Source organism: Empidonax traillii, unplaced genomic scaffold (genome assembly GCF_003031625.1).
Source record: "Empidonax traillii isolate 1590-97213 ecotype Southwest subspecies unplaced genomic scaffold, ASM303162v1 scaffold738:size396264, whole genome shotgun sequence".
Taxonomy (NCBI): domain Eukaryota; kingdom Metazoa; phylum Chordata; class Aves; order Passeriformes; family Tyrannidae; genus Empidonax; species Empidonax traillii.
Genome location: NW_020955931.1, coordinates 79,048 through 317,965, shown reverse-complemented (window position 1 = coordinate 317,965; position 238,918 = coordinate 79,048). Strand labels below are relative to the sequence as shown.

Genomic DNA, 238,918 nt, shown 5'->3' with positions numbered 1-238,918 from the left:
GACAGAAGTGGTCATGGCTCCAAACATGCCAGAGCTCAAGGAGTGTTTGGACAACGCTCTCAGGGACATGGTGGGATTCTTGGGGTGTCCTGGGCAGGGCTGGGAGTTGGACTCAATGATTCTTGTGGGTCCCTTCCAGATCAGGATATTCTATGATTCCTTGATTCCCATCACCCACTGGCTCCCCCATAGCACATCGTGCTGACTCTATTCCTTTGCACCCACAAGGCCAAGCCCGAAGTCCTTTCCTCTGACCACTGTTGAGCACCCCTGAGCGAGGACCCCTGAGCATCCCTGAGCACCCTTGAGCATCCCTGAGCACCCCTGAGGACTCCTGAGCACTGCTGAGCACCACTGAATACCCCTCAGTACCACTGAGCACCCCTCAGCACCACTGCCCTCCTGCTGCCTGCCTATCCCATCCTGGCTCCCCAAGCTTCCCCCCTGGCTCCTTCAAAGTCCTCAGCTCATTCCCCCATGTGCATCCTTGGCTTTTGGGAGGGTGATCCCCATCCCCGCCTCAGGCTGTGTCACCTCTCTCTGTCTGCTCTCTGCTCCCACGCTGGGTAAGAGCAGGGTACTGAGCTAACTGAAAGACAACAAACCCAGCAATCATCCACCTTTCCTCCCTTTCTTTAGGCTGTTTCCTCCCAACTGCGACTGACAGGTTGGCTGTGTTGTCACGAGCCCAAGGGGCACCGGGAGCCACCGAGAGAGACAGATTGGTGCCGCAAGACCCGTGTCAGGGAAGATGGTTTCCAGCGCCCTGGGAAGTTGAAGGGTAACAGTAACTGCCCTGAGACAGACACTAATTGAGCAAAAACTTATTGAAATCAATATTCCGGAGGACATTTCTACGTGGTGGAATGAGCTAATTACCTTTCCTGTGCAGCCTGGAGTCCTGCTGTGATCATGACCCTCCTCTGCCCGTGTCCAGGCTCCTGCTCCTCTGCTCTCTCAATGTGAGTTTGTAAGTGACAGCTAGAACACGAATTAAAAGCAGAGTCCAACCCTTCCCCAGCACTGCCAAGGCCACCACTAAACCATGTCCCCAAGGGCCACATCTACACAGCTTTTATGTTTACTAGGAACAAAAACTGGGAAACAAAGACAAACAAGATGCCAAGAAACTCATGTTGAAAGGATGCATTTCCTCCGTGATGTGGCCACTGGGTCCGTCCCACCCCAAAGCACTGCAGCTCCCAGCAAGGATAAACCCTTTGCCTTTGTTTATCTGCTCAGAAACAGATCACCTCCCCCTAAATTAGGGCAACTCTGCAATTAGTCCTTAATTGGGTTTATTTTTTTCCTGCCATTCAAACTAATTAGAATTACCTGGCAATGTCTCGCTCGCTCACTTTAACGAGGGGTTTGATTTAGGTGAGGGCAGTGAGTGTGAGAGCCCATCGACGTGCGCACCCCGGAGCTCCCCTGGCTCTGGGGGCACGGGGCAGGCCTGGGGCCTCGTGTACCCTGTGCCCCCCAGCACTGAACCTCACGGCCCCACATCCCTTCTCCCTCCACCTCCACTCCCGGGGTTGCACTGGGACAGCTGTGATGTGAGCTGTGACCTGGGCTGGGCAGGAGGGGCTGCCTGCTCTGGGCTATGTCTGTCTGCAGCCTCGCCTCAGGTGTGACAAGTGGCCACCCGTGATCGTGGTCAGGGACACACATCCTGGTGTGTGACACATTCGCTGCTGGGATGCTGGCAGTGGGAACACTGGCTCCTCTTCCCAGTTGTCTATCCGGCAGCAGCCAGCGGTGCGGCTGGTCTGGAGGCAAGGTCATTGAGGATGAAACACAGAATGAGGTCAAACACAGAACTTGTGCTCTGATGTGACGTCACTGTCATCCTATAGGCCAAGTAGTGATGTGTGGTCTCAGGAGCCTGGCTGGGAGGGTTCTCTGCCCTGGCACAGCACCTGGCCCAGGCTGCTGTCACCCACCGATTCTTCATATGCTTCCTATGCCCAACTTCCTTGAACAATCCCAGCTAGTCTGACTCTCACCAGCACTTTCATTTCAGTAATTGAGCTGTTTGTCTGTGTTTCTCTGTCTACTTTCATTGGGGAAAAAGTAGATTTGTCACAGGCAGGGCAGTGCTGATGACTATGTTTGTTCTTTATCTAAATTCAGAAATCAATGAACATCTCTGAGCATTTCCTATGAGTGACAATACTTTCTGCCCAGCTGTTCCACCCCTTCCCCCAGCCACAGCACAGGGGTGGGCTCTGCTCTGCCTGTGCTCCTGCTTCCCTTGCCCTCTGTCCCTGCAGCCCCAAAGCCAAGCAAAGGAAAAAAAGTGGAATATATACTGTGCTTCACTCACAGGGCTCAAAAGGAGTAGCAGTGGTGATGGGGGGCATGCTTGGCACTGGCCTTTCTCTTTCACAGAGCAAATGTCTCATACAAAACCATCCCAAATTGCTCTGCTACCCACTTGTATGGGATGGAGGAACTCCACATCGGGATGATGGGAACAGCCCAAGATGAGAAGCTCTACCTGAGCATCAGCCAGTGCCACCCCAAGGCTGTGCACTGACACCAGCCCTGTCCCGAGAAATGCCTGCCCACCCATCCTGCCCATCCCACCCATCCTGCCCATCCCACTCAAAGCATCTGTGCCATTCACATGTCCCACGCCATCCACACCATCCATACTGCCCATACCACCCGTAAGCCAAACACACCTTCCCAGGAGAAAGACGGAACGTGGCAAGACAAATGGCCCGGTGATTTTGGGGGGGGTCAGGTCACACGGGGCTGAAGTGGGGGCTCAGGGCCAAGCCCAGAGCTGTGGCAGGACACGCTGCTCCTCACAGTGCAGCCCAGCAGCCAAGCAGGAACATGTCCAGTACTCATGTTTGCTCTTCCTGACACCAGAAACCTTAAATTGTATGCAAGTATTTAAAAATAATGTACTCAAACAAGGGGGAGAAAGGCTGCTCCTCGTATATTACGCTGGGCTGGGCGGACACAGAGACCACTGCATTAAGCCACAGGAGAATCAGCATTTGGAATTTGCCTTCTGGAATCCCAGGTTACCTTCACCCTCCACATCAGTTCCCTGACATCATGGTTATTAGATAGATCATTTTTATGGATTATGTCTCGCAAGGGCAACATTTTAATGAATAGTGGAATTAAATGTTTGCCAGGATTTTTTATATAAATGATCAATTACTGCTGGGCGCATCCATCACGTTTATTAGCTCCTTCCAGAAACATTTCTTATAACTTGCAAATCAAAATGAGGCTGAAGTTGAATTTTATTTCTTCTTCAATTGCCCATAGTAAATACTGTACTTGCACATAAACCACCAAGACCAGTGGGGGTTTTGTGCAAGTCCTTTTATGCCACTGGATAAAATTCTTATTAAAATGCTTATTCATTTGATCCTTTTTCTGCTGGAGTCAGAGCACTAGCCCCATGTTCACATGAGTTTTAGAAAGCCATTATTAAGAAGAAAACCATTTAAAATGTTCACTGTTTGAGCTGCATCTCAAGGCAGAGGCCTTTGCCAAAGTGTTATTTATATACTGAAGAAGGGAGCTGCTGCTTCTCCTGTTGCCCCTTCCCAGGATATGGCTCCCATGGCTTCTCCTTCACCCCAGTCACCTGCACCCTCCAAAACACCCAGCAGCCTCAGCTCAGCAGAGTGTGAGCTTTCCATCACTGCTTCCCCAGGAAATAGCTCTGTGCTCGCTTGGGAAATGTCCTTTATGGGGTCCTATTTCATGGGAGTTACTTTTACAGCTTCCCCAACCACATGCCCTGCTTGGGAGCCAAAGGAATGGGATTTATTAGTCCATGTTGATAAATCACAGGGGGCTCTTATAGTGCTACTTATATTTGTATGTATGTATGTATGTATGTATGTATGTATATACACACAGACATCACATCCCAGCCAGGGAAGTACCTACTTTTCTCCTGATCCAACTGGTTGTTCACTGGCTCTGGCTAGTCCATTTTTCCCAGTTGAATTCACAGCTCTTTCAGCACATGGTGCATTTTTCTTGCAGTGTGGCGCAGCAGCCCTGAGGTGTGTGTGCTCCCCAAATCTGTGAGCAATCCACATTTCTGCCAGCATTCTGCATCCAGGAACCAAGGCTGAACCACATTTCACAGAGAGATTTAGATTCACAGCTGCTTTACCACGTGCTACTGACAAACATCTGCGTTCAGTGATCATGTAAGTGAGAAATAACGCGATAACGGATGGAGAGATCACATCTAACAGGAACTGGAGGTGATTCTGCTCAAACAGATGTTTCCAAATTGATCGGCTGTGGAAGGAGATAAAAGGAAAAGTCAGCGCAACAGCGTGATAAATTATTTTCTAAAATAGAGGCGGTCAACACTGATTATATCAAACACGGCTTACGAGCACGTAGCTCTATCCCAAAATTGTTTTGTGATGTGCAAGCAATTGCCTCACCAGCCACAAGAAAGGGCTGCTGTGGTGGGTGGGAGGGAGCCAGACCCGCAGTTGCCGGAGGTGCTTGACTCAGGGCTGGGCCAGGGGGCCGGGGGGCAGCTCTGTTTCTGAGCATGAGCTGTGTTAGTGGGGGCCAAAGCAGGGGTTGGCACCGTGTGGCACAAGGGCACAGCAAACGCGGCCCAGCCCCACTGAGTTCCCGGCTGGAATTCCCACAGACCGGTGGGGGGCTGCAGGGCAGACTGGACATCATCTGCTTCCCAATTCACATGGGAAATGAGGGAATTACAGAAGTGTGTCATATAAAATGATAGGGAAGGGGTTTGGAAAAATAATCTAGTCCAGCTGTTTGAGTCTCAAGCCTGGTATGTTAAGTGGAGAGTTTTGTCCCAAACAATGAGACGGAGCTGTGTCTGTGAGGATGGGTTTCACCACGTACAGAACCATTTTCTGTATTCACAATTAACACTAGCAGGGGCTGTTCCTCAGTGCACTCAGGAACAGCTGCTGGCTCAGGTGGAAGCTCCTGCCCCCAGGACATGGCGCTGGAAGCTCATGAAGGATGATGTGGAAGAAGTGAGAACGGACTGGGGAGCAGTGACCTGCACTGCTTCAGGGGAGGGATTTGTCATCATCAGAAATGTTCCAGCTCCTGAACCATGGCCAAATAGCACAATGGCATGCAGGTGAGCCCACCTTTCTGCTGCTTCTCTTTTCAACCCGTGGAGTCCCTGGAACAAGCTTCCCACATCCTCCCAGGAGCCCTGTCCCTCGCCCTGGATGCTCGGTTTGTCAGGCAGAGGCACTGAGGGACAGGTTGGCTGTTTCCACCTGTGGGCAGGCAGGGTTATTTTAATAAGCTACATTTTAGTGCAAGCAGATCTTCCTGGAAGGCTGTACCCTGTTGGGCACAGCATGGCCTGCTCCCAGAATTGCCCATCTGCATCCTTTGCATCATTAATGGCATCACAGGAATCCCACTTGTAAAAGTCAGTGACCCCCAACCGGCTGCATGGGGGTCTCTTCGACCACCTGGGACCTGCTGGTGTTGGTGCTGCTGGTGTGGTCAGCGAGCTCTCTGTGAACCCAGAGCTGCTATTAGAGCTCCACAACTGCTCTGCTGACTACCAAACCTTGTGTATAAGCATACATCTGCATTCCTTGGTTTTGTTTGAAATGCCACGTGGAATTTCAGTAACGCTCTGCAGTCCTGCAAGTCAGAGGAACATAAAACAACACACATGTTTTTAACACCAAAGGCCCTGGGATCAGAAAGAGAGGGAACGTGTGTGGTGCCATGGGTAGGCAGTGCCCTGTGCCATCACCAGCCTCCCCCCAGCAATGCCCTTGCAGCAGAAACCGCTGTGGATTCAAACCTCTCTATTCCTGCTCATGAATGCTTTCAAGAGTATTTTTGTTCCTCTTAGTTTCCAAAAACGACCCAGCAGTTACAGCCCTGGCTGTGGGTGTGTGGCTGGGAAGGGTCTGTGCAATGAAATGTCTGTCCTGAGCTGCCCAGCGTAACTTGGCTGCAGGCCATGGCAGGGGTTGGGTGGAGATACATAATTAGTGGGATTCAGTCTCTCATTTGCCTGCAGAAGCTCATGTTTAATTATCTGTTCTGCCCTGTGGCTGTGAGACTCATGCCTGAAGCATAGGAAAGGGGGGGGGTCTCCTGCAGGACTCATTTCTGCTCTACTTCACAGATCAGAGCAAATAGTGTCCATGAAGATGCTCAGGTACAGTCCAGTTTTACTCCTAGGCCCAGGCTGGATGTTCCAGATGAGCTGCAGCCCCAAGAGGCTTTGATGAGTGTTTGCATGGAGAAAGTGCTGAGTTGGCAGATGCAGCTGTAGGCACCTCTTCCATCCCAGCACTTTCCAAATGCTGCTGACCAGCTTGTGGTGTGGCCTAAACCAGCTCCAGGCAGAACCGAGGCAGGTGCCAGCCTTGAGCTTTTCCATGCCTCACTCTCCCGCTTCCCACAGGGTGGTGAGTGGGTGAGCACCAGTCTCATCAACACCAGAGCCGTGGCGCTGGAGCCATCATTGCTGGGGCCATTGTTACCAGAGCCATTTTCACCAGAGCCATCGCCACTGGAGCCGTCACTGAAGCCCTGGCCTGCTCTGGTCCCTTGAGTATTTCTCTCCCCACATATGTGCCCCAGCATGCAGGTGAGTCCCAATATCCCAAGCCCATCATGATGTACACAGCAGGCTTTATCCCTCTGTGGCTCAGCTGCTTACTCAGTTCTAGAATGTGGAGTAGGAAATGGATTATTTTGGGCACTGTCAAGCAGTTGTGGTGTTTTATTACAAGGAAAACCATTATTTTAGGACTATGAAAACAGGCCTTAAAATACTGAAAGCCCAGAATACCTTGTGTTCTTCTCCTTCTTGATCTCTCTGCTGGAAAACTTAGATGTGCCCAGCCATCAGAGCAGCCCTGTCACCCCACGTTATGCCATGGGGACCAGCCCTGTCCTGCACATACACATCCACCCTCGTGCAGAAGCAGCCGGTGTGTGGGTGAAGCCCCATCTGCCCCAGTATTTCACATGTGTTCTGGAGGTCTTGGAGCAGCCGGTGTGAGCCCACCCTCTGCCCACAGACAGGGCAGGCAGCAGCCTGGAGAGCCCTGTGCTGCCTGGGGAGCGGGGCAGCAGAACAGCCACAGGCAGCTTTGCCTGCAGCTCTGAAGGTCGAGGTGTGCTTATCTAAACAGCATGACTTCCCTTTCTGAACATGTTCTACCGGGCTTTTAAAAGCTCTTCAGCACTATCCCAGCCAGTGGAGCTGCAGTGTTGTACACTGAGTGCTCGTATCCTCACAGCACCTCCCTGCCTCTTGCTGCCAGGGGGCTCCATGCCCATGTCCCCTACACCCAGCCTTGTCCTTCTGAGAGAAAAGTTCATTGGCTTCACATACCAAGAGCTGCTACGGGGAGGGATAAGCCCTTTGTAAAGAACATGCATCATCTCTAGCTTAGTCCTTCTGGCATGTGACTCACCAAGCACGTAGGCTCTTTGCCCTCGGTCCCGTGTGCTCAGAGAAGCCACCAGGCAGTAGCTGCCAAGGAAGGACAGCCAGAGGGTTTGGTTGGGAGCAACCCTTGAGTCAACACTGCAAGTACTGAGCCACTGGTGAGCCAGTGCTTTGTCAGTCCTGGGGAGTCACTCAAGTCCCAGGCAGGCTCCGAGGGCTGGCTGGGGTTTTGTTTTAATTCACCAGGTTGTGTAGGATGTTTGATGAGGTGAACGAGAGCCAGGTGATGCCAACAAGAGGCAGCGCTGCTGCTGCCCAGCTCTGGCTGAGTAGCTCAGACAATGAGGTGTGAGGGTTCCCTGGTCCCCCACGTTGGACAGCCGTGCATCCGGCCCCCGTCTTCACGGATGCATCCGATGTGTCCTGTCCCACTCAAGCGTAACAAATCCTCTCAGGACAAGATGAGATGCAGGCAGTATTTCCTACTTGGAGACTCACCAAATATTGAAATTTTCTTTCAAAATTTTGCCTGAATATAACATTTCCCTTGAGCCAGGACGTGCCTCCGCTCAAGGGGGTGGCACTGCAGTCACCACGAATGTTCTCCAGGTGGGTGGGAGTGGGCAGAGGCCCGGGGTGGCACAGTGTGACATCAGGCACCTGCATGGCCACAGCCACATGTCATCTCCTGGCCACAGCTGCCAGCCATGTACCTGCAGCCAAAAGCTCAGACCAGTGGCAAAGCTAAGGGGGAAGAAGTGGGGCACTTGGCAGCACTGCAAGGCAAAAGGTCCCCTGGTTCCCCTCAGGAGCCCCTGGAGCACCTCTGGGGGAAACACTTTGGTCTGGGCCTGGGTTCCCCACCGCCCACCCTGCTGGGATGAGCCCACGCCTGGATTTCAGCTGCAGTTTGGTTATTGTAAGCAAACCCCCAGGGCAGAAATCCTTGTGTAGTGCCCTGGCTGAGCTCTGCAGCTTCAACAGACCAGAGGGACACGTTCTAACACCTCCCGAACTCTTCACCAGGATCCGTGAGTCAGACGATGAGGCAAAACCGCCTTTCCCCTCTCTGCAAAATCGCCGTTGGGAAACCAGCACTTGCCAAAGGATTAACACTCTGTGCAAAGAAAAAGAAAAAAAAGTTGACTCTCTTCTCCTGCTGCATTGCCACAGCTTTCCTGCCGCTCCCGAGCTCTCCCGCTTGCTGTTCCAGGCTGCGGCCAGGAGATGGGATGCGCGGCGCGGGAACCCCCGGCCGGGCTGAGGCTCCGTGAGCTCCCCGCGGGCTGTCACGGGGCTCAGGAGCCGCAGCCGTCAGCCAAGCCACGGGCAGCATTTTCCTGGTCTTTGCTGGAATTAGTGACTTGTGTTCGGACTGCTGAGAGCGCTGAGCTTTAACACGAATTCAGTTCCACACCCTCACCAATCCCGGGGGCTCCAAACAGCCGTTTGTTCTGAGTCAGGTTCAGTTATTGGGCAGAAAACAAGGATTTTGTGCAACAGCTCAACTCGACCCTGTCCAACAACCCTGAGATGTTCCCGTTTGGGGATTTAAAAAAACCCCTCCTCTAAATTTCTCTCACTGCCTGATTTGCCATTGGTATAACAGCGAGCTGGGGTCACTGTGGGTTTCATGAGAAACCTCTGGATCTCTTGGGTCTCTTCTCCCAAAGGAAGAGGCGACAGGACAAGAGGAAACAGCCTCAAGTTGTGCCACAGAGAGCTAGTAGGGAAAATTTCTTCAAAGTAAGGGCTGTCCATCCCTGGCACAGCTCCCCAGGGCAGTGATCGAGTCCCTATCTGCGGAGGGATTTAAAAGCCACGTGGATGTGGCATTTGGGGATGTGGGTTAGTGGTGGCCTTGGCAGTGCTGAAGGAAGGGTTGGACTCCACATTCTCAGGGGGCTTTTCCAACCCAAACCATTCTGTGATTTTATGATGAAGCAGTTCCTGCTCATCAGCACAGGAACAGCGCTGCAGGCACACTCACTGCGGCTTCCCAGGAGCTGCACAGCCCTCTGTCACCTCCCCTCTCCATGGGGCTCCCCAGCCCCTGTCCCTGCTCCTCACTGTCCCTTGGACTCATCAGATTCAGCCAATGCAAACCTGATTCTCAGAGGGTGAATGACACAGCTGTGCCACAGCCAGGGTGAAAGGCTCCTCTCTGCACACACACAAGTGGAATGAAACCCCCAGGAGAGCCAGCACAGGTTCTGCTCCAAACACCGAGTGGCCATTTGAGGGAAAATGTTACCTCCTTTCAAATTTACCTCCTGCAGCTGCAATTTAATTCCTCAATCCCCACAGCAAGCAGTTTTCTTGTAAATTAACAGCATGAAATATATTAGGAAATTAAAGTAGCTTCTTTGGCACTTATGTGCCTTCTTACCTTCCTGGTCTATTTTTAGAACAGGACATGTTATTACTCAGAATCTCATAAAAAGGATTTATAATGGTTAATAATTAGTGTATTAATGCACCAGACTGCAGCAGAATTAATGCAGGCTGTGTCTGCTGGTCTGGAATCAGCTCTGTGCACTGGAGCAGCAGCAAAACCAGCAAAAATAGCAAAACCAGGCCCCACAGCTGTGAGGGATGTCCCAGGAGAATGTTCTCGTGTTGGGAGGTGCTGCAGGTGCCTTTGCCATCCTGCTACACCCGCAGCCCAGGGCAGGGGTGGCTGCGGTCACCGGGGTGGGGGTGGACCAGTGGGACCAAGGGAAAACACACTGAACAGTGACAAGGTTAAACAAAAATTCTTTGGATAATGGAATTCTGTTGAAGCAGGGAGAGCCTGACTCCTCTGGCACAGCAAAGACCAGGGGAATGGGACACAGCCACGATGGAGCATCACCAGCATCCACCCCTGCGTCCCTGAGGGGGGTTCCTGGGGCTGGGGAGGGACCCCTGATGTGGGGCTGTGCCTCAGTGCCTTCCCCCTGCCCGGGGCCAATGCTATCTCACACAAGGTCACACTGACATTGCTTCAAAGCACTGCCCTGGCTGAAATCCCAGAGCTCACAGCACGAGCAGATCCCAGGATCTGCTCTATGGATCCCAGGCTCACTATCTCACTATTTGCCCTGTTTGTGCTATTCTCCCATCCTCTTCCCTCTGCACAGGCACAGAACCATCACATGTGGAGCAGTTCTTAAGCCAAAGTCTTTAGCATTCTGACTCACTGCTGGGAGCAGGTCAGTGCAGAGGTTTGAGGTGGTTTATAACCACCTTGTGAGGAACCACAGCTCTCAGAATAGCACAGCTTTGAGCACAGAGAAAGTTTCAGACCATCAGCCTCTCACAGTTTGTTTCTAATGAGTCTCTGGAGCAGAACTGAATTTCTCCAGACATTACCAGGCACAGACTGAGGCCAGCAGGATGGACGTCTAGCACTTGCCAAGGAATCAAAACTAAGGTTGCAGGGACCAGTGAAGACTCCCTGTGAGAGCTACAGTGCTCAGGTGGCAGCTTTATGTCCCTCCTCAGTGGTTTCTGAGGAAAAGTGGAGTCAGGCAGGTTATCTGCAGCCTAACAGAGCCATTCCAGCAGCCAGGCACCTGGAACACTCTGATTTAAGCCTTCAGGACACACCAAAGCAAGCCTGGAACTAAGCATCCTCCCACCAGGTCCAGCACCAAGAAAGAGCCAAAGCAGCACAAACCCACCATTTCACACCCCATTCAGCTCCTAGGCAGGCTGGAAACCCTCTGGTGATCCAGCTGAAAGGAAAAACAGGATGTTTGTCTGTGCCAGAAATCTCTGACTGACCCAAACTGAGCTCTGGGAAATAAATGGTGACAGTGATGGAGTGGCTGATGGGACTGGAGGGGTTTCCCATGTATTCCATGATAAAGGACCTGTTTGTATATTTAGCATTTTACTATGCCAAATGTAGCAGGAACACATTTTGATCCAGACTTTCATCCTGAGGGCTGACCCTTCCTTCCCCAGCAAACACTGCCCTGAATTTAGTGAGACAAGTTCTCCCTCTACAGATCTTTTTGGTAGTGTTAAAAACCTGTAGCAACCAGCCTTGTCTCTTTGCCACAGTCCTGTGATTGCAGATGTCTTCAAAAGTTGAATGCCCACAGAAAACATAGGGAAGAGGCAGGTTCCTCACTCTGCCGCAGAAATAGAGCCTGGGGTCCTTGTCTTGCTTCCTTTACAAAACAGATTGTAAAATGCCAGCACTAGGTTACCAACAGCTGCTCAGAAATTCCGGAGTGTTTTGATTTTTCATTTGCTTTTCTCTCTTCAGTGTGCCTCCCCCTCCTGAGAGCTAAAACGCCAGGAGCCCCAAACAGGGTCAGGACACAGGCAAGTGAAATTGGCCACTGGTGAAGGTACAAACTGTGTGCTTAAAACACTAATGTGTGCTGCAGAAAGGTATCCCTGAGATCCAAGGAATATTTTTTCCACCAGTGGTCATTAACAGTGGTCATTTCACAGGGGAGGGGGGCCACCCCTGTGCTGAGGGGAGACAGGGTTTGCTGCCTGGGAGGCAGGACCTGACCAGGGGACACTGGGTGCCATGGATGACACACAGCCTCTTGCTGGGATTCCAGCCAGACCTCCCAATCCAGCACTTTCTAGTTCATCAGCACTTTTGGATTATTCTCCACAGGACGGATGTGCAGAGAGCAGCACGTGCTGCTGCAACATGAGCTGGGCAGTGAATGCAGCATCAGAACCCACTGCGGCAGCACCGAGATCACAGAATCACAGCATATGTTGAGCTGGGACTCACAAGGATCATGGACTCCAACCCAGAGCCCTGCACAGACTCCCCAGGAGTCACACCATGTGCCTGAGAGCACCATCCAAACGCTCCTTGTCATCCTTGGTGCTGTGCCCACTGCCCTGGGGAGCCTGTTCAGTGCCCAACCACCTTTTCCTGAGATCAAACCAAAACCTGCCCTGACACTTCAGATGTGGAGGGGGTGCCCACCACTCCTGTCTCACCACTCCCATCCCACTGCTCCTGCACACAGCAGCAGAGACCAGGCATCGCTGAGGGACAGGCCCCTACTGCTGTTCCCTCCCCTGGGGATGGTTTCATGGCTGTAACTCCAGCCATGAGTTAATTGAGCCCCAGCCCTGAGCTCACTGCCTGGGCAACAATCTCAGCCCCGCAGGGGGAATCTCACCCTGGGACCTGGCACTTTGGGCTCTGACTTGGTGGGGATGAGGATGAGGGACACGCTCAGAGCTGTGCTCGTCCAGCTCAGGGGACGGTCAGGACTGTGCGTCAGCAGAGACACGAGGGTGGCACAGTGCCCAGACAGCTCTGCGGATCACTGACCTCTCCTTCACCACTTGCCTCTGGCAGATCAGCTCTCAGCCTTGTTTCCATCTGCAGGTCCTGTGCTGCCTCCGGCACAGCGTGGTCACTCTCCGACACTCCTGGGATGTTCGATCTGGAGACAGGGAAAGCCAGTGGGACACTGGGCAGGGTGAGAGGGGATCCTGCCTGTCCTTGCCAGTGCTTACAATGAGCAGTGATACCGAGAGCTGTTGAGACAGCTTTGCTGGAGCTTAAGACAGCTGTTCATATGAAGGTTCAGTGTGTTAATGAATAAACCAGACACAGGAAAATCAGCTTCAAAATTCACCTACAGTTGAGATCCCAAGGTACAGGTTCATCCCAAACCCAGAACACACACGTTACTGGAGTTTGAGCCCTATTTTCAGAGGTGGCCTCAATTTCTGCCCCTTCCCACCCCCCTCCCCCCCCCATCCCTGAGATGCCTCCCTGGAAGCCTTCACAATTTCTGACCAGAAATCCACTGGCCAAGGACCTCCTTATAACATTCCAGAAGGTGCTGGCATCCAATGCAGCCTGAAAGCAAAAGGAGATTTTCCTCGTAAGGTTCCATAGACCCTGTGACCCCTGCACTTGCGTTTCTGGATTTGTTATTTTTATTATTATTATTTAATTTCATGTTAGATAAAGAATAACCTGCCAGCAGCATTGCCTTCTGCAGCCCAGGTTTCCAAAAGCATAAACCCCTGGATTTACAGACCTGCAGTGCAAGGACCTGCAGCGCTCTGACTGACCTACATTTTAAAGCCAGGAGTCATTCTCCAGCAGCCAGAGCTGCCTGCCTGCATGCAGCAAGAACTGAGACAGCTTGGGACAGACAAACCAGCCTGGGAACGATGTGCTGATGGCCCTGCTCCTGCCTCAGTTTCCCTCTGTAAGCCTGGGAAGGGTTACTGTCATCTTCTGCACTGGCATGTGGTGACTGGCCTTGGGCAGCAGCTAACACATGGCAAGGAATTAAGTCACCCACAGAGGAATCTGCTGGGGGAAACGCTGTCATTTTGACATTTTATTTTATCCAAAATGAGACCAAGAAGTGGAGACATGGAGTAGTTTCACAAGATTTCAGCTCAACAACAGCTAAACGAGCTGTCCCAGCCGTTGGAAATCTCAGCGTGAAACTCTGATTTGAAATCTTTCATTTCAAAATACCATTTTAGAAGCACAATTTAGGGAAAGCTGCACCCTCCCCGCTGAAACTATTCCGGGGAGAAATGTTTCAACCGACTTTAATACTGAACATGCAGGAGCTTAATATGTAACAACCAGTGTGACTGTGCCCGTGTGTGCTATCCTGCACTGGAAGAGCAGCTATTTCTCATCTCTCTTCTGTGAAGTCCTGTGCAGAAAAAGTAAATTTTATGGAAATATGGATGGATGGATGGATGCTCTCAGAAAAACCCCATTTGAAACTAAGATGGATGCTCCCAAACACTGACTGTGTCCCTTTTAATCAACTCCTATTACAAACTTAATTTGTACTGCACATGGAGATGGGTTTCAGCCAGTGGTGACCAACTGCGCTGCTCCTGTTTGCAAACAGCCAACTTGCACTTAGAAACTGCTGGATTTTCATGTCCTTGGGGGTAAAAGAATATCTGGCAATAAAGTATTCTGATAAATGGGATATTCCAGAATATTCTGGAATAAAGTACTGGAGCAAATAGGCTCCCTGCAACCCTCTTGGCTTGCTTTCTTAGTGAGCAACCAAAACAAGCATTTACTAGTGGTTTAAATGACTAATCTTTTAAAGCTAATCCAGCCAGGAGGCCAATAACACCTCACATCAGCTTTTCTACCATTTTATTAAAGATCTGGTGACAAAACTCTGCCTTAGGGTCTCCACATCAGCCAGGGAGTGCCCAGCTAGTAACAGAAGCCCTGGAGAGGAGTGTTAGAAACACCTAGAGCGTGCTGGGATGAGCAGCCTGACCGCCACGTATCGGGGGCAGTGGGGTGGGCACAGGGCTGTGGGGACCGACCCCTGTGCCAGGAAAATGCTGCTTGATGGAACTGCAGCCCCTGTCAGTGCCACCACTGCCACTCCTCTTGGGCAAGCTGGGGCTTGGCTCTCCCATCCAACTGGTTTGCAACCAGCAGGGCAAGTTGCTGGAAGTCTTCCTGCATGTGAGCTCATCTGGCATCCCTCGGAAAACAGCATTACCAGTGTTTGATGTTCCTCTCCTCAAATCCGCGGTTATTTGCTTTCTTTATGCTCAAACCCAGAAGAAACAAGAAAAATCAGAACAAGAGGGTTCCCAGACAAACCAGTACCCACAATCTGCACCGCAGCTGCGGCGATGCCCAGAGCCTGTTGCCTTCAGCTCCCTCTTTGCAGGGGGAAAACAGCCTTTGTCAGACCCAGTCCGTGGGTACGTGGCTGGAGCTGAGTCATTTTTCCTGAGCGGAAGCGCAGCTGTTCCGTGCTGGGCTCCCAGCAAGGCCTCGGTCCGGGAACTCGGCGGGCAGGAATCACAGCTATGGGGATATGCTACTGTCATACTAATAAGGAGATTTCCACAGTCCATTGGATATGCAGTCAGACGAGAACACAATCCATCTGGGAACACAGCACTGTGAGAATGCTTGGAGTCTGTGTAAGAAGTCGCAGCACACCAGCCAAGAACGGGGCCCCGGTACCTGAACCCTCAGGTTTTATGGCCTGTCACAAGGTGCCCTGGAAGCCCTGGTGGCAGCAGCCCTGAGAGCTCACCAGGATGGGGCTCTGACAGGGAGCGGGGTCTGTGCCCAGGGAGAGCGGGGCTGCCTGAGGGTGCCACTGCCCCAATGGGCAGGGACACAGCTGGGTCCCCAAAATGGGCAGCTGCTGCTGATGTGCCACCAAATCACCCTCCCAAAGACACTTCTCTGGCAAGGCATGTTTCAATAATCTATTAACTTCCACCAATTTAGAACCCCCACCCTGAACTGGGGGCTGTCTTCCTCTTGTTCTGCTTTTCCACCGAAGGAGAAACGAATCAGTATTCTTTTAATTTCAAACACAATCAATATCAGTCCATACAGTCCAAGGTTCACTGCTTTCAGGCCACCGCTCATAAATATTCATTAGAGAATTAAAGAGCTATTAACAAGGGTAACTGTTGAGGAGCATTTATTAACTGTCTTCCACAAGAAATGAAATTTGCATTTCTCGGTGTGGAAGCCCACTTGGAGCAATGGCTCCTTGCATGACAATAAACCATCAGGTAAAATCCGGTGGGAAGGCAGGAACCCTCCAGTCCTGACACAAAGGACAGAGCTGATATCTTCAGCTTTATGGAGCTGATGAAAGAACACTTCTGGTGACCCTGACTTGCTCCGTCCTGCCCGACCCCAGCACCCTGACCCCAGCACCCTTCCCCTCTGCTCCCTGCACCCCAGCAGAGCAAAACTCATCTCTTTTCGGTAGCTGTAATTCATCCTGATTTGCATATCATGGTCACTGCCTCCACATTGCCTCTAATTCCCCAGGAGGATGCCTCGCCCTGTTGGCTGCATGGTGATAAGTCGTGTTCATGTTTATCACAGTGGAGGCTCGTGTCCCTGCGGGGATCGGGGTGCCCAGGCCTGTACCCGGCAGTGGCAATGAGGGGATTGGGCATCTCACCCCCCCAGATGTGGTTTTGCATTGGGGACTCTGTGCCTGCTCCTCCCTTGCACACAGGGATGTTTATTCTCAGCTCACACCTGACCTGGCAGGTCCATCACCAAGCGATACCCACCGGACCCTGGAGTCATCTGTAGCAGCAGGGTAGCAGCTAAAATCCACAGATTTTAGCTAAAAACCTGGGCAAGGCTTTCTTAACTAAAACCGAGGGGCTTGGAGAGGAGCGGGAGAAAAATGATCATTTTTGGGCTGGTGAAAGCTAATTAAGAGGCCAGCTGTGCCACTGAGTGCTGCCACCAGCACTGCAGTGAGAGCTCCCCGTGTGCTGATCCCCAGCTCTGTGAGGCACCGCTGAGGGGGAGGGATGGCCATGGAACCAGTGATTTTCCGGCAGCTGCACCAAATGGAAGTGCATAAGGGAATCCCCGGGGGAGGATCTGCTTTGTGAAGCAATTATTCCTCAGCCTGAAAGGCAAAGCTGGAATTGCAGCCCCTCCCATCCCTCCTGAAGCACAGGTCCATAGTTAATATTTGCTCCTTAGCATTTGTAAAATCAGGACATCTGAAAATGGGGACCCTGAAGCAGCCCAAGGTTCCCCTCCCTGGGGTCATCATGATACGTGAGATTTTACCCAGTGGATGAGCAACTCCTGGATTTTGGCCTGGGATTCCCAGACCCTGCAGGTCAAAGGGGCCTACAAAATGTGACACAAAAAAGCAGGAGTTTTCTCAGCAGCCTGAAATTTCTTGGCTCCAATGGAGAATTTCTAAGGATCTGCATGAGCAAAGAAATACTGAAAACCAACAGCAGAGGAGGTGCCTTTGCTTTAGGGGTTATTTGACCCTGCACACCATGGCCTTGTCAAGGGGAGAGATACCGGGTTGGTGCCGAAGTTCCCACCAGTGATTTCTCTTTTCTGGGTCTGAACCATCGTGGTAGGATATTGCTGGGGGAGGAACAGATCCACCGAGCCGTTCCTGACTGCCAGAACTCCTGCAGGGAACTGAAGTCCCGTTCTGCTCCCACCAAATCAGCCATAAGTTATTTCCTCCACCTCTGAATAGGTTTATTTAAAACTGCAAAGTAACCATGGCCAGGAACTCTCATATTTCTCTGTAAAACCACAGCGAGCTATATATAAATATAGATATATGCATACACACACACACACACACACAAACACAGCTGTGTTTATACATATATAGGTATATACACATAAAATAAATAAACAAGTAAGCTACCCCAGCAACTGGCAGGGATCACATTCAGGTGTGATGGTGCCCAGTGAGTACCTGTGCAAACCTCAACAGCCATGTTCCAGGGCCCTGGGATATTAGGGATGTGATAATGCTCCCTACTCTAGAGGAGTGACAGGGGAGCAGCAATACACATATATACACATACACATGTACATTTTGGACAAAACTGTGTCTCCTTTTATTCAGTTTTTTGATGCTAAGTGTTGTGCCTCCATTCCCTCAGGGTGAGCCTCCCAATGGATCCTGAGTCACAGCCCTGGAACAAAGGCCAGCAGCAAACAGGATGCTGAGGGCTGGTCTGAAGTCATGAAAGTTATGAAACATTTTCTGACTTTCAGGAATGATTCATGATTTTTACATTCTCAAGTCAGACATTTTCCTTAGTCACCGTCAGGGTTTCAGTGACAGATGAACCTCTCAGAACCCTCAGCTCTGATTTCCAAATCTAGGCTTTGAAACTTCATCCCTGAATTATACGTTAGGGAGCTCTTTTTTTTTTTTTTTTCCTCCTCTCTCTGCAGATGTTGTTAATCTCTGTCTGCTTTTAGCTTGCAGAAAAACCTGAGGCTTGGCCTAACTTTCTCCTCTGTCCCAGGGCACTGCCAGTGGCCATTGCTGGGATGCTGTGGGGATGCTGTGCCTGGGCAGAGATGTGGCTCCTGCTCCTGGATGCTGTGTGTTTCCTCCAGGCATTGCCCTCTCCCAGCCTTCCTCCTTTGTGCAAGATCGCTAGAAAACACAAAGCTAAACCCTGGGATTAAATTAAATCAAATCCAATCCAAGAAAATGTAACAATCAGAGCAGTTTGATGGAATATAAATATTTAGAGAAACATGCATCAAAGAGGCTGAAACTAAAGACTAAGTATTTGTAAAAGTAGGTCCCAACTCCCTCAGTCATCAACAGGGACACTGGGAATCAGGACGGCTGCGGTGCCCACCGGGCCCCATCAGGATTCAAGCAGTGCTTGGGAACAGGCTGCTCCCCGTGCCCACCTGTGCCCATCATGCTTAGAGGATAAATTCCAGATCATGACAAGTCACTGATAATAACCCTGTCCTAAAAGGCTGGAGTTTGCCGCCGTGCTGGGCAGGAACGCGGTGAGCATTTGGTGCCATTACGGGAAGTCATGTTGATCGGTGTGATTTCATCTGCTCTGTGGCTGCACAGGAAGCAATGCCAGGGATAACCCAGCACTCTGAAGGACAGGGTGCCTGAGAAACCCTGGTTGGTTGTGAGTAGAAATTGGGCAAATCTGAAGGGATGAATTAAATTATTAAAGAAAAACTCGAGGTGTCATCAGACAATGCAGAGATGCCAGAAAGACTGAGAGAGATGGGCATGTTCAGTTTTGGAGAATAGAAGACTCAGGGAGACCTTAGAGCCCCTTCCAGTGCCTGATGGGGCTCCAAGAGACCTAGAGAGCAACCTGAAATTTCCCTCAAGAAACCCTTCCTTAGTTTCCCTAAGACTCGTCACATTTAAAAGTCTCCACTCCCTGATGTGTCAAACACTGTGTCCCTGAACAAACCCCTGGATGCGAGTAAATGCCAAAAGCCTTTATTGGCAAGAGATTTGTGCCAAGCCTGTGCCAAACTGATCACCTTTTTTTTTCCCTTGGGAAAAAAGAGCGGGGGGGGGGGAATTGAAAGTTTTTGGGGGTGACTCAAGGTAGGTGTGTTCGACACTGTGTGTTCAATGACAGGCAAGGGAATAGGTTTTCTCCTCCCTCCTGCTGCTGGGAATTGCAAAATGGTTTTTGAGTCACAGAAGCAGCGAGGTGGCAGCAAGGTGCCAGTGGTGAAGCAGTTAAAGCCTGGCAGTGCCAGGACACACATACTGAGCACAGGTCTATTTCCAGGAGGGAGCAGGCAATGCAAACACAGTGAGGGTGCTTACTCACACACACACACCGGAGAGGGAGGGGAATATCTCCGCTATCAACAGTCAGTTCTCAGACAAAGGAGTCTGTTCGCAGCACATTAATCCTCTTGTGTGCCCCCTTCCACAAGAGACACTTCTCAACGACCCACCTCCAGCAGCCCAAGGTTATTTCTTGTTGAGCAGGTTTTCGAGCCAGTGTGCCAGCTCTCCACATTTTCCATTACTCCACCCTTACGTATTTCTAATGCCTGATAGGGAATTACCCACACGCTAATTCCACACCCGGGCCTGTCGGAGCAGCTCCCCCCGCCCGGCAGCACAAATCAGCCAAAATTCCTCTGCACTAGTCAGGCATGGGGCATGTGCAGGAATCAGCTTCAGTCTCCCCTGGTCTGGGATTTTCCATTTCCTCACGGCAGCTCTTGCCCCGTGGCCCTGCAGTGACTCTGTCTGTGACGGATCTGCACTGTCCGAGCCCTTCCAGCTGACTGCAGGCAGAGCCCTTGGAGCAGGGAATCCTCTCCTGCTGCGACAGGAGCTGCCGGTGTCCCCTGCTGGAGCCCTCCCCGGCCAGGAAGGCAGAAAACGCAGATCAAGACCCACCAAAGCCACACCACCCGTGTTTCACGTGGGCACCAGCTCCACTCCCTCCTTAGAGGGGTTTTGCAGCACCCCAATGTTTCCTGCATAGAAAAGGGGGAGAAAACCAGGTTTGTTTTTGCACTGCAGAGCTGCCAGTGAGCAGAGTGGTCCCTATCCCGGGTGCACCGTGGGTCCTGCCTGGCCGGGCCAACAGTGTGAGCTCCATGCCATGCATGTCCCATCTGCCATTGGTGGGAACCACAGGGATTGTTGCTGTCACAGCACTGTGCTGCCCTGTGCACAGCAGGCCCCTGTTGCCCTACGGAGCCCCGGGGTTATTTTTAGACGCGTTTATACATCTCTCCCTTTAATCTCTCTGCGTTTAATCTGGTTTTGCACTCCCTCCTGACACCAGTGATAGGCAAAAACACCATCAGGTTTCAAACCCCATCCTCAAACCCCAACTCTGCCTGTCAGTGACCACAGTGAGAGCAAGCGCAGACACAGGGAAACTATTTATAGCTCAGATAAACAAGGCAGAGGCTTTGCTTAATGAGAGGAAATGGAAGAACAGTGCTCCTACACAGACCTTGAATGTGCTGCCCTTGCCTGGCTCAGGAGGGCAGGTGGGCTTCTGTTGTCCCTGCCAGCCCACAGGGATGGGGACCAGGTCCTGGCAGTGTGGCTGGGGATGGGGACACGGTGCAGCCACTGCTGGGCACCAGCCAGGGGCTCGCCTGCCAAGGGCAATTCTGGTTTCACATGAATCTGAGTGGGAATTCTGTTTCTGGTCCTAAAACATGGCTGGGAGTGGAGAGCAATGCCCTGTCCCAGCCCATGAAGGGTGGGTGGGTGCTGTGGCTCCTGGACAGGGATCCCACTCTGCCCTCGGCAGGGACTGGAGGGGGATGCTCAGGGCACTGCTTGGAACAGCAGAGTTTATCCAAAAAGTGAAACATAGAGCTCAGCTTTGTGTCACACTGAACGACCCCAGATGCATTAGGTAGGACTAAGCTGGCTGAGATTTCCAGGGAGGAGGGATACAACAGCTCTGTCTTAACTGGAGCTTTTCCTCAGCTCCTGTGCCCTCAGCCCTTGTCACGGCAGTTCAGGTTGGTCGTTGTACCCCAGTTTTGCACTGAAGGGGCCCAGCTGGGCTCAGGGCGTGCACTGGCAGGGCTGAGGTGGTGCATGGCAGGGGCCAGCCACGGGGATGGCGCAATGCCCAGTGCCTGGCCCACAGCACCTCTCGAAGTACCCCAAGGTGGTGTGTATGTGGGACCAACCACGGGGGAGGGCAGGATGCTCAGTGCCTGTCCCAGCAGCATGTGAGGCTCTCTGGACATCCCTGAGCCCCCCCCCCCCCCACCTTCCCCCGAGTCCCCCCTCCACAATCCCAATCACCCCATTGTTCTGCCCTTTGGGAGCTCTAAGCCAACTCAACTCCTCTTTCCTCAGCCCACTCGAAGCCAGCAGGAATCAGTCAGAGGGTTAATCCCTCATTCCAGGCCTGGGGAACTGGGCCGTGCTAATTCTTTCCTGTAGATTTGCTAATTTGATTTTTCTTTCCCTGAGACATCAAAGCCAACCTCCAGAGGAGAGCTTCCTAATCAGCAAGGAGAAAAGGAAATCGCTTATTTAGTGGGAAGGATGTAGACGTACCAAAGGGAAACATTTCCATTTTCTTTTTATAGCTATGAAAAACAACTTTATAGAGTGAGTTCCCTAAATTCTATTTTTATTGCAAAGAACTGGAGCTTTGGGACCCTTCTGTGTAGTCGTTTTGTCTCTGTACCTGTAATTGTCAACTGCACTGAGATGAGGTGAACTGGACCATTTTTTCCTTGTTCAAAGTATTTTATGTCCTGGATTGGAGGAGGAGGAAGAAGACCAGGAAGAAACAAAGTGCTCCTGAAGAGTACAAAGCCAATCCTTCAATCTCATCTCATGGGCACTGAGTCCGTCCTGCCCTTTCCACGTGGTCTGTGAGCAGTTTTTGGACTCCCTGACACCACAGAAATCCAGGTTTAGGCCTTCAGCTGGATGCTTATTGCAAACCCCAAACACAGCTGTATAAATCACACATTATTTAGTGACTCATAAGAAAAACTGTGAACAGTGAGGGGTGGCTGAGAAAATAATTACACAAGGAGTCCTGCGGACTGGAAAAGTGAGGGACGCTCCCGGTGGGAAGCTGAAGGCTGACAATGAACCTCAGCACCCCCAGGCTCTTGCAGCAGGTCTGGGGCAGTGGGTGTGGGATCCATCTGTGCCATGAGGCAGAGGCAGCACCAGGGACCCCACAGGGGCCACACTCCATCCCTTCCACTGAGTGCTGGGAGTGCTCCAGGCTGGAGGCACAAGGAGCATTTCATCATTTGAAGCCCAAAGTGTGTTTCGTTTCATTTCAGAAGTGTCATGAGAGTCACCCCGGTCTGCAGCAGGGATGGTGTCAGGCCATGTGTTTGGGGTGTCACCGAGGGTAGGGACAGCACATGCTTAGTCCTGGTGAGTTCATCCTGGCTCTTGGGCAGGGCTGAGCTGGCCACCCCGGGAAGCCTGTGGAATTCCCAAGCCTCCCTTTCGTTTACCAACATTTCTCCAAACTTTACGTGAGCCGGAACTTCTCCGGGTGCCTCCTGGGTGTCTGTCCCCCCTCACACCAGCCCTAAAGAAATCCGAGAGGGCAAGGAGCTGACAGGGCTGCAGGAAGCCCTTTGAATAACCCCCTCCTTTCCCAAAGGGGGTTTGATGTGTCGCAGAGCTTTGCACATACTAAGCTATATTTTCCTGTATACCAGTCGGATATTTTTATGGGATGGACTGCGGACGAAAGAAGATAGAAAATTCATTCTCTTTTTTTTTCTAACAAAAACAACGACTTCACTGAAAGTACAACCCGCCATCTTTTCCTCCGTGGGAAAGCACCAGCAGTCAGGCTCCAGCTCCTTCCCGAGCCTCGACACTCGGCGTGCCCGGCTCAGGAGCGGCTCGGGAGGGAGGAGGAGGAGGATGTTCCCTCGGGCGGGTGCAGAGGCTGCGCCGGGATGCGCTCGGCGGTTCCCAGACAGTAAATACCACAGAGGTGAGCAGCCAGAAATAACTCAGCTGGAGTGTTTTTTTTTTTTTCTCTTTTTCTTTCTTCACCCACATTCAAAAACAGCATCCCAACTATATCCCTGGTTTTTAACCTTTGCCTTCCTCAAGGATTGTCTGCGTTTTCCAAGTGAGCCTGTGACCTGAGCAGCCTGGGCCAGGGCAGTCGGATTTGGCTCCCTGCCCATCCCGCTCCCATCCTCTGCGCGTCCTGGGCCCATCCCCCTGTCCTCCTGCTCCCATTCCCTGCCCATCCTGCTCCCGTTCTCTGTCTGGCCTGCTCGTTGCAGCTTCCTTGTCCTGGAGCGGGCTCTTTGATTATGCAGATACAACTGGCCAGAGCCTGCTCAGCCCCAGATATTATAAACAGACACACAAGGATCTTGCCAAAGTTCTTCTTTTTATTCTAGCCAAGCTGTGTGTTTAGATCTTCCCCATACGTGAATTCCGGAGGGATACAGTACTCTACGAGAAGAACGTTTCTTCTCTTGGTTCCAAATGTACCAACCTTTCCATTTGTAGGTGGCCTCTTGAGAAAAACTGGTGTTATTATTATTATTATTATTATTCCTGGCACAGCCCTGTGGCACAAGGGGGCTGTGCTGGCACAGGCTGCTCCTGCCCCAGAACTGGGTCTCTGCCCAGGCAGGAGGGTCCAGGGTGCAGCAAGTTCTGCACCACAAACTCTGTGGTGCAGCCACTGTCACACGTGGGTGAGCATCTTCAAGGCTCAAACAACTTGCCATTATTTTTGGATTATTCCATGATTTCATGCACACCCAGGGGTTGGTGTGAAGCAGTTCCCAACGCTGAGCAGGTACAGCACACGTGTGCTACACAGCAGGACGGTCACACACATGCAGCATTTGGGCCCAGGTGCCCGGAACGTCTGTTTACGCATCTTAACCAGGACAGAAAATTAATCCTAGGGAGAGCAAACACTCCAGCCTCACATTCCCGGCACTGCTGAGAAGGATGGTTACTCTGGCTTTTGTTGCTAGAAAAATCTTTCTTTTGATGTCCCTTGCAAAGCGTGTCCTTTGAACTCCAGCGTTTCGCTAACGCCGCTGTTGGCTCACACTCCCAACAGCTGGGCAATGTCAGGGCCCATTTCAGGCTGCACAAGGAGCTGCCATTGCAGAGTGCTGAGCTTTGAGCAAGAAACACCTGGAAACTGGCTTTTGAAACCCAGAGCTGCAGCTTTCCCCCTAAACATAGTATTTTCAATACTCTTGTACATCTCAGGGATCTGTGATACTTAGAAATAGTTGTTGCCACCACTGAAAATAGAACCCACAGTGCATCTGCCATCACATACACGTGGCTAAATATAACACCTGATGGCAAACAGCAACAAACAGGGTGGTTATGGCCTGGGATAAACCTGGGAGACAAATAAACCTCGCCCATAGGTAAATAAACAAGTAAATAAAAGGCAGCCCCTTCCCTTTCCAAGTGCCCACAAACTGTTTTGAAACAGACATTGCTGTGCTTGACTGATGATTTTGCAGGAAAAATAAATCAGGTTTTAAGGTCCCTGTTCTGCAGAGGTGGGTGAACCACACCTGAGCACCCCAGCCATGTTTTGCTGTCCCACGTGGCTGCTCTCGTCCCGTCATGCCGGCTTTGCCGCAGGGAGAGTGGCTGTGCAGGCTTGGCCCGAACCCCAAGACCCCTGCCCAGGCACGAGGAGGATCCCAGGGTCCCCACGGGCACTCAGGGCCCCCTCCACCATCCATCCCACTTTGGGAAATAAAGCACTGCGTGTGCAGTAGGCTGAGCACGCACAGTAACCACAAAACTTATCACAAGCAGGTCAAATGAGATGGTAAAGCCTCCTCCCGCCCTCTGGATGTTAGGAGTATTGGGAACATGGCTTGTCCCTCCATTTTCCTGAGTGGAGAAGGAGTGAGCTTAAGTGCCAGTGGGTGGTTTCTCCCTGTACTGCACCTCTGGAGCTGCACAAATGTGGCTCTTCTCAGATGGGTTTACAGTGCCTCGGTATAGCCCGTGCTCACAAACAGGGTTTAACCAGCCTGGCCATAAATCTCCTCTGCTTGCACTCACTCAGCTTTCAGCCCCTGTCACAACTATTTATATTTTTCCACATTGAGTTCCTGGACAGATGAAACCTCAACATTTCACGGAAAAAAACAAGCAGAGGGGGAAAAAAAAGGGCAGCAGAAAATTAAAAAAATCCTTGAATTCTCGAGCTGCCTCATCCAGAAGCAGAACAAGCACAGGCCCGCTCCCCTCACCCTGCCCGGTCAGCAAAGTGCTCAAGCCCAAGCAGGGCTCTCCTTTCCTCCTCTCCTCACTCACAGATTGGTTCCCACCTCCTGTTTGTCCTTTTAATTCCTTTGTCTATTGAAGTGAAGCCATGAGTCAGCCCAAAGCACACACCATGCTGGGAGACAGCCCAAGATAAGAACACTGGCAAGTAAATAAAGGGCTTCCCATTCCAGCAGCCCATTCCATGTGCGAGGGTCAGTCCTGGGGACCTCAGCTGGGACCAGCAGTGTGGCCATCAAGGGGAGAGCCTGAGACCTTCAGCCAGCCCAGACACCGCACCCTGTCCTAGGGAGTCAGCTGGAACCATGGGATCCACTGCTTGCTTGAGGAAGGAAAACTTTCATGGCAGATGACAGGCCACCACTTGGATTCTTTTAAAGGAAATCTTCACGTTGCTGTTGCACAGAAATGTCTTTTTTTTTCCCTCTCCTCAATTAATTTTTTTAGCCTAAGACCTGACAGGGTGTCTGAGACAGCCTAAGACCTGTACTTCCCAGGGCTGGCATGGAGGATAACAAAGCCATGCAGTGCACTAGGAGCCAGGCACACACTGCCCATGAGATTCAGCTCCAGCAGAGACCAATCCTCACATGTGGTCCTAAACTTCATGAAATTCTTCTCTATTGGCTCAAGGAACTAAAGAGACCATAACACTTCCCCCCTTGGAAATATCATAGCCAACATTTCTGGGTTTTCAGGGCCAAGTCCCCAGCAGGAGCACAGTCCTTGGTGGATACTGTGTTCCTGACTGCTGCTTTATGCTGCATTTAATGCAGGTGGCTCATCCCTGAATTTCACACATACACAATCGATGTTTCCAATGTTAGCCATGACTATCCCATTTGTAACCACAGTTTCCCTTTCCAGACTAGCCCTGACTCTGCTGAGCCCTGTCTTAGCTCGGCTGTGCCATTGCCTTTGTGTACACACAATCCCCAGTGAAGTGTTCCCGGGGTTCCTCCCGTACACCACCTCCCACAGCCCTGCAGCATCCTGAGGCCACCTGCCTCAAGACCTGGGAGGTCTGTGCCACAGCCCCTGGGGTGCATCTTTCCACCCAGCCTGGGGCAAGTGTCCCAGTCCCCGTTCCCACAGGCACCACTCAGCTGCCTCCAGACTGACCGTTCTTCCCCTGCCCGTCTCTACATTTTTTGACCTCACTCCGGTCAGAACAACAAGAGTTGTCTGTGCTTCTGCAGTACCTGAAGAGGTTAAGACCAGTGGCAGAGGAACTCTGCTCCTGCTGGGTGAGGTTTGATTGCTCTGGGAGGGAAGAGGGCCCAGATCCCAGGGCTGCACCTGGTATGACTCAGTGGAGCCTCTGTGGCCACGCAGGCTGGGTGTGAGCAGGGCCACTCTGTCCTCACGTGGAGCCCCACGTGTCACCAGGGGTGTTTAAAACATGGAGGTGTCCTGGGGTGTCACCAACCACTGCCCCGGAGGGGCTTGGACTGACAGAAGACAAGAAGAGTGTCTCTGGATCCAGCTACTGTGGTGTCATGTGGAAACATGATGGACAGCTATAGCTGATCAGAAACCTCCACTCATTCCAATGGCTTTGGGCTGAAAACCAAGGGCAGTGTCAGGAAACCCGTCCCTGCTAGACAATTCTGCTTGGGGTGACGGCCCTGCAGCCAGTGCAGGCCCAGCTCGGTGTGTTGAGCTGTGCTGAGCTGCTGGGAATCATTCTCTGCCCCCCTGCAAATTTCTAAAGGCCATGAATAGCTCATTCCTCAGCTACATCCAGCTCAGTGGCTCTGTGCTCATTAAACTGCTACCAGAGCTCATTAGGGAGCTCACGTGCCCCTGGTCACTGCACAGAGAGCACACACGGCTGCAGGGGGATGCCAGCCTTTCCAGGGATGGCTGCAGGGTGATGCTGACCTGTCTAGGGATAGATGCAGGGTGATGCCAACCTGTCCAGGTATGGATGCAGAGGGATGCCAGCCTTTCCAGGGATGGCTGCAGGGTGATGCAGCCCGGGGATGGCTGTGGGTGATACTTAACCTGTCCAGGGATCCCCAGTTTCCCACTGATCACCAAGAGCAGGGGCATAAAGCACTTACATCAAGGTAAACCAACGCAAATCTTTAAAGTAAAGCAAAGACCAAACCCCTATAAACCACGGAGCATCCCCTGGAACCATCCCAGGGACAGATTCCCAGGCTGTTCCCAGGACTTGCTTGCTGAGCTCCTTGTGTGGCTCTCAGAGGGGCCCTTGGGATCCTGCAAAGCCAGATTAAGCCAGAGCAAGAGGATTTCCAATCAAGGTACATCCCAAAGGATGTTCTGCCAGCAGCTCTGATCAGCCTGGCTCTCAGCACATCCCAGCTCAATACAGCCAGGGCAGTCCCACGGTGGGCAGGAGTGGGAGAGATTTTCTTTTCCCTTCCAATAAACACCTGTGCATCAACTTGCACCACCTGCCATCACTGACTCTGTCATGGACAGTGTGTTTACATGGGGATTGGGAGCCATTCCTGCAGGAGCCTCCCAGGTCAGTCCAGCAGAGCCACACTGCTGATCCCCCACACTGCTGGCTGTGGCACAGCCCTTCTGACCAGAAAACTAGCAAGAAAGGATAACCTGGTCACAGAAAGGATCCTGTGTGGCCTTCAGCTGAGTTACTGTTCACAACCCCCAGACCCTGTCCAGTTGCAATCAGCCTTCCCGGCAAGTGCCAAATAGGGCAAAAGAAACAGAAGCACAAGAAGCTCAGTTGACACTGAGATTAACTCAGCTGGTTAGAGCATGGTGCTAATAACACTTAAGGCTGTGGGTTTGATCCCCATGTGGACCATTCACTGAAGAGCTGCACTCAATGATCCTTGTGGGTCCCTTCCAACTAAGAATATTCTGTGATTCTGTGAATATTTTGCTCAAGGTAACAAGGTTTTCTGGTTGGGGCCTCTGAAAGTTTTGGGACCAAGGTAGAGCTCCAGGCTGGCCTGGTGCACAGTAAGCTGCCAGCCTCATTTGTTATCTCCCAAAACTACACAGGTATATATTGTCCATGTTCCAGGTTGCAGAAGAATCCCCCCAAAGCCCAGTCACGGTGCCATCCCTGCCCACGGAGTGCCCATGGATCATGGCTGGTAACCATGTGCAGGAGGGCCTGGCAGCAGCTGCCTTCCAGCTTGTTTCTGTTAGTGATTTATTGAAGGTGACTGTTCTCAGGAATTGTGACTTCAAACCCTGTGATTTATGAAAACCCCATATGTGCTGCTGCTCTCGTCACCCCCGGATGGTTCCAGCGGGGTTTCCCTGCTGCTGGCCTGGCGAGGAACCGGCACAGGCTGCACGTGGAGCAGCAGCTCGCAGCCATCCATTTACCACGCTCCCCAAGCAACAGCAACTAAATTTAGTTCTCTACCTAATCCCTTCTCTGGAGGAAGTGTCAGTTTTCCACTGGCTGCAGGTTGCCAGCGGCTGGTGGCTCGGTCGGTGCCTGACTGCAGTGCACCTGACCCCCTGCACCAGTGCTCCGTATTTGGGGATCTCACCTACAGCCCCCCAGGAACAGGGTTTGCTGATGCCATTGCTTGGATCTCACAAAAAGATCAGAGGGTTGAGAGGAGCCCACCTCAGCGCTCTGAAGGACACCCTGCCCTCCTGGCACCCGGGGGAGCTTCAGCAGCAAACGTGGACAGGGATTTCTGCAGCACGGCTCCCTTCTGCACTGCTGCATTATGGGGGGAGCTCCCTCCCCGCCCACCCCTCAAAACATGTCACAGGGAGAACAGCACTGCTGATGCTGATTCTCAGAATTCCAGCATCTCACTGAATTCTTCCCCTCAGTCCCAGATCCACAGTAAAACCACCCAGCACAAACCTTTGCCTCCAAGAGATGTTCATTTCCCATCTTCATGTCTGAGGAGAAGGGAGAGAGACTCGAGCCCGTCAAGGGGTAACTCAAAGGGCACATAAAAGGCAAATGCACGTTATTTAATCACCAGATCCCAGGAGCTCGTGCTGTTAAAGCTCACTTGTCTTTTGGCAGCACAGCCGAGGGTGTCTGTGCACCCTGCTACTGGAACAAAGGGGTCCCAGCTCCCAGCTGTGTTCCACCCCCAGCAAGAATGGGCAACATGCCGGTCTTTATCAGAGGCACTGCCCATCACAGTGACATGGTGTTAAAGGTCTAGAGGAATAGAATCTGTGCTGGATTTGGCCTCCATCTCTTTGGGTTTGTTCAGACTAGAAAAGCAAAGGCACATTGAGTAAGGTCCCTCCCAGAGCCAGCCCAGCTCACCCACCCATGGAGAGGGGGAATTTCACCTCCCCAGGGCTCTTCTGAGGGGGCTGGGCCTGGGAACTTGATTTATTTCGAAAGGTCTTCACTACAATGCATCGATTTGCTGCTCTGCCTTCAAGCCTGCTGTCTTTGGTACACAAGGAGTCTTGAACAAGGCAGGAATAGCTGCTTGATAAATATATTATAATTACCAGCAGCTAAGGAAGAACAGAACAGCAAGAGCAGCGTGGACACGGAGCTGGGCTCATGTTGGATGCAGAACATGAAAGGCCCCCAGGTCACAGCACCGTCACCCGGCTGAGAACAACACAGCGAGGATTCCTCCCACCATCCCGCCCTGCCGCATCCACCCGCACTGTGCCGGGGGGGGGAACATCCATCAGCTCCATGAAAAGACACAACAGAGCTTCTCCCCCGGCCTCCTACTGCACTTGGGTCCCACAGCGTTGGGAGCTGGATGTTGCCATGGAAAACATGGATCCAGCCTCCTGCTACCCCCTGCCTCGGGTCACCATGTGCTGCCCTTTGCCTGCCCACACCCGTCACCCTCCCTGTGCCCCTGCCCAGCTCTCGGAGAGGGGGACCGCTCTGAGGACACCCCACCATTCAGTCTCCTCCCCAGAGAAGTGGACACTCATTCCCTTGTACTGCTTCAGCCCCTTCATCCCCCTTCCTTCCCCCTCCACCTCCCAGGATCTCCCCTGGGGTGAGATCCAAGCTGATGGTGCTGGGGTTTCCCCAGGACAGGGGGCTGTGCCTCCTCCACAGCCGGATCCATCCGGAATGCTCTGCCTGAGACGACTGCAAACAAGAGCAGCAAATTATTGCCGGTGCTTGGATTCAGTTAGCAAGGCCTAATAAATGCAATTGAAATGCCAAAACAAAATGCCTGAAATGCCCGATTTCTAGTAGATAAACAGCTCATTTATCACCTTTAAATCAAAGATCCGAGTCACTGGAATAACAGGCTCCCTGTGTTTGTCTGGCTTTTCCGTTCTGCTGCAAACAAATGTTTATTGACCTGAGTGGCACTTCCTCCACAAGGCATTAGCGATGTGATGGCTCATTGCTGTATTTCAAAGCAATTCAGTGAGAGGAGGGTACGTTGCTACCCCAGACATTAATATTTGCAGTATTGCAGAGTTGTTTTCAATCTCACAGGGACAAGCAAGTTTCTAAGAGATCCTTTCCAAGGTTTGTCAATGTTTTTTTGCTGCAGGTGTGATATGACACAGCCTCAGAACTGCTGTGGGCTCTCTGGTGAGAAGAGCTGAAGCCCTGAGCTGGGCACGGACAGCACAGAGGGCACAGCCGGGCCTGTGCTGGCACTGGAGCCAACGCTCCTGCCAGCCCCCACAGCGGATGCAAGCAGTAAGAACATATTTTCTACACAGGAAAACAGCACAATTGGACAGGGATGTGTCTTAGCATGACCTCACTTCTCTTCATGGCCGGATTCTGCAGACCAGGCTGCACCTTTAGTTACCATCAGTCCCAGCCCTTCCCCTTCTGGCACTGGTGCTGCTGCACTTCCCAGCTGGTGCCCCGTCCCTCCCCTGCTGGGCTCGCTCCATCCACCAGCTTTGATGGTTCCAACCAAAACCAGCAGGGACAGCTGTCTGGGTGACCCATTTCAGGGGTGAAACATGTCTGGGTTTTTTTACTGCAGCAGATGCAAAGTACTTCTAGAAGGAATGATTACTGCACCCATAAATTCCCAAAAGATGGAGGCCCCGAATCCTGGTCACAGCCACTCATCCCCCCACACAGAGTGTGACAGGTCCTAGTAAACACTTGTAGGAAAGGGAAAAACCCAAAGCCCTGAACAAAAAACGCTTTTCTAAATAGACCTGCTGCTCCACACTTCCCAGAGAGACATCAGTGGTTTCTAATAGAGGAGAGGCTGGTGGCACCACCCAAAAAAGAGCATCTGTCACCACCATGCCAGGAGCTGATCCAAACTGCTGGTCATAACTCAGCCCCAGTAATGGGGGCTGGGAAACCCATTAATTACAGCTGATAATTAACATCTGTGATGGGAAGAACAGTTTAACCTTGGACAAAGGCTGAATTAAATGGAAGCGCAAAGCTGCCCTGGTGAGAGCAGGACCCTGGCACAGATCCTGCCCCGCTGGTGGGGCTGGGATTAGGCACAGCACAGGGAACAGTGTTATGGAGCAAGCAGGTTTAATTCAGCCAAGCACCAGCTTTCCTCCAGGGCATTCTGCAGCCTGTACGAAGGAGGGGACATCACCTGTGTGTCTGAGAGCTGCTGGTTTTCTCCCCGTGCAGGACGGCTGCCGTGCCACAGTGCCCGTGGCAGTGCCTGTGGCAGCAGAGCAAGTGCAGCCCCTGGGGATGCAGCATGGCTGTCCCCCTGCAGGGACCGGGGGCACGAGGGATTCCCATGTCTCGCTGCCCCTCCCCACTGCGCCACACAGCCAAATTTAGCTCCGTTGGCCAGCTCTGTGCTGACTCTGCCTGGCACAGCAGCCTGACACAGAGCCAGCCGGGGGCTGCAGAGCAGGGCAGCTTGGAGTCAAGCCCTTCCCACCTAACACAGTCTTCCCTCTGGAAAGACACGGATTTCGGGTCTCTACATACAACAAAGCTGGTGCAGCCGGAACACCATGAAACTCAAAAATTGGCATCATCAGCCCAGTTCTCTGTGAGCAGAGGGTGGCCGGGGAGTTCTCTGAGAATCCCAGAATCCCTGAGGTTGGAAAAGCCCTCCCAGCCCACCGAGTCCAACCTGTGCCCAATCCCCTCCTTGTCACCCAGCCCAGAGCACTGAATGCCATGTCCAGTCATTCCTTGAGCACCTCCAGGGATGGGGACTCCACCACCTCCCTTCCAATGCCTGAACACCCTTTTCCGACCAGGTATCCATTTGTAGGGGAGAAGTTGCACTCGTGCAGCTTGCAGCCATTTTTGAGTCACTCCAGGGACTGTGTTACACTGAACAAGCTTTTTTCTTTTTTTTTTTCTTTTTTCTTTTTTCTTTTTTTTTTTTTTTAAATTTAAAAGATGTTTGCAGAAAGAGGCCATAGACAGAAAGGTGAAACAGATGTTCCCAAAGGCAATTCCTGCCCAGACCCCTACTCCTGTTTCTTGAAATTGCTGCAATTATCATACCAAGAGCTGTTTCATGTGTCAGGGACCATCCCCCGGGGCTGAGCCGGCAGCACAGATCAGCAGGCTGACAGCGTCTGGCACCAGGGAGAAAAATTACCTGGATATTGTAATAAACCTCCTTAGTTCAAGCCATGGTGGGAATGGCCTCTTGGGAAACTGCTGATGAAATTTTTGGTGCACACACTTGCAAGCCATAATAAAAAGAAAGATAAAAAGGATTATAGCAGCAGGAATAATTCCCAGCTGCTCCCCATGGAAATGCCTCCCACCTCCCCAAAAGCTCCCACGAGGTCCTGTGGTTTGGCAGCCGCCCTCGGGTGTTGCCCTGTGGTTGCTGGAGCCCGGTGGGTGTTGCCCAGGGACCCCACAGGGACATGTGCCTGGTCAGGGAGCACTCAGGGATTTGGGGTTTGTGATCCCTTCGAGTTTTCCAGGGGAACATGGACGTTTCACAGTGATCTTGCTTCCTCAGTCACCTTTGAGGGACTTCAAAAGAAAACATTACCTCCAGAGTAAAAGCTGAGAACTACAGAATTCACGGAACCACAGAATCTCCTGAGTTGGAAGGGACCCTAAAGGATCATGGAGTCCAACTCCTGGCCCCGCACAAGACACTCCTAAGAATCCCACCCCAAACCCACTGCAAACTTCAACACTTAATGTTGTAAAAATAAACCCTGTCCTCTGCAACCCCCTCTCAACTCAGGCTGTTACCCCAGCTACTACATGATCCATCTAATTCAGCACAGACTCACACACTTATTCCTGAATTTAAAGCATCCTTACACACTGAAATTCACTCATGGATCTGAAGAAAGCAACACAGGCTCTGAGTGTCTTTACATATGAAGACCCACTCAGGAGAGCAGCACGCACCTACCCAAGGGCTCCAAACCCCCGCGCGCTCGCACCCTCCCCTGCCAGGGAAGAGACCCAAATTCTAAAATTATCCACTCCAAACGAGCATTTTCTCAGCCCACTCTGTATCAGCACCAGTGAGTAATTCACAGCAGGTCTAAGATTAGCTAACAAAACGCCGTGACTCATCGGCCAAGCCTCCGCGCCGCTGGGAAAATTCAATTTTTCTTTAGCAACAGAGCTTCAGCTGTGGAAATTATAAATAATTAGGGTTTGGAGAGGCCACAGTAATATGAGGATTCTTATTTAAGCTTCACTGGTTCAGGTACTGGTGCCTGTGATGCCCTTGTGCCAACGGCATCACTGATCACTTGCCATAGCCAGGACTGTGTCCGGCTGTTCCGTGGCAGAGCTGTGGTGCTGGGTGGGAGCAGGTCTGGACAGGAGTGGGTCTGGACAGGAGGGAGCACACGGCGACAGTGCTCCGACCAGCAGAGCCTGATCCCCAACCGCTCATTAGCTCACGCCCATCAGCAAATTAAAAACATGCAGAACCACTGCAGCTCCTGTGAACGCCGCCGCCGTGGAGGAAAACGATGGGGTGGGGGAGAGTCATGAGCAGAATCAAAGCAGGCAGGATCCCCACCCCCACGCCAGCCACGGGCCACAAAACCAGACCAAGTTTCCACTCCGGAGAGAACATCTGCTCCAGACCCCAGTCCTGTGTGCTTGTGTGGGCCCCTAGGGCTGGGACACCCATCACTGCGGTCCCCACAGGACTGGTGACCCCCTGCCCACTCCCTCCGCTTTCCCCCTCGCCAGCCCCACTGCCCAGCCCAAGCCTCTCCACCAGGAGAACCAGCTGTGCCTTCAGCAGCCATCACAGGTGGCCCAAGTGACCCCGTGTCCTCATCCCATCCCAGGTTTGCCAGCAGCAGCAGCAGGGTACCATCCCAGCTGAGGGCACACCAGTGCATCCCCACCTTGCCTGCTGAGCCCCTGGGACATCTCTCCACCAAATGGGGGGCATAAGCATGCAGGAAAGATGCTGTATTTCAGGGGATTTGGCCCCAGATGGTTTCCCTGTTCCAGGTTGGGCATTGGGAAACCCAGAATAGGGAGATCAGGTTGAGCCCCCGGCAGTAGCTCCAGCCTTGGCACAGCCGGGCCCTGCACCTCTCCCAGAACCGGATACCTGTGCCCCTTGGGGCCAGCACTTTGTCCCCTGTGTCGCCTCCAGCCACTGAAGGTGGGCCTTCAATATTATTCTGCTGGCACCAAGGACTTTGAGCAAGGAAAACCAGCCCTTTCCCTGCCCGGAGCCAGCGGCGGGGGCTGCTCCACAGGCCGTTCAGCTGCGCTCAGCACTCCGTGTTTCAGCTACGTTCTGCTAAAAGCCACGTTGGGCCTCGGTTATCAAAGCCAAATGCTCCAGGTTTTGGTGTATAATGCAAACCAGCTTGCAGTTTATGTGCTTCTTCTCAGAAATCAGCTTTAAAAACAACTTGTCCAACTTCGTGTTTTATAAGATACACTTAAAAAAAAAAAAAAAGAGTTTAGGGGAAAGGAAATATTGTCCTCATACAACAGACATTTGATTGGATTAAAGCAAGCTTCCCTTTAAAGGGGGCTTGCTGGAGCCCCAGTGGAGAGTTGGGCACCCAAGGCCTAATTCCCCACAATGCTTGGCCAATCCCATTTCCTGTGCCCAGGTTGGTCCCTCCTGTGCAGCTGGAGCTCAGGCTGGAGGCACAGAAACACAGATCAGTGCCCAGTAAGAGTTGGACTCCCTGGTGCCCTTTGGTCCGACCCTCTGCCAGGATGCAGGCAGGGATGGATGGACACACCGGGATGTGGGGAGCGGGGTGGGGGCAATTGTTGTGATGATCCAGGTGCTCCACTGGGGAGTCCCTGCTGAGGGATGGGGCAGGGGGACCCCAGATCCCACCTGGCTACCGTTGCTTGAGCTCACTCCCTGGTCTCACAGCAGAGCCATGAATCCGTAAACACAGAAAATACACACAGTGAGGCTGCTTGGACGTCATCTGCTACAAATAAGAATGAAAAATGGACAGCATATTAACCTGAAGATCTAGCAAAACAAGAAAATTCCCATATTCCAGAGGGACAGGTATCTCTTTTGCCAGGATAAAGCTGCTTCCACCTTTAAAGCTCAACTTTCCTTTTTCTCCTACCTACAAAGGGACACTGCAGCCTTAGGAAGGATTATTGCAGAGAGGCTGCAGCCAGGCTAGGAGGACAGATCAAGGTAAAACTGCTGCTAAAATCCAGTCTGTTTACTCCTGTGAGGACAGCTTTTCCCAAAGGCAGCGATTGGAAACCTCATGGAAACCTGACGGGGCCAGCAGTGACTGAGGTGCATCAGGAGGGACACATGGTGATGCTGCTGTCCTGGGCTGTGCCTGATGGCAGAAGGAGCTTTGTTTGGTGTTCTGGATGACCCAACGGGGCTGTCCTGCCTTTCCATCAGTTCCCAGCGCTGGGACTGAACCAGCAGGAACTCACTTTGTTCATCCTCACACAACCCGCCTGCCCTTGCTCCCGCAGCACAGGATGTACTGGAGGACACGGCCTGAGGCCCACAGGTAACGTGTGTGAGGTGTTGACACAGTTACTGGCCATGGCCCGGTTGGGAAAGAAGTGAGGAACAGTCAGAACTGATGAATGCAGACACTCACCACTGACCCACCTCTCCCCACTTGCAGCTTCGCAAGCGGCAAAGGCAAAGAGTTCTTCTGGAAATGGATTCCCATCCTGTTCACTTTAAGAAGCCTCTTCCCCAGTTCAGCACTGGGGCAGGAAGAAAGCTGAAATGTCACAAACTCAGACCCTGAGGAACATTTATGTCAGGTCAGTGGGAAAGCCTGACAAACTGCAGTGCTGACACAGCAGGAGGAAGGTCGGGGGAGCCCTGCTATGGGCAGCGGTGCCCGCTCCAGTGTGAGGCTGCCAGTGCACCTGGAGAAACAGGGCTTGGCTTCCCAAAACCACTTGTTCTTAAGGCTGTTCTGCTGTACGAGGTGTTTTAGGGGACGTCCCGAGCTATAGCAAGAGGCACATCAATGGAGAGAGGAAGGGTGTGGGGTGCAGGCAGCCCCTCGGCAGAGCTCGGCTTTCCCTGCCTGCTCCGATGGCCCGGTGAGGGGGAGGATGCCTGGGAAGTGCTCAAAGCGGTGACAGAGCACAGAAAAGTGTGAAACTAGTAGAGAGGCAAGAGAAGTTTTGGGGGAATGTCACAGGTGATGTTTAGACAGAAGCAGGTCCCGCCGTGGTTTGCCATCATAACCCCAAATTTAATCTAATAGAGTATTAGCAAATAGTCTTATCACAAGAAATATTGATAGGTTTGGTGTTGGTTTGAATAATGCAAAGGGAGTTTGGAAAAGGGCTTGGAGTGATAGGACAAGGGGGAATGGCTTCCGACAGAGGGCAGGGTTACATGGGATATTGGGAAGAAATTCTTGGCTGTGAGTGTGGGGAGGCCCTGGCACAGGTTGCCCAGAGAAGCTGTCTGCCCCATCCCTGGAAGCGTCCAAGGCCAGGTTGGATGGGGCTTTGAGCAATCTGGGCTAGTGGAAGGTGTCCCTGCCTATGGCAGGGTTGTGGAACTGGATGAGCTTTAAGGTTCCTTCCAACTCAAACCATTTTAGGATTCTATGAATGTCAGAATAAAAACCTGACCAACCCCCCACCTTCAAAAGCCCCACCCTGACTCTGCAGGGCTGGTGTTTCAGAGCTCAGCTGTCTGAGCTGGAGCACAGCTGTGGGGTCCAGGAGGAAACCTCCAAAACCACAGTGCAGAGCCCTGAAGACTGTAATAAAGCCTTCAGTGTGACAAGAACTGAACTGGACTGAGAAAGGCCCACCAGTTCCTGAAGTCCTGCACAAGTTTTAAAAGTATAAGGAGGGAAACCTTAAAAAGGGAACAAAAAGTGAAATTTCACAGCATAGGAGTCTGTGAACAACACTTGATGGGCAGCACACAGAATACTGAAAGACCCCTCACTATTCCTGAATGTTACATTTAGGTTTTCAACCCAATGCAGCTTTTCCTCTGACAGAATAAAAGACTGAATTAAGCAATTCCAACCTCACATAATTAAAAGTGACATTTAGAATATTCCACATTAGCTCCTTTAAACCATTCAAGAAATGAACCGTCATTGCGTTCTTGGTTTATTCTTTTGCATTTGTTGAGAAATTATTTTCATTTATCTGCATAATGGCCAAGGCAAAGAAGCAGCTTGCTAGATCTTTGCTTTAAGCCTTGCCAAAACCCAAGAGTCATTTTTTCACCAAGGAGCAGTGGGGCAGCTGCCACACAGACCCATGGCTGGTCTATGGTTTGGTGCTGTGTAAGGCTGGGGTTTAACCCACCTCTAGCACTGAGCTGCTGCTTTTGAGCAGGACCTGTGTCCCATCCACTCACCTGCCTCTCAAGCACCATTTTCCCTGTTACCACATTTTTACTGGAACTCTCTGTGGCCGTTCTCAGTAAAGTGGCAAAAATCCAGTGACTCACCTGCAGTGCTAAAATGTCACTCGTCTGCTTCTTCTCTAAGCTGGTGTTGGGACAGACAGACAGACCACCTGGCATCACCAGGGACAGAGGGAAAACAACGGTCCTGACATACCAACCTTCCAGTGCTCTCTGGAGGAGGGTCCTTGCCCAGCCCCTATCATAAAGGGCAGCAAAGCAGCTCTTGGAACCTCCTGCCTGCTGACACAGGGCCCAGGAGCCCTAACACCGACATTTTCCCCTGAACAACACTGACATTTCCACTCACCTCTGCAGCAGCAGAGCCTCGGCAGTAACAGCTCATTGTTTGCTTTCCACAGGGCCCAGCAATGTCAGGAATGTCACACACCCAGGTGTAAGGACAGCAGGAGCTGTGCCTGGACACAGCAGGGGAGAGTTTCCCTCAGGGATACAGGCACTTGCTCTACCATCAGCCCTGAGTTGCAGAACCAGTGCTGGGAGGGCACAAGCTGCCAGTGCTGAGCAGGGCAGGGCCGAGGCCAGCAGGTCTCACTGTGCCATTACACACCTGGCAGGGCTGGAGTGCACCAGAGGCTTTACTGCAGCCACAAACCACTGTGGGGAAAAACTGGACATCCTCTGAAACAACTCCATCCTGAGGACCACTCCAGTGTTAGAGAATGAACACCAGACCTGAGCAAACCTTCTCAACCCATCTCACGCCCCAAGCCTAGAGAAAGTCCCTGGCCCCGTGTGTGAGGTATCTCAGTTCCCCCTCACACCCAGCAGAGACTGAACATCTGAAGGATGCTCCTGCCTGCTCCTGAGTGCCACTGGCTGCCTGCTCAGGAATGTGGCCAGCACTCACCTATTGTGCTTGGCATCTCCTTCAGCCTCGGAGCAGCCTTTCGGTGCGTGGGCAGGAGCAGCCCTTCACTAGAGACGGGAGCAGACACGTGCTTTTCCTGGGAGCAGGGGGGAGTGGGGGCTTGGTTATTTTTGCTTTGCATTTTTTAAAAAATTCTTTAAGTGAACAGAAGGCTGCTTGTACCTCCCTGCAGCTCACTGCTGTAACGCTACAGCCAAACGCTTGGCAGCACTTCGGGGCAGGGATTCTGTACAATGCAGAACTGTGTGAGCAGAAAACACAAAAACCACCTCACAGCCATCAGCTCAGCCCAGGCCTAGCTCGAGAAGATGCTAGAAAAAAACCTCACAAAGAGCCCCTGAGGTCGGACAGACAGGGGCTAAGAAAGGCAGAGCTGTTCCTCCCGGAGCAGGAGCACTCCCAGCACAGGGGCACCTCTGCCAGCCTGGGATGGGCCCAGCGGGCGCCTGGGTAAACACCCGCTGCACAAAGGCTTCACACAAGGTGCAGGAACGCGTCCCTCGCTGTATACTGCTGTCCTTCTTGCACTTATTTTGGGAAAACAGGAAGCTCATTGATTTGTTTGCAGAGGTGGCCAAAACGGGCCCGGGGAAACAGCTGTCCTGGTTCAGCATTCCATGTTTTACACCACAGCCTTCCCGCAGGTCTCAGGGATGCAGATTTGACTCACTGTGTGCCGGACTGAGAGTCAGCAGAACAGTTCTGGAGCTGAGCTCTTCTTGTGACACTTCATTGCTGAAAAGGGAAGCTCTGACCTCTCTTGCTGACGTTCAAAGACCACAATGTGAAGCAGCACGAACCAGGAAAACATGAGCCTGTGTGATTTCCGACCCGTGCGCTCTAACTCAGTGAGAGTTCAATCCTGTGTTTGCTGCAGCAGGTCCAGCAGACAGGAAGCAGGATCTGTGCAGAGATCCTGCAGCTCCAAGGCAATCTCCAACAGCCAGATAACATTTCACTGAGCAGGGACACTCTGAACTGTTTTCTCCAGCATCAGAAGCAACGGCTTACCACGAATTAATGTTTCTGGACTGGGGAAATCCAAAGAAAAGCTAGACTAATGCAAACCCCAAAACTTAACCAGTTCCAGAACGCTGTCCACAGGTCACTTCCATCTGTGAACCGTTTGCACTCCAAATTTGTCACAAAAGCTGTTTGCTGGATTACAGACCACAGGTCACCTCTGGTCATGAGTAAGGAGGATCCTTCTATCCAACAAGTGTCCAACCGGCCTTAGATCTCACTTGCTGACTGCGTGTGAGCACACGAGTCAGTTCAGATCAGGGATTCCCTCTCTGGCTGGAGCCATTAGCTCAGACCCACCCTATGCACCCAGCACGGGCAGGCCCAGGCTGTGCTGCTGTTCCAGGTGACTTTGGAAGTACCGGGGTAGGACCCAGAGCCATCCAAGTCACCAGCACTGCTTGTTCACATACCTGAAATCACTGACTCCCTCCACTCTGCAGCAAATGACACAAAAAAACTTTAGCACACACAATGACAGCCACACTGTTGTGTGTTGCACATCTTCCAAGGTTTAATAGACACAAAGTGAGTCCGTTGTACTTAAGACACTACAATGATTTCATTCTATTGCATGTCCTGACCCAATTACATTTCTCAGAGTACAGTATTGAATAAAAGTTTGGTAGCTTTAAAATTAACAAGTGTGTGAAATCCGTAAGTAAAATAAGCAGCAGCAATAATTTGGGGGATTTTATCAAGAATAGCTAATTTTAAGTAATAAATACATTCCGAGTTGTGGTTTTTGCTGTTCTCCTAGTTCATTGTCGTCTGACTGGTCAAATTCTCATTCTAGGGTAAGATATCCTTAAGCCTTTCCTGCCAGCCTCACACCAGAAGAGCCTCCCAACTCCGCATCCCGGTGCCTGTCACCTGTCCCGGATGAAACGTGGAGCACTCTGACCAGGAACCTTGTCCTCCCGCCTCCCGGCAGCCTCCGGGTTCTCCTGGGGAGCACGTCAGGGTGTTACAGACTCGGTGACCCTCTAGGAGAACAGCTGTGCTCGTCTTCTGTTACCTTGAAGAAAAGGGAGAGAGGGAGAGGTTACTGTGCTGGACTGACACACGCTCCGGCTTCCCTCTAAATATAGCCAGGAATTCTCCTGCTCCCAGCTGGCCCAGCAGGCAGAACCAGCAGTGGCCGCAGCTTGGGAAGAAACTTGTCAGGTTAACAAACACAAAGCAAGAGTGGGAATTTTCCCGAAGAGCGACGTGATATGAATTGCAGTGATGACAATAAATCTTCAGCGTGGCTTAAGGACTCCTAAGTCCCCGTTCAGGTGGGTTACTGTAGGTTAATCCACCACGAGTCCCTATGGAGCGTGCCACGTGAAGAACATCTGCCTCCAGTTTCCAAACACAATCTACAAAATAGGATTATTCTCCCCTCGAGAGCAGCCCTACAGAAGCTTTCCTAAGTACCTGCAACTGCTCAAGCCATCGACTGCTGCCGTGGTGCCCCAGTCACGTGCTCATGGAGAGCCAGAGCAGCCACATCACCTTGTTCTGCCTTGGGGGTAAAGACACCTCACTTCCCCACAGCTCCTCTGCCATAGGCTCCTCTTTCCTTCTTTCCACAGAATGGAAAGAGGGAGCACCATGGAGCTCCCAGGACAGCCCATGTCTCCCTGCTGTCATTGGCCCTGCACCAGGGACCAGCCACTGGGGCTGAGAGCTGGTGACCTGGGGAAGGTGCGTGCCCTGGAGAGAGGGACATGCCTGGCAAAAACTAGGGAAGAGAGAAGTCCTCACCTGTACCCCTGCGTGCAGGAGGGACTTGCACTGGCCCCGTAAGCCAGGTTATGATTTGGAAGCACTGGAAAAGCTCAAGGGGAGGATCCATTTGCCTTCAAGATCAAGTGAAGAAACCAGAAGACACGCAGAACAACTCGGTGATACAGAATCACGGAGAGAGAGAATGGCATGGAGAGCTCCACTCCCACTGAGGAGCTGCATCACAGCAGCTTGAGCAGCCCAGGAGTCTGACCAGCCCCCACATAAGTCCGTGCCACATCAACTCCAGTCCAGCGGGAACTGCAGGAGACACCAGCTCGGATCTGTGTTCCTGACAAACAGCATTAACGCTATTAAGGAACAGATCAAAGACCTTCAAATCCCCCCCCCAGCTGAGGTTTGTGACTTACAGAGCACAATGAACCAAGAACACCAAACACAGGAAGAGGATCACATCCCCAGTGCTGCTGACACAGCAGCAGCAGCGCTCCTGTGGGCAGGGGACCCAGAGGGACACTGATTCACCCAGACTCAGCATCCAGAATGATCCTCAGCAGTGCCCACACAATGGAATGCAAAGAGCTGATTCAATACACCGGGAACATCTGTCCCAAAAGCTGTACTGCAGAGAAGGGCTGCAGTCAGGTTTCACACAGTCCTTCAGTATTTGGCAGAATCGCCCCTGAGAAACTGGGAGGTCTCACCCCAGGGCTCTACTACCTACAGTCAGATTTACACAGAGTATATTGTACAAATCTGTATATACCTACAGATTTATACAGAGTATAAATCCACACTTCATCTTGAAGGACAATCTGTTCATTTGCCTTCTGATGAACAGAGAAACTCTCAAGAGCGACATAACAAACTCCCTTGCAGGTTTCTCACCTTACACCTACCAAAGCCTTCCATGAGGCCCATTGACCCGGAACAATATCCCTCAAATGGCTTTGAGAGCACTGACCCTTTTGAGACAGATTACAGAGTGAGACAATCTGGTCTAAACAGGAAAAAGTGCATTTCCTGGCTGAGCAAGTCCTCAGGCAGGTTGGATTCTTAGGAATTTCTCACTTGGGGGAAGGAAACATCACACCAGAAGCAGGATGCCAAGCAGCTCCCAGGGAAGGGTCCTGCCTGTACCAGGGCAGACACTGCCCCTCCATGGGGACAGGGATTGGGGCCAAACCACAGCTGCTCAGGGAACTACCTGGGGCAACTATTGGGGACTCTCTCCTGTGGGAGCAAAAAGTTGGTGCTCCCAGCAATATCGCAAGCTGCTTTAGAACAGCTGGATGCTCCACAGCTTGGAATGCCAGAGCCTCAACACCCAACTCAGCACCCTGTGCCTGCAGGGGGGTGGGTGTCTGTCCCCAGCAGAGCTCCACAGCCAGGCTGGGTGGGGGACAGAGGCCACCCTCTAAACAGAGAGAGAGAGCTCAGGTGTCTGTGCAAGCAGAGCAGACCCAGGAGTTTTCAATGCGTTCAAGACAGTCCCTTGTATGCTCTCACTTCATCCCTGGGAGACTTTAAAGATTTCTGTTTAAAAAAAAACAACCTTCCAAGGTGGAGCAGCAGCTGAAGCCCCACATTCTGGGCCGCCTCAGTCCACATGTGAGTAATGAACACGACACAGGTTGACTCATGACAGCCTGGGTGCTAAGTTGTGTGTCCAAAGGAGAGCCAAGGCAGCTCTCCTGAAGCCAAGTGCTTGTTTTTAATTAAAAAAATGAAGTTTTGGATCAAATAAAGCCATTCACAAATCCAGATTTAACAGCACAGTACAGTGCAGAAGACAATTTATAGGTTGCTGCACCCCAAGTGTGCCCAAGAAGCATATTTTGAGAAATATTTTCTAATCATAAAGCAATTCACAAGAGGCTGTAACTGACCATCAACAAATCAGTCTTCCTCCAGCCATCTCCCCTTGGGGGAAGGGCAGAGTGGCTGCTACTGGTAGCAGACTGAGAAAGTCCTTTCTTCCCATGCCTTCCTCCTGAGGGAGGGAGTGGGTGGGGGTTACTGGATGGTAGCTAGGATACCCATCTCTGGCCCACTGAATGGCATTTTGGAACCATCTCCAAGTCTCAAGGCACCAGAAGACAGCTGACTTGAGCAGGCTGGCAACTATGTTCTCCAACACTGGAGTTCTCAAACTCTATCATCCGAGCATCCCTACTACAAATCCTGCATCGTGGTCCAGGGTTTCGGAAAGGGCTTTCAGCTTTTGGAAAGGGCTGTTTTCTGCATGAAAAAATGGCTTAAGTTATTGGCTTGAAACAAAACAGAGCAAGTCATCACTCACAAGGGAAGTCGAACTAGTGATTTGCTACAATTCATTTCTTCAGCTGCAGAGAGCACGCGGGAAACGTGCTTTATAAAGAAACGCAGGCTGGCTGATCCTGCACTAGCACGGACCTAAAACAGATGAAACAGGAACTGGTATGTCAGTGAAGGCACTCGCTCCTTCAGAAATTCATCACCTTAATGAGAAGAGCCTTCATTAAAACCTGCCCAGCTCCTCCCTTCCAGAGACACATGCATCGTGACCGGGGAATGACACGGCTGACGTGGGGCAGCCACGGGGTTGTGGGACCCCTGGGGACCCTCTCCAAGGTGAGGGGAGTCATGTTCACCTGCATGGGCAGAGGAGCCATGCATGGACCTTCACCTCACGCTGCATCTGCTGGGATGGGAGCACTTCTGCTGCCCATGAGCACCTCGGGGCAGGCAGGAGACACAAGCCACAGCCCTCACACAGCAGAGGGACATCGTCACCCGTGTGCGTGGCAGGTCCTACACTGCTCCTGCTCTGGCAGAGAAAGCACCAGGAGAAGTGAGAGCGTTCTGCAGCTGACTGAAGAGCTGGAGATTTGAAGTTGTGAAGAGCACAAGCCCTCCAGAAGTTGAGGTATTAAGCCCCATCTGTGTCCTCACCGCCGGTCAGGGGAAGCCTCTCTGAGCTGTACGTAATCTCAGGATGTGCAGAGTTCATTATCTGCCTAATGCAGAGCCCACGTGTTCCATACAGGTACACACACAGTGCAAAACAAATGCAGCAAACAGATTTAAATAAACTAAACCAGGCCGCAGCTCAGCCTCATCTAGTCTGCAGGGTACAGGCGAGCTGCTCCTGAAGTCTTTTACAGTAAGAAGTCAGAGTTTGTCACTCAGCCCACACACTCCTGTTCACCTTGATCCCAGTACCACTGATGGGGACTTATATGGATAAAACAGAACACATCAGGGCTGAAGAACAGCAGCTTGTAAGTTAAAGAACATTCACAACAATTTTTTGGGATCAAAGTCCTACCTTGCACACCTTAACATGAAAATGGGAAACATTCCAATGTTCAAGGACAGGTTGGACAGGGCTTGGAGCACCTGGTCTAGCAGAAGGTGTCCCTGCCCCTGGTAGGGAGGTGAAACGGGATAATCTTTAAGGTCCCTTGTGACCCAAACCATTCTGTGATTCTATAATTTGTGTCACCCCATTGTGTTACCATTAGCAATGCACAGCTACTGTGTGAAGATCCAGTTGGTTCCTCACCTGCAGGGCACAGGAACCCTTCCCTATGCAGAGCCACTGCCAAGTTTCCCAAAATCCCCAATTCCTTCTTGGCCCAAAGGAGCCTTTCAGTACGTGCACCCTGGAGGTGCTCAGTACTGTAGAAATTGTAGAGGCAGGACGAGTTCTGAGCCCTGCCTGGGAGACCACAGGATTCCCTCGGGGGTGCTTCACCCCTGTAGGGACCAGTGCTGCCCATACTGGGCTGCCCTGCAGCTGCAGCTCCCACCTTGCTGCTCTCTGTGCTTGCTGGGAAAAATGGGAATTGTAGCCTCAGTTTCAGACACCTCCACTTGAGTTCAAAACCCAAATGAGCAAATAAATGCAATTCAGGAAAACATACAGAAATTTTGAGTTTACATTACCTGAAAAAGTTTTCAAAGAAACCAGTTTCCATGTTCTTTGTTCAGACATCTTTCCCACTCATTGCCCCAAAACCCCGGCACATCCCCCAGTCCTGCCTGGACCTTGCAGTGCACTGTGGGCTGGTGACACCACTGAGGGACATGCACCCACCCACCCTGCCCACTGTGGGCACGCTTGGGCAGCACAACCAGCAAGAGGCTGAGAGCTCCAGCTGTGGCTCAGAGACCTCCAGCCCCGGGAGCAGCTCGCTGTGCTCCCAAGGGAGTTGCTAAGCCCTTGGTGGATACAATCTCCCTCAGCAGCTGAAGTTACAGCTCCCGTAAGCCGATCGCATTCCTGGGCATCGGCACAGCATGGGTGCAGTTAGAAATAGCACAATGTATGGCCTGGTGGCATTTCCAGAAAACACGCCTGGGAGCAGACAGTGGAGGGAGAGAGGGGCCACGGGTAGCAGGACGGAGAACAGCAGCACGGATCTGGGTGTCTCCAAATGCAGGCTGTGGGCACAGTGTGCTTTCGGGAACAGGAAGATCAGCGGGATGTCACCTGACACAGCTCCAGCCATCAGTGCAGGGCACACAAAAATGCAGCAGAGTCTATTTTGGACTCGTTCTCCCACCTTGTATTAGCGTGCAGAGACGCTGACTCCAAGACGTTTGCAGGAAGACTGAGAAGCAGTAATTAAGTCGGATGCCTGGTGGACTGAAGCATCTAGAAAGCAGGCCAACAAAAATCTCAAACATTCGTCTCCTGCACTGAAATATTTCACGTGACTAGGCAGGTGTGTTAAAAAAAACCCACGGCAATCACCACCACCGCTTTATATGAAGAGATACAACCTTTTTGTGCCACCAGTAGAACAGAAGAAAAGAGGTAAAAGAGGAGTGACTTATGCTGCTTCACAAGCGCTGGCAGCAGCTCTGGCTGCATGGACACGCAGAGCCCTGAATGTCTTTGAAGGTGAAGTCACAACACGACGTGCCAGGTTTTATATTGGTGGTTACTATAGATAGGGAGCGTGCACCAGCTCTGATTCTGCTGCACACAGTGGCAGTGTGATGGATGGCTCCATGTACTGACACTGAGGGTCTATTAAGCTCACAGCAGTAAAATTAAAACCTTCAGCATTTGCAAGTTTGATGGTTCCACAGCCACAGCTTGGGGGAAGGGAGGAGAGGGAGAGAGAAGAGGGGAAGAATAAAGGAGTTTCCAGACTGAAAAAGCAAAGGAATATATGTCTTGTAAACTTGTTTCATGCAGAGATGTGGATGAAAGCGGTTTTTAGAGGTTTTAGAGGTTTCTAGAGGTTTTACTGCATGGAAGGGCTGTGGGTAGGGAGGGGGATCTGCTATGAGGAGCCACTGAGGAGGATCACAGAGCACGAGACCCAGCCCTGTGACACAGCAGGACCTGCTGAACTTGCCAAGGGCCTGTTTCTGCAGGGACAACCCTCCCCACACAGGGGCTTGGAGCAACACACGCTCCTGGAAAAGCCCAGCCCCACCACATGTGTTCCTGGAGCAGGGACAAGGGTGGCCTTTGGAAACACAGGTCTCCTTCCCTCCCGTGCCCAAGCCTGTGGCAGAGCTGGAGCTGTGGCTACAGCTACTGCTCACCTCCAACAAAACATTTGTGACACCAACCCAAGGGTTCTTGCTCCCCCATCCAGGCCCTTGGATGGGCCTTCCCTATAACAGAAAGGTGAACATCCATCACTCTGGGCCAGCAGTATGCGGTCTCCTCCTGCCTTGTGATGGCTCCCTGATGTCACACACCAGGGAAGTTACGGGAAGAGCAGCACGAGGAGATGCTGAGCAGACCTGTCTCCCCTGGCACTACTCTAAACCAAGAGCGTCTCACAAGTCTGAGTTCTACAGGCTGCTCTCTGCCTGTTGTTTTTCCAGAAACTTGTTTTACTTCATTAAAACCCTGTCATTACCTGACTAGTACTCTCTTGGCAAAAAAAAAGCCTAAGGACAAAGCAATAACAAGAAGTGATCCTACCAGCTCCTTCAACACAGACCAAGTTTAAAAAAAGAATAAATCCAATTGTTCCAGTTTTAAATGCATCCAAAAATGACCTGCATTATTTGTACTTTTTTTTTCCAGTAATTACCCTCTGCAGAACAGATCACATGCCAGAAGACAAAGTTTCTCAACAGAAAGTGTCACCAGTCACAAACTTCTGCTATGCCCAGAATTAGCATGAGCGGTGTCAGTGCTGAAGGCACCTCCTGAACTCTTGTTCTGATGACAATAAGCCCTTGTGCCGCTGCTGGTGAATCCCAGCACGATGGATTTTATAGTGGTCCCATGCAATATTACCAGGTTGCCCAGAGAAGCTGTGGCTGCCCCATCCGTGTAAGTGTTTAAGGTCAGGTTAGATGGGGCTTGGAGCAACTTGGGATAGTGGAAGGTGTCCCTGTCCATGGCAGGAGGTTTGAAGGAGATGAGATTTAAGGTCTCTTTCAGTCCAACCCATTCTATGTCATCCTTCAGGAAAGAACAATCGACGAGCACCTGAAGGAAACGTTTCAGTTCTACCTTAGGGAAAATCAAAGAAAGCAATAAAATTCAATCCTCCTGAGTAGAGAGAATTAGGAACAGGCAATTCTCTGAAATGAGAAGTTTCATAAGTGATGTACCAAAATGCCAGACATGCTGGTCTAATGGGGAATCCACGTAAACATGACACATGGAACATGGGAAGTTGCTTGGTTCTGCTTTTCTAGTTTTGAGCAACTCAACTTCTTTATTCAACCATCATGTTGTCTCCAGCTAGGCAGACTGTGTTGGCAGCTCACCTCAGACATGCGTAAGGCAGGAAATCACCTGTGGAAAGCCAGCTGAAGGAGGCCAACAAAATGGTGATATACTTGTATATACCCATATATGCATGAGGAAGTTTGGCTGCAGAGCACAGAGGGAAGGAAAGGTCTGGTCTAATCCAGGCCACCCCACCATCTTCTTTTCATTCTCAACATGCTCTTCTTTCCCCCAGTTTAAAGACCCACTCTGCACCTCAGATCCCATCGTGTCTGCAATAACTCTGGCCTCTGGAGTAAGGGCTGCTCCTCCTTCCTGAGGCCCTGCCCTGCAGCCTGTCCCTCTGCATCTCCTGGCCAGGTCCTACTGGTACCAACAGCCAGTGTTTTTCACAGGCTGATGTGGCTGGGCAAGCACCCTCCCATTCTGACTTCCAGGTCTGGACTTGGAACTCCTCTTGGACACAACACTTTCCTACTCCCTGTGGACTGACCGGCATGGCCAGTGTCTGATCTGAAGCATTAGGTGCTTCTTCACAGAATCACAGAACTGTTAGGGTTGAAAGGGACCTCTGGAGATCGTCCAGTCCAACCCCTCACCCTGTCCCTTCTCCTCCAGCCATGCCAGGCCAGCCCACCCAGAACCCACAAGGTAAAGGATAGCTGTCAGGAATGGTGACATTCACTTCAGTTGTCCCACACTGCTCACACAGGCAGTGAAGACAGCTCAGAGAAGGATGAAATTTGCTGCTCCTTTAACCAGAGCACTGTCCAGAGGAGCCATGGATTGGCCAGGACTCTTCCACTGGCAAGGACAGTGTATTCCGGGCAGCAGGTTTATTTATACTCCTGATCAAGCTAACAGGAATTTGGGTCCAATCCAAACACTCTTGATATAAGAAAGCCAGAGTTAAGCAGCAGTTGAAGGGGCAGATGAAGCTTAAATGCTGCTGCTGCAGTTATATGCTTTTACCAGCTCCAGTGTCCAGTTGTCCACACACCCCAAGCACACAGAATAAATATACCGTGCTCTGATTATTTACTCCAGCCAGGTTTGCTGAGATGGGGTCATAACCCAAGCAAAGCAAGTCATTCATCACACTCAAGCAAGGGGTGAAGTCCCATGGCATAGGCTACAAAAAAAATTTCCTGTTTTCCTAAACAGGATTACAGGAGCACTGACCATCCCAGTCCCACCGCACTACGAAGGCTTAGATAAAGAGCAGAGTCTACAGGACCGGCTTACACACAGAGAGTCCTTCTAGCATGGAAGAGCAGAGAGTTCAGGGGACAACATAACAAACCGTGCTGAATAAACCAAAACCTTTGCCAACAAGGCTCTTCCTAAGGATAAGTTCTGTTTTTTCACAAAAAGTTAATCCCTCCCCTTGTCTAACATCAACTGGGATGACAGATGGTATTTCTATTTCCAATCACGCCACATCCTGTATTTTTAGGCAGCAAATTTTCATCCTGGGCACGGTTTTGATTGTTTGATGAGAAAGGGAGACCCATCCTCCTCCAATACAATCAGCTCCCATGCTTCCATTCTCACCTAATGACCTCACACAAAGAGGATGCAGGTGAAGCCCAAAAGAATTTAATTTGATCCAGGCCATTCCCCAGCACCACATGGACAACTTAGGCACAAGCCAAACATCAAGTGCTGTGAGAGATATTGAAACACTGCTCTCCAGTTAAGGAAAGCTTTTGGAACAATCATTTGGAAGAGCCATAAAGGGTCATCATAAGAAATCCAAACCAGAGGGGTCAGAGCAGGGGGAGAAAAGGACCCTCAAGGGCCTGAACTGTTCCAGGTGACTGCTGGGCATCAGCATGAGATGATAAACATCATCTCAACCCAATAGTAGTTTTAGTTCTTTGAACCAAAAGGTATTCCAAAGAAACTGAAAGCCTAGGGACTGTAAATCCTCCAGGCAAACGAAGCACCCTCAGTACTCCACGCAGTCTCAGTCTCAGCTGTAAAGTGCTGATACAGAGCTACAGGTTTATCATCTCTTTGAACAGGCAGTGCTGCTTCGTCATGGGATCAGCTGCCCTGCACTTCCCTCTGGGAACAGGGGCTCCAACTCCTATAGTCCCTCCAAAAGTCTGGAATTAAAGCTTCTCACCACCTCTGAAATTACCACCACCAACAGCCAGGTGCTAAAGTTTCACAATTGTCAACCTCAGATTTTATGGAAAAACAAATGCAAACAAGATTTAAAAAGCTTAAGGAAGGGAAGCCTTGATGGAAAGTATTGGTCCAGCAAGCACTCACCTGAAACTGGAGGCAAAGTTATGTCTCAAACTGTGTTAAGAGATCTCTTATTTCTGGAGTCAGGTGCTCGACTGCTTTCGCAGCTTCCGTGATCGCTTTCCGGTACATCCCTTTCTTCTTGCGATTAAATCTCAGTTTGAAAAATTCCGAGAAAGGAGACAGTTTTGATACAGATAAGAACGAAGTCGTCGGAGAACCAAACCATGACACCTTAGCTTCTCGCCACGAGGGTTCCCCGTTTTCCTTCTGGCTGAGGTTTATGTCAAGAACACGTGCTGGCCACCATGGAAACCCATGAATTTTACCCCAGACAATATCCCCCACTGAAACAGTCCTTCCATCTTCTGTGACGCATTTAGACACACTCTGGGTGTGCAGTCTGACTGTCAGTGGCGGCACAATTTTACGCTCATCTTTTGAAGATGAAGAGACGGAGGCATCATCACCAGGCAAAAAGTCACACAGTTCTGGTGATGTCACTTCTGAACTAGAAGACTTGGATTCGTCTAGACTGTCATTGCTACACACCGATAAACTAGAAGAATCTGCTTTTCTTTTGCGATAATTCATGAGGAAAGCCAAGTTATCGTGTCCGTCTTTAGCCTGGGGAAACCTTTTAAAGTCATCATCTTCACCTGAACTCCCTGAAGATATCTCGGCCAAACCTCTGTCAGTGGATTCATCATTGTAAAATGCTCCGGGATTGGACTCCCTGCTGTTCTGAAGGACATTGATTTCGTCAATCAGTTCTGCCTTATAAATTGAAACACTCTGGCCATCGCTGATGCGATGGGGCTTCAGCCGTATCTTTGGGGGTGGGACATCCACACTGGAATGCACTGGCCGTGTGAGCTTCAGTTTTGGAATGGAAGCAAGCTGGCTGCCTGCTGACTTGTCCATTAAACATTTGGTTTCTCTACACCGTTCAGAGTCCCTGGTCTCCTCTTGGTCCCCCGCTCCGTTCTGCAATACTCGCTCTGGACAGAACGGTTTGACCGAGCCATGGACCCGGGAAGGGATTTTTACCACTTCCCCTTTCCCTTGTGGGGTACTGTAGGATATCTTTATAACTGGTGTTCGATGTACCAGCTCCGCAGAAAACTTGTCATCCTCCCTCTTCTCTCTTTTGTTCCTTTTCTCCACGTAGTCAGAGTCGCTGTGCTTTTTCTGCTCCTTGTCCTGAATGCTCAGCTTCCTCCTGGTTTTGGTGTTCTGCCGCGGCGCCGCGTCCTCAGGGTTCAGGGTGTTCTTGCACTTCTCGCAGAGCACCTGCCTGGGCCGCAGCCTGATGGTGCTCATGATGAGCCTCCCCGGGTCTCTGTTCCTCGACAGGCGCCTCCTCGTTCTCTTTATAGTCCGTGGTGGCGGCTGCGGGACCCACTGGTTGTAGGTGTGGCGCAGCCAGAGGGGCCGGGGGAAGGGGGCTCCCTCGAAGTACGGCGAGTAGGGGGGCAGACCCGGTGGGGGGGGCGGCAGCAGCGGGGGCACCTGCTCCTCACCGCTCCCCTTGGGAGGCTTTTCGGCAGCGGGCAGCGCCTCCGGCTCACCCTGTGCACCATCCCCGCCGTCCGCAGTGCCATTAGTGCAGGCGCCGGCAGGAGGGTCCTCGTGCTTCGGGAAGGAGGATGGGAGACAGAACAATCCAGACCTAAAATGGGGTGACAAGGGCAAGGGGGAAAAGAAACAGTCAGGAGATTTGAAAAGTGGCAACCCAAAAACGCCGACCCTCCCACAACTTCAATACCAAGAACACAACATTCTCCCTTGGCTTTTAAGACCAGGCAGCCAATTCTGCCACTGAAAAAAGTAACAGCAGTGCAAAATATCAGCAAGGTGTCCTACTCTTTTGCCAGGAAAGCTACAGAGATCAAAACCTCTCTCTCCAAGAACACTTAGCACAAAATTTTGCCCTAAGAAGTTGTAGGTTTTATCCTGCAAAGCAGTTTACTGCATCAGCAGGCTGCTAAGGCCGAGGTGGGATGTGACAGGATTAGCCTTCAGGGAGCTATGAAACTGCACTTCTTCACACTGTACCTGCACGGTTGATTTTCCAACTTCTCGTTCCAAAACTGAACACCTTGACTTGGGTGCATAATTTGCACTTTCGAGCCACAGGTTCATGAGGACATGGCTCTGCTCCCCTCCCACAGTCTTTCCATGTACAACTGTATTTATTCAAATAAGGAATCCACTGCTGCTTCAGAACAGCAAGATTAACAATGATCATGTTCTGTCGTTCAAGGCCAAGTCTCACTACAGGCCACTGAAGTCTGGATTCAATATCTTCCCTAGATATTGACAAAAGCAGATCCTCTGAAATGCTGAAACCTGCAGCTGCAATTCACATCTCCACAATTTATGAATTTACGCCCTTGGCCTGACATTAGAAATATTGTGCTAACACAGCACTGGGACAGGTATCTGGCCTCAAACATTAACTCTGACCAGGCAGCATTTCCTGTCTTGGCTTCCCAGAGACCATTCTGTAGAGAACACACCATCACTGAAGTGTGGGGGCTTTTTAAATGAGAACAAAATGCTGTATTGGGGAGCCACGAAGGAGACTCAAAGGGATGGAGAACAGGTAAAAACCAAACACCACCCTGAGTTTAAAATGCTACATTCCCATTCCCCTCCATGCCAGCTACTGCTTTCTTTCCAACCCCCAGGAAGTAAGTGGGGAAGTTTCTTGGTGGTGTTACAGAGAAGGGGTACTTTGGCAAGCATTAGCAGAAGAGCACTGAAGAGGAGCTGGAGGCATCCACTCAGTCCCACACCCCTCACCAAGAGCAGCACAAAGCCACTGCCATGTGTTCACTGATGGAGAGGAGCCCAGAGAGTCCTTCCCCATTACCGAAAGAATGCAAGAACATGCTGTTAAATGACAGTTTAGTTTAACTGGGAAAGGATTAAGCTGTTGAAATCACATAATTTGGAACAAAATATTTTTGTTCTAAGAGGCTTTTTTAAACAAGACAACTGAGAACGTAGGTGTCTTCAAACGGCAACCCAGAAAGCCAGTACAGTTTGCGCAGCCAGAGAGAGATGTCAGCATCCTTCATAAAACAATCCAAAGTGAGACCATTTCTAAATGCACTGATGGCTACAACTTATGATTATTTTATGCAGTGAGGTTGCATGAGTTGGTCACACCACACCACTGCTTCTTGTGTGGACACAAGCCCACTCCCCCTGCTCCTGCAGACCAGCCTGGTCCCTGTCCGTTCCCACAGCCTGGCTCTGAGTGGCCAGGTCACTGAATCCACGTCCCGCCCCAGGATCCAGCCTGGCATGGAGCTCCTCATTTGGCACAAGTGGAGCACCTAAAGGGTAACTCATGGGGCGGTTTACCCCTGTAAGATTAACCTATCAGCACCCTGTAACCCTGCTGGGTTGGACACAGCCTCCGTGCCATGGAGCGCACCCCACAGGCCCCGGGCACTGCCCGCCCCAATTGTCACCCTGTGCCAGGGCACCAGCTCAGCAGGGAGGCCTGTAAGAAACCTGGGGACAAACTTCTCAGTAGGGCCTGTTGGGAATAGGACAAGGGGTGACAGTTTCACACTCACAGAGGGCAGAGTTAGATGGGATATCAGGAAGGAATTCTTGGCTGTGAGGGTGGGGAGGTCCTGGCACAGGTTGCCCAGAGAAGCTGTGTCTGCCCCATCCCTGGAAGTGTCCAAGGCCAGGTTGGATGGGGCTTGGAGCAACCTGGGCTAGTGGAAGGAATCCCCCGCCATGGCAGGGGGTTGAAACTGGATGACTCTTTAAAGGTTCCTTCTGACCCAAGCCATTCCATGATTCCATGAGTCTATGCAGCAGCGCCAGTGCTCAGAGAGAAGACATGACCTGCCTTGCCTGAGGGATTACACAAATTGCCATGCTGGACAACAAAGCAGCTTAAGAGTAATTTTCAGTGGCAGGACCTTCCACGTGGTCAGGTAGTGGCTCTGTCAGGAAGGCCACGGCCAGATGGGGACAGACAAAGTCTACAAACCCCACTGAGGCACATGATATCAAAGGACCACTCCTGTACTGGAAGTGTCTCCAAAGGCCAAGAGAACAGTTCTGCTAAGGAACTGTGCTTTTTCCACACCTTCCATGCCAGGTCCAGGCAGAGGTAAGATGAGCTCTGCCGTCTTGCCTGCCTGCCTGCCTGCCCACGAGACAGCCTGTCCCAGCCCTACATCTCAGGCACAGGGGGAAGGATAACAGCTGCAGAGAGGCTGTGCACTGGTACCTCTGATCTTGTCACCACATTGCCAGGTGCCAGCAGCACCTGTTCAGCATGAGTGAGCTCCTGCCACTGCCCAGGGCTGCTTTGGCTTTCTCTATCCCTTCACCCCACACACTCTGGAGGGGTTTCCCTATCCACCCACACTACAGGCTCTAGAGGGGTTTCTTTATCCCTCTAGCCTACACACTACGGATGGGGAAGCACTGACAGACCAAGCTCCTCGGGCTGCTTTGGCCCCGGGAAGGCCAGCTACAGGTGGTTAAGTCCTACCCCTGGAGAGCTGATCCAGCTGCTGTGCCTGCAGCCCCTGCTGCTGCCCCCCCAGCCCAAAGCCGCCTTCCACGCAGGCAGAGCTCCTTGTAAGAGGATTTAGTGCCGGTGTCTTTCCACCCACTGCAGAATAAGGAATGCTCCATCTGACACACTTGTCTTTGTAAGAGAAGCTCACATTTTCCACAAGGAGAAACACCACCTTTCCCTACGTCCCCAGACTTGTGTGCAACCCAGGATGTAGTTCTTGTACTTCTCGTGTCTGCTCACTGTCACTCTTGGTCCTGCAGACCTGAGCCCACCCAGCCAGGGTGAAGGTGCTAGAGGTGAAGGTTAGGGGCAGGAATGCTGTGCAGGTGTTCAAAGCCAGGCTGGACGGGGCTTGGAGCAACCTGGGAGAGTGGAAGGTGTCCCTGCCCATGGCAGGGGGTGGGATTGGATGGGATTTAAAGTCCCTCCCAACCCAAACGAGTTTGTGATACCGTGATTAAAGCCGCAGGAAATACTGTGTGATGGGATTTCACCCTGCTTGTAATCCCCCTTTCTGGGGCAGCTGCAGCCAAATGGACTCAGTTACCTCAGCCCAGCCTCTGCTTGGAGCAGGAGATGCAGTCCTCTGATTTATGCCCGGGCATAATTAAAAAACAACTAATTGTAAGTTCAGCTGCAAAAAAACTGCCAAGTCTTGTTATCAAAAACAGTGTAACTGCAGTCAAAACGCATTTAAATCTCCGCTCAAGCGTGGACACTGTGGAGCTCATTTCAAGCAGAGCCAATTTATTAGAAGCAAAGAACTGCCAGTCACTGGGCAGGCCCTGGTGCTGCTGCACCACCCAGGCTGTGGCAGGAAGGGACGCCTGCAGGAAGGACACGGCCGCTTTTTTCTGCAAATAATTCCCCAGCAGTTGGAAAGTCAGGCGTGACTGTTCCCTACACCCCCACCCCCCTGCTCCTAAAGGCACAGGGGAGAAGGCAGGGTGCAGGCAGGGTGCAGGCAGTTCCGCTGCCCACACACCTGACTGCAGGTTGAGACCCCGGGCAGGTGGGTTTGGGGTTCAAACCTGTGCCTGCCTTTTGTGGCTAAAATAATGGAGTCATCTGGCAGGACTTGGACAGACAGGGATCCCCTGGGTGCTCAGGGTGGCCTCTTCAGCCCCCCATGGCACTCTCTACATCTTAGGAGAAATAATAATGGAATTGCAGAATGGTTTGTATTGGGAGGGACCTTAAAGCTCATTCAGTTCCAACTCCCCTGCCATTGGCAAGGACCCCTTCCACTAGACGCCACACTGCTCCAAGCCCCATCCAAGCTGACCTTGAACACATCCAGGGATGGGGCAGCCACGGCTCAGTAAAACAGATTCATCCTCTCTGTAACGCTAAACCCACTTTAAACCACAAAAGAAAGCTGAATAGCCACCACACAGGCCTTCCTTCTCTTTTAGGGTATTCTCTTTCTGTGCAGGTAAAACAATCTGCTGTGGTGGCTTCTCTCCTGCCAGTCCTGTCCCACTGCCCAGGGGGTACAGGGAGAGCACCAGTGACCCCACACATGGAGAGGCTGACGGGACATGGCTCCATCAGCCAGGCACAGCAGGAAGGGACACATCTCTGTTTGGGGCACTCCAAGTTCAGCACAAAGCTGATAAATTCCTGCTGCCTTTGGGACACATCCTGACCTTCACCTTCCAACCACTGCCAGACCACCACCTCATGTGCTCTGTTGTAGGACGAGCAAGGCCTCTCTTCCTCTCCACGCCCCAAGCCTGGGGGGTGCTTTCAGCCTACTGCCTGTGCTCACCACAAGTCCCTGTGGTTCACCAGGAGCCAGGCACCTGCCACACGCACACTCTCACTCCCTTCTTGCTCACTGCCAGAAGCAGAAGCCATGGCTCTCACCCACGTGATGGCCACCACATGTCACAGTCACCACGGGCCAGGCAGCACTGGGGACCCCCGAGGGCAGGATGTGGCCCCAGGGGATGGCAGCAGAATGAGCTCCAGACCTGGACCACAGCCCCAGTGCTCAGGTGGCCACTGGTCACCCTCTCACCAGCACAGACCAGGGTTACCAGTGGCAGGGCTGGGGCAGCAGTAGGCTCCAGAGGTGCCTTCAAGCCTGCAAAAAACAGCGGTCTGGTCATTTCTTGGACCCACCGGGTCAGAGAGAGGAAGAAAAAAAGCAAAATAATAATGGAGAAAGGTTAGGGTGAAAAAATACGGCTAAAAAGAGTGTCACTGCAGAGGATGTGAATGCGAGAAGATAGAAGCAGCTGGTTTGAGGGGCTGGAGGGACACCAAAGGTCTCAGGCTGAGACCAGACTCCAGGCTGGTTTATGGACTCCCGGCAGCCATTGGTGCCTGAATACTTTTGAAAATTGTGCTCCAGTTTTCCAAGATAGCCACGTGAAACTAAACAACTGATAAAACTGAAGCTCAGAAGTCCTGCCCCACACATCTCCCAGGAAGAATCGGGGAGGTGAGGCTGCTGTGCTCCCACGCAGTGCCGGCCCGACACATCCCTTCCTGAGCACACAGACACCAAACCTGCTCCTCAGAGCACCACAGCCCAGCACCAACCCCGACCACAGCCTCGGACAGCCTGGCCTGCTCCGGGGGGGAAACAACACCTGAGAACCAGGGCGGAGGCGGGGATACACACACACGAGGGATGGGGCTGGGGTGATCCAACGCGGGTCCCTGCAGCCCCAAAGCCTGTGGGTACCCTGTTTGGAGAGATGCCCCTCTGGGGTCCCCGGGACCTCAGGCTATGCCCAGGGGGGCTGCTGCTGCTGCGGCCACAGCCCAGGGGGAAGCAGGGGGCACTGCGGGGCCCGCAGGAACCGGTCAGGCCCCGGGGCTCTGCCGAGGGGCTCCGGGCTCGGGGGGAGGGCGGGGAGGGCAGTGCCGGCCGCGCTCCGGGACACGCTCCCGGCGCCACGTGCGGGGCCGCGGCCGGTCCGGCCCCACCGGGCCCGGGGTGAGGGCACCCCCGCCCCCCCCGTGCGCCCCGGGCCGGTCCCCTCGGGCCGGTCCCCCCCGTCCTTCCCCCCCAGTCCGGTGCCCCGCGCCGGTCCGGCCCCGCCGGGGCGAACAAAGGGCGCGGGGGCAGCGCGGCCCCGCAGCCCCAGCCCCGCGGCCCCCCTGCCCGCGGTGCCCGCGCCCGTACCTCTTGGAGCAGTCCAGCAGCACGCCGGTGAAGCGCCGCTCGCCGCAGCTCAGCGTCACCACCAGCGTGTCGTTCACCATCTGCTCCACCAGCACCGGCACCCACGCGCCCACCCGCGGCGGCGCCCCCGCCGGCTCGCCCTGGGCCCCCCGGGGCTGGGGCTGGGGCTCGGCCATGCTGCCGCCGCTGCCGCCCGGGGCCGCCGGGCCGGGCCGGGCCGGGCCGTGACCTCACGGGCCGCCCGCCGACACCGCCCGTGACGTCACGGCACCGCCCCGCCGCCCGCGTGACGTCACAGCCCCCGCCCCGCGCCGGGGCACGTGCGCGAACGGGGGCGGGGCCGGGCGAGAGAGGGGCGGGACCGGGCGGGGAAGGGGCGGGGCCGAGGCCTCGCGCCACCTGGCGGCTGATCCGTGCACCGGCACCACCCGGGGGCGGAGCCACGGCAGGGGCGGGGCCACAGGAAGGGCGGGGTCACAGTGGGGCGGGGCCCCTTCCCATCGTGGAGCAGGGATTCGAGCGCAGTCCCGCCCACCAGTGCCGTGCCAGCTCTCGGGGCACCGCCACACACTCACGGGTTCCTCTGGAATCCAACACTCTGAAAAGTTGCACCCCTTTACCTTCATATCCGTCCTTTATGGAAAGGGACCTCTGGGGATCACCCAGTCCGTCCCCCTGCCCAGGCAGGGCCACCTGGAGCAGGTGACACAGGAACGTGTCCAGGTGGGGTTGGAATGTTTCCGGAGAGGAAGACTCCACACTCTCCCTGGGCGGCTCTTCCGGGCTGTGCCACCTCCATGGAAAGAAGTTCTGCTTCCTGCTGAGGTGGAACTTGTGTTTTAGATTATGGCTATTACTCCTCATCCTGTCCCTGGGCACCTCTGAACAGAGTGTGGGACCATCCTGACACCCCTTGGAGATATTTGTGTGGATTGATGGCATTCCCCCTCAGCCTTCTCTTCTCTGGGCTAACCACACCCAGCTCCCGCAGTCTCTGCTCATTAGAGGGTTCAGCCAAGATCCCCGCAGTGCCCCCTGTCACACACAGTCACTAAATCCAGTGACTCTGGATGTACCTGGGGCAGCTGGGCCATGCTGGAATATACAGAATAAATCAGTGCCCAGCTACGAGTATGGACACAGTGGCCAGACATAACCTCGCCTTTACAGACATTCAAAGGAGACCTTCTCAGAGTGAACTGAATTGGCCCTGATGAGATGTTCCTTTGCATTTTTCTTCTCCTGCTTTCATCATTCCCATGTGCTGCTTGACATGCTGTTCCAGCTGATTTTCTCTGAGAGATCTCAGTAAACTCGACAAAATTATTATTTCAGTTGCTTTGTTTTCTGTGCTTCACTTTCTGTGCTCTTCAGACCTGTCTGACTGCAGCTGTGGGATCTGGAACCACCTCTCTGCCATATTACAAGATAGTGTAAGGTCACATATTTTCCCTAAGAGATGATGAAAATTCCCCTTGATTTACAGACACTGTTCAGTAATCTTGTCCTGAGAGGACCAGCTGGAACATGCCTGTATAGACAGTTGAGATACAGCCTCAAATACAGATACACTAATTTTTAGGTGTGCAAAACAGAGCAAACCATGATCTTGTCCTGAGGAAACCCAACAGAAGGTCTCCAGCTTTCCCTGAGCATGGCTGGGTTACAGAAGGGCATGTGCCATGTCTTCCTCTGCCCTGGGGAAAGCAGTGGTGCCCTGCCTGCCCTCAGGGCCCCCTGCCAGATGTTCTGACCTCTGGCTGCCCAGATCAGTTATTTATGGAACATGGCTTTGCTGGGAAACACTGATGAGTGCTGACTCAGGAGCCTCGTGGGGTCACGGGTGGCAGAGCCAAGGCAAAGCCCCACCTCCACACTCCTCACATTCCCAGACTCCCGCTCCTTGGCACTCTGCTGCCAAGTTAGGCCCTTCCCTCAGCAGTTTCCAAATTAAGCTACCAAAAAAAAAAAAAAAGTCTTTGTTCTGCCAGGCTGAATGTTTTTTAAAACCTCAAAATTATCCTGTGAAGCCAAATTATTTCCCAGACAAACCACCTTACCTGTGCTTCAAGTTCACCAATCCCCAGGTTTTGCACTGAGAGAAATTATTGTGGTAGGTTTGAATTATTTTGTAGGCACTTCATTTGTGCCTGTGCAAAGCTCCCCTCTGCGCTGCTCATGGGACAGCTGCCAAGTCTATTTTACAGCAGTGCCTGTGCTGCTGCAGTCACTCAGCTCACAGAGGGAGAATCCTATGGAACAAACTCATTTCCAGAGCTCTCACTTATGGCATTATCACTAAGGGTGACAACAGAGCAGAAACGACAGGGCACACTCACCTCCATCGGACACAGACACAGAGGATTTACTCTGGGGACAGCCAAGGTGTGTGATGGCACCTCAAGTACTCACCTGAGCCTTTAGCTCAATTGCCCAAAACCAGGATTTTAAATCCAAGACAATCCCATAATTCTAGAAAAAGTGTTCTAAGTTTTGTTAAGCAAGGTCAGCTGCCTTGTGTTTTTGCCCCTTGTTCAAAAACAATTTGCAAACAGAAGTCTTTGGAGTTAAATAAAGGAGTATCCCCTGTCATGCCCAAGGCACATGAAAACTGCTTCTAAGACGTGATCAGAGAACAAGAAAAACTAAACATGAGAGCAAAATGGAAACAGTCAATATAAAAGTATGCAAATATGTTGCAGAGTTCTCCTTAATTCCTGTATTTATTGGGCATAAGGCAACCCTAACCCAGGCGAGCAAGGGGACACGTCCCGGGATGCCATCCCGTGTCCAAGATAGCAGCCCCTCGCAGTTGCTCCCAGTCCCTGCCGAGCAGCGGGCAGGCCGGTTATCCTGCCGGGAAACACCAGAGGACAGCATTGCCTTTTGCTGGAGCGTTGCTGGGAACCACCGGAGTGATCCAACCAGGGACGCTGTAGAGGATTTGGGAACGCAGGGAAAGCCATCACCCTAAACCCAAGGAAGATGCTCACAGAAAGTGGTGACCACGTGAGGATGCTGAGACAGGTATCAAAGAGCAGCACAAAACTTTTAAAAGTGGATGTACAGAACAGGATTTATAAGATGCATTACCTGATTGCCCAAAAAACTGTTCATGAATATTGGAGGGGAAAAAAAAATTGATACCATGGCAATTAATGACCAAAAATAAAACTAAGAACATCTCCAGTGTGTTTATTCTCTCCATCACACAACCAGGTACTTCCCTCTTTCAGAAAGGATTCACCAATACATTGTCCCCAATAGGGTTTGCATTATTTGCATATTGTAAAGTATGACAAATAAAGCATGTTTTCCACGTTTTTTATGCAAATGCAAAGGCATATAACCTTTATTTATACAATTATTTATCATACTGCATATACTGGAGATGAAAAATTAGGTTACCTGCAGGATTCTACAGCCCGTTGTTATTCTGTATTATAAAACCCTATTGCTCTTCAATAGAAAGAATCTGGACATTCAAGGGTACAATTAAAAAATAATAATACAACAGGTAGTAAATTAGAAAATATAAAATCTTGATAGTGCTTTTTAATTTTGGAGAAAAAATATTTCCAATAATAGAAGATACAACAGTTGGTTTGTATTCCACATACTTACGTCTAAAATACCATTTATTAATCAAATACAGAAGTAACAAAAATGCACATTAAACTGCTTTTATATTTTTCAGTAGAAATATAGAATTTTCCAGCACTTGCACAATCCTTATCACACACCATTGAGGCTCGGTCACCTGCACAGAGGAGCTGCCTCAGAGCAGAGCTGTTCTTCCCTGCTCCAGTAAAATCCTGGGCTGCACCTACACGTTTGGTTCGTCAGCAAGGAATTCTTCTTTTTCATCTTTTCATATTTTATCATTCCTTCTTTCAGCTTCTGAGCTCTTGGGTTGTCGCCTTCCCTAGGCCGCTCTCCTGACAGATCCACACTGGACTGTGACATTTCCCTCAAGTTCAGCTTTTCAACAGGAGGCATTTCCAGGGAATGAAAGGGGGATTGCTGTAGTCCTGTGGGCCAATTAAATTAATTGGGTTTTAAGGAAAACACTGTGTTCGGAGTGTCAATCAGTCCAACAGAAATGGGAGTCACTGGTCTGTTTTCTTTTAGTACTTATTTTAAACTCAGGGATTCTTCACAAAGCAATCTGTGTTCTGGAAGAAACCAACAATCTGTTGATGCATGTCAGTGGAACAGTGCCCTCCTTCTGACTGATAATTAACAGATCTCATGATTAATGGATCTCATCGTTCTGCAAACCTTTCACCTGGATTTTTATCCATCCCATGATGTAGAAGATGATCCACCTTACAATCATTTTTGTTAAGTGCTTAATCCTTCTGACTCGTGCCAAGTCTGAGAGCCCCGTGTCCTCCACACCTTGCAGAAATGAAGCTCTCAGACCTGTGTCCACCACAGCCCCCAGCAAGGTTTAAATATGTCACATCCACCATAAAATGATGGAATTCTGAAACAGAGCAGGACATGACAGCGGAAAATCCCAGCTCTGTGCTGGGATCTCTACTTTGAGCTAAAAATAGACTGGAAGCTAAGACTGACGTAATGCATGTGCATATAAGGACTGAGTTAGGTCTGTATATAACCAAAATTACTTCTCTCACTTCATTTGCCTGCAGCATTTATAGCCTGGCAGTGCAGACTGGAGTATAAATAAGTATTACATGAGCTGTGCATGACTGAGTTAAAGACAGTTCTCTGCATGATGAATAGGAGTTAAAAATAAGTTCCATGTATCAGACGAAGTAAAAAGGCAAAGCAAACAGCTACAATAATCATTAACATACTACGAGGGCCCAAATGCAATCTGTGAGTCAAAACAAGAGAGATCTTTTAACACGATCGATTTATGTTTCAAGGCCAGGCTGGATGGGCTCGGAGCAGCCTGGTCTAAAGGAAGGTGTCCCTGACCACGCAGGAATGAGGTGAGCTTTGAGGTCCCTTCCAACACAAACCCTTCTGTCATTCTGTGATTCTAAATATGTGATATAATGCCATGTAATGATGGCAACCAAGGTACTGATGAATTTTGTACACCTTGCATTTCATCTCAGCTGGCATCTCAGGTTAACAAACTTAGTATTATCTCAAATTACACCTTTATAAGTACTAATGTTCACGCACAACTGAGCTCACTCTGTGACCTCTCATATCTTACCTGCTGGTGATTCATTCTAGGGTACATCTACACTGTGCTCCAACGCTTGACTTTTACCTACTGGGAACTGTGTTTGTGTACAGAATTACTCAGGTACCCACAGCAGGGCCCAGCTCATCAATAGTTGACCACCACAGAACTCACTCACTTTTCAGGTGGGTCTGTGCCCCAGATCTGCTGCTGCCCCACCCACCAACAGCTGAACCTGCCTCAGCTCACCCACGTGTTGTCCAGAGATCACAAGGTACACAAAGGTTTGGCTTTATCCAAACTACAAACTCAGGAGGTTCCTTGGATCCTGGAGCAGAAACACACTGGATTCCACCTCCTTACTCTGCTCACATTTGGGAGCAGGACCAGCATTCCCAGGCACGTTCTGTTACCCTCTCTGCACGCAGTGTGTAGCTACTACTTCTTACCCAGCTCCCATCCAACACAAACAGATGGGCCACGTGGGAGGGAGCAGAAAACTCTTGCCTGTTACAGAAGGTTCCCAAACCTCATGTGCGTGCCCACAGATTCTAAATATTAAGACCATGGGATTATTGTTCCTTAAATATACCACCATTAAATAAACTACCATTAAATGTGATAACAGAACTAAGTTACAATGCTGCTCCAGAGCATCATTTATACCTGGTTTGACACTCCAAGCTACTGGGTTTGAGTTAAGCAGAACAGAACGGAACTCCACATTCTTGAGCAGACAAAACTCGGCAGGAACATTTTTGATTTGCGGTTTTGAAGAATACTAACCAAATCCTCTACCTTTTCAAGATTGTGTACCACTGAAGGGGAGTTAAAAGCTAAAATCACTAACTAGAGTGTTTCAAGTATTTTATGTGTTTATTTGGAAAGGATGGATACAACAAATGATAAGGGAGATTGGGAAAACAGCTGGAATAGGTTGCTTTACTACTCAAACAACATACACTTGTCAATTCTACTCTGCTCATTTCCAAATCAAACTCCCTCTCCACACACTAACATAAACCACACATGCATTTGCTACTATCTAATTTTTTTACTTCATGTAACTATTAACAATATTAAAATAAAATTAATTTCCTAATTGCAAAGAGGAGAATTACTATCAGTAAGCACAGTGGGAATGGGTACTCTGCTGCGCAGTTATCCTTCAGCTTTGCGTCATTCGCTCCCTAAAACTCCACTGGAATGGAAGAGAAAGCTCAGTGTAATCGGACTGAAGATTCCACAATATGGATTTGTCACCAAAACACTTTGAGAGTCTATAAAAGGATTAATTTCGAACATCCAAGACCCACGCAAGTTCTCATTGAAAATTAAATGTTTGGCATTTTATTCCCACTCCCAGGTGCTTTTCTTATTTTGATTCTAACCATTAGTCTGCAGTTGCTGGAAATACTGTGGGCACAGCTACCCTTGGCTTTAGGGCCAAGTCCAGGGAAACAAACATCACCTGAGCTATGTTTGGCACAAGTGAAACAAAAAGCTGGTTATTTAACTGGACTTCTAAAACAGGGAAATGCCTTTAAAAGCACGGTAGTGCATCTTGAAAGGTCTATTTAATATATCACTGCTTTTGTTCCTACGAAACTCTGTCATTGTTTCCAGATGATGAATTCCCACTAATTCTGCTGTGACAGGAGGAAGGTATGAAAAAAACAACCTGCAGCCAAGTGCTGGGCTGGCATCCCACCTCTCCCAGTCCACTCAAGTCTGACCTACAGCAGTTCCCATCTCTCATGAGACTTGGTGAGGGAGGTATCAATGTCTGTGAGTGGCTCACAGAATTTTTGGTCTGAAACAGCCTTGATTTAAGTCTTCTGAGAAAACAGTTCAACTTGCCAACCCACTGAACTACTTAAATCTCTTAACATGCCATGTGAATCTGTCTGCAGATCTCATCCAGTCTAGTGCTCTTACAAGTGAAAAAGCCAAGCCAGGAGGGTCATACAGGTGGGATCTCAGTCTGGAATTCCACTTGAGGTCCTGAGAAACTAAATGTCAAGTAAGCAGGCTTTTGCATACAGTGCATGCTAAAATAAATGTCCAGTAAAACAGAAAAAAAAAAATGATAGAAACATGAAGTACTGCTAAGGAAGATAAAACATGGCCACACAGAAAAATGCATGGCTTGCTCTCAGGTCACACCAAAGTGTGGTGAAATTTGAAGGTAAATAGTGGTCATCAAGCAACACTACTGCGACATTATTTGTCTCAGAACAAGAATTAAAACCAAGGGCTTAAAACACAGAGACAACAATCATGTGACATTCTGCGACTGCACGTGGCTCTCTTGAACGACACCGCACATGGAACTTAGATTTATTAAAGAGTTATCTGTACATTAGTATTTTGACCTCATTTTCTCATGGTCTCATGGTATTTTGAGCTGTTATTTTTGTATTTTAATATTTCACCAAACTGCTTAGCATTTTAAGCGGCTCGTTTATATCCTGAATTTACTGCGTTCCCTTTAATGATATCTCATTTTAACACCCCTAATTCCAGTCTGATGCTAATGGTACCCACAGTAATTAGCCTTCATTACAGGAAAGCTTAACTATGAGAAGAGGCATTCTGTGGGACTATGCCCAGTATTTCTATTATTAATGACTTCTGGAATCCATCAGACCATAAATAATGCATCTTTCCCTCTCTGCTGACAACTTCTTAATTTTACCCTCCTAATGTAAATTTATAACTGCAATACTGGGGGGAGAAAAAGGAAGAGAAAGTGTGAGAAAGAGCAAATTGTGCTTGTCTGAAGAATATGAGCTTAAACACCATATGAAAACACAGAAAACGCTCTCAGGCTTCTGGTGTGTGGATGAACAGTTTCAAGCAGTTTGAAAAAATTAGTTATGGCGCATTTATAGTGCACTAAAGTTTTTTTTTAAAGTAGGTCTATGCATCAGGTTGTACACAAATGTGATGATTATGTCCCATGACACACAGGCAGACAGAAGACATTTCCTCCATATGTATCAGCCAGGTATTGTATTTACATTTTTTCCCCCCTAGTCCTCTGCTAATTGTCTTCTTTCATTCCCTAATATCCTAATTTCCCCTATATCTCCTGTAAAATGTCTCCTACACATCCTGTACACATTCCCCTCTGCTGTTTGAGTGAAGTGTCTGCCATGCACACAGTGAATCCTCATCCCAACACAACCATTCCCCATCCCAATAAAACAGCCCAACCTTCTGCTCATGTTTCTTCTCTTCTGACTCCAAAGAACAGCCTCTGCTGAAAACTTTGTCTTCTGTCTCTCTAACCACATTCCGTGGAATTAACACTTTTTCCTCTCACACAAACACAACCTCTCCTCCATTTATGGCTTTTAGGTTCACAGGTTGATTTTTTCACCACAACCTTGGGGTGTTTCTCTTTTCTCCTGGCCCCGAATCTTTTAACATGTGTTTTTTAGTTTGATTTTTAAAACTTTTGACTGTTTCTCTGGGCAAATGATTTGCCCCATTCAAGCTTAGTCCAGACAAAATGAACTTTGTCACCACAGCTCAGCTAATCAGTGCAACCCCCCTCCCTCCAGTCACAAGTGAATGGAATCTGTTGATAAATCAATTTTTTTTATGCTATATTAAATTTTTTAATATGAAAGAAAAGGAGCTGAAGCTTTAAATTCAAGTTTTCCATCTTCTCTTTCTAGGTCATTATTCTGACTTTGCACTGCTTCTGAAATGCTTGGGTCTGTGTCACTTCTCAGGCCCAGCATCATCTGTAGATATTCTTACCCAGGGAAACAAGGAGCCACCAGCATCTCACAGGCAGAAGCAGGTGCAGCACAGGTGACCCAGGTAAAGAGAATGTGACAGGTCAGGTGGCAGTCACCTCTCACGTCCTGCTCACTGCCTGGTGGGATGGGAGCACAGTGCCAAGGGTGCACCAACTATTTCAGAAATCAGATTTCTCCTGAGTGTAAACATTTATAAATTATGTTTCATAGCAGTGAAATAAAAGTAGCAATTTTCCCTTCCTAACCAGATTTGCAGAATTAAATAATACTTTCAAGTTGGTTTTGATTCAAACAAAAGCACAACAGCTGAAAGCTGGTAAATCTTTAGGAAAATAAAGGTACCAAGCCTCTAAGAGAAAGGTAATATCATTCTTTGTTCTGAAATTTATTTTAAATGAACATAAGATTTATAACGATGTATTTTGTAAGCACAGAACAAAAAGCCAAACATACAATCTGAATCCAATTAATTAGGATATATTTTCCCTACTGAAGTGCTGGAGTCACTGTAAATCTCCATTCTCAGCTTGACTGTACAGTCCTACCTGCCTCACCTTCAACAGGCTGGCTGCTTAAAATCCTGCCCGTGTCTGTCTGCCCTCCTCATTCAGGTGTAAAACACTGTATTTGCTCTTTTTGGATGTTTCTGTACAACCTCACTTGCCGAAATGACAAATACATTGCTAATGGCACAGCTCCTTGGTTCTAAATTACCAGTAATTAAAGCTGAAAGGAATGTTACAAAACAAATCTTACAGCGTGATTAGCAGCTCTATTTGACACTACTTCCCTAGAAATGTCAGCTCCAGCAATATTGACAAGGTACACTCAGAAAGAAGAAATTAAACCCAGCATAAGGAGAACCTCAGGCCAGGAGCAGCTGAGGAGGGACTGGGGGGCTCTGGGATAACAGAGTGGGAAGGTGTTTTTCCAGGCATCCCAATGGGAACAACTGCTGGATCCTTCTGGGCTATTCTCTTGGAAGAGAGACCTGAGACCCAAGTGCAAAAGGATTCCTCACATCAAGGAGATGGCACGTACAACCTGCTGCACCTACAGCTACACCACAGCTACGCCAAGAATGTACTGGGACATCCGGTTAGCACCATGGGACGTGGATTTGTCCCAGTTTCACTGAAATGGAGAACAAATGCACCTAAAACTCATTTATTTTCAGTAAAATTCTGAATTCTTATTGTTTACCAATTGTGGTTGGTTTTTTTATCATCCCCAGGGGAAGAGCTGACTGGTAACTCACCAGTGCTGTAAGAAAAATTGAGTTTTGTCATCACAGCACCAACAAAGTTAGTTACCTGAGCTAAGGAAAATTCAGCTCAAATCTCAAATCCATTCAAAACTTATTCCCTCACAGGCCATAGCCAAAACTAGAACTCTGAATTTTTAATCAGAATTATTACTTTGAAGTCTGCTAAAGTTGAACTCAATTTGAGAGGCAGCAAAAACTAGAAGTGGCTGAGTCATTATCCTGAAATTGCAACTGAGGGGATATAGAGAAACTGAACAGGAATACTATTGGAAAATAACTTGTTGAAATGTCTGGGGAAACATTTAGAGGGAAGTTTAACTGCACTGCCTGTGTACCACATGCTGGCTGCAGAACAGGCATTTTATTTTACTGTACATTAAGTTTATGAGGAAACAATGTGGAATCAGCCTCCAGTGTCTCACAGAACCATAAAATGGCCTGGGCTGGAAGGAATTTCAAAGCCCATGCTGTTCCACCCCTGCCATGGGCAGGGACACCTTCCACTATCCCAGGTTACTCCAAGCCCCATCCAACCTGGCCAGGAACATATCCAGGGATGGAGCAGTCACATCTTCTCTGGACAACCTGTGCCAGGGCCTCACCACCCTCACAGGGGACAATTCCTTCCCAATATCCTGCCCTCTGACAGTGGGAAGCCACTCCCCTTGTCCTGTCACTATATGCTCTTGTAATAAGATCAGGAGTTCTGAGGAGAGGTCAGGAAAGAAGAATTACCTACGACCACACAGCAGGGGAAATATCCCAGGGAAGAAAACTGGCCAAAAAATGCCTAAAGGGAGAATTTGCCTACAAGCCAAAAATCCACCAGCCCAGCAGTGCCGTACACATACTTATGGCGCTGAGTGACATAAGCAGATAAAATTGAAAATCCGTGTTTATTGCACAGGCTGAAAATGCTGTTGTGTAATTCCTGCTGCAGGTTTTGTCAATGAATATATCGACAGAGCTTGCACAGGACTGTGAGTCTGTCAAACCAGTGAGTGTCCCCATGCCCTAACCCACCCCCCTGAGTGCTGTCAGCACATGCCAGGGATAAGGAATGCTTGCCCTTAGGGGGCTTGGCAAACTGACTCTATTCTCACAAAAGTTTGCTAGGAGAGCTACAATTACCAGAACACCTTTTCATACAGCGGTGAGTCACAAATTAGAAAATTACTTCAAATAATCATAAAATACAAACGTGGAGATGGAAGACTTGCGTTATTAACAAGCAGAAATGGCTTTGAAAATGCACCTTGTAAAGGACTATTTGGGAATACAATTAGATTTAAAATAGTTTGTTACGAAGAAACCGGATCTATTTTTAAACAGAAATGATCAAAATGAGTCACAGATGACTTCACTACTGGAAAAACAAAATTTCTTTTTATCTTGCTGAAAGCCACTGAGGTTTGAACACACTCTGATCTGAATGCAATAGGGAAGTTGCCCAGGTCATGCAGCTGCAACTCTGCTGCACTGGTGTACCTGGGGGAATCAAACTGGCACCTCTCAGCATCCTTACAGAATCAGTCACATTTTAACCCCCATCACTTCCTGAAAAGCTTCAGGCTTTAGAATTGTTCCTAAATCACTCTACAAAACTCTTGGGTAGAAGCAGCCACACAATTGTGCAGCTCCTCTGCTTCCTTTAGTGGGCTGAGGAGTTTATAACTGTGTTCTCACCCCTTTTACATAGCAGAGCAAACTGAGGCCAGGGCAGTCCAGTGACTTGTCCAAAGGCAGGTGACTCTCCTGACTTCTCCTGCAAGCCACTGGCAGTCCTGGGAACAGAAGGCATGGATCCTAAATTCCCCATGACACTGCTCCAACCAGTGCACACTACACTGGAGTCTGAGGTCCGTTTTTGAAACATGTTGGCTGACAATGAACTTTTCATCTGTGCTAATTAATGACAATTCTACACAAATCAGGTGAACCAGTATAAAATCAAGGAACAGCCATGGGTGAATAACAAAACTGCTTTGTCACTGTTCAGACTTCTGCTCCCCTTCCAAAAGCTTCACATTCGTTGAACAGGCAGCTTTTAACAACAACAAAAAATGAAAGTTCAGAGAACGAAGGTGAACGTTGCAAATTCATTCCAGGTCTAGATGAAAATGTGCCCAAGATTAAGAGCTGAGGCAGAGTTGTCATGGATCAGCCTCCAAACTCACTTCAGTTCACGTTACAGGCTTTTTGTTTGGTGTTGATGGCACCAGTGTCTTCTACTCACTAGAAGAGAAGATAGCAGGTCACAGACCAGCCCCTGCAGGCAGTTACTCTAACCTGAGTTAGTGCCACTGCTGCACTCCTGCTCTGTCCCTGCATCCAGGTGCTTCTGATGGCAGGTGTGCAGCCTAGGAGCAGTGGGGAACAGAGGAGGAGTGGGCTGGGAATTAGCTCACGAAACATGATTGTCAGAAAAAGCTGTCTTGTCAAAACATGAGTGTTTCATAAAAGCATATTAGATTTTGTCAACGCTTCCCATTGTCACAGGCACAACTCCCAGGTACAGGTGCACAGCCTGGTAATGCCAGGTCCCTGTGACTGTAGACTCTGCTGTGGGTTGCCTGGGATGTTCAGGGCCTTAGAAGCCCTGACAGGCACATCTCCACCTCAGGGAAATGCCTTCAGTGGATTAAGGCCAACCCTTGCATTCCATCTCCCATCCTTTAGCCAAGGTTCAGACCACTCTGCTGGTCCAGTTCTCACTCTGAAACCCACAGGAGTTGAGCCTGAAGCAGCCCAGGCGCCATGGGGCAGAGGGACAGAGCTCTGCATGTCATGTGTGTATAAATACAAACCCACACACGTTCCACGGTGGCAGCTGTGGTTGCACCACTCCCGGGTGGCAATGCCATGGACATTCAGGCTCTGCCAAGGGAACAGATCACCCAAAGCAAGGCATGTGGTAGGACAGCAACACCCCAGTCCAGCCATCCCACCAGCCTTTCCCAGGATCCCTGTGGCTGTTAAAATATCAAAGTGGATGTGTGTGAGGGGTTGAGGCAAATGCTGCTGACAGTCCCGTGGCAGCACTGGAAGGGCTGGATGGGCACCTCTGCACAGCCAGGAATTGCTGCACTGGGAGCACATGCACGGCTTGGGAAGCCTCAGTGCCTGCAGCCATCTGTCACCACGGCACTGCTGCCCAAAAACCTGCCCTGAATTCCTGCAGCACTCCTTACCCATCACTGTGGCCTGAACAAAGCCTCCGGCGCAGCAGGAAGGCTGGCATCCTATTTTAGTACCTATCACCCACAGAGCCAGGAGAAATGGAGAAATGCCACATATGGCAGGAATTCCCTCATCTCAGTAACAACCTGGGAAACCTGCAATGATCAAAGTGTTACAGTGAAGAAGTCCTGGTCTGGGATCTGGCCAGAAAGGCAACTGCAGGAGAGCAGCAGACCTGCAGCTCGTTCTACTTCCAGGGACACAAAGATGCTTAAATCTGCAAATAATACTTTTTTGATTCGTCACTGCTCAGCTTGGGGTAGAAAGAGCAGAGCTATTCCAGGAACAGGCTGTTTGTGTGAAACAGGAATGGAAGGACTGGTGTCCTGTCCTTCCCCTGCCTGGGCTACCGGCCATTCCTCTCCAGCAGCCGGATGGGCAACAGCAGGACTGCGGAGGCCACCAGGGCCAGCTCCAGCCTGAGGCCGCTTCCCAGCTCTCTGATGTGCTTTGATCCCCTGTTCAAAGCTCTCCTGAAAGGATGCTTCTAGGAAACAGACTCCACAGGGATGAGCCCTGCTTCAGGAAGCTCCAAGAGCAACTGGCACAGCAGAGCTGGGAGTGTGGGAACTGTGTCCCAGCAAACAGCACCGTAACTATTGGGGCCGGACAGTTCCCTCCCCACGCAAGTACAAGCACATCCCCAGGTCACCTGCACCCCTAGACATGGAGGCTCTGAGGGGTCCCAGCACAGAGACTGGGGAGGCCAGAGGGCAGGGCTAGATGGGATAATTGGGAAGAAATCCTTCCCTATGAGGGTGATGAGGCCCTGGCACAGGTTGCCCAGAGAAAGCTGTGGCTGCCCCATCCCTGGAAGTGTCCAAGGCCAAGCTGGAAAACAAGGGCTTGGAGAAACCTGGGATAGTGGAAGGTGTCCCTCTCCATGGCAGGGGGTGGAACAGGATGAACTTTAAGGTCTCTTTCAACCAAAACAGTCTGGGATTCTCTCATTACAAATAACATAATTAATTTTTCCCCTTCTCTCATAGCACTTGTTGGCGATAAATTGAAAATGTTCTTTAGATAAATATCAAAGCATTTTAAAGTCCAACCACAGAATTAAACACTGAGAGCCAAAAAAGTCTTTGATATTTTCAAACCAGAAGTGAGCACTCACCAAGCTCTGCAGGAGCTCATTTGTAGGGTTCCTTTCTGAAAGCAGAGTTTTCAATTGCCTTTTCAATAAAACAGAGAAAGCAGCAACTGTAAGAGCGAAGTTCGTTGAATTAAATAGAAACACAAGAATATTTTTCCTCCTTAATTTTTTTCTCGCCTTCGTTTCCTATGACAAAAAGGACTCCACAAGGCAAATCCAGACTTTTCTGTTGCTGACATCAGTGCTGGAAAACAGCACACCCCAAAGCTTTCCAGCATGACAACCTGGAGTTTGCATTTATGCCCATTCATTATGCACTGCTCCAATATTTAGCATTTGATCTTTCTTTGCAAATCCTGCTTATCACTTTCAAGTCTGATACTGACTGTCCCCGTTACAAACACATCATTTGCTGTTGTTTATAATTTTGCTGAGCTTCAGCTGTTTGGGTTGCTGAGCACGTTCCTTGGGCTAAATCTGAGCTGAAACTGCTCAGCCATTTCTGATAATGAGATTAGAAAGAAATATGCCCTGTCTGTATTTAGTTTCATCAGCTTCTTGTTTTGAAAAACTCTGGTGTTACTGTTTTGGGAAGCAGCTTGGAAGCTTAGCACAAGGCACATGTGACATTTATGTCACATATAAGATAATATTTTTTGATCTATCTGAAAACCTGTTAACATTTAGGCAAACCCTAAGCTTATGAAAAACGTCAGCATGCCTAGGCTCAGAAAACAATTGGTACTGTTCAGCAGTAAAATGTTCAGGGTTGCTGTATGTGCTGCTGTTTGGTGGGAACCTCTGGACTCAATTTATTTGGGATACAGGGACACCTCATCCCAGCACAGGGATGGGGGGCTCTGTGTCCCACAGCCCCCGGTACCCACCAAATGGAGACTAGACAGAAACCAGACTTTACCTATTTCCTAATTTCTCACTGCTTCCATTTTGCCATTTCAATAACATTCTTTAAAACAGCTTTTAATACCCAGCAGCAGTTCAGCTCAAATGAGATTCTACAGGCAAGGGACTGGTTCAATTTCCAAGCATTGCAATTTGACTTGTTTACTGTTAAAACTCAAAAAAAAAAAACACCAAAAAACAACAAACGTGGAGAAAGCTTGGTAGTTTCTGTCATAATATTTCTTTACCTCTAGGAAAGAGAAACAAACATTTTGGCAGCTGCTCAACACAGGATTAACATTTGTGGCAATATTTTAAGACATTTCAATTCAGTCAAAACCTGAAAGCACTGTGCTCACATTTGCTGTTTTAGAAGAGGAGGATTCAATGGCTTTTAAAGCAAAAGAGGAAGGGAAAACCATACCCACAGAATTTCCAAACATCTTGGAATACAGCCTGTGCTCGAGTATATAAGGACAAATATGGACAATAAGGACAAAATGCAGCTAAGGAATATTCAGTGGATATTTCTGATGGGCGTTTCCTGAGCTACTGGTTGAAGTCAGTGGAGAAACACAAAGAAGATACAGCACAACACATGGAGGGACTAAACTGATGATAGTTTTGAGGAAGATGGACACAAAAAGTGTCTGCCTCAAAGTACTTCAACCCCTCATACAATGATGATCACACAATTTACAAACCACATTAAAATACTGTTAAGTCCTGTTCCATTTAAAAATATTTCGTGAGAGCTGTAATTAAAAGATTTCAACACATCATTAAACTTGACATTTTCCATCTATTTTTAGAAGCATAACCTTAATTTGTTACATTTTTCTAATCACAAGTAGAATATATAATGATTCACAAACAAGTGATACCAAAACATCTTTAAGCACCTTGTTTCAGTCACAAGGTAGAATCACGGACTAGAATGGTTTGGGTTGGGAGGGACATCAAAGCTCATCCAGTCCCACCCCCTGCCATGGGCAGGGACACCTTCCACTAGCCCAGGTTGCTCCAAGCCCCGTCCAACCTGGCCTTGGACACTTCCAGGGATGGGGCAGCCACAGTTTCTTTGGGCAACCTCTGCCAGGGCCTCGCCACCCTCATGGAAGGATTTCCATGAAGAATTTCCATGAATAGATTCCCAAAAAGGACATTAACAAACTTGGAGAGAAGTTTTGGTGATCACAGCAAAGTGAGAGCAAGTGTCGCTTCTCAGGGTGACAGGGACATGATGAACCTTCCTCCTTGCACACTCCATCCCAACCAGGGACAGCCAATTTATCCCTCCAACGGGTGATAAATACCCTGTCAGACAGCCACCAAAAGCAGATAAATGGATAATGTTCTCTGACTGAACTGTCCTTCACTGTCACTGAAGAGAAACACGAGGTTTGTAACTGTGGGTCTCGTTTCCACCTCCCCTACAACACCATAAAAATAATCACCAAATGAGAACTGTGCAAATATAACCTGAAAAGAGCAGCAGGTCTTACTTTTCTGAAGTTGAAGAGTTTAGAGATTCACTCTGTAATATCAGTTGGACCTTTCAGTTCATCTGAGCTTTAGTAAACAACATTAAGCTTATTTACTGCTCCCCTGCACCAAGGTCAGTGCCAAAAAAAAAACCATCTCAAAGTCTGATTGTTGCAATGAAATTACAGTCAGGCAAGTGGAAGACAAATACAATTGTTATTAAATTACCTGTATGACCAGTGATCTTACCTGTGGTAACTGATTCCAGAGGGCAGCTTTAATCTTGTTAGATCAGAGATCCAGCCAAAGCAGATGTGGCAGCTTCTGAATTAAATCTTTGGGAATTGTTGATAGAACATTTCCTTCCATATGCAAGTACTGGGAGAGAAAAACACAAACATGTTTTAAACCCAGAAAGAGTGGCTGGTATCCCTTGGTAAAGTGTCACATGTGAACACCATAAGCTGCTCTACATTTCTATGGGAAGAACACTGTTCAAGAGGGTTAAAGGATACACAACTCTATCAATTACACATGGAAATTTGTAGTCAAGGACTTTTTCTTAAAAAAAAAAAAAAAAATCCTAAGGATTGAGGATCATAGCTAATAATGTGTAGGTTGCCCAGAGAAGATGTGGCCGCCCCATCTCTGGAGGTGCCCGAGGTCTGGCTGGATGATGCTTGGATCAACCTGGGATAGTGGAAGGTGTCCCTGCACATGGCAGGCAGGTGGAATGGAATGAGCTTTAAGGTCCTTTTCAATCCACACCATTCCATGATTCTCTCATGGACTTCTTTTAAAACCTCATCCCCTTGTTTCCAATTATTATTAGATATTATTTGCCCTCCAGGCTGATGTCCATCATATCCCTCTCTGCAATTAAGCACTTTTGTTTGCAGGTTTCCCCATTAGGGACACTCACAGGATGGGTGCATTCAGAGTGAGAGGCAAGAACCTTGGAAGGATCCCCAGTCCTGCAGGGATCCCTTCCCAGTGTGCCAGCTCATCCATGGACAGGCACCGGCTGTTGTTGAAGAAGTTTTTCCCTGCAGTGGGATGACTTACCCAGAAATCAGTGAGGCGTTGTACTGGTTTAAAATAAAATGTTCCTCATTAGCATGACATTAGAAATCAATCCATTGCTGGGACACTTAATCTTACAAATGCAGATAATTATGTTCCCAGTGACCTGACCAAGTTTGATCGGTAGCACTAAGAGAGTTTAAAATGCAGGAAATTAATTCAGAGTTGGGATACATATTTATTTGCTTGTTGACTTATGCCATGTTTATTAAGCTAAATGAGGAAACAAAGCTATTTTGATGGCATTCCTCTCAAAGCTATTGCCTTACAAAAGCAATTTTAATTGTTTTTGTTGTTTGGGTTTTTTGTTTGTTTGTTTTTAATCTGTAGAAGGGAAACTGGCACATTTTATTATAGCCTGGACCTCAAATGCACATTGATCTCCATAGGAAAGAGCATCTCACACTAACCATGAGAATCATCACGTGGCAGAACAGGCAGCCAGGGCAATACATTTTTGGGCAAACATGTAAAGTTCTTGTCAGATCCCCTCCTCATACAGCTGGAACCTGAACACCTCAAAACGCTGCCTTAGCGCAGCGCTTGGATCCAATCAGCTCTCAGTGCTCCCACCCTGGCTCACTGGAACAATCCCCTTCCTTAGGAGTCCTGACCCACACAGACTACCCAGACAGGAGCCTGCTGTATATTGGAGGAAGCTGAACCCTGGAAACTTCTGTTTTACGGGAAATCTCTGGATTCTGAAGAAAAGACCTCAGACAAAAAACGCAACCTGTTGTCCTGCACTGACATTCGATGCTGCTCTTTCACGAGAAGAATTGCCTTCAATGCACAACTAAGTCAGCCTAAAGCTTCACATTTATTTAGTTACAGGGCCACAAGCTCCTGAAAAATCTCATTACCTGGCCTCAGTGTGGCAAAGCACCTGTTCCCAGCCTGGATTCCTCTCCAGTTCAAACAGACAGATGCTACTAAATAGGCTATTACCCAATTTTAAGAAAAAGCAGGTATGACTAGTCATTGTTTTATGTTTTTTCCTGGAGTAGACTTTCTTTGAGGTTACTTAGGTGATTCAATCCTAACTATGAGCAATAGTTACAAACCAGATGGCGACATTTATGACAATTAAAAATGGATCAGTGGCAAGGCAGTGCTCAAAAAATATTGCTTTGCATTTGTTTACGCAAAACAAGAAATACTTGGGGTTAATTTTATTTGAGATTACATAAGAAAATACATCAGGATGGAAAGCAACTACACCATTCCAGTAATTAAAGAGGGGATTATTTCAGCTAGTTTTCGTCTCAGCATCATGTTTAGAATTCTACAACACAATAGTAATGGAGAAATGTATTCATGGACGTTTCAGGGAGAGAAAGTGGATTAGGAAAGATCCCTAATTTAGGTAAATCACCTTAAAACAGGACTTTGAGTGTTCCTTTTCCAAATCTAGTTGGCCCTCTTTACTGAAGTCCGAGTTCTCTGAGCAGCATCAGCACAGTAACACACCACCATTTCTTTAACAGGACACTGTCTAGGAAGATTTTATCCCAATGAAATAATAGACCAAAAGTCAATAAATACATCCCTCCATAGCTTCATTTGGCTTGCATCAAGCCAGAGTTTCAAGCTCCAGTCCCGAAGCAGCAGCCAGGACGTGTCTTCCTCTGCACAAACTGCTGTTAGGTCGGTCACCATGTTTGGGCGCCGAGCTGCTGCTCCTGAGCTTTACCTCCAAGGCCTTGCCACCCCGGGCCTTTGTCTTCCTCTAATACAAGAAAAATCATTGTTTTCTATACAAAGCTGCTCTCTACAGCTTTAGATGGATTTTTCAATACTCACATAACTGAAAGAACTAGATGACTGAATTCTAAGAATGTACCTTATTAAAATACAGCAACATATGTTCTTACTTTCTTAGTGAAGCATTTGGTTAACCTGAGAAAATGAATGACACAAGCAGAAAAGCAGACTTAAGTGAAAAGAAAACCAAACCAAAACAAACACCCTAAAGGAGGTAGCAGTCACAAAAAAAAAATTAAAGGGCTTAATTGCTCAAATAGCACCCGAAATACAATCACTTTCACAGGATTAGGCAAGAGAAAACGCTACAGGATAGAGAATATTAAGCAGGATACATGTTTGATACTGTAAAAGGCTAAACCAAAACAAGTAACTGAAGTAGCTACACTTACCTCAGCAGCGTGGGAGGAGAGAGCTTGGCAGGGAGGGAGGCAGCAGTTTTATCAACTCTTTGATTTCAAGCACCTGCTGGTAAAAACCCTGGAATCCCCCGGGACTGCAGCTGCACCTGGGATGGCAGGAGCCCTGCACTGCCTGAAAGGTGCAGATCTTTCCCTGTCACAGTGGACCAGTTCTTGCTTTAAGGTTTTGTGAGAGCTGTTCCTGCCTGTTGCTGCTTCCCGAGGGCCACTGCAGGTGATCACAGAATCTTGAAATGTTTTGGGTGGGAAGGGACCTGAAAGACCATCCAGTTCCACCCCCTGCCATGGGCAGGGACTCCTTCCACTATCCCAGGTTGCTCCAAGCCCTGTCCAATCTGGTTTTGAGCACTTCCAGAGATGGGGCAGCCACAGCTTCTCTGGGCAACCTATGCCAGCACCTCCTCACCCTCAAAGCCAAGAATTTCTTCCTAATACTTAATTTAACCCTGTTCTCTGTCATTTTTAGCAATTATTTCCCCCTTGTCCTGTCCCTCCAGGCCTTTATCCAGAGTCCCTCTCCATCTCTCCTGGAGCCCCTTTAGGCTCTAGAAGGGGCTCTCAGGTCTCCCTGGAGCCTTCTCTTCTCCAGGGGAACACCCCCAGCTCTCCTAGTCTGGCTCCAGAGCAGAGAGGCTCCAGCCCTTGGAGCATCTCTGTGGCCTCCTCCTGGACTTGCTCCAGCATCTCCACATCCTTCTGATGCTGGGTCCCAGAGCTGGAGGCAGCTCTAAAGGTGGGGTCTCACCTGAGCAGGGCAGAGGGGCAGAATCCCCCCCTCCCTGGCTGTTCATACTGTGGGATCAGCCCAGCACACAAGGGGGTTCTGGGATGCCAGGGCACCTGGCCAGGGCATGTCCAGCCTCTCACCCACCAGCACTCTCAGCTCTTTCTCTCCAGGGTTGCTTTCAATCCATTCTTCTTCCAGCCTGTGCTTGGGATTGCCCTGACCCAGGGGCAGCACCTTGTGCTTGGCCTTATTGAACTTCATGAATTTGGCACAGCCCCACATCTCCAGCCTCTGCAGGTCCCTCTGGATGTCCCATCTCTTTCCTGGAGCGTGTGACTGCACCACCCAGCTCGGTGTCATTGGCAAACTGGCCAAAGGTGCATCAATCCCACTATCCCTGTCTCAGACACAGATGTCAAACAGCTCCAGTCCCAATCCCAACCCCTGAGGACACCACTCCTCACTGGGCTCCACTTGGACATTGAGCCATTGACCACAGCTCTTTGCATGTGACCATCTAGACAATTCCCTATCCACTGAGGTGTTCATCCATTAAATCCTTGTCTCCTAACATGATTTATTAGTTAACTGCGGTGGTGTTTAAAGACTTGGAACAGCTGGCTCAGAGTCATTACTATTAGCATCTTTAAAAATAGAATTGGCAGTATTTACAGAAACACTAATGATAGGAAAACATGTGAAATCTCCCCCTTATGTAATGTTTATTGAAAGAATTATGTGTTCTGTTAGAGGAACTTTCAAAAATAAACATAGGCTTTTCTCTGTAGGTTTTTCTTCTCGATGAAGAAGGCTTGTGAATTTTAAGAATCACAGTAATATTCCTTTCATCATCTTAAATACGTTGCAATTACAGCCATTATATTCAGGAAAGTGCTTTTTAAGGAATTTAATATCATGCTATCTTGCCCCCCATGTTTCTATGACCAAATTAGGAGTGTCTTACAATATTTGCCTCCTTTGCAGTTTTGTGATAATTGGTGGTGTTTTTGTTTAGAAACCGCTTCATCAGCTGCCTGAGACCAGATAACCATGAAGAATGTAATGCTGCTTCGGGCAGTTTTATTTCTGTTTACACTGGTTTTATACAGGATAACTTCGCTGGTACCAGGGAGCCTTATCTTGATTTACAGTGATGAAAAAAGAAAATTGTCACCATTCTGTACAAGCAGTAACACAGCAGACTGGGAACCATAATAGCTCCCAGTAGGGTAGAGCATAATGAGGTAAACTGCAAGATCCATGTGCCTAAATGAAGTGTGAGATTAACAACAAAAGTTTAAATATTATCTTCAGTTTCCCTCATGCTAATTTTGACAGGATATAAAATACGCAGGTCACGATGCTTGGGAATGAGAATGGTCAGTCATTCCTCAAAAAGGGGACTCATTCACTTGCAGAACTGAGGCGTTTGAGAAAGTTGGAGGAAATAATTCCTGATAAAAATCCCTCGATTAAAATAATCAGGAATTTAATAAAAAATTCGCTTGGCCTGTCCTAGATTAGAGGAGGTGTTTCCTCTGCCAGGTAAATGAATGCATGTTGGCTTTGCCTGTTGAATGTCAGTGGATTTTGATGACGGATGAAAAGACGATGAATTTGGTCCAGCATATGCAATTCCTTAAGGACAGAGGGGATTTCGTGGCTGGGGAAATGGAAAAAGCCCCTCCAGTCTCTTGGAATCTGTGAGGAAAGAGCAAATACTCAAAAGTAAATATAGATGGGAAAAGACAAACTCTTCCCAAGGTCTGAGTGGTTGCTCTGCCCTTTGCAAGTCTCTGCTCTCAGCTGGATGAAACCCCACGGTGCCAACTCACCCTCCAAGGCTGCAGAGAGCCTGCCAGGCAGCTCCTGGCCCACGATCTGCTCAGCAGCCACGCACACCTTGGCCAGTGGATCTTCCACCACCAAATGCCTTGGGGTCTTCAGGTGTGGACCCATCTCCACGGCAAGGGAGCAGGGTAAGGCCCAGCCTGGTGCGCAGGTGACTGCTCTGCAGGGCAGCACCTGGCACGGGGCCATGCCCATGGGAAGGATGGGCTGGGGGCATGGCACACTCTGCTCACCACAGCATTTCTGATTTCCCTAAGGATTTTCTCCTGCTTTCCCTAGAAAAAAACAGAGCCTTCTCATGGCCTTTTTTTGTCTTTTGGGATCAAAGCAAACCATCTAATCTGCTGTGTGTTGACAGTTTTCAGGACAGATAGAAATGTACAGGGTATCCCCAAGACTTCCACTGGTAAAATGCCTGATTGTCTCTTCATCAAATATAAAACATAAAAAGAAGACTGGAAAACAAAGAAGAAAAAATGAACCAAAAGGAGTAATGAATTCTTAGAGTTCTGAAGAACAGCCTGTTCCAAATGACCCCTTTGGGCCCCCAGCTCACATGTTTGCCCCTTAGAGGGGCAGTCAGAGCTACAGCCAAAGATGTTTGAGGAATAAATTACCGTGAAAGTCAGCTTTTATTTAAACTCCCTCATTTCAAACACAAAGTGGCTCTCTGTTTCCCTGGAGACCAGGAGATGTAAGAAGGCAGAATTTTCTCTCCATTTCCCTTTCCTGCACTGGACCCCTATAGAGCAGATTTTGGACTTTCTTTTTTTCCCCTCCTGTAAGACCAACATTAATTACTGACTGGGCATTTTTCTCAGGTGATTTTAGTTGTGTCCCTGAGGTGGGTGACCTGTGCTGAGACTCGTAACGTGCAGGTGTTTGCCGAGGGGATCAATGTATCTCACTGAATGTTACTCACTGGGTTTAATAGTGGTGTCAGACACAAGTGCTCATTGAACAGAAAGGAAGCCCCTTTTCAAGTTCTAGAAGTAAAAAATTAGTAAAATTCTGCTACAGAAATAACACAGCACTACAAAAAAACCCCCAAAACCAAACTGACTTCCACGATCTTTCATTTGTTTTCTATTAGACTCCTCTTTGGGGAGGTAAAATCATTTACTACACTGCTCATGAAGCAAAAATTGAACAAACCCTGTGCTGCACCTTCTACCACCTTACAGGGAAAGGAATAAGGAGATGGGGTGGAATGAAATTGTCCTCTGGCATGAAGACAATCACATCTTTATGTCCCAAACTTTTTCCTATGCTATGTCTTGAAAATTTATTGGGAAAAGACTCTGATTCTGTGCCCTGGATTTGATTGTCCAAATATTAGTAGAGAATGAAAGAAATGATAACTGACTGAAGATGTTTTAATGGCATCTTTCATACTTTTCCTACAGACCGTAAAGGGAGAAAAAAGGAAGGAGGAAAGCTGATACCTCTGAGGTTTGCAGTGTATTTAAACACAAACCTATCCCTAAACAAAGCCAAAATTACTGTCTTGTGTAAAACTGTTCTATCTTTTTATTTGAGAGCAAATTCTTTCTGATTTCTCAAAGAAATATTCTTTGAGAACTATTCTTTGCCTTTGGAAAACTGTTCTTAAATGACACCCTTCCATTGTAATCCTTTTACAACTTCCAGGCTCTTTGAAATAATGATTGCCTCCTCCTGTGAGGAGCACAATAACTGATGTATCCATTTCAAAACACGCTGTGAAAGAAAACAGCATCAGTTTTAAATGAAAACTTGGGAAGCAGCATCTCAGGAACCATGAAGGTGGTGCTGGTGTAACAGCTGTGATCTGCTGGCTCCAGGGCTGTCCCTTGCCGGGACACTGCTGGCACTGTGAGTTATTTCTGAGAGATGCATTCCATCAGTCATTCCACAAGACATTTCAGTTCAACAGGCCGTGAAAACCAGTGTCACGAGTGTGTTGCAGCTCAGCATTTTCATGGGGTTTAATAAGGGCAAGTGCTGGTGCTGTACCTGGGTCAGGGCAACCCCTGGTGTTAATTCAGGCTGGCGATGAGCAGATGGAGCAGCCCTGGGAGAAGGACTTGGGGGTGCTGATGGGTGAGAGGCTCGACATGGCCCAGCCCAGAAACCCCCCTGTGTGCTGGGCTGATCCCATAGTGTGGGATCAGGGGGAAGGGGGGATTCTGCCACCTCAGGTGAGACCCCACCTGCAGAGCTGCCTCGAGCTCTGGGGTCCCAGCACAGGAGGGACATGGATGGACCTGTTGGAGCGAGTCCAGACGAGGCCACGGAGATGATTAAAGGGCTGGAGCAGCTCTGCTCTGAGGAAAGGCTGAGTTGGGGTTGTGCAGCCTGGAGAAGAGAAGGCTTAACAGCGACCTAATTGCGGCCTTCCAGTGCCTGAAGGAGCCTACTAGAAGAACGGAGAGAGAATATTCAAAAGGGCCTGAAGTGCCAGAACAAGAGGGAATGGCTTCTTGTGGCTACTGCTGTCGGCAGTGAGCCCTAGTGACCGATGCAAGATGTGCGATGTGCGCGGTCACAGATACCGCCGAGCGCCGGAAAAGGCTGGCTGTAACACAGCCGGGTGGCCCGTCCTGCCGAGGCGATCTTTATGTACGAGATTAAAAACAACGCGGCTGGGTGAGAGAGATGCTGCGGTGAACGCACCCGGAGGGAGAGGAGTACGGGGAGGGGACGGAGCAGGGCCGTGGGTACCGAGCGGGCGGGCTCAGCGCGGGGAGCCGGGATCACGCCCCTCGGACGCAGCCCCGTGCTCGGTGGGATGCGGGAGGAGCCCCAGGTCCCTCCCCCCGGTCCCGCTCCGCCCGGCTCCCCCTGCTCCCGCCTCGCTCCCGCCCCCCGGTCCGGCTCCACCCCACCGCCCGCATCCCTTCGGCCCCGCTCCCGCCCCTCGGTCCCGCCCTGCCCCGCCCGCATCCCCCGGGCCCCGCTCCACCCACATTACCCCGCTCCGGGCCCCGCTCCGCTCCACCCCAGCGCCCGCATCCCACGGGGCCGCTCCTGCTCCCAGTCGCGCCCCGCTCTGCTCGGTCCCCGCCGCGCTGCCCGCATCTCCCCGGATCCGACCCCTTCCCGTATCCCCCCGCTCGCGCTCCGCTCCGCCCGCATCCCGCCGGTCCACCTTCTCCCACATCCCCCCCGTGCCCCCCATCCCGGCCCCGCTGTGCTCCCCCCGCCCCGCCGCGCTGTGGCCGCCGCGGGCAGGGGCCGGGGGGCGGTGGGCGCTGCCATGCGGGCGGGCGGCGCCGGGGCGCGGGGCGGCTGAGGGCGGCGGCGGGGCCGCCCGCGGGAGCCGCCGGGCCGGCGCGGAGCGGCCGCAGGGCATGCCAGCCGCCTGCCCCGATGTTTCACTGGAGCAAGTGGAAGAAGAGGATGGGAGCGAGCGCCTCCTCCTCCAAGAGACCCGTCTTCGACGAGCGGGAGGACGGTGAGTTCCGGCCGTGAGGCTCCGGGATGCTCTGCCCTGTCCAGCCCGGGATGCCAGCCCTGCTCCGGGATGCTCTGCCCTGCCCAGTCCGGGATGATCTGCCCTACCCAACCCCGGTGTGCCCTGTCCCGGGGCGCTGAGACCCCCCCGCTCGTCCCGGGGGTCCCGCAGCACCGCTACCGGCGGGGGAGCGGTGCCGCGGTGCGGGTGTCGGGCCGGGCGGTGCCTCCCCGTGGGGCGCAGGGACTCTGCCCGCGGGTACCCCACAGACACGGGGCAGTTGTGGTTAAAACCCGGGGCGGCTAAGAAAAGGGCGGCGAAGGGATAGTTCATCAGTGAAGTTTCAGTCTGTGCTCGGACAGCCCCGGTTTTAACGAGGAAGGGCCAAGTGCCGCCGACCATCAACGCCCAGACACTGCTGTCAGTGCAGAGTGCCTGCTTTGGGGTTTTTCCCAACATACAAGTTGTGGGTTTCTTTTGTAGAAATACACCACGAAATACCACCGTTGCATTAGACTTCTCGAGTGCAGGGTGAAATTGCAGAGGAGGAAAGGAAGGAAACTTTGATTGCAGGTGGAGGAAGAGTTTGGAGAGCCGTCGGGCCCGCAGATGGGTGGCATATGGTCGGGGCAGCCCAGCGCTGCATTGGCCCTGGGGCACCAAATGAACACGGGCAAAAATCCCCGTGTGCACGGAGTGCTGGAACTGTGCTCTGGATAAACCCGGAATTAGGTGTGTTCATTTGAGTCTCTGAGTACAGTGATGGGCAGGTCAGGGTCTGCTGGCATCCCCTCGCTGAGGGGACCAGACCTGGCTGTGCTGCTCTGGCAGCTGACGGGGGTTAAATCAGGCAAACTTTTCCTGGTGCAGGAGCTGGTTGGTTTCCCCAACACGTTCTTATTAGCAGTTCACAGCAAGCGAGCTGAGTAAAAATGCTTAAATTGGAGGCTTCGCTGCAATTTCATTCTGAAAGCAAAATTTCTTTCTGTGAAGCATTTCATTGTGCCCTGAGCCTTTGTGCAACCAACCAGGGAGCCTGAGCTCTGCAGGTGAATGACCACTGACAGGAGCCTCATTCATCAGGTGCTTTCAAGCAGCGCTTTTGTAATATGTCCTAATTATTGGGATGTTACTTTCTTGATATCTGCTGCTTTTCCATTATTCCTTGTTGGTGTATGCTTGGAGCAATTACAGTGTTGTTCTGGTGAACTCATATTTACTGGCACAGCATGGTTGCTATGGTGATCTCTGAAGACATCCCAATAACTTCCTTAGATAAAGAAGCCAGTTAATACTTGGGGTTTGTATGTGACATAACGTGGAAGAGTTACTAGTGATGGCAATTTAATGTGAAATCAATTCAAAAAAATAAAAAGGAAAACTACTGGTTGGTATGTGAAATTTTGCCCAAAGGTAGTTCCTGGTGATGGATCTCTACTCATGGATGAGTCCGACTCAGCCAAAATCCATCGGATGATCCCTGGGAATTGTGGCGGGGTGTATGTAAATAGAAGGTTAAGGTTTATTGTAGTGAGTACTAGCACAAAGCCCAATGTTTTCCCTCTAAAAATAAATCCAACTCTAAACCCTTACAGTCTTCTTCCTTGACTTCCTGGGGACTGGGGACTCACTGCCTCCTGTCACACCAGTGTGGCTGGGCTGGCAGGCAGGGGTTTTGTGGGGCTGGGCAGTAACGTGTTTGCTCTGTCTCAGTGTAAAACACCTGGCCATGGAGGGTTATCTGCTGTCAGCCTCAATGCCAGAAATTGCCCTTCCTCCCCAGCCTGCATCTGTCCAAGCCCAGCTGCCTGCTCCTGGATCTCACCTGGATAAACGGAGGATTACCTGTGTCACATCCCTCTCTTGCTGTCGGGGCCGTGGCTGCCTGGTGTCCTCACTGGTGGGACACATGGATTGAGCTCTCTGAGTCCGTTACTCCAAGGATAAAACTTCATATTCCCGAGTCTTTCCTATGGATCTTCTCTAACCCTCTCCGTATTTTTCAGGATCTCTTTTGTTAGTGCTGGTATAGGGCTCATTCTCCAGCAGGGCTGGGGTCCAGGCTGGCCGGTGCTGGTGCAGCCAAGTGTGCAGGGCTGGCTCCTCGTCCATCTAGGGCCAGGGGCTGTGTGGAGCTGTGCTTGGGGAGTCATGCCTGAGGGACAGCTGTGCTGCTCCCTCCTTATTTCCCTTCCTGGGTGCTGTGGTGTCCCCAGCCCCTCAGTTTTCCCCCAGTTGAGGTAACTTCCCCTGGCTGTGAAGCTGGGTGTGCCCCGTCCTGTGTGTTGGGGACAGCGCATCTGACTCCCTCTGGGTGCCCTGCCTGGCTGCAGCCTGCACAGTGTGTACACCCTGCTGCTCCATGTTTGCACATACGGCCTTGGAAATATCTCTGGGCATTTCAAGTGGGGATTCGACTAATAGAAAAGCTGACTGTGAAAGGATAGCGCCTGCACGTTCGTGTTTGCTTCCAAGGAACACTGGTATGAGGGAGATGGGCTTCCCTGCCTGTGGGAGCCATGGCTCCAGCTGGTTCCAGTCCCCCAGAAAATCTGGCAAGTTGCACATGCATCAGCTGGGCTCGAACTCCAGCCTGTCCAGCTGGAGATTCTGCCTCAGCTCATTTTTAGTGAGGTGTTTTGAATCCTGTTCCTAAACAGAGAAAGTTAATAAGTGGGGAGGGGAAGGGAGGAAAAACAAAGTAAGGGAAAATGTGGGAAGAAGAGGACAAGACAAAAGAACAGAAGGGCTGCAGGGTCGAGCCCTTGGAGTTACAGTGCACTGGAGTATGGTGGGCTGAGTAAACTCAAGTGAGTTATAGTGGCCTTGTGGGTTCAGTGTTATCACCATGTGCTGTTTTCTCTTGGGAAGAACTGGCCTTTGTCTGTAGAGGCTGTTCAGGGTTTGTTATTTATACCTGTAAGAATCTTTCAAAAACTCCTCACCCCATGAGTGGATTTGTTCTCCAGCCCCACAGAATGCCCAGGCTAGGTGGTCACTGCCTGCCTGCCAGATGTGAGACATCTCTCTGTGCAGGGCATGGAGCACTGGGGTGTCTCTTAGAGGCACAGGATCACTGAGGTTGGAAAAGCCCTCCAAGATTATCAAAGTCCACCCTGTGCCCGATCCCCACCTTGTCACCCAGCCCAGAGCACCGAGTGCCACGGCCAGACCTTCCTTGGACACTGCCAGGGATGGGCACTCCACCACCTCCCGGGGCAGCCCCTTCCAATGACTGACCATCCTCTCCATGAATAAATTCTTCCTGTTATCCAACCTGAACCTCCCCTGGCACAATCTGAGGCAGTTTCTTCTTGTCCTGTCCCTTGTTCCCTGGGAGCAGAGCCCGACTCTCACCTGGCTTCACCTTCCTGTTAGGGAGTTGTAGAAAGCAAGAAGTCACAGCACAGCATTCATGAAGCTTGTTTGTCATGTGGGCAGGAATTATTTTCTGTTGTCGTTCGGGGAAACAGCCAAGCAAGTTTTATTGAAACTCCCCTCTTTTTTTTTTTTTTTTTTTTTTTTTTTTTTTTAATAAATTTTTTTTAATTTTTTTTTTATTTATTTTTTATACTAAGTGAAGCAAACCTGTCATTATGCAGCCAGTGGGAATGTTTCAACCCAGATATTTAAAAAATGTTTAGCAGAGTGACTGGACTTGGGCATCCAGGCTGAGCAGGAGGAAATACAGGGCACACTTAGTGCTATTAGCACTGCCCACAGTTGTGTTGTGTGAGAGAGGGGAAAACCACAGCATGATGTATCTCTCCATGCAATTATGTCTGAAGAGGAATTTCAATAGTGCATTTTGGTTATGGTTTCTCCTGAATCAAAGTGGCTTACTAAAAAAAGTGTGTGTAAATATACATGAAAATCTGTGAAGCCATCTGCTGCTTCCTGCTGAGCTGTGCCTCCCCTCGCTGACATGAGGCGAGTGGTCTGAGGGTTCCTGCTCATGTCCTGAGGCTGAATTAGTTTTCCAGCTGATGTACAAGGTTTTGATGCTGCAGCTCAGTGACTTTCACCATGATTAATATTTTGCCTCGGTCACTTTTTTTCCCATCCCTTGCTTGACTCTCTCTGCCAGCGTGCAGATGGTTTTTCCTAAGGGGGTCAGGTGCAGACTCCTGGGTTTATCCTACTTGCATCAAAATCGTCTTTTAAACACAAGTTTCCAGTTTTACAGCCCATGGGTGCAGCTCTCCCAGTTAAGCAGCCTCACTCTGAGAAAAGTATGCTCAGAGTTAGTCTGGGTTGGGTGGAGTGTCCGTGGTGTGTCCCCTCTCAGGGAACAAGCTCTCTTTGGAATTCTTTGGCTTAGGTAATACTGGAATGAGGCAGCAAGCTGGGGTTTGGGGCTGAAACCCCAACTGCAGGGGCAGCTGGCAGCGTCTGGGGGAGTTGTGCAGAGTGAGGGGTGCTGTGGTCAGTCTGTCTGTGGCTGTGTGTATTGGTAGATGTGGGTCTAAAAGGTTCCAAGCAGTCACTCTGTGAATGTCTGCGGGAGCTTCCAAGCGGAGAAACTGGTCTCTAAAACGTGGCTCTGTGGAAAACCAGGAAACCCTTACGCAGCTCATCACTGCTTCTCTGGCTGTGCTGTTTGTTGAAGGGTCCAGCTTTAGGGACACGCTGGGTCCGGGGGGGCTCTGAAGCCCCTCTCTGCCTCCCCACCAGCCTCCTCATCCCGGCGGGGATCGACGCGGGAGGCCGGAGAGCCTTGGCAGCCGTGCATGGCATCCATCCCCATGGAAACGGGCGAGAAGCTGCAGAACCTGGGGGAACGTGCTTAAAATAATCCCCATTTTCATTTCAAGCCATGTGTTGGTAGCGGTGGGGTCACACACCCCGGAGCAGGAGTGGGCATCCCTCCTGCCTTGCCCTGGGCAGCGGGAACGGGAGCGGGAGTGGGAGCGCTGCGCTTGTGGAGCTGCTGGTGAACAGAGAATGAACTGTGAGTGCGGAGCCCACCTGCCTCTGGCTCCCACCTGGCATCTACAGCCACCTCCTCTGAACCTGCTGGCCAGGGGGTGCTGGGTGCCTTCGGCTGCAGCTTTGGGTAGACTCACCTGTCCTTGTCATCTACACCCCTGGGAATTCAGGGATTCAGCTGTCACAGCCTGGCAAGTGGTGTGCACTCCTCCTTATACTTCCTCTGTCCCGCTCCAGTGGGAGCACTGTGTCCAGCATTCTACATAGACCTTGGCGTTAATTTTTTAGAGTGGGATTCTTCTCCATAATTGTTCCAGGGGTTGGGACCCTCAGGGAAACAAGAGCATGCTGCTGGGCAGTCGGAGGTGTCGGAGCAACAGGGATGTGGAAGGACAGGTAGTAAAGCCTGACCTGCCTCTGCGGTGACACAAATCCTTCCAGCCAGGTTTGCCTCAGATCTGGGGGCATCCTGCTGTGTTGGGAGAGGGATCTGGGAGATGGACCCAGGGAGCAGGAAAAGTTTCTCTCCCTCTCCTGAGGTGATCAATGCCATAAAACATGTGCTGCTCTTTCTTGGGACAGCAGCATGTCCTGGCCTATTCCCCTGGTCCCTGAGGGCCAGGGCAGCCCCTCAGCATCGTCCCTGTTCCCACTGCTGCTGGCTGTGCTCCTCCTGCCTTGGCTGCTTCTCGTGGAACCCGGCTCCACTGCCTCAGCTTGGCAGGGATTTCAAGCTCTGGGCAGGAATTTAAAGCCCTGGGCAGGAAACATTGCCCTTTTGATTTGAAATCTACAGACTAATGCCTCGTAAGGTGGCTGTATAATCCCAAATACTACTTATGGTCAGATAGAGGTGTGTTAAGCTTCCAAGCTCTGCAAACCACTGACTAAAGTCCTCCCTGCTCAAATTGCAAGGGGAACTTTCTCCATAGCCTGAGTCTTGCATGGCTGTGGGTTGGGAGCACAGATGCCTTTCCCTGTTATTTAAAAACAAGAGAAAAAGCCTTTCTGTATTATCAAAGTGGTAGCTAAGTAAGTAAGCGGGGGGAGGAGGGAGTGGGAATTGCAAGGAGGTGTCAGCAAAGCTGTGTTTAGTATTGTCAGCGGGGCTTTGTTTCTGCTGCCCCCAGATCTGTGGAGTTGTGCCTGTGCTTTGCCCAGGGACACGCTCCCTCCACGGGATCACTGCCCCTTCCAGCGGAGCTAATGCCCCTTGTTCTGACCAAGGATGGAAAACTTTTCAAGGTGTGAAGCTTTGCAGTGTGTCGTCTAATGCAAAATTAGGTTAAATAGGTTAAATCCTGGTAATTCAGCAGATCCAAGACATGGAGGTGTGTGTTGCCATGTCCATTGTTGGGAGTACTGGCTCCTTCTCCTGCAGTGGTTAATACCTGTGCTGTGCCTCTCCACACTGGTGGCCGTGGTCCCTTCACAGTAGTGCTGACAGAAATCTGAACAAAAGCCATTCTTGGTGGGCTCATATGTCTGTGGGAGATCTGAGGGTAAAAAGAGCCCAGAGGGAAGCTGGGGCTGTTCTTACCAAGTTGGAGTAAGAAAAAATTAACAAACATGGTGGCAATTTGAGGGACGTTTGATAGATAGGGAAGGGCAAAGGCAATCAAGGAAAAGTCATCGGGAAGAACTATTCAAGTGAAATGTTGGACCAAATTAATACTCTGTGTATTCTGTGGAGGCCACAGTTCTTACAACGGGCTTGGAATGGGCTCTGTGAGTTGGGGCTGGCGATCAGCAAGCCTTCCTCACCATGTTCCCAGTGCTGGCATGGTGACCTTGCTGGCTCAGCTGGCATTCCCTCCACACCTGCAGCTGTGCTTCCTGGGGTACGAGTCCCAGGACATGGAGCTGATGGTGCCAGGTCACTCAGAGAGACCAGCACCGGCTGCCAGGAGAGCTGCACCGTCAGTGCTGGCTGCGGAGGCAGCGCAAGGTCACCTCATGCTGTGCCTGGTGGAACGTCAGCGAGAGGCACTTGACAAGAAAAAACCTTCCCAGAAATGGAAAAAGCTGCTCTTTCTGCAGTTTGGTACTTTCACTGTCTGAGACTGGGGTGCTGGTTAAACAGCTGGTTGGGTTCTTGGTGCAGCACGTTGGCAGGAGGAAAGGTGTGTGCCCATGGCCACTCAGGGAAGGGGCACCGTGTGTTTCCCTTTAAATATTTAGGGATTATTTAAATTTTTTAAAATTTAAATATTATTTAAATAATCCCTTATTTCTTGTGGGAATGCTTGAAGTTGAGTGTTGCTCACCCACAGTGGTGTTCTGCCTCTGGGTCAGGACTTGGCTTTCCACTCACTGTGGCCACAAGTGATTCTCCGTGAGTGTGGCCTGGCTGGACATAGTCAGGCAGGGGACATTGCTGAGCCTACTGTTCACAGGCAGCCTGGGATGTGAAAGCAGGTTCAACTTTTCCCACTCTTTTCCACAGGGAGCAGTGGTAGCCTCTGAGGGATGGTGTATGGGGTGTACCCCTGAGACATGGTACATGCCAGCCCATCTCAGGTGTGCACCAGGGAGAGGATCCGTGCTGGCTGAGCCCTGTTTTGGTGTTTATCTCCCAAAGTACAGAGCATCAGGACAGCCCAGGAGCAGCTCAGCTTCTCCATGTAAGAGAAGAGAAGTGTCAGTGTCCTCTTTCACTCTCCCACTGTTCTTCAGGAATTAAATTGCTTTAGGTGACAGTTATGGAAAATAAAAAGTGCTTCGGATGTGTGGGAACAGCTGGCTCTGAGCACTGCCAGGCAAGGAGACGTGACAGTGTGTGAATGTTGATGTGCTCATTTACATCTCAGGTGGTGTTCAGGGGCTCTCCCAGTAACTGGGATGGTGAGGAGATGCAGGCACTGAATGATGTTGAGATGGTCACCTGAAGAATTCCCATGTGTTCTTACTTCTGATGCCTGACAAAGGTCAGAAGGAAGGGCTGGGAAGGGCTCAGGCTGAAGCTCGGGTTCATCTTCTAAGCAGGCAGTTCTCGGTGAGGATTAGGAGAAACACTTTGAGTGAATCTCATCTTGCCTCTGCTTTTGGCTGGATACAACTTTACCTCCATAGCTCAGTGCATTTCACTGTCAGAAGGATATAGATCATCTCCTCTGAAAGGTATGTAGCATGTTAAACTGCCTTGTGAAACAAATGTCACGGAATCCACGGGAAAGCTGCGTACTGCAAATTTGCTTGGTGTGTCACTGGTTTCCAGCCTTAATGGGAACTGGCAGGCAAGACCAGCAAGCAAGGAACACAGAAAATGATACACATTAGGCTTGGATTGTTTGCACTGTTGGAAAACGTGCTTTATGCTTCACAGAAAATAGGGCTAAAGCTTGGTCCCAAATAATTTGCACTTTAAAGGCTCAGTGCTGCATGTGGTAAGCACATGAATAATTCATACACATGCAAACAGGCCCCATGATTTCATATTTCAATGTGATTCTAGATTTGCTCAGAACTTTGAACTGGCACTGATTAGTGGCTCCTCCAGCACAGAAGCAACTGAGCAGGACCTTCAGCGCAGGGATGAAATGATCCCTTCTCCCGGTGGTGCCAGCTGTGTGTCTCCGTAAGGGCTGGGAACTTCCCCATCATCTCCACTCAGGTGGACTGGCTCCAACAGTGTCCAGAGCTCGGCACCTTGAGTTCCTCCTGGCCCTGACCTTGACATTTTTGTTTACTTCCACACACCAGTGCTCCTGTAACTGGTACAAACACTCCTGGGAATGCTGTCCTGGGTCCGAGCTGTTGCCGTGAGCTCAGCACAGAGCTCCGAGTTCCCCAAAGGGCAGACAGTGCCTGTTCAGGGAATGAACTTGTGTTATGGGAAGGAGTGTGGATATGTCAGCAGTGGTGGGCAATCACAGGGATCTGGGAGCAGGTGTTGGCTTGGGGTCTCTGCCCCGGCGTGCGAGCGTGCCTGGCTCACCCCTCCAACAGGTACCGCTGGTTGGCTTCATCCCGGGATTTTTGGAGTAAAAATCTGGCAGTGCTGAGGTTTAGGCACAGCTGTGCAGACAACACAGGCAGGAATTCTGGGTGGAGCTGAAGGGCAAAGAGGTTTTCATGTCAGGGTGATGATGGCAGCGCCGTATGGTGCTGCTCAGACATCCTGGCTGGGCATGGCTCCCCATCCTCCGCCTGCGGCTCCTTCGGGAGTCAGACCCAGGGGACACGTGGCAGCTGCCTTAAGCTGCCAGTTCCTGCCTGAACACTGGGGCTTTGCAATGATCTGTTGGTAACACCTTTAAAAGCAGTGACAGGCCAGGAGCTCTGTGGCTGCTCTGATGCAGTGTGTGCCACGCAGGGGGCCAGGGGCACTGGCAGTCGCTGCTCCTCTGCTCCACTGGGTTTTATTCCACTTTAAATGCCACAGCAGGAGCATCGCAAGCAGGTGTCAAAACAAGCACAGCTGCAGCGAAGCGAACTTAGGGATTGATTAATGAATAGTTTCAGCCTGTTGTGTGTTTCTCTACATGGCTTTCTGATGTAAAGATCAATGTGTGAATTTATTTAAAAAATAGCAGGTTTCTTTTCAGTAGAACAAATTGCTTCTGTTTATCAAAATGCTGAGTAACGTCAACAAACAATTCAGTCACTGGTTGCCCCTCAGCACTACTTGGGAAATTATTTTAGTTAGTGTTTCCTCTGGTCTTGTTTGGATTTTTCCATGCTCTTGGGTTGGTAACTCCTAGGGCAGCCCTGCTTCCCTCTCTGCTCTCTCTGGAGGCCACTCTCCTTCTCTGCTCTGTGCCGCATTGGGGGTTTTCAATTTCTGACCTTTCTTTTGCTCTCTCATCAAGGCCACATGGGGGGTTATTCCTGGCGGATTTGCTCCCCAGAGTATTCTAGTGCAGCTGGAAGTGGGCAGATGGGTGGCCCTGGTGCCCCCCGGGGGTGTCGGGTGGTGGTTTTGGGGATGCTGAGTGAAAGCAGAGCCCTGGGGATGTGCTCAGGCTTCATGAACCACCCACGCTCAGGCACCAGTGCCCTGAGGTGCTGTGCAGTGTGTGTGGGGCTCTCCCAAGGGTCACCTCAGCCCCCCTGCAGTCTGCAGTGGTACCCACTGGAGGGGAGGGCGATGTCCTCTGCTCAGTGTGCCACTGCGAGACCTGGCTTCCCTCCTCCCTGTGGCTGGAGTTCTCTGTCAGGAGATGTTCTTTCCAGCATGAGTTGGTATATCACTGTTCTCCAGAGAATTTCTTATCACAGAAGTAGGATGCCTGCTTTCCCCAGAGAATTTGAACTTGGTGAATAATTCTCTTTGACATCCCGCTGTGAATTTGGGGCTGCTCTTTTCTTGTGGAGTTGAAATCAATTCTTAGCGGTTATGGCCATCCATCACGTGCTCCTGCAGGTACTGGGTGGGCCATCCCGTGATGCTCAGTTGCTTGGATGCATCAGTGTGGTCTGTCCATTGAGTGAATCTGTTCTGACGCTTCCAAAAGAAAGAACAGGCTTCTTGTTGACTTCAGAGAGCGCTGAGGGGGTGACTGCTCCTACCAGGGGTCAAGCAAAAATATCTTCAGGTATTCATCGCTCTCTTGTGGCTCCTTTTTTTCCTTCCCAGATTTACTGACATCACCAGCATGTGTTACTTAGTTATACCATCTTGCTCCTAATTTTTCCTTCCTTGTGAGAAAGAGCCCCTTCCACTGCCAGGGCTGTGGGAAAGGCCTGCCCAACTCAGTGTGTGGCAGAACACAGAGCCATGTGTGGCAGGAACACCGGCAGCTGCAGGGAGACCAAACCCCTCTTGGTGCTGCCTCGGTGTTGGTGTTCACCAGGCTTGGAGTCAGTGGATCCCGGTGCCGTGTGCTGCCGCCACGTTGCCGGTGCACAGCCTGCTTGGGGCAGGTGGATTCCCTCCTGAATGTTGGTGAGCCAACGGCCCTGCTGGGCCCCATGTCTCCCCTCTTCAGCTGAGTTTGTCACAGAAGGGAGGGGCAGTGGAGAAGCAGCATTCCCACAGGCGTTAAAATGCTGCAGCAGCAGCTCTGCCAAGCGGCGCATCCATTGATCCCGGCCAAAGGTATTTTGGGAGCGTGTCTGCTTGCTTCTCATGAGCCTCCAGGACAAAGATAGGACCATGAGCCCAAAATAGCGCCCTGGAGCCTGCACACCCCACCAGTGGCTGCTCTTGGGAGGGAAATCCAGAGTTTGTTTTCAAGTCATCATCGCTGTGTTGACAAGGCTGTCGCGGGGAAAACGATCTCAACTGGGAATGTCTGAATTAAATCCGAGAGCAGTGCATGCACATGCAGACAGTGCTCACTGCTCACCACCCAGTGTGAGTGAACAAAGGACTTACTGGCTTTTTGACTAGATATATCACACAGAATCACTGGTTGGAAAAGACCTCCAAGACCATCGAGTCCAACCAGTGCTGGATCCCCACTTGTCACCCAGCCCAGAGGACTGAGTGCCACGCCCAGTCGTTTCTTGGATACCTCCAGGGACAGGGACTCCACCACCTCCTTGGGCAACCCCTTCCAATGCCTGACCACCCTCTCCATGAAGAAATTCTTCCTGGTGTCCAACCTGAACCTCCCCAGGTGCAGCCTTATTGAGGGAGAAAAGCTGTTGAGCTGCCTCAACTGCCTGTTGGGGGAGATGAGGTTTTTCTGTTGTGGTTCAGTGCCAACCCCCTTTTAGAGCTGTTGCCCCCTGTGTGTAATGGGCACTGATCATGGCTGTGGATGTGCTTGGGGGGGCCGTGCTGAGGGGACCCTCCCTTGGGCAGAGCAGCACTGCTCTGCTCCTGGGCCACCGAGGAGTTCATGGTGGATGCCTGTGTGTTCATTAAATGCATGTGTTAAAAAAAAAACCCAACCCCAAACCAGACATCACTGTATTTCCATGGCGCTGATCCATCCACTTGCCAAGAAATGAGCATAGCTGCCAGTCCAGCCCTTTTTCAGGAGATTTTTTTTTTTTTCCCTATTCTTTTTTATTTTCTTTGTGGTGCTCCAGTGGGGTGAAAAGCTGCAGCAGAGACCACCTTTCACTCCTATAATTGTGCGTGTGCAGCAGTGTAATTGTGGAGTGTTAGAAAGCGACACCCACAGATGAGAAGCAGGGACAGAAGTGTCTCTGCTGAGCTACTGCTGAGTTAGTGCTGACTTCCCTTTGTGTAGGATCCAAATAGTTTGTGCTCACAGAATCCCAGACTGGTTTGGATTGGAAGGAACCTTGAGGATTATCCATTTCCAACGCCCCTGCCATAGTCTGCTCCCTATGGATTCACTACTGCAATAGAACAGTCGACAGACTGATCTGGCTGGTGCACAAATGACTTTTTTTGGTGTATTTTCCCAATGTTCCGATAGTTGTCACCAGCCCCAGTGACTCAGCAGGAGGAACAAGACTGTCTTTCATGCCCCACAATGGATTTGCTGGTGTGGCAAGTAGTAAAAGCCCCTTTTGATTGAAAACCAGAAGCAGCTGATTGTAAAAAATATTCCTGAGGCCTTGATGTTACAAAGAGTTCTTGTCCGGGGGCTGTTACACACTGAGCCTGCAGGAAGCTGCAGTGCTTCTGGGTTGATTTGGAAAAAACAGGGATAGTCAGGAGATGTAAAATAAATGATAGAGAACAAGGAAGGTTGTTTCCACAAAAGACCTAATTTTCAGTCTCAGACCTCTTAAAGGCTCTCATGTAATTTAAAAAAAAAAAAATAAAATGGAAGTGCTAAATTCTGTCTTGTTCTCAACTGGTTTTAAGTTCTCGCTTAAAAATGCTCATGTGGGATCCTCACACACCAGTTGCCACCGTGAGCCCAGTAATTTTGTCACAATACCTCCGTGTTTGTTGCTGCGTAGAACATGAAGTTAAACAAGAATTGGGGAGCTCCTTCTCCTCTCTGCCCTGAGCAGCCTTTGTGGCTCTCTTTAGGTGTACAGGAAAAATACGCCAGGTCTGAGGACTTCAATTACCTGTAATGATGGGATTTCATGTGGCTCTTTCTTGGAAAAGCATTGGTAATTCGTTGCATTGTTAACTTTCCTATTAATTAACGTTTAAAATGCTCCAAATACCATGTGAGGGCCTTCCCAAGTGATGTGATGCTGAGGTTAGCCATGGTCTGTCTACCTTGAATGTCCTTGTAAGCCATTTCCCCTATCTTTTAATACAAAACCTTGTTGTTTTTCCTTCTCCCAAGTGGCTCCATCTCTCCAGGATGCAGTTGCGCAGTTGCAGGAGGGTGGGATATTCTTACAGTGTGATGAAGTGCATTGGTTTTCGTGGTAGCAACTGGTCCATCTCTACAATTACTCTTGCTACTTGTTATTGTCTGTATTTCCATGGCAACAGGAAGGCCTGGTCACAGACACGGGGCTGCTGTGTGTGGTGCTGGTGTGGGAGCAAGGGCAGGGTCCCCTTTGCCACCAGAGCCCTGGCACCAGGGCTGCTCTGAACGGGGAGCAGCGCTGGCCTCTCCCTTAGCAGAAACTCTGCCTGTCTTGTGAAAAGCTACTGAGTCATTTTGTTCTCATTTTCTTCTCATTTTCCCTTACCAGCACTCCTTAACTTCCTGTACCGCACCTACTCTCAGTGAGATCCCTGAGCCATCCCAGACCCTGTCTCCAGGTGCTGGGGTACCAGCAGGTACTGACGGGATCCAGGCAGCCCAGGCAGCGTCAGTGCACGCCTTGACAAAGTGTGAGTGTCCCTACTGCCCCCTGAGCTCGTCAGCCTGGGAGTGGTAACACAACCTGACAACCCTTAAAAAAACCTGTCTGGAGAATCCGTTCTCCCGCAGTCTCGGGGCGCTGCTTTCCACAGGTTGGCTGTTGCTATATAAAGAAATAGACTGTTGTTTCTAAATTTACCCTGTAATGTCACAGAGCATAAAGAAAAATAGCAACAATAAACTGTCATTTTTTGGGCAGGGAGTGATGCCGTGGTGGCTGTGCCTGGCTGGCGGGTGCTCTGTGTTTTCTCCTCTCCCTGTTTAACTACCCAAGGCTGTCAGGATACAGGTGTGTGTGCAGCTGTCTGCACCCCAGGTACCCCTGCTCTGGGTGCCTGACAGCCAACTCAGGCTCTGACCTTGTCAGAGGAACAAGAAGGGGAGCAGAGTGGTGCAGTCAGCTTGCAATGGGGTCAGGACGTGGCCTTTCCATGGGCAGGTGGGATGGGAGCCAGGGTGGGAGCTGAAAGCCCCTTCCAGGTTCCAGGGAGGCCTCCCCCAGGTTTCATTAGCAATCTCCTGGGGTCAGTTTGCAAAGCCTTGGCAAGATCTGGATATAAGTGTTGTTCTGCCTGGAGCTGTCTGTTTGTCTGACGAGTGCTGTCAGAGACCCTCTTCTCTGCCACCAACAATAACCTTCTCATGGGGCAGGGAAAGGTCAGATCTGTAACTGCCATCAAGAATAATCATTAAATGCAAGAAATTATCTATGATGCCATAATTATAGGCACATCTGTAAAACAAAAAAAGCGATGCTTTCCAGTAGGATGTCGATGTAACATGGATGTAACCTCTCTGGACAGCTTCTCCTTACATCCCTCAGCTTGTCTCAGCTGGTGTCCCTCACGTGGACCTGCTGTTGGGAGTGTGATTTGGGGTTATTCTGACAGACCCAAGATCAGACTTCCCATGTGTGACCTAAACGGCAGCTCCATCGCCCAGGATTGTTTCAAAGCCTTTCTGGGAAGCCCCAGTGCTTGCAAGTTCTTTGTGTCCTAACACAATGCAATTTTGGCGTAAGGTTTGCTGCAAAGTAGGTCTCAATGCAGCCGTGTTTGTAGGTGTTGAGCTCAAGCAGAGCTGTACAGAATTGTCAGATCCATGTCCTACATACCTGGATTCCTTCGTACAGGTGCTTCTGAGGGGAATGTTTGGTACATCAGGGTGTGGTATGCGCCTGCCTGCAGGTAAACCCTGAATGGTTTTGTTGGCTTTTGTTATGGGATCAGTGTGCCCCGAGCTGGGTCACACACACAAATCCTCCTCTTTGGCTTTTCTTTTTTTTTTCCTCTGGGAGCCCAATGGCCACCCTGCTGCAGTGTGACCAGTGAGTCAGCACCGGAGAGGTCGGTTTGGTGGGAGGGATGAACAGACCTGAAGACCTGGCCAAGATCTGTCCCTAATTAAAGCACACTGTGTTTGTAGGGCAGTGAGATGCAGTTAAGAAGTGCTTTGCTGAGTCTGCTTGGGTGACGCTAATTACTGGCAGTTAATTAAAAAGCAATTAAGAGGAGAGCTCTGAGGGATGTGAGTGAGGGTGTGGGGTGGCTTGCTCTGTTGCTCTTGCTGCCTTTTCTGTCTGTAACCCTGCTCTCTGCACCATGGCTCTCCCATCCCTAATGGAACACCAGCAGCCGCTCCCAGTACCTGGCCATTCATCACCCAGCCTCTCCACCCTCCTCCATCGTCCCTCCATCCACCATATCCGCCACCCACCACTTTCATTTTTCTGTTTCCACTGCGAACCTATATCAGCAAATGAGCAAAATAAATGTTGCTTGTTTGTTTTGACAATTACAGTACAGATTTAATTACGCTCCTTCTTCCTCGTATACTGCTGAATGTCATGTGGTGTGTTCGGCGTAAACAAAGATGTTCTGCTAATGTGAGATATGGTTATTAAAGGCACACTGTCAGGCTGCAGCCTCGTCTCTGAAACCAGAGTCAGCTGGAGCCCAGCTTCCAGCATCTGTATTCTCGTGTTCATGTGCTGCCTGCGAGGATGTGGCAGATGCTGAGCAAACACGTCACTGAGAGCGACTGGGTGAACTGTGGGGAAGTGAATAAGGAAATGGAAAAATAAGAGAGAAAACCACCCCTGTGTCTTCAATTATTTTGCGGCAACAGCTTCAGGTATCATAGCAGGAATACAATATTTCAGTCTCAGAGTGAGTTCTCCGTTCAAAACAGTGGGGATCTTCTATTGTCACCATGAAAAGGGCCCGATTTTCCTGCTCATCACTTACTGCTTTTGAAGGATCTGTCTTAAAACCTAAGCCTATTGTGTCATGTGAAAGCAGCTGTAGCATTGTCTGGCGATGGTAAATTGGCAATGACTTTGCATTTCATAATTAGTTAACAAGGAGTCGCTTACAATGCGCACGTCTCTCAAACCCCACTGAAATGTGCAGAACACGCCTGACATTATTAATTAAAAATAGGAACATCAAATGCTCTTCTGTGACAGTTCCCGTTTCCCCTCACTCTGCTGGGCCACTGACAGGGACAAGGATGGATTAAGGCAAGGGTTTGAATTCCTTCCTGAAAAATGCTTTGGGACTCCAGGGTGATTCGGGGGGGGGGGGGCATAAGAACCCACTGACTGTGTTTCAGATCCACCAAGCCTCATCCCTAAGGCTCCCAGCTGGGGCTCTGTGAGCATCCCCCACTCCTGGTTAAGGTTGCTCCCTCAATTAAGTCTTGTCAGAAAACCTCTCAAGGAGATAATTCAAGGGAGAAATTATTTCTAGAGATTCTTGTCAAATTACAGTGAGCCTTTAATTAAATGAATGTCCATTACTTAATGGCAATTATAGGGAGAAAATCCTTACTTCTGAGAGAGGCAAAGCTCCACTTTCCTAAGGAAAATTTGCCTTTTAAAATAATAAGATGAAGATGGCTTATTCTGCTCCAGAACTGAAGCCTGAAAGGAATGAATGTCTGTCCTTGGAGAGATTTAACTTGGCAAGAGAAGGGCACTGGCACTGTCCTTCTCCCACCCTGTGCCGTGGGAGCTTCTCTCCTCCGTGCCGTGGAGCTGACGGACCTGTCAGTGCTCTGGAGGTGCCAGTGCTCCAGACCTTGCTGCGTGTTTGCCATTCAGAGCATTTCCCAGCATTTCCTAGTCAGCCTTGAAATGAGCTGTGTCACCAGAGCGGTGCGAGGAGGGTGATGGTGGGAGGACGCAGAGCTGAGCTGGGGGAGCCGTGCGGGTTTGAGCCCCAGCAGCCAGTCCACGGCTCATCCCAGCCCTAATCCCACCTCGCTGCAGAGCTTGGTTTGGCAATGAGCGAGAAAACACAGCCCAGTCTTGCTGGTTTAGAACCAAAAGAGTGTTTTTGAGATTTGCCTTACGTCTTTTGGGTATTTTTATCGTCTGCCTCATTCGAACGGTCTCAGCTGAGTCATCTCATCCCTAGTTTAGATTTATGCTCCTTCTACGCCCACTCCAGCAGGACCCAAATCCTCCCAGCACAGCCTGCTGCCGGCCTCGCTGGAGTCATGCAAGTCTGGCATGAAATTATATGGGCACTGGGTCGAGGAGTTATGAATATTGATATATTTTATTTAGCAGCCTTCTGCATTTAATGAGTGTCCATAATACAGTAATTCATAATTTATCACGAATAAGACAATAGATTAGGTTACAATTTAATTATTGCTTATTTTTGTAGCCATTGTGGGGTTTGTGTAGCAAAATACAGACAGGAAAAGCAACCTTCCATAAATTCCAACCCTTCCTTTGCACCGTGGATTAAGGGAACAGCTGAACCCCCTCCAGTGGCACTGCTCATAGGAAGGAATTACAGGACTCTTGTCTTAGTAGGAACTTTGTCTGGTTTTGAAATTGCAGTAATCATTATTCCAATACTCTGGTGATAGAGAGTCAGGGATTCACTGACACAGATTTATGGCATTTTTTGTGCTTGCATTGACTGGTAGTGTGTGACAGGACAAGAGGATACAGCCTCATCCTCTGCCAGGAGAGGTTCAGGTTGAACATTAGAAAAATTTCTTCAAGGAAAGGGTGATCAGGCATTGGAAGGAGCTGCCCAAGGAGGTGGTGGAGTCCCTGTTCCTGGAGGGATTCAGCCTAAATGACCCTGTGATTCTCCTTCCACGGCCGCTTGGCTTCTGCTTATTTAATGAACAAACCTCCTCCAAGTGGGGACAATGGACAGCTGCTCCACTTGTTTTATTCCAAATGGTGAATATTGTATTTATGAGAGAGAGATCCAAATATGGTCCATCTGGTACGAGTTACTCAGCTGTTCACTTCACAGAGAAGAGAACGTTTCCGTATCTCTCCCATGATGTTCACACGGAGAGCTGAGCTTTTTAAAGCTGTTTATTGTTTTTCTTTGCGGAGGGGTTGCGTACACATGAGAAATTCCATGAAATCACGTGCTCTGTGTTCCTGAAACACCAGGACTGCCAGTGTGTGTCAGGGTGATGGGGCCGGGGCTCACATGCAGCTGCCTGTGCTGTCTGAGGGACGTGGTGGCTCAGATGAGCTCTGTCTCTCACTACTCGTGACCAGCCAGCACCGGCAGGAGCACCAGGAGCACACCGCTCTTCCAGTCACTGTTTTGTAGTGGCAAGTTGCCAGATGTCTTGAAATCGGGCAAAATTGGGCAGACCATCACGTTGTGAGCACAGTCAGGCTCAGGGTGGCTGTGGAGGCCTGTAGGTGCCGGCTCTGGGAAGGCGGTGGCTGATCCCAGGCAATGCCAGGGGATCCAGCCCCTGTTCCCTGGTGTCTCCCTGGCTGGCCGTGCCATGCTCTGAACGCCTGGCAGCTCCTCTGGGCTCGGCTGAAGTTCGGATGCCGTGGTTAGAGATGGATGGTTACAAAAAGCTTTAGGAAGTGGAGGAGGAGTTTGTTGCCAGAGACTTTACTTCGGCATTGAGCGTAAGGGCAGCGGAAGGAGTCAGACACACTCAGGAGAGAGCCAGGAACTGTCCAGAAATAACATCCTGTCTTTCCCTCTTAAAGCATTGAGAGTTTCTGATTGATTTCAGGGGAAGCAGCACTGGAGACTGAAATGAAGGAAAGTTGCAGGAGATGCAGTAGATCAGAGATGAGATGGTTTAAAGGATCGGTGAGCTGGGAGTTGCTAAGAATAGAGCGAGACAGAGCGGAGTGTCGGGCAGTCTGGGGGTGCTCCTGCCCGTGCGGCGTCTCCGGCGATGGCAGCAGCGGCAGTGCTGGGGGACTGGGAGGAAACTGCTTAGGGAGCAGCTCTGCAAGAATAGAAGCTCTGCCTGGAACTGGGGAGGGATTGGATGCGCAGTGAAGCCTTGACATGGTGGCTGCCTGGGGAGGGACTGAGGTGGACCCTGGCCAGTGCCCAGGACCTCTGACCCATGAAGGTTGACCTTTTGTCTGAGACCATGGGACAGTGCCAGAGGGAAGGAGGGAGGGAGGGAACACCTTTTCCATCTGGGGGACAAGGCTGGGCACTCTGGAGAGCATGTGCTGACCCACTGGGGTGGGGAGTGGTGCTTGCAGTGCCCGGCCTATTGTGCCAGGGAGGACATGGAGGAACAGCTGTCCCCATGGGGGGTCTGAGCTCACTCTGTAGCCTCAACCCCTTTCATCTCTGGCTTGGTAGAAACCTTACCTGGTTTTGAAACTCCAGTAGCCATTATTCTGATACCCTGGTAATAGAGTCAAGGGATGCACTGACACGGATTTACGGCAGTTTTCGAGCTTGCACTGACTGGCAATCTGTTAATATTTTTTCCAACTAGTTTATGTTCACTGTATGCCACATTCCTTCCATACAGACATTACTATTCTATACTGGTTTTGAGTTGATGCTGGCCAAAGCCCTTGGAGTAGGCTGATGGTGAGATGTGTTGCTTCATGTCTCCAGGTCTTCCACCGTGTTGGGTTACAGACTCCCCATGTCAGTGTGTTTCCCTTCAGGCTCGGGAGACGTCACCAACAGTCCCTAACTCCCCCTGAACTGTAATTAGTAGGGTTTCTGGCCATGCTGAGCTGTGAGGACCACAGGGTTTCCTCATGGTGGACATGCCCAGCTAGGTAAACAGAACCCTCTGCAGGTGTATCTGCCACTCAGCGCTCTTCTATGAAATAATCATTATTCCATTTTAGAAACTAATTTTACCGAAAAATTGTTTCTTAAGAATTCTTGATCGCCTCAATTAGAAAGGAAAACAGTTTCAGCACACTCAGAAATGCACTGGCATAAATGGGAATAAAAGCCTTTGGTTTCCTCCGCGTGTGCTGCCTGGCAGGACGTGTGCTGCAAGCAACTGCTGCAATTGCCATTTCCATAACACACACACACATATTAAATTTTGATTCACGTCTCTGACATCTAGAAAATTGCTCCTTAACAAAAGGAACATTATAGTCCTGCTATGAAATGCAGGCTTGGTCTGGCCACATTTTGGATAATTCTACCCCATTCTTTAGAAAATTGGGTTTATTACTGATAATTGGGCTTAAAGGAAGACTGTTTAATCCTGGCCAACCCAACTTTCTGGGACATTAAGTTCTAATAGGCAGATATAAACTGGTCTTAATGGATGAGTCTGACATCATCTGGCTGCTTATTAACTATTAAACCTTGTTTCAGTAATTCTCTTGGCAGCTCTGTGTGTGTTGCCATAGTTTCTTTGTTAACAGAGCAAGACATTAATGTGTTTTGAGTACTTCTTGCCCAAAAGACACGAAAAAACACCTTATGTCTAAAGATGCTAACTGGAGCCTGTTCCAAGCAGTGGCAGAGCTGGTGTCTCATAGTGAGACTCCGCAGCTGGTGGCACATGGGGTGTGGGTGTGCACTGCTGGAATGATGTTGGAACCCCCTCCTGGTGCTGTCTGGGCTTTGCACACCTTAGGCAGTGATCAGTTAAATGTAGGGTGTGTTTTAGGCAGTGACTGGGCCACCAGAGGGGAGGTTCCTGATGCTGTGAGGTGTGTTTGGCTGGGGACTCTCAGGGACAGCTGGGGACAGGGTCCCCAGGGCTGGGCAGGATGGGGCTTCTGGTACCATTCCCCGTTTTTCACCTGGGAGATGAGCTGTACGCTTTTCATCTCTTTCTCCTCATTGGCCACTGGCATCCCCTCCAGAGTCACTGCCAGAGGGGACCATGGTCAGTGTGACCTGCACAGCCACATCAGGGCAGGAGCTCGGGGAGGACTTCAATAAACATACGTAACATGTAATTCATTTCTTCTCCTCATCCGTGGGATAGATCAAACTGGAGGATAAATAGGCTGAAATCAACTCCTGTCTCACAGCTGACAGTCATCAGCTTCAGCCTGAATTTACTGAGCAAAAATCTGTGGGAGATCTGTGCAGCACTGAAAGGCTTTTGTAAGTAATTACAGGCTTAAGGGAAGTTGTAGCAGTGGATGGTGACAAGTGGTATTTATTCCATATTTTGTTCGATATTGTAAATTACATATTTATTAAAAAAAAAAACCAAGACAAACCAAAAAACCAAGCACAGACTGGACCAGCATCTCCTCCCGCACCAGGGATGTGGCAGCAGCAGCGTCTGGGTTCCCCCACTCCTGCCGGAGCCAGTGGAGTCAGCCAGCAATTAACACGGCAATTTTAAAAGGAAAAACAAATGCCTACGTACATGCAAAGTCAGCCTTGCTTTGCTTAGAGCAGCTGGGAAGGGCCTTTTGGGGAGAGGTTCCTGTCTGGGGATGAGTCAGTGTCAGCACTTGGTTCCGTTACCCTTGGAGATGCTCTGTAGGAATTCCAAGCAGGTAGCTGAGACATCCATACTGTTTACAGAAAAAGGCTGAGATGTTGCTTTGCTGGGATGCTGGATGGGATTTGGGCCTCTCTGGTGTGGATGAGCCAGCTCTTTGCTGGGCAAGTGTGTGGTCAGGAGTCAGCACGGGCGGTGCTTGGCTGTATTCGAGAAGAGGAGGAAGCACTCAGGGTGCCGAGATTCTCCTCTGCTTGGAGCAATGCTGAGATCAGACTCTGATTTTGTAGACTGTTTTTGTTTCTTTTGGAACTTCTCCTCACTTTTTAAGCTGTGTAATGGTGCAGCTGGATGGTGAATGGTGCAGCACAGGGGAGGGAGAAGCATAATTCACTCAGCACTCGGCAGGTTGTTGTGATCCCCAGTGCCGGGCACTGACAGGCTTCATCCTGTGCTGGGATAAGCACAGCTCGAGGGATAACAGCTTAAATACCTTCTGGAAAAGCAGCACATGAAGAGGAGAAAAAGGCAAGAAAAAGCAGGGAATTTTTGGAAATGCAGAATTTTTTTCCCCCCCATTTTTCCCCCGTGGCCCCAGGAGTATCATTTGGGCTTGGATGAGGCTGTGGTAGGACACTGGTTTAAAGCTGGAAGGGACAAAGCAGGTTGTGTCCTCACAGCTTTTCCAGTAAGGTGTATCTATGTGCCTGTCAGACACTGCATCTCCATTACCATGAGTGGGAGATTTGGCCCCTCCCCTGGCAACAAATCCCTTCCTCTCAGTGATCAATTTTGGTGAGAAGGTACATATTCTTCATTGTATGGAGATATATATATATATCCATTATAGTGACTTTCTGACTATTCCTGGATACTACTAAGCTAATTTAGGAAACATTTACTCTTTCTCTCTCCATTTCTTGATCAAAAGGAAGCAGATTTTGAGCAATTTTTTTTCCCCAGGAGATAGAAAAGTAGTATTTGCCTTTAGGGAATAAGGAGAGAACACTTTCTGTTCATTAAATCTAACTGGAAAGTGCTTGAGATGTCAAGTGTGAAAACAGAGGCTGAGAGAAGGGGAAGGTTTTGATTTTATTCAATTGGCTGTACAGTTTATCAGAAATTTGCTGAATTTTGACAATTCTCAGTGCTGTTCATAGTAAGATGCACCACAGAAGATGTGGCCAAACCATAAGGAAACCAAATGGAGTACAAGGAGATGGAGGAGGGATTTGTGGCAGCGTCACAGACAGGTGAGAAGACTTCTCCTTGGTGGAGAGGATCTTAACAGTAGGAATAGCCCCCAGTGTTGACTCCACCTGCTTGTTGAGATTGTCTTCCCCTCCTTTTTTTTTCTTGGGGGGAATTGCACTAGTTTGAACAAAGGCAGGACCTGATCGGCATTTTGGGTATTTCAAAGTTTTGTTTATGACACTTTATAGGAGATTAGTCCTTTGTCTACTTGGAGGTGCTTTCATCATCAGTTAGATGCTGGGTTTGGGGTTTTTCCTATTTTTGGGTGTGAGTCTCAATGTGGCTACACTGTGCACTCTCCTGGCAGCCAAACGTGGTTCCTGCCTCCATGGCAAGGGCTGGGGAGGCTGCTGGGTGATAGCAAGAACCCATGAGTTTACAGTGTTGTTGTGTTTAATCAGTCTGGTTTGCTTAAAATGAGGATGGGACAGCCTGTTCTGGGAGAGGGACATCAGTCCCCAGCACAGCCCCGAGCAGTCCCCAGCTGTAAGGCTTCCCCTGCCTGGGCTGCCTCGGCTCCTTTGCGTATCTTTAAATTACAATGTGCAGGTTGTTAGTGTGCAGCTGCCACACGGGGATATTGTCATGTGAGGAGCTGCTGTAAATCCAGCGCATCAGCAGACACATAATCTGGAAGATAAGTCGTGGTGACATGTACCCGGGAGCCCATCGGCTCCAGATGGCACGATCTGCTCGTCTGTCATTGTTACACCGATCGTGGGCTTTTCCTAATGCATCGGCTGTGCCGTGGCCTCCCTGCCACGTGGCTGGAAAGAGGGTTCTGGTGGGCAACAGCCTCCCTGCTGGGCTCTGCCAGCACCAGGCTCTGCTGTGTTGAGTTGGCTCCTCCACGGTGTCCATTGTCAGTGCTCCTGCCTGGACGTGGCTGTAGAATCTATAGAATATAGTAGGTGTCCTTGTGCTTTCTGGAGTCACACTTTCAGAAAAGACAATGATGATTTAATGTTAATATTCATGCCTGTGTTAGGTGATATTATATCTATTCAAATACACATTCTGAGCAATAAGAGGATCCCTATTTTCCTGCTGACTGTTATTCCCAGGGCATTTCATCGTACCAGACTTGTTCTGAGATGCTCGAATACCCCCGGCTTGGTTTTCCCTGTAACACCCAGCGGTGATGGCAGCAGCTCTGAGGACATTCTGTGCCAGACCAGCTGTCACTGGCAGAGGCCAACACCTTCGTGGGAAGCAGGAGTGAGCCTTAAATAATTATTAGACAAGAAAGGGGCTAATTTGATAATGAATAGTTTGACTGGCTCTTTGCAGTAATGTGGCACCTGCTGTGGCAGAGCTGTTTCTGTAAGAACGCTGTAGTAACTTATGTCCAACTGCAAAAGGATCTTTTCCAACTTTGCCTTGCTGGTGTTGAAAAGTGGAAAGGAGTTTACATGGATTAATAGGTCTCAATCAGGATGTTTCCAGCAGGAGCTGAGTGCCAGTTTGTTATGGTAGGTGAGTGGGAGGAAAGAATGTGAATTTGTAAGTGAAACGAAACAGGAGAGGAGGAATAAGTAGAGGTAGGGAATGAGGAGGGAGAGTTTAACTTCGGGATCTGGCATAACCTGTATTCTCCTTTTGTGTGTGAGTCCATGGTCACGTCATCTGATGATTTCACATGATGTGAATTCTCTGCTTTGAGAAATGACAGAAACACAGAAGGGAGGTTTTTCAGAAAGAGCAGGCTGGTGCCTCCTGAACAGGCATGAGCTTTTGCAGTCTGGATTGTGGGGAGTGTTAACATCAGTATGAGGATTTTAGATTGTGTATCAGGAAAATTTATTCACAGAAAGGGCTGTGCAGCCCTGACACAGCTGTCCAGGGCAGCAGTGGAGTCCCCATCCCTGGAGGGATTTAAAAACCACGTGGATGTAGCACTTGGGGATGTGGGTTAGCAGTGGCCTTGGCAATACTGGGGAACAGCTGGACTCAGTGGTCTCAGGGGGCTTTTCCAACCTTATATACCCTCTGATTCTGTGAGCAACACTTTTCTGAGCTATTTTCCTTTTCCCCAGCAAACGTTATGAGGTTGTTGCAGGCTCACAGGAGCGCGTTGTCTTTCAGAGCCTGGGCTGCACAGTGTGGCTTCTGGAACATTTTGTTTTTAGTTTAGACAACACTGAAAAAGTTGCACTCGGCCCCCCAGGAGTCCTAATTAACTCCGTCAGGGAATGTGCACTGGAATCATTAAATGTGTGTGGTTGGGTTTAGCTAAGGAGGAAGGAACATCGCAAGCCACCTGACTACACGTAATTAAGTTTAAAGCATGAAGAGTTAATCCTGCTGTGAATTAAAATTTGTGCCATTTCAGTGTGAACTCTGTATTTCTCAGTATATGAGTGTTAAAAGTTGGTAGGAATTAGTGTAAGCTGTTATTGAGCCGAACAATTGGAACGAGCTGAATGCTGGAATACGATTGGGAGCAATACTATTATTAGCACTTGTGTTCCTGAGTTGGTAATGATCGCTTCGACCTGCCACGGGAACAAACGATGCAGTAATTAATCCACTGCATATGGCAGGGCAGCTGCATTCCGTGAGCAGCATCCCTCTCACTTGGCGTGAATCACAAACAAACAGGATCCCGGAGCGCGGAGTCACGACGGAGGGACCGGGCTTTGCCGGGGACTTTGTCACTGGGGGGCTGTGGACCCTGCTGAAGGGATGCTGGGCTGTGTCACTGGGCCTGGCTTAAGACAGGTCTCTGGTGCTTAACCAAACTAAGTACCAGGCAGGTGCAGTGGAGTGGCACCTCTGGGAGAATCCTTGTCTCATTAGAGTGTGTCGGAAAAGCCTCCCGTGGATTCTGCCAAAATAACCCCGAGCTCTGTCACTGCCATTGTGTGTAGAGTTGAATTTGGACCTTAGAATGCCCAAACAATGGTTCATGGACCTTTTTTTTCTTTTCTCATTGTTCCTGCTCTTTCTTTCCCTGGGAGCTGCAGGTGCTGCCCCACAACCAGCAAGCTCTCCAGCCTGGGGATGACACGTCTGCACAGTTTCCATGGGGAACAAGAGCCCCTGTGCTGCTCCCATGGGTGGCACAGCATGAGGACGCTTGGGGCTGCAGAATGTGCTGTTCAACAAGCACCACAAAGACACAGTCAGTGCAATTCACTCCGGGTCAGAGATGGTGCCAGGAATAGAGCACTGTGTCTTCGGTGACATCGGTGAGGTGCTGTGGTCCCCTCCGTCCTCCCTTGCACCTGCCCTGTCCTTCCCCCTCCTCTGCCTGCACACTGGGCTTAGATCTTGATTTTGCTCTTTTTCATCAGTTCTGGTGATGATACTGAAAGTTCCAGTCCCTGGAGGTGCTCCAAGGCAGGGTTGGACAGGGCTTGGATCAACCTGGTCTAGGGGAAAGTGTCCCTGCCCCTGGCAGGGGGCAGAATGAGACGAGCTTTAAGATACCTCCCAGACCGGTCTGGGATTCTGTGATTCTGTTAAAGATCTTTTGCTTTGTTCTTTGGTTTCATGTGCCACTTTGTTTCCCCTTGGTTGAATCCTGTTCCTGGAGGCTGGAGGCTCTAATGTGCTCTCTGTAATCCAACATTGGCATGTGCCACCTCTGCCAGTGCAAAACACAGCAGGAGCACGATGCTTGAACACGGCCCTTGTTCTGTGGTTCAGTGAGTAAAACTTGCTGTGGACCCAACAGACAGCAGCAGCCTGGGCATATTCTATATTCTGGCTGACAGCTTGCTGGGAAAAGGCCTTGGCAAATTGCATTTCATTTGGGAATGTGGAAAAACAGAAAATTGAATGTGCCAGCAAAAAAATGTCCTTTTTTTAAAGTCACGTTAAAATCTGTTTATTTTGGAGGTATTGAGGTAAACAGCAGAAAAGAAGGAAAACCATGACCTGCTCCCCACTTCGAGGCCAAGGGTGGTAGAGGTTGAGCTCCAGGCCAGACAGAGTTTTCCCAAGCCAAGGTAGTGGTGTTGGAAAACTGGGAATGTTCCCTTTGCAGTTATCATTAAAGCTTTGCTCAGGTCTGTGGGAAGACCAGGCAGAAGTCGGTCTGTTAATTTTGTCACTGGGTGCAATTTATTAAAAATGGAAAGTCAGGGCACATGGTGGAGACTGTGGGAGCAGCATGAAAAATGCAGACGGTTTAAATTTGGCCTGTCCTCACGTGGAGCAGAGCTTAAAAATGGAAACTGGGGAGGGGAGCACATGAAGTGTATGGTAATTCTTCTATGGGATGAACATGACCTATTTCTGTAAGTCATCCTTGGCTGCCAGCTCTAAGAAATGAAAATGTATTTTCTGAGCAGTGAATAATTTAGCAACTCTGAAGTGATTAACATAGAGGAGAGGCTGGAGCATGGAAGGTACTGTGCTTTTGGAGTAAAATGTGCTCCTCGGCAGGACGGCATCACAAACCCTTCGCATCCTTTAAGTCCTGGGAATTCACTCAAAGGAGGCTCCTACTGAGAGAAAATCCAGGATTCAGGCTTGTCTCATCCTCAGGGCACAGGTGAACCGAAGACCTGGGGAGGGGGAGCAGTTTGTAGTGTCAGACCCTCAGAGGTGGCTTTGTCATGAGTCAACTTTTGTTTAAATTGTGAATTGAAATGATTCAAAGAATTAACGTCTTGTTTCATGGTTTCCTGTGTACAGTCAGGACCACAGGGTGAACCAAGCTCTTTATTTCTGATATAAAACCTGTATTTCTCGCACTGCAAGTTGGGGAACGCTCAATGGAACTATTACTGTGGCATAAATGTGAAAAGAATCTGTCCTTGTTGTGTTAGACAGGACTGAACTGTGGTTAACACTTTAAAACGGAGCCAGAACGGCACAACTCGGCCTGCTCCTTGCCCAGGTGATTTGTGTTTCATTGTCACAGACAGTACTAAAGCTTATATAAAATACTAAAGCAGAGCTTTACCTGCCCCAGGGTAGCACAGAGCCCAGTGGCTCGGACAGACAGAGGGGCCTGTGCTGCTGCCTTGCCTTTCCTTCTGGAAACGTCAAACAAGGCAATTAAGTTTGGTTGGTGGAACTGCTTCCCCACATAGCCGTAAAACCTGCCATTAATTATTTCCTTCCTTGTCTTTGCAAGAGAAGCCAGCAGAGCTCCCTGCTATGTGTACCCAGGGTAAGCTGAACCTGCTGCCTCCAGCTCCCCATTGTAGTTTTTGCCCCTCCACCACAGGCTGCGAGATGCTGATCTTTCCCTTCTCTCTTGGGGAATCCCTCCCACATCACACTGGAGTGGCTGCCATGGGAAAAGCCAAACAGGAAAATGGCTGTTGGAGAGGCTACTGTAAGACCAGCCTGTTCTAGTCCTCCTGGTTGTAGGACCTCTCTCTTGTGTCGGGAGGAGAAAGGCTGTGCTGGTGTCCTGGATGAGAATCCAGAGGCTCTGGCTCTCCAACAGGCCTTCAGACACGTCCTCCTTCCACTCAGATCTGGGTTTGCATAAGCTCAGCTGCCAGCCCTGCTGGCGTCCTGCTTCCAGAATTCATCCAGCATTGCTGGATGGGCTTCAATATTTTACAGTTCAGCTGCAGCTTGAGGGTGCAGGGCAGGTTTCCTTTTTGGATGGGGAGGCTGAGGAATGCTGCAGTATCCATTTTTTATGAGTCAGCAGGTCTGATGAGGACAACTGGTATGAAGGAGCAGCCTCTGCGGCAGGGATGGCTCCACAGAGCCCCTGCCAGGAGGGGAGCACGAGGACTCGGCACCTTCCGTTCCCACCCATTATGGTGTTATGGCTGGTACCAAAATACAGAGATGTACTAGTTGTAGTTAAGGGAGGACTTCTGTGAAGGGCCTGTGGTAACATAAACCCTCTCACTTAAAAGCATTTATTGGAGTTATGTTTAAGGACATGAGTGGTTGAACTGGGGTCCCATGAGGGTCCACACACACCCTGTAAAGGGGGAAAAAGCCTTCACCAAGAGGATTTCCAAATAAATATCTTTCTTTGATTTTAAAAGACTAAACTGACAGAGGTTAGATTTAGATATTGGGAAGAAATTCTTCCCTGTTAGGGTAGTGAGGCCCTGGCACAGGTTGCCCAGAGAAGCTGTGGCTGCCCCATCCCTGGAAGTGTCCAAGGCCAGGTTGGATGGGGGTTGGAGCAACCTGGGATATTGGAAGGTGTCCCTGCCCATGGGAGGAGATGCAATGAGAATGAGCTTTAAAGTGCCTTCCGAGCCAGTTCTGTAATTCTATGAAACATCGAGAAGTCCTGATTTTAGAAAACAAAAATAAACAATTCGAATTGAAAATTAGGTGTTTTTCTAAGTAGGGTGTTTCACAATCCCCAGAAGTTTATAAGCTGCTTTCCAACACACAGAGATGATCTCAGTTTGGGTGTTTAACCTGAAATTCAGATATTTCAGATGAGAAATGAAAAGTTTATTTGGGGGCTAACATTTAATTTGGTGTAACTGTTTTTTTCTATTTACCTTTTAAAATGAAACTGCAAAGAGGCCTTATTGTGCCAAAAAGTGCTGGCATGACTAGTTTTGAAAACATTCCAAAAGAGACACTTTTATATGTTGTAAACAAATGAACTGGGAAAATTACTTCAGATCCAGCCTGCCTTACAATCCTGGTTTGGAATTAATGTGTCTAAAACTACTTAGCTTTACCAAGGTGTTTTCTGTTCACTTTGGGGGGTTTTAGCAGTCCCAGCCAAGCAGTCCCTGAACACAGTACAGCCTCAGTCTTTCATGAGGCACCTAAACTCACCCATTTATCATTTCTAACATATGCTGCAGACACATTAAGTAACATCCAGCAGCTGTTTATTGCAAACATTATGTTACTATAAACATGTGCTATAAAGGCTTTTTTTTTTTTTTTGGTAAATAAATTTTAGTTCCTTGAAATAAAATTTTCTAAGCTGTAGAAGTGGGGAGAAAAGGGCAAAAACCCAAGTAAAGGCTGGCCCTGGGATTGCTGCTGTGAGGCAGAAGCTGATTTTCCTGTCAAATCAGCCCTGCCTTGTGGGTCCTCCTGTGGCATCGCCTGCACCTTGGTGTGGATCTGCCCCAGGAAACAGCCCGAGATTTGTCACAGCGGCACATCCAAGGAACTGCGTTCCTGTCGCTCCTGGTAGGGCTCTAATTATCAGTCCTTTCAGCCCAGATCACACGATTCTGTGATCAAATGGCTTCAGCTCTGCTTCATACTCGGGCGCTGGAGAAGTTTGATTATTTGCCAGGGAGGTTTTATTCCAGCTGCATATGAAGTTTCCCATCCCAGGTTGGTGCTGGTTCTGCCCCAGGAAGCCGCTCGTGGAACGGGTGAACGTGTGCCCAGGTGTGCTGTGTGCTGGTGTTCGGGCAGCGGCTCCTGGAGCATTCCTGGGGCAGGAAGGTTTGATAGTGGGTGTCCCTGTCACCTGCCAGCACAGAACCTGCTGGGGGACATGTGGATGCCCTGGTCTGAGAACCCTGACCCCAGCTGGAGGCACGTGGCCACCTCCCACAGGTTACATGGCAGTGTTGATATGAGTGGGGGTGAATTTCTGTGCCACCTTTACTTTTCCAACACCACCACCACTCTGTAATTTGCTGGGAAGCTGTTTAATAAGCGGTACCACCATAAAATGGACCATTTACCAGGGAATTTTGCTGAGAGGCAGTGCCCTTTTGGCAATACCAGCTGGACACGTGGGAGCACAGAGGAAACAGAACTGTCTTTGGAGTTGGCCCTGGAGCACTGGTCACTCATGTTGGGTTCTTGGGGGGGCTCTGGTGACTGTTTGTGGGGCTGCCCCACAGCCAGCCCTGAAAACACACCTCACCCTGAGCTCTGGGAGGCTGAGTGCTGTGAGAGCTGGGTGTGGGGAACAGCCCTGGCTGTACAGCTACCTGTGTGTGAGAAGCACATCCCTGTCTCTCGTGCTTTTGACCAGGACCACCAGGAACTCTAATCTGCACCAGCAAGGGCTCCGCTGAGTGGTTAATGAGTGACCTGGTGGCCTCCCTGGGTTGTTGTTGCACAGTAACATGTATTTTTCTAATAGAAATAGCACTTGTGGAGCACAAGGGATGGCGTGCTGGAGTTTCCTTTTCTAGTGCCTTCTGAGCTCACTGATGGAATTTAGATGAACACACTGTGTTCACACTCCTTTGTAAGGGTTCCTGACCAAGATGGTATTTTTTCACTAATTAGGAATGGTTTCTGGCCAATCCAAACATTTTTGTACCCAGTATCAATAACCCACTATACCTAAACTGACTTTGCAGTTGCTTTGCACGTTGCATTTGATTCCTTGTGGAGTCAGAGGGATTCATTTTTAATTATAGAATAACTCGCCATTTTTACATGACTTTGGAGTTGTTTTCTAATAGTGTGTTTGAATACGTGGTCTCAAAGGGGTTCATTTGTAGCACTGGGCTGGCATTGTACCTTTAATTTCTTTCATTATCTACCAGCATTCCCTGGATTCCCGGGTAGTTAATGCTCACTTGAGGTTCCTGACAGTCATATTACACTGTATTTCCATTTTCCTCACCCATGTAATCTTCTCTGTGGATATGAATAGGTAAAACAGATCAGCCCCAGACGCTGGAGACCGAACACGCTGCTTGGGCTTTCTCCAGGGACAGAAAGGAAAGCAGTGGTTTCCTGCACCACACTGAGCCCTCTGGTTAGAGAAAATGGGATGCCTTGTGTTCTAAGAGTTTCAGGCTCGTGAAAGACTGCTGATATCACACCTCACTGCCCTTTGCTCCCTCTCCCCATCAAATATCTGTGCTTTAGCTCACCTCTAACCACAAATCTCACTTTTGATCTTCGCAGGTTCATCCTCCAGTTTGGAAGCTTTTCGTACTGAGTCCCCCCATCCTTCCTGTTGTCTTGCCCCTCTCTCCCATGCTGTTTCTGCCAGGCTTACCCTTTTTTTAGGAACATTTGGAGGTCTCTGTTTGCAGCGGTGCCGCCATTTCCCTTATGGACTCTCTGCCATCCTTCCCTTCTCTGCCCCATCTCTGTTTTTAGGCCCTCCCTGTGGCTCTAAAGCTTCTCCTAATCTGTTAGGATCCTGCTGGGTTCCTTTTTGTTGTCCTTTGTCTTTCCCCACCATGCTGCAGGGCTGCTCACCTGCTCCCTCCATCTCCTCCCGGGGGCTTGCAGGGGCGGCCTCACCTTCCTGCACCAGTCCATGGGTGGTGACGGCTTTGGATCAAAGCTGGAACTCTCCTTCCTGCCAGATGAAACTCTTGGCGTTTTGTGGCAACAAACTTGTGGTTTCTCTGGCCACAATTTAATGTTTGTACATCGATTGCTGGGGTGCTTCCTCCAAGCTATGTTGTGGCAATACAATAGGTAGACAAATGCTATTAATTATGCCAACATACAGAAATACACTGATAGAAAGTAGATCATGTCATGCTACACTGACACACTTGCTGTTACGAAACTCAAAAAGTAATTTCTTAGGTCTTTAGTGTTGAAGAGAATCAGCCTTGGAGTTAAATGTCCCTGTTATTGATGAGGCTGCAAAACGTGCACATGAAAGAGTGAAAGGCTGACTCGATCCTTAAAACATGATTTTTAGTTTGCTAGTTTCCCCAGATTTGAGGATATTGGAGACTGGGTTTACTAGCTGCATCCCTGTGCTTCTACTCTTGGACATTAATACCAGGTCCTGATGGACTCTCACTGAGTGTCCACTGTGTATCTGAAATTCTATGGTAGTTTAATCTTGCTAAACTTTTAGATATCCTCTAAATAAATGAAGGATAATCAGCAGAAATAATGAAAAAATTCATCACTTTAAAATAGTAAAGACAAACCCCTTATTTTTTTGCGTCTCTCATTCTTCTATATAAAGAAAAAGAAACATACTCTTCATTCTCTTTCTTTCATTGGCAAATGGAAGCTGTGCATCCAGGCTGCTTTATCCCACAGTACATCTTGTGACTACAATGAGATCTTAATTACAGAGATGTCAGTGCAGCACCTGGCACTCTGTTGTGCTGTGGGCAGGGCCGGGCTCTGTGAGGTTTGGGGAGGTCCCACGGGCACATGGAATGCTGCCATCCTGCTTGTCATGTGTTCCTGGAGCTGGAGAACAAATCCACGCCACACTGAGCAAAGCCAGGTCATGGTATTCATCTTTATTTGTGATTCACGGTTTGTCACTCGGTGCCAGGGAGAGCCAGGAAGAGGCACGTGTGTCTCTTGTACTTATGTCCCACGGTTCTGCTCTTCTATGAAGGTGCTACATTGATAATGAGCTGCTGTAGGAGTCAATGGGAACAATTTGGGAACAATTAGTGTCATGTTCTCACAGGAGCTAAGGCAAAACCCCTGGGGATATCACAGTGCAGCAGATGGCATTGGGCTGGGGTGTGAGTGAGTGTCCTGGCTCCGGGGCACCTCACATTTGCACATTGCAGATGGATTTGGAATAGAATGGAGCAAAAGAATAGAATATTTTCAGTTATAAGGAACCTACAGGGGTCATCTAGTCTCGGTGTCTGATGCTTCAGGGCTGTCCAAAAGCCAAAACACACTGTTAAGGTCATTGTCCAAACGCCTCCTGAACACTGACAGGACTGGGGCACAACCATGTCTCCAGGAGGCCTGTTCTAGGGTTTGGACACCCTCTCAGTAAAGACATGCTTCCTAAAGCATCCCAGGTTTTCATGTTCCTCTCCCACTCTCGTGAGTTCCTCCAGTTAGTCCTCCAGCCAAATCCATTTCTGTACCTCCAGATTGTGGCTGTCAGAGCCGTGCCATGTGAAGTCACAGCAGCGGGTAAGCAGGGCCTGTGAACGGGCAACAGCTGCCACCTCCTGCTCGCTGCCACAAAAGCCTCCACTGGCATCTGTGACTCAGGCCCGTACCAGTCACCCCCAAATCATCAGCGCTTCTGGCTGCGGGTGAGCGACAGCTTTCTCCTGTCAGCTCGGAGTGGAGCCTCTGGAGCACATGCAACTGTTCCAGGCAGGTTCAGGATTTCTATTTTAGGGATAATCACATATTCTGTAGTGATAAGTTGTCATTTTTAGAAATCCAGTGTGCTGTGCACAAAAAGCAACACACTGCTACTATGATTTTCTTCCTCAAATGTTGAGGTTTGCTTTTTCTTTAACAGGATCATGGAATCATAGAATTGCTCACTTACAAGGAGTTGTCAGATTGCTGACTGAATCCTGCAGAAAATACTGGAACTGGAAAACCAGTCAGTGCCTGTTTACTAACATCATCTGAACTTCCCATCAGCAGAACTGTGTATTAATTTATTAAAAGTGACATCTCTGCTGACAGGTTCAAGGGCCTGGTGAATATTCATATCTAGGTTTGTTTCCTGCTTGCTGACTTGAGCAGGCTTCCCAGAGCGGTTGTAGTCATGGATACATGGAAATGACACTTTGGGGTTTGTTTTCTCAGTGGCAATGCTTTTATACACAATATTCCAAACACTATAATAAAGAATTGTCAAAAGCTATCCTGGAGCGATGGCAGATCATGAGCACTTGCATGTGGTTTAATTGCCAAGGAAAGGCTGCCCTTCAAAGGAGCTCCTTGTAGCTGGGTGTCCTCTTGGAGTGCTTCTTAGAGACAGAAGGTCAATCAATGGATTTGATTGCACGTGGAAAACATTTGATCTGTTACCCCAAATGCTTCAGCCAGAAGATTTCAAACAGAATATTTACGAAGAAGCTGTAGCTGCAGTTTTGCATCGCTCACTGCAGCCCCTCTAACAGGGGTGGAAGGAAAATCCTCAGTAAACAACTGCTTAAATAAAAAGCTCCAAGGAGAAGGGAGGTAATGAGGAGCTCACACAGCACCCGTGCAGCTGAGCCTTTCCTCCAGAGCCATGGGAGGCCATCAGAAGGATGGGGAGGGGGTACAGGTGTCCCCATGGGGTTTTTCATGGAGACTCCTGGAGCAGTCTGTGGGAGATCAATAGAATCATTAAGGTTGGAAAAGACCTCCAAGGTCATTGAGTCCAACCTTTGACGGATCACCACAATGTCAACTAAGCCAACTAAAAATGCACCAATTGGTGGTGTATCTAACCTTCAGCGTCGCTGGTGGAGCGAGGTGGGAGTGTGGGGAGATAAGGAGTAGGAGCTGGCCCAGATTCTGTTTTCAATTTCATTTGGCGAAGTTTTCTGAGCTCTCCTGTAGAAAATGTCCCACGAAAGCGACAATAACAATATTTTGGATATAAGCCTAGCACAAAAGGGTAATAGGAACTCCATGGGCATGCGTGGGCTCTTGATTCATCCTCAGAGATGGCAGATGTGCATTTATTTGAGATCTGGGAGTGGGACTGGTAATATTTATAGTGAATGCTTTGCTCCCACTCTTCCTGTGTGATTTTGGTCTCCACCGTTGGTCAAACACGGGGTCAGTGCTCACTGTTGACCATCTCGTGCATCATTCGCACTGAAAATCCCCAAGCCCATGCCAAGCACTTCTCTTTCTCCAGAAAACTGGCATGGAATGCTGAGGGCCCCCTGCAGGGTCGAGGTCTCATGGTGCACTGTCAAGGGCTGACAGAGGAACCAGAGATGGTTCAGCTCAGTCCACCAGCGAGCTCCTCCATACTTCGTCTTCTTTATTTAAAATTGATACTAAATTAGATGACAGCAGTACTTTAGTATAAAAATAATTTTGTTTGCAGCAGCTGCCGATCGAGGCAGTGGGGAGGTGTTACAGCTGCACGGTCCTTTCTTGTCATTGCTTCTCACCCTGGCTCTGGAAAAAAGAATGGATCTCGTCCAGATGGGCTTGCACATGAAGGGAGTGGAAGGCCATCCCTGTCCTCCAAATGCTGCCCTTGGGCAGCACCACCAGCAGGCCACCCTGGTGTTCAGCTGTGTTGAACGTGCATGGGTGTCTCAGCGCAGTCGTGTGGAGTGGAGCAGTGTCCTGTGTGGGGTGTGGGGCAGGGGCTCGTTGTGCTCCCTGCTCTGCCACGCTCAGAGTTTGCCCATGAGCTCTGAGACCCCTCCTTTATCCACACAGGTCCAAGCTGTATTTTAACTTGTGCTAAACCACTAATATAATAACCTCACTGAACCCTCTGCCAGCTCCCTCAAGCAGGTGAAGAGAGACTTGACCAAACAACTGCTGTCCGGCAGCTTCCCCAGAGGCAGAGACTTTAAAAGCTTAGCCAGTGCTCTTAGTTGTCTCCCTGTCTTCTTTTAAATGCAAGATCACTGCAGTAAGCATTTACAAATTTAAATTCTTTTTTCTTTACCTTGTAGTGAACTTTGACCACTTCCAGATTCTCCGGGCGATTGGGAAGGGAAGCTTTGGCAAGGTAGGCCTGAGCGCTCGGTCTTGTGGGGTTTATCAGGTGTCTGCTGTTATGTACTTATGGGTTATTGAAACAATAACAGGACTGAGATAGGCTATTTTTTTATATTTTTTATGATGGCTTCTCAGTCAACATAGGAAAAATGTTCAGTAAAATACCTTGCTGCCATTTGGCGTTGCTTTATTTCTTGGCATCTTGGTGAAACAGTTATGTTTTAAACCACCAGCACAATTGTGACCATTTCACAGCAAACATTCATTACAGTTTGTTTCCTGTGGGGGTGTCTGGATTGTGAGGGGGGCAGTTAGTCAGGAAGGTGCTGGAAGTTGTCCTGGGTGATGGACTGAGCTGGCACACTGTGGTCAAAGGGGTTCTCTGAAGTCCTGGGCTGTTTTCCCAGACAGAAATGAGTTATGCTGAAGAGGTTTTATTGTTTATTTTTACCAAGTTTTTTTTTTGCCAAGCATGTGGGAAGAGGTGGGAGGTGATGATCAAAAAGCTGGATAGCTCTGGAAATCAGTTACTGGTTGGTTTCCTAGTGTTAGTCCTTCTTCATTCCCTTTTTCACTGACTCTCACTTGGTGCCTGTGTAGGTGACTTTGCTGTGTCTCTCATGGCATTTCCACCCTGAGTTTGCACTGCCAGCACAACGTTCACTCTGTGTGTGCACATCAAGGCTTCATTGTGCTCGTTTTATCCCGTGTTTTACTGTGACCCAGCAGTGGTTGTGTCCCTCTGTAGCTGACTCACCTGTGCCAAATGGACAGGAGCTGTGGGAGCATCAGCCCCAGTGATGATCCCTGAACTCACTGAATTGGGTTGTCACCCTCTCAGGGGGTGGTTGTGTGGTGCAGGGCTTGTGTGCAGGACCGGGGCTTCAGGCAGGGAAATGGCCTTGGAAATGGTGTGAAATGTGTGATATCAAACCTGTGGAATAGCCCAGCCCCGCTCAGACAGTAACATAAGTGTCCCCAGACACTGGTAAGAGAAACTGAGGACAAGCTGAGCCGTCAGGGAAAGCTGTACCTGCTCATGCTTCCTGCTGGTTGCGTCATTTGGCCGATTTCTCCAATTGTGTTTTGTTCAAAAGCTGATCTCATGAGGGTGAGAAAATCTGAACCTGGCTCTGGAGGTGACCTGCCCTGTCCTTTGCCTTCTCCCTCTGCCCGGTACAACCTGACAAGGCAGCGTCCCACCAGGCCATGGCCTCAGGAGCAGCCTGACCTGCTGTACTTGGATGGCTGGAAACTGGAGACTTTGCAAAGGCGGAAACTTCTCAGCACATCTGAGACCTGTTTGGCCAGAAAAGCCCAAACTTTTACTGATTACTGGAAATCTCTTTGAAAATACTTAAAATGTATGAAGTAGTGTCAGTGTTGAGTAACAGCAGCAGCACAAAACCCAGCCACAGTCTGGGTGGGTAGAGACCAGCTTTTCTGAGAGTCAGGAGCGAGGACAGTGTTAGTCACAGCTCTGCCATTAGTGCTGCTTGCTAACGAAGCCATTTCGTTACAGCCTCAGCGAACTGACGAACACTGAGGTATCTATTACCCTGCTTTGGCACAATCCACCCCCGTGAATTCCTGCTGGGCTGCGATGTGAGCCCGCATGGGACTTCCAGGGCTAATGGAAATGGATTGCCAGCAGTGTGTAAGGCACTGAGGGGGTGGTTTGAAATAGTCACCCGTGTTTGCAGCCATGTCCCTTAAGCAGGGAGAGGCAAAAGCTGCCAGCAGAGCTCTGTCAGATTTCTGAACTTCTGTTAAATGATGGTGAATGATTAAATACCAGCTCAGATCCTTCCATGGGGCAGCACTATGAGGATAAGGCAAAGAGCAGAGGAAAGTCTCCCCAGATACTCCTGGTGAGAACAGGAACTCTCTGTGTGAGACCGAGTGACCAAACACTAACTCAAAATCTCAAAAAGAGGAGATCACTTTTTTTTTTTTTTCCCTCCAAGCTGATATGAGAAAACTCATATTTCCAAAAATAGTTGTCCAGAGAAGAAAGTTTTATTCTTTTGAGCAGAACCACTTGGAAAATTAATTCTGCTGAGAACGTGAAACGGAGAAAAAAAAAAAATTCTTGTCCCAGGGCAGGATAAGAAGACTTTGAAGAGAGCTGCTCCCCAAGGCTGCTCCTCGTGGCTGCTCACTCCTCTGTTTATGTTGCAGAAAGGTTAAGTCTAGCACATAGCAGTCTATCAGGCATCAGAACTGTATATACACTTTCAACAAAATGCTGAAATGATTCATCTGTCATCTTTCTGGATAATTATGTCAATATGCTGAATTTCCTCTGACACTGAGAAAAGCTTTTTGCATTTACTAAGTCATTTACAACTCGCATTTAATTACAGAAAATATAGAACTACCTACCTGGAAATTTAGGAGCGATTAAGTTGCTTTGGTTGATTTAACCACTCTCTGCCCCCATTCAGGAAGATATTTAGGAGCCAGTGTCCCATCCATCTCCAAGTGGGGGTGTAGACCCTCAATGTGCATGAATGACCTGTGGAATCTGACGCTGTGTGATCCCGTGGTGAGGGGACCCGGGACCAGCACCCGTGGGGGCTTTGGGCACAGCATTTCCTTCACACTCACCTTGTGCACCCCTCAGGACAGACTGTGTGGTTGTTGGTGCAGGAACTGTAGGAAAGAAAGGAGAAAGGAAGTCAGAAATCCATTTTGAAGAGCCTGAGAGACCCTGAGCTGTGGCTCTGGTGTATCTGCAGTAAATGGCCAATCTTTGTTTGCTAGAGATGGGTTTAATCAGCTTTAAGATACCATTAATCAAATCAAGGTCATGTTCAATTCCATGTTTACTCCAATTAGCAAACGTGTAATATTTTCCACACATATTAGAGGTGATATGATTTTATTTTTAGTAATTTTGTAGCAGCATGGTGTTCCTCCTGTAGCACAGCCTCCTTTCCAAGCAGCAGCAGTTGCTCAGGTTTTGGCTGCTCTGGTGCCATTTGCCAAGTAGCAGCAGGTCTGGGTTTCCAGGGCGGGGTGCAGTTTGTGACCCTGTTTTAATGAGAAACATACTCTCAGGTTCTTTGTGCTTCACCAAAGACGTGATGAGACCCAGGAATCTCTAAAGGCGTTGGTGGTGTTGCAGTGCCCTGATATCTCCCTAAGTAAAAACTGGCATCTCCTGGCTTCAGTCCCCATCCATTTGAACCATGAGGGAGCTGAGGGTGTTCACTCCTGAACTCTTCCTCCTACCCGAGCTTCCCTCTCGATTCTCCAGCAGATAAGCCCCAGCTGCCTTTTCCAAGGGATAAAGAGCTGGATGGGGTTGTGGGAATTCATTATTTCCACTTCGCTGCTGTGAAGAAATAAGAACACATCTGAAGTTTTTCAGCACTGATTTATGTCTTTGTGTGCCTTCGGAAATAGGGGATTAAACCTGGGATGGGGATGGAATGAGCAGCAGCAGCAGCAGGAAATGGAATTTTCCGGGGGAACCATATGCCTGGGATGGGTACCAGTGGCCCATAGGGGCTGGAGGCCTGGCTTTTGGTTTTCTCTGGAGCAGGCTGGGTGTCCTTGCTCCTTGTGCCCAGCTCTGCATGGACCCTCCCAAGGAAGGCTGGCTGTGCTGTGGGTTGCATTGTGCAGGTACTTCAACTTCATGACTTTGTTGTTTTAATAATTCACACAGCCCAGAGCTGGGTATGGAAAGGCTTTAATCCATTTTCTAAAGGTCACAAATGCCCACCCAGTAGCTGCATCATAAATAAAATTCCCTTCAAGTCTATTCTCAACTGAATCCCTGTTTGACATCAACACAAGCTTGATCCATTTTTTTTTTTTCTCCAGCTTTATAAATGTTGAATTTTTCCCCCAAAAGAAAGACTGGAAATTTAATCCCTTGGTATTAAACTGCCACAGATATTTTTTTTTTGCCCTTGATTTTTCCTTTGCTGTCCTGGAGCTCACACGAGGCTGAGGGTTTGCCAGAGCTGCGGGCAGGGACTGGGGACACACGTCCCTGCTGGACATTGTCCCTGTCACTCGACCGCATGCCATGTCATCAGGAGGCTCCAGAGGCGAGGATGCCTTGGCTTTGTCAAAGGGCAGCACGGCTGCTGGGAGGGGACAGCCAGGTGAGGGGTGTCTGTGGGTCCTGGGGTGCTGGAGAGCATCTGGTGCTTGACCATTCAGTGCTGGTCAGGCACTGTCCTGCTCGGCCCCTGAGGCTGCACAGGGACGTGTGAGAGAGCACAGAGCACACAGAGGGAGATCCTCCCTCTGATACTCCCAGGTAATAATACCAAGTGTTTTTTGTTCTTGGATGTTACCAAGCTGAGTGTGTCCATCGGTAAAAGCCACAGGAGAGAGAATGGCAGAGCGTGGAAAGCTGCAGTGGCAATGGGGTCCAGCACCACCTCGGTGTCTTGGGTTGTGGAGGCAGCAGCAGGAAAATTACAATGGAAAGTGCCACTGAATTGTCTGGAGAGACACAGTGATCTGAAAGGAGCCTGGGACGCGATCCTGCATGTCCCCACTGAGGACCTGTTTGTGGTTTCTGAAGGATCAGACTTCATAAGAGACTGATTTATCGTACAAGCTGCCCACTTTTGTTATTATTATACACCCGGTGCCTTATTAACATTTGCATTAGAAACTGCCTGGGGTTTGTTTCAGCCCCCATCATTCCCTGTGGATGAGTCACACTGGCGTGGGACAGGAGGTGGGATGGGAGGTGGGATGGACCCTTGTGCCAGCAGCGGGGGGCCTGTGGACAGGAAAGAGGGGTAGGAGAGTGGAGGGCAGAAATATCATCCTCCACCTGAAAACCCACTGATAGTCCTGGGCCACCCCTGCAGGTCTCTGTGCAGGGGCTGGCACTGCCAGAAGCAGGACAGGTGGAGCATGGCCAGAGTGCTTGGGGCAGGTGGGGAAGAGGTGATTGGTGGCCCTGTGGTACCTGGCTTTGCCCGTGGCACATGCAGTGGTGCCTGGCTTTGCTTGTGGCACACTGGCTGGCGTTCCTGCCATGGCTGGCTTTGCTTGTGGCACACTGGTGAATGTTCCTGGCTTGGCAGGGCACACCCTCAGCATCCAGAAGCAGCTCCACTCAGTCTGGAAGCACAAGCAGCGTCTGGAGCTGGACCACAAGACGGCTCCTGCCGTTGGCACAGCGGGAACTCGCTGTGGCGGGTGGCAGCAGGAACGTTTTCTCACATGAATTCCTGTGTGTGCATCGAGGCTCAGTATCTGTTGGCTGCTCAGGTTCTTCCTGGCTCTAACATGGGAGTTTTTTCAATATTAGATCCTACAACAAAATCCACCCACGCCATCCCCACTCCCCCTCCCTGCCTGAGCCCAAATGCGATCTCATTTCGAGGTCTTTGATTAAGGAAACCTTTTTATGGATTAACATATGCTGCCTGTCGAGTGGCAGATGTCTCTGGATCCAACCCTGACCCTTGTGTTGGAAGGGCCAGCCTCGGGGTAGGGTATGGGGATGGAGAGATGCAGGTGTTGGAGGAGGACGAGTTGCAGTGGGAGCAGGAGAGGACAGAGCTGGGTGAGGTGGCCTGGATGTGAACAAACCTGCCCTAAATGCATTACTGAATTCAATAAAAGATCATCTGTCTTGAGGACAAAGAGCAGAATACTTTGGCATTGATCAGATTAATAATTGGAAATCTGATTATTGTTCTGTTAGCGCTGCCCTTAGGAGAACCTCCTTTTCTGTCCCTGTCATGGGCAGGGTCTTGTTCTGCCCTCAGTGCCAGCCTGTGGCTCTCACAGTGACAACACTGAAAGTCTCACTTTTAAAGAAAAAAAAAAAGCGCCTTTCATCGCTAACGATAATTATAAACTTCTCAGTGGCTAAACTGTGACCAGCATTTGGATCTTGGTGTTGTTCTGACAAGCCATCACAGCACACACCCCCACCAGCTCGGTACTGGAACAGAGAGATGGGAGGTTCCAGCGTCAGATGCAGCTTCTGGCAGCAATAAAATTGAAGCTGTGTTGGACATCGAGGTCATCTACAGGTCCTTGGAAGCTGCAGATTGTGTGTTTGGGATGTTCTGTTAATGCTCATGGCTGGACAATACAATTACAAACCACTTAATGTCATAAATGACAAGGAACAACGTCCGCTGTTCTTATGAAATTATGAATACATCAGCATGATACAGCAAATAGAGTTTATTAAGGTAAATACTGCCTGCATTTGACCAGAGCATTATGGGGTGTACCCCTGTTGTCACTCTGGGCAGCACCATCGATCAGTGGTGTTTGTGGAAGGAGACTTTCTCCTTTTCTTCACATGATGTATTTTTTCTCATGGGTCTGAAGTTCATGTGACTTCCTATTAAAGTGTCTGTGGCCTGCTTAGAAACAGATTTGAATCTCATGGGGGTTGCACGGACACAGCTCCACGAGGCTGGATACAGTCCTGCTCTGCTTTCTCTGTGGTGAAGGCAGGAGCTGCCCACAAGCCACTACAAGGCCATTGGGATTTCCTGCATCTCAGCAATGAATTAAAGATGGAACATGAGAAATACAAACAGAAACCTATGCAACTGGTGCACAGCTAACAGTAGAAACGAGTGTTGCGATGATGGATTTGACGTAACTTTGCCGCAGTCGGAGGGACCCGCAGCCTGTGTTGGGCACCTGGAGTCGGTGGCAGACATGAGACAGAACCTGTGTGTGAGCCAGGATTCCAGGAAGTGTCCTTCCCCGTGATGAGCACGTGACGTGCTGTTATTCCTCCCAGTTTTCCTGCCTGACTTTCCCCTTTGAAATTGCCTCTTTTCCTGTCTTCTAAGAATAGCACGGTGGTTTGCCTTGTTCTCCCAGATGAACGACGCTGGTGGACTCTGGAGACTGGCAAAAAGAGGATGTGGGAAGAATTGTTGTGGGATAGACCTTTAGAGGTGGATCAGAAAGGTTGTGTGGAGGGTTGGGTGTTTCATCCATTACATGGACACCGCCCCCCCCGCCATGTCCCTGAGCACAGAGCTTGGCCATGCGCTGGGACAGGCCCTGTTTGGGAGCCGGGCAGGGCAGCCTGGAGACCCCCTGCTCCTCAGAACCAGGAACTGCTCCCTAATGCTCTGAGCTGGGCCTTGGGACTGCTCTGCTCTGCATTGCTTTCTCTGCCCAAGACTGATGGGTCTGGAGGGGAGAAGAGACAGAAATTACTAATTCTCATGGTACCTGCTCTTTTTTGTCTCTGTTGTTGTGTCTCTCTGCTCAACACTGCTGCTGGCACTGGGGAAACAGGGCAGTGGAGAACAGACCGATGGAAAGGTCGAGCTGCTCAGGCTGTCACTGCAAAGGGCTCCTGAGAAAACAGCCAGGAAATACAGAACAGATTTTGTGAGCAGCAGAGGTATTAGGGTGTAATTTTGGTGGGTTTGGGTCTCTTTCCTCTGAATCTTTCCGTCACTGAGGCTGTTGGCTAAGCCCAGGGTAAGGGGTAGGGGTCACCTGCTGAAAGGTCCTGGACATGGTTATTTGTGTGATGTGGATAGCAAAATCCATAGTAATTTCTATAGTTCCATAAGATTAAAATATTAGGAGAGGAATGTTGATGAACTCTAAATTTAGTGCTTTCCATTTTCATACCAACTGGCCATTTTGTTCTCTGAAATCAATCTGTAACTGAAGGATTGCCTTGACATTTGAAAATTTGCTTTTCTAATGTTCTATACAATTTTATTCTTACTGACCCGTCGCAGTTGTGATGAACTGTATTTTATCTGTATGATCAGAAATTGTACCTCCCTTCGGAACACACTCTGGACTCTGAGTAGATGAGATTTTTTTTTTAAAGAAAGAAAGGCATGAAAAGGAACAGTATTTATTAAACAGAAGCCTTTTGTGTCTCTACTTTCCACTCTCACCTCCCGTTTAGTTACTATTTATGTTCAAAATCCATCGAGAATCCTTCTGTTCCTGTCGTTCTCTCATGGAGTTGCAGTAAGATTGTTGTGCCATGTTATTATTTTTGATCTAAAAATTCTTTTCAAAAGTAAGTGCTAAAAATTCCTCTCAATAAAGGGCAATGCGGTATAAATTACTTATCTGTTCATACTCAGCAAGTGGTGCAGTTAAGCCAAACCACACTGAAGATGAACTAACACCAACCCTTTCTTCCCAGCTCCAGCAGGACAACGCTGTTTGCCAGGATGCAGGAGCTCTGGTCATCTCTCACCCCGTGTTGGGATAGTGCCCCATGTGTGCCCCTCTTAGAGGTCTGGGCAGCTGCTGCATCCCCAGGCTCTCAGCCCTGCTTTAAAATTCAGTTTTAGCCCCTGTTTTTCTTAGGCTTGTCAGAGAGATTGGGATTGTTGCCCAGAGAAGCTGTGGCTGCCCCACCTCTGGAAGTGTTCAAGGCCAGGTTGGACGGGGCTTGGAGCAGCTTGGGATAGTGGAAGGTGTCCCTGACCATGGCAGGGTGTGCAGTGAGGTGATCTGTAAGTTCCCTCCCAACCCAAACCATTCCATAATTCTATGATTCTACAATTTGCGAGGTGTTCTGGACAGAGCCCTCCAGTGGGAGTCCCATCCCTGGAGAAACAAGAAGCGTATTTCTTCATCTTGGTAATACAGTATGAGTAAGTGCTGTTTGGTAGGTCTGACAGAAAGGCTTGTGAAGCTTGTGAAGGCTCCCTGGGGACAGGGTGGAGGCAGCCCTTGTCTGATGGTGCTTGCATCTGCTCAGGCTTGGGGTGAACACAGTGACGGAGGGAATGGACCAGCCTGGAGGAGCTGGGGGTTTGTCTGTGTCCAGGCATCTGTGTCATCAGAGCCCCTGTGCCCCCTCTGGAAGGGATCTTCCTCTCCCCACCCTCTACAGCTGCTCTTCCAGGGTCTTATCCCTCTGTACAATTTGGTGATAAACACCAGCTCAATGGAGTAAGCCTCTGCCAAAGGAAATTCAGCACTTTTCTGCGGGTGGCATTAATTCCTCCTGAAGGTTTTGCACTGTGAAACACGAGTATCGCCTTTCTTGGCTGAAAAGTCAGACCTGTGCTTATTCCCTTCAGCACAGAAGGGAAAGTTTGGCGCCTGGGGGTGCGTTGTGGCAGCAGCACAAATGAGGACACTGGGGCTGCATGGGTCTCAGTGCCATTGCCCAGCGGCACCAGATCGTGATGAGTGGTGAGCCTTTTCAAAACAGCGCAGCGAGTTCTTGCCTTGGGATCAGGGAAAGCTTCAACATCAATTTACATTCAGACACTACATAAAACCCTCCATTCTTCATTGGAAGTAATTAGATTTCTTTCTGCTCCCAAGTTTTATCAAATATACAGGTAAAAAAAAAAAAAAACAAATCATGATGACTCTTTGCCATCACAGGATGTAGTTGTGGCCATAAGGAGAGATGGCTCCAAATACAAGATGTAACTCAGAATGTGTGTCACCCACAGGAAGGTATTGCACAATTTATTCAGAAAACACCTGTTAGCTGTGGTTGTGCAGTGGGTCCAAGTCCTTGTGTAAATCTGTTGAGTGTTGCTGGGCTGGAGTGAAAGGTGAATCCAGGTTTGGATCCACCCAAAAGGCAAAAAGAAGATGGGTCATGGTGTCTTCAGGGACCTCTGCAAGTTGGTCTGAGTTTTCCTCATTCTTCTTTAATTATTGAAAAAGCCCAGCAGAGATCTCTGAGCATGTGATTAAAGCCAGACAAAAATGTAGATGCCTAACAGCCTTTCCGTAGGAAGTGTGACAGCTCCAGAACACATCTCCTGGCTTGTCCTCCTCCCTGCGCTCAGCAGAGCAGTCCACATGGTGGGAAGCTCAGATCCCATCCCCTTCGGACCCTCTCCAGGGGGGTCTGCTGCTCCATACCCTTGAGGTCAGAAAATCCACACTGGAGACGTACTCCAGGCTGTGGCTGAAGAATGATCCAAAATGCAAGCAGTTTTTATTTTAACATTGAGTAAAGACACCAGGTTTGGGGTGTCTGGCTTGGCAAAGAGGTCGTACAGCTGGCGCGTGAGGGGGGGACATGTGGAAAACCAGGACAAGCAAAAGCAAAGAAAAATGCTCTTCTTTTTATTCCTTAGGTTTCTCTGCTGTCACTTCTTCAGTTTCTCCTTGTTTGTTTGGATTAGTGTCTTTCCTGAGGTAAAAAAGTCTACACCTGTTTTGGAGCTGCAAGTCAAATAATCCCCCATATCCAAACTCAATTACAGAAACATCTGCTTAATGTCTGATGGAACCTTATTTTCTCAGCGTGACATTAAAGGGAAATGCTTACTCTGAGCCACATAAGGTTGCATTAAATCACAGGATTCAGAGCTGATAGATAACATTCTGCATCCTCTTCCCATGAGTTCTTGTAGGGAAATTAGGAAATATTCCCCAATAGACACCGACTGGGAGATCCCAGCTCCCAGTTTGCTGTGTACTGGTGCCAATGAGACGAACTTTTCTTGAACTTTCCATCCAGGCTGGATGGGGCTTTGAGCAACCTGGTCCAGTGGAAGGTGTTCCTGCCCATGGCAGGGGGTGGGACTGGATGGGCTTTAAGGTCCCTTCCAACCCAAACCAGTCTGGGATTCTGTGATTCTCTGATATATGGCACACTGAGGTGCTACTGTGAACAGCAGGTGTTATTTTGGGTCAGAAGAGAATTTTGGCTCTAACATGAGCAACTGAGAAAGGGATTTTTAATGGAAGTGTTGACACGACCTGGAAACACCAACAGGCTTGCTGTGAATAAAAGTTTCATCAGCTGCTGTTACAACTTGGCTGCAGCAAACAGCAGTGCTGCATAAAAGAGATTTTAATGATTTATGGTGTTCTGACAAGCCAGTCCATCAATCTTGTGGAAAAGCACAGCTTTTCAGCAGGGAAAAAGTAAAGTTGTAAGACTTCATGAAAAATATCTTAAGGAGTGAAATGTGGCAAGGTGTTTAGAATAGGAAACAAAATCAACACTTAAAGATGTGAAGGCGGATTTGTTGAGCTAGTAACCTTGTATTTAGAGCATGGCTCCTGAGAGTTGCACTTGTTTGCCAGTTACTGCAGTTTTAGAGGTTGAGATGGGACACTGGGAAGAAATTCTTTCCTGTGAGGGTGGTGAGGCCCTGGGACAGGTTGCCCAGAGAAGCTGTGGCTGTCCCATTCCTGGAAGTGTCCAAGGCCAGGTTGGACGGGGCTTGGAGCAACCTGGGATAGTGGAAGGTGTCCCTGCCCATGGCAAGGGGTTGGAACTGGATGGGCTTTCAGGTCCCTTCCAATCCAAACCATTCCATGATTCCATGATTTTATGAGCTGGGGAAAGGTCGAGGGGCACTGTCATCATGGCCAGCAGCTGTCACATATTTGTGTCACCCGGGCTGGTCCATCCCCGTGGCACAACAGGAAGGTGGCTGTGGGAACCGCACGGGGACGGGCACAGCAGATGTGCCGTTCTTTCAAAGGGATCTTTGTGTGCTGGAGATAATGGCTGGGAGAAACACTGCCAGAGACACACTGTCAGAACTGTTCCCAGGACAGAGTCCTGGTTAAATGAGCTGCATAGTCAAGCAGTGACGGGTTTTGATTGTTTCAGAGTGTTTTTTTGTTCAGGATCAGAGTTACAGTTACGTGTCCCTGCTGATGGTGGTGTGAGTGCTGGGGTAGGTTGTGTGCAGCTACAGCCCTGCCCCAGGATGTTTTGTGGTTCCATGAGGTCCCTCTGAATTTCACCAGACCTGATGCCCCCTAAGAATAAAAACAGTCTGCCTTGCCCAGAACTCGTCTCCCAGGACCATCCCTGACAGGGTGGTGAGGGGCTGCACAGGCTCCTGCAGGTCATGGCTGCCTTTAGTGTTCCCAGCCCCTTGGGCTCATGGCACCAAGCTCTGGGTCAGCATCCATGGAGAGGGAGCCCCTTCAAGGGACCAGCATCCTTGAGGTGCTGGATGCCCCTCCTGGGCCTGCTCTTGTAGGGGAGCTGCTCCCAGGGGGTACCTGTGGGAGATGCTTCCAGCAGAGCTTCATCTAGCTGCTCCCTGTGGTTCATGTGCTTAATGGATCCCTGATACGGTAATTGTATTGCTGCAGATAAACCTTGGAGGCAGCTTTAAGCTCTGCTGTCTTGGCTATGTTTAGAAAAAAAAAAATTAGCTGGTTTTATCTTTAGTGTTTGTGAGAACTGTAGAACAAGTTAATATGAACTTTTTAATTATCAGTATTACACAGATGTTAATTACCAGGGAAGGATTGTGTTTCAGTTGCCATCATTGTCATCATAATACAGGATGGATACAAAGATGCTTTTAAATGCCAGGGGAAGTGGCTCAGCGTCCTGTGCAGCTGTGACACCGTGGCCATGTCCAGAACAGCCTGATCCCTGTTTGCTGCTTTCCCGACAGCAGCTGGGAATTTAAATGATTTAATTTTTTATATATATATATATATAATTGGCAAGATTCTGGCTGCAGTTCTTGTACCAAGAGCGAAGCAGAGGGGTCCTGGGGACACTGAGTGATAGGGATTTCCCTAGAGCCACTTTCCAAAGGATGAAAAGTCTGGGAGAAGTGAGCGATGTCTTGGTGCAAGAGATGAGCCATCCAAGGAGAGCTTGGCTGAAGGAGATGGACTGTTAAAAGTCAATATTGAGATTATTCTTTCAGCAGTGCAGGGCACAGTAAAGCATTTCTTACCTGTTAAACTCTTTGCTCAAACAGCTCAGGAAACCAGTGATCACAATCTTCCTGCCCTTCCCTGCAAGGAAGAGCTGCCTGTCCCTGCCTTTGCAGTCTGTCTCCAATGTCACAGAGCCTTGCTGAGGTGGTCTCCTGCAGGTGGTCTCCATCTCTACTGGGGTGACTGGTGTTTACCCCAGACGTCCTCCATGAGCCCAGCAGACAGGCTGGTGTCAGGAGAGGCACAGTAACCACGTGCTTACGTGGCTCTGTCACAAGTTCACTGTGTTTTTTCTCTTTTCATTTCTGCTGTAAAATTTAGTGCTCAAAGCTGAACTCAGTTCTCAAAAAACCTTGAGCTCTTTATACGTCATGGCAAATGCCTCCTCGCTGCTTGTGGTCCTTCAGAATGAAGGGCTTAGTTCCTGCTCCAGAGGCTGCAGATCTCCCATTTCAGCATCCCTCTTGAGGCTGCTGCCGTGCTTCTCCCGTGGCAGAGGTTTTCCCCAGGCAGCCCCGAAGCCTACAGATGCTTTTGGTTGCCACAGGCAATTGTATGTTTACGCTTCACATTTCAAGTTTCAACCTTTCTGGTAAAATGGTGGCTCTATAGGTGCTGGGGAAAAGGGGGAAAGATAAATACCCCAGAGAAGCCAGCAGAAGTGGAGGAGAAATCAATATATGTGGGCAAGGTGCAAGCATTGCAAGTAAGCATTTTTATAGTGTGGGGTGGTGTTCAGTTTCGGTTCAGAAGCGGGCAGGATTAAGGTGTTTGGTGTGGGTGTGTAGTGCTGGCTGATGCTAAGCCTTGACTCTGCTCTAAAAACAAAATAAGTGCAATCCAGCTTTGTACACTGAAGCGTCCCGGCGGCTCTGAGCCAAAGTCAATAGAGTGTCTGTGTGTGGAAGGATTACAGGGCATTGTCTTCCAAAGACAGAAGCCAAAGAAGGAGAAATTCAAGAAGCAAACCCACTGCTCCCAAAGTTTGGACCCCGAGGGCAGGTCCCCGAGTCAGCTGTGGGTTTGTGCATCGGCTGTGAGGGTGATGTCTCTCGGAGGACAGGGGCATTTCAGGGCTGCATATGCAGAAAGAGAAACATCTTTGTGCAGCCTTTGAGACTGAGATCGATCCCCAGTATTTATTAGCTCTGTGGACCCTGCCCAGAACGAAAACGGCTGGCTTTTGTTCGAGCCCAGGCAAATTGTGCTGCCCCTTCATAATGAGTTTGAGAGAAGTCAGAACGTGCTATTAAGTGATTAGGTGACCTCTCATCCGAGTGGAGATTTCAGCCTGGTGAATTCCTTCAGAATCAGCAGGAAAAAAGTTATTGGATTTCTGAAAGAGACAAGGCAAAGCCTGACTGGGAGAGGGAGCTGGGCAGGGAAATGTACAGAGCAGCAAAATCTGAGGTGATGGGGCAAAGTGTCCTAAATACACTGGAATGAAAAAACTTCCCAAAAGGTCATAACCCCCAAGTCCTCTTAACATCAGTAAACCCCCAAACCCCTGTTTTCTATTTCTGTGGCACCTTACACCATGGCTGGGTGGAAAGCAGCAATAACTCCTGTAAGCAGCAGGTCGGTAAGCGATGTCCAAGGAGTGATGGGAGGAGCCAGATAATTCCTGGTGGATCACGAACCCTTCCTGCTTTTGGTGCACAGTCTGTGATGTGACAATGAGTGCTCTGGTCCTATAAACTGAGGTTTATCCTGAGGCTTTAGCCCAAGGTCAGGTTTGTGTAAGTGGTGTGTGTGTCCCACTGAAGGAGCAAGGTGCACCCCTGCGAGTGACACTCGTGGTGTGGGTGGGCGTAAAAGATGAACCAATCAAAAGGGTGAGTCCCTCAGATCTGTTCCTAATTAGTCCCAGTGGGGGTTTTTTGATTGTCTTGGTTTTTAAACTTTACACTGTGGCCTGATATTTGAAATACCTAATGTTTTCCCTGGCTGAGTTGGAAGCTGCTGAAGAGCCCCCACCAGACTGACTCCAGGACAGCATTTTGGAGCCGTGCTGCCTGTTCCCGCTCCACAGGGAAAACACATTTGTGTTTCTCAAACTAAAACTGGTCCCTTTGTCCCCATCTCTGATTTTAGGATGCTATGGGACAATCAGGTGAGCTTTGAGTGCTGTGCTGGGTTTCTGTGCTGTGCCTGTTCCAGTGCCCAGAGCTCCAGCCAGCATTGCTGGAACACAGCACAGAGGGGTCCCCCAGTGCAAAGGGGGGGTGCAGCCCTGCTGCCTGTGCCTAACATCCTGCAGGATGCCCATGAGATGCCTGACTCCTGCTGTGGGGGTTCCTCTTGGTTTCCCAGCTAGTGGAAGGTGTCCCTGCCCATGGCATGGGCGGTGGGACTGGATGAGTTTTAAGGTCCCTTCCAGCCCCAAACCATTTCATGATTCTGTAATTGAAGCCAGGCTGACTCCAACTCTGTGGCTGCTTGTGGTGATGAAACAAACTCTGTGCAGGAAGCAGAGGCAGCTCTGAGCACTGCATTCATGTGCAGAGCTTCTTAATGCTAACTCTTACCTTAAAGAGGGTGTTTCAAAGCCCAGAGCCAGTTTTCCCCATATGGCTTTTTTTTTGCTATCACCGATGTCACTGGTGAATTACTGAGGCAGTTGGTGCTGCTGAGTGAAGGATGTCCTGGATTCAGGGGAGCTGCCAGCTCAGGTGACAGTACAGGCTTTGTCACTGTCTGGGGCCCTGGGGAGTGAGGTAGATCCGGGAGGTGTTCCAGTCCCCTCTCCTGGCTGGAATCCTGGGTGTGGGCTCCAGCCCTCTTCTCTGCTGTTAGGGGCAGCTGCACACAAACCCTTTGGCAGTGGCTGAATGCTCGGGGTATCTGGGACTCTATGAAAGCTTTCACGTGCCATGTCTTGAGCAATCCACTCCCAGCTGATGCCTGCCTTCTGCCTCGAAGGGCTGGCACATTTTCCTAATGGCTGTATTTAACCACTGAACATTCCCTGTGTGTGACAAGGGGCCATTGTGCAGAACGAGGACAAAGTAATTTCTGCTTCTTGCATTGTAGACTCTCTGCATTGTAGACCTGCCTGAAAATGGATTAATTAAAAAAAAACACACTCTTGGCTTGTGACCAAGTAGATGCTTATTCCTTGCCCAGGAGCAGATGCATGAATGGAGAAGCACATAAAGGAAAAGATAGGTGTTGTGGCACTGATGTTTCGTGGGGGACACAAACACACCGGCGCGTTTCTATGAGCCAGGGCACCTTACAAAGGGAACTTGAGTGACTGAGTCCAGCCAGGGCAGCACTGACACCAGTCCTGGTGTTGGTTTGCCTTGAGTCAGATCCCTGCCAAAAGCAGTGTGTGTGATGGTGAACCGTTAATGACTGTGGTGGCTGTTGTGGTACAGGCAGAGCATAGCTGGGGCACTGTGGAAGCACCTCTGCCCTGGGAGCTGCCCTGTGGGGACCCCACACCACCCACGGGCACGGGCCAGCCCCCCGCTCATCCCACGGGGCTCGGCTGCAAGAAGGACCTCTCCATCGACACCCACATCGGTGTTTCTTTCCATAAATTGGAGAACAGAAATTTCCAGTGTGCCTGGAGCTGGTGTTGCTTTGTGTGGAAGCGGTGCTGTTGCACTGCAGAATACTGTTTATGATTACAGAGTACAAGAAGTTTTCATCATTTTCTCTTTTATTATACTGGGCTCCCATTTGCCCTGCGGAGAAACAAGAGGCAAATGACAGCAATATAACGTGCAATACATGTTAAGATACAGCCAGTCATAACCTAAAAAAACAAAGCACCTAGAAACTAAAGAGTCTCCAGCCATAATGTGGGATAAACTGACTTCAGGAGAGAATGTTGCTCAGTGCCTGGATGGCTATTATCCAGAGGTTTGTTTTCAGAGCAGTTCCATAGCAATGACTGGGTTTTAAAGGGATATTGTTTGGGCTTTGCTGCTTGAAGAACTTATAAAATATAAAATATATTTTTCACTGGTTTATTGAATGCACAACCAGTTCGTCCTGCTGTAGGCATGGGCTGGATCCTGCTGGTGGTGTGCATTGTGGTAGGTCGTTCATTATTGTCATTAAGTTTGCACGAAGGAGGTTTTTCCTTCGATTTTGTGCCTGAACAGTCCCTGGCAGCTGGAGCTGATGGGCGCTGCTCACCCACGGGCACCAGAGGAAAAGCTCAGGTCTCTCCGCCTGCAAAAGTGCCCCTAATGTGAGGTCTGAGGTGTGCAGGGAGTTATTGCAACACCTGATTTCCAGCTCTTACTGTAATTGTTGTGACAATGGCAAAATAATCCCGTTAATTCCTGTGCGTGGCTAATTGGGGGTTTTTCAGGCTAACGATAACCACCCATTATTCTGCCACCTCCTCGCTGCACCGTGTCCTCGATGCTATTACACTGAGCACCATTAGCACTCGCAAATGATTATTACTGTCAGTGTTTTAGAGGTGCGGAGAGTTCCGTGGCTCCCACCTGTCTGCGGTTTCCTGCCATCCACAGCAATTCCCTTTACTCGCATCCCACACTGTGTAAGCATGACCTGCTCTCTGCCTGGAGCCAGCCCGGGTCAGCCTGCTCCCGACCAAATGCCAGAGGAATTATATCCAGCTCATCCTAATTACGAACGTGTCTGATAATTAAAAGGGGCAGACATAATTAGAGCAAATGTAGATATTCCATTAGTTCATTTAAAAACAGTTACCTTGATAGCTAATTAGCTCTTTTAAAAAACAGGCACCTGGGTAATTAAGGTGTCATTAGAGGAGCCGAGGGAGGCACCCAAGGCCATGCTGTGGGAAGCTGTGCCAGCCCAGGGGGCTCTGTGCCTGTTGGCAGAGCAGGGCTCAAGGGACAGGTGCCAGGTTATTCCTCTGGGGCAGATGTTTGTTGTTGTTGTAACAAATTTGCATTTTAATCGCTTTCTGCCAACCCCAACAGGATTATTTTGCCCTTTCAGAGCACAGTGATGTGCGCAGCAGGTTAAACCCAACCTGCTGAGTTGGGCAGCAGCAGGTGAGAGCAGAGGGGAGGAGAGGCTGGGAGAGTTGCCCAAAGTTGGTCTCCATCCACAGGCAGCAAGGCCAAAGCTTTCTCCCACAGTTCCCAGACACCATTCCCTTTGGAAAGCTCTCTGGAGCAGCTGTAGTTACCCAGTGCCAGTGGGCTGGAGCAGAGCCCGTGCTCTCCCAGTTTGGGTGTGTCCATAATTCCCAGGTTACAGCCCAGGGATCAGGGAGATTTGATAAGGGGTGAGTGCTGACCATGTGGGTCTCAGCCCAATAAGCAGCAAATGAGGGTACAGAACATGTTACTGCCTTTCTTCTTCCAGGTGTGCATCGTGCAGAAGAGAGACACGGAGAAGATGTACGCCATGAAGTACATGAACAAGCAGCAGTGCATCGAGCGGGATGAGGTGCGCAACGTGTTCAGAGAGCTGGAGATCCTGCAGGAGATTGAGCATGTGTTCCTGGTGAATCTCTGGTGAGCAGCTCCCTCCCCTCGGCCTCGGGGGCCGCCCGCTCTTGCAGAGCTACACACCTGATAATTTGAGGGGATCTCATAACGCTTTCTCGGCATCACTACAAATAGCGACGTTTCAAGTCGCTCAGTAATGACTTGACTGTGTGTGCACTGGCAGAAGTATCCTTGTTACTGAGAAATGTTTTAGGGCCTAATTTTAAAAAACCTCTTCAAATCAGGCTGAAATCTAACAAATAGCTTGGTTGGCATACTTGAGAAATGCGTTCTGTCCAGGTAGTTCCAGTGCACAAGGTTTGTCTCCTTGGCTTCCCTACAGCCCCATTGACCCCTCAACCCCACCAGCACCCTCACTGTGCTCTGCAGCACATTCACTGGCCAAATAAAAATGTGTTCCTTTAGAGTTCAGATAAGTCATTATCAAATTATGCAGGAAAAATTAATTTACAAGTTTTAGAATGTAGAGCGATATATCCTAGGGTTGTTGGTCAGTTTGGGATGAGCCCGTGGCAGTCAGTCTTGGGACCCACTGCTGGGTGCTCTGGGTGATCTGTCCTTTCTTGCCTTCTTGCCTGACAAAACAGCACCCAACACAGGGATCAGTAAATCCATCCTTTTCACCCATGGTCCACTAGCCTGGTGCAGCCCCTGCCATCCCCTCGTGCTCCAGTGGTGCCGGATGCACAGCAGGCTGGTCAGAGGGGAGACTTCCATAAATTCAGGAAGTTTTGTACCCAAAGTGATAGAAGTGGGTAATGCTCCACATTTGTTTTGTTGATCCATTGCTCCAGAATAGCCAATTAAGGTAATACCATTTTTTTCAGCATTTTAGCAATTGCAAATGTTTTTTCCAACAAGCAACAAAATTCTGGAGAGAACTTGCTCTCTTAGCAAATCTTTCTCTTTTGGCTCATACTTTCAGAATAAACCTACATTTAAGACGGGAGTAGAAGTGAGTGATTCATAAGTATTATACAATCCCACATACTCTTTCCTTGGAACTGCAGTCACCAAATATAACAATGAGCGTTGTTTTGGTGTATCCCCCTGCTGTCAGTCTCCCGCGGGACCCACAGCAGATTTAGAGAGGCGGTTTACTCCACAGTAAATATAAATCTCTTTCTGGTTTTTCTGGTTAAATTAGTGGTTGTGTTTTCCATTTCATCTTCAGGATAGGCAGAGATATTTTAAGTAGGTTTATGAGATTATTTGCAATTGAGAATGTGAAGTTTCTCTGAAGTGTCTGGCTGGCAAAGCCTGGGCTCTGCGCCGGTGGGGTGACACAGCACTGCTCACTCGGGAGAGGACAGTGACAGAGAGAGAGTGGGAACATTAGCTGGGATACTTCCCTATTCCTAGGAAGTGTTGCTTAGGAAGTGTAGCAATGGGTTAAAAAACAGACCCATGTCTTGTGCTGGGCTTGCTTAGTTGGAAGGGTGCAAATATTCAAAGGTGAAGTAACATACTGAGTTATGGCCCCTCATGGCAAGAGAGACGTTGAGGGGCTGGAGTGTGTCCAGGGAAGGGAATGGAGCTGGGGAAGGGTCTGGAGCACCAGAAGCAGCTGGGGGGGGGCTCAGCCTGGAGAAAAGGAGGCTCAGGGGGCACCTTCTTGCTCTCTGCAACTCCCTGACAGGAGCGGGGAACTGGGGCAGGTCGGGCTCTGCTCGCAGGAAACAAGGGACAGGATGGGCAGAAATGGCCACAAGTTGCACCAGTGGACATTTACACTGGATATTAGGAAAAAATTTCTTCATGGAATGATTTGTCCAGCCCTGCACAGGCTGCCCAGGACAGTGGTGGAGTCCCCACCCCTGGAGTGATTTAAAAGGTGTGTGGATGTGGCACTTGCGGACGTGGGTTAGTGGTGGCTTTGGCAGTCTTGGGGGAACGTTGGACTTGATGGTCTCAGAGGCTTTTCCAGCCTGAACGACTCTGTGATTCTCTGATTCTGTGCCTGTGGTGGGACTGTTTGCAGCTCTCACAGGAGCTGCATAATTAGGAGAGGGGAAAAGCCTGACGTGGTTTGTAAGCCCTGCTCACCCACCGCTGGTCCCACAGGTACTCCTTCCAGGACGAGGAGGACATGTTCATGGTGGTGGACCTGCTTCTGGGTGGTGATCTGCGCTATCACCTGCAGCAGAACGTTCAGTTTACTGAGGAGACAGTGAAACTCTACATCTGTGAGATGGCGCTGGCTCTCGACTACCTGCGGAGCCAGCACATCATCCACAGGTAACCCTGCAGGCCCTGCTGGTGGGTGGAAGCTGGTGTGACCTGCCTGTGGTGGGGTTGGGGTGGGTGACACTGTCTTTGCTGGTCCTGGGCATTGTCTGTCTGCTGGTCCTGCCCCCCATCACTCAGAGGCAGCCTGGTGCTTCACTGGGGGCTGAACTTTCCAGGGCGGGTGTCGAAGCCATCCAGGGCTTCACACAAATATCCCTGGTATTGTGTTACTAATTTTCCTTGGGAATGATGCCTGAACCAGTCCCATGCTCCCACTTTTTCACTCACTTACCCGGGAAAAGCATGTTTCTAGTCCACTGTAAAGGGACTTACCTCGTGTTAGGGTATTTTTGCTTCATTTGTTCCCAATTTTTGATAGATAAAAAGTTACAGGATTTTTGTTGAGTTGCATCTTTGGTCTGACTGAGATTCCATTTGCTGTAACCTTCCTTCTTTTCCCAGAGATGTAAAACCAGACAACATCCTCCTCGATGAGCAAGGTAGGATCACTCTGCCCCTCTTTGTTCCCTTATTCATTGCAGGAACAGATCCTTTACAGTCCTGAGTGCTGGGCATCTTTTTACCTGGGGAAAGTGTGGGAAAAGCACCCCCTTCTTTTACTTGATCACTGAACATCCCTGAGCATTGTAATGCCAGGAAGGATCCCCCAAGGGCAGCCCCTCCCCTGGTTACCCCTTTGCTTTGCCCACACTTGGCCTCCTCCCTCGCCGGTGTCCCTGCCCGTGGCAAGGGCTTGGAACTAGATGTCTTTTCAACCCAAACCATTCTGTGGTTCTATGATGGTGGTTCCCCGTTGTTCTTTTCACTCCTAGAGCTTCTGGCCAGAGCAATTTGGCCAAATGCTGGAGCTGCTGGGGGTTACTGGCTTGTTCCAAGCTTTTAAAATCAAGATCCAAAGCTCACTACCCTTTAATCACCTGGCCAGCCCAGATCCTTGGAAAGCTTTGGGATCTGATATGGCTGTTCCATGGGGTCTGACCCTGACCTGCTCCTCCCTGTGCCACCCTGTCTGAAGCTTATGAAACAAATGTATTCTGACTCTGCATTGTCACTGCACTGCCATTAATTCCTTCCTAAAATGTGTCTTTATTTAAGGTCATGCCCATTTAACAGATTTTAATATTGCAACAATAATTAGGGACGGTGAAAGAGCGACTGCGTTGGCTGGGACAAAGCCCTACATGGGTAAGAAACAATCGCTGCTCTTACCCCTTTGCTCTGACTCAGAGTGGGTCTTTTTGCATTTTGAGAATGCTCAGCACACGCTGCCCAAGGGGCCCTGGCTGGGACAGAGGCAGCGGATTAATTTAGGGCTTTAATGCACATGCCCAAGACATTCAGCAGACCCTGATTGTTTTAAAAGTGAAATTCCCAGGGTGAAGGCATCACTGTTGGTGTGCCCTCCCTCCACCTCCCATCCCATCCCACCCTGCCCTATCCTCCCCAGCCAGTCCTGCTGTCCCCATCCTATCATACCCCCCCTCCATCCCCCCCTGCCACCCCCATCCCTTCCTTCTCTTTCTGCTGGCCCCACCCTTGGACTTGCTGCACCCCAGTGGGCTCCAGTTTTCTGCCACCCTAGGTCTGGGAGGGCTTTCCCTGTGTGTGCCCGATAGCCCAGCTCCCGTGGAGGGCAGGCACGCCGCTGCTGCCACTGCTCTCCCTGCCTCACACACCTCCCCTCGGGCAGTTGTGAGTAAAAGTCACCCCAAGCTTTTTCACTGACTTACGTGAAACACTGAAATAGGAACAGTGAATAACCTGCTGCGTTTTGCCCTTTCTGTTCAGCCCCAGAGATTTTCCACTCCTTCCTGAACGGCGGGACGGGCTATTCCTTCGAGGTGGACTGGTGGTCTCTTGGAGTCATGGCTTTCGAGCTGCTGCGGGGCTGGGTAGGGCTCTGGCCACGAGGCCCTCGGAACGTGCGTCTGACTGACGCGGGGGGAGAGGGGATTCCTTCTCATCTCCCTGCTCTTTCCCCAGAGGCCGTATGACATCCACTCCAACAACCCCGTGGAGTCCCTGGTGCAGCTCTTCAGCACTGTCAGTGTTCAGTACTCCTCAGCCTGGTCCAAAGAGATGGTCGCGCTGCTGCGGAAGGTACATCCTCCTGCTGGGGGGAGGGTGTGTTGGGTGTTAGTTTGCTGTGTGGGTGGGACTGGCTGGAAAGTTATCAGCATATTAACAAACTACTACTACTGGTCATGTCAAAAAAGACAGGCTGGGAGAGCTGGTGGTGTTCATCCTCGAGAAGGGTTCAGGGAGACCTTAGAGCCCCTTCCAGTGCCTAAAGGGGCTCCAAGAGAGCTGGAGAGGGACTTGGGGCAACGGCCTGGAGGGACAGGACAAGGGGGAATGGCTTCCCACTGCCAGAAGGCCGGGTCATATGGGATATTGGGAAGGAATTCTTGGCTGTGAGGGTGGGGAGGCCCTGGCAGAGGTTGTCCAGGGACGCTGTTCCAGGCCGGGTCGGATGGGACTTGGAGCAACCTGGGATAGTGGAAGGTGTCCCTACCCATGGTAGAGGGTTAGAACAAGATGATCTTTAAGGTCCCTTCCCACCCAAACCATCCTGGGATTCCACAGTTAATCATGTGTGTTGTGTGTTTATCATCCCTTTAATAATATGCACTGTGTTGGATAGCAAAGGAAGGAAAAAGTCTGTTCTTGCTGTGACAGTCGGATTTCCAGCTGGGCTAGAACTGTGTTTTCCAGCATCCCATCCTCTCCATGAGCTCTGTAGCCTACAAAGGCAGCAGTGATGGCTGGGGTGGCATACGAGCTAAAGAGCATGTGCTGCACTGCAGCACTGGCTGCTCCCTCTGGCCGGTTTTTCAGGGCTGAAGGGTCTGGTGGGGTTGTGAGAGCTGTTGGGGGGTCGCAGGCCTGTGGAACATCCTGGTGCTTCCCTGGTGCTGCAGCTGGAGGAAGCTGGTGATGAGGTGGGGAGGCTGGTTTAGCTCCGGCTTGCTTGAGAACTCAGAAAAGTAGCTGGTGAATTTGCTGTAGGAAAGATAGACCCGGTGCTGGCAGCAAATAAGCGCCTCTGGCGTGAGTTAATGCTGGGCGGGCAATTTGTGTGATTGGATTCGGTTTAACGAGGAGCAGCAGTTTGTGGCGGCGGCAGCGGCGGCGCGTTCGGCAGGTTCGCATTGCCATCTTCTGGGCATCCAGGGAATCCTCTCACCGGGAAACCACCAGCAGCCCCCTCAGCCGGGAAGGACCCCCTTGACCTCCCAAAGGGCTGGGGATGCCCCAGCCCTGCATCCTGCCCACTCAGCCTTCACAGCATCCCCGAGCTTGGGGGGGGCTGCAAGTACAGCCACCATTGCCTGCCCCGTGCACCGTCACCTTTAGCTTGTTTGGAGAAACACCCCGTGCTGGCTTTATATTATGGAAAAAGATGGTAACCACCTAGAATCAGCGTTTCTAGCACTTTAAAAAGCATTTTTTTAAAAAAGAAAAACAGTCCCAGATGGGCATTTTGTGGAGGTCCCACTGTGGCTGCCTGCCAGCTGGAAGACCAGACATGCTCAGTTGAAGATGCCCAAGCCGAGTGGTCAGGTCTCAAATTCTAGGTGCTCTGGGAAAATGGCAAGAACTGGCCCAGAGGGACACGGGGCTCCTGGAGAATGCTGGGTGCTGTGGGGAAGGGTTGTGCATCTTGGGATGCACGGGGAGGAAGCAAATCCACGTTGTCCAGGAGCTCATGGTACCCAGTTTCACAACCTCCAGAACGTTTTCTAACGTTTTTTTCCTGTAGCAAGTTATGTATTTCCCATAACAGAAACGCTCCTGCATGGCTGAACCATCCAAGTTGTTCCAGGCAGGATGGTGCTGGGTGCTTTGTCTTTTTCCTCTGGCACGAATGCTTTTCCCTCCAATGTTCTTATCTCCAGTGCTCTTCCCTCCAACGCTTTTATTTCCAGTGCTTTCCCTCCAGTGCTTTTCCCCCCAGTGCTTATCTCTCTGACGTTTTTCCCTCCCCAGCTGCTGACAGTGAACCCTGAGCATCGCTTCTCCTGCCTGGGTGATATCCAGGCCTCCACGTACCTGTCTGGTGTGGTCTGGAAGGACGTCTGCGAGAAGCGTGTGGAGCCAGGCTTCGTCCCCAACGTGAGTGGGAGCGATCTGCATCGGGACCACTTCTCCTTTTAAAGGAACCACTGTGACAGCAGAAGGTTTCCTGTGGGGAGGTGGTTTCTGAGTCTCTGCTGTGCCTGACGTGTGTGTCATGTTGTGTTGCAGAAGGGCCGCCTGCACTGCGACCCCACCTTTGAGCTGGAGGAGATGATTCTGGAGTCGAGGCCCCTGCACAAGAAGAAGAAGAGACTTGCAAAGAACAAGTCGAGGGATAACAGCAAAGACAGCTCCCAGTCTGTACGTGCTCTGTGGGGTAGCATCCAGCTGGGAGAAGGCTGAGCGGGCTGGATTTGGGGGGTGTCACAGCCTTTAACTGCTGCACTGCAGGAGCTGCAGGTTTAGTTTGATAAAAACATTTCCCCCTTGGAGTCTTTCTGACAGCCAAGCATTCTTTTTATGGAAGTTTGATCAAAGTCTTTCACAGTAATCTGCGCTTTGGAAAATTAAATGAGCAGAGGAGGTCTGGGCACTGAGGTGTGTGTGCAGCCAGTGTCCCTGTGTCCCCACACGGCCCTGGACCACATGTGCCTGGGGACAAGGCAGCAGCTCCCTGTGTGTGTTTGCAGGGATTCACACATGTGGGCTGTGTGCTGGGCTCTCCCCATGCTGTCTGTCCTTCCTTTGGGCTAACAGCACTCCCAAAATACAGGATACATGGATAGATGTGTTTGTGTAGTGAACGGTGTGATCTGTGCTTTATGGAAAACTGCTGCTGTGGATGACACAAGCCCCTGGTGAAAGCCACGTGGCAACCAGCCCTGCTGCCTCCAGCTGTTGGGCTGAGGTTGGGGGGTGGGGTGGGGGTGTCTCCTGCACACATCTGGAGGCTCCTGCACACAGCTGGGAGTGCTGGGGTGCTGCAGGCAGCAATAAGATGCAAATAGGGCTGCTTATGTCTTTCTTCAACAGGAAAACGACTATCTTCAGGAATGCCTTGAAGCTATCCAGCAGGACTTTGTCATCTTCAACAGAGAGAAGTGAGTATGTTGGGTGGGGATTTTTTAGGGAAAAAATACTCTTTTTCCTGACTTCCCTTAGGAATCCAAGTTCAGGGCCTGACAGCTGGTAGCACCTTGCTGCAGGCTTAGCCCCAGGTGACTGTTGTCAGCTGAGGAGCTCAGGTGCTGCCTGTGTGTGAAAAATGGCTCTGAGCTCCCACGAAGGGAGACAAGATCAGGGATTATTAGTCACTGCCATTAAATGAAATATGCTGCAGAGAGACTTCTGGGACTTAACTTATGTATGTGACACTGCTTCAGTTCCCCCATGGCATCCCCTTGCCCATCCTGCTTTTTCGAAGATGATGTTTTGAGAAATGAAGGTGGGGAAGGTTGGACTTGATGATCTTGAACCTGAATGATTCAGTGAAAGTGTTGAAGTCTCTGGTGGGCATGAGCAGGCACTGAAAGTACTGGATCAAAACTGCTGCTTCCCTGAGTTTGGGAAACGTTTGGTCTGTAAGCATAGCAGGAGACTCCATGGAGGTGGGGTGGGAGCCTGGCTGCGGTGCAGGTGCTCATGGTCAAGGTGTGGGTGGGCTGAAGCCTCTCAGGATATTTTGGGGTGTTTCAGAGCAGTTCAGTTGCTGATACATCACCTTTTCGTGTGCCCTGGCAAGCCTCCTCTTGTTCACCATGGCTCTGCAGTAGGCCCCTGTCGAGCAGTGCGAGGGCAGCCTGGGGTGCGCTCACGGCTGCAGACCACCCTCACCCCACTCCTTCTGGTGTTTGGGCTGGGGATGCCTGATAACTCCTGGTTCCTCCGCTCCCACAGGCTAAAGAAGAGCCAAGAGCAGCCGAGTGAGTCCGTGTCTGCCTCCGAGACCACCGATGAAGCCGAGGCGGAGGCCGAGTCCGAGCCCTCCAACCTGCACATGTGCAGCTCCGTGTGCTCCTCAGGCAGCAGTTAGGCTGGAGCCCCGGGCCAGGGTCTCTGCCCACGCCACTCACCTGCCTCGGGTGCGCTGAGCACCCGAGCTGACCCCGCTGCCACCCGAGAGCACCCGACAGCTCGCCCTGCACAGCTGGAGACAGAGAGTTCATACAGAACTGCCCTCCTGGGTTGTGGAGCGCCAGCCCGGCACGGCGTGGGGGAAGACACTGCCTATGCAACTTGCCAAGGGGAGTTCAACTTCTTTACTTGTTTTAATGTCAGGTTGCTGAATGCACTTTTTTAATACAGCGAGTGGACAAGGAAAGAAGCCGCGTCCTTGAGCCCCACAGGGGAAGACACGGAGCAGGGAGGAAGGCTGAATGAGTGGTTTGAGATGAAATTTTCTCTGTTCATAAAGGCTGTGTGGGGACAAGCAATCCCTGTGCACACCGTAGCAGTCCTGAGGCCTCTCCAGTCTGTGGCAGGTGGCACCAGCTCCTGGGAGCCTCCAGCTGTTGGAGTCCTGGAGCATGAGGACATCCCAGGCACCTCTTTGTCCTTGCGTCACCTGTCAGTTCCTTTCCTGACTGCGGGCAAATAAATGTTTTTTGTGCACTCCGTGGATTCTTCAGGGGCTGGGTAAAGTGTAATGGGTTCAGTGTGTGTTTGAGATGCAGAATGTATTTAAAATATTTGCTTCCTCCACGTGGCTGCTGCAGGCATTGGAGAGCCCTGGGGTGGTCTGGAGGGTCTCGTTCTGTCTGCCTGGGTTTGGAGAACACAGTTTATTATGGTCTCAGGTTTAGCTGGAGGCAGAGTGAGTGGCCTTGCAAGGCTGATTGGTTATGAAAGACAGGAATATCTTATTGCACCCTTCAATTTACTTTATTTTCAGTGTAAAGTACAGGTACTGTATATAATTTATCAATACCTGTCTTAACTGCGTATGTAATGAGATGGGAGGTCTCCTTCCCCTGCTCCAGCTCTGGATGTTGCCTTTCTTGTTTTGGGAGCCTTCATATGTTGTTTAATCTGCTATAGAGTGGCTTTTGGTTACTGTTGCTAAAATCGAGCCCTGCAGCTGTTGTGGCACCCAGGGGTGTGGTGGGACCGCAGGCACCACCGAACCATCAACAGTGCTTTGCTGCCAGACACTGGTAGGTTGCAGTGTTTGCATCCTTACTGAATATTCCTAATGCAAAAAGGGATGGGAAAAGTTTTTAACAGACGCAGATTCTTTCAGGACAATTTTTTGTTGCAGTTTCCACAAATAAACCAGAAAGGCGTTAAATGGTACGAAACCATCTGACATGAGCAGTGACACGGCCCGTGCATCTTCCACAGTTTTATGTGGGAATTACTGCGTGGCTAAAATTGTGCAGAAGCACGCTTTCACGGCAGTCCTTACAGGTGTGCAGGAGCAGGGGAGCTGGAGTGCTGGGTCCAGTTGCACAGTTATTTTCAGGACAGAGCAAGGCAGATGCTGTCAGACAGGGGGTGGGGCTGAACATCCCACCCTCGCCGTGCCAAGTGAGGGACCAGGGTCACGCTGGGAGGCCCAGGTGTCACCGTGGGTTGCTGCACACCCTGTGCCTCATTAGGAGCTGTGTTAATGACAGCTCAGGAGCGCTGGGCTGTTCAGTGAGCGAGGGCTGAAATAAATGCCTTGTCCTGCTCCTTTTACCAGCTGCAGCAGGGCACCCTACCCCAGCTCTGATCCCGGGCTGTACAGAGGGGACCTGCCCTTTCTACCCCCAGTGACTTCCAGTCTGTTTACTGGATACCAGGGTGGTCTAATTACCTTCTCCTGCCCATCAGAGCACACGTGTGTGTGCAGGTAGGCCATGTGCTCTCTGCACACACCTCGTGTCGCTCATCACACATCCCTCAGCTTGAGCACCCAGCTCTATCCCAGTGCAGCAGATGAGGATCAAACCATGTATTTATTCAGAGGTTATGAATTACAGGTGATTTACTCCACTGGCATGGATGGTTTCAGTGAATTCCATTGCGCTATTTAGCATCTTTCTGTAAATAACAGAAAAAGTTCGGATTATCAGAATGATGACAAGAGTCACTGATTTTTTTTGGACCAAAACATCCTGTATATGAGAGGTGCAGATACATCCTATTCAATCAGAAGCTCCCAGGCCAGGAGAGCTGTTGGCAGTTACACCACATGTCTAATTGATATTTTCACAACTTTCCTTAGGACAAGGGACAAGGGCCCCTGAGGTGGGATTGATGAGTGTGGGGAGGAGCTGGCTCACTTCTGAAATGGAGGCTTCTCAGCCCAAACCCTCTCTGTGTCAGTCATCTGCTCCCTTGGCAGCACCCCTCCTCCTGGGTGGATTGTGCAAAACATCTCAGCAGAAACTGGGAGAGCTTCTGAGGAAAAGCCAGGGAACAGCTCCTTCCCAGGGGAAACATTGGGCAGATCCTGGCTGCCTGGGAAACACCCTTGCAATCCAGCAGTGCATCCCCAGGAATGTGCTGGGGACACGCTGCTTCTGCCTCAGTCATTGCTGAACCTGAAATCCCTGAGAACAGTACCAGGCACAGAGCTCTGGGATCACTGCGCCAAGTGGGAGAGACACCTGAAGTGCTCAGTGTTGATCCAAAGTAATGCTTGGGCACAGCCTCACCAGAGCCCACTGGGGCTGGGCTTCACTGACATCTGTTTCTGCCCAGGCCCTGAAGGAGAAATGGTAAGGAAAGAGCAGTTGGAAAAGGGATGAAAAACAGATGAGTGTTTGCTTCATTGTCAGCACTCCCGTGATGGGTTTCAGTGCTTGGGCCCTCCCGTCCCTGCTGGGCCCCACTCTGGTCCCCTGTCATGTCGTGTCCCTGTCGCTGTGTCCCAGTAATGAGCCGGTGCTGATTGAGCCAAGCGTGGTCCTGCTGGCCCCACGTCTTTGTGGCTCCTTCCAGGGTGTCCCATGTCCAACTCACCCCATCCACAGTGGATTCCTGGGAATGTGTTGGGGTTTCCCACCATTGCTGGTGCCAATGCCAGTGTTACTGTTGGGGTTGGATGAGCCCTGGCTGACGCCGGATGTTTAGCAAACCTCCCGGTGAAGTCGTGACATAGCCCTGCTCCCAAATCCCAGCCTGGAAGGCATCACTAGCAGCTCTGGGTTACACCTCCACTACAACCAGAACACAGGAATTTTCTGGATATAAATATTTAAATACCTGTATTTTTTGTATGACAGATTTATACAGCGTGTGCCATTATCCGCTGTGAAAAGTCTACAGCACCTATAAATATTCTCCTTTAATCACTTGCCATGAGATTGTTTTCTTATCTCTGTTGTGTTACGAAGTTTGCAAAGTTGCATATTTTTAAGTGTTTCCATTGAATTCCATGGCCTTCACTGGGAATTTGTACAGAAGACAAGTATCAGGTCAGGTCCTGATGTTTCTTCTGTTGCCAATTCTTTATTACTCCAGAGTTTGCCAAAAAGAGTCTAAGAGTAATAAAATAATAGCAAAAACGCCAATAATATGGACTTGACCCTGGACAGTGCTGAAATCCTGTTGCCTTGGTAGGGTATTTTTTAAAAATTATTGCAGTGCATATATATGTAAATATATCTTTGTATTTTATGTTAATAAATTCCTGTCATTCTCTTGCATGACAATTTTACCACGTCACGGAATATTTAAGTTACGACGAGTTTGTGTTTTTGCAGATACTGCCAGAAGCCATTGCACATGTGGAGTAATAAATGTGTATTTTTAACATTGCCAAGGATTTGGTGTCATTTCCAGGGTGCTGAGCTGCAGATCCATGAAACCATGGAAACATCTGAACGCTGGAATTCTGTAGCCCAGCCAGACCCAGGGCTGTTGGGGCGCCTTGCTGGTGTGGAGCCAGGTGGGACGAGAGCTGCGGGAACATGGCCATGAGACACCTCAAGAACAGGGGCTGAAAGATGAACAGCTGGATCCAGGCGTTCCAGTGTTCCACTTTCCAGTGTCAGCCAGAAGGTGTTTGTAATTCCCTAGGGAGGCTGTATGTGCACACTGTGGGGCTGAAGGCTCTGTCCATGTGGGTGGAGGGTGTCAGTGAGGTTGAGCAGAGCGCTGGGCATGGCCATGGGCCTGAGCCAGCGCTGTCCAAGCCGGCCCCGCTGCTGTCAGTGCCAGGGCTGGCAGGTGGTTTGGGAGCAGCAGGGTGGGGCTGGGGGTACTCAGGGGACAGAGGTTGGGGTGGGGGACAGGTGGGTGGTTTGGGAGCGGCTGGAGGTGGGAGGGGATGGTGGTAGGACCCTGGGATTGCTGTGGCAGGGAAGACACAGTAGCTGTGCCTCGCAGCGATTTTGTATTTCCCCTTGTGCAGCCCTGGATTTTTGATCTTAAACTCTTTAAAAGCAGCCCCAGGAGTGTCAGGAGATCTCCGCTTTTTTCCCTCTCATCCCTCCTCAGTGCGGGAATCACTTCTCTCGCTCAGCAGCGATGTGCTGCTGCTGGATCACAGCGCAGGCAGCAGCTATGAAAGCTCCTCCCGACTTCAAAAGGAACCGTGAAGGAACGAGACGAATTGATGTCTGAGTCTGAGCTCGTCCCTCTCTGCAGAGCCTGGCGCCTCCGCTTTGATGCCTTTGGGATGGCATTCCCAGCTATCCATGGGTGTCCCCAAGGACACTCGTCAAGCCAGGCCATTCACTACAGGGGGGAAAAGGCAAAGGGCACAGGGTGAGGGCAGCTTCCCACACACAGCCCTGAAATACAGTGGGTAGAAAACTGATGGATTCAAACTTCCATGGCAACCGGGAGTGCTCAGTGTCTGCCTGCCCTGTGCCATTATTGCTCTGCCTAAACTGTGGGAACCGGGTTTTGCCAGGGATGACCATCTTGTCCCACCCCCCTGCCATGGGCAGGGACACCTTCCACTATCCCGGGTTGCTCCAAGCCCTGGCCAACCTGGCCTTGGCTACTTCCAGGGGTCCAGGGGCAGCCACAGCTTCTCTGGGCAACCTGTGCCAGGGCCTCACCACCCACACAGCGAAGATTTCCTTCTCAATATCCCCTCTAATCCTGACCTCTGTCAGTTGGAAGCCATTACCCCTTGTCCTGACACTCCATGCAAAATAAAAATAAGTAAAAAAACTGCAGTGAGCATGGAAAGGCAGGGATAATTTGGGATAAGTGTAGGAATACTTTGGTGCCTCTGCCACGTGATTCTGTCCCTTAGGAGCACTGCTGTCCTGCAGGGAATCCAGAGGTCCATCCCCACTCCAGGCACAAGTGCACAGATTTAGGGCTCCTCCATCGCAACTGCGGTGCTGCAGAGCTGGGGATGTGCCCTCGGTCAAGGGCACGGAGCGTCTCCCCAGCGCCCTGACCCAGAGCCTGCAGGAAAGCTGTCCAAAGGAATTAGGGCCAGACCGTGTTGGTGCCACGGAGGGGTTTGTTTCCCGGAGGCTCTGGCTCCATTAGCAGGCGGCTGTGGGGCTCAGCTCAGCATCTCCTGGCACGGGGAGAGCCGCAGAGATGCTCCTGGCTCCGATCCCTGCATTAGGAGTAGGCTGGAGCAGCTGTGCCAGCTCCAGCAGCTCCCTGACAGAGGGAATAAACGCAAACCCTCCCTCTGAAGGGAAGGGGTGGTGGAATTTGGGCCCTGGACTGGTGCAGTGGGCAGAGGGAACAAAACTGGGAGATAGTGGGAGAGGAGATGGCATCTCTGGGAGCTGGCACTAACCCGCCCAACTGTGGGAAAAGGGATATTTCCAGGACAGAGACCACAGAACTTCTTTTGTTAAATGCTACCAAGCTGGGAGTGCTGGGGTGTCCCTTTCACCCCCTGGATGTTGGGGTGGTGGGGAGGTCACTGCCAGCAGACTGACTTCCATCATTCCTTCTCCTTATGGAGTTCCTACTGCCATAATGTTAAGTTCTATTTAGAAAGAAAATAGATCAAGGAATCATATATGGTTTGGCCTGAAAGGGACTTTAAAGCTCATCTAGTCCCACCCCCTGCCACAGGCAGGGACACCTTCCACTACATGTTAATTGTCTTGGTGCAATTGCAGGAAAAATCAGAAAACAAACAAATGAAATTAAGTAAGTTAAAACTAAATATAAAGCATATGAATAAATGCATTCCCATGTGTTTGCTGCAGAACCTACTGCAGCATTAAGCTGTGAGATGTAGGTCAGATCAGATAATCAAAAAAAAACCCTCCAAAAATAAATCCCTCCCTGGTTTACATTTGGAGGTTCAAGTAATAATACATTCATTCCTAGCTAACTCATGGATTTGTGTATTCAGAGCTGCCATACGGGCAATTCCAGCTCCCACCCAAGGAGCTGATGTTTGCCTGTGCTTCCATAACCCTTTCCCCTTTCTTGTTCCCTGCTCAGACAGAGCTGGAGACCAAAGCCTGACACTGCCTGAGGGAAATTTGCATCTCATGGACACGTCACGGCATCTCACCGTGCCGGCATCTCACCGGCACTGGGAGCAGAGTTGACCTAGTGGGACAAACCAGCCTCCACTCCCAGTGCTGTGGGTTCCAAATCAGAGGGGTTTGGAGCCTGGCTGAGCACCCTGAATGAGCAGAATGGCTAAGGAGAAGGGTGGGATTCTGCCTTGGGCCCACACAGTGGATGAGGAGCCTCTCCCCTTGTCCAAGGGGAGCACAGTAACCTCCAAGTCAGGACTGAATCATACAATCCTCACATAGAAAAACCCAAAGGAAGAAAACACAAAAATAGACTCAAGAGGATCAACCACTGCCACCACTTTACGGTTTCCAACCAACTTTATTCCAAGCAAGGAGCAGACAGGAACAGTGAGCTGTTCCTGGAGGTACATGCATGGCTCTGTGGCCAGAAGTTCACTCTATGTGCACACCTTTAAATATAGTAACCAGGTTATAGTAGCCTTTATAAAAGAGTGTGCCATATGCACCTGGCCTCCAAGCGAGCCCTGGTATTGGGTACTGGACCCACACTCAGTTCTTGAGAAATTGTATAAATATTCTGTAAAAACAAGGCTGACAGAAGGACACAGGCCCGCAGCATGGCTGGGTCCCAGAGAGCCAGCACCGCTCTGCCCCCGGGATGTGGGGCCCACACCCACCCTTGGAGCTGTGATCAGCAAGGGACAGACAGACAGACAGACAGGGGTGGCTCACGAGTGCGGTGACAGTGGCTCCAGGAGTACGGCCAAGGCTGCTCTGGAGCACTGTGGACAGGCGGGATGTGACTGACTGTATGGAAACCATGGAAGTGCTCATCTGTTGGAAGTCCTTAGATGAGAACAGGCAGTGGATGCTGCTGGAAAGGAGCGTGATCCAGCCAGGATGAGCCTTCATTTCCGCCCCGGCCCCCAGCCAGCCCAGCAGGGCTGAGCCTGCTGCCCTGGGGACATCACGGTGCCACATGCACGGGCAAGGGCTTTCCAAGCAGCTAATGAAGGAACACCGACGGGAGAATCCAGGCTAGGAGTGCTACCTCAGGGGTCACTCTACTTTCTACCTACGAGGGAAGGGTTGCGACAGCTGACAAGCACTCGCTCGTTGTCATCCTGCGCGGAGGGCACCCACCGTCCCCTTCCTGGCTGGCCTGGACCCGGTGGGACCACGGTGGTGGCGGTGGCAGGGACTGGCACGACGGTGGCACAGGGACAGCATCAGGACAGCGAGGTGATGTTGGACCTCCCGCCCGGAGGGGCCATGATCTTCTGCGCCGTGCGCCGGGCAATGTGGTCGTCTGCCTGTGACCCTGGGGGACGGCAAAGGTGGGGGGGAATTCCCACTGCCTTAAATGCACACACCACACAGTGTTCCCTCAGTGGGAAATACCAGCAATTTCACCATATATCACTCTGGACATTCTGCTATCATAGTACCCTTAGGAATGCCTGTATTTGACTGAACTTCTTCATTCTGTATTGTGTCTTTCTCAAAAATGTTATAAATGGCTTAGTATATAATAAAACGTGGGGCTTTGTACATTTATCAAACAGCATAGGACCCACCTGATCCAGTCAGCTAAAAAAATGTTACAGAAGTCATTTTAGGGCAGAGCATTGGCTTTCTAAGCTCCCGACAGCTGCTGGGCAGGTTTCTGCAGGATGAATGATGCTGAGTCACTGCCTGCTCACATGGAAAGACCAGAGGGATTACTATTCTGGTTCCTGGAGACAGAGTTATTTGGCCAATCTTTACAAACACAACCACTTCCAAACCCTGACTTGCAGCTGGAGTTGAAGTCCCAACCTAGCAACAGCATCTCCTGGACCTCGGCAGGGCTGCAGTGACTCCATCACCTCCAGCCTCATCTTCCACCTGCTCATAGTTTCAGCTTCCACCCTCCATGGATTCACCTTGCAGTCCCTGCCAGGCTTTGTGCCTTGACACAGGTACTGTAAAATATTTCTGTGCTGCACTCGGGCCCCCGGCTGCCGCCACAGGACAAACTGCTTTTCACTGAGCAGAAACGCAGTTTCTTTCTCCCAGCCTTGCCTGGGCACTCACACCCACCCAAACCAGCCCCCGGGCCCCCCACGTACCGGAGAGGCTGAACCCCGACTGGTGCAGGTTGCGCACGGGGGCAGCCGGGGCTTTGCCGGCGCCGGGCGCGAGGCGTGACGTGGCCGTGGGCGCTGCGGCCCTGACACTCGCTGGCACCTCATGGACCGGCCCGTCATACATCCCTCTGGGAACACCATGGACCTCAGCCAGCTGCAGGGGAGAGTGAGCACAGGGGTCAGGCACGAGCAGGGACAGGTACAGGGCAAGAGGGAATGGCCTGAACCTGTGCCAGGGGAAGATCACGTTGGATATCAGGGAAAATTTCTTGATGGAAAGGGTTGCCCAGCCCTGGCACAGCTGCCCAGGGCAGAGGTGGAGTCCCCATCCCTGGAGGGATTTAAAAGCCGTGTGGCACTTGGGGACGTGGGTTAGTGGTGGTCTTGGCAGTGCTGGGGAGTAGTTGGACTGGATGGTTTTGAAGAGATTTTCAACCTGGCCTTGGACACTTCCAGGGATGGCCTTTCTCTGGGTCCCATCCCAATCCTGCAGGGAGCTGGCACAGCCCCATCCCCATCCTGCCCTGAGTCCAGGCATCCCCAAGCACCCCGGACACCCCCAGGAACCCTCAGGCACCCCAGAGCTGGGGGTCCTGCCTCTGCAGGTAAGTGGTAAGTAGCTGAGTCCTGCTCTGCTTTCAGCTAGGATGCAACATGGAAGTGCCTGCAATAGAACAGGGAAAAGGGAAGGAGGGCAGAGCTGTTAAGAAGCTTTTTGCATATTTGCATGTCTTTGTGTCTCCTTAAAAAGCTGTGCTAGCACACAGGAGGATTTATCCTACTGTATTTTCAGTACCTACAGAACCTACACACCTCACTCTCCGAAGACTGCAGAGCAAACAATGGGAACACAGTAACAGAAACTTCTCTAGCACAAGCAGGAAAGGAATTCCTTCCTCTACCTCAATAAACTTTGCTAGGAGTTGTATTTTTGCTTATAACACTATAATAGGCAAATGATACTAATAACACTGGCATTATGAGCTCTAATACTGCACTAGGAATTATTGACTGAGGTGCCAGGCCCCGCACCGCAGCAGTTACATGAGACAACACAGAGACTTCAAAGGTCTAGAAAGAAATAACATTAATAGTATTCCTGTTGCTGCTGCAGCTTTGTCATCACAGCGACCCAAACACACTAATGTAAAGAGATTGTGGTGAAAATACAGGATTATGGCAAATAAAACTCTCCTTACCCTGTTTCTTGCCTTTATCCTTTTATAAACAAAATCTGGGAAGGTCTTTCTAGGAATGAAGCGACCCAACCCCTGGGTGACACACAGGTTTCCGTCTTCAAGGACAACTCTCCCCTGACTGATGACCACGGTCGGGACCCCGTGGCACTCGGTGCCTTCAAATATGTTGTACTCCACGTTCTGGAAAAAACAAAACCCGATATTCAGTCCTGGCAGGATTTAAGAGGAGGAGGTGACAGCCAACAATCGCCCCATTTCTGTACACAGCTCCTCATGCACCATGAGCTAGAACTAACTGACCCTTCATATTCTGAATAAAACGTTTCAGTGGGATGAGCTGAAGCAGATTGGAATGGAGAAACTAAACCCTAAAAACACTCAAACTGCAACAATATTTTAATTAAACCAAGTTCAGCACTTACCTTTTTCTAATCCACAGAGAATATACTGACCTTAAGATTTCCCTGCTGGATGCAGACTGCCTCAGAGTGGTCACTCAGTACCAATACCACCCTTTACAGCAACCAAAGGATATTTTCCCAGTATGTTAAAAGCAAATGCAAGGTCCTTCATCACTTTATCTGCACAGAGATCTCCTCCCTTGCTGAACAATCTGACCTTTCTAAGAACATACATTACTTTCCAGCTCTCTTCTGATTCTAAACCCAGCTCCAGGAAATAATTTTAAAAATATTTTACCAAATTGTGGGTCTTTGCTGAGATGATTTTAGTAGCCTTGGGGTTCCACACGACCAAGTCTGCGTCGGCACCCACAGCGATGCGCCCCTTCCTGGGGTAGCAGTTGAAGATCTTGGCAGCATTGGTGCTGGTCACTGCTACGAAATCATTCTCATCCATCTTCCCAGGGACCTGGGAAGGAGCAGGGAGGAAGGATCACAGATGGAGATGGCCCTGTGCCCGCCACAGGCACAGTCCCTCCCCGTGGCTGGAGGAACTGCTGGACCCACCCACGTGCCCATGTGGTGTGAGGGTCTGCACTGCCTCAGGGTGTGGTTACAGGGGAAAGAGGGGAGCTGATCCTTGTCCCTGTGGGCTAAAGGATACAAGAGACATGTTTTATTTTCCCTGAAATTTACTGTGAAGAATCTGTGTGTCACAGTCTCTCAAGCAGCAGCTCTCTGAAGCTGTGTCTAGACAGTGACACCCTCCCGGCTGGTCTGGATTCGGGAGGCTGTGACAGCCCCGAGCACAGGCACAGCTCACGTGTGTTCACACCCCACCATCGCTCTTCCAGCACCTACCACACACTTCTCCCAGATGATGGACATCCGCTCCTCGATGCCGTTGGTGCCCTCGGGGATGAGGGTGAAGTTGTCCTTGCCCACGGCCTTCTGTGCTGTGGTGAAGGTGCAGTGGGCACTGCCAGTGACCTGCAGGTCCCCGCTGGGGCAGGGACAGGGCAGAGTCACCAGGGGAACTGTTGATGCCAAGGCCACCTCCCTGGCCAGGATATCCCCCCTCTCCCAGCAGACTGGGGGGGGGCCACCCATGGCTTTTTGGGCTCCACGGGCAATGCCACTGCTGGAAAAGGCATCAGGATGCATCCAGGCTGGATGCAGTCAGGGCAGGTATGCTCAGGCACATGGGACTCACCTGGACAGGAGAGTGGTGAGGTGATCCGGCGTAGTGGGGTCGGGGCTGATGGGGGGGGACGTGACAAAGGCAGCGGCTTTGGCCCAGTTTTTGCTCCAGTAGTGGGATCCGTCGGTGCCCAGGCTGGCGGTGATGGGCTCCCCGAACACCACTGTGCCTGAGGAGCAGTTGGGAACGAGGGCAGTTACACCACGTCCCACGGGCCCCTCACCCAGCACGGACACGGACACGGTAACGACACGCGACAGTTCCACTTATTTTAGCATTCCCAGTATTTCAGAATCACATTAATCCTTTGGATTATATCAGATGACTGGGAAATGCTGTCAAAGCAAGTTCTAGATGTGTCTGTTCACTCCTTAAACCAGACACATTCCTACAAGCCTTCCTTTAAACTAAACCCACATCCCTCTGGCAGCTGCCAGGATGGGAGCAGAGGTGGCTGTGCCCCCTCTTCCACCCTGCTCCCCACAGGATCGCTCCCAGCCCTTCCCACTCCACCCCCAGTCAGAATTTGAATCTTGCTCCAGATCTGCTTTTCATTCAGTTCATGACAAATGCTCACAAGTGTTTCTCATGTGCTGCAGTTTGGAGCACATCCCCTCCAACCTTCCCAGCTCCAAGCAATTAGCTCTAGTATATCCTTCCAGGGAAACCAGCACCTGAGATTCAGCCCCCCAGGCACAAGAGAGATTGGGTGATAACAGTGATCAGCCCTCCAAGTTACAGTGAGATTCCTGGCTGGATTTAGAGGCTCAATTAACTACCACAGACCAGCTTTACCTTTCCTCTTTGCCTGGGCCAGGACATCAGCAGCGCCCTTGCTCATGACTTTGGTGATGTAGAGGGGGCAGTTGGCCTGCCTGGCGATGGTGATGGCTCGGTACACGGCCTCTGCCTCCACCTGTGGGGACAAGAACACGGCACAGGTATCTCAGAGCCTCTGCACACTGGGACCCGGAGCCTGGTGGGAGGGCTGGCAGCGTTACCTCCTCGGGGCGGCTCAGGACATGCCCCTCTGGCCCCATAATTCCCAGCTCCAGCAGCCTCTTCTGCTCCTGGGTGGGTGAGGAGAAAGGAAAGAGCAGTCAGTGATGGGCACAGCCCATCCAGAGCACCAGGGGACACAAAGGCACCTGAGGGACATTCATGAATCTGCCCAGGTGGCTCCATGTTCTTGGGATGCCCCACACGCCACCCCTAGAGACCTGTCCTGTGCTGGGGAAATGTTCCTGGATGGAAACTGCTATGTCCCAACAGCATCTCTGGACCTTTTTAGCCCTCAAACCCACAGTTCTGGAGGAGGGGGAGTCACATCCATCACTGCTAACCCCGAGGCTGTCAGAGCTCTGACGAACAGCTACGGCAAAGGGAGAGGGGCTTCCCCACACCTGGGCCTGCCTGGAGCAGCTCAGGAGCCCGCTGAGGGGACAGAGATGGGCACAGAGCCTGTCAGTGGGGTGCAGCAAGTGCCACCTCTCCTGAGCATTCCCTGTCCCTGTGCACTTCACCACATGGCACAGAGGAAAGGGCATCTGTGGTGATACACGCTGGGATGAGCTCCGGGGTGTCCCAGGTCACTCACACGGCACTTGAACACAGATGTCCAGGGCACCCCTCACCCCGTCCCTCTGTGCTGTTGTGTATCATGTAACCTCCCACTCAGCTGGCACTAATGCAAGGACATTATCCAACACCATGGAGCAGATCCCACAGGGTCCTCTAAAGGACCTTCTTAGAAGATGTTTATTTCTCTGTATTCCCGTCACAGATCTCCTCTGAGTTTGTCCCCAGGGCTCCAGTGTCACCACACTGGCTGGCAGCTTACAGAAATTCTGATGCAGTTACTGAACTGCCTGGGGTCATGTTTTGCTCCACTATGAGCTGGGAACAGGTTTCTCAGATAAAATCCCGGGAGGTGGGAATTAGGCTCTATCCTGTTTGTTCAAATAAGCCCATTTGAAGGATTGGATTCAGCTTTCAGTTTAACCTTCCTCCCACACCGGACTGAATGCTGGTGTGACTGTGAGCTGAAGGAATTGCCAGTCCAACTCCTCCGTGTATCTGACTGCAGGCTAGAGCCAGGATTGTCTTTTCTACGGATTAAAAAGAAAAATAATGCCCATGAGCAGAGGCTGGGACACCAAGGTGTTCCTGAGTGCCGGGGTGGAGTTAAGCTCTGACAAGTGTCATGAGCGTTATAGCAAAATATACAAACCTCTTGAGCTTCCCAAGTGCCCTAGATTTCTAAACAACACAGATAATGTGATAAAGCATCACTTAAGGCAGTCAGTCACCCCTTAGCAGCCCCAAACCGCCTGCTGGGAACCACACAGATTCCTGTGCTGGAGCCCACGTTCACGCGAGGATCCATGAGGACGCTGATGATTCCACAGGAAACCCTGATCCTCCTGCACATTCCTCTGCCTGTGCATGCTGCCACGCAGGGTCCCATCAGTCCCTCCCCTCCAAGGCTTTGGGGCAGCAGGTCACACTGCAGGGGCAGGGGCAGGGATTGCCCTCCCTGGTGCTCTGGTTGCAGTGCCCTGGTGACCCTGCAGTCTCAGCGGACACAAACACGGTACCTCCTCGATGATGTCTCCGTTCTCCGCGTGCACTTGGGCAATGGCCCCCAGGTCTCGAATGATGCAGAAGATCTCGTACATCTGCCAAGACACAGCGGGTTCCCAGGGTCAGACCCGTCCCTGCCCATGCTCAGGGTGAGAGGGTGGTGGCTTTCCCTGGATGCTTCTGTCCTACCTGGGCATCGGTGCACTGCAGCTTGTCCTTGTAAGCCATGAACACCAGGAAGGAGTTCACACCTTGAGAAAAGAAAATGACACGTGGTTGTGGTCCCACTGAGAACTCATCGACCTGGTAAGGGCTGAGCAGGGGTGGCCGAGGGGTTGTGCTGGAGAGGGTTAGATGGGAAGCAACCCGAGGCCAGGGGCTGAAGTGAGCAATGTCCCCACAAGAACTGACCCCAAAGCCTGGAAGCTGTGAAAGACAATAAACCCCCATATTTGGGTGCATCTGAACCAAAAAAAAGAAAACCCCACGGTCCATGTCTGGGTTCAGGTGCCCTCTGTGACCGTATCCGAAAGCACAGTCAGCTGCCTCGCTCCCAGGCTGGTTTTATCTCCAGTGGTAGCTTCAGTTTATGATTTATTCTCAACTTTGGACAAGGGCCTGCAGTGACAGGGCAAGGGGGAACGGCTTTCAACTGCCAGAGGGCAGGGTTAGATGGGATATTGGGAAGAAATCCTTCCCTATGAGGGTGGTGAGGCCCTGGCACAGGTTTCCCAGAAGCTGTGGCTGCCCCATCCCTGGAAGTTTTCCAGGCCAGGTTGGACGGGGCTTGGAGCAGCCTGGGATAGCGGAAAATGTCCCTGCCCATGGCAGGGGGTGCAGTGAGATGAGATTTAAGGTCCCTTCCAGCCCAAACCATCCTCTGATTCTATGAATTGCAGATGTATTTTATATCAAGGCAACAACCAATACAAAACTACAATCAAATTACAAATAAAATGTATTTCATATGTATTCCAAGCTCGGAATAGCTCCATTACTTCAGCCACTCTGCATTTTAATACGAAATTTACTGTGAATTTCTATGGTAATTGGCCAATTAAACCCTTGCTTGCAAGACTACAAATTACACTGAAGTCATTTAGCTCCACATTAGCATATCTGAAGGAAAATGTAGTCCCAAACACGGCAATGTGTATTAATGAATTCATGAATCCCCGCCGTGTGGCCTGCTTTCCAGCAAGCCGTGTCCTGCGGATGCTTCAGGATGCGCAGGAATCACTGGCACAGCAGAGCCTCTGTGGAATGCCTGAACCCGAGCTGTGTTCTCCAAGCCCCATCCTGGAGGTTTTTAACTAAATATGTTTTTGTATGCAGACCGGGGTGCCTGATCCCATCCCCTTAGTTTCCAAAATCCCTTTCCATGACCTACTGCCCGAAGGTGAGGGCACACCACGCAGTTGTTACAGCAGGAACAGGCAGGGCAGCAGTGACATCCCCACTCACCCCACGGCTCGCCCTGCCCTTACCCTTGTCCTTCACCAGTGCCTCCATCTCCTCCCTCAGGCTCTCGTGCCATCGTGGGATGTCCATGTGCAGGCTGTAGTCGCAGCAGGCTTGGCCGTCGGCACGGCCGCGCCACTGCTCGAAGGCGGCCACGAGGCTGGTCCCGGCGTCCAGGCACACGTGGTCAACTGGGGAGACACTGCACAGAGTTAGGGAGGGGTGGGGGATACCTGGAGCACCACGGACACCGAATCCCTGTGGGAGACCTGCTGCTACGGGGAGGGGCCGTTGCAACACCGGTTCATTTTATAGCGCTGGTTAAACGTGATGGGCAATGAATTTCCCAGAAGAAGTGATAAAAACAGAACAAGAAAACGTTATGGCTATTCTGCCTTCTTTTCGCCCAGCACAGCACTGGGAGTGGCTGGTGACCAACCCATGTCCTCATGCACTTCTGCTCCGGGGCATTTCCCAAGGGCAGCACCCACTGCCCATCCTCCCATTCCCTGCAGCACTGGCTGTGGGGTCAGTAGGGAGCTATGCCAGGACTGTTGAGACTGGTACTGCAGTAACATACTACAGTGGTTCCTGGGACCAGAACAGGAACAAAACAGAGGTCAAAATTATTTTACACTAACACAAAAAAGGAACCCATGCTCAGAGTTGAGAAACTCAAAAAAACGCACTTGCAAAGCTCTTCGAAACATATTAAAAGGTGTTTAAAGTGTTCTTCTGTTTTGTTCTCTGATGAGGTGAGCCAGGAGCAGCCATGTATCTTTAATACATGTGTGCAGCAAGGGAAGCAGGTTCTGCAAGGCACATAACACCTTTAACTAGGTCTGTAGTGCTTTGATTTCTCCAGCAGAAATTAACGTTTCTGTGCTACGAGGGTAAATATCTCTGCAGTGGTTCAGGGCCTGGTGTATTTCGCTAGACAATGTTCTACTTAGAAGCCTGTTGGAATTGTGCCCCCCCCCTTACTGATCATGGTGGTGCCTCCTGCCAGCGCTGCCTTGGTGCCCTGGGAGAAGCCGTCGGCCGAGCTCAGCCCCAGCACCGGCGCCTGCAGCCGAGTGTGGGCGTCGATGCCCCCCGGCATCACCAGCTGCCCATGGGCATCCACTGTCCGGGTGCCACCAGGCACATTCAGGTTTTCTCCGATTTGCCTGAAAAGGAAATCAAGGTCTCCTGTTAATTGGCAAGAAGTTTGAAGCGAAGATGCCCAGCCGGGTTCTCCCCAGGCTGCCGGTGGCTTTGGAAGTCCTTCCAGCTGCAGAACTACACCGGTGTAGCTCTTTCTTGACACTACTCTAAAAAGCTGCCCTTTTTTATTGAAAAGGGGACAGATTTCCAAGAGAAAAATGATGGGAAGGAATCTTGTTCAAATCCCACGGCACTGTATCATTCTAAGAAATTACATTACCAAATATAAATTTTTAACTTACTTTATTAAACCATCCTCCACGTAAACGTCTGCATAAAATGACTGATCATCGTTGACAATTTTTCCTCCTTTGATTAGAAGCTGGTCACTCTAATGGGAAAAAAAACGTACCTTTTTAAAGATTCCTTTATTTAGGTGCCACTGAACTTTATTAAGCCTAGGAATTAATATTTTCCCTACAATCACACCAGTTTAATGACTATCCAGATTATTCTACAACTGCATTTCCAAGGGGAACCATATAAAACTGTCATTTGGAGGATCACAGATCCCTCAAGGAGCCAGGGGAGCACAGGGAGCACCAGTATTCCCAGCTCCAAGGGCTGAACCACGTCTCTTAGCTGTGTTCCTGCCTCCACCCTCAGCTCTGGGTACAGAGACTTCTTAGTGCATCTCATTAACCTGGTAATTTATTGCCATTCATTAGTTTTCACAGTCTCGTTGGATGCAGATAAAGCCTTGAGGACTCGCCTCACTTCAAAGCCAGACACTGGCACAGTTGTCAGATTTGCAGAATCTTCACCCAGAATCTTTAACTAGAAAATTTAGGAAGCAGCAGCACTGATGTCAGTGTGGAGCTGCAACCTAATTTCAGAGGATTCCTTTCCTGCTCGCTGGTGTTGCTAAAAAAACTATCAGCAAGGCTGAAATAGGCAACACAAAGAGCATGGCCTGGGCACAAAACCAGCCGAGGGAATCCCGAGCACGTGGCAGCACAGCCTGGAGATGCTGCACCACACAGCTGATGAAAAACTGCCTGGAAACATTCGGGGGTTGTTTAAAAACACACTGCTGGCATAAAAAAAAAACAAACCTAAGAATTATGTTGTGGTTTTTTTAACTATCAAAGATTTATGGTGTCTTCATTGTTTTCCCTTGTCCCATAACATCAATCAAAGAAGCCTCAGTGTTGCTGCCCTACAGAGAGCCTGATAGCCCCTCCCTCCCCTTCTAGGGCCCATCTTCACCTCATGCTCGCCCCCATTCTCACTCTGTACCTCATCCTCCCTCCCCATCCCCATCTTCACGCCAGCCTCATCCTCCCCCCATCCTCATCCTCACCCCATTCACATCCTCATGCTCCCCCCAACCCCATCCTCACATTCACCCCATCTTCAGCCCCGCTCCAGCCCCCTACACCCAGGATCTGCTCCCCAGTCCAGTAACGCGGCTGGTCTCTGGCTCCCGTACCCACTGGGAGCTCTACCACGAGCCAGCACAAGGAGCGGAAAAAACAAAACAAGGCATCGCTATCGAGGGAATTTTCCCGACTCCTGCTGGGAAGCGCTGGCGCCGAGAGGAGGGAATTCCCTCCCACACAGCCCGATCGGGGAGCGCCCGCGGCTCCGAACGAGCGGCAGCGCCGGGGGAGCCGCGGGGAGACCTTGGGGTGCGGGTGGGAACCCCCGGGCTGGGGTGGCGGGATCCGGGCGGGGAGCGGGAACGCGACGGAAAGATGCTCACAGCCCCCAAGCCCGTTCCGCGATAAAAGCATTTCCAAGCACATTTCCCTCCCCAGCGCCGAAGGGAAGCCGTGTCGGCGGCGGGGCAGCCCCGCGGCCGCACGGAGGGGCGCGCCCGTCTTTGTCCCCCCGGGACGGCCCCGGGACAAAGCGCCGGGTCCGGCCGGGCCGGCAACAAAGGAGCGGCGGGGTGGGGGGGCCCGCACGGCGCGACCCCGGGCACGGGCTGGGACCGCCGGGACCGCCGGGCGCCCACCCTGGGGGGCAGCGGGACCCCCAGCGCTGCCCGGGGTGCGGGGACCACCCGCCCCGCTCCATCCCCGCCGGCCGAGGGGACCCGCGGCCCCCGGCCCCGGCTCGCAGCCCCCGGGGGTCCCGCACCCCGCGCCCCGCACGGGAGCCCCTCACCGTGGTGCGGGTCGCGCTCTTCTTGCCCTGGTGCGACATCTCCGCGCCGCCGCCGCCGCCGAGGGTGTGCGGGGCTCGTGCGCGTGCCCGCGGCTGCGCGTCCCCGCCTGCGTGCGCGCCCCCCGCCCGCCCCGGCCGCGCTCCCGGAGCCGCCGACGGAGCCGGGGATTGCGGGGGCCGAGCGGGAGCAAGCGGGACCGGGCCGGGCCTGCAGCCCCCGCGGGGCCCAGGGCTGGCGGGGCCAGTGACAGTTCTGTCCCCCCCAGGGAGAAGCGGCCACTCGGCGCCCTCGGACCGAACGCTGCACAAACCCGCTCGCCAGGATCGTCCCAGCGCCTCGCCCCGGCGCGGGGCTCCCGCAGGCCGTCGGGGTCGGGACGGGACGGGACGGGACGGCATGGCATGGCATGGCATGGCATGGCACGGGATGGGATGGGATGGGATGGGATGGGATGGGATGGGATGGGATGGGATGGGATGGGATGGGATGGGATGGGATGGGATGGGAAGAGACGGGACGGGGTTGAACGGGACAGGAGGGAACCGGACGGGAAGGGGCTCCCGCTCTCCCTCCCTGCGGGGTCTCGTCCGAGGCATGTCTGGGAGGTGCCCCAGCCCGTGTCCCAGCGCAGCCCAGGTACCTGCCGGCAGCCGTCGCGCAGCTCCCTTGGGGCTATGGCCCCCCGGGGCGGCGCGGCCGCGACGGGGCCGGGATCGGTGTCCGGGCTGGGTCTCGGGTCGGGGCTGGCTCTCGGGTCGGTGTCGCGGCGGTGGCCCCCGACGGGTGTCACTGTTCCGGAGGCAGAGAGCGAGGCGAAGTTCAGCGTCTTGTTGTCGAACGCATCCTCCACGCTGCAGAACATCCCGCCGCGCTTCTGCCGCGGCCGCGGGCTGCCCGCACCCAGCCCCGCAAAGCAGGCGGGCAGAGCTTCCTCCTGCCGCCCCGACATGGGCCCGGGACCCCCGCGCTGCCCCGGTGCCGGTGCCGCTGCGCTCCCGCAGCCGGCTCGCCCTGGGGAGAAGAGCCCAGCGCTGCGTTAAGAGCCGCCCAGGGACCCCCCGCCCCTCCCGGTGCCCATCCACCCGTGCCAGTCCCCACGCACGACCGGGAGGTGACATCTCCCAGCGCCAGTGACGGCAGAGACAGCGCGGTTGGCCCCCCGAACGCCCCCCCGGCCCTCCCACCGGCCATCTCTCGGTGCCCCAGGGCCGCCAGTGTCGCAGTCCAGCTTCCCCATCGCCCCAGCCCCAAACCAAATCATCCAATTTGAAGGTTTAAAACAGATCTTTTTATTAAAAGTCGACAATAATTTATGTATTTTACAAAGGAATAGAAAGTCTCTCCATATATATCATAGGAATCACGATACAAAAATATGTGTAAAATTCTGTACTCGCTCACTCCAGCCCCTGGTTTCGGGCTGTTGCAGCACTGAACCCAATGTTCTGTATTTTGGATATGATTTTGGGGTTGGATTAGAGGACACAGGTCACGCCGGCCAGGGGGCCGAAAAAGTCCATTTTCTCCACGTTAATGTTTTGCATAAGTTTACAATAATGCTTTTTTATAAACTGTACAACACATCATACAGGGTTTAATACACGTATTCACAGGGCGATTTCCTGAGTCGAAGCTAAACCTGTTCCTGTGCACACACACGCTGCCGGAGCCAAGGAGTCGGCGCCGGTCCAGGGGCATTGTCTCTTCCCGGTCAGGAATTCAGTTCACAAGCCGTGTAAGGCACTCAAGGAATCACTGAAGGCTACAGATATTATAGAGCAGAATACTGGAAATAACAGCCACACCCTCCAACAGCTTGAACAAGAAGTCCAGGCCTGACGCACACGTGGTGGTGGGTTTGGGGTGAGGGGGTGGCCCCCCCCCCTCCTGCTGCTGTACCTCTGCATTGAGGGGCTGCAGGAACCCCCCAGGTGAGGGCACTGTCCCCTCGCCGCAATCCTGTGGCTTGGAGACCGTGTTTCAGAAGATGCACCAGAGCCAGAGGTGAGGAGGGAGCAGCCGAGACCCGACACAGCTCATCTCGTGGACAGCACCGGCTCCAGCTCGGCCCCAACCCACGGCCAGGGACTGATCAAACAAACCCATCACACAGAGCCCAGAGGGGTCACAGACAGAGACTGAAAACCCAGCAGAATCCCTTCCTGTGGAGTCAGGGAGCACATGGATGTCAGTCCCCTCTGTGCATTTATACGGAGCAAACAGTTCTGAAAATATTCTTGCAGCCATTTCTTCTTTCCTATGTACAAAACTTCTTACATATTTATATTGACATATAGATAAGCACAATCCCTTATTTACACACAGACCTGTCCTGTACAGTTGGCTTTGTAATTAAAACCCCCAGGATTAAGGAAGTCGAGTCAATGGGAAAACAGAACTGATGCTTGAGACAGAAACACACAACAGGCAAGAGCACAGCCTGAGTGAAGAGCCATGTGATGGACCCAAGCCCCTTCTTAGCACACACCTCAACTATCACCTGCAGGGCTTCCAGTAAATATTGGTTTTTAAGACATGAAGTGTTTCAGTAGAACTCAAAATGGACCTGTTTTAGGTGAGAATGCAGAAGTGAAAATGCAGCTCATCCTGGAATCCCAGCACTGGTATCAGGATCTGGTAGAACTGGAGTTTGTTAAATTAATTCCATAATATAATCATTTGCTGATATAAGAATCCACAACCTTTGCCTTAAGACGTTGCATCCATCCAGTACAAATATCACATCTGACCAATTTAATTCTGTTTCCACAGCTGAGCTCCCTGTGCTGGGTTAAAAGAGGTGGTCAGTGTACTGGTGTAGGGAGAGGGTTTAGAATTTCAGTATCAAGGGGTTCTCTTCATAACTTTACAAACTCCAGCCAAGCTTTGGAAGCAGTGCAGGTACCTACAGAACAAAAATAAACACAGGAATTAACTACAGCTGGGCTCCTCTCCCCCACATGGGATTTTCAGTTCCATTCCATGGGCTATGCTGGGTTGTGTTAAGCAGCTCTCAGTTAAGTCTAAGTTGGCATAGGCTTAGCCACTTGCTGGATTTTCCCTGAAAAAAAAAAAAAAAGAGGTCATTTATTAAATATTAAATGTATTGTTTTTTCTAGGCTGTGCCACATATCATATCCTTCATTTTCCTTAAGCAACACTCCCCTAACAGTTTTGGGTAACACTCAGAATATTGTGATGATAGAATATTGTGATGATAGTGATGAACGAAGAATTTAAAGTTTGCCTCATTTCACAAGCTCTGAGAGGACAAGCTGATAACCATGGAGCCAAATTCCACCTCCTCTGATGAGCAGAGACAGCACAGAGGACGTGGTGCCCATAGGTGGGAGAGTGGTCCTGCATCTGCCCCGACCCTTCCTGTGCACCTCCTTGGACTCGTCTCTGTGTTCTCTATTTCACACTCAGCTACGAGACCAACACCAGATGGAAGGGGAATTTCTGGGGCAGACACATAGGAAGCAGAACAGCTCAGCCAATGACTAGAAAGGAGAGAATCCCCCTTTCCCTGTCTTTTCTACCCTCAGACCTCATGAGCAGCTGAATCCCCCCTCCCCAGTACAGCCCCTGCACTGTGGGGGGAATGAATTAACCCTTCCCTGCCCACTCAGCCAGCAGGCCAGAAAATCCCAGACTGGGTTGGGCTGGAAGGGACCTTAAAGCTCATCTCATTCCACCCCCTGCCATGGGCAGGGACACCTTTCACCACACCAGGTTCTGGAGGTCAGGTGGCCCTTCTGTCCCTCCGCAGGAGGCTCCAGACAGGGACACACACAGCTCACAGGGGCACAGTAACACCCCAAGAATTTTTTTCAGAAGCAATTCCTGAAAAGACACAGAACTTAAAAGAAACCGAGAGTAACTAAAACCGGCTTTTCCAGATGCCACTTTGCTTTATGCCTGGCTCTGTCGCTGCTCATGGCACCGGGGTGGCAGCGCCGGGCGGGGCGGGGCCGTCACATCGGGTTTGGGTGAAGGCAGACACGGTGCCACTTCAAATGTCACTCAGTGTGCCCGGGGCTGGCCGTGCCTCAGATAAAAGGCACAGTTACCACTCTCTCACCCCGCAATCTCCTGCCAAAGAGGGATTTCTTTTTAACAGAAAGTCGTACAAATGGGACAAAAGCCTTTCAGAAACGGTAATGGATGGAGCGCTGACGTTTGTGCATCTGAGCGTTCACAGAGTGTGGAAAACGGCAGCTTTGCTGAATAGAGCAATCCAGGAATGCAGTTCCTCAAAGATTATGGGTCGCACTTCATATGGGAGAGGAATCATAGACTCCTCAAAGACTTGTTTGAGTTGGAAGGGACCTTAAAACTCGTCTCATTGCACCCCCTGCCACGGGCAGGGGCACCTTCCACTGTCCCAGGTTACTCCAAGCCCTGTTCAGCCTGGCCTTGGACACTTCCAGGGATGGGGCAGCCACAGCTTCTCTGGGCAACCTGTGCCAGGGCCTCCCCACCCTCACGGGGAAGAGTTTCTTCTGTACATCCAACCTAAATTCCCCTCTTTCAGTTTGAACCCATTACTCCTTGTCCTGTCACTACAGTTCCTGATGAGGAATGATCACCCTCATCAGCACAGCCTCTTAGCAAGGCTGCAATGGAAGGAGACATATATATATAAATATACATATATACATTTCTTTCTTTATGAGTGTTGCTAAGGGGATTTGATGGGTTTGTTTAAACACGCCATCCTGAGCTGGAAATCCCCTTTCCACGCTCTTGCCGCTCGTGTTCCCCAGTGAAGGGTTGGTGGCAGTGGTGGAGCCTGGAAACCCATTTGGAATCCAGCTTGGGACCCATGAAGTTATGGGGATTTACAGCAGAGAAAGATCAGGGCACTAATAGTTATGGATCTTTCCATACTTACAGAAATTACAGCTGCAACCTCAGCTTGGGCAGAGTGTGCCTGATGTGATTTTTGCTAACAGCTGCCTGCATGAGCGGGATGAGGGGGTGAAGACCACTCAGGTAATTATCTACTGAGTGAAAATTATTCTCTGCAAAAATTCAGATTCTGACTGCATTTGAGGCCACACTCCCATGGCTTTTGTGGCAGGAGGAAGGGTTACTGGCTCCGAGGATCTCAGCAATCAACAGCCTTTCATTGTCACTTTGTTGCTAAATTCCTAATTTTTACTTAAGAACTAAGAGCACTGTTTTGCAGGACAACCCAGTGAACATATCCAATGGCGTGCTTTGTTCCTGGCCATACTGACTTGGAAAATTGTGAGGTTTTCATGCCTTAAGACTGTCATATCTACCAATGGAAGGAAAATTACTGACCCGACCCATTTATGCTGACAAACCCTGTGATCTTAGCAGGAACTGCCCACAAGCATAAAAGCACTTCACCTCATTAATATTAATGGCCTGGAATATGAAACGCCCTTCCTGGGCCCCAGAAGCTTTCCAGCCTCTCCAGGGCCAGGAAGGAGGCTGGAGTTGGGCTGGGGGTGTCAGGCACTGCTGGAGCCTGTGCCCCTCACCTCCATCACTGCTCTGCCAGGTCGGGACTAACAGGAACAAACAGCACAGCTGAGTTTGAACCATTTCTGGTCATTTTTCTACACGGTTTCGTGCCATCAGCAACCCACATGTAGGGCAGAGCTGGGCTTCTGGCATCGCCCTCCTGCACTGCGATCAGAGTGCCGGGGACTCTGCCACCACAATCAGGCTTTACCTGTCCTTTCCCAATGGAGACAGGAGGAATTCTGACCCAGACACGCTACAAACTGCTTCTGCTATGGGATAAAATAGTGCTGGTCCCTCGGGGCTTGATAGCAGGGCTTTAAAAGGCTGTTTCCTTCCATTACAAATCATTTCTCTGTGATAAAATCTTGATACTACTCATTTTACAGGCACAGATATACGTGCACAGAAGCCTACAGCATTTTCTTTTCATGTTGGATTTTGAAGCAGTGTGTAACAAAGAATGAGCAGAATATTTATAATTAAAACTATTTAATGACTGCGGCCCTACCCAAAAAGCAGCATGTGTGAGCACAGCCCTGGTTCTTGAGCTCCCACCAGAACAGGTTAAATGGATCTATTTTGACTGTGTGCTGCTTTTACAAAAATGGCTGATTCTGCACTGAAAACTGTTAGTTTTGTCCTTTAGAAAGCTAGTTTGGTTAATTGCTGGTAACATCCCCTAATTATTGGGGGTATGCCATTTGGGTACACGGGGCATATGAGTGAATGTGATATACTTATATACACTTTTCATGTAATTTGTAAATAATATTAAAGTGCTTCTTAAAAAGACAAATCTCTCACAAGACAGTCATTATGGTGATGGAAAATGTACGACAGCTATAAAATATATTTACATGTTGTGTAATATATAAAATATTAGGCAATATCACTATTTTTTACACATAGAAACAGCATCAATTTGTTTTCTGTGGAGTGTGGAAAATATGAGAAGAAAGAGAAGCTTTAGCTGCTCCATCCCTGTAAGTGTCCGCGGTCAGGCTGGACAGGTCTTGGAGCAATCTGGGATAGTGGAAGGTGTCCCTGCCCATGACAGGGGGTAGAATGAGATCAGTTTTAAGGTCCTTTCCAACACAAACCATTCTGGGATTCTAATTTAAAATATTTGTCTGCTGTATTTGCAATAATGGGGATTTTATAAATGTCATTGTCAGTTAACCCTTAGAAAAATCTCTGTTTGTAAGGCCCGGGCAGTGAGTTCATGACTGGAATCCCTTATTGGCACCAGCATCCATCTGCTGCCACAGCTGGAAGGGCTGGAACGCCCCTGAGGACATAAATCCTTGGGCTGGGAGTGTCTCCAGGAGCAGCTGGGATCAGGAATGTGGTGTTTGAGGGGCTCCCAGGAGAACTCCAGACAAAGCAGCCATTCAGCTCCACTCAGCGTGGGCAGACAGGGATGGATTTTCGGTCCTTTCCCAATGGACCTGCAGGAACAGGAGCAGGTTGGTGGCAGCTGCCGGAGCTCAGGTGCTCCCAGGGCAGGGGGAGTGGGATGGTGGGATGACACCTCTCCGGGCTCACCTCCAGCAGCCCTCCCTGCCCTGACCTGCTCACTTGCAGGTTTCACGCAATCACAGCATCGTGGAATATTCTGAGTTGGAAGGGACTCACAAGCACCATCCAGTCCAACTCCTGGCCCTGCCCAGGACACCTTAACAATCCCACCCTGTCCTTGAGAGTGTTGTGTACATGCTCTTTGAGCTCTGGCAGCCTTGGGGCTGTGACCACAGCCCTTCCCCTGTCTTCTGGTCTCTTCCAGAACATGTGCTCCCATGCTAAATCCATGGCCAGGTCTCCCCTACAGTGTGAAGCCATAATTACACAACATAGAAGGGAATAAACCACCCCCTGGTTCACCTGTTCTGCACATCAGCTCCAAAGGGCAGCGGAAGCAAATAAAGAAACATCTCTGAGAAATAATAAACCATCACACCCTGCCGAGAACAATCACTCTCCAGCATTATTCCTGTCACAGACCCCTGGGCACAGGGAGGGAGGAGCTGCAGCTCTGGCACAGGACAGTTCAGCAGGACGGGCATGCTGAAAATGCAGCACTAAGGCAGGAAATGCAGGATGACACCTCAGCCTCCCCATCACCTGCTCCTGGGGGAAAGACACACAAGGGTGTTCCCCAGCAGGAACCTCAGGGTGATGGCACTGCTCAATCCCACTGGAACATCCTTCTCTTGCCCAGATGACCTCACTGTGGAGGCTTTCAGAAGCACAGCTGCAATTAACACTCTCAGAGATCTGGTACATTATAAATTTACAGCCCCCAGAATCCTACAGTCGCTCCCTCAGTACAATTGGCACAGGGTGAAAAGTGGCTTTGATTTGACGGCGGGTGAGTATTTTACAATCCCTTTAGTTCCATGACATCCCAGCGCTGCCAACGCGGGCTGGTCTGTCTGTGACAGCCGTCCTGACACTCCTCTCTTCCATTTGCTGTATCCCTGGGCTGTTTATAACATTCCTGTTTATAACAAGGAGGAAAGTGCCCCCTGGGGAAATGTGTCTTCAGAAAGCCATTGACAGAACATAATTTCCTCAGTCTGCCTCTACAGATCAGCATGAGGCCTGGACAGTCTTAGTTACTTGGACATGTTCTCCTTTCCTGGGGGAGTTTTCTCTGGGATTTTTTGCTGACCTGGTAGTGCAGGCACATCACTGGGCACCCCAGCACCCTCCCTGTCTGCACTGAGGAGCTGCTCCTTATGAAAAATAATTTATTTTAGTGGAACACAGAGACACCCAAACCCTACAGACAGCACAGGTTTGTGGCAGACACGGCCACCTGTATGTGAATCTCTCCAGTGCGGTCAGGATGGAGCCGTCCTGCTCCCACCTCACAGCTGGGCTGTCCCCTCCCTGTCACCCAGCTGGCAGCCCAGGAGGCCCAGATTCCTACCCAGCAGGATTAGCTGCTGCAAGGTTTTCCCCCCAAGACACAATCTGACCTACAGCATGGACAGTGACTCCAGGAGAACCACAGGTGAACGTGGTCCCTCTGCCACCTGTCCCTTTTCATTCCATAGGAATTAGTAGCTTACTGGAAGGATTTGGCACAGTTACTTGGGTGGGGCTGGGCAGCAGCCACCCTGTGTTTAAGAGTCTTTGTCAAACCAGACTAAATCCATAAAAACAGAAGTTTAAGACTTGACCACACAAAATCCCAGTAACCAATAACGCTCAAGAGTAAGTCAAATACTCCTTCTTCTCACGTACTTATCCAACCAAAAATCTTCAGATTTGGGACTCTTCCCAATATATCTCGACCCAAAATATAAGGTTTTTATGTTTCTATGTATGATCTTACAGCAGCATTGGAGAGGACAGATCACAGACCCAGGAGATCAAAGAGCCATGGAATGTCTCAAGTTGGAAGGGACCATAAGGGTGATTGATTCGATGGTGATCCATATGACACTATCAAACAGCTGCACCACTTCTTTAGAATTATTGTATGAAATCTTTAGGAATAAAGACCATGAATTTAAAAAAATTTGGGCCATCAGCACTGTGAATTTGACAAAAAACTTTTTTTTTAATCTGGTAATTTGCATTTCTGTTCAACATTTGATCCTCCAGATAAAACTTAGGTGTTGTGCATTTTGGCTTTATCAGAAGGGAAAGGATGAGGTCCCTGACAGGAGGCAAGAAAAGGTTCCTGGTTGCAAGAAAAGGCTACAGGATGCTCAGAAAGATATATTTCTAATTCCTTTGACATTACATATCAGTATAACAACTTCCCCAAAGGCTTTGACCTCTGCTTGTCTGTTAACACTGTGCACATGAAAATCTAATTGTATAAATACACAAGGGTGTGTGTGGGGGTGTGTATGTACACAAACACATGAATTTACAAACATAATGCATTTTAAAAAAAAAACACAGTTCCCTTTATAATAGATTTTCCAGCTAATTAATTCTTCAGGCTAACACTGAGTGTGGTACATTGCAAAAATACGTGTCCTTATTATTTATGAGAACTCAGCGAGACCCAAATTAAGGGGGAGAACTCTTCAGACATGATGAGAACTGAACCTGCTCTGCTTGAGGAATAAAGGATAAAATGAATTATTATCTTTAAACCAGCTTTGAGGATCAGGCTTTTACCCTACCAGTCTCAGCTCTGTATAGAGTTAGGCTGAGATTTCTTTCTGAGAGCAAGCTAAGGATGGAAGGCACTGGTGTCCTGAGGGGAAGCAGACAGGACACCAAATTGCTGTTGCTGGACACAAATTTGCAGGATGTTTGCACTCTGAAAAAGCTCTTCTTTACATCCCACAGACACAAGAACACCCTGTGAATTGTTCAAGGCCAGTTGGATGGGGCTTGGAACAATATGGTCTAGTGGAAGTTGTCCCTGCCCGTGGCAGGGGGTCGAACGAGATGAGATTTAAGGTCTTTTCCAACCCAAACCAGTCTGTGATTCTCTGCTGTGTTCCAGGTTCCAGGTCCTGCCCTCTCTGAACCTGCCCAAGAGGCACAACCAAAAGTTCCTGCTGTAATAAACCCGACGTTTGGCTTAGAAGAAAAATCTCAGCAAATCGGCGACAAAGTGTTTTCCTGTGGGATTTGGTAAACCAGCAAGGAGCAGGCTCTGCACAGCCCAGAGCTCTGGGATGAGCTGCAGCCCTGCCTCAGACCTGGCTTAGCCATCCTTCAGCACCAGCAGCGTTCCTCCTGCCCCAGGGCCTCCATCTCATCCCGTCTCATCCATAAATTCAGACTGACATTGTCATTTCTCTGCATTTCAGTCTGGAAAAGCTCCTGAGACAGCGAAGCAGAAACACCAGGCAAGAAGACACCCTAAGCTCTTATATAAATTGACAATTATTAACCCACTGGAAATCTCTTCATTATTGCTGAGCCCAATCTGGCTCTTCACTGAGAACAAGAAATCCACAGGATTTACAGCACGGTGAAAGGGAGTAAAAGCTTTTGAGTCAATTCCTCTGTGCCTTCCCAGGAATGCCTTTGCTCAGTGGGAGTCTCCTTGATGGCCTGAATTTCCCCTACACTTCACTTTAAACAAAGATGTTTGGGGTCACCCTGCACAGCAAAGATTTGCCAATTAGCATTCTAATGATGCAGCTCATTAGGGCCCCTGTGAGGGAAGTAATTTCCAGCCCCTTCCAGAAAGCAGGAGCTCACACACACACGGGGTTGCTGATGAAGCCTTACAGGGAATTTCAGCTCCAGTAGCTCCTCATCTCCCCTGTGGATCCTCTCTGGAAGGATGTGCTGCTGACCTCAAAAAAAACCCAGCCACTGCTGACAGCTGGAGTCCACCAGGAGCGGAGAACAGTTTGATTATTGTTCGGAAGATCAATATATAATGTGATTTAAAGAAAAGGAATTTTCTACAAAAGAGAGGCTCATGGGGACAGAGCCCCCACCAGTGCTGAAGGAGGTGACCCCCCTGATCTCTGTGGGAAATGCTCCCCATCCTACTGCACCTGGTATCTGTGGTCAAAATCATGGAATACGGACTAGATGGGGCTGGAAGAGTCCCTAAAGATCATCTACTTCCAACCCCCTGCCATGGTCTTCTCTCCATCCTTCTGAAAACATTGAAAATAATAATTTAATATTAATACTTTAATTATTTTAATAATAATTTAATATTTTCAATGCTCTAGTTCAGATCGAAGTAATTAAACTGTAATTACAGCAATATCTTCTGTTACCTTTACAGCCACGACTCAAAGCGGATCCCACTCAGGTGTGACCCTTCTCCAGGCAGAGAGTGTTTAATGGTGGGCACAGGGTCTAGTTTGGTCTTTCCAATTCTATCTGTGTCAGCCAGTCCAGGTTAGCAAGAGGCAGCACTTGGTGTGCATTTATCAGAAGGAATTTATTTACAGAAGACATTGTGTGGCAGTGATGGGCAAACACCCCTTCCTCTCAGATGCAGCATCTACAGACACTGTCAGGGCCAGGCTCTGTGCTCTCCATGCTCTCAGTGTGGGCACACACACACAGAATATCATCCTTGGGAACCACATTTAGCTGTAAAGGGCATGGCCTGGTCAGTGCCCACATCTCACAGAGCAGTGGCTGGGCTGGGGCAGCCCAGGAGGTGCAACAGGACAGGGGATTGTAGGCAGCAAAAAACAGGGAAAATTATCATCTGAAACCCAACAGCATCATGTCCTGGCTAATTCCAGCCAGAGGGACAGGTCTCCTTCTGATGACCTGCAGGGGCTCAGGGGTTTGCACTCCGAGCCAGAAAGCCTTTTGGCCGGATATATTAGTGCTGAGATGTAACCTCCAGAGTTCATTTAGGATTTGATGGAATGTGTGGTTGGGCATGTGCAGCTAAATTCCTGAAGTTTTCCAGTACAAGGCATTCCAGTACCAGCTGCTGCATCAAGCACAGATTTTCCTGATGCAGACCAGGCCTCCAGCACATCCCAGATGTTATTTCCTTTGAGTAAACAAATATCAAATGGAGTTATAAATAATGCTGGATTTTAAATTAAACTGAGAGAATTGAGGAAAAAAATGTGGATGCTCAAGCCTCTTCTATAAATGTAAGAGTCAATAGCAATAAATTTCTCTTAGGTAACTGACAACTTATTTACTTGGATATAGGCGAGTGCTACCTATCCCTGGGAGTCTCCAAAATTCCTTAAATACACACTAAAAGTAAATAAAATAATATCCTAGAACTGCTTAGAAGAATAAAATAGCCTCTAAAGCAGCAGTTTATGATCCTGCAGGACACACAGTTCCCAGTTTTTCTTAGGCTGCAGCACCCTCCAGTGGGGTCCCTGCTGATGGGTTCTCTGCCTTTGGGACACCCTGGATCCCCCCCACTACCTGGCTGCTGTTCCCTTCAACCCACAGGAGAGATTAAACTTGTAGTGGAATTAAAAGTTGGTGCTCAATGAACGCATAAATTTGGTGTTTAAGTAATGCTTTCATAAAGCAGCTTCCTCGGTGCCTGCAGATATCTGTGTTTATACAAATGCTTATATTTGTATTTATGCATCTTTCTAACCCAAATATTTCTGTACCTAGACAAGCACAAATACTTACATCAAAATATCATTAAAAGCACGCTGAGAAGTTAAGCAGCTGCAAACTAAGCCAGCCAAAGGCACTCTGAGCCCTGCCTGGCCTCCTTTGCCGGTGCCACCCTGGACACTGCTGTCCCCCACTACCCCAGCACCCCGAGCACACCCAGCCATGATTCCTATTCCACACTTCAGAGAATCCCAGAAGAGTTTGGAGCTCATCCAGTTCCATCCCCTGCCCTGGGCAGGGACACCTTCCACAGACCATGTTGCTCCAAGCCCCAAGGCCGGTGCATGTGGGGCTTGGCTGGGGCAGAACTGTGGGCACAGAGGGGTTGGGGTTGGATCTGCTCAGGGAATAGGTTGGGTACCTGAGAAAACAGGTCACAGGGTCATGCCCAGAAGGCCAAAAGATTTTCTATTTCTTCACTTCAGGGAGATCTCAGAGGTTCTTGTTAAAACACACATTCTTAATAAAGAAAACATTTCCTTGAAATCTAACTTTCTGTTGAGGAGTTGTCCAACAGACACTTCAGAAAGCCAAAGCATTTTTATTTTCCTCCTTTGAGGGATTAAAGGCTTTTTTGGGTTACTGAATTCACAGATCTCATTGACCTCACTGCCCTAGGGGTCTGGTGTGATACCAATGGGCACAGCACTGGGACAATGCTCTGGAACCTCCCAGTAATTTTGTGTTGAGTGACCACTGATCTAAAAGCATGAAGTCAGCATTTGTGATTATATCCCACTGAAATTCAACACCTAAATTACTGAAGCAAAATAGAGATAGATAGATAGATAGATAGATAGATAGATAGATAGATAGATAGATAGATAGATAGATAGATAAATGATGTTTAAATAAGGACTTTGGTAATTTCAATACCAAATTCAATGTTTTCTCTGTTACCATCTGAAGCATTTTAACCCAAATGAGAGAGATTTGCAAGTGAAGGAGTTCCAGGGCTCACAGAATCCCAGAATAAGGGGGTTCCAGTTGATCAGCCCATCTTACCTGCCCGGAGCTCTGTCTCCTTCCTGCCCTGTGCTCCCAGGGATGGGCCCTTTGCTGTGGCTGTGAACAGGAGGTTGTTCCTGGCCTTGCCCCACAGCCCCGTGTTTCTGTGCTCAGCTGCAGATCCCACGTGGTCCATCACAGTCTGGAATTTCTTCTGGATTTCCCCTCTTCAGCTGTTTTTCTGGAGGATTCCTTTTCCTTCCTGGTTCCTGCACCAGCCTCCTGGGCTCGGGATTTGTGCTCCCTTTCCCCAAGGTGAGGACGTTTTCCAGCTGACATCATCTTCCATTTGACAACATCTTCTGCTCCCTCTTGCTGCCTCCCCCAGCCCAGCATGTGTGGATCAGGGATAATTGCTTTAGTTCACTCTTTCACGGGTTGAACTTTTTGCTGGGACAATGTTTAGCCTTTTATCATCACTCAGGGACAGCAAATTATAAATTATTGTGTCATTTTGCTCATCATGGTTTTCTGAAAACTCAAAAAAAAAAAAAAAATTACAGCTTGATTTCCTGAATGTAGCTTCATGTTTTTCCCCAAAACTGGGCTCTTGGGATATCCAACAAACCATGGGACAAACCCTGTGTTACGAAGAAATACCTTGGAACAAACCACTTCATTTTCACTCCTATCTTGTCACAAGCTACTCCTCTGGAACTCTTCCTGAAGTCTTTCTTTCAAGAGAGATTTTTAAGGAACTATGGATAACAAATATAAATGTGTGACATACAAACGGGACACGGGCACTTCTACACAGAAGCAATTTGCCACCTGCTTAGCAGGGAACCAAAATAATTCAGTGTATCTGAATCAGTTCTGTCGCTCCTGACAGAGCCAAGAGCTGTGTCCAGCAGCAGAGCCAGGATTCCACTGGAGGTTAGTTCAAGCAGCAGAGCCAGGACTCGGGGAAGGAGCCTGTGGCCGTAGGAGAGGGAGGAGGAGAGTTTTTGGCTTTCCTTGTCAGCTCAGTTCTATCTTTTCCAAACGCTCCGTCAGGGATTTCAGTGGTGTGGATGTGGCCTGTGCAGGGATCTCCACACCCCCTGGTCCAGCCCCAGTCTGAAAGGGTCACAAGGATTTGCACCTTCCATTGCCAGTAGCAAAGTATGAGAGAGATTTGGGGGGGTGGAAAGGGCAATGTCTCTGTTTCGGTCTCGGGAAGCAGGGCTGTCTTCCTGGGAATAACAGCGGGAGCAGCTGTGTCTCCTTCAGTAGGCTGAAACAAGACATAAAAACACGGATCAAAGAAAAGCCCATCTGAGCAAAAACAACACACACAAAACTTCTGTAACGTTCTATTTATAGTTATCTCTTGAATTCTGCGACTGATAAAACAGGATTTGTGTTATATTCCATTTCCGTGGGGAGTGTTTTCCTCAATGCTAGCCATGCCATGGCCATTTCTGGCAGCACAAACAGAAGTAGGGCAATTTACCCCCTATTTACATGGGGAAAATGGGGATTCAGGGAGTACCCAGGACCCTTTGGCATGACGCTTGGAGGAACACACCCTTATAAATGCCATGGTCTCCCCAAACTCTTCTGGTTGTTGTCCTGGAGGTAGGACAAGCTCCCTGTCAGTGAGCAGGTCAGACCTCAGCCATGAAGGGAGAGGGGCTGAGGCTTCCATGGATTTCCAATAAGGATCAGTTGGAGAAGTCTCTGGTGAAGCCAGGAATAAGCATAGAATGGATGTTTTCCTTGTTTCCCTTTTAAGCCTGCTGAATTTTCCCTTTTCCTTGTCCTTCCCTCTAAAGAAGGAAATTCTGTTTGACAAGATTTTTTCTGCTGGTGCCCAGATTTCATGGTTTTTAAAGGCTTTGGAGTTTCCATTTTTAGGTTCTCTGGACTGCCCAGGAGACCCTCCAATCCTGCCAATACAGCAAGGGGAAGGCTCTGATGCTTTATGAGAAGAAGAGGAGAGACTAGAGGTGACCCGAGGGCTTACCTTGTGCATGTGGCCTGAAGGGCTAGGACCAAAGAATGAAAGCTAAAGAGAAAAATAAAAACAAAAATAAAAACTGAAAAGGGGGGGGGGAAGAGAGGAAAAAATGGAAGAGAAGAAAGAGATTAAGAGTTTACAGTGTGTTTAGCTGAGAAAAAGCTGTGGTTACAGACAGAGTGCAACAAAACTCCCAGGTGAGAGGAAATATGGAGTGTGAAGTTGGGTCCAAGGGCTCAGGGCTCGACTCAGCTCACCAGAGCCCCTGTGTCCCTTGGACTGGTCACAGTCATCCCCTGCCTCCTGAGCCCAGCCCAGTCACAGCCACGGGCTCAGGGAAAATAGGGAGGGATAACATCATCTGAATTCTTTTGAGACCTCAAAACCCCCCAAACCCAACCCTGATGAGGTTTGGGTTCAGTCTCAGGTGCAAGTCCAGCTCAGCCTTGTTGGCCCTGGCCAAGCTCTCCCATGGCCATGTCACTGGGAATGAGTGTGTTCAGCTGAGGGCAATTTTGGGGTCGAATACATCAGTTCTGACTGGAGAGGGGCCGATGACAGGAACTGCGGTGGCAGTGACAGCTGTGGCTGTAGGTGGGGGGAGGAGAGCGAGGCCCCTCGTTCCTGCTGGGAAAGGCTGGTCCATGCAGCTGCACGGGAAGATGCTGGAGATGGGAGGGAGGGAGCAAAGATCCCAGCTCCTTCCCCAGAGCTGACCCGCTGACCTCAACTCTCTCCCTTCCCAGGGTGGATGGACCCCCATCCCTGCCAAGTCCTGTGTTATGGACTTCACTGAGGGACAGCAGAAGGAACGATTCAATTTAGGCAGTCAGCCTTTTCTTCCCAGAGGGACTGATGCAAGTGCAAACTGGTTTCCTGGAGCTCTCCCACTTTCTGTCTGCACTACACACACGAGTTCTCTAAGGACATTTCCTTAGCCCAGGTGAAATGGATAATGGTCATGTGCACACACAGCAGCTGTCCCAGCTGCATGACCTTACCTTTTCCTCTAACTCTTTTATTTGTCTTTTTTGGCCTTCAATTCTTTCTTCTAGCTCTTTAATTCTCTGTCAGATTTCAAATAAAAAAATATTTATTAACCAACCAAATAACAGATGTACCCAGAAGATGCATTAGTTTTTGGGGGATATAAACTGGATGTGGCTGTGCTTCTACCAAAAACACATTGGGTATTAAGCTGCAGGTGAGTCCTCTGGGAATGTCACTGTGTGTGACGAGGTCAGGAAAACCAAGATGCCCCGTGTGCAGGGTTCTCCAAGGCCAACCAACACCTGCCCCAGGACCAGCCAGTGGTGGGACAGCTCTAGGAGGGGAGGCTGGTGCTCACAGGGACCGTCCCACCCTGGATCCCACTGTGCCCTGCCCCTGTGCCCACCTGCTGTGCGTGCTGAATGAGCTCCATCCTTTCCCGCAGGATTTGGGCGTCCCTCTCCCGGAGCTCACTCATCACCTGCCGCTTCCATTGCTCCACGGCGCTCTTCAGCTTCTCCTTCTCCTCTTCTGAAAGAAGTTCGGAAATTTTGGCTCCAGCTTCTTGCTGCAGGGCATCATAGAGCATGGCTTCTAATTCCAGAATTTGCTAATCAAAAACAATATAAGGCTGTCAGCTCGACCTTGTCCCTGGTGGGGTGAGGAGTTTGTGAGGAACTGAACATCCAGGTGAGGCAGTGGGAGCAGTGGAGGGGTTTGTGTGCTGAGCCTCCCGCACAGGACAGCGCGGAAAACTCAATCCAGAGGGAAAATACTTCAGGCTGCCTTTATCCCATGGGGTTCTGAGTAGCACTGGAACTGGAACAGCTCTGGGCCCAGCCCGGTCTGCCCCTCAAACGTGTGGGAGTCAGCTTATCCTTCCTGGGGATGGGAGATGGCCGTGGGGAGAGAAGGGAAAAGGAAAAAAAAGAAAGGAAGGGGGAAAGGGAGAAGGGAAAAGGGAGGAGGGACATTCAAAGAAGACTCATTTTGTGAGTTACAGATACTTTTTACATGTAGTTTTTGGTCCCTCAGTTCCCCTTTTCCAGCTTTGCAGTTCACAGCAGCAGAGGACACGGCAGGACCATTCCATGCTCCTGCCAGGAAGGAACAACTCCCTGCTGTGTGTGTGCAGATTTTGTACCAGCCAGCTGAAATGCTTTGTGGGAAGGTGTTCCCAGCCCTTCCTCTGGCAGAGCTCTCAGCTCTGAGAGGCTCCACGCTCAAGGAAATGAACCTGTCTCATAGCTGGGCCTTGCCAGACGATGTCTTCTGCTTTGGAATCCAAGATAAATGCTATTTCCTCAGACAAGCCAAGAGCAAGCTGAAATCTTTTTCAGCGAGTTTGATACAGGGCAAGACAAAACGCAGCAACTGGTGGCACCTCTGCACACCCTCTCCAGAGCTGGTGGTGTCTTGCAGAGCTTTCCCTGGCCTCAGAAGAACCCCACTGCTGTAGAATCACAGAATTGTTGTGGCTGGAAAAATCCTCAAGGTCCATCAAGTCCAACCATTCCCTCAGCACTACCAAGGCCACCACTAACTCATGTCCTCAAGTGCCACACTGGGGAACGCGGCTTTTAAAGCCCCCCAGGGTCTGTTGTGATAATTAGGCTCAGTTCAAAATCATGTTTCTCCACCTGAGGCTGCCTGTGGTGTCTCCTCACTATGGCTTAGCAGAGCCAGGACAGCAGAACACACTCACAAGGACAATGACACGCTGGCAGGAGTCACAGCACTGACGATAACCCATCTCTGTGAGGAAGATCACATCAGATCTTAGGAGAAAATTCTGCTTTCCCGTTTTAAAACAACCCCAACAGCCTCACTAACCTTGTCCCAACAAAACGCTGTTACTTGAGACATGGATGCGTGCTGGGCCCCAAACATCACTTACACAACCATCATCCTTCTCTGACTTAAGAAGAAAGAAGGGCCTGGGCACATTCCCAGTCTCCAGAGCAGCAGCAGTGTGAGCCAAGTGTTTCTTGGAGCAGAATTCCCTCCAGCAGCCACTGGAGTGAGAACCGTGCAGACAGATTAGCGGTTCCGGCTGGTAATCTTGTTGGCTCCAGTTCAGGGGGGATGGTGATTAGCAGCTCCCCATCTCCAGGGGCACAAAGGAATCATGGAACTGAAGCAAATTTTATAAAGCAGAAGAGCTTTTGCCACTCGAACTGCAGGGCAGAACAAAGCTTTCTGTTGCTTTCAGGCTGCATTTGTGCCCGGGAGCAAAGCCCAGCGCCGTGCCTGGGATGTGATGCCTTAAAAAAAATACAGGAAAACTAAATAACCCTCTGCCCCCTCTGCATGGGCTGCACAGAGGCATTGCACTCGCTCCTTCCCCGTGAGCAGCAGAGCTGAGGAGCTGAATTGTTGTTGGACCCTCTGGTAAATTTGGGATCCTGGACTGGGAGATCCATCTCATGGCTGTGAGCTGCAGGGGTGCTGAGGGACACCCAAATCCACAGCAATGGCTCCATGTCTCAGCTCTCCTGCATACTCCATGACATTCCCAGGAGTTTCAAGTGATGCCATATGCTTTTCCCATTCTGCTGCTGTTGTGAGTTTCCACAGAGATTTCTGGCTCTGTTCAGAACTCACCCAAGACTGAGCAGATCTCTGCTCTGAGGGCTTAACGGTGAGGATGAATCCTCACTTGGCTGCACCAAACTACTTCTCAGGGCAGCTCAGTGCTGCGAGAGATTGTGGAATCACAGAATCCCAGACTGGTTTGGGTTGGGAGGGATGTTAAAAAACATTTCATTCCACCCCCTGCCATAGGCAGGGAACTTCCCCTGTAAGATGTTAAGGCTGAGACCGCAGGTAAGGGGGGAACTCGTGTGGTTCCCAGGGATTCCACTGTGCACTGGTTCCAGATACAGCTCAGCATCTGGCAAAATCAGTCACAAAAATCACTCTCACAGGACAGAGAGTGCATGGAGTAAAAGCTCCCCCAAATGGTTTGAGATGTGAATAGATAACAGGATCCAAAACCAGCCCTAAATACTCGTTGCTCCTCAGAAAGTGTAACTGTGCTCAAGGTTTACACAGAACTGAAAAAGTGAACAGAGATGACCATTTATGCATTTCTGTCTTTTGTGAATATATATTAAACTTTTCCCTCACTGAAGGAAACAAGACAGCTGGTGACTGAAGGGGTGAGTGAAATGCCTTGGGATCAGCTAATGATGAACCTGATGTAAGAGAAGTTTCATTTCGAATTTACAAAATCCTAGAATCCCTTCAGCTGCCTTGGTTACAGAGGCTGTAATCCAAGATCCAGGGAAATGTCTAGGTTAAAATATCTATTTTGGAAAGAAAAGTTAAGTTACTGAAAACATTATTTCCTTTCCAGTCCTTTACTAAAACCTCTGGTAAATTAAAACTTGTATTTCCTAAACCTGTGAGGGCCACCCAAACCCAGGGAATTCTGTTCATGAGGAACTCACTGTCAGCTAAGGTTGTAGAGGATCTGGCTAACACTCAGCCTGTCACACTCCATGAGCAGAGTGTCCACAGGGAACAGACCACATACACCACACCAGGTGAGTTAATCGAGGTGTAATAACTCAGTCAAGACTGATGTCCCTCACCTTGTGAGCCTGGTCCAGGGACTGCTTCCTGAAGTCCAGCTCATCGTCCAGGTAGCCCTTTTGCTTGCTGAACAGCTCCTAGGGACCAAGGAAGGGGCTGTCAGTGACCACCACACCCCACTAGGAGTCCTCCAGCCCCTCCCCTGCTCCTCCTTTCCCGGTACCTTCTCGTTTTCCAGGTCCAGCATTTTCTGCTGCAGCGCCGACTCCGTCACCTCGATCTGCTGGAGCCACTGCACAGAGAGAGAGCAAAGCCAAGCCTGAGCAGGGTACACCCTGTGAGCCCAGCTTCCCTGGGACTCAGGGTGTGCCAGCACACAGCAAGTATTCAAATAAAAGCAATACTAACTATATAATAATATTTTTCTTTTCTATATATTGGTGATGGCAAAAAGGTGTATTTCAAAGCCTGGCCATTACCTTCTGACATTGCTTTGTTAGTTCAGTACCATTTTAAATTAAGCAATGTCTGTCTGCATGGCCAAAACGTTACCTTTACTTTGACAAAAATAGTGTAATTCCACATAAAGCATGGTGGCGTTTGGTGACAGAGCCATCATCTACATCACCAGTGTGTATTCTGAGAGGCACACGTGTACTGAGGAGTGATGCCCTGGTTATTACCTTTTCAGCCAACGTGAGGACAGTCCTTGCTTGTATGATGACCACTTGCTCTTCGTTGGTCAGATTCTGCATCAAAACAAAATACAATTACAACAAATCCCAGCGTCTCGTTATTAACCCACTACTTAGGCCACTGCTGTATTAAAAAAAAAAAATCTGAAATTAAATATGTTCAAGAAACAATAAACCAAGGCAGAGAAAATTAGTATTGTAATGCAATATTCATACAGAATCCTTATCGTAAATAGAGTTAATTCTTCTAAAATTCTCATATTTACCAAATAAAAAAGGTGACACTGGATCTATTTTTACCCAAAAGGGAGTAAACACACAGCTACACAGGACAAGATCAAGCTCAGCACAAAGTGCCACTGAGAGAAGAGACACAGTGCCCATCCCATGCACAATCCTCACTTTGCCAGCCAAGCCGTGATTTTGGGAAGCATTTGTGGAGATGTTGGCTATTCCATCCATCTTCTTTTGCTTTTTCAGTAAAATCAAAGCAGTGAAACTGGGGTTTGCAATTCATCCCAAGCTTCAGTTTGACACAGACACAGTAGGAGAAGGGAATCCCCTCGTCTGAGTTTCACTTGTGTCCAGACCCAGAGCAGCATCAGCTCGTGGGGCAGGGGGAAAGTGGTGATCAGGGTGGCTGTCAGGAGCTTCAGTTCAAGGCACAGCCTGGGGACAGTGACAGTGCTGTCCAGCAGGGATAGAACTGTAGAATCCCAGACTGGTTTGAGTTGGAAAGGACCTTAAAACTCATCTCATTCCAATTCCCCTGCCATGGGCAGGGACACCTCCCTCTAGCCCAGGTTGCTCCAAGCCCTGTCCAACCTGGCCTTGGACACTTCCAGGGATGGGGCAGCCACAGCTTCTCTGGGCAACCTGTGCCAGGGCCTCACCACCCTCAGGTACTTATAGTTCTGTTACTTCCAGGTTGCCCTGCAGTCCTAGAAATGGCATTTCCCTGGTATCCAACCTGTCCAGAGGCACAGGGAGAGCTGGGGCAGCCCAGATGCAGAGCTGTGAGAATGGTGGAGATCTTTCTGCAGCCCCAGTGCAGGTGGTGGGGTCCCTCAGGAGGACCCCAGAGTGGATGAGGGCTCTCTGAGACCCTGGGCTGGAGAGGGCTCTGGTTTCCTTGGCCCCTCACAGCCCCAGGGGCTCTGCTGAGAGAGGAGTGCACAGCAGGAGATACACAAGGACACACGGATCTCCCATGCACATCACCGTTCGTGTGATTAGTCACTGCCACTTGCTGAAGGAAAACACTTGCAAATTTCTTATTATTTGCTTACCTTTTGTTTAATATCCTGGTTACTATCAAGGGTTTATAGGTCATTAAACAAAATTAAACCATGCAGCTGCTGAAATGCAAGAAGCAAAGGAAATGCAGAGCAAGCAAATCAAGAAACCATGTGACCAGTGGCCAGAAAACACTGAACACCAACATTATTATCCAAATAACAGAAACATTAAGAACAAAATGCTGACATTGAGCCCCTGTGTGGCACTTCAGCAGGCTGTGAACAAAACCTTAAAAAGCCAGAAAATGCTTCACTCGCAGCCCAAACCAGAGCAGGACAGGCTGTGCAGCACCAAGCTCAGGCGGCCTTGCTCACTTGACACGAGGACAAGTATTCCCCAAAGCATGCACAATTTATTAAAGGAACATACACTTACGGCGTTATCCCCTAAAATGTCCAATTTTTTCATCAGCTCTGCTACTACTATGTCCTGACAAGAGAGAAATGGAGAACCAGGAGTCAGCACAGAGTGTCTGATTTTGTTTAGGGAGAGGAGGATAGGAAAGGAGAATCCCTTACTGTTACACCTTCTGCCTCGCAGTACACCTGGAGGGGGCTCTTCCCCTCTGTGAACGGGCCGTGCAGGAAGTTGATGGCAGGGGACCGTCTCTCCCTCTCCTGAAAGGACAATGATTCCTTGGTTACACCCTCTGGTGTGTCAGTCACATCACAGAGTCATGGAAGCGTTTGGGTTGGAAGGGACCTTAAAGCCCATCCCATCCCACCCCGTGCTGTGGGCAGGGACACCTTCCACTCGACCAGGTTGCTCCAAGTCCTGTCCAACCTGGCCTTGGACACTTCCAGGGATGGGGCAGCCACAGCTTCTCTGGGCAACAACAGATTGCATCAAAACTATACCATAATATATACACAATATAGATAGCTTTGAAATTTTGTTTGTAAGTGGCTGCTTTGTTAATGTCTCCTTGGAGAATTTCAGAACCATCTTCCAAGAGCTCACAGGTTCTGTCTGTACAGGTAGGGATGCAGAAAACAGAAGGCTCAGGGGAATAACTACAGTGGCCACCTGATTCCTCCTGTGCAGGTTTAGCGAGAGGTGAAACACTTGAATCATTTTTGGCAATGGAGAAAAGTTCCTTTTTATTTTTTCTCCCCAGGGTTGATCCATTCTGATTTTACCTCTTTGTCTTTTCAGAAGGACAGAAGGAGAATAGTAGAATGTACATCTACAGCATGGGCCAACTTTCTGGATCTTAAAACCACTTAAGCAGTAACACAGCCAGAACAACTGATGGTGAATATTAGTGTTGATCCCTGGTTGCTTGGGGTTTTCCCCTTTCATAAGCACTTTGTACCAAGCCCTGTGGCCTCACTCGGTGCAGTGTGTCCCTCTCCAGACCCCCCCGTTCCCAAACCCGCGGTGCCTCCGTCCCTGGCTCGCAAAGCCCAGGGCAGGGCCGTGGCTGCCACAGGTGCTCACTTCCAGCTCCAAGATCCTGAACTCCAGAAGCTCGTTTTGGTCCTTCACGTCCTGGACGTCGTGTTTCAGACGAGCTTCCTCGGCTTCCATCTGCTTGATCTGCAAAAGAAACGAAGCGACTCGTCCTTAGCACTGTCAGCAGAGTCACTGCTGATCCGCTGTGCACTGACCCTGCTGGGACAGGGCTGGGGGCACTGGGGGTCCCAGCCCACCCCAGGATCACCATGAGCAGGGACACACAACCCCAGCCACGGGGGGGCACAGGGTTTTCCCCCAGAGCCACCGTCCTCACATGGTCTTGCACCAGACACATGTGGGCCAACGGGGAATGCTGGAAACCCACTTTTTTCCCGAGGTTTATAAGGATCTTGTGTTACACGTGAATTATTTCTACAGAGCTGTGCAGTACATATTAAAATATTGCCCTGTCTGCATCTCTCCAGCCGCAAATATTATCGGGAAAATAGAAATAGAAGCATTGAACACCTTTTCTACCAGTTCCTGATTTCTTCTGTAGAGTGCTTGCTTCTCCTCGATCCACTTCATGTCCTTGGGAAGGAAAGGACCGACACAGAAGGTGAAGCTGGCAATGTTTAGCACCAACACAGCAGCAAGCATTTCACTAAATCTCACATAAGAGTAATACTGCATACGAAACTGTAATTTCATTGTTTCCTAAGATAACTTCCTAATCTAAACTCGTCCATCTTATTTTAACTGAGTCTGTAGTATGCAAATAGAATGCAAACATTCCAGTGATTAAAAAACTTTTTCAGATCAAAAATTTGCATTAAAAGGGATATATCCAGCTATGTGTCGACTACTAAATTTCTATTTTGCTAAATAGAGATGACATATTTCTAAAGATCAGGCAAAATAAACCTTATTTGGAAATTAATCTCTTAGTCTGAGGGATATATAAAACCCACAAAGCCCAAAACACTGTTTATCAGCAAGGGCAACAACAACAGAAGGTTAAGCTGGAAAGGCAGCTATGAAATGATTTAATATTATTTTAAAGTTCTCAAAGCAATTTTATGTTATTTTTTCTTTTTGTTTTGTTTGTTTGGTTGGTTGGTTGGGTTTTGTCTGGGAAAGTACTACACAAGCTGAAAGCAACCTGGGAACATTTCTGGTTCCCCAGCAGGGAGGTGGGACAAGGGCTGGAGTCGTTTGTGGCATTACCTGTCCCTGCTCAGCCAGGGCCTTCTCCAGGTCTTCTATCTGAGCCTGGGACCGGTGGATTTCTGCTTGGAGCTGCTCACGTGTCTGTGGGATACAAGGGAGAAAGGAAAAAACCCCAATGAATCAATAAAAAATACACCAAAAATAAAAATAATTCCAAATTTCTCCAAAAGACCAAAGCTAAAGCAGGTACAGAAAACACTCAAAACACCAAACACTTTTAACAAGTGATTTTTAAAGTTCTTTGGCAGAATGAACTTGAGCACACAGCATCAGCCGGGAATCAAATAAAGTCTGTGAGGTGGGAGAATGATTTTGAGATTAAAGTCCAGATTAACAAAACAGTGAAGCAGAAGTGGCTCCTCACAGTTGGTCGTGGCAGGCTGCAGCTAGCAACCCCCCTGCTCTGGAACATCAAGTGTAGAAAGCCACATCTCTATGAAAACAAATGAAAATTATTATGGCACAATTCTGGGCATACCTGGTTCTCTTAAATTCGGGGCAAGTTAAAAAGCTCAGGGCAGACCCCACATATTTAACATTGGAGAACAGCAAATTCCATTGATTGTTGTGCCTTTAGCACCTTATCTATGATTTACTGCCTTTTCTGTTTAGTACCCATTTAGGGTCTTCCTGTACTGTGTGTCATTGTTTAGTATACTCGTATCTTCCTGCTTGCTTAAACTGACACCACCTTCCTACACATGTTTGGAGAATAAATGCAGTTATTATCAGCTGCCTTATTCATTAAAGAGTTTTACAGAACACTTTCTGTCTTCAAACCATTTCTCTGCAATTTATCCTGTTATTTACACCGAAAATTATCTTGTTTGCATGACCTACACTAACCTCTCTTTTTGCTCACTATGGAAAAAAAAATTGTAGTCACTTTTCCAGCTGGGCATGTCTTGGTTCACTATGATTATCTTTCAAAGTGCAACCCCTAACACCTCAGAGCACACATCAGTTCTGAGAATGTGTCTGGGAGTGTCAATTTTCATGCATTTCACCTTGATCTACTGCAAGTGTTCCTGGATAACACCTTCACACAACAGATGCAGGACCAAATTAAGGCTCTGCAGGTGCCTTTCTCCTGTTAAACTTCAGCTGTTCGGTTCCAACTCCCTGCCATGGGCAGGGACACCTTCCACTAGCCCAGGTTGCTCCAAGCCCTGCCCAACCTGGCCTTGGACACTTCCAGGGATCCAGGGGCAGCCACAGCTTCTCTGGGCAACCTGTGCCAGGGCCTCACCACCCTCACAGCCAAGAATTCCTTTCTAACCCCTTGTAACACACAACAAACCCATAACAAATGCCATACTTTAGCCCAGCTGTCAGGAGCCTCAGGGGCTGCCTAAGCACATGGGCAGGCAGAGCAGCACAGGGCACTTTGCAATTTAATTAAGAGAAAAAAATCTCAGCTATAAGCCTTCTAAACATTTTATGAGGAATCATGTAATCTCTCAGATCCCAGAGGGAATTATACACCACGCATTATACATTTAAGGCTATCTGTCCTACTTCTTAATAGGAAAAGAGCTTAATTTCAAGGATTTCCCATAAAAAAATTCTCTCTGGATTTCCCTCAGACTGATCAGAGGTGAAAAGACTCAGCTGCAGCAATGGTGGATCCTCAGCAAACCCTTCCTGGGGAGGGTCAGACACCCCACAGACCCCCAGCCAAGCCCCCCAGGCTGAGTCCCAGCCCGGCTGCCGCAGGTGTGCTCGAGAACAACCTGAGCAGGTACAGTTGGACCCCCCCCCCCCCCCCNTAATATAAGCCATGTAGACCTTAACTTCTCGTTCTGCATCCAGGGTCCCTCCGACCTGCTCCTGCAGCAGGGCATAGGCTCGTTGCAGGGCCTGGTACTCCATGGTCAGCTGCCGGAACCGCAGCTCTGTCTCCTCCTTGGCCATGCCCTGCAACCAAAACACAGAGTGGATTAGCTTTGTTTTCTCTTCAAAGAGCCAACATGATCGCTTTTGAAATGCGATTTGGGAAGCACAGCACTAAGGGTCTCGTTTATGTGCCCTCAGACTACTTATCTTCTCTGCCCTAAACACTTCCAGAAAATGCAATGTAGAAATAAAAAGATAGCCCCCTGCCTTGAAAGGATAAAAACTTGCCATCCATATAACACACTAATGATGCATCACCCTTTCTTACTGTAACAGGGAAAACCATCACGTTAAAGGTGAAAATACAACTGTCTTGAAACAATAAAAGGTTTCCAACGTGGGGAGGAAGCCAAGCCTGACAGCCTCACTCAATTATTAAAACACGAATCCAGAGCTAATACTTGTAGGAGCGGTGACAGCAACATGAAAGGAGCCCTTCATCTTCTTCACCCTCCTTACAATCTCCAGCATGGAACGCTTTCATGTCAGGCTGACCGGAATATTTCACTCAACATGAAATGGAATTACATTGCTGGGTGCAGGCACCAACTCCCCACCAGCTGAACAGGGGAAAACATAAAGGAAGGAAAACCAAACAGGCTCATACATCCTACAAATGCATTCAGATTCCTGCAGTACAGCACACACCTGGCAACCATCAGAGATCTCTTATGATGGAGGCAGGGGTTGTCCAAGTTGCCTCTGACAGATCTAATTACAGCCCACGGCTCAGGAGAATGGGCAGCAGAGAACCTGCAGCCAGTGCACCGTGAAAAGGCTGCACCTCATCAGTGGCAATTTTCTGTCTGTTACAAGATTCTTGTTAAACCCAGAACCGTGTAATGGTCCAGTGATCTGACACACGCAGCCAGGAATACATTTGTAGGGAAGCCCTCTAAAATACCAGGAATAACAATCCCTTTGATTTGTATTAGCTTTGTGTACTCTGCACTCAGAGCTCCAGAAGAGCCCAACCTCTATAACCTATTGAGGAACCAGCCTTTCCCTGGAGCCTGGAGCTTTAGGGGAATGCTTCCTGCTCCTTCCCCAAACATAAACCTCACTGCTCTGGGCCGAGGTCAGAATGGCAAATAGAAGGATCTGACCCAAACTACACATGCCCAAATATGCAGCCAAGCTCAGAGTGAACAGACCTCCCAAGGGTTGTCTGACTTCTCAGCCTTTTTAGACCTCTGACCTATAAACCTGCTGTAAATTTAATATTCTTATGACATAATATTTCCAGCCTGGCTACAAGTTGTGAAATTACTGAAGACCTGAGTTCCAGAGATACCAACCAACAAGCACAGGATCAAAGTTAATATAAATGGTTAATTTTTTGGTCTGAGGTGAGAGAGGGGTGATAGAACAGATCAGGAATTCCGTTAAAAATTACCAGTGAGTTTACAAAACAAGATAACACCGATTTTTGATGAGTACCTCTTCCAAGTCATCCTCAGGAGTGCAGGGGGTTTGGTCTGTCCGGTCAGTTTGGTAGGAGATGGAGGAACCATCTGACTCCAGGGAAGCTTCTTCGTCGTAGCCGTAAAACGTCTCCACAACCGGCTTCTGGCAGAGACAAAGGTCAGGGAATGTGGCCAAGCCAAGGGCCCTGTCAGCCCCTGAGCTGGGGACAGTGCTGGCCCTGGACACCTGGATAAACTGTGCCTCTGTGGGACCTGAACACGGGCACCTGGGAGGAACCTCAGTGCCAGGCTCTTGGGGATTCTCACTCTGCTGCTCTTTGGGAACTGGTGCAGCTTTTTACACATGAATACACAGAAGTGTTTTGACCCCATGCCAGTGACAACAGCTAAAATGATTTAAATCATTGAACTGCCATATTTGTCATTAGGTATCACAGTGTGTGAACTCACAGCCCTTGACTTTTTAAATGTATCTTCCTCCCAATTTCTCTAAGGCCAAGCACCCTTTTCATTGAGTGTTCACCTCAGCATAAGGTGGGACCTGTGCACTGAAATGCCTTTTAATCCATTGTCATCACCATGATGTCCCCCCTGTCATCACCACAACTGTCACATGAAAACTTAAGATTTTCAACAAGTATTCTACTTGAAAATGTGAATTTAATCACTACAGCAATTTGTTTATGGTTCGAAGAAATCCAGTTTTCCATTCAAAGCTGCTTTTTGTTTCAAAGAATGGAGTGGTGGTAAAGAAAGATTTACTGTAAATGCTTGAAAGCCAAAGATCATTTAGTTCCAACCACCTGCCATGTGCAGGGACACCTTCCACTAGCTCAGGTTGCTCCAAGCCCCATCCAACCTGGCCTTGGACACTTCCAGGGATGGGGCAGCCACAGCTTCTCTGGGCAACCTGTGCCAGGGCCTTACCACCCTCACAGCCAAGAATTCCTTTCTAATATCCCATCTAACCCTGCCCTCTGGCATTGGGAAGCCATTCCCTGTGTCCTGGTGCTCCAGGCCCTTGGTCAAAGCCCCACCCAGCTTTCAGAGAGAGACAGAACGTGTCCCTCGCTGGAAGGCCTGCCTGGCATGTGCAGGATGACAGGAATTATCTCCCATCGACCTCAATTAGTTATTTATAGATTCATTAGCTCCAGCTCCACCCTAATTTTTCGTCTGTAGATCACAGAGTGCTCACAGTCTCTGGCATTAAACCTTTCTGTGCCATTACAGTGTTAATGTTTACATTAACACCCTGCCAAGTTCTCATTAACTAACATTCCCTTTTCCCTGAGCTCCAACCACGGCTTCCCAGAATGGGCAATTTTTGCATGTTACTAAACATCACCATGAATTATTTACAACATACACATGTTTTCAGGCAGTGCCATTAGAAGATCATTTTGAGATGTGTTAATTCATAAAATCTCTCTCCTTCTAAGACAACCACATCCCACCAAAGTCCCACAGGGTAAGCGCAGAGCATGGAAAGGCTCAGAATGTGCAATGCAAAGGGGTCCCCTGACCCTCCTAGGTTTTTCATAAATATCCCAAAATGGTCTGTGATTGTCCTTGAACTACATCACCCAAATTTAGGCTTAGGACCCATTTGCATACCCTTCAAAAGAACATTCCCCCGTGTGGCCCCGAGGTACCTGGGGCACCCCAGAACCAGCGCTGCCCATCAGCATGTCACTATACAAGCTTTTTCATTTTACCTTAGGAATTCTTGTCATTTTTTTCCTCTGCTTCCTGAACCTTAACAGCTTATCACGTTCCTGCAAGAACCAGAGACATGTGTTAGCTGTTTGCAGAGAGCTGCTTTTCAAATTAACCACATCAGTACTGGGAGCCACTGGGCAAGCAAGGAACAGGAATGTCACTGCTGGACTCTGTCACCAGGTATGGGTTAGTTCACTCCAACATCTTTCAGGTTTGCACATACAAGTAGACATTGCTTTTTATGTCCATGAAAATCGAGCTAAAATAAAGCTGATTATAAGCCACACAATGCACTGAGAGTTTGGGTGTCACCTTGGGCTGCTCCATGGGTGACTGTAGCACTCCAGCCCAGGCCCGGGCTCTGCTCCCTCTGCCCAGAAAGAGAAGCAGAGACTGGTCCTGCCCTTGGCTCTGGTGGCTGTTGGTGCCTCTGGAAGGTGCACACACGTAACAGCCCCACTGCAGAGAATTCAGGGGCTGTCTGAACTCAGCACTTTCAGGCTCAGCTCCTTCCCTAAGGACCTGCAGGTTCCCAGTGCCCCTGGGAAAAGGTTTGAGTACTTAGTGCTTGCAACAATTTTTTCCAATCAGAGAAAATCATGGAATCATCAATCCCAGACTGGTTTGGGTTGGAAGGGACTCAAGTATCACCTTCTTCCACCCCCTGCCATTAGCAGGGATACCTTCCACTATCCCAGGTTGCTCCAAGCCCTGTTCAACCTGGCACTGGACACTTCCAGGGATGGGGCAGCCACAGCCTCTCTGGGCAACCTGTGCCAGGGCCTCCCCACCCTCACAGGGAAGAATTCCTTCCTCTTTGTGGAGTCGGGTTGATTTTTTACAGTACTGGGAAAAAAGTCTCTGTTCTGGACTGCAAATCCAGGCAAAGCCCAGGATTGCAGAGAGGAAGTTCCTAAGGGAAAGCCCTTAAATGTTTCATTTTAACCACCTGGCAGAAGGATGTGATGACATTATGGGACACTGCCATGAGCCTGATGGCAAATCCCACTGTCAGCAGCAGTGGCAGAGGACAATTGAACACTCATTGCTTGGCAGTGGGGAACAGGACATCCCATCAATACCTATTAGTGCTTAACTCCACAAAGTCCCTGCTGGTCATAACAGGGATGAGTCGGGCAAGGGCAGGGGCTGGGCACAGGCCAGTGTGGGTGACACAAAGCCAGAGGTAACCTGAGTTAAAAAATGCAATTCCCATGTGGCAGAGCTGTCCTGGACATGGCTGTTGGCCACTGGGGCAGGTGGTGGGATTAAAGCTTTCTTCTCCACTATCACCGTGTTTTTCTCTGGTGAACAACTGCTGATACAACATCTACAGTGAGAAAACAGTGTGTCAGCTCACTGCTGAACAGAGATGGAAGGGAGAACAAATATTATTATACCCTGCCTCCTTTTCCACAGACAGCAATTTAAAGTGTTCAAACTTGGGGATGAAGTTAATCCCATTCTTACCATGACACTCTTCACATAGCCAGCAGTCTCCAGGGTCTGATGAAAAAAGAATGAAGTAATATCAGTAAGTGGACAGGCTTAAGAAGAAAGGAAAGAAAAGTTATTTTCTGGAGGAGTATTAGTATTTTGGTGTTTTCTGTTTCCAGAGACTGAGAATGTGTTAACAAAGAAGCAAACCCTCTAACCCAGCATTGCAGACCATTCCCTGTACACAGGAATCTTTAGACCCAGTGATGTCTCCAGCTGAAGGAGCTTGGACCCTTTCCCTCACAGGTGCTGGGTCTGGCCACCAGCACACCTCCTGTCCTGCCAGTGCAATGCAGATGGAAAGGGTTTTTCCAAACACCACACCACAGATTACTTTTATTACCACTAAACACTGAAATGCCTGCCCACTGTGCCCGTGGGCTCCCAGGACCCTGAGCATCCCTTGCTTAGGCTTCCTCTGCCCTGTCCTTGGTCACTTTCCTGCGAGAGCAGCACTGTTCCATCTTACCTTGGAGAGTTCATCAATGATGTTTTGCTGCTCAATAACTTGTAGTCTCAGGAAATCAACTTCTCTTTCTTCCTGGCTGTGGTCAAGGTCATTTAAGGAGCTTGGTCTCCTTATTGCTCCAGTTCTTTGCCTCTAAAACCAAAAACCACAGGGCAGATGAGGAAATGATCAGGAGGCTTTGCCAAAGGACTTGTCTAACCCTTCTCTGTACAGTGAGTGGTGCATATCTCTAATGGCTGTTCTGGCAGCTCTCCTGCTCCCCTTTTGCTGAGTCTCACATCCAGGCTGCAAATGTGCTGGATGGTCCTGCTCCTCTGATTGCAAAAAAGGGCAGAGTCACCAGTGCAGATTTGCCAGGCATTATGAGGTGATTCTGGCAGGAAAGTCAAAGCTGAATCATAGAATCCTAAACTGATTTGCATTGGAAGGGACCTTAAAAACAATCCAGTCCTACCCCCTGCCATGGGCAGGGACACCTTCCACTAGACCAGGTTGCTCCAAGCCCTGTCCAACCTGGCGTGGAACACTTCCAGGGATGGGGCATGAAATGGGGAGATCTGTGCCCATGTGGAGGCTGAGCAGCCCCTGAGGGAACAGTCGCCTGATAAACATGTGCAAAGCTGACACCATTCCTTTCCTTCAGAGCTATTTGTTTTCAAGGCTAAAGTACATCCTACATTTGTGGGTTTTTTTACATTTTACATGTTTATGTAACACGAAATATGTCCAAGGCACAAACCACTCCACAGCACAGCACATCTGAGCAGGAGCTGGAGTGGGGACAGTTTCCTATGGAACCAGCACGTTTGGGATGATGCCTGACCCCCTCAGCCCCATCAGTTCCAGCCCCCCCCAGTTCTCCCAGGAGCACTCAGGCTCTCACCATTGCGATGTTTTCTTGTGTCACAAATTTCAGTTTATTTTCCATTCGACGTAAGGCATGTGACAACTCCTCATTCTTCCTACTAAGGCGTTTGTTCTTGTCCAGAATGGGCTTATACTGACTTTCTGCTTCTCTGAGACGTTTTAACTGGAAGAGAAAGAGAGAGTTAACACCTCTGGAGCTTTTTCAGTGAATATATTAATAATTTTCTTTAACAATCACACTAGCAGTGTTTCCTCCTCATGAAAAGCAGAACTGATCAAAAACTCTTGTTGTTTTCCTACAGGAAGAGATCATTCTTCCTTCGTGAGATATTCAATCTGTGCAACAAGGGCCCCATATGGGGCATGCATTTATTTTTAAAAGGAAATAAAAATAATTCCAGCTAATGCCACCTTCAAAATTCATTGTCATACAAGCCAAGAGGAGTGTGACGTGGCACAGCACCGAACAGAGAGCTAATAAGGAGGGGCAGCCAGGCTTTCCAAACAGCACAGGGGAAATACCCTGGTATTTTTGGGGCAAGGCAGCACATCCCCCAGTCCCCATCCCTGCTGCCCTCACCAGCTCGTTCCTCTCCTCCGACAGCAGCGCGTTCCGGTCCTCCAGCTTCCTGATGATGCCGCTGAGCTCCGCGATTTTCAGTTGGAAGCGCCGGGCATCCTTTTCATCCAACTGCTGTTCCTAAAACAAAGATCAACTGCAAATAACTGTTCGTAAGTGTACACGCCAGAGCACGTTTTCAAAGCTCAAACTTTTTCTTATCCCAAATCCAAACATTTCAAAACATTATCGGGCAGAGTGTGACCCCTGGAACCCACAGTGACCATGGAAAGCTGCGGGATGAGACCAATGGAAAGTCAGGAGTGGAAATGTAACAAAGAATGCAAATGCAGAAGTATGTATATGTATATGCATATGCAAAGTCACGAATGGTAAACTTGGAAACAGCAAATATCCAAACTGAAGGCCGTGTTCCAATGGTGCCACTGTTGAACTGAGAGCTTCAGACACATTGCTCACTGAGGTCTTGGCCATAAGAAGATGATATTAAAATTACTGAAGTACAAATGGGGAAAATCCATGAAATTGTGCCATTGCAAAAGCTCTTCTCCCACAAAGCTGTGACCCTTATGGGGTCCTAAAAGGTCACTTGTAAAGCACTTTACTTGAGTGAAAATGCTTAAATCAAATCAGAAAGGAATAGAGATATAGATAGATGTGTTCTCGTTCAGAGAAGTTACAGCTATTGACAAACGTAACAGACTTTTCCCCTTCTCTAGGACTCGTTCTGGTCTTTGGCAGAAGTTGAGTACAACTCAAAGAGGCAAATTAGCGCCCACAGTGCGGGTGGCACTTTTTGGGAGGTCTAGGGTTCCTCATTCAACAGGTGCAGGAGAGGCTTGGGCCAAAGAATGAAATAGGTAGGTTTGCTCATGTATAAATTTTACACTTGCACTGAGAAAATCAAGGCTCTTGCAAAAGAAATCTTGATGAGGATCAGCAATGAGGACGACCTGCACGTGTCAGAGGCACGAGGTCAGTTACTTGAGGGATTTGTCTGAGCAAAGGAAGGCCAAAGCAGAAAGGGGCCAGAGTTACATTGAAAAAGGCATTGTGGAAGGGTGACTAAAATTGAATGTTCTGCATATTGCAGGAAATAAATAGGAAGGAGTAGGTTAGGAGGTCTTTGATTCACTTTGTGGCCCACTGACAGTGAGAGCGCTCGGCAGGGTTATCCTGAGGGGCTGTGGGGTTTCCATGCTCTCACCACTGACTGCCTTCCCCCATTCCCTCTGCAACTGGCCTCGTCCATCTGCTCCCCGAGCCCCGTGCTCGCAGTTCCAGAGCTGCACACATACATCACTTGGTGAGAAATGCATTTGCATAGTTTGTTGGCAGAATCGTGTCAAACTGTCAAACTAAGGCGGGTGGCTGAGCATGGTACAGTGAGAAGAAGGAGAGAAAGAACAGAGAAATTTCCCCCTGCTGACACAACCAAACCAAACCGACCGGGAAACAAAGCGACAGAAAGCAAAGGCTCTTCCCATGGCAGGGTTTGATTTGAGATCAACGGTTTGGATAAAGCAGGAGCACGGAGCGGGTGCCTCAGGCTCCCCCGGCACGGCCATGGGAAAGCTCTTGCTCCAGGGAGCACTCATCAAGATTCTGTCACTTGGTGCCCTTTGGTCGCTGTTCAGGTGAAACCACGTGAAAGTGCTTACGGGGCTTCCCGAATGATCTGAAGCGTCTCCTGCACCACTTGCATAAGGAAGTTCCCGCTTGGGGCTGCTCAGATGCCGGTCAGACTCTTTGAGCTGGGACAGTTGTTCATCTAAAGCCTCCTTTTGGAGCTGCAGTCTCTGAGCATGCCCGGCTCGCACCCCTAACTCTCTCTCCAGCACGAAGACTGCTCTGTCCTTAAACTTAATCTCCTCCATCTACAAGGAGAACAGAACACAATCACACAGGAGCAGCGGCTCGGCAACAGCATCCCGGAGAACCCCTGCCCATGGAAACACAGCACCGCTCCCGGGAGCCAGAACATGGACACTGGACAGTGAACATCAGGCTCAATCACTTCAGGAACATCCCCCTTCTCCTGGGACCACCCAGAGGGAAATCTCTTTATTGGCAGGGATTTTGTCATTAAATTGATTCGGAAGTACCCCATGCTCTTATCACCGTTTCAGAATATCTTAAAAAAAATTAAAACTTAACATTCACATCACAATTTGATTGGTTCACTCAAACATTCTAATGATTTTGCAGCATTTTTCTCGGGCATCGCCTTTGGAAATTTCGAATTCATAACTTTTAAAGAAAAATATTAAAAAGTGAACATCTTTTATTTGCAAAATATAGGAAGAATGTAAATTTTTAATCTTTTTCCCAAAAAGTCTCTCATGTGAGCAATTTAATAATTCCCTTCCTATGAGAGGTTGTCCTTATGGATAATAAACATTGTGCAAAATCATTAAGTGCTTAAATGACAAATGTCCAGCGACCTCTGACTCTCTTCTTCCCTGTTTGCCTGTGCTGAGGGGCTGTGCATGTCCCACGGGATCAGCCAGGATCCAGCCCTTGTGAAGGGTGGTTGGGCCTTGCCTAATTATGGAAAATCCCTAATCCCAGCCCAAATTGCCTTGGGTGCCTGTGCTGCTGCACCCACTGCAGCAGGATCTGCAGCTCTTCCCGGCTGGATCACAGACACGTACATTATACATGGATGTAAGGCATTAATTACACTCACACACTACATGTGTTACAGACACTGATTATTTGGAAAGAAAGAAATCACATCCATCCCCTCAGGTGTCTGTGAGCTGGTTTCAGACACCATAAACACAAGATTTTCAGCATCAGTTTTTTAAACTTCAGACATTTAATTTCAAGGATCCCTTTTTATACCTGGCCTGCTTGAAATAAGCACATTTTGCCCTGTGAGAACTGTGTTCATACTTTTATCTCTGCTTTGTCTGTAAACCTGGAAAAAAAATTACACTGGGGATCAACAGTCACTCCGAGGACTTTGTTTCCAATGGATACCAACACGGCCCAGCCAAGAGAAAAGGAGGTGCTGGCAGGTCACACAGGTATCAGGAGAGTCAAATGGAGCAAATGAAATGTATTTTGGGTGCCACAGACTAAAGGTGCTTTCAGCAATGTCCATGAAGGCAGTGCCTGCTAACTTTGAATGAAACAAAGAGATGTCTCCTGAGCACCCGAGGTCCTTCTGCTAAATGCCTAATCAGGGAGAAATCTAAATAGATGTACAGACGACAAGGAAACACACCATCAAATGATTATTTGGCAAAATAAGCAGAATATCGGCTAGTTGATCCCTATTTATACGAAAACAAAGACACCTTACAACAAAGGCAACACATGAAATTGGGAGGAACAAAGAATCTGGAGAAAACACAAAACGTTTCACAGCATTTCACTAATGGTTTGTTTTCCAGGAAAAAAAAAAAAAAAAAAAAAAAAGCAAACCCTAAACAAAATCATAAACCACAAGGAAACATCAGCATTCCCCATTTTCCTTTATATCATTAAATTCCCTGTAGGTGAAACATGCACAACAGTTTGGTGTTTGCAGCCCGTTACTAAACACAAATGTTGTAGAAACAGCACAAATGGAAGGAAGCATCTCCCTGGAAAACGGTATCCAGTAATTAATAAAATTAAGGACACGTACAGACAAGAGACCCCTCGGAACTCACTGGAATTGGTGCCGGTTGCCCGGGGTGGGCGCCCAGCCCGGCCTCATTCTGCGCTGGTGCTGAACCGGGGACACTCTGGGGCTCCTCTCCCTGCTCCCACCCCTGCCTGATGGCTTGGGTGCTCGGGAAGGGCTTGGGAAGGGCTTGGGAAGGGGCGTCAGCGTGCGGGAGCATCCAACCACCTGCGAGACACCCCGCGCCGCGGATATTCCCACTTTATTCCAGAGGCTGGGATGAATATTTATGCTCTATGCTAATTTATACCCAGCCGTGAGCACAGCTGATGCCAATTACACAAATACAGCCCCTGCAAGGTGAAATCTGCTGTTCCCTCCTTGTGCTCCCCGGTGCACACCCGGCACAGCCCGACCCTCCAATGGCTCCAGGCCGTGACTCTTTCAAATGTATCATTTCCATCCTGATCCAAACCCAGTGTGTAGGTCCTGGCTGGGGAATTTCTCCCTGCAATGTTCCTGGGGCCTTTGCAAACTGACAGGCGCTGTCAGAAATGGCCTTTGAAGCTCCCAGAGCCTGGGATCAAAGCCAGCCCCGCCAGGCAGGGGGCACACGCAGAGGGGAATCCCTGTCCGGCCGGAGCTGCTCCATGACAGACACACTTCCCAGCGGATATGGTGTCAGAACTGGCAGATGGGACATGTGAGGAGACCTGTCCCCAGCCTGGTGCCCAGATGGGACTGCCAGGCTCCTGTCACTGGGTGATGAGGAGTGAGAGGAGATGGGGTGGCTCCTGGGGGTGACACCCCTGAGAGAGGGGGTTCAGACACAGGGGGCACAGGGGACACATGCCCTGCTTGTCCACCTTCCCTCCCTAGAGAAAAATCCCACTGCCTCGTTGTCCTGGTGGGACCTGGCACCCAGCAGCAGCAGGAGCAGCCAGGTTCACTCAGAATCTTGGCTTGGGTTTAGAGAGACCCAAAAGCTCATTGTGGTCCAACCTCCCAGTGGAACCATCCAGTGCCACCAGTCAATGCCATGAATGAAGTGTGGGGTGTTGCAGACCCTGTGGAGGCAGAAACCCCATGTCCAGTGCCAGCAGCTTCCAAGTTCTTCCAGAGGCCGAGAAGCCCCAGTCCAAGCCCTGTTTCAGGTGTCCTGTAGCACAGCACCACAGTTACAGCTCAGAAGAGAGCAGGACCACAGAGAAAAATCCTTTTCAAACCCTAGCCTCTGAGACACCAAAGGAATGACTCAGAACTAGGAGGTTTATTGACCTTGTTAAATGTAGGAGTAATGTTGTCTGGCTTTTAGTTCACAACAAAATCCTCCAGTCCAGGGTTTAGTTGGAAAAAATACTGTTGTAAATGAGGGTCAAATCACAAATGACTAAAAAACGCCCAGCTGGCAGAAGGAATGATTCCCCTTGAATGCTGTGTGCACCTTTCAGTGTAGGTGAGTGCTGAGCCACCTTTATAATACCAAATATGGGGATTTCTCACCACACGAGGGAATCAAAAGGAGAAGATAAAGACTAAATCAATCACTGATAAAATTAATATTTAAAAAGTCAGCTTCCTACACTTTCATCTGATCCCACCCTTTAAATCAGACATTTTCACTAATTTACCACTGTCTGACAGGGAGCTCAGGGTCTCTGTCTGAGAACACAGAGGTTCAGAATGGTGCAGAAAACCTCAATCTTCTCTTTGGCTGTGGGATGGCACTGCCATGAGGAACCAGTGAGGGTCTCAATGACCAGTGGTCTTAGAGAGGTAATGGAGCAGGTTATTAAAGCTTTCTGTAGTCATCATCAGCTACAGTTCATCTAAATTGAAAATAACCACTACCCAGCCACTAATAAATCTAATTCACTCTGTTTTTCTGATTTCTCAGTACCCTGGTAAAGGAGCCAGGAGGAAGGAGCCTGCAGTGGCCATGGCTGTGCAGAACTTCTCCTTCCTGACCAGTCTACAGCTAATTAAAATTTAGATGCTCTTCACCACATTGGATTCTGGTTCCCATCAAGCAAACTTCAAGGCCAGTTGATCTCGGGGAACCCTCCTGACTGAAAGTTGCCTCCCCTGGCTGTGCACACACTAACTCAGGGAGTGTTCCTGACCAAACAAATGTAATTAAATACATCCACGTAGTATTTTAGGCTGATTTAAAAATGCACAAATTGAAATTTAAAACCGGTCTACTAAAATTAGAAATTCTCTCTCGAAAGGAGGCCGTTCCACACGTTCCTCGTTACCATCTGCAAGGGAATTTCATCTCTTGCAGCACCACTGCTGGAGGTTCTGAGCCAGGGACAGCTGAACTGGGTTAGTTGAACGTCTCTGGGGAGACTGCGCAGACACAAACAGCACGAGCCATATGTGCAAACACAAGACACGAGCCCAGAGCAGCCTGAACACACGTTCTGGAGGAACACATTATTCCACAGTGCTGAGAGGTGCTCAGCCCTCCTGCATGGGACTGGTCCAAAGCTGTTGGATCCACAACTAATAGTCACCCTGAAATTGAAAATAACTACAGTGGAGAGCTGGGATTTTATTTGGTAAATACTCAGAATCACAGAGTCATTTGGGCTGGAAAAGCCCTCCCAGACCATTGAGACCAACCTTGTCACCCAGACCAGAGCACTGAGTGCCACGTCCAGACCTTCCTTGGACACCTCCAGGGATGGAGACTCCACCACTTCCCTGGGCAGCCCCTTCCAATGTCTGAATACCTTTTCGAGGAAGAAATTCCTCCTGATGTCCGACCTGAACCATCTCTGGCACAGTTTGAGGCTGTTTCCTCTCGTCCTGTCCCTTGTTCCCTGGGAGCAGAGCCTGACCCTCCCCTGGCTCCACCCTCCTGTCAGGAAGTTGGAGAGAGCAAGAAGGTCTTTTTGACTGGTCACAGGTTGGACTTGGCGATCTTGGAGGTCTTTTCCAGCCTTAAATATTCTGTGATTCTATGACTTGGAAATGAAGAACTGAACCTATCAGACATCAATCACTTCGAAAACAACCTTGTGCTAAAGGGCTTCACACCATTGCAAACCCAGACGAGTACAACTCGCCTTTTTCTACTCTGACTCAACTAAAAAATAACTCCTGAATTAAAACAACTAAATAATGCACTGTACACAAGCCACAGAGCTTTTAAACCTTGAGCTGAGTCCTTGGGCAGCTCAGCTCAGGCTGGCTGCCTGTCAGTGCCATGGGATGCAGGTGTGATCCCAAGGCTCTGTGGGATGGATGGACCTGCTCATCTCCAGCTCCTCTGTGTGTCTCTGCCTCACTGCAACCCCAGTGAGGCTCAAGGACTGCACTTTATGGCTGGGTCCTCTCTGAAAAGGAAGGAAGCGCTGGTTTCCAGTGATAGTTGAAGTGTTTTGGGAATTGTCTCATTTTCATAGGAAGCTTTTATCACATGAGGCAGCACCAGCCTTTCCCCCAAACATCAGGGCCCTCCCTGCAAGGTGCCAGGAGCCACCAGTCCCCACCGAAATTATTTCTGGTGGAGTCAATGGAGCTGAGAGTACTTGAAGCCATCCAGGAAGCACTCAGGACTTGGTGAAACAACGGCATCAGGCAATTTCATTAGTGCAGTTTAGCTAATCTCATTCTTTCCAGCAGGAATTTAAAAAGAAAGTTTGATTTTCCAAGGCAATTTAGAAAACATACCATCAAACCACTCTATTCCTTATAAGTAAGACCATATTTATTTAACAGCTTCTACATTAAGGGCCATTAGTGGGGACTTTCCATGTGATGCAGCAAGTTTATTTAGGATGTCCATTAACCACCCTTCCACTGGGATGTATGAAATCAATGCACCAGTGATGAATGGTTAGAGAGAAAGGGACTTACTCTGCAGGATATTTGAACAGCATCAACAGATCAGTTGGTTATAAATTATTTTAACATCCTCTCTTCACAAAAATAAAATAATCTGTGAAAAAACCTTAACAACCTAAAAGTCTGAGAGAAGAGGTGGCTAAATAAAAGTAGGACAGACTCTACTAATGGTGTGTCAGTCCCTGCCAGGCCCTTTGGGTCATCAGGACACAGGTGATGCTATTCCAGCCCTGGGATGGGTAGGAGGTTCTGCCAGGTGGTCCCTGCAGCAAGGCCACACTGCCAGGCTTTGATTTGGGGCCAGGCTGCAAGAAATTTGGGCATTATTAATTGTTTTTTAGGATTTGGATAACAGCCAAGGATCAATGGCTTAGGAGAAACATGGATGAGTTTGCACCAGGACACTGCATGGCAAACACAGAACGATGGTGACATCACAGAAATACTGAGACAAGACCCAAAATACACATGATGGGAGCATGGCTGTGTTCCCAGGTCCTTGGGAAAGGCAGAGGCAGTTCAGGGATACACTCCCTGTGCACTCACAAGATGGGAATCCCAAGGCAAGAGTCTGAGACAACAGTGGAGAATAAACCACCCTGAACTCCAGGAGGTGCTGGTGGCCTGCCTGGCTCTCATGCACAGGATCCCTGTGAGGAAGCTCCCTCCTTTAAGAAGTTCCCCCCTTTTCCAAGGACCACGATCCATTTAAATCTCCCCAGCCTGTTTCCAAACATGCTGGAGGAGCACTCCAAAGCACAAGAGTGAAGCTCTTGCCTTTGAGACTGGAGCTGTTGCTCCTGAGGCTCAGAAGCTGGATCAGGTGAGTGCAGGATGAGCAGCCCCACACAAAGGGTATGTGAGAATCAGGGGAGCAGGAACACATGAGGATCCCAGGGACCTGCTGGGATCAGGAACCTGTGGAGTCAGGCAGGAGAACCAGCCCCTGTCCAGGGGAAAGCCACCGAGGTGGGTATGGAGAGGAATTTCCCCTGAATGCCTTTCTGCGTGTGTAGGACTCAAAGATGCAGAAGAAGAGCATTTTGGGGTTGTGTAGGGCTCATTATGGGATATTCATGGGAACTAGAAAAGGCAGGGAAAGGGAGAGACCAAGGAACACTTGGTGAGGAAATAAAGGCCTAGACCCAGAAACATAACTCTTTTGTAGCATTCCCCTAAGCAGTCAGGAACCTGAGAGCTCCTCCTGATGTCTGAAATGTGAACAACATTAACAGGCACTGACACGGATAGAGAAGTTCCTTACAAAACATCCTGATAGTTTTAAAAAACAGTTCAACATCTCTTCTAGTAAATGTAGAACAGATTTGAAGCAAGTTCCAAGTTTTCAACACCTATCCTTATCCCCTCAGCCGAGTCCAGCACTGATCATTTCCTGACTATCAATAAAGTAAATTAAACCACAGATGCAAAGAGCAACACGTACCAGTCTACGAATCTCCCTCTCGCACTCCCTCTTGATCCTGGTGATTTCCTCCTGGTGCAGGTGATACACACTCCTGATCTCCGCTGCTTTGATTTTGTCAGCTTGGATGACCATAGTTAGAGCCTCCTCCACTTGTTTCTTAGCCCCCTTCAGCTCGGAAATTTCCTGCTGCATTTTGATTTTCTCCACCTCGAAGCCCCTCTTGGCCTCCTCCTTGGCCTCCGAGAGCAGCACCGTTTTCACCTTGTCGGGACCCCCATCCCGCACGGCGTTGAGCAGGGTCTGCAGTCTCTGGATTTCATTGTCCTTGATTTTTATTACTCTGAGCAGCTCAGCTTCGTGCTGCCTCAGAAGTGTTTCTCGAACAGCTTGGAGCTCCTTCATTTTGTCCTCGTGCAGTTTGACTTTGAGCTCTGTGACCACCACGGTACTTTTATGCTGTTCGTGCTCCTTGATCTGCTTCACTTCCTGGTTTTTCTCTCTTTCCAACTTGCTGACCTGCAAGGAAAATCAGAAGGGACTCTATTGTCAATCAACAAAATGATTAGTATAAATCATTATATTACTTAAAAATTATACAGGTCACTTTACAACGTCAGAGTTCAGTGCTCTATGTCTATGTTTACAGATTCAGAGCAAAGCCCTTTCACTGGAAACCAGCATAAACAGAAATATCTGCATATTTAGAAAAAGGAAACCAAAATGTATCATTATCATTTTTGAAATTATTGATACTGAGGCTGAAAGCCCAGGTACCAACTCTGATTTTATAGCATCTTATTCTATCTTCAGAATTAAAAAATTATCCCTTGCAATCTTACGGGCTCTTCAATTCACCCAATCCAGTGCTCTAGAAAGCATGTGGTACAAAATATAAATGATTAGCACAAATTTATGCAAGAAGGAGATAACCCAGGTGACCCAACCACCCATATCCAAACAGTGGAGGAAGTGTACGGTCGCAAACTGGGCTGATGTGGGTATACCAGGTGCTACAAACAGATTAATGTGGGAGATAAATACACATTTAGGAAACAGGCAGTATTTTGCGAGTAAGGTTGAGTCCTTACTTTAGTCTGCAGAAGCTCTCACACCACATCACCAAAGGAATACATGAGAAATCAGATGCCAAGCCAGGATTTTGGCTTGTCAGGCACACAGACCCAACCTGCACAGAGCACGTGTGCACAGAGAAGACACAAATCTCCAGTGAAACCCCAAACAGCTGCATTTTACCAGATGCTTTCTAAGCAATGAGTTATATTCAGTGCAAATAACTGACTGTACCTGAGCACACAGGGATCAGATGGTGTTTCAGTTTAAAACCACGACATAAACCCTAAAGAAGTCGTGACCAGAAGTGGTGGGGGAGAACACAGAGAAGGGAAAGAGAGTCCTCAGCCTTAAAACTGCAAACGCTGTTTCACATCAAAACGATTAACAGATCTTCTGTTTTGATATCATATATATATATATATGTGGTCAGAAATAACAAACCCCACTGAAATTGCCGGGGGAAGGAAAGGGAAGCTGCACACCTTACTCTTTTCCTGCTGGAGCTCTATCTGGATGTCAGTGAGCTTGGCCCTGAGCTCCTCATTGGCAGCCTGCAGGGCGGCCAAGGCGTCCGGCTTGTCCCCCCTGGCCCGGCTGCTGGAGCCCCTCTTGGACATGGTGAGGCTGTGGCAGGGAGAGAAATCCCGCCTGGAGCCCCCGGCCCAGCACTCGCTCCGGCTCCTGCGCCTCCCGCTGGAACACTACATCTTCCTGTGCCTGGAAAAGGGAGAGCACGGTCACACAGCACCCCCAGAGAGGGGTGGGCAGGGATGGGACACCACCACACACACGAGGCACTTCTACATGCAAGAGGGACAGGGCAGCCAGCTGAAGGGGCTCTTCCCTGCATTGAGTGTGGAATCACAGGTTTGTTCAGGTTGGAAAAGCCTTCTGAGCACATCGAGTCCAACCATTGCCCCAGCACTGCCAAGGCCATCACTAACCTGTGTCCCCAAGTGCCACATCCACAGGGCTTTTAAATCCCTCCAGGGATGGGGACTCCACCACTGCCTTGGACAGCTATGCCAAGGCTGGACAAACCTTCTGGTGATGGAATTTTCCCCAATATCCAACCTAAACCTGCCCTGGTGCAACTTGATGTGATTTCCTCTTGTCCTGTCACTTGTTACCTGGGAGAAGAGCCCAACCCCTACACCCTCCTGTCAGGGAGTGTCTCATCCCTTCATCTGCACTGGAAGTCACGCAGTGCAAAGGATCTGGAATGCTCATGAGGGATGTCCACACACCATCCCCTGACACTGTCAAGGCCTGGAGACAGCAACCCCTGGGAAAACTATTTTCATAGAACCATAAAACCACGGAATCACAGGATCATTATATTACAAAACTCCACAGAAAAAGCAGCTCAGATTTGGGACAGTATTTCCAACCTTTTTTATACTAATCTTGTTAATGTGGATAACAATTTCCTCGGGACGGTGACCTTCAGTGCTTTGGTTTATTCCTCATGACTCATGGTCAAAACCACAATGGAGCAGCACTGTTCCCTGTCTGAGCACGAGTGAAGGGGCTTCACAGGTCAGGGCAGCTGTAATGAGAAAATAACAATCAATGATAAGAGTGAAATAGCAAATACTTAATAACAGTACCAAACCAGAACAATAACAGCAACAACACTCTGATTTGAATTCTAAGAGCAAAATCCTGAATCTGTAATGCAGAAAAGAGCCAAGGAAGGGCGCTGCTCCAGGGATCTATAAATGGGATACAGAGCTGGGGGAAGGCTGAGAGCATCTGGGAGAGGGGCTGGAGTTTAAGAGGGAATGGGGCAAAGCTGCTGAGAACTGGAAAAATCACATAGGACAGGCAGTTAACCCTGCTGGGTCAGAGGGACAGTGGGAAGGCTGAGATTTAGGAGAAACAAGTAAGAAAACAAGAAAAATATTCCTGATATTAATTGTCCAAATCAAAGTGGTACAGTCCCAGTTCTGCTGCTTCTCAGGCTGATACCTGACTTTGTAGCCTAGAAGTGTCTATAAAAAGAAACATGTTTGGTTGGGCAAAGAAATAGAAATAAATTAAATTTTAAAGATATTGCCTGAAAAACCTGTAACAGGAGCAGATGTGTTTTGCATTTAAAGATTCTTGCTGCTTCGTGGAAGCAGACACAACGCACCAGTGATCTACAATGGAGCTTTAAACCCTCTTTCTTTATTGATATAAAAATGGGGCAGCCTATAGCCACAGGCACGGGGCTCTACCTGCTGTGAAGAGTGAGGCCCTTTGTGCACTTTACAATTCTTTCCTTCAGTGATCTCCTGTAATGGCAGAGGCAGTGGCAAGCCAGGTTATCTCGCAACCTGAGGAAACGAGCAGTGCACTACGAGCTTTAACTGCTTCCACTTGAATGGCAGACAAATCGCAATTTGAATGGTACAGGGATTTGTGAGAGTAATTGCAATCAGGATTCCTTTTGACAGACAAGGGCTATGAGAATTTCTGCTTGCTTGCTTACAGAGAATAAAACCGAGGAACTGATACTGTGGAGCACAGTTCACTGGGTGGGAATCCTGTCTGAGGTTGATTTGTAGAACCACATGTCCTCTCACTTCCAGTTTTTAAGCTTTTTAATTTTGTTTAAATGTTACCAAGGTCTGATTGTATGAGTTGGTACAGTTCATGTCAAGCAGCTGCCTAAACCTGATTCTTCTCTGCTGAAAGACAAAGTGTAGAAGTGGTTGGCTTATTTCAAAGAAGAAAGGTTTGTACAGCCCTGTTTGCTCCAAGCAGGTCCCCAAAACCTTTAAAGAATAAAGGAAATATTATCAAGAAGGTCATAGAATCCCAGACTGGTTTGGGTTGGAAGGGAACTTAAAGCTCATCCAGTCCCACCCCCTGCCACGGGCAGGGACACTTTCCACTAGCCCAGGCTGCTCCAAGCCCCATCCAACCTGCCTTTGGGCACTTCCAGGGATGGGGCAGCTGCAGCTTCTCTGGAGAACCAATGCTGGAAACATCTTCCAGACTGGAATGCTGAAGCCTTAATGAGATTTCCCCAGAGAACTCAGGACATTCTGTGATTCTGTGGTTTACGTGGTCTGGAGTCTTCGGTCCATTTAAAGCTCACGGGGTTGTTATTCCCAGGGATAACAATGCAGAATTGGACTGGACAGAGTCAGACAGCTTCTAGTGCCACCCAGGGCCTTCTGTGTGTGCAGTGGGACAAGTGTCACTGTTGGGCACCACGACAGTCACCGTTTGTACTCCCAGCAGTGCCGGCCCCGTGGCCCAGAGCAGCCGTGTCTGCTGGGAATGCCCCACGTGGAAGAGCCATCTGAGACTGCTGCACAAATGCCAGCCTTAAAACAACATTTCTGCCAAATGCTGGGGGGAAAACATGCCACAAAAACACTTCCGAGCCACCATCGCTGTGCTGGTACGTGTGTGCAGCGAGGAGGTGGTTTATCAGGGAACACAAACCCGCTGCTCCCTGGTTGCTCAGGCTCTGCTCTGGCTCCAGGTGACACCCTCAACAAGCCCACTCCCTACAGGGAACAGAGCAGCTCCCTGGGACTCCTCACCACAGCACTGGGCAGAGGAGTCATTCCCTGGAAAACGTCACCTGCCTTTGGATTTTTCCCCTATTTTTCCAATGAGTTATATCGAAGGGGCACCCATTGGACACATCACCTTAATAGAACAGAAAGGTCCTCATAGTTTTGATTCTGGGAGAATAGATTATGCACCTTCTTCCTGGCATGTTTGATATTGAAAACAGCATCAATAATGCATCAGAGCTGCCTTGAGCTGGGCTCAGAGCTCCCTTTGCCTCCTGACTTGTAATTCAAACATCAAGGCTAATTGGAAAATGTGTTTTCTAGGTAGTAGTTTCTGAAATCAATGTTTCACTGCACTTAACAATAAATGAATAAATCCCTACCCAGGGTACCAAATTTTAAACAAAACACAGCTTAAGCAGCACGCTGTTCTTACAAACACTGCACATTTCCAATGTCTGCCACAGCCCCTGAGCACTGGTGTTCTCTATTTTTGACAAATTGTTCTAATTAATTAGTTTAGACAAACCTTGCTGAGCCTCTGGTGCACCTCAAAATATTATGATAGAAAGAAAATGTAATATTGTCTATGGGTGAGTTCCCACTTCCTCCTATGAGTAATCTCCATGTTCTATTTAGGATTGCAGCAGCCTGTAGATCCGAATGCAAGAAAATGAGTTTTCCTCTGAAAAGGAATTTCATGCTAAGCCAATGCAATCACCTTCAGTGCTGCACTTGTGCCTTGGGTTTTTTTTTTTTTTGTATAAACATTTGTCACAAATAGCATATCATTCCCTCAGCAGCAACATGAGAAGAAAACCTGTTGGAAATTACATGGAAAACAGAGTAAACTGGTAGCTGAGATCAAGAAACAACTGCCAAGGCCTGTATTGTCCTGTACTCATGGTTATGTTGTGTATTTCCTGCACAAAAAGACTCATAGAATCCCAGAATCACTGAGGTTGGAAAAGCCCTCCTAGCCCATCAAACCCACTCTGTGCCTGATCCCCACCTTGTCACCCTGCCCAGAGCACTGAGTGCCACATCCAGTCCTTCCTTGGACACCTCCAGGGATGGAGACTCTACCACGTCCCTGGGCAGCCCCTTCCAATGCCTGATCACTCTTTCCAGGAAGAAATTCCTCCTCATGTACAACCTAAACCATCTCTGGCACAGCTTGAAGCCATTTCCTCTCATCCTGTCCCTTGTTCCCTGGGAGCAGAGCCTGACCACCTCCAGCTCCCCACTCCTTCCAGGGAGTTGGAGAGAGCAAGAAGGTCCCCCCTGAGCCTCCTTTTCTCCAGGCTGAGCCCCCCCAGCTCCCTCAGCTGCTCCTGGTACTCCAGATCCTTTCCCAGCTCCACTCCTTTCCCTGGACCATCCCATAAGGATTTTTCGTTCCTGCTGTTTAATGATCGAACTGAGACCAGTTTGATAAAACCTTGCTTTTTCTAAAAAAAATACAATCAATGTTGGTAACTCAACTCAGATTCCAAAGAGCCATATCTGACTGAAAGCATTTTTGTTCATGCTTTCTCTGGGAAAGGTTCAGGCTCCCCACTCTGCAAGGGTAACATATTCCATTACCCTCAATCAGCTGCTTTAAAGCAAATCTCCATTTCCATAAGGAAAAAAAACAACCAACCAACATTTCCCAGTCTGAAATAAGCTCTGAAACCTATCCTTGATGAAATATCTGCTTCAAATTAAAAATAATGCCCCTCTCCCCTCCAAACCCTGACATCCAGTACTGAGCCCTTGCAGATGGAAGTCTAGCCAAAGTTCTGCTGAGGATTAGATCAATTCCAGCAGCAGCTGTAACAGACACATGTCAAATCCTGACTGACCTGAATTTTTCCTCAAAGATTAATCCTTCAACCGTTGTTGGCTTTAACTCATTGATGGGTGAATCATATTTACAAACCCTGAGCAAAACCCTGACCTTCGTAACATCTACATTTGTAGTTCACACAGGCTCCTCTCTGCAGGCTCACCTTGTGTCTGTAGTTCCCTGTTTGGTCAAAAACATGGGTCTAAATCCCATCCTCTGATTTTTCATTATAAGTTTTACAAAGGTTTTTGGGTTTTTTTTGGTTTTGTTTTTTTTTTTGGTAGTTTGTTTGTGGTTTTGTTTGTTTGGGTTGGGCTTTTGTTGTTGTTTTTTATGCAAACAATTGCGTGTCAATTATGTGACTAATTAATAGTTTATAGGGAACTGGCTGGAGCTGTGTCAGGGCAAAGTTAGGGTGGATCTCAGGAAAAGGTTCTTCCCCCAGAGGGTGGTTGGGCACTGAACAGGCTCCCCAGGGCAGTGGGCACGGCCCCAAAGCTGACAGAGCTCAAGGAGTGTTTGGACAACACTCTCAGGGACAGGGTGGGATTGTTGGGGTGTCTGTGCAGGGCCAGGAGCTGGACTGGATTGTCCTTGTGGGTCCCTTCCAGCTCAGGAGATTCTCTGAATTCCAGTTCAGACAGACACAATTGCTGCTAAATCCCAGCAGGTACATTTTAAAGCACGACACCTGTTTAATTTTACATCTCCTATGGCTAATTTGCAGAAAGAGATATAATTAATTAAAAACACAGGCGAGTATGTAGGAAGCTAATTTTTCTTTCTGCTCAGATAATCCCCAACACTTAAGGTACAAAAACCCATTGAAGTTGTTGCAGTAACACTGCAATAGCACACCTATCCAAATTCTCTGTTAAAATGGAGCAGCTCAGCATAATTCCAGTGCTTTGGGGAGGATTATTAGTGAGGAATTTATTTCAGACAAATGCCATCAGTTTAATATTGTGTCACTCTGTTATCTTGCTCTCAAACAAACTGTTAGAGCAATGCCATCCCTTTTCCCAAGGAATTCACGCCTGTATAATTAACTAAATCAACTGTAACACAGATGGCATCGCACCATCCAAAAGCACTTGATGGAAACATTTTAAGCATGTTATTAACATCCCTAAATAACTATTTAATGCTACCTCTCCAACCCTCTTCGGCACCAACATGCAACACAGCTGGATTTGAGGGTGGAAAAGGCAGTATTTAACTGCTACACTCTTATAAAAGATTTTCAGTTCTCGGATTTATTCGATTTATAAATGAGCTTGAAAATAACAGACTAGACAGCGGCAACAAAAACATTGTGGTTTAGATTTCAGAATTAACATTAATTTCCAGACTGACTCATCATCATCAGATTCAGCTCTGAGGAACTGGGCAGAAGGGAAAGACTCTGATGGGAAGAGGAACCTTTCTTTAGGCTGGCCATGGCTATCTAAAAATTACATGTCTATTTGACAATGTGTTTTATGTCTCAGTAGGTAAGTGCCCAGCTCTAAACCCAGATAAAAACTTACAGTTCACAGCAACAGACAAGATTTTGAAAGGAAAGTCCATTAATTTCCCAAATGCAAACAGCTGCTAATTGTCAGATGCCCATCAGGCTCTGGTGAAAAGCTGCTCCTTCAGTCTGAAAAACTGAGGATCAGAGTATTTCAAACCTGATTTTTCGTTACTAAATATCCTGATTTAAATAACCTTTTCTTGACAGTAGCTGTGACACAAATAGCAAACACGCCTCCTGCCTCATAAACGTAAACAAGCATAATAATGAACATAAATAAACATAAATACTGATTTAGAAAGAAAGCAAGAATACGCTCGGAGTACCAGATTGGCTGGAGGTCAGCTGTGAGGGGGGTGGACTCGGTACCCACCAGAGGTGGTAGCGCTGGGGATTAACACCATTCCTCTCCCACCAACATCTGCTGGGCCAGGGCAGGCTTGGGGGGGCTGGAGAGCCAAAATCTCATGGAATCAGGTGTGAGCCCTGCAGCGTGGCCTCAGCTGGGAAAATGGTCCCTGGGGAAGACCAAGAGAGCTTTAGTTACATCCTGGTGGCAGGAAGATCTTTTGCATTAGAACAAGTGAGACACAACGTGCTGCTTTCACCTGGTCCAGCCTCTGGCAGGAACATCGTTGGAGAAGGTAAAGGGACAGATCCAGAGTAGAGATGGCAAAGGAGCTCAGAACAGAAAGGCTCTTAAAATGGGATGGGGAAGCCACAGCTTTTTGGGGAACCTGGGCCAGGGCCTCCCCACCCTTACAGGGAAGATTTCCTTCAATATCCCACCTAACCCTGCCCTCTGGCAGTGGGAAGCCATTCCCCCTTGTCCCATTTTCATGCCTTCGTGGAAAGTCCCTCCCCTGCCTTCTTGCAAAACCCCTCTCAGGTACTGGTTAAGTAAATATTTACAACTACACATAAAAGATCCACTATAAAAATGCTTTTAAAACAAAAACAGTTCCTGGACAATCACTGAACAAAACCCCAAAATCAAACTGTCCCTTCCAGACAATGAATGAGAAACCCTAACCAAAGCTCGTGTTTCCCAAAGGAGAGGCAGAGCAACAGGTGGGAAGGAAAAGACTGAAGGCACATGGGAAAGCTGTCCCTGAGGAGTGAGAAAGACTGGTGTGACACGAGCCAGGCCTTGTGCCTGGGGGGTGACCAAGGCAGGGCCATGCCAGGGACACAAAGGTGGCTCAGAGCTGCTGCCCTTGGGGAGGTGAGCTCTGCCAGGGATGGGGGGAGCACTGACCAGATGTGCACAGCCCAGGAGTTCAGAGCTATAATCTGATTTGATAAAGCTGATTTCATTTGAGATGCTGCATCAACCTTCAGAGTCAATTTGCCTGGCATGTGGATACTATTTCCCTGCACTTTCACAGAATGGATCAGTAAGAGGGTTTAAGGCAAACCCAGAGCCAAGGGGAATATTTTTAGGCCTTTAGGGGAAATAAAAGAGAAAGGGCTGTTTCAACCTCACTTTTAACCTCAACATTTAAAATCAAATTCTTCCCTGTGAGGGTGGTGAGGCCCTGGCACAGGTTGCCCAGAGAAGCTGTGGCTGCCCCAACCCTGGAAGTGTCCAAGGCCAGGTTGGATGGGGCTTGGAGCAACCTGGGCTGGTGGAAGGTGTCCCTGCCCATGGCAGGGGCTGGGACTGGATTGTATGGAAGGTCCCTTCCAACCCAAACCATTCCGTGATTCTGTGATTCCATGATCCATTCCTCTAGGAAAATTTTATTTTCATCACAAGAGCTCCATAACTTTTTTTCTCAGCAAGACTAATAACGAGAAGATTTCCATGGAGAACTACACTCAGTTTGTGCACATCATTGCATTCAAGATATATCTTGAATATTCCAGTCACTAACAAACCCTACATGCAGTGACCCTCCCAGTGCTGCACTAAATGCAATAAGCTTCACATTTGAACACAAACACAATGGAAATAATTTTTTAAAATATAAAAATAATTGCAATGAGCAACTCGAAGATGGACCATGCAAACTGTGTGTGTATGGGAGGAGTAAATTAATAGAAGTTATATGATGGTCTAGGGCCACCTGCTACCAGGGCCAAGAATGACAATACCAGGACAAGCTGGTGCTCACAGAGCTGAATTTTGGGTCAGTTTGCTGGTTATGCTGAGGGACACAACTGGGGCAATCTCAGGATATGTAAGTGTATGAAAAAGTCGCTCATTTATCTTTTGAAGGGGAAAGAAAAGGGAAAAACATAAAAAGAAAGTAGGGAAGGGGAACCTCAGCAGCTGCCCCTGCTTGTGCTCCCTATTGGGTCACCAAAATTGACTTGCTGGAGTTCACCTCTGAGGCCAAGTCCCTCATTCCCGAATGACATCTCCTGGCTGATGCCTCCTCTCCAGAGAACCCGTCCTGTGCAGGTATCTCACTCTCAAGGACCTGTGCAGATGATCAGGAAAAGTGCTGGCCTTGCTTTTCGTAATGAAATATGCTGTATAAAGTAACTGGGGAAACATTCCCTCCAGCATCCCCACTGGCAGGCAGGACAAGCTCCAGAGGAGGTCTTTCTTAGCCACTGGGTTAGTGTGGCAGCTGGGTAATCTGGGATTTGAGTTCTGGATTTTCCAATCTTTTAGCCTTCTGCACTCACTCCTTCAGGGAAAGTAGCTTCTTACACGGGTCGCAGGGCGCTGATCCTCAGCTAAGAGGATGTGTCCATCTGGCTCCTGACTTTCTGGCTGATCATTGCTCTTGGAGCAGGAACACCGGGTTCTGCCTGCAGTCAGGATGCCCGAGGGCACCACAAATGCTTCCTGCTGGGATCTGAGTCCCACCAGCTCCTGCAATCATAGCCAGGCACATTCTCCAGGGCAGCAAGGGTGGAACTGTGGGACTGCAAAGCTCTGGAAGGCTGGAGAGGGGCAGGATGAGGAACAGCAACAGCTGTGGCTGCCCTGACCTGGGGGAACTAGAATTTGTGAGTTTTAACAATAAAAATATGCAAATTCATTTGGCTCTTAAAGGCACCAGAGAAAGCCATGCCCAGGACACCCTGCTGGTGCTCCTGTGCCCCCCTGCCCAGACAGACAGTGACCCACCAGGCAGAGGGGCCTGGAAATGTGAGCTGTGTATGGGGCAGCAGGGGCACCTCGATGGATCCTGGCACTGCAATGGGTGAGGGACGTGAGACCAGAAATCGGGGTCTCAGCTTCGCAGGCACACCCAGGGTTGGGCATGTCCACAACGAACTGCTCAAGAATCACAGAATCACAGAACATCCTGAGCTGCAAGGGACCCACAGGGACCACCGAGTCCAACTCCTGGCCCTGCTCAGGACATCCCAACAACCCCACCCTGTGCCTGCGCGAAGACTGAGTAATGTGGTGTGTGAAAACACGAGTCACAGATGGGGAATCAAAACAAAGGAGGAGCTACTACTACAAGGAGGAGTTACTACTACAGGGAGGAGATTCCCAGCTGGGAGCTCCAAGGCCCAGGGTTGGCACTGTTTGATATTCTGGTGACCTGATAAAGAGTAAAGGGCAGGACACAAAAACCTGCTGATAGTAGAGGATTATGTAGGTCAATCAAGAGGAGAGAGGACTACAAAGGAAGCAAAAGGGAGAAAAAAACCCCAACAATAACCTCAAACTAGAAAAAAAAAGGTAACTAAGCAACGTGAAATTCAATCCAGGAAAGTACAAGATAATCTATATTTAAAAATACAATTTGACATATCCTGCACACAGAGATTTAGGAGGAAAGATCAAGTCATCACTGAGGACATCTGTTGTGCCCATACCAAGGTAAATAAGGTATTGTAATGGCACGAGACTGGAAACAGGGTGAAAAGCATTACGATGATGCAGAAAGGTAAGTGGTAGGTACTCATTAATCCACTCACATTCATCTAAAAGAAACATAACAGGTGTGACCAGGTAATAAAAGATTCAGAATCTGTGTTTTTTTTTTTTTTTTTCGGAAGAGACACTGCACAGGCAGTTATAAAATGATTGATATGGTGTAGGCAAAAAGGATGTTTCAGTTACTTTTCACACTAATGCAAGAACAAGAAACCACCTTGGGGGCACTTGGAAGGCAGTGATTTTTTCAGTGGAAAGATGAATCTTCCACTTTGGATCACACATTACGAATCCTGGGGGTAGGGAAAGGTTAGTGCTGTGAGTCCCCAGGTACTGGTGACAGAGGCAGGGCCAACCCAGCCCCAATACCACCATCACAGCACTTCCTTCCCAACCCAAACCATTCCACGATTCCATGAATGGGTAGGGTGAGGCCAGGTGTTAGAACTGAGACACTGAGGTGTCTTGGCCCTTCCATTTCAGGAGAATATTTGCCCTTCTTGTTTACTTTTTTATTTCTATATTGAAGTCACAGTTTCTTCTCTTACCTTGCTTTGTGCAAAGCCAGTGGAATGGGACATCCCAGTGAGACAGCCTGGGATGAGGGCAAGGGATCAGGAGGAGAAGCCCCAGATGAATTCCTCAGGATGAGAGGAAACAGCCCAAAGTTGCATCAGGGGAGGTTTAAGCTGGTAATCAGGCATTGGAACGGCCTACCCAGAGAGGTGGTAGATTCACCATCCCTGGAGGTTTTTAAAAAGAGATTGGATGTGGCCCTTAGTGCCATGATATAGTAATTGGAGTTGGATCAGGGGTTGGACTTGATGATCTTGGAGGTCTTTTCCAACCCAATCTATTCTATGATTCTATGGACATTAGGGAAAATTTCTTCATGGGAAGGGTTGTCCAGCCCTACCACAAGCTGGAGTCTCCATCGCTGGAAGTGTTCAAAAAATGTGGATGTTGCACCTGGGGACAGGATTATGATGAACATGGTGGTCATGTGGGTTGATGATTGGCCTTGACGACCTTGAAAGGCCTTTTCCAACCTTAACAACTCTTGTTATTTTGATTCCATGATTCTGCTCCATCCCTCAGGGACAGCAACTCAAGGCACATTGCCCTGTGCAGTGGTCAGACGGGCTGAGCTGGGCTGATCACCCACAGCTCAGCAACATCACAGCCCCTAAACATACTGCTGGGCTTTTCTAACACATTATAAACCCAGCAAAAAGTACATGGAAAACATCCATACAGTCATAGCTACTTCAGATTTGCTTTAAAAAACAAATCTGCAATTTAAACGACCATGAATACATTTGAAATAGCAGCACAAGAGCATTTTTCTGTCTAGATAACACATATCCTGGCAGCATTTCAACAGAACCAGAATTACTTTCAAGTGTCAAATGCTACATTTCAATGGTGCTCAGCAAATGCTCCCGTGTCTCTGTTCCACCTGCAGCCTTCCTGCTGTAAGGGAACCCACCTGGCTTTCCTTCATCAATCCCAGATCACTCCTCCCTCTACAAACTCCCCTGGATTTGACACCCAGCTCTGTGGACTTGGGGAGATGAAAAGGCTTTGGAAAGCAAATAACCTGAACCACTGAAACACGGTGCAGAGGTACAAATAAAGCTGCTCAACTCCACAGTGGAGAGCCTGGAACAGCCCCAGGCCATGGCTGCAGAGGGATTTATAAGGGCAAGGACGGCGGGACAAGCCGGGAACAGGGAGAAAGGCTCCGACGGAGCATCAGCCGCGGCACTGCAGGTCGGGAAGCAGAGGGAGAGCATCACACCTGGAAACACGGCCCAGAGTCCGGAACAGAACTGCCCTTCCCTTCCCACCAGGCACCAGCTCTGCAGACACGCCGGCCCCCCAGCAGACCCACTCCATGCGCTGCCCCCGCTCCCCATCCTGTGGCAGGGGCTTCCCTGGCCCGTGGGGCTCATGGCCATGCCAGAGACACGGGGAGATGCGGCGCTGCATCCAGAGCAGGTCCCACAGTCCGCATCCCGCCGCAGGACCGCTCCCTGCCCTCGCAGAGGGACGGGGCTACCCCCGGGATGTGGCCGGGATTTGCCTCAGCAGAGCTGCGCATCCCCCGCCCCGCACGCCGGGGATGCGGCTGCACCCTCCCCCAAGCTGAATTTCAACTTACAGTGCACTTGAAGGAGATTTAAAAAACCATTTCAGGCACGAAAAGCGGCGAGAAGGATCCTGGCCAGCCTTTCCTCACCTCTGCTTCAACTCCGGCGGCGGCGTCTCTCGGCTTGTCACGGCTCCAGCTCCGGGGGCTGTGACTCAGCAAAGGGAGCAGCTTTTTATTTTTCCGATGGAACTTACCAAACCGTGCCAATATTACGGGGAGGATCTGCTTCCTGGAGCCGCTGCTCTGCCAGCCTCTCCCGAGGTAATTCCACTGAACCCTCCCCATCTGCTTACGGTACGACAACAGGAAACAATTTCTTTGGGGGAAAAATATCAAATGCAAACCTGCCTGGGAATCGGGCTGGGCGAGGCAGGGAAGATTCCCAAGCTCTACCTATGGTGGATTTAAAAGAAAAGGTGGCGTCTCACTATTACCCTGAGAGTTCTGCTGCTCCTCGTCAGACGTCCTCGGATCTGAGTCTCTGTGAGAGCTGGAGCTCGGGAAGGAGAGCCTCCTGAACCAGGAGCCCCCAGGCTGGCAGGGGTGGGAAGTGCCCCAGGAGTGAGGCAGCTGCCCTGCTGTCTCTGAAGGGATCCCTCTGGCCTTTCCACAGGCTGGAGGATCCCCCCTGTACCCCATGACACACAGCAGGACAACTGCACCCACAGGGAAAGAGTTCCTCACCCCAACCACAGCCCCTGGGGTCACAGGCCTGACCCCACTGCCTCCCTCTGCTCTGCACTACCCATGGAGTCTCTGTGGGATTTCAGGATCACTCTCGAGGAGAAAAGACAACACAGAAAGAATCGCGTCTTGTCGATATCACCTGGAGAGTCTTTCTGCTGTACGTTCTGCAACCGGACTTGTCTATCTCGCATTGGCCTTTTTAGCCATCAGCGTGCTTGTAGCAAGCGTGGGTAGAGCCCCTCTCAAATCTTCGTTCGCGAAGCCTAGCCATGAGGAGGGCTGAGATCCCTCTCTGCCAGGCTGTGCCTACCTAGACTGATAGAACCACAGGTACAGGGGCACAAACCCATCCAGGCAACCTGTGGCTCCTGCTGTTGGGAAATCAAACTCCTGCAACTCAGGAACAAAAGGCTGATCCACACTATAAAATCCCAAGCCTGTTCCCCAATCTCATAAACCCCAATCTCTTACACCACCCTATGGCCACACATGTTCAGTGAACCCACAGCTCCAGGCCCACCCAAGTGTCAGCATTCAGTGGGTCTGGAACATCCCCAGCAACCACCCAGCTCCTGTTTATCCTCCTCTGTGTCCTTGCCAAGAGGTATGCACAGGGCTCTCCTGAGCCCATGGACACCCAGCAGCTCCTGTGCAGAATCTGGGGTGCTCCTAGCACCACTGTATCATCCCTACATGGTTATTTTCCTTATCCAAGATGTCCCAGTTCCCCATTCCAATGGCACAGGTTGCCCAGAGAAGCTGTGGCTGCCCCATCCCTGGAAGTGCCCAAGGCCAGGTTGGACGGGGCTTGGAGCAACCTGGGATAGTGGAAAATGTCAGTGCCCATGGCAAGGGGTGGGACTGGATAATATTTAAGGTCCCTTCAAATGCAAAATATTCTGGGATTCTGTGATTCCATGATAACAGAGAACTGACTGGGTTTGCCCCAGGGTTATTTTCCAATGAATTTGTTACTAACCCACTTTAAAAAGATAAGGAAGATGATGTCACTGCCCACACAAGCTCCATTTGCCAATCACTCACAACAGCCGGCAGGAATGCAGAGGCTCCAGGCCCAGCCTGGTGAGCACAGTGGGCAGGGGGCACTGCCAGGTTTTGGGAATGATGCTCAGCACAGGGAGACTGGGAAGGGTCCCAGGAGCCAGGAGTGCTACAGCATCCAACCAGAAGTGCTCCGGAGTTCAGCCTGTGACAAACCAGCAAACACATCCTTTAATTAAAGAAAGCCTTTCCCTTTGATTTTTTAATTAGAAGTAAGAATGCAGATTCCATTTATATATGAGGATTGTCTTGCTTTCCTTCCAGTGCTGGCACAATGGAATTCCAATCACATCCTGCAAATTTCCAGGGGTTTAAAAAAGCCCTCAGGGTCACAAAGCTCCTGACTATCAGGTTTTGGGACATAGGGTAGCAGCCATAAATTGTGGCAGAAAAGATCCATATAGAATTTTGACACCTCTCTGTAGCCATAAATCTACTTAAACTAGTAAAATACTACAGACCATCAGAGGCAGTTTTCAGGTGGATACCAGTGAACAGCCACCTCTGTAAAATGAGAAATACAAGGTGCAGTTGAGAGTTTTAGAATGGATTCAATGAATGAATGAGTAAGAAAGCAGAAGAATGAAATTTTCATGGCATGCAGGAGACACAAGGTGAATACTTGAATAAAAAGTAACAAAAATGAAAAAAAAAAAATCAATATTAGCCTGAAGCACTGTAGAATCCCAATTCAAACCAGCCTCCCAACCCCCCAGGAGAGTAGGGCTGGCTGTCCTCCTGCTGCCTGAGTTCCTGCCCACAGCAGCTCAATACCCTGACCTGTCTTCAAAGGGAAGGGACGCACCAGCCTGGATCCCCCTGCAAGGACAGAATCCCACCAGATTCCCCCTAATTACAGACAGCCATGGCAACGTCTCTGGGAGGGGGAGACAGACCAGGGGAAAGGCTGTAACATCTCTGTCTCTCCCTCACTGATTTTTAAGCAGTCTGGCTCTTGTTTTAGTTATAATGTGCTTACAATTCTAGGCTGGTTTGGGTTGGGAGAGACCTTAAAGCTCATCCCATCCCACCCCCTGCCATGGGCAGGGACACCTTCCACTAGCCCAGGTTGCTCCAAGCCCCGTCCAACCTGGCCTTGGACACTTCCACACCATGCCAAGGGCAGGGACACCTTCCACCAGAGCAGGAAATAAACCTCAGAAAATGGGAATAAAATAGCCTGTTTTTAGCTAGACAGATACTTTCTGTGATCAAAGTTGGCCTTGTCTCACCCTGCTCCCCTTCTTGCTTCTCTTCACACCAGGCTGAGGCTCCTCCCGGGTGGGATCTCTGAGAGCCGCAGTCCCCATAGGATCTGAGCAGGACTCACTCGGTACCACCCCTCTCCTAACTGGATTAAGGAAAAGACGACTTTCTCTGCTGGCAAATGGGCTTATAGCCAGACAGATTTTGAAAACAAATATATCCTCAGGAGCACCTTCTCCACGCAGCAGCCCAGGCAGCACTGGCAGCCGCTGCCGTTGCCATGGAGGCCGTGCCCGCTGTTCTTTTTCTCTTTTTCCTATTGAATAAAAAAAAAAAAAAGGGCAGTAACTGCTGAAGATTAGTAGCACAGATTTTCAGGGAGCTCTCACAGGCCACAGGCACAAGGCAATATCTGACACAGGCAGCTACTGAGAGAACTTTGCTGCCTGAAGGATCTTTGTGATGGATTTTTCTCTCCCCCCTTTTAGTCAAAATATTGAGATAAAAAATTGAGATTATGTCAAAAAATGAAACTGAAATGTTTCAGAATGACATTTGAATTTTTAGAAGTGCTCATATTTAGTTAAATTCAAGAGTTTTAAAGCCTTATTTTGAAACTGGAGTCCCTCTGCTCTGGAGACAGGCTGGGGGAGCTGGGGGGGTTCACCTGGAGAAAAGAAGGCTCTGAGAGACCTCGGAGCCCCTTCCAGGCACTAAAGGAGCTCCAGGAACACTGGAGAGGGACTCTGGACAAAGGCTGGAGTGACAGGATAAAGGTGAATGGCTTCCCAGTGCCAGAGGGCAGGGTTAGATGGGATATTGGGAAGGAATTCTTGGCTGTGAGGGTGGTGAGGCTCTGGCAAAGGTTGCCCAGAGAAGCTGTGGCTGCCCCATCCCTGGAAGTGTTCAAGGCCAGGTTGGATGGGGCTTGGAGCAAGCAGGGCTAGTGGAAGGTGTCCCTGCCCAGGGCAGGGGGTGGGACTAGAGGAGCTTTAAGGTCAACTTTGAGGGGAGCTCCTTACTCAGCCAGGAGGCAGGGTGGTGTTTTTCTGCTATTGCCAAAAAGAAGTACGCTATAAATGTTGTTCTTCTTTGTCCTTTATCATCTCTGATGACTTAGCACCAAGTGCTAAAAATAATTTTTCTTGCTTCATCTTCAAAGTCGATGTGGTGCAATGTTTAAAAAAACCCCAAATCCTATTATCCCAGCGAGAATATTACAAATATTTCAGGATCCAAATGAAACTTTCTGAAGATGTGCTGTAGGGCTGCCAAATGTGATGTTTCACACCATCTTTTCTCTCTGAGCTCCCTCCCAGCCCTCTGCTCACAGAGACAGCAACTGAGACAGTGACACTTTTCGGAGAGCAGGCTCCCATCAAGTGCTCAGGATTCACTGCACAAAGGCATTTTTGAGAAACAGTGAACTAAAACTCCCAGGAGCTGGAGAGGAAATGAAACAATATTCTGATCCCTGGGGGAAGTTTGGGCCATTCAGACTTTCCCTTCACAGTTCTGATGTTCAACACATCTCTACTGTCAGCAAGTGGGCAGGACACGACCCAGAGCCAGAAATGGGTTTGGAGATCCACAGGGAAACCCAACAGCAATGAAATAACGACACTGGTGTAACAAATGACTCCTACCAATCCCACTGCATGGTGATGGCCTAAGTGTAGGTGTAATAAAGCCTATTTGTCCTGCAAATAACATGAAATAACATATTAAAATTTTTGACTCCAAGTGAGGACTCCAAGCAGGCTTGGAATTCAGAACTCCAGGGAAACTGGAGGGACCTGAGATTGTATGTATGTTACTTTAAATAGCTTAGTCTCATTAATATGAAATGATGTTCCCAATGCCACAAGTACAGCATTCCTTAGTAAATCTGACACACACAAGTCACAGGCAGTACTATCCAAATGTACTATCCAAGCACTAAAGGTTATCTCAACAAGACACACAAAGGACACCCAGGCACCCCGGGGGGATGATGCCTCGAGGCTACTCCTGCATTTGTTTACACACCCAGGAGGGGGTTCTGTCCCCAAGTATCCAACCTGAACCTCCCCTGGCACAGCTTGAGGCCATTTCCTTTTGTCCTGTCCCTTGTTCCCTGGGAGCAGAGCCCGACTCCACCTGGTTTCACCCTCCTGTCAGGGAGCTGGAGAGAGCCAGAAAGTCCTCCCTAAACCTCCTTTTCTCCAGGCCGAGCCCCCCCAGCTTGCTCAGCTGCTCCTGGTGCTGCAGACCCTTCCCCAGGTGAGCAGAACCAAGAAGCTGATGCTGAACAGCTGCTTAGCAGCTTCACCACAGTCACTGAGGGAGTCCCTGGCACCAGTGAAACAGGCAAAGGCCAGCACTGGGGGCACTGGAGTTACTGGTCTGGGAGGACTCCGAGGTGGCCCTTTGGTATTTGTTAACATACCCTGAGTTAATCAAGACAGTGCCACTGACAACATCTGCCCCAGCTCTGGAACTGCTCTGTCCCAGTGAAACTCCCTGTGCCTGGAGCTGGAGCACAGACAGAGGATGCAACACGAGGGTTAAAATGATGCTGAACAGACAGAAGGTGCTCATAGTGCTCTTAAATCCCACCCAGAGTAACTGCAAGCATTCCTAGAAACAGGGAATTTCAAGAAGTTCTGAAGAGCTAATGGATGCTGGGGAAGCTGAGGCATTGCCTGAGGGCTGGCTGGAGGCTGGAACAATTTCCCTGTTCCCAGGGCAGGGTTCATTAGTAAAGGATAGATGTCATTAAGTACTGGTGTACAATAACATCTTCAAACTCCATCCTAAAGATGCAGCTGTTGTTCTAACCACCCCTTGGATCTTTGCTCCCCACCTTTCACTCCCGATTTGGGGATGTCCATGTACATCCATGTCTGTGCAGACAGCCCTTCCCAGGAGCTACATCTGCTCCGGAGCTCACTGACACTCCTTGATACCACTGTGCTGATTGGCACGGAAATACAAACAGAAGAACAAACATTCCTGCCTCTACAATACCTTCAGTGCCAAATTCAGTTGCTGAGTGGCTTATTTTGAAGTGACAGCAACGATATTTTTAGCAGAGCACCTATTCCTCTGTACTTTCACATGTTTATGCATAACATCGAGTTAACCAACAACTTGTTCCCCCTCACACAACTGTTACTGCTCTTGCAGTAGAACACATCTAAACCTCAGCTTGGCTTTGGAAGGGAAAAAACCCACACAGCAGCAGAGCTCTCCGCAGCTCCCTGTGGTTGTTCCAAGGGGTTTATTCCCCTTCCCACCCTCCTGTGGGTTGGGATGTGCCCTCTCTGTCGATACCAGATTCAGTCTGACCATCTCCTGCCACCTAAGGCCATGCTGGACAGAGCTTGGTGCGACCTGGTCTAGTGAAAGGTGTCCCTGCCCACGGCATGGGGTGGGGCTGGATGAACTTTAAGGTTCCTTCCAACCCACACCAGTGTGGGATTCCGATGGTTACTCGGCACTGCTGAAGAAACTCATTTCACACACTCCCATTTCAGCTTTTCCCTTTGAACAAACAAAATAATAACAAAAAAAAAACCCTCTAAAAAGCAACTTTGAGGGAAAAGGAGCATAGTTGTATTTGTCTGCTCTTGATGATAACTCTGATACCAACCTCAGTGACCCTCCCCATCCTTGTGCTCTCTGCTTTCCCAGTCTCAGCCATCTGTACCCACCTCTTACCTCCTGCAGGACAACTCCAGGAGGGCATCAAGCATGCCTTTCTTTCCATTCCTCTTCACATACCAGATACATCCCACTTTCTGGGTTGCTTAATTTGTGGTTATAAAACCTTATCATCAGTCCAAAACCATAAGCCAGTCTCAGGTGACACACTGACGTTTCGGTAAGAGGGGAAATAAAAAAGCAATTCCCAGACCAAATAAAGCACAAAATTGCCTTTGTTTAGGAGGTGCTGCCTGGCAGAGCTCCCTCAGGCTGGAAGCAGGTCAGGCTGCTGGGCCTGCTGGGTGACTGACAGGTAACAAGGAGCACCTGCCAGCACTCAGCCCCTTTAACTCCTGCTAAGCCTGAGCGTGTCATAAGGAAGTCAAATCTAATGGCATTCCCTTCCACTGCAACTCTGCAAAACAGCAAAGCCCAGAGTTCTGGCAGTGATGGTTTTGTCCCTGTAAATTGGGATTGCTAAGATAGGGAATTGGAATTGCTGCATGTGAAAATCCAGGAAGCAGCCAGGTGTTCAGGAAAGCTTGGAAAAAGGAGAGAAAATTAAACCCAAAAAACACCTCCTTGTTCTAAAGGCTTGTTTTGATTTGTCTCTGACTGTGCTGCCAAATCACTGAATAGTGGAATTTTTATAGTTGGAAAAGACCTCTGAGATCATTGAGTCCAAATGTCCAAACCCAGCCACCACTAACCAAGTCCTCAAGCGCAACATTCACAATTTTTTTGAACGTTTCCAGGGACGGAGAATCCACCACTGCCCTGGGCAGCTGTGTCAGGGCAGGACAACCCTTTCCATGAATTTGTTTTCCCTAATGTCCAACCTAAACCTCCCGTGGCACAACTTGAGGCCGTTCCCTCTCATCCTGTCCCTTGTTCCCTGGGTGGTGAGCCCGACTCCCGACCCCCCCCCCCCGGCTCCCCCCTCCTGTCAGGGAGTTGCAGAGAGTGAGAAGGTCCATCCTGAGCATCCTTTTCTCCAGGCTGAGATTCCCCAGCTCCCTCATTCCCCGGAGGTGACAAGGACAGAGGCAGAAGAGCCCAGGGTGTGATGGGGCTGTAGGTGCCATGAGCCATCCCTGGCCCCTCCACCACCTCTTGGCCCCCCTGACCAGCACCTGGAGGGGCCTTGCATGAAACACTGAGAAAAAGGAGACACAAGCAAACTGTGGAAGTGTCGAACTGTATAATGAACCTTCCTAGACCAGCATAAATAATAAATCATTGCCCTGGTGTTATAGGGCCCCCCAGGGCCAGCCCTGCAGGCACTGCCGGGTGAGGGAAAGGCTCCCAAGGGTCCCAACAGTGCTCCAAGCTCCGGCCATGGCATCCAGCAGCTCTGGGGAAACAGCAGGGCTTCGGTTACAAAACCAAAATCCCTAACACTTCCCTCAAGGACAGCTGGTAACATAGAGCTCAGGCAGGGAAAAGCCGGGATCCACCAGTACAGGAAGTTTTTAAGTAGCCATTAGTAGCCACACTAGAAACCCCAAAAGAGTTTTGATTGGAGAGAAAGGGCTTTTAACTACTGCAGGCATTATTGGGATAGAATGGATAAATCTTGACAGTTAAGTCAGTGTGTTTTCCATTTGCTTGTTATTACTACAGGTCAAGCAAATAAATTTCCCTTCAAGGCCATTCCATTGTATCATAAACCAGTGTTACAAACCCCAGCACAAGGACACCCTGAGCCCAGTGCTCAGAGGTGACAACCAGCACAACAGGGAACATGGACAGCGACACTGAGAAGAGGCACAACAACACTGAGAGCGAACAAATCAACTCTGTGACCAGTGGCTACTGAACTGATGTAAAGAATGGCTGTAACAAGCTTGTTGTAACACACTCTGCTCATATCTGTTGGAATCTCAACCCTTCATGCCCCACCTTGGGCACCAAAAAGGCTGGTTGTGGTTTAACTACAGCTGGGAACTCAGTCCCGTGCAGATCTTACTCACTCGCTCTGTGGGATGGGGAGGAGAATCAGGAAGAGGTAAAACCTGTGGGTTATGAACAGTTGCAGTGAAAAGTAATAAGAGTAATAATAATGACGATGAGAAGGAAACTGAGAAAGAGGAGTAAACCTCAAAAATGGCAAGTGCCACCCACTGACCCATGCCCAGCCTGTCCCCAGCAGCAATCAGTGGCTCCTGGCCCACTCTCCCCAGTTTATACCCTGGACACACCGTTCTGTGCTGTGGAACATCCCTCTGGCCAGTTTGGATCAGTTGTCCTGGCCTTGCCTCCATCCTGACCCTTAAGCCCCTCCTCGCTGGCAGAGCAAGGGACACAGAGAAGTCCTTGACCAGTGTAAGCACTGCTAAGCAACAACCAAACCATCTGCGTGTTATCCATGTTATTCTCACTCTAAATCCAGTCACAGCCCTGTACCAGCTATCAGGCACAAAATGAACTCTGTCCCAGCCCAAACCAGGGCACTTCACTGACTTCATGTGAACATTTCCTCTGCCTGCAGCTTCCCCTGACTCCGAAAGCAAACAGATCTTGACTCTCCCACTGACCATCACACAGGTCACAGCAGCTGGACCTCACTCACTCTCCCACAACGTCCCTGTCAGGAAGCTCCAATGTGCTCGGTGTATCCTCTCATTTTCCAGGCAGGGACAGGCTTTGGACAGTGGGTGGAAGAGCTGAGCAGTGAGAGTTGTCACCTGCGTATTCACAGCCATGCACTGTGGGTCCTATTCCTTCTCCCAGAGACATCACTGGGCATTCCAATGGTTTCTGTTGAACTGAACCATAACTGGCCTTCCCATCCAATGTTTCCCAAGGAACACTGTCAGGATAATCTGGCCTGACTAGCAGGCAAGAAGGAGTTATGATATTAGGCAATAATGAAATAATACACGGTGATTCATAATTTTCTTTTCCTAACAACACAAGCAACATGTAAAAGATAAAAGTGTCCCATAAATCACAGGATATTTACCGTGATGGACCAAACCCTCAGGACTCACTGCTCCGTCCTTGAACCAGGATAAAATCCAGATATCACATCGTGGCACACAGATCTCTGCAGTTCCCTACATTGACAAGGCTGGGGCTTTAAATAACTGTCTGCTTTGACACAAACATGACCATATCAACTATAATTAGGGAATGTTTTGTTCTGATTTGTGTGAAAATTGTGTGAAGCAGCCTGGGAGGTAAAGAAAATCTGTGCTCTGGATACTAGATTTTACTCTGCCTTCAAGCTTCTCTTTACCTTTCTTTGCTATTATTTCTCTACAGATAAAGTAAGAAAATCTCATGCCCAAGAAATACCCTGTCACTACAGAAAGCCAACATTATGGAACATTTTGATGGAACTTCAAAGTCTAGTGTTGTCCTGCACTGGGAGCACCAGCTACTGGCTGGAAAACACCTCCTGGTTCAGTTTTATCCAGATGGAATTCAGATTGTGGATGCTGAGACCACACCATCAGTCAAACCAGAATGCAAATGGGCATCATCAAGAGATTTGCTTTAACAGCAACATCCTCATCCAAACCAGACATGTTCTCGTTACAAACCACGGCTGGAATTAATTTGTTACGGAAGCAGCTGAAAAAGTAATCCAATATCAAGTGAATAGAATCATTGTTTTAGTATATAATTAGTTAACATGCAGCAAACATTTGTCAGGAGGGCCATGGGAATATTAGTGTAAGAGTCCTGCTAGAAGTTGTTGTGAATCAGTAAATCTTCAGCCACTTCAGGTATTTGGCAAAGTTCTCCCTCTGGGCACATCCCAAGGCTCTGCAGGCAGTAGGATTTCTGACACTGTCTCAGTGGCATCAGAATCAGGGCTTTGTGTGCAATTTCTGTTTAATTAAACCCCATTAATAAGGAGTTTGGTGCAGATTTACATCCAGTAAATATCATCTGTGCCATCTGGAGTCCATTAATTCTGTCCCTACCCCCGGGATGTGCCAGGGGACACAGGGATTACACAACCAGGGATCATGGGAGACATAACAGCAGTCAGCCAAAAGAGGAGATGGTTTTTAGTGTTAAAAGCCTGAGTTGAACCAATTACCCCTGTACTGATTCTCAAAGGGCTCAATTAGAGAAACAAGGGTGGCCACAGAGTGATGGCCAGTCCGAGCAGCTTCTCACCCCACAGCCTTGCACTGCTCACATCCACACTGAGCTGCTCCCAGGGGATAAATTCTGGCTGTGACTATGACAAAATCAGTGCACAATACCCAACGTTTGGGCAGCAGCTTTCCAGACCAGCTGCAGCTCTGTTAGTCCTGGGACATCAGGTTGCCCAGAGAAGCTGTGGCTGCCCCATCCCTGGAAGTGTCCAAGGCCAGGTTGGACGGGGCTTGGAGCAACCTGGTCGAGGGGAAGGTGTCCCTGCCCATGGCAGGGGGTGGGATTGGATGGCCTTTCAGGTGCCTTCCCACCCAAACCATTCCATGATTCTATGGTTCTGTGGTCCCATCCCAGTGAGCTGGGAAAGCTGAGGGGCCCAGCCTGCAGCCCCTCAACGACCAGCTGGGCTCCAGGCTGGGAAAGCTGAACTGGAACCAGCAACAGGGGAAAACTAGAACCAGAAACATTAGTTCAAAGGATAGAAAAGACACTCTCTGAGCTTAAACTGACTTGTCTTAAGCGTGGCCGTTTACACATGACCTTGTCAAGGCTGAATGACCACAGCACCAGCGCAATAGCTCAAACCCAGGATATCCATGGGATTTAGGAAAGCCAACACTCCACACCCTGCTGCTGGCCTGTGTGTTTGAGGAAACTAATTTTGGCCTCCAGACATTCTCCCAAGCCTCTCTCCTCAGGCACTGCCTCTACTTTTATGGAGGGTCCCTCTGGGGGATTATAGGAAGCTCCATAAATAAAATGTATTGAACCTTCCTCTTGATTCTGTACCAGCAGTGAATAACAAATCCCTGATCACATGTGCTTGGAAATAACCATCTGTGGATCTGCACTGAACTGAAGACAATTAAAAAAATCTACCAGGATGTCATTCTCCATTAGAATCATTTCTACAGAACTATACTGAATTCCTGAAATCTGTTTGGGTTTATTTGACTACAGCACACTTGGCTGTAATTGCTAAAGGAAAATCAGGAATTATCTTTCCAGGTTAAATGAGTAGTAGAAATGGATTAGTATTCTGCCACTAATAGTATCCAGCACTTGATGCTCTAGGGGCAAGCTCCCTTTCCGCTTGCATGCAGTACACGTGGGCAAATAAAGACAGGATCACAAGAGTGATTTAATTTGGGATTCTCATGTATTGGCTAATATTTGGCTGCTTTTACCATGAATACATTTGTAAAAATGTTCCTATGTGTGTAAAAATTGCTCACTCCCAGACTAGCTGGATGGGTTCAAATCCTACATCACAGTCAACTGGCACATGTAAAATTTTTAGAACTTGCTTTTTAATTTTTTTTTCCATTTAAGCTGAACCTCTGCTGCTGATCATACATGAAGAGCTGCACTGCAGAAGGTGACAAGATGAGAACGCATGTTTTAAGGGCAAGTCTTAACACAGACTATTATTTAAAGGCCTTCACTCGGTAACATTCATTTGCTGATGCTACTTTGAATTCAAGTCATCTGCAATAAAAAGTAATATTTTAGAGATGCATTTTGGAAGCAAAAAGGAAAAAAAAAAAAGTGAAGCAAAGTTTTAGTCTTCATGTAAACTGACAGTGCTCTGGGAAACTTGGTGAAACTTCACCATGTGGGAGGTGTTGACAACTGAGCGCGTAATAAGTGAAGGATTTACAAGCACACAGTGCCACAAATATATCCCAGGCTGGTATTTGTCAAGACAACCAATGGGCCTTCAGCACATTCTTTAAAGCCTTGTTAAAATGTGGTCTTATTCTCTCCATCAGGGCCCCGGTGACAAATGCACCTTCCTTTGCTCAGGGCGTTCTTGTGGTCTTGTACTGGTGTCATTGGCCTTTAATCACCACTACAAACACTAAAATTCCTACCAGTCTGGTATTTGAAGGTTACAAGTCAGAAAGCTGCCAAGAATCAACACAAACCAGGCAGAAATTCCACTGCAAAGGCAAAGCATTTAGACAGTCCCTCTGAAACTCTCCATTTCTGAGCGTATTTTAAGCATCCACCAAGCACTCCCGTGCACAGAGGGGAGCTGAAGTGCAGAGCAGGGGGCAGGACAAGGATGCTGCATGTCAGCTGAGAGTCCAGGCTTAAGCTGTAAGTGTCTCCTGCCGGGAAATTATTATTTTGTACCACACACGTCTCTCTAGAAGTATCACAACGTGACAAATAACAGGCAAAAGCCAACCCCGCTCCAATGTGCTTTCTAATTTCTGTCTGCATTTTAAACAGTGTCAGTAGAGGCATCACATGAACTGCAAGGAAAAGGAATGTGGATGAGATAAATGACATTTAAAACCACTGAGGGAGCGAGCAGCTGGGAAAAGATAATAAAAGAAGTTTCTTTTTTTAATCGAACAGGTTAAACAGCACAGAATAGAATCATAATCCCAGACTGGTTTGGGTTGTGAGGGAATTTAAAGCTCAGCTTGAACCACCCCCTGCCATGGGCAGGGACACCTTCCACTAGACCAGGTTGCTCCAAGCCCTGTCCAACCTGGCCTGGAATACTTCCAGGGATGGAGACTGATTTCCTGACAGGTATAGGATTGCAATGGGAAGCAGTTCCGAGACACGCAGTCGATGAGAGTTCAGCAAACAGGAAATGCCCGAATCAGTTCCTTGGTGAGCACAGAGACAGATTATTTGTTACAGCAATTCATCATCACATGTATTACCCCGAACACCAACATCTACAGCTGCAGAGAAGATTTATCAGCAATCACAGGCCCTGGCATTTCAACTCCATCACACACGACGGAGCTGCTGCAAGATCCTCAGGAATAAACAGCAGGAAGGTACAGCTGGGACCCAGTGCCAGGCAGAGCCATCCCCTTCCTGGCATCCAAGGGCAAAGCTCTGCAAATCAGAGCCGTGGTTATAACCACACCGAAGGGAAGGGGGTGGAATAACCCCAAATATAGAATGCAAAACAGCACATTTGAAAATGGGTCCTACAGAGCCTGTAGGCAGCAGATGGGTCATATGTAACACATCTATATATTTACATGCCTATAAACCTATATATCTGTATATATATAACACATATACGTCCATATTTATGGATGCATAAACACATACAGGCACTGATAAACACACGTAGGCACATATAAACACAGGCACTAATTAATAAGCACAGGTAGGCACTGGTTAATGAGCACAGGTAGGCACTAACATCGCTCCATCCTGCTGCACAGAGGGAGTGCCAGTCCCTGCCTGCCTGCAGAGCACTTCAGATAAAACCTGTAGGCTGCTTCCAGCAGACACACTTAAAGGGATTTTTACGATTCACCCTGCAAAAGTCAAAAATTAAAACAATCCATCCCTGCTGAATATGACCCTATTTTCCCCCTCCATCCTCTGAACGGTGGGATCGGATTAGGAGTGATGCATCCATCGGTCCAGGGAAGCACTGAGAGGACGGAGAAGGAAAAGAAAATAAAAAAATAATGACCAACAACGAACCCCAGAGTAAGGTGTGCTCACCCGCCGCGGATCCGAGCAGTGCGGAGCTAAGGGCAGGTTTCCCGGGCAGGCTGCGCGGTGCGGGCGCTCCGGGCCGGCGGGATGCGCTCCGTGCCAGCAGCCTCAGCCATTGCGGAGTCACTGCAGCTCCGGCAGCACGTCAGCACCGCTCCCGGCTCCAGAGCCCTCCCTTCCCGGAGCCAGCCGAGGATGCTGCGGGAAACCCGCTCCTCCGCCGCTCAGGGCCCCGCGCACCGGGACGCGCCTGCAAGGATTGGCATTTCCAGGCTTAATTACGCAGGCAAAGCTTTGCATCCAGCACGGCTGGAATCTGCACGGAGCTGCTCCCGGGGCAGGGCTGAAAAGGGCAGGGAGGGATTGAAGGATATTTGGATTTAAAAACAGGCACCAGCCTTTGCACTTGTTCCTAGCAATGGGGATGGGATCAAGCTATAGAATCATGGAATCACAAACTGGTTTGGATACGGGGGGACCTTAAACCTTATCTCATTCCACCCCTTGCCATGGGCAGGGACACCTTCCACTAGCCCAGGCTGCTCCAAGCCCAGTCCAACCTGGCCTTGAACACTTCCAGGGATGGGGCAGCCACAGCTTCTCTGGGCAACCTGTGCCAGGGCCTCACCAACCTCACAGCCAAGAATTTCTTCCCAATATCCCATCTATCCCTGCCCTCTGGCAGTGGGAAGCCGTTCCCCCTTGCCCTGTCCCTCCAGGCCCTTGTCTGAAGTCCCTCTCCAGATCTCCTGGAGCCCCTCTGGGCACTGGAAGGGGCTCTCAGGTCTCCCCAGAGCCTTCACTTCTCCAGGCAAACACCCCCAGCTCTCCCAGTCCGGCTCCAGAGCGGAGGGGCTCCAGCCGTCGGAGCATCTCCATGGCCTCCTTTGGGCTCTCTCCAGCAGGTCCATGTTCCATGGAAGTCTGTACCTGTGGAATTGCAAGGCCTGGCATTGGAGAGTATCTCTTACAGGAATGGCTTTTCTGAGTAATGCCATGCTCTGAAGTTATGTGGGAATGGTGATATGCTGAGAAAAGGCAGGTGTCATTCCAAGGCCCTGTAAGGTGGGATTTGAGGATTAATGCATGTGGATATAAAGCAGGTCTGTAACCCTCATTGTGCTGTGCCCCACTGTTCCTCATAACTGAGAAAATATCCACTGTCAACATTCACACCACACTGGGAATTCCCCTTTCCATCAGAAAGGAATAACAAATGCACATAAAATAAATGCACTTGGGTACCAGATACTTCCTACAGCCCCACTCCACAAATTCTCTGGGTATGGGGCCTATTTGTTTGGGTTTTGTGTCTTCTTGATACGAGAAAACAGGGAAGGCTGGGAAGAAGACTGGGAACCATTCCCAGTGCTGTCCATTAACTGCTGACAGGAATGACAGGGTGCTCCGAGTGCAGGGCTGGGGAGCAGAAACCCCAGTTTCTCATAGTCTCAGTTTCAGAAAGCAGGGTCTGGGTTTTTTTTTCCCCCTTTAAACAGTACTTACATATTTGGAACTTTCCATTTAAAAACCTGATTTTCCCCGAGTCCAAAGCCCCCAACTCTCTGCAGCAACAAAATGTGAAGCCAAGAAACATCTGTGACTTCCAACCAGATTCCTAGAAACATGTTCCTATTTCTGTGGATAACCATTGCTGTGTTCCTCCTGCTCTGTGGTTCAATTATCCTTTGCCAAAGGGACAAGTAGCAGCACTTGGAGACAACAGGACTGGATGCGGCTCTGAGAGCTGGGACAACAACAGCTTTGGGATAAATAGTGGGATAAATAAAACTATTTTCTATTTTTAGAGCTGAATTGCAACACTCTGTGGCAGTCTGTAAGCAAAACAAGTCACGTTGCAGGCAGTGTTGTAAGCGATGTACAGCGAGAGCCCGGCAGTGGTTTGCATCACTCAAAGAATTGGGGTTTGTTTCTCAGCTGGCAAGTGCTCAGGAAAAGCATTCCTCTGGCAACTTCCATGGGCTGAGCTGTACAGAAGTGGGAATGGGCTTTAAAAACCTGAACTTAGCAAGTCAAGCAGAGCTGAAATAATTTTCGTGTTCTGCTTTTCCGATTCCCACTGGGAGCGGTCAGAGTGTCTTCACTGCAGAGGCTGAAAAGGAAACCAGCAGCGCTCTGGGTTTGGTTCAAACACGGATTTGGGCCCTTTTCAGCTGTGCCAGCACACTTACACCTTACTGTGACACTGAGCTGCAGGTTGGCTGGGGGATTTCACAGGTGATTTTACGGGGAGCACGCTCTGCACTCCCTACAGAAACAGCGCATGAAGTGTCTCCTCAGCCTCTTGCTCAGGAATTGCGGAGATAAATGTGACAGGCACTGCACAGGATGCTCAGCAGAGTCCTGGGATCACAGCAGTTGTGCCAGAGGCAGGTCTGAGTTTGTGGTTTTTTTTCTTTAACTCTCCAAATGGAACAAAATCATAGAAATTGGGGAATCCCAGACTGTTTTGAGATGGAAGGGACCTTAGAGCTCCTCTTGTCCCACCCCCAGCCACGGGCAGGGACACCTTCCATTAGACCAGGTTGCTCCTCACATCAACGGCCTGGATAAGCAGGAGCAGCTCAGAAAGGGTTGGAGAGCAGCTGGGTGGTTAATGATGAACTCCATTCCAAGAAATGCACAGCATAAAATATCCGTACGGTTCGATTTCCAGAGGCAGCAGGAAGGTTAATGACTAACCCCTTGGAGGCAGGGAAAAAAATAGACGGAGACAGGTAGTTCTCAGATTCCAGCAGGGTTTGGGGCCCGTACCTGTGCAGATGAGCAAGAATCACAGAATCATTTGGGTTGGAAAAGCCCTCAAGCCTATCAAGACCAACCTGTGCCTGATCCCCACCTTGTCACCCAGCCCAGAGCTCTGAGTGCTACATCCAGTCCTTCCTTGGACACCCCTGGGGATGGAGACTTCACCACCTTCTTGGGCAGCCCGTCCCAATGCCTGACCACCCTTTTCAGGAAGAAATTCCTCCTCATGTCCAATCTGAACCATCTCTGGCACAGCTTGAGGCTGTTTCTTCTCATCCTGTCCCTTGTTCCCTGGGAGC

General features: G+C 49.5%; 4 protein-coding genes across 20 annotated transcripts; 1 reads left to right on the top strand and 3 right to left on the bottom strand.

The window, feature by feature from the left end:
* Positions 1-40,620: 40,620 nt before the first annotated feature.
* Positions 40,621-58,694, bottom strand: PWWP2B (PWWP domain containing 2B). Its single transcript, XM_027900540.1, has 3 exons — positions 58,519-58,694; positions 50,843-52,490; positions 40,621-41,149 (listed from the first exon to the last, which is right to left on the bottom strand). The coding sequence occupies exons 1-2, from the start codon at positions 58,692-58,694 to the stop codon at positions 50,861-50,863; spliced, it is 1,806 nt and encodes a 601-aa protein (XP_027756341.1). The 3' UTR covers positions 40,621-41,149; positions 50,843-50,860.
* A 25,912-nt stretch (positions 58,695-84,606) lies between these two features.
* STK32C (serine/threonine kinase 32C) lies at positions 84,607-148,790 on the top strand. Its single transcript, XM_027900559.1, has 12 exons — positions 84,607-84,732; positions 120,536-120,591; positions 138,531-138,682; positions 140,741-140,914; positions 141,368-141,405; positions 142,022-142,111; positions 142,715-142,818; positions 142,910-143,026; positions 144,917-145,042; positions 145,175-145,306; positions 145,979-146,046; positions 146,843-148,790. The coding sequence occupies exons 1-12, from the start codon at positions 84,648-84,650 to the stop codon at positions 146,976-146,978; spliced, it is 1,278 nt and encodes a 425-aa protein (XP_027756360.1). The 5' UTR covers positions 84,607-84,647; the 3' UTR covers positions 146,979-148,790.
* Positions 148,791-153,701: 4,911 nt separating this feature from the next.
* DPYSL4 (dihydropyrimidinase like 4) lies at positions 153,702-165,740 on the bottom strand. Its single transcript, XM_027900561.1, has 14 exons — positions 165,647-165,740; positions 163,777-163,865; positions 163,313-163,497; positions 162,355-162,519; positions 161,057-161,118; positions 160,882-160,962; positions 159,286-159,354; positions 159,080-159,200; positions 158,297-158,453; positions 157,945-158,086; positions 157,382-157,552; positions 156,683-156,862; positions 155,466-155,637; positions 153,702-154,675 (listed from the first exon to the last, which is right to left on the bottom strand). Exons 1-14 carry the CDS (start codon positions 165,683-165,685, stop codon positions 154,584-154,586), a joined length of 1,725 nt encoding a protein of 574 aa, XP_027756362.1. The 5' UTR covers positions 165,686-165,740; the 3' UTR covers positions 153,702-154,583.
* A 1,176-nt stretch (positions 165,741-166,916) lies between these two features.
* JAKMIP3 (Janus kinase and microtubule interacting protein 3) lies at positions 166,917-235,964 on the bottom strand. Of its 17 annotated transcripts, XM_027900542.1 has the most exons (26): positions 221,616-221,689; positions 215,975-216,119; positions 210,128-210,285; positions 209,219-209,453; positions 207,681-208,178; positions 200,427-200,642; positions 198,766-198,885; positions 198,202-198,348; positions 197,319-197,450; positions 196,823-196,858; positions 195,349-195,408; positions 193,644-193,772; positions 192,096-192,224; positions 190,305-190,388; positions 189,606-189,668; positions 189,120-189,218; positions 188,198-188,296; positions 188,049-188,108; positions 186,369-186,434; positions 185,909-185,977; positions 185,745-185,822; positions 182,555-182,758; positions 182,160-182,225; positions 181,165-181,206; positions 179,214-180,432; positions 166,917-168,552 (listed from the first exon to the last, which is right to left on the bottom strand). In XM_027900542.1, exons 4-25 carry the CDS (start codon positions 209,351-209,353, stop codon positions 180,094-180,096), a joined length of 2,871 nt encoding a protein of 956 aa, XP_027756343.1. In that variant the 5' UTR covers positions 209,354-209,453; positions 210,128-210,285; positions 215,975-216,119; positions 221,616-221,689; the 3' UTR covers positions 166,917-168,552; positions 179,214-180,093. The 17 variants fall into 17 exon arrangements, with proteins under 17 accessions (XP_027756343.1, XP_027756342.1, XP_027756350.1 ...); XM_027900541.1 differs by lacking the exons at positions 215,975-216,119; positions 221,616-221,689 and adding an exon at positions 235,857-235,964; XM_027900549.1 differs by lacking the exons at positions 215,975-216,119; positions 221,616-221,689 and adding an exon at positions 235,857-235,964 and having other exon boundaries at positions 182,555-182,716.
* Between the last annotated feature and the right edge of the window lie 2,954 nt (positions 235,965-238,918).

Bases quoted from the DNA above. Each gene is read 5' to 3' on its own strand.
- PWWP2B (XM_027900540.1), bottom strand. From the start codon at position 58,694: ATGGCCGAGCCCCAGCCCCAGCCCCGGGGGGCCCAGGGCGAGCCGGCG. The intron at 52,491-58,518 runs GTACGGGCGCGG...ACCCCATTTTAG, and splicing joins CTGCTGGACTGCTCCAAGAG to GTCTGGATTGTTCTGTCTCC.
- JAKMIP3 (XM_027900541.1), bottom strand. From the start codon at position 209,353: ATGTCCAAGAGGGGCTCCAGCAGCCGGGCCAGGGGGGACAAGCCGGAC. The intron at 198,349-198,765 runs GTGAGGGCAGCA...TTTCTCTTCCAG, and splicing joins CGGAGGAGAGGAACGAGCTG to TTAAAACGTCTCAGAGAAGC. The intron at 188,297-189,119 runs GTGAGCACCTGT...TTGTCCTTTCAG, and splicing joins TCAGGATCTTGGAGCTGGAA to GAGAGGGAGAGACGGTCCCC.
- STK32C (XM_027900559.1), top strand. From the start codon at position 84,648: ATGTTTCACTGGAGCAAGTGGAAGAAGAGGATGGGAGCGAGCGCCTCC. The intron at 143,027-144,916 runs GTACATCCTCCT...TTCCCTCCCCAG, and splicing joins TGGTCGCGCTGCTGCGGAAG to CTGCTGACAGTGAACCCTGA. The intron at 145,043-145,174 runs GTGAGTGGGAGC...GTTGTGTTGCAG, and splicing joins AGCCAGGCTTCGTCCCCAAC to AAGGGCCGCCTGCACTGCGA.
- DPYSL4 (XM_027900561.1), bottom strand. From the start codon at position 165,685: ATGTCGCACCAGGGCAAGAAGAGCGCGACCCGCACCACG. The intron at 156,863-157,381 runs GTAAAATATTTT...TGTTTTTTCCAG, and splicing joins CAGCAAAGACCCACAATTTG to AACGTGGAGTACAACATATT. The intron at 154,676-155,465 runs GTACGTGGGGGG...GCCGTCCCCCAG, and splicing joins GTCGGGGTTCAGCCTCTCCG to GGTCACAGGCAGACGACCAC.